We start from the raw sequence: 288358 nt of genomic DNA on the forward strand, positions 1-288358 counted from the left end.
AACTAAATCAAATTTATAAGAATCCAAGTCATTCCCCAATTGAGAAATAGTCAAAGGATATGAGCAGGCAGTTTTCTTTCTTTCTTTCTTCCTTCCTTTCTTTTTTTGCAGGGCAATAGGGGTTAAGTGACTTGCCCAGGGTCACACAGCTAGTAAGTGTCAAGTGTCTGAGGCCAGATTTGAACTCAGGTACTCCTGAATCTAGGGCCAGTGATTTATTCACTGTGCTATCTAGCTGCCCCCCCCCCCCAGCAGGCAGTTTTCTGATGAAGATATCAAAGCTATCTATTACCACATGAAAAAATGCTCTAAATCTCTATTGATTAGAGAAATACAAATTAAAACAACTCTGAGGTACCACCTGACACCTATCAGATTGGCTAATATGACAAAAAAGGAAAATAATAAATGTTGGAGAAGCTGTGGAAAAATTGGAACACTAATACATTGTTGGTGGAGCTCTGAACTTTTCCAACCATTCTGGAGTGCAGTTTGGAACTATGCCCAAAGGGCTATAAAGCTGTGTATATCCTTTGACCCAGCAATACCACTATTAAGTCTTTTTCCCAAAGAGATCATAAAAAAGGGAAAAGGACCCACATGTACAAAAATATTTATAACTGCTCTATTTGTGGTGGAAAGGAATTGGAAATTGAGGGGATGCCCATCAATCAGGGAATGGCTGAACAAGTTGTGGTATTTGTATGTAATGGAATACTATTGTGCTGTAAGAAACGATGAGCAGGTGGATTTCAGAGAAACCTGGAAGGACTTTGATGAACTGATGCTGAGTGAGAGGAGCAGAACCAGGAGAACATTGTACACAGTATCAACAACATTGAGTGTCAATCAACTGTGATAGATCTGACTTTTCTCAGCAACACAATGATCCAAGACAGTTCCAAAGGACTCATGATGGAAAATGCTCTCCAAATCCAGAAAAAAAAGAACTGTGGCATCTAGATGCAGATTGAACCATACTATTTCTACATTTTTCTTTTTTCTTTTTTGAGGTTTTTCCCTTATGCTCTGATTCTTCTTTCACTGCATGACTATGGGAAAATTTGAACTCCTATCAGTGGATTGGAGCTGTCTGGGAAAACAGTTACAGGTGATTTAACGTATGGGAAGTGGATTCAGATTCAGCTGGGAGAGTTGATTAGAATAGAAGCAGGTACTTAAATGCTAATATCCACAAATAGAAAAGAGCTTCCAGTGAGAAAATTCTTGTGGAGAAATGGGGGTGGGGCAGCTAGGTGGCGCAGTGGATAGAGCACCGGCCCTGGAGTCAGGAGTACCTGAGTTCAAATCCTGTCTCAGACACTTGACACTTACTAGCTGTGTGACCCTGGGCAAGTCACTTAACCCCCATTGCCTCACAAAAAAAAAAAAAGAAATTAAAAAAAAAAAAGAAATGGGGGTACTGGGATGGGGATACTGTGTTCTTGATTAGTCAGTTATTGTGTAGATTGTAACCCTGGAGTAATCAAAAACAATGATGAAAAAGGGGAGGGCCATTTGCGTTAGGGACTAGGGGATAAAAAGGCCTTTGAGCCTCCATTTTGTTGCTCACTCTGCTAGGGGGTGGCCCATTCTCACGAGAATGAAAATAAATGAGTCCTTGACACATCACCAACTCTGAGTATTGGAGTTCTATTTCTCACAATGACTAATGCAGAAATATGTTTAATGTGTTTGTACATATATAACCTATATCACATTGCTTGCTGTCTTGAGGAGGGGGGGAGGGAGGGAGAAAAATTTGAAACTAGAAATCTTATAAAAACAAATGTTGAAAACTAAAATAAAAAGAATAAGCTCAGATACCACTTTCCACACACACACACACACACACACACACACACACACGAAATTTGAAAGACAATGTGGCATAGGGGAGCCTGCTAATATTATGGAATTGAAAGGGCTGGGTTTTAAACCTACTAATTTAATTTAATCCCAATAATTTAATCTTCTAATTGTTATCTCTGTGACCTTGGACAAATCGTTTGTTTTTCTGGGTCTAATTTTCCAGTTCTGAAAAATGAAGAGGTTGAACTAGTGGCTTCTAGATTCACCCTCTTTCAACCATGGAGGTGAGTTGAAGGGCTCTGGAATCTTTCTGCCTCCTCTCTTAATGGGAGTCAGGGACTGCTTCCAGCAGCCCACGAAAGCTTTTTTTCTTTTTTCTTTTTCTTTTCTTTTCAGGGAGTTGTGACTTTTTAATAGAAGTTGGTGCCTGCACAGGAATTGTGCTCAGCGATTAATTTCCATCTAAATGAGGTTTTCTGGGAGATAACCAGTGTTTTAGTTCTGCTGGAACTTAATTTCTATGACCGAAGCCTCCATTTCTGCTGGTTCCAATTTGCGGCACGCTTCAGGGGCCCGCTAACTGCGAAATGATGCCTGTCGATTGTCGATCATGGCGCCTCAGGCTGGCCGGAGAGAGCCAATGGAATTAGGCATTGTCAATCTTCTTTTCAGTATCACTCGATAAATAGGAAATAAATTATTAAGGAGTGAATGATGACCTATTGCATAGCAGGCTTCATGGCATTTGCAAAGTATAGCCAAGGTGTATTTTAATGGATGGGCTAAAGCCTAGTATAGTGTAAAAGAATGTCAGGTTTAAAGCCAGAGGAATGATCACCTGCTATGTGACCAAAGGCAAATCAGCTAGCCTCTCAGGGCCTCAAGTTCCTCATCTATGAAATGAGGGGGTTGCAGTAGATGGCTTCTGGTGTCCCTTCTAGCCCTGAGTCCAGGAGTAGCAAAGGGCTGTGGTGGATAGAACGGTGGGTTTGGAGTCAGGAAGACACAAGATCAAATCCAGACCCAGACACTTACTAGCTGTATGACCCTGGACAAGTCACTTCATCTCAGTTATGCCTCAGTTGCACCACAGATAAAATAGGGATAATAAAAGTATTTACTTTGCAGGCTTGTTGTGAAGATCAAATGAGATCATATTTTTAAAGTGCTTAGTGCAGTGCCTGGCACATAGTAGGTGCTTTATAAATATTTATTCCCTTCCCCTACTGTGTCCTCTCTGGGCCTCAGTTTCCTTTTCTAGAAAAAGTGGTTGTATTTAATGGCCTTAAGCCAGCTTGAAACTGGTTTTCAAACTAGTTTTACCTGTGGACAGTTGACCCAGTGCTGATAAAAATGTTGGATTATTTTCAATCAGGGACAGTTAGATGATGGAGACATCTTAATAACACCCTATAAAGCCCATTGGAAGTAGACATTGTTATTTTGGTATAAAGAACCCTATTCAGGCAGTCAGTCAGGGAGACAATGGGTCATTTAGTCCACAAGCTTACTATGTTCCAGAACCTGGGCTAAATTCTAGTAATGCTCTCCCCAGGCCAGGAGTTGGCCTTCTCATGGCAGAACTGTTTCCACTAACAGGAGAAGGGGCAAAGGATAGTCACTGGCACCTTAAAACCAGTCACTTTGGGCAGGTGGGGATTGTTAGCCTTGGCAGGCAACCTGCCTAGGGGAAGGAAACCCTGATTTTAAACCTCCACTGCCTTGCGGCTATACCCATATATAGGAAAGGCTTCGGGAGTTAACCCTGAGAAAAAATCAGGAGTCAGAGTCCCTTAGGCAGTTGGATGTTGGACATCACATCCCTCTGGCAACTCCTGTGGCGGCACTGGTGCCAAACTGTATTGGCTCTGCCTCTTCTTTGGATCCATCAATGTCGTGGAGAGAGAAAACCTGCTGCATGGGCAACAGGCCAGCGCCCTGGAGAGGACATTCCAGCTACTCCTCATGGGGTAGATACAACACAGGATGTGGCAGTTACCGGTTATAAGTCACTCAGGAGCTTTGGCTACCGTATCGGACTGCACAGCCACACTGTGGCCTGTGGCTCTTCAAGGCACTGATCCATGGTCATCCGTGACTGATAGAGGCCTAGTACCCTCCACAAGAAGAAAAAGTGTGTGTGCATGTGTGTGTGTGTGTGTGTGTGTGTGTGTGTGTGTGTGTGTGAGAGAGAGAGAGAGAGACATACACACAGAGACAGAGACAGAGACAGAGACAGAGAGAGAGGAGACAGAGAGAGACAGAGAGAGAGAGAGAGAGAGAGAGAGAGAGAGAGAAGCCCCTGCCCTCAAGGAGTTTACATTTTAATTGGAGTGACAATCTAAAAATAACTCAGCATGTACAATATTTATATATGCACATATATACACATGTAGTATATCATGGCCATTGCACACACGCACACAATATACACATGAGTATATGCATGTACACATGGGTATATCTACATGTGTGTGATTATTTACACCTATTGCTATATTGTATATACACACATACATGGATATGTATGTATGTGTGCATTGTGTGTGTATGTATGTATGTATGTATGTATGTATGTATGTATGTATGGTGTTCCTTTTACAGAAGAGGATATCAGATGCCAGAGACTGAAATGTGACTTGCTCCAAGTCATGTAGGTAATAAGGAAAGTTAGGAAGGATTTCTTTTTTGACTTTGGATTTTTTTTTAATCCTACAGTCTACATGTTGGGGGGTCCGGGAAGGGACAAACCTGTAATTTAATCAGTGTGGGGGAACTCCCAGCATGGATGCTCCCTTCCCCATGCAGATCTTCATCTCCTTTGTAACTTAGGTTTTCAGTTGCCTGGGAGGCTCTGAGAGCTCAAGCCAGGGTCACACAGCCAGTTGTGTGTCAGAAGCAGAACAAACTCCCAGCTCTCTATCCAGTGCATCAGGTTGCTTCTCATCTACTACTACTACACACACACACACACACACAGACACACACACACAGACACACACACACTCATTAGAACTGGAAGGAGCCTTCCAGTAAGAGTCCCACATAATCTCCTCATAAATCATAGGGAGGATACATCTGGTAGCATGTAAGCACTCTAAGGGCAGGGGCTTTGTATCCCGGGAGTCCAGCACAATGCCTCCCACACAGCAGGCACCTAATAAGTTCTTGTTTGCTTGGTCGATCTAGGTATAGTTTAGTAGAAGGATGATTGGACTTGGAGTTAGAAAGCCCTTGGTTTGAATCCAGTGCCTCAGATCCTGCATTTTGTATAGGTAAACATCCCCGATATCTCTAGTTGTTAGAACTCTCCCTGCCTTAAACAATCTTGAATTTACTTAACTGTTTGCATGTTGGGGCATCGAGGTGGTGCCTAGTACAAAGAGCATTGGGCCTGGAGTCAGGAAGACTCATCTTTCTTAGTCCAAATCTATCCTCAGACATTTACTACCTGTGTGACCCTGGGCAAGTCACTTCATCCTGTATACCTCAGTTTCCTCATCTGTAAAATAAGCTGGAGAAGGAAATGGCAAACCACTCCAGTATCTCTGCCAAGAAAATTCCAAATAGGGTCACAAAGAGTCAGACATGACTCAAAAGTGACTTCACAACTTACATGTTGCATCCCTTAATAAAATATAAACTTCTTGAAGGCAGAGATTTTTATTTCGTCTTTTCTCTGTATCTGCATTGGCCGGCACAGCACCTGACACCTAGCAATGAGTGTGATGCCTTTTTGTGTCCCCAACAATTAGCACAGTGCCTAGCACATAGTAGGTGCTTAATAAATGTTGATCGATTAGTAGGAGCTAAATAAATTCATGTTGAATGGACTTGACTTTAGAGATAATGTAGGCCCAAAATGTCCAGACTGCAGCCCAAAACAGATTAAAATGCAATTGGGAAATATTTAACCAAATAAATAAAAATTAAATAGAATCCAGCTAATGTTAATATGTGGTTTTCTAAGTCATTATTAACCCTCAGGGATCCTTATACAGAGTTTAGTGGCTCTTGTTTTTATCTGAGCTTGACACCATTGACTTAGTCCAACCTCCTCTGACATTACAAAGAAAGCAACTGAGTCCCAAACCCTGAAGATGACACGTCCAGTGAATTATTGGTAGAAATAAGATGAGAACCCAGGTCCCTTGACTTCCATTCAGTGTGTTATTTTTACTACTGCTGCCTTCTAATTGGTTTGCATTTTGTGGAGGATTTTGGTCTATCCATCCATCCATCCATCCATCCATCCATCCATCCATCCATCCATCCATCCATCCATCCATTTATCCATCCATCCATCCATCCATCCAACCATCCATCCATCCAACCATCCATCCATCCATCCATCCATTTATCCATCCATCCATCCATCCATTTATCCATCCATCCATTTATCCATCCATCCATCCATCCAACCATTCATCCATCCATCATTTATCCATCCATCCATCTAACCATCCATCCATCCATCCATCCATCCATCCATTTATCCATCCATCCATCCATCCATTTATCCATCCATCCATTTATCCATCCATCCATTTATCCATCCATCCATCCATCCAACCATCCATCCATCCATCATTTATCCATCCATCCATCCATCCATCCAACCATCCATCCATCCATCCATCCATCCATCCATCCATCCATTTATCCATCCATCCATCCAACCATCCATCCATCCATCCATCCATCCATCCATCCATCCATCCATTTATCCATCCATCCATCCATCTATCCATCCATCCATCCATTTATCCATCCATCCATCCATCCATCCATCCATCCATCCATCCATCCATCCATTTATCCAATAATTCATCTATGAATTCATCCATCCTCCATCTGTCTGTCTATCCATCCATTCACTATCTACTTATCTATCTAGACACATACATATATACATAAACATATATGTACATACCCATATGTATATATACATATATGTAAATAACTTATTGAGCTGGAGAGATGTTAATAAACTGAGAAAAATGGGACAGAGATTTTCCATTGTTTGGGAAGGGGAGAAGTAAACAGCTGAGTAGACTATAAGACTGATGAGTGGAAAGGACCTTAGAGGCCATTGGGTCTGACCCTGTCATTTTGTATAGGAGAAAACTGAGGACTACTAGAGAGGTGAAGTGACTTGCCCAGGGTCACACCCCAAGCAAGTGACTGAGGCAGGATTTGAACCCAGGCCTTCCTGAATCCATGTCTATCGCTCTAGCTACTGTGTAAGTTACAACTTCCTCGTGCCTCAGTTTCCCCATATGTAAAACTAAGACTTTGCGCTAGAAGATCTTTACCATCCACTTTAGTTCTAACCGTATAATCTTTGGTCAATGGTCTCAGGCATGATGGAGATACAGAAGGGGGAGGATATTGAGTTGAATGTGTAAGGACCTTGACATATATCAGTTTTTGTTGTTATTTGAAAAAACAGCTCCTTGATGGGATTTTTTTTTTGTGGTCTTCATGCTTTCTCCTAAAAGCAGAATGCTAAGAAGAAATTCCAGGCAAAAGAGACTCCCAGTTAACTGGGTTCTGGTTAATTGAGGCTCTTTATTGACATGATAAGGATTATGTTCCACTTAGGGGGATAGAGGGAGGAAATAAGAAAGACTGATAGAGAACGGGAAGGAAAAACTCGGTAGTTCCCTGGGAGACGAGGATTTTCAGCTGAGACATTTTGGGTCTTTGGACAAAGACCTTGAACCATTTCTGACCTTCCCAGAGTCCTCTGGGGGACCACTGTGCTTGGTGACCATTGACTTCTTTCCAATTCATAATTATTCGCATAGATATAAGATACAGTAGCTCAGTGCTCTATTTCCAAACAAAAAACACGGCTCTCCACAAACACTCAGGAATATAAACCAGACAGCGAAGATCCTTCCAAACCCAAGACTAGACCATTTAAAGAGGTTTGTGTCTAATAGAGTCACACTAATAGGAACGACAGTTAGGAAACAGACCCAACTTTAACAGGTTTACCTGACAGGGGCTGGAAATCGAAACATTGAAAAAGTGGGGCAAGAGATCTGAATAGCTTAATGGGCATCACTCCTGTTGGGGGTGGGAGTTGGTCTTTGGAGTGGCCTGACTCAAAAACAAGTATCTGGGTGGTTCTCTTTTCTCTCCTGGGTTGTCAATCCCATGATTTCTGGGTCCCCTATAAACTAAGTGCTTTGGAAACTGACCCCTTGAGTCAAAATTGAATTCTGTTTGATAGATTCAGCTGCTGTGGGGCAAAGAAAGATCCCTCCGTATAAGACCTAGAACTTCTCGATTCTCCTTTGCTCTTCACAGGGAGCAAAGGGACCTAGCCCACATTCACACCACCCAGAACAACGAACACAGTAAACAATTAGATCAGATGCACCTCCCAGTGAGGTAGCAGGTGAGTGTTTGGGTGGGCCTCCCAGCCAGATGGGATCTGTTAGGTTGGAGAAGACCAGCAGCATTGTCCTTCTGGCCCACCCCACAAAGTGCCATTGACCATGATTGCTGTCATTACAAGATTTCACAGAACACAAGACTGCGCTTTGGTTACACCAATGGATATAGGGTAAGAAGAGTCAAAGACTCACGACCCAGCTCCTGGAGGTGTTCCGAGAACCTTTTTGTAAACCCTCAGACTTCCACAGTGACATGAATAAATTAGACATAAAAAATAAGTTAAAAGCCCCCCCAGCCCCTCCCCCCGCTTGTCCCGCCATATAAATAAATAAATACTGCTAAATGGTGACCAATTGCCTTTCCAAAATCAGAATTATAATAAATAAATAAATAAATAAGTTAATAGGGTTTTCTCCAGCATCAGCAAACCCCCGAGGTATAGTCACTTCCGCAGAATAATGTGATTTGAAGCAATCCTTGAAAAGTGATCCACACCAATTCCAGTGTTGACCTCAGAGAGGGTTTGCCCCGTGAGACTGTCTGGGCTGTAAGTTCTCCTTGGTTAGCTTGCTGCTTTCCCAGAGGAGGGAGGCTGGATGGTATTGCAAGGCCTTTTGTCTGCAGATCTCCATGAAAAAAGAATGTCAGGTCCACACCTTGCGGTGGATATATACATGATCCATTATCACTTGTAGCTCCCCATCAAGATCCCTCGTGCCCAGGGGCACAACTTTTCTCTGTTTTTCTTCTTCTAGGAAGCTGGACTAGGATCAGAACTGGCCTGACCCTGGAAACTGTGGGGGGAGGGCTGGATTAAAACTGAAGGGGAAAGTCAGGGGACCAGAGGCAGGTGAGGGAGGAGCAGGGAAAGGGAGGCCTCTTAGACACACTCCCAAGGTGCGTTGGCACGCCTTGCTTGAGTCCCCGGCCATCTCCACCTGCTACATCCCTGCTTTCCCCTACCTTTGTTTCTCCTGATCAGAAAATCAGTAGTGTTCATAGCCTCAAGGAGACTTCAGCTGAACTAACTTGAACCTTCCTTCTTCTCCCTGCAGACCAGTAGGCTTCCTCACATATTGTCTGACAGTCTTTGATTGGCCAAGGACTTGGCTTCTGGGGGCTCAGGGTCCCAGAAAGCCTGCCGGCCAAAGGTATGTGTATGTGCGTGGGGGTGGGGGATGTTGAGGTAAAGAGGTGGTGGGAACTCTAACAATGCAAAAATAATTAAAGACCTCAGCTGTTGTGACTGGAGGACCACAGTGAGAAGGTATCTGTTGTGCCTCCCCAGAGAGGGATCATGGAAACCGGATTACCATCCCAGAGCCTTCCACTCCACCCTACCTTCCTGTCTCTGTTGCCCTGACCAGTGAAACTTCCCCGCTCCCCCCGTCCTGAAAACCGATCTGCCCCCGTGTTATTTAAAACTTCTTCCTCCCACTCCTTTACACCCATCATATGACTTCAGCCCATGGCATCTGCGGTTTGCTGATCAGCTCACAGCTGCCCCTGGCATCAGGCTATGGGTGACATCAAGGAGTAGGAGTTAGGGCTACACCAGGATGGGCTTTCCCCTAACTGAAAGTTAGCAACAGCTGAATGCCCTAGGTGTGAGCTGGCAAGTTCTTCTCCTCAGAAGCCTTCCCCTCTCACCCGAATTCCTCTGCCCGACATGACCTGTGCTGCAGGACCTAAACAACTTAGGCTAAGCCAAGCTAGATTTCCCGGGGGTGAGGTGGGTTCCGGGAAAGGGGACTTAGGCAGGGAAATGGAGGCATTAAAACTACCTTTGCCCCAGGAGGCATCACAAGAAGATGGCTCTGGGGTGCTTGAAGCCGAGGGCTCAGCTTTTGGGAAGAAGGGAGGTTATGGGCAAATGCGGAGGGAAGAACTAGGCCAGACTGTCAGGCATTGGCTAATGGCATGGATCCGCGGCACCCAAGGTATTTCCAGCTGGTGTCTAGATGAGATGAAGTTGGTGCCAGCTAGGGGGCACATGAATTAGACTTATCCTTGGGCTCCAGGAAAAGAATCACAAGCTCTTTGAGTCACTTGGGATCTAGCTGGTTGTATGCAGGTGGCTTTTTTTTGTACTTGTCTCCCCTAGCCTGGAGAGCCCTGTTGGTATTGGAAATGTCAGAGCTTGCTGTACTGGGACCTTGCTGAAAGGCCTAGAAGAGATGGGGCAAAGTCTTTTCTGGCCAGTGGTTCACTGGAGGCCCGGAGTTGATGGCTCCGATGACCTGGTGAGATGGTGGTTGTATGAGAAACACTAGGTACAATAAGGAGTGGGGCACTCTCCTCTCTTCCTCATTGGCCCAGTCCTCCTCTTGTTTGCCAAGATCATCACTCCCTGTCGCACTGGAGTCTGCCAAGGGCAGATTCTACTGGGGTGTCATTCCAGTTCGGCATCTTTCATGATATCATTCCCACAGGGAGGTAAGTATTTTCCAAAGTTCACAAGCAAGTTGGAACTTGAAATAGTCAAGCCAAGTAATTGATTCTCCATTTCCAAGATCTCCCCTCCACCTTCCATTGTGAGATGATATGGCTGGAAAGGGGAGTCTTTCTTTCCTCCTTCTGGGCCAAAGGCCTTCTGGCCTTGAAGCCCTCATAGGATCAATAGCCAGTGTCGGGTCTCCCTTCCCATTTCCTTCCCCCGCCCAGCTCCCTGCAACTCCACAACTTCCAAATAAATTGTTATGGTTGATTCTTTCTGGTTCTCACTTCATCCTCCCCATTCCCTATAACAAGAGGTGCCCACTGGGATGCTGTGGCTACCCAGTACTCTCTCACTAAGTGGGGAAAAACAAACTTGGGGGAATGTGTGCCCCAATAAGCTGCTGCTCCCCAGGGTAATGTTGCCCTTTGGTTTTCTTTCTTGTTATCAACCTGGATTTAGGATTAGCTGCAAAATAACAGCTTGGGCCTGGGATGGGGAAAATGATGTCAGGGTCTCTATGTGTGCCGGTATAAGGGGGAAAGAGTCAAAATGGCAACCAATGGGGTCCATCCACCCATTGGCTGTGCCCTTATTATGGAAAAAAAGACTTAATTGAGAGGAGTATTTTAAGCCAGTGGCATCCCTGGTGCCCCCAGGAAGCCCCCTATCTGAACCACTGGCCCGGTGGTCCTAGGATCATAAAAGGGGCTCCCTCTGCCTCGGGTGGGTTGTTCTCTTCCCCACCCCCCCCTAGATTCTGGTCCGGAGTGGCTGCAGGGCATGCGTGGCTCATGGCTGGCTGCAAAGGAGAGGAGGGTGGAGCTGGTGGGTCCTCTCTTCTCTCTAGAGTGGAGGGAGGGGTGGGGGTGGGTGGTGGACCTAGAGCCTCCCCAGGGCATGGAGTCCAGAGACCACGACTGGGAGAACCCCGCCCCCCCCACCCCCTTAGCGGCCTGTGCTCTCGTAGCTGCCCTCAGAGGCGTAACTGCGGCTGTGGGTCCCAGGTTCACTGGCACTGTCACTGTCGCTGCTGCTGTTTTCGCTGCTGCTTCGGCTGCGGCTGCTGCTGCTGCGTGAGTAACTGCGGCTGCGGCTGCGGCTGCTGCTGCTGTCCCAGGAAGAGGAGCTGCTGAGGCTGCTGGAGGAGGAGGGGCTGGGCCGGTAGTAGGGGATGGGGCGTTTCCGGGCACTGAAGGAGAGAAGGGGAGATGAACACAGGGGCAAGGGAGCAGGAGGGGGAGAGGCACGGGGTGGGGGTGGGGGGGGAGAGGACACAGAGCCCGTGACTTGGCTGACCAAGAATTGAGGGCAGAGTCAGGGCTGGCCCTGCTGCCAGGTCTCTGCTAGTCAGGGCACCTGCATTGGAATGTCACTGCTAATCCTTAAAGCCCAGGTGACCTTGGCCCTGAGAGGATAATCTGTGACCTTGGTTAAGTCACTGAAACTTCCTAATTTGTAAAATGGGGTTCATATATGATCTTGATTTAAGCCACTTTAAAGAAAGTGAGAAAGAAAGAAAAAGATGAAGGTGGGAAGGAGGGAGGGAAGGTAAAATGAAAGGAAGGAGGGAGAGAGGGAGGAAAGAAGGAAGGAAAACAGAAGAAATGAAAAAAGGAAAGAAAGAAAGGAAGAAAAAGATGAAAGGAGGAAGGAAGGAGTAGAGGGATGGAGGAAGGAAGGAAAAAAAGAAAATTAAGGAAGGGAAGGAGGGAGGGAAGGAGGGAAAGAAGAATAGAAGGGAGGAAGGAAGGAAAGAAAGAAAAAAGATGAAGGGAGGGGGGAAGGAAGGAAAAGAAAGAGAAAGGAAGGAATGAAAGGTGGAAAGAAAGAAAGAAAAAGATGAAGGGAGGAAGGAAGGAGAGAAAGGAGAGAGGAGGGAAGGGAGGGAGGGAGGAAAGAAAGAAAGATGAAGGGAGGAAGGGAGGGAGGGAGGAAAGAATGTTATGAGGGAAGGAGGAAGGAAGGAAATGAAAGAGAAAGGAAGGAATGAGAGGAAAGAAAGACAGAAAGAAAGAGAAGTACACAGCCATCAAAACAAATTCTTACACCGGTAGCTGACTTTTATCTAGCGTTTTCCCCCATTTTCCTCTCTTTTTTATCACCAGTGCCTATTGACACAGTGCCTCAGTCAGTACTTAACAAATCCTTGGTTACTGACTGCTTTATATCCATTGTCCCATTTGAACCTTAAGATAACCCAGTGATGGGGCAGCTAGATGGCGCAGTGGATGGAGCGCCAGCCCTGGAGTCAGGAGGACCTGAGTTCAAATCCGGCCTCAGACACTTAACACTTGCTAGCTGTGTGACCCTGGGCAAGTCACTTAACCCCAATTGCCTCACTAAAAAAAAAAAAAAAAGAAAGAAAAAGATAACCCAGGGATTTCAGATTATTTCCCCCCTCTTGCAGACAAGGAAACTGAGGTGGAGAGGTCAGTGTCAGAGGTGGGATTTGAACCTATTTCTTTCTGATCCCAAGTCCAACACATTACACACTCTGTCATATTTGGTAGGGAGCCCTCCTTCCTGGGTTTCCTGGCAGGACTGCCCCCAGTACCTAGGCCCCCCTCACCTTGTGATCCGACGAGCCTCCAGGTGGCTGGGGGAATCCCTCCTGCGCTTCCTTATGGGGGAATAAGAACGCCGCCGTCTCCGTTCTCGGTCCCGAGGGGTCTCCTTTTCACTGGGTCCATACTTGTGGTCTCGTTCTCTGTCTCTGGGGGTGGGTGGGCGAGTGGGGTGAATCATGGAAGAAATGGTTACTGCTGAGTATGCTTGCTTTAGATGCTCAGACTCAGACACTCATTCCTGTGATGAGGATGGTTCTCGGTGGGTTCCAACTTAGTTGCTGTGTGACCTTGGATAAGTCAAGTTTGCTTCTAAGGCCTTCCATTTTTATTCCCTTTTCATGGGTATGAGAGAGGCAATGTTAATAACAGAATATGTGGGCTGGGGAGTGTCCCTAGGGACTAATTAGTTTAAGGTACCCTTGACTCTGGGTACCTACACATTTCCAAGCAAATTAGAAGTGGGAAACTGCTTTATTTTTTAATGACCTGCTTTCATTCAAATTTATTGTATCTTTTATGGGCTTGGGGTGGTACCTGATTGAGAAAATGAAAACCTTTGTACAGGCTTTCCCTGGCTTCCTATGAACCCCACTCATGAAATATGGGCCTGGCCTAGGGTTGGGTGGAGGAAGATGAGAACAGGCGAGCAGGAACCTAGGTGAATGAGAGCCACTTGCCTTTTATTGACAGAATAATAAGAAAAGGAATGACTCACAGGGACTGTCTTTTGCCACTTTTTGTATTGCCAGAACCTGGCATACAGTAGGTGCTTACTAAATGTTTGCTGATTGATTGAAATAGCACTTACTATGTGCCAGGCACCATGCTAAGCACTTTATAATGATCATCTCAGTTGATCCTCACAACACTCTGGAAGGTACGTGCTATTATTATTCCCATTTCATAGACAAGGAAACTGAAGCAGACAGGTGAAGTGACTTGCCCTGGGTCACACAACTATTCAGTGTCTAAGGCTGGATTTGGACTAGGTCTTCCTGATTTCACTCCCAACCCTCGACCCACTGTGCTACCTAGCTGCCCCAAGGGAGCAACAGGGGATGTGGAGAGATTCGGATCTGGATCCACAGCAGAAATGACAGATGTTGGGGAGAAATCAAGTACCTGGTAGGGCTGTACCGGGTGTAACTGGGACTCCGTCGGGGCCGGGGGCTTCTGCTTACTGGACTCAGCTTGGCGGATGTGGATGAGTAGCTGGGAGACCGAGTGTAGGACCTGTATAAGGAGAAAACAGCCTGTCTGATGGTCCTGGTTGCAGTGGCTCTCAGGGCTCCCTTAGCCTACTGAGGATGCCAATGGCATAGGATGTCTGTTCCACGTGCCTGGAGTACTCTCCCTCCCCATCCAGGACTCTTGGAACCTCTCCTTCCCTCCAAGGCACAGCTCAAGATCCATCTCCGAAGACCAATCAGCCATTCAACTCCCAGACATTTATTAAACACCAACGTATGCCAGGCTCTGTGTTAGGCATTGGCAGAAGTAAAATGGTCCTTCTTGTTGTTGTTTTTCCTTCATTTTCAAAGAGGACCGTGACATCAGGGTGATATCATGATTTACACTGAATTGGATTTAAGTGAGGGAGGGTTGTGCAAGGTCACCAACCTCACTCTCTCCTCCACAGTCATCTGAGTTCAGTGGCAAGATATATATCGGGATAACTGGAGATGGCCTCAGATGTTTAAGGCATTTGGGGTCAAGTGACTTTCCCAGGGTCATACAGCTACTAATTGCCTAAGGTGAGATTTGAACTCAGGTCCTCCTGACTCCATGGCTAGTGCTCTATCCACTATATGCCACCTAGCTGCCCCCAAATGGTCCTTTTTTTTTTTTTTTTTGGTGAGGCAATTGGGGTTAAGTGACTTGCCCAGGGTCACACAGCTAGTAAGTGTTAAGTGTCTGAGGCCTGATTTGAACTCAGGTACTCCTGATTCCATGGCTAGTGCTCTATCCACTATATGCCACCTAGCTGCCCCCAAATGGTCCTTTTTTTTTTTTGGTGAGGCAATTGGGGTTAAGTGACTTGCCCAGGGTCACACAGCTAGTAAGTGTTAAGTGTCTGAGGCCAGATTTGAACTCAGGTACTCCTGACTCCAGGGCCGGTGCTCTATCCACTGCGCCATCTAGTTGCCCCCCAAATGGTCCTTACTCTTAGGGATTTACATTCTCATGAGGGAGAGATGCACAGAATATAGGTGGAATGACTGAAAGGTAGCTTTGGGGTCGAGGACAATAGTGGTCGCTGGGTGTTATACCCTTTATTGTTGTTTGGGGAAGGAAGAATCCCATCCAAAATTACTTATTGATTTGGTATCAGTTTTTGTTTTTACTTAACTGAGGACACATTTCCCCTGCTAGAATGTAATTTCTTTGAGGGCAGGGATTGCGCCAGTGCCTAACATAGTGCCCAGCATTTAGCAGAAGAGGAAAGGAAGGGAATGGAATAAACATTTATACTGCCCTACTATATTCCAGGCAATGCACTAAGTACTTTATAAATGTGATCTCATTTGAATCTCACAAGAACTCTGTAAGGGACATGCTATCATAACTCCCACTTTATAGTTGAGGAAACTGAGGCAAACAGTTTAAATGTCTCGCCCGGGAAGACCCTGGTGTGTGACCCTAGGCAAGTTACTTCACCTCTGTTTGCCTCAGTTTCCTCATCTGTAAACGGGGATAGTAATAAGGGTGCCTACCTCCCATTGTGGTTGTGAGGAGCAAATGAGATGATAACTGTAAAGAGCTTTAGCACAGTGTTCACAGCAGGCACTATACACATGTTGGCTATTATTAATTGTTATTAAACCTAAATTATAAAGCCAATTTTCCCTGTTTGAAGGAAGATTCAAAGGCAGAATCATACTTAAGAAAGGTGAAGAAAGGGTATGTGTGAGGGGAAACAGAATACATCATCTGTAAGGTCCCTTTTAGTAAAAATCCATCATTTCTGCCACAGGCTTCCCATTGAAGAAGTATTTGGAGGTGGGGGTTGTAACAGGGATGTATGTCGGGATTAGGAGGGGGTCTGGATCTAAGATTCTCTCTAACTTTAAGATTATTATTACAATTAAAATGGTTAAAAGAACTATTCTTAATTCATTAAATAGGAACTATGAATTATTATTAAATTAATTACTTATATATTCACCATTTATTATTTTAAAAGAATGTTTTATTCATTAGCATAACCCTGGAAAAGCAACAGAAACGACGGCTCCCCCTTCTTGCCTTTCCATCAGCATTTCTATATTTGTTTTCTGATGTTTCTTAAGAACCCTGAATCTTCAACGAAGTGTGTATGTAGGGGGGAGGGCATCACTGTGGCTTGTTCTGCTGCCTAGGGATAATTTGTATCCTTCAGTATCAGTTTAAAAGGACCTTGAACGCCATATGACTAGCCCCACCCTCTCATTAAAAAAAAAGTTTCATTGAAACATTGTGTTTTGACATCACAGTCTTTTCTGGACTTCCTCCCACCCCGAACTCATACTCTTTACCAGATAGAACCCTCCCTTTTAAAAAAGAAAGACAGTGAAGAATCCTACCCTCCCTCCATCCCCCAGTACAGAGATCTCTTCAGATAATACATATAATACGCAGTCCCCTGCCTATCTGTAGAGTGGATCACAGATTGAATAATGATGCTAGCATGGCAGCTAGGTGGCGAAGTGGATAGAACACGGGCCCTAGATTCAGGAGGACCTGAGTTCAAATGTGACCTCAAACACTTGACACTTACTAGCTATGTGACCCTGGGCAAGTCACTTAACCCTCATTGCCCCACAAAAAACAAAAAAAATTATGCTAGTAATAATAAATGATATAATGTGATAAAATATACTGTGATATGATATGATATAGTTGTAATATATTATATTGTATAATTATATAATGAATACAATAGATGATATAGGTTAATATATTAATATAATGTGTTGATATAATACATTAATATACTTGCAGAATGTATGATAGTATAACATACACTTTAAGGCTTGCAAAGTGCTTTATAATTATTATCTCTTTTGATCCTCATAAAAACCCTAGGAGGTAGGTGCTATTATTATCCCCATTTTACAGATGAGGAAATTGAGGCAGACATAGGTTAGGTGACTTTCCCAGGGTCATGCAGCTAGTAAGTGACCAAACAGTGATTTGAACTCAGGTCTTCCTGACCTGAGACCCAGCATTCTAATCTGTAATGTGAAGCCAATGGATTTAGTGATCTCTGACTTCGCTCCAGTTCTAGATTTGGGAGCCTGAGACCAAACCGCTAAAGTTCCTTCTGATTCTAGACATAACCTAGGAGACTATGATGCGGCAATCTGAAGGAGTCATGACCCAGGCTCAGACCTGCTGGTTTGGGTAGCCCAAGAGAATGACTGGAATTCCTGTGCCAGTGAGGTGGAACACCCCCATCCCCAACCCTCTGGTGAGCATTCGGGGAAGAGAGAGCATTTCTCTGCTCTGGGTCCCAATAGTTAGGGGCAGAATTGGAGAGGAGGGATTTACTAACCTCTTCCCTGAGGAGCTGGAGCGGCTTCGGGCGTACCTGGGGGAGGCCCCCCTGTGATTCCGTGATGGGGAGGAGTGGCTGGACGCTGGGGAGGATCTGGCAGGACTGCTGTACGAGCTACCCCGGGAGCAGGCTCTCAGTGGGGAGGTCCGAGCTGGTGAGGGGGCAGGACTCAGCTTCTTCACCTCCGAGCAGCCAAAGCATGGTGACCGGGATCCTCTGGAGATGGGAAGAGTCAGGGATGGCCCCAAATGAATGCAGATTCATTACAGTGCAATGCTGCCATCCCTATCCCAGGCTCCATTTCTTGTATTTCTCGAACGCAGCTGCAACACTCTCTCTCTCTGTCTCTGTCTCTGTCTCTCTGTCTCTGTCTGTCTCTCTCTCTGTCTATCTGTCTCTCTCTCTTCTTTTTCCCTCTCATCTCTCTCTCCTTCCTCCTTCCTCTCTCTCCTTTCTTTTCTTTTTTTCTTTTTTCTATTTTCCCCTCTTCTCTCTCTTTCTCTTTTCTTTCTCTTCTTTTTCTATTTCTTCCCTTCTTCCTTCTTGCTTTTTTCTTTTTCTTTCTATTTTCTCTTTCTTTTTCTAGTTTTCCCTCTCCTTTCCCCCTTTCTCTCCTTTCTCCTTTTCTTTCTCTAATCTTTCTATTTCCTTTCTCTCTTCTTTCCCTCTCTTTCTTTCTCCCTTTTTCCTGCCTCCCTTTCTTTTCTTTTTCTTTCTCTTCTATTATCTTTCTTCTTTTCTCCTTCTCTCTTCTTTCTCCTTCCTCTCCTTTTCTATTTCTCCCTTCCTTCCCTCTTTTTTCTTCCTCTTTCCTATTTTCCTTCCTTCCTTCCTTCCTTCCTTCCTTCCTTCCTTCCTTCCTTCCTTCCTTCCTTCCTTCCTTCCTTCCTTCCTTCCTTCCTTCCTTCCTTCCTTCCTTCCTTCCTTCCTTCCTTCCTCCCTAGTGCCTAGCATAGTTCTTTGCAAATAGTAAGCATTTAATAAGTGCTTGTTGAGTGAATAAATGAATTGATTAATTTCAAGCATCTACTCTTGCCAGGCACTGTGGTTGAAAGCACAGACACAAAGACAAAGCACAGATCAATCCTTATGCTCATGATGCTTATAGTCAGGGGTGGCTGAAAGGCCTTGCATATACCTTTTCTCCAGGGCCTTCCTGCCACATAGATCTTAAACCAGGAAGGTACCCCACGAGTCTCATTTCACAGATGAAGAGACTGAGAACCAGGAAATGAATAAGATCACAGGATCAGAGATTTCAAGCTGAACGGATTGTTAGAGGGTATAGACAACCAACAGTGAAGGGTGGTCACTGAGACCTCAGGAAATTAAAATGATTTTCTCCAAGTCACAAAGGCCCTAAGTCTCAGAATTGGGATTTGAATTCAGTTCCTCCGTTTTTCTCTATCTATCCCATCTTGCTGCCAGGGTGGGTTGGTGGTTGGGTGGGCTGTGTGTGGGGAGGAGGGGAGGGGAAAAAAAAAACATGAGGGGGGGAGGAAATTTCCACGATAACTTTGTTGTGTATTTAAAAGGAATAGTGAGCTGTCCACAATGAATTTGTGGTTTCATGTGCAATCCTCTTTTTTATTCTACTGTGTTATGGAAATGCTCATTTTGTTCCATAAATCAAATAAATAGAAAACAAAAACAAAACAAAAGACCCACAGGCAGGAGCCGGAACGTACAGTTAGAGGAACGGCTTATAGGCTAATTTGGCTAGAACATGGATCGAGTGCTTGAAGGGAGATAATAGCAAATAAGGATAGAAAAGCAGATTAGAGTCAGGGGCTGGAAGGCTCTGCAAAGCAGGCTGAGGAGTTTGGGTTTTATCCTGAAGGAAGGTCAGCATGCTGCAGTGAAGAGAGGGATGCCTCCGGAGTCAGAGAACCTGTGTTTGAATGCTGCCTCTGACCTTTGCTACCTTGGGCAACTCAAGACTTTTGTGGGCCTCAGTTTCCTCATTTATAAAGTTAAGTTGTTGGACTATACGACTTCTGGAATTCCTTCTAGGTCTGAATTTATGAGCCTAGGAATGAGAGTCCCTAAAGTTTTGTGATCTCATCTTGGCTCTGTTAGGGATGTGCTTTGATGTCTTACTCAGATAATTTCTTCATGTCTTGATTTTCCCATCTGTGCAATGGGGGCACTATTGCTTGGGCCCCTCAAGCTTTCTATGTCTTGATTTTCCCATCTGTGCAGTGGGGTGGGTGGTTCTGTTTTTTGGACCCTGTTTCCTAAGAGGAAAACACAGAACAACTCTATGATCAGTGCTGGCCTTCGAAGGCTCTGCCTGGTATCAACTATAACACAGACTGTCTTCCTCCTCAGCAAGTCCTGCCTTCTGAGGAAGGGACCAGACCACAGGAAGGGTTAGGGGACAATGATGTGGTCCCTGCTCCCATGTCTATAAAAAAAGGCCTGGGGCCCGTTGTATGGGGCTAATGTCTGTTTGCAGATGGCTCTTGCTTCTGGTAGCTTCTGTTTGCCTGGCAGATGTAGATATAGAATCCTAACATATGTGAGCAGGACCCCTGGGCAGGCTCTCATTTCCAAAAACGTCCTAACCTGGGCAAACTCATGAATCAAGGGAGGTGCTTCACATTGGCCAAAACTCCTACAAGGCCAGAGCCAAGGCAAGCCTGGCTTTGTGACTTGGCAAGCGGAGCCCTTAACAGAGCAGATCTTTGAGTGGTCAAACTGACCCTTCACCCTTGGGACTACCGGAATATGAGGAGCAGGTGGAACTGTTTAAACAGTGGCATAGTGTAAAGGCACCAAACTTGGAGTCACAGGCCCTGAGTTCCAATCTTGACTTTGCCACTGACTCTTTATGTGACTTTGGGTAAGTTACTTCACTCTGCTCTGCCTCAGTTTCCTCATCCATAAAATGAAGGGGTTGGAATGAGGTGATCAACTCGGTCCCCTTCCATCTAGGATCCCATGCCTTAAGGGTTTATGTCTATAATTAAATAACAATATTAGCTGACATTTATGTATTATCTGCCAAAGGAGTTGGGGAGGGAACAGTATTACCATTGTCATCCCTATTTGAAAGGGTTAATTTAAGGTGTTATGGATAGACAGCAGCTCATCTGAAAAAGACTGGATGGTTGGGGTTTGCTGGACAGTTAAATAGGCTCAATGTCAGCAGGGAGGTGTCAGGCACAAAATGAGATTTTTAGGTTTCAATGAGAGAAGCACAATGTTTAAGGCAATGATGATGGTGGCTCTGGAGCTAGAAGGGACCTTAGAGGTCATCAAGTCCAACTTCCCCATTTTACATATGGGGAAACTGAGGCCCATTGAGGTGAAGTGAACTGCCCAAGGTCACACAAGTAGTGTAAGGTAGAACCAGATTTCTAACCAGGGTGCTCTGACTCCAGTCATTCCACTATTACATTTTCTCAGACCTTATCCTTCTTGACCTCTCTACAATGAATGGGTATTGCCCTGGTCAAACTGAGACCTGGGAAAGACCTTAACTTAAAAAGGCCAAGGTCTCCCACTGCATCTGGGGCCACTTCCAGTCATGCTGATGTATATCTTAGCACTGAACTCTCTTGAAGAGAGAGTGAGGCTGGTGACTTTGCACAGCCCTCCCTCACTTAAATCCAATTCAGTTGCAAGTCAAGACATCACCCAAAGCCAAGGTCCTCTTCGAGAACGAAGGACAAACAACAACAGCTTTGGACAATATCAACTGACTGCTCTCTATTCCTGGGTACTTCCTCTTTTGGCCTTCATGATACAACTTTGTCCTTGTTCCCTTCGTACTCGAATGAATGAATATTCCTTCTCAGCCTCATTTGCTAAATCAGCATTCATCTCCTGCCTTCTATGCATGGACATAGCACTAGGATCTGTACGAGCTTCCCCTTCTCTCCCCTTCCTTCTCCTTCCCCCCACTTTGCTCCTCTCAACTCTTCCTCTCTCCTCTCTTCTCCCTTTCCTTCCCTCCCTTCAACTCCTCTCCTCTCCTCCTTCTCTCCTCTCCATCTCCTTTCCTTCTCCTCTCCCATTCCTCTCTGTTCTCTTCTTTCTCTCACTGTGTCTTGTCTTTGTCTCTCTCACACACATTTAAATGCATCAACTCCCAGGGGTTTAATTTATTATTTCTATGTAGATGACTCTCATATCTAGAGACTGAACCCTCAACTCTCTCATGAGCTCAGTTCCTCATCACCAACTGCTTCCCAAAGAGCTCTGCCTAGATGCCCCAAGTGTAACTCTTAGTGCTTATTACAGGCCTAACATTCTTTGTTCTAGGGGCCTTATTCACCCCTAACTTCCTGTGGTCTATGTGCTAATGCCCTCTGTTACAAAACCCCTTCCACCTCTCAACAGCCCGAGTGTATCATTATAGCTTAAATTTTTAAAAAATTCTCTGCTTATTTTTTTAAACTAGTTTAACTTTTAAAATTGAGTTCTGAATGATCTTCCTTCATTTATTTCCTCCCTCACCCATGGAAAGAAATAAGCAATATAGCGTTGAAAGATTCTTGACAAAGGAAGTTTTGCTTCTAAATTAAAAAAAAAAAAGGAAATAAAATCAGATTAATTAAAATGCACTTAAACTAAACCATGTCATTTGATCTTTCTGACTCCAAATCAGTAATAATCCTGTGACCCCAGGGGTACTACGATAACCCCAGGGGGTGAGAACCAGAATCACATTTGCCCAGGGGTGGGTTCAGGTCCAATTGCTTGGATGGGCTTGATTCCTTCAGGGCTGGCTGGTGGTTCTGCTGGTGGCACTGACCTGGAATTCGTGGCCTGGGGCTCTGAAGGGAGAGTCTCCAAACTGGGTCCCTTGGTCTGGGAAGAACAGGTGGTGAAGGAATTCCCCGAATCCGAGCTGTTATCACTGGTGAGGAGTAATCTCGGTTTGCCCGCAGCCAAGCCGCCCCGCCCGCAGCCTGGTCGGCCAGGGCTCCCTTTGTCCTGGTCATCCTGGGGGGTGGAGGAGCTGGTCCTTGCGGACGGTGGGGAGGAAGTGTCGTTTCCTGAGTCATATTCCCGGGACCCTCCTCGGGGAGCCGCGAGATTGCCAAGCGGGCTGACTGTTTTGGTAAAGAGGTCAGCGGAAGACCTCGACTGAGAAATCTGAAAGTAAAAAGAGCCGTTGGGCACGGCTGAGCACCTGGGCACCTGGGCACCTGGGCTGTGTCTAATTCAACCAAGAAATGTTACCTTCATGATGCACTGTAACAAAAGGAAAGAAAGAGAGAAGAGAAGCCCAGACAAAAAGAACATATCCCTGAAAGAAAACCACAGAAAGGAGACACTTGTTTTCCCCCTGATATGGAAACTGGAAGTTTGGAAATATCATGCACAGATCAGTAGCATGCGAGCCAGACTGAACAAAAGAAAAAACAGAAGGATTTTATTCTAATAAATTAACTCAAACAAAAGGAAGGAAACTAAATAGAGAGGGAATGCAGAATCCCTCAAGGCAATCTAAACAAACAAACAAAAAAGATGGGGTGGGTGAGTGGGGGGAGGGGTTGGGGAAGGAAAAAAAATGAAAATAACAGGAATATATGGACTTAAAAATATTTTCTTTTGGGGAAAAAAAAAGATAAACCCCAAACTTTAAAGTCGAACCAAATTCTCAATGAATTTGACTTTTTTTTTCTAAAGAAAAAGCATTTCCTGAATATAACATGGAACAAACATCACACAAAAAGAAAATGAAATAAAGGATAAAAGGAAAAAAAAGACATTAAGTATAAAGGAAAACTTGCAAACCAACATATTTAGCACCTTTCAACTAAGGGGAAAAAAACTAAATAAAATAAAAAGAACAAAAAAAAGAAAAGAAAAGAAAGTGACATCCTTAGCTGAAAAATTTAAAAAAAAAAAAAGGTCTATACAGAGATTTCTGTGTGTGAGTGTGTGTGTGTTTTTTCCCCCTGGAGAAGGTAGCTAAAGCTCTGGAGTGGTCTCTAATACAATCCCTAAGGTCTTAGCGGATAGCATCCACTTACCAATCAAGATTTCCTCCTTTAGTAGGTAAGGTGTAAGAAAAAGGGAAGAGCGGGGAACATCAGTCCATCATTAGAGTCTCAAATTACAAGAAAAAACATAAACCCTCTCTTCAAATCCTTACTCTCTGTTTTGCTTTATTTTTCTAATTTTCCAGTTTCTTTTAAAATTTTAATTATTTTTAAAGGTAGTCTGCCACTGGGGATAGTCAATTCTCTTTGATTTTTCATTGGGAACCTCAAGGTACCAATCTCATTAAATCACCAGAACTGTTTAAGTTGGCTCATGGATACACAGACTGAATATATATATATATATATGTATATGGGGCTACACATATATATGAAGAAATAATAATTAAAAAAAAAACACCAGGAAGAGGAGACCTATTTCTTTAGGCTGTTAGAGAGGAAGAACACTGCTATGACTTGAGTAGTTGGCTAAGGGTTGGACTTGGATTAGAAAGATAGGCAATCTTGTTAAGGGATGACTAGGGGAATCCAGAAAGAGAAATGCCATTGCTTTAAACTTTCAAATCTTGGAGGCATAGTCCAAAGGATTGTGGATTAAAAAACAACAACTGGATTTGCGTTGTCATAGTTGATGGGAGTGCCCTATGAGGAACTCTCTGTGCCAATGCCTCTTAGAAACAGTGTGTCATTTTCAAAGGCTTGGCATCCCAATTCAGTTTCCCTCTGTCAGGCATTCACTGATCAAAGGGCAAATGGGTTCAACCAACAGTCAAGGCCTGGTTTTGCCCAGTTTTTCTGGATACTTCAGACAAAAGCAGGTTTTATCAAGTCCCTTCTTGGTCAGAGGAGACTGGCCACAGGAAGGATGACTCAGTCATGGAGATGGAAGCAACAGTGACTGTCCATGCATGAGGCTAGTCAGTGTCACCCAGAATTCATAAGGATGAGATAGCCTTTCAGAGTGGTTTCCTGATTCCAAGTTTACTGTTAGTGGTCAATGGCTTAAGTTGGTTCTGGAGGGGAAGAAGAAGAAAGAGACTGGAATTCAGGGTGCGGGCAAAACATTCAGGTCCCAATTTGTGCAGTGGTCACTTGCATTAGAATCCATAACATTTAAAGTTATAATTATGTTAAACATGGTCTTTGGTTCCAGCCTTAAAGGAATGTGCAATGTGAGTTCAAATAACGTGACTACTTCACAGGATTCATTATTTACACTAATTGGGACCTAGATGCACTTGCTTACATTCTTCTTATGAAGGTGAGGTCAGCCTAAAGCCCACATGGGAGACACAGCCACCACTGGGCCATGGGAAACTGTCTGTGCTTCTCATGTCCACTTCTGCACACAGAGAAAAGCCAGCTTCTAACTGACCCGTGACCAGACTATACTTGCCTCTTTAGAAGGGAATGTGAACAAAGCCACTTAGATTGGGTTTTCCAGGGAGGTCAGTGGCATATTTCAAACCTAACACCCTATTCTCAATCACCTCCCCTCCTCTCCTGGCTCTGAAGTATAATTTCACAACCACAATAATAATAGATACATAGATAGCATTTATATAGTGCCTACTATGTGCCACACACTATACTAAATACTTCAAAATATTATCTCATTCGATCCTTAAAACAGCCTTGGGAGGTATTATCATCCCCATTTTACAGGTGAGGAAACTGAGGCAGACAGAGGCTAAGTGACTTGCCCATGGTCATGTAGTTAAGATATTTCTGAGGCTGGATTTGAACTTAGGTCTTCCTATCTCCAAGTCCATCCAGTCAGTGCTCTATCCACTGCACCCCTAGCTGCCTATGATGTTGTAAAAAGGATTCTTTTGGGGCAGCTAGGTGGTGCAGTGGATAGAGCACGGGCCCTGGAGTCAGGAGGACCTGAGTTCAAATCTGGTCTCAGACACTTAACACTTACTAGCTGTGTGACCCTGGGCAAGTCACTTAACCACAATTGCCTCATCCTGCCCCCCAAAAAAGGATTCTTTTAGGGGTATTTGGTTGTAATAGATAGCTACTGAGGTCCCTTCTGGTTCTAAAGCTCTGAGAAGTCCTCCTGGGTCATTGGCAGTGGAGTAGGGAGGCTAATTAATCCAGGAGTTTGGCGAAGGGAGGAGGAGGTTGTTTTAGGAGTAGTTGCCAACATAGGGAAGGATCAGTGAATCCAGTCTGAGAACTCTGGGGCAACCCAAGTGGCACATCACTCCTCTAATCCCTCAGTTTATTAATGGGAGCACAACTCCCCCTCCCCAATATACTCAATTCTCCCCATTTGAGATAGATGTCACAGAATTCTGCCCAGAATATCAGAACTGAAAGAGACCTCAGAAGTCATCTAAACTCATTCCTGAAAGAGAATCCTCTCTCTAATATCAAATGACTACCATGGCAAGTCATCATTCTACTTCAGCCTGAAGATGTCAAGGGAGGGGGAACCTGCTATCTTTCATGGAATCCTAGTCCACCTTTGGATACCTCTGTCAGGAAACTTTCCTTCTATCAAGTTCAAATTTACCTCTTTGTGACTTCCACCCATTGGCTCCTAATTTTGTCTGCTGGACTAAAGCAGGACAGATCCAATCCTCTTCCATGAGGCAGCCCAGTAGTTGCTTAGAGGTAACTCATCTTCTCCCAAAGTCATCTTTTTTTTTTTTTTTTTGCAGGGCTATGAGGGTTAAGTGACTTGCCCAGGGTCACACAGCTAGTAAGTGTCAAGTGTTTGAGACTGGATTTGAACTCAGGTCCTCTTGAATCCAGGACCAGTGCTTTTTATCCACTGTGCCACCTAGCTACTCCCCCCCACCCAAATCATCTCTTCTTCAGTCTGGACATCCCTAATCCCTTCGATTGGTCTTCATGAACTCATTCATTTACCGTCTTGTTCACTCTCCTCAGATGCTCTGCAGCTCATTAATGTCCTTTGTAAAGGACAAACTACCCCTCTGCCCCATTCCCTTGTACCTTGTTGTATCTAATGGGTGGGTTAGAACTTTTATATCCTATAGAGAATGCAGAGGTGCCTCCTGCCCTAGTGCCCCAACATGGCTAAAAAACAAAGTAGATAATATGGAAGAACATGCATTCTGTTTCCCCTGAATCCTCACCCCCAAGGTGACTTGCTAGAATAAAAGACTTCCTTTGCTAAATGGTCTATAAAAATATGCAGATTGTTGTTGTTGATCAGTCACATCTGACTCTTCCTGACCCCATTTGGAATTTTCTTGACAAAGATACTACAGTGGTTTGCCACTTCTTTCTCCAGTACATTTTACAGGTGAGGAAACTGAGGCAAATGGGGTTAAGTGACTTGCCCAGGGTCACACAGCTAATAAGTATCTGAGACCAGATTAGAACTCAGAAGATGAGTCCAGTCCTTTTGACTCCAAGCCTGAGCTCTATGCACTATGGCATCACCTAATTGCCCATATATAGATTGTATGAAACAAAACTACATGACCCAAACCATTTGCCCCACCCTTTTTTTTGGGGGGGGGGAAGGGCAAAGGGGGATCTCCCTCTATCAATGCAGATTATCAGCCACTGTACAATTTATATCCTTAGAGATTTGTCTGGGAGCACTAAATTTGAATGCCCTGTCCAGGGTCCTCCTGCCAATATGGATCTGTTTTCCCTACTCAGAGTCTGATGCTTTATCCTTCCTGTCATCACTGGTAAACTTAGAGCCAGGATTCCTCCCCCTCCCCCTTTCTCCTCTCCCTTTACCTTCTCCCAGTATTCTGGTACCTGAAATTGTCCACTGCATCTGCTTCCCTTAACCTATAAGCTGTTGCTGCAGATCCCTTTAGGGTGGGGAGGTCCAAGTCTTTTGTTTGTTTGTTTTTGGTCCAAGTCTTAAATAAATGTAGGTAAGTGAATTGGTGATGGCTTAGAGTCTGGATTAAATGATGTCCTATCCCCCTAGCTGTTAGTATATCTTCTTCCAAATTACCTTGTATTTATTTTGCATACATGCTGCATATACTCAGGTGTCTATATCTCATCTCTCTCAGTGGAATTTAAGCTGCTTGAGGCAGGCATTCTTTCATCTCCCTCTGAGGGGCTCCATTTCCTCATTTACAAAATGGGGGGGGGTGTTGGACTAATGTCTCTGAGGAAGTACCTTCCAGGTCCAAAACTCTCTTCCTATAATCGGGGTTCCAATCCCACCTTTGATGCTTATTGCCCATGTGACCTTGGGCAAGTCACTTTATCAACCTGGGGTTCAATTTCCTCATTTGTAAAACAAGGGGATTGAATTCACTGGCCTCTGTGGTCCCTTCTAGCTCTAGGTATATGAAGCCTAATTATCCCCAGATGGCAGATGAGGAAGTTGGTGAAGTGGCTTTGATGATGATGAAGAATGGTTAAGTGACTCTTTGAGGGTCACAGAGTATCTGAGACAAGGTGTCTTTGTGACACCAAGTCCAACACTCTCTCCACAGTGTCACACTGCCCAGGTGTCCTGGCTCCAAAGGGAATCATCATAGATTCTGAGTCAAAAGGGCCTTCACAGGACAACTGAACAAGAATCTCTTCTATAGTCACACCCATACCCCACACTTCCCAGTTTCGGCCCTCTCATGTCACCTCTCACATAGAAATAACTTTTTCTCAAATAGAAATAACTTGGTATGATTCTAATATATGATAGTAATACTTAAATAATTCTATGATTACATTTAGATAATGATCATATATAATAATCATATTTATGCAATAATCATTTTTCATGGAGTTGTGAAGAAAACACCATAATTCTTAAAGCAGTATAGAAATATCTTAATAATATTGAAAAATATGATTATTATTTAATAATAGATTATCATTATTAGTAAAAAGAGTAACAATACTGACATGTCAATTGGACAAGTTGTAAGATCTGGAAGAGACCTTAGGGATCAACCAACCAAATACGTTCATTTTAAAGATGAAGAAACTGAGGCTTAAACTATAGTGACTTGTCTATGTTAACAGAAAGGAACTGGGGAAGGAATAAGTATTTATATATTGTCTACTATGTGCCATGCACTGTGCTAAGCACTTTACAAATATTATCTTATTTGATCTTCACAACAACCCTACAAGTTAGTGCTGTTATATATTTTATAGTTAAGGAAATTGGGGTAGACAGAAGTGAAGTGTAGGAGAAGTGAAGTGAATGTATAGGATCCCACAGATAGTAAATGTCAGAGGCTGGATTTGAAGTCAAATCTTCCTGAATCCAGGCCTAGCTCTCTATCCATTGTGCCACCTAGGTGTCTCTAAATGACAATATCTTAATCGTCTAGGGTCTGGAGTTTCCTATTGTCTTCCTAAGGATACCCAGGGACAGTGAGTCCATGATGCCCCTCTCTCATGCTTTATTTTTCCAAGGAGGGCACATTATATGATGGAAAGTCCCCAGGAGTCAGGAGACTGGGCTATTCTAGTCCTGGCTCTTCCACAGATTAGCTGTGTGATCCTGAACAGAATATTGCCCCTCTCTGGCCCTCAGTGCCCTCCTCTATTTAAGGAGGTCCCGAATATCCCTTCTAGTCCTAAGAGTTTATGAAGCTGATAACCAGTGAGAATGAATGAGGATCCAGGGATATTCCCACTGCCAGTGGATAGATTTAGGATGGGAGGGTAAAGAGAACAAAAACTCTGTATCATCTGATAGAATCTTTGATTTGGGAGTGATCTCACAGGTCATCTGGTACATTTGGACTTGAACAAGAATCTATCCTCCAACAACCCTAGCAAGGGGTCACTCAACCTTTGATTGGAGCATACTTTCACTTAGCCTAATGCCTGGCATATGCTTAATACATGTTCCATATATATCTATATAGTCATATGTTTATCTATCTAATATTTATCTATCATCTAATATTCATCTATCATCTCTCCCTGTATTCATGTATGTATATATGCATATATACATATATAAACTATCTATCCATCTATCTTTACCTATCTATCCATCATATATCTAAGATTCATCTATAATCTTTCTCTTTCCTTCCCTCCCTCTCTTTCTCTGTATATATAGATATCTCATTTTTCTATCTCTCTCTCTTTACCTATCCATCCATCATCTCTATTCATTCCTCTATCATGTATATATTTACTGATCATCTCTATCATACATCTATCATCTATATATCTATTATCAATTGATTTATCCATCTATCATCCATCCATCCATCTATTCACCCACCCACCCATCTATCTATCGATCTCTTGATCTGTTGATCTATCTATCCATCTATCCATCCACCCATCCATCCATCCATTCATCTACTTATCTATCTACCTTCCAAGGTGGTCCATTCCCCTTTGGGACATTTCTAGTTAGATAATTGTTTCTTCCATTGAGCCCCAATCTGAAACTTCCTCCTTCTTACACCCTCTGGGGACAAGCAAAATAAGGCTTGTATACAAACAAAATCTCAGGAATCATTTAGTCCAATTTTCTTGAACAAGAGTGTTCTCTATGATATAGAAAAAAAATGGCCATCCAGCCTTTGTTTGAAAATCTCTCATCAGAGTGAAATCCTTATTTCCCAAGTAAGCCCTTACCACTTGGGCATTGATTTCATTTTCCTGCTACAAGCCTATTTGTAACTTCTTCCCATTCTCCCAATTCTGACTGCTAAGGTCAAGAAGAATACACCTGATTTCTCTTTCCCTTACAGCCCTTCAGACACTTGAAGAAAATAACAATATTCATCTTGAGTCTTCTCTTCTCTAGGCTAAGCATTCCCATTTCCTCCAACCTATGGTCACATGGCAAGATTTCGAGATCTACCATCCTCATCACCCTCTGGGTATCTCCAGTTTATCAACATCTTCCATCAAAAGTGAACATGATACTCCAGAGTGGCCTGACTGGGGCCGAGTACAAAAGGGGCTATCTGCCTCCTTACTCCTATATACTATGATTCTCTTAAAGAAGAAATCTACCACTGCATTACCCAGAAAAGAAAGTTCTTAGTGTCAAAATCTTCAGCATTGTCAAATTCTTCAACACCTGAAGTAGATGGGGTTTTATCCAAGGAATGACATTAAAGAATGAAGCAAGGGGGTAGGTAGGTGGTGCAGTGGATAAAGCACCAGCCCTGGATTCAGGAGGAACTGAGTTCAAATTTGACCTCAGACCCTCGACACTTATTAGCTGTGTGATCCTGGGCAAGTCACTTAATCTTCATTGCCCCGAAAAAACAAACAAACAAACAAACAAAAACCCAAAACAAAATAAAAAGAATGAAGCATTACCAACTGCTTTGCTGCTGTACCCTAAGGACCATGGGGATTTTCCCATCTGACTTTCAACTGAAGTTTTCTCTCTCCGTTTCCTCCCCCTCATTAGAACAGGGACTGTTTCTGCTTCTCTCTCTTTTTTTTTTTAATCTCCAGTGCTTAGAATGGTGCTTGGTACAAAGTAAGTACTTAATAAATTATTTTCATTCATTCATTCATTCATTCATTCATTCATTCATTCATTCATTCACTCATTCTTTTTCTTGGCTGCCATATCACAAATTTCTTCTCTCCATCAACCCTGAAACCTGCCTCCCTCTGTCCCCTTGCCTTTTTTTCAGTGAGCTTGAGTTTCTGGCAGCAGGGATCAATCAATTAACCAACAAGCATTTATTAAGAACCTTCAATGTGCTGGACACTGGGTTAGGTGCTAGAGACACAAGGACAAAAATGAAATAGCCACTGCCTTTATTGGGGGTGTCACCAAATACACCTATAAACACAAAAAATAAATACAAAATAAAAGAGAGGACGTATCATATGGTGGGTAGAGTGCTGGACTGGAATCAGGAAGACCTATTTTCAAATCTGTGTCATTATAAATACTATTATTATTAATTACAAACAATAAATAAATATTAATACTCTGATTATCTTGTGATCCTGATCTACAAGAGCGTTGAACTACAGGGCCTCAAAGGTCCCTTCCAGCTTCAAAAGCTATGCTGTGACGCCATGACCCTGCATACAAGGTAAGGGAGAGATGACTAGCATTTGTGGGGAGGTGAGTATCAAGAAAGACTTCATGTGGTACATTCATAAATGCATTTGCACCTAGTTTAAGTCAGGCTGTCCAAAACTCTCACCACTGAAGGGGGCCAGATTGACTGGACCTTCTCCTTGAGGGAGGATGACAAAAATCTCCTCCCTCCTCTAATGCCATTCCCCTACCATATCTCATCAGGAGTCAGGAATCTAGATATTAGAGATAAAATAAAGTCAGAACAGGTAGATAGGAGAGAGAGCTGTTATCAATGGAAAACCCCACTGATATATGAATGGGCTATTTGCAGATATGAGGATGGGGTGTTTTCTAGAATTTCCAACAACCCACCAAATATCCCAGGAAAACCAGGAAAGCTTTGTCTATATCCTTTTTTTTTTTTTTTTTTTTTTTTACCATGCAGCTCAGTCTCTGGGCATAGAGTCTGGCAGCATCCTAAAGTTTGTGCTGAAGAAGCAAGCCATGGTCTGTTTTACATTCATTGGCTGTCAAAGTCTCCCCGACTACACTGCCCCCAACCTCCACTTTGGGGAAAGCACATGTTCAGAATTTATGCTAAAGCTCCTTGATTCTGCCTTTCCCTCCAGATTTCTCCCCTCCCCCTAGCTTTTTTAAACATGTTAACTAACTCCTCTCCACCTCCACCCTCACACTTTCTCTAGGCTCTGTAAGATCATGAGGTCAGTGACCAGGTCAGCCTCAGAAGGATATAGAAGACAAGAATATCTCAAGATGTTCACTTCTGGGGCAGCTAGGTGGTGCAGTGGATAGAGCACTGGCCCTGGATTCAGGAGGACCTGAGTTCAAATCTGGCCTCAGACACTTAACACTCACTAGCTGTGTGACCCTGGGCAAGTCACTTAACCCCAATTGCCTCACTAAAAAAAACAAAAAATGTTCACTTCCGAACAATGATCAATGAGAGGATACTTATGGGCCCTTGGCCCCATCTTTTTCACTGAGATCCATCCTTGCCCAGCCAATTTGCTTTCTTTCCTTTTCTTCTTTTATCTTCGCATTTATTCTTTATCCAGAGCCTCCACAAAGGCATACATCTGAACAGGAGGCTTGTGGTGTGGTGGGGAAAATAACAATTTAGAGTCAGGGGCCCTGGGTTGAATCCCCAGTCTATTTACTAGAGACAGAACCTTGGGCAAGTCACTTGCCCACATTGGGGCTCAGTTTCCTCATCTCTAAAAATGAGATTGATCTAGATAAGCTCCGGGAGTGTCATCTCTTGACCCGAGTCTCCTCCTTCCTAAAGTGAGGGGGTGGGGTTGGATGAGATAACGCCTAACATTCAGATCTAAATCTGTCCTACGTGAGACAGAACACTGGATTCTGAGTCAGTGGACTTGGATTCAAGTCCTACCCCTGTGATTTACCTACCTGAGCAACCCTGCTGCCTCATCTTTACAATGACAGGGCTGGACTAGATGCCTTCTGGGTGCTTCCTAGTTCTAAATCTGTTTCCATTATCTCATGGGTGCTCTATGGGGAGGTACAGAATTTGAGCCTGAAGAGCAACAAAGTGAACTAATGTCATTACATATGATCTCCTGGATGTTGGAAATGCTGTCTTTATTCTTTAAGAAATATCCACTTGTACTAAATTGAAACTCTTAAACATAAATGTATATTTAGAACATATACTTTAGAAATACCCCAATCTCCTACCTCCTTGGCTCTGACCAAGGAAGGTGCCCAAGGAGTCAATGAATTTGAAGGAGTAACCAGGTGCCAGGAAGCTTTGGGAAATCTTTCATGTCTAAATAAAAAATTTCTAATCTCCACTGCTTTTTTTTTTTCCCCCAGCAGAAACACCATCACTACGACGGAAAAAACCATGTTAAGTTTTGCAAAGTACCTTACCTATTGCATCTCATTCACTCCTCACAATGACCCTGCAGAGGAGGTGCTTCTATAATCCCCATATACAACATTCTCCTTGGCCCCTGTGTGGCTTTTCCCAGGCTGTGCCCTCTCCCTATTATGATGGTGAGCCTGCATGTCCTGGAATCCCTTTTTCCAGTCACGATTCATCTCAAGTATCACCACCTACACGAAGCCTTTTCTGACAATCCAATTGTTAGGCCTTCCTCTTAAAATGATTTTGCAGTTATAATGTCTATAGGTAATTTGTATCTCATGTATATGTTTATCATGTATATGTATACTGTGTTATAGGTGTACGTTTTGCAGTTATTATGTACGTTATATGTATCTCATGTATATGTTTACCATGTATGTGTATAGTTATATCACGGGTATGTTTTGATGTTATAATGTCTATATTATATGTATCTCATGCATATGTTTATCACATATGCACTGTGCTATAACATGTATGTTTTTGCAGTTATAGGTATATTTTATAGGTATACTATGTTATAATGTATATGTTTATATGCATTTAACAGGTTCATATACATATAAAAGTTAGTTATAGCATGTTATACTATGTATATGTTTTACAGTTATAATGCATTTATTTTTCATTAGCTTATTTGAAAATATTCTTTTCCTCACCCCTGACCCAGCAGAATGAAAGCTCCTCGTGGGCAGGGGGCTAATGCATTTATATCAGTGTATCTTCTCCATTTCGCAGAGGGCCTGGTGAGAATGAAGTGCTTTATAAATGTTTGTTGAGCTGAATCATTTTGTTTTTGTTTTCATTTTTGGTGAGGCAATTGGGGTTAAGTGACTGGCCCAGGGTCACTCAGCTAATAACTGTCAAAGGTGGAATTCTTATTCACAGAAGAATGGCCATTGAAAAATATTATCTATTTGCTATCTATTCTTCCCCTCCCTCCCATTTCCACACCCATTAAGTATTCTGTCTGATCTTAGATTTTTTCTCTCTCTCAGTGTCTGCCTCATCTCCTCTGTCCTTAATGTTCTGGTGTTAACACAGAGTGTTTTTTAATAAGTAATTAAATACCCGCTATGAACTCCAGTTCCCTCAATTTTCACAGGGAGTCTCTCTGAGCCCTCGGGGAAAGCCTGTGTGGTTATTTATTGTTTTTGTTTCAAATCATTATTTAATCAAGAACGGGAAAAAAGGCAACCTCTCACTTACACTTCAAAATTTAATTTCAACCGAATCCCAAGATCGAGAGGCAGCCAGACCTAATAGGTTACAAAAATACAATCAGGAAGAGAATTCCAATTAAATTGAACAAGGCCATTTACTGGGCTTCAAATGGCCCCTTGGAGAGATATGGCTATAAATTTTTTCCCCCCTGCCATATGGGGAATAGAACATTCTCTTGTGAGCAGGGCTGTGTGGCTTGGCTTTTTAGCTGGGAAGATTGCTCTCACATCTTTCGTGAGCTCTCATTTCTAAGGGACATTAGGTTTATTCTCTTTGCTGCTTTTCATCTCCCCTTGTAGGATAATATTGAAGATCAATGAAGACTTGATGTTGCTGACCCCTGTGCAAACTCCAGTGTTCACTGGAGGGCTGATGGGGGAAGGAGACTGTGAAGATCACCGGGAGGGGAGAGAAGTGGAGAGTGGGGGAGACCTGTGGGATGACAATAAGGCATATCAGCCGGAACTCGGTGCAGACCTCGGGAGTAATTTGTCCACAGAACACACAGGCTTGAAGTCTATTAATAGAACCAATAAATGCAGGTCTGAGTTAGTTTCAGGGTGGGGGTGGAGAAGGAAATACTCTCTGGGTAAAATCCAAACTCCTTGAGGGCAGGGAGAGTTTCATTTTTTTCTTCATATCCACAGCATTCCATACAATGCCTGGCATAATTACAATACTGACAGGCATTTATTAAGTGCCTACAGTATACCAAGTCCTGGAGATACAAATAGAAAAAAAAACAAAACCTCGACAGAACAATCCTTAAATCCTCATATTCTAATGCGAAGAAAAGAAGCTTCAGCTGCAGGGGAGATGCAGAGACTCAACATTGCTTAAGGTAAAATCTTCTTGAACATCATTTCCCTTGAGGAGGAAGCCATATTGGTTTCTAATGGTGACTCACTTGACAATGCCAAGGACTTTGATGGGGAAGACCTTTTTCTCCAGGACTTCAGTAGCCGTGGCTGCCAAGGAGGCAGGGGCAGGAGTGGGGAGGGGTGGGCAGGGCAGTTGTTGTGAGAATCAAATGAGATCATATATGTAGAGTCCTTTGCAAACCTTAAAGGGCTATAGAGATGCCAGCTATATAAATAAATGTTAGCACAATGGTTATCACAGTGCCTGGCACATAGTAGGCATTTAATAAATGTTATTTAAATTGAACTGGATTGAATAGTGCAGCAGTGTCAAAGTCTATGAGAAACAGGCTACATATTATCTTAGAAAATTAATATCACTTGTGTTGTATTTTTATTAATTTTGTTAAACACTACCCAATTATATTTTGTTTTTGTTTTTAAATTTTAAATTAAAAAAATTTTTTTTGTTGCAATGAGAGTTAAGTGAGTTGCCAGGGTCACACAGCTAGTAAGTGTCTAAGGGCGGATTTGAACTCAGGTCCTCCTGAGTCCAGGGCCAGTGCTTTATCCACTGTGCCACTTAACTGCCGCCTACCCAATTATAGTTTAATCTGGTTGTGCAGGGCTACATATTTAACAGCTCTGCTATATCAGATATAGAGGAGGTTATAGAGCCAGGGAAACTTGGGTTCAAGTGCTACTTCTGACATTCACTAGCTATGTGAGCCTGGAAAAGTAAAAAAAAAAAAATGTCTCCGAGCCTCAGTTTCCTTATCTGTAAAATGGAGATTATTCAACAGCATCTTCCCACCTCCCAAAGTTGTCGTGAAGATTAAAAGATATACATATATATATATATATATAAAATATGTACAACACTTCAAAACCTTAAAGTGTCATATAAATATTATCCATTATGATTATTATTTATTATTATTCTTATACCCCCCAGCATGGTACATTACTAATAAAAGATGCTTTTTACTGATATTGGTGAGGTAAAAGAGATGGCTTATGTCATGGGCAAGTGAGTGTGAGGGAGCTCAGGGGTGTGTGTATGTATATATATGCATATATGTTCATGTATGTATACACACATAAACATACACACCTGTGCTCCCCTCCACATATATGTATATATGTGTACACATATGCCTGTGTGTCTGACCTCCTCCCTCCCTGTCTCTCTATTTATATCTGTGCATGTACATACACACATATACTTATATACATGCATACGTATATACACATATGCCCATATACATACACACATGTTTGTGTGTCTTTCTTTTCCATCCTTCAAATCATCCTCTCCCCCTTCCCCCTCCCCCCTGCATCCCCCCAAGCACTCTTGGTTCCCCAGTATCCTGCTGTCCTGCCTGATCATGCCTTGTCCATATCACTTGAATTTTGCCCTAGACCTAGAGATAGCGTCAAGTTACCTTGGCTCCCTGCCTAGTATTTAAATAAGACACAAGCCTGGGTTTGCATATTCATATATGCAAACGATCCCCCACTTGATTTAGTGGTCCTGTCCTTGATTTTTTAAGGGCTGTGCATCTCTTACTGCTGCAGCGGGGTGTTGAAAGAGTCTGATTTTGCCATTTAAAAATGACAGATTGGAAAATCCCAGCTCAGTAGGGAGGGCTGGAGGCAACCGCTTGGGTACAATCACTGTGGAGCTGTCTGATTCCCTCCTTCTCTAACTTAGCAACTTTCCCCAACCTTGCCGTCTCTGATAGAGGATGTTGGTGAGTACCAGCCATTGAAATGAATTCGAGGTGGTGTGGCCCAATGTGCAGAGCACCCTGGCCATGGACTCCAGCCATATTTCTGCTGCTGACTGGCTATTGTGACCTTGGGAAAACCATTTCCCCATTGAATCAAGTTTCTTTCACATACTACCTGTGACCTTGGGTATATTGCTTCACCACACCAAGCCTCAGTTTTCTCATTTTGTAAAAGAAGGGACGTTTGAAATAAATGATCTCTGGAGTCCCGTCCAGTTCCAAGTCCTCTTTATGCCTCTTATAAAAAGAAAGAATTTGCTTTTCTCCTCAGGAGTTAGGGACTACTAGAGAGAATGTCTACCTTAAAAGAAAAAGATCCCCACATTGGGTAGATCTGCTTGACCCTCTCCCCATTATTAAAAGGATGGAGGGGGGAAGGGGAATTTCTAAAAATTGTTATGATGTAAAAATTAAAATTATTAATAAAATTTAATGTTCTTTTAAATGGGAGGTTGGACTTGGTGCCTTACCAGGTCTCTTCTAACTTTTAGTCACAGAATAAGGCTTTTTTTTTTTTTTTGGTGAGGCAATTGGGGTTAAATGACTTGCCCAGGGTCACACGGCTAGTAAGTGTTAAGTGTCTGAGGCTGGATTTGAAATCAGGTCCTCCTGAATCCAGGGCCAGTGCTCTATCCACTGCGCCATCTAGCTGCCCCCAGCATAAGGCTTTTAACCTTTTTATCTTTTGTGACCTGGGCCCCTTTGACAGGGGAAGCCTGTGGGGTCCTTCTCAGAAGCATGTTTTTAAAGGTATAAAATAAAATATACAGGATCACAGAGGGAACAAATTATATTAAAATATAGTAATTGAGATATAAAAAATAAAATTTATAGGCCCTTTGGTTAAGAACACATAGCCATATATATATGGGTATAATATGTATCTATATGCTGAGGAAAATATATAAGCACATGCAAACATATACACATATACTATAGATTTAGTGCTAGGAGAAACCTTGATAAGTAAGTTTGCTGAGGGCAGGTTCTCTTTCATTTTTGTTTTTGTAACCCTGATACCTAGAATAGTGCCTGGAATATAATAGGCACTTAATAAATGTTTAATGATTGATTGGTAGACTAGATATCATGTTGTCTAGCTCTCTCACTTTACAGAGGAGAAAACAGGCCCTTTGGGACTTAGGGTCTTCATCAGATGCCAAACTGTCCAGGAGTTGGCTGTTGATAGCCGTGGTGTCTCCTCCCTCCCCATTGCCAGCCCAGGCTCCAAGATGGGAGATTCTGAGTCTTTTGCTGTGGTTGGGGATTGGGGGGGGGGATTGAGTTGGGCATGTATTTAAAAGCACGAGCTCTGGAGGATTCCAGCTTTGGGGTGCCCAAGAAGCAGCTCACATTCTGCATCATCTCCTCATACATTTTCAATCAGGATTTGGTTATTAAATGCTCCAGAGGAGTGGAAGCAATCTCTAGGAGAGTAGCCATGAGAAAAGGAAGAGAGCAGTCATAAAAAGAAAGTTGGGTTGGGAGAGATGTCAAAGCTCGATGTCAATCCTTTCTGCTTCTTTGTTTCTTCTTAAATATTTTTTGATGATGCCCTTTGTTTCTTCTATCACAGCTCTTCCTCACAATGTCTCCTCCACACCCTAGGTTGAATCCAATCTCTCTCTCTCTCTCTCTCTCTCTCTCTCTCTCTCTCTCTTTTTGCAGGGAAATGGGGGTTAAGTGACTTGCCCAGGGTCACACAGCTAGTAAGTGTCAAGTGTCTGAGGCTGGATTTGAACTCAGATCCTCCTGAATCCAGGACCAGTACTTTATCCACTGCGCCACCTAGCTGCCCTCCTCTCTTATAACAAAGGGACAGAATTAAACCTAAGCACCTGTTCCAGTGGGGGGAAAGGCATATACCATTCTTCAGGAAAGTCCTTTCATTAAAAGTCACATCCGGTCTCAATGGAAACCTTTTAGGGTGGTCAAGATTACGGACTCTAGACTTGAAGCTAAAAGATCTCCATAAAGCCATGGAGTCCAGCTTTTTTATGGATGAAGAAACTGAGATGCAAAGAGAAGTGACTTGTATAAGGTCATGTAGGTAGCAAGAGTCAGAGTAGGGATTTGAACCTAGATCCTTTCATGTCAGACCCAATGGCCTTTCCATTAAATCTGAGGATAGGTTCATTGCTCACAGATTTAAGTTTGGAAGGGACATCAGAGGTCCCTCAACCCAGTCTCTTCGTTTTTCAGATGAGGAAAATAAGTGCCTAAGTTAAGTGCCTATCCCAAGGTTCACACAGTTATTTAGTGGCAGGGCTAGGATTTGAACCCAAGTCCTCTGAGCCCACATCCTACTGTTCCACACAGGAATTAAAGGACTGCAGATTTTGATCTGGATGGGACCATCTAGTTCAACCCTGTCTTCCTTAAGAGAGGAAGTAATTTGCCCTAGGCCACATAGGTGGCTAGTAAGTGGAAGAGCTCAGATCCAAACCTAGGACTTCTTATTGAACCCGGTTTGCTATTTGCACCACAGTGTCTGAAAGCTGGAACTCTCTTTTAGACAACTATTGAAAAGTGGATGGAGACTAGAACAGTAATCTGTGAACTGGGGAAATGTAGACCTCCCTTCAATCTGGATGATTTAGGCTCTGCAAAGAATTATGGCACCCATACTGAATCAGGCAGTCCAGAAAGAAGCCACAATCTGAGGCACACAAGGTGGCAAAAGAGATGATGGGGGAGGAGTTTTTCTGGAACACTCCTGTCAGCCTTATGGTTCTCCAGAGGGAAGGGTGGGGGAGAGGGAGGGATGGAAGGACCTCATCATTTACTGTGTCTGAATTCATAGACCTGAAGCATTTTTAATGCCTTCTTCATTTGGATTTGTAATTTTAAAAAATCCCCTGACACAGGCGCCTGGCCACCTGACAAGCCAAAGACTCATTTTGCCCATCCTCCCAGGGGACCTGTATTCAGCAGCCAATCAGTCAATTTCCATAAACTGGAGGGGAGAAGAGAGGTTGAATTTCCTGCCATGTTTTCACAAGCACAGGTCCCAGCATCTTGTTAGGAGACCTGGGCTATGAAGGACAAAATATACACCAGCAGTTTCTCTTAGAGTTTCTATGGATGACAGAGCTGATGGAAGAAATTTGGAGCTGGAAGATGCTTGACTAGATAGGTATGTATATCTATCTATAGATGCAACTATCTCTATCTCTATAGATAGAAAGTTAGAGAACATCTATCCTTTCTATTATCTATCTATCTATCCATCTCCCCATCTCTCTGTCCATCCAGCTGTTTGTCCATCCATCTGTCTGCCCATCTCTGTTGGTCTGTCTGTCCATCCATCCATCTCTTCATCCATCTGTTCATCCATCCATCCATCCATCCATTCATCCTGCTATCCATCTATGTAGTTTCTGCTCAAGGTGGGGAGAGGGGCAGAAATAGTCATAGCATCCAGAATTTCAGAGCTGAAAGGGTTATCAGAGACTACCTAGTCTCACCCCAACCTAAACAAAAATTCCCTTATGACACCCCCCACAAGTGGTCAGCCAGCCTTTGCTTGAGAATCTCCAATCATGGGGCACTTACTACCTCCTAAGAGAACCTGTTACACTTTTAGATAGCTCAGGAAGCTTTTTCTTGTCAAACTTATCTTTCTTTCCAACTTCCCTTCATTGTTACTAATTTTGCCCTTTGGGACCAAAGAGAATAACTCTAATCTGTTTTCCGAGGGATGGCCCTTCAAATACCACTTCCTTCCCCCTCTCCCCTGCCAAACCTTCCATGGGTATTCCCATCTATATAGGCTACATATTCTGAGCTTCTTCATATATGAACTTGAGGCCATTCACTATCCTGGTTGTTATCCTCTAGACTCACTCCAGCTTATCAAAATCCTTTCTAAAATATGACACCAAGGACTGAACACAATACTCCAGGTCCGTACACAGCAAGATTGTCACCTCTATAGTCCTGGATGCTTTACCTCTCTTAATATAATCCAATATCATGTTAGATTTATTGGTGGTCATAATCACACCGTTGTTCCATGTTGAGCTTATGGCTCATTATCACCCCCAGATCTTTTTCAGACAAAGTGCTATCTATCCCCATGTCCTCCATATTCTATTTGTGAAGTTGTGGGGTTTTTTTGAACCAAGGTATAAGACTTTCCACTTATCTGTCAGGAATGTAAACTGACCAGATATGTCCCTACATGGGGGCCTGGAATTTTGACTCTATCATCCAGTGTGGCAGCTATCCCCATTTGCCTCCTGTAGACATTGTTTACATGTGCAAAAGCAGACCATGGGGCCATGACAAAAGAAGCTAAAATCACTTGATTAACTCGGATTCTTTGCCTGCTACCACATGGGAATATGGGAAGCATGGAGTTCCCTTTCTCTAGCAGGAAGGTTTTGACTTAGATGGTCTCTCTCTGCTGATAGTCAGAGTCCTCTATCAAAGCTAGAAGAGACTATGGAAATAATATACTTCCTACTCCATTTTTTTTTTTTTACAAAAAAGATGAGGCCTTCAATGAAGAAGACTGATTTAATCAAAGTCACACAGCAGCAGAGGAAGGACTAGAACTCAGGTCTTGTAAGTGCCTTGAAATCCTTCATCTTATTTGTCTATATATCCCTAGTACCTAGCGGGTACTCAATAAACAATTGTTGAATTGAACCAAATTAAACCAAAATCAACACTCGATGAGCAAAGATCCCACTTGGGCTAGAATATATTCAGCTACCACTTGGCACCTGAGAGTGGGAATATGAAGATTGGGAGTTTAATCAAATCTTGTAGATAGGCACCGATAAAGAGCCACATTGATGTTTATGCATAATTGGGGGGCATTTGCCCAGCTAGTCAGTGAGGTGGTAAACCCTGCCTCCTAATGAACATCTGAAGGATGACGACCTTAAACCTTCTCTAACCATGGAAACCCTTTCCCAGAATGCCTTGATGTCTACATGGCTGTCATCAGAAGCCTTCCCCAGTGAATATTCCACCATGACATCCTGCCCATCCCACCCTCCACTGTAGCTGTTTCTTGTTTCTACAATGTATTTTCTAAGAATGAAGGTTACAAAGGGTCTCTCCCTGATCATGTGGACCTAGGGGCTTCTTCTCCCATAATTCATAGTGAATCACAGACATATGGGGCAGATATGAGCCCAGAGGGTTCGGATTTTGATAAGGCAGGGGTTCTTTGCCTCTTTTGGTGTGTCTTGGATCCCTTTGGCATCTTTGTGAAGCATATAGAGTCCTTTTTAAAGAATGTCTTTAAATGTATAGAAGGAAATATAAAAGATTGCAAAGGAAACCAATCATATTGAAATACTTATCAATTAAAAAAATTCATATCCTCCCGGTTAAGAATCCCTGCCTTAAAGGAAAATAAAAGGTATAGAAAGTGGATATGGGTTTTCCATTTCTTCTATGACTCCTGGACTGGAAAGGGAGCCATCCCCTATTCTTGCTTCCAACATTGCCTTGCCTAATGGTTAGGAGCAGGCTATCTAACCCAGTGTGCATGCCTTATTTCCCATATCTGTGCAATGGAACTGCTTGAATCACCTCTCTGCAGTCTTCACTCAGACATGGGGAGGTTGAGCAAGACTGTATGTCAAGAAAGGGCTGGGGGAGCCCCTGGGAGGGAAAGCCTCCTAGAGAGTCCAAGCTTGTGTTTCTCACTTGAAATTGAAGCCTGGATGCCAACCAACGTCACCGACCAACCGTGACCTAGTTATGAAATGTTGGCGGGGTCTTTTATGTGCTTGATTCCCTCTGACATAGGAAGACTGGTGGATGGTTTGCTCCGTTCCAAGTAGGACAAAGAACTCTCTCTTCCCCCTGACTTCCCTCCAACTGACTTTGAGCTATAGTAGCTCATAAAGGCATCACCACAGAAAGCTTCTGCTAGGAGGTAACTTTTATTAACCATCCTTGTATAAAAGTGCCTATAATTTAGCTTCCTCTCCCCCAACTTCTAGTGACCAAGTGTTATTGGAGAGAATGACTCCAGACACAGTCTGGGGTCTTTCTTGAGTAATGGGGGTTTTAAAATAACTTGAGCTCATGTCTCTGTAATGAGTTCATATTTCATACCTCTCTCAGCTTCAGTGTCTCCCTCCACCCTCCCAACCCCACCCCTGAGTGTCATGGGCCAGCACAAAGAGAGCAGGCAGCGGAGGTTACTTACGACTTCATTGGATGAGAGGAAGCTGTAGACCTGGAGGGACTGGCTGGCGGGGTGGCCAGACCGGGTCTCACCACTGCTCACAGTTCCCTTTTGGATAGCCTTAGAGCAGGGCCTTGGGCGTCTCCGCCTGGACTTGTGCCCTTCTTCGGGGGACTTGGCCCTGTGCCTGCCAAGGACAGAAAGAGAACAGGCAATGACCTGATTTGGGGGCTTTCCAAGATGAGAGGGACCCTGTCTGTCATGATGATTGACACCAACAGGAGACTGAGAAGATAACTGATTAATAATGATGATGATGATGGAATATAGCTAACATTTATATAGTACCTACTATGTGCCATGCACCTTGCTGAGTGCTTCACAATTATTATTATCTGGGAGGTAGGTGCTATTCTTATCTCCATTTTACTGATGAGGAAACTGAGAAAAACAGAGGTTAGGTGACTTGACCAGGGTCATAGCTAGTAAATGTCTGAGGCTGGATTTGAAGTCAGGTTTTCCTGTCTCCAGGAGCAGTGTTCTATCCACGGTGCCACCCAGCTGCCCCAAAGGCTTTCAGTTCCTCAAAATAAAATGCCCACTATAAAGATGGTGGGAGACTTTTCTGTAAACATTCCAGAGGGTCCTAGGACTCAGAGCTTCTAGGGGCCTTGAAAGGGAGAATGTGATAGTTGGGAAGGGCCTTAGGACAGGAAATGTCAGGGCTGTGAAGGACCTGACAATAGGGGATATCGGAGCATGATGATTTTAGAACAAGGGATGTCAGAGGTGAAAGGGTCCTTAGTGATCAAGCTAGTCCAATTCCCTCCTTCTCTAGAGGAGGACCTGGGGCCCAGAGAAAATTAGGAACTTGCCCAAGGTCTCATAGCTAGTGAGAGATGGTCAGTCAAAGGCAAAGAATTGCTCTTGTGTTGTGTGACCTCAAGGACAGCTTCAGTTTTCCAGGGCTTCAAACAGCTGTTGAAGAATGAGGGGGAGCAAATGTCCTGCCTCCTCCTTCCTCCCTCTTCCTCCCTTGGCCAGGAATCATAGCGAGTCAATGAAATGATACACACAAGTTGTTCCCCAGCAGGAAGAGGATGGGTTGACAAGGGATTGTGGCATCCACAGTGGGAGACTAAGATGAAGATTGTTCTGCGGGCTTCGCTTGGGGCAGCTAGAAGCCTGGCAGTCCCAGAAAAGCTGAGGGCTTACCTGCTCTCGCAGCTGGAGGAGCGCGACTCAGAGCTGGGTGACCGAGAGTGACAGCGGCGGTGACGATGGCGGTGAGATTTTCGAGGCCGGCTTCGGGATCTTTGGGAAATTGACCAAAGAGAGTGGCAGAGATGAATCTGTGTCCACCTTTCCTGAACCCTTGCCCCTCCATGCACTCCTCTAACATGATGCCCAATCTTTCATCTCTGTACCTTCGTACTGACTGTCCCCCATTTCTGGAAGACTCTCCTTTTTTCTCACCTCTATCTTTTCCTTGGCTTCCTCGAATCTTAATTTCTGCAGAAGTCTTTCCAGTTTCCAATGCCTTCTCTGCAATCACCTTCATCTAATTTGTATCTATCTTGTCTGCATCTAATTATTTGCATTGTCTTCCTCTTTAGAATGTTCACTACCTGAGGACAAAGACTGTATTTCTGCCTTTCTTTGTATCTCCAGCATCTCCTACTAGCACCTTGCAAAGAAAGATTTGCTCTCCCATCCAAAGAAATGGGCCTGATGTGAGAGATTACTTTTCTTTCTCCACATTGATCCAGGACCAGTGTCTGCTTGTCCTTTCAGGACATTTCAGTCTCAGGTCAATTGGCTTAGCTGAGCTGCCAGCCCAGGTAACCCACTATGCTCCTAACCTTCTGGTTTTCAAAAATTGTGAGGTTGAAGAACAGGGGAGAGTGTGAATGATGGAAGTGATGCTACATCTCTCACCTCTGTCCTCTTTTCTCCACTTTATGTCTGGCACAAAGTATGATTTAATTAGTATTCTATTCATTCATTCATCTGTCATTTATCTATCCATTCACTCATCTTTATCCATTCATTCCTCTGTCATCCATCTAATTATCTATCATCCCTCTACTCATTCCTCTTTATCTCTATCTATCCATCCTTTTCTCTACCATCTATCAATCTATCATACCCTAACTATCCATCTACCTGTCTCTATCCTATCATCTATCCATCCATCCATCCATCTTTTTATCTATTCTGTTCATCCATCCATCCTTTTACCTATCTATCTATCTATCTATCTATCTATCTATCTATCTATCTATCTATCTATCTATCTATCATCTATCTATAATATCTATCATCTATCCCTCCATCCATTCATCTATCATCTATTCACACAGCTGACACTGTAGTTTCACCTCTCATCAGCTCTCTCCTAGGATATTCTAATGACCTCCTACTTGTGCTTCTTGCCTCCATTCTGTCCCTACTTGAATCCATCTTCCAAGGAGCTACCAAAGTGATTTTTCTTAAAGTACAGATCTGATGACTCCACTTCTCTGCTCTAGAAGCTCCCATAACTCCCTATTTCCTCTAGGATTAAAGACAAAGTCTTATGGTTTGTTTTTCTAAAAGCCTTCACAACCTAACTTCAGGCTACCTTTCCAGGTTTCATAGCAGCCAACATTTGTATGGTGCTTTCAGATTTGCAAAGCACTTTATAGTATGTTAACTCATTTCATCCTTGCAACAATCCTTTGAGGTGCGTACCTGCATGGACTTATCACCATCATTAAACTTGATCTTTATATGACATTTTAAGCTTGGCAGAGAGCCTTGTACTAGATGAACAGAGTGCTGGACTCATGGTCAGGACAACCTGAGTTTGAATCTGGTCTCCGATACCTACTAGCTGTGTGACCCTGGGCAAGTCACTTCACCTGTGTTTGCCTCAATCTTCTCCTCTGTCAAATGGAGAAAATAATGTCAACTACTTCTCAGGGTTGCTATGAGGAGCAAACAAGATAATAACTGAGTTTGAGGATAATGATGTGTTTATGTAGTAGTTTGAGATGTACAAAGTGCATTAAGGATTTCATTTAAGCCTTGATGTGAGGCTTAAACAATACTGTGAGGTAAGAGTTCTTACTATTCTCATCTTATATATGACAAAATCGAGGCTCAGGAAAGTCATAGGGTAATAGATTGAATACTAAAGTGGATTTCAGAGATCACCTGACTCCTTTATTTTACACAAATGTGTCCTAGAGGGATGAAATTACTTACTCAAGGCCACACAGCCATTAGAGGGAAGAATTGCAACATCCCTTAACATCATCTTAAGCTCTTATGGAGTCCAATTCTCCATAGATCAGAATCACGTGGGCCACCCAAACAGTTTTCCTAATAGCTCGCCTTCTTGTGAATTTGTGTTGTGGGTCCCAGTGGGGAGTGGCACCCAGTCAGTGATGCTCCTCACAGATCGATACTTTACCTGGGAAGCACATAGTCCCTACATTAGCCTTCCTAGAGGTGTGTGAGGGGCAGTGAGTCTCCCTTCCCCCTAATATCTCTCTACCCTTTATCACAGCACCTACAATTCTGCCATTGGAGACTCATCCATCCTGAAGGGATCAAATGCTGTTCCATCTCCAAGAGTCTTCTAATAAGATACATCTGGGAGAACTTAACACCTTGAACCCAGTTATTGGCTTAGCATTAAAGATAAGTGAGGATTATGATGATGATAATGATATATTTATTTGTTTGTTTATTAGTCTACCTATTTGTTTAGCTGTTTATTCATATATTTACTCATTTTTCATTCATTTATCCATTCATTCATCTGTCTATTCCTCCCTCCCCCACCTTTTTCTTGCTTGCTTCTCCCCTTCCTCCCTTCCTTCCTCCCTCCCTTCCTTCCCTTTCCTCTTTCTTTCCAGACATATGATTTCATTGGTCTAAAGAAGAAATTTTTTAGTGGTAGCCATCTCTAGAATGGGGTGGGGAGGAGGGAAAAATATAAAAAGTGTACAGCAGCAAATAAAAGAAAATTTAGAAGGAATTATAGAAAGCAGAGTAGCTTTGAAAATGTGTTGTACTTAGTTTTTTTCAAAAAAAAATAAGCAGTATGAAATGTAAATTCATGGTGTTATGGTGATTCCTCTTTTTATGTTGTGCTGTGTGCATGGAAATGCTTTTTTGGGTCTTTATATATTTAAGATCAAAATGAATAAAAATCAACAAAGAAAGAAGAAAATCCCTCTCTCAATGTAGATCTGCACCAGTTAGCCCAGAGCTCCCACAGAAAGCTTTAGGAAATAAAGTTGGCCTTTAATGTGGATGTCACTTTCTTGAAAGTTCTTGTGCAGGCTTTCAACTCACTTTTTGGGTGGGCTCTAAGGGCTGTAAAATTGTCATCACCAGTAAGTGTGAACGATGCCCACGGAACACCACCGGATAGAGTCAGCCTAGACTGCCAAGGGCTATTTGAATTTATGAGAGAGGCCTCTGTGGCTCTCTCTAGCAGCCAAAATCAATGCAGAGTTTGGTTACAAAACAAATGAAACAAAATTTTCCAAGTCAACTTAATAAACATTTATGTTGCCTCTTCCTGAAGGTGGCAGCTACACCTGCCTGGGAGAGACACCCAAAGTCTTTTTCTTTCTCTTCCTGCATCCTTTGTCTTAGATGATTTCAGAGTCCATTGTTTTTTCTTGTCTCCATTGGAAACCTTCTGTCCTCATCCAATTTCTGATGCCTGGAGCATTCTTTTCTCCTCTGGGAAAGGGCTGCTTTTTTCAGTGATGGCTGGTTCCCACTCCTTGCCTCCCCAACATATACTCTCCCTTTTTTGACTACCCTCCATCGATTATGTGTGTGTCTTTTATGGACCTATTTCTATACAGAGGAGCTTGAATTTAGAGTTGGAAGGACCCCTAAAGGTATTGAATCCAATCCCCTGAAGTTTTTTAATGGAAGAGGAGACAAAGATTCAGAGAAATCATATCACTTGCCCAGGATCACATGGCTAGGAAGTATCTAAGGCGAATTTGAATTTGGGTCTTCTTGACCACAGACACTGGGGTTCTATCCTTTGTGCCACCTGTATACACCATCTCCTCCCTCCCTCCCTCACCTTGAAGGTAAAGTCTCTCTTTGCTTTACTTCTGTATCCCCAATATCCATCTCGGTGCCTAATGTATAATAAACACTTGATAAATGCTTATTGGGTGATTCATTGACTCTAGAGCCCTTGAAATCTTGGTCTGGCTGGGGACTTCTTGGCAGGGGTGCTGCATGTTGGACAATGCATGTGATCTTCCCAATTTTAGAGACCTCCAGGACACTGAACACTGTGCCTCCTTACTATAGCCTGACCCAAGGTCCAGGAGCCCTGATGGTCAGGAATCTTCCTCTGGGCAGAACTAGGACTGAGTAAAGGAACAGCTGTGGCCTTGATTGAGCCCAGGTGGGCAGGGCACTAAACCCTGACTCTTGATCTCTGTCTTATTTGTCTTTTCCTCCCCAAATGTTCCTTGACCCCACAGCCCTCTCCCCAATGAGCTTTCCAACTTCCATCCCCATTGCCCTTGATCCACACATTAGAAGCTTCTTGGTGGGAGATAAAATATTATTTTGTTGTCTGGAAAACATACGCACTGACATTTGCAGGGCATAAAATAGGTGGGTTGTAACCAAATTTACTTTTAATTTGGCTGGGAACTGAACTCTGCAGGCAGCATTCTCTGATTTGAATTTCTACTACCAGCTATTTTTAAAAAAAGAGAAAAAAAAAAAGAAACATGAGCAGCCAGACTTTGCAGGGCCAACTCTCTAGGATCTTTAATGATTACATTGACTTCAGCTAAAATTCAAGATAGTGATACTTGTGTTCCCATTTCCTCCCCACCCCCTGCACTCACATAATAGCTGACATTTATACATTACTCAAAGGTTGGCAAAATACTTGACTTATAAGATCTCATGACAATCTAAGAAGGGAGGTGTTGCAGTGACTATTATCCCCATTTTATGGGTGAGGAAACTGAGGCTGAGACCAGTTAAATGGCTGAATCCAGAGTTACACTGCTAGTAAGTGTCTGAGGCAGGATTTGAACCCAGGTATTTCTGAATTGAAGTCTGTCTGTCTGTCTCTCCATCCCACTTTTCCCCTTCCTCTCTTTCCTCTCTCTCTCCATCTGTCTTCCCTCTTCCTCTTTCTGTCTTCCTTTTCCTTCACCTCCTCCTCCTTTCCCCTCCTTTATCATCTCTTTCTCTCTTTGCCCTCCCATTCTCCTTATTTCTTCTCTTCTCTCCCTCTTCATCCTCTTTTTCTTCTCTCTCCCTCTCATATAATCATACACACATACACCTTTATCTGGCAATTAAAAAGACAAGAACTCTACCCACCATCTCAAACTGCATGGTTTCATTCAGTTTTACTTACTGTTTCTGGTGTTTTCTTTCTTTCTTTCTTTTGCTTTTGGGGCTTGAGGAACTAAACAAGAAATAGCTAATTAATCGGAAGATGTCACATGCTTACAAAACAATAGAATCTCAAAACATCAAAATGATTAAGGCTGTCTGGGTGGATGGGCCCATGGTCTCTGATATATTACCGAAGATTGGCAGTGTTGTCACCATTGTTGGGCCTTGTATATACTAAACATTTAATATAGGTTTGTTGAGCAGAATTGGAAACCAATCGTGTCTTAAGACCAAGGAGGGACAGTAAAAAGGATTTCTGCTCAGGCACGGGGTAGATTCCATGACCGCTAGCATCTCTTCCAATTCAGAGATTCTGTGATTTTGATTTTGTCAAAAGTCTACTGTTCCACTCTTGAGGTCTGCCACAGTGTGATTCAGCCTGAGATGACAACCCAAGGATGCTGGCTGGATCTTAGAGATTATTGAGTCTAACTCCCTCTGTTATAGATAGTGGATGAAAGGAGGGAAGGGTTTTGTTCAAGATCCCATAAGTAGTGACTAAGCTAGAATTTACACCTGAGTCCTCTGGTCCAAATCCTCTGTCCCAGAAAGTGATGTGTCCTGGTTTGAGGACATTCCCCGGCCTTCCATTGGAAAGGTTTGCTATCTGAATGGCTTGGCTAACTTGTAAGTATAGGCAAACCACACACACAGTTTGTTGTATCCTCAGACCCTTGATTTGGAAGAGACCTTAGGCAACATCTGGTTCAACCCAGGGATTAATTAAAATCTCTACAACCTTCCTGAGAAGTGGCGATCAAGTTTCCAATGCGGGGGACCAACTGGAGATGTTGAAACATAGAACTTCGAGTTGGAAGAGACCTCAGTAGCTACCCAGTCTAATGACGAACTCAACCACAATACCTGCAAGAGCATCTCTTGGCAAGTCTTTAACCAATTTTTCCTTAGGACCTAGAATTTGGAAGAAGCTCTTAGCTCTTCAATAAATAGTTTTAGCTGTTCCTTGGCACATAGATAAATTTGCCTAGTCCCAACTGGCTTCCATTGCTCATGGTTCTGACCCCTGGGGCCAGGCAGGTCAAGCAGAATGATTCCTATTCCACATTGCAGTCCCCTGAGATTTCTTTTCTCCAGGCGAAACATCTCCTATTTCCTACATGGGGCAGGAAGTTGGAGAACTCCTCCATTTTGGTGATCTACCTCTGGGCCTTCTCCAAGTTGTCGGCATCCTTCCGAAAATGTGGCTACTGCCTAGAACTAAATGCCGGGCACCGGGTGGGATCTGATCATGGCAGAGAAGAGAGGGGCTATCGCCACCCCAGTTCTGGATGCTGTCTTGCAATGCAGCAAACTCATATTCACTTTCTTGGCTGATATTTTACACCACTGAGTCATAACGATCCTGCAAGATCGCTAAGCCTTTCCCCCCCAGATCTTAGAACAATAAGAACAGTTTCCTAGGAATGCCTACCTCCATCTTGCCCTTTTGATGCTGACTTTTAAAAACCCAACTAGAGGAGTTCACATTCATGCCCATTCGATTTTCATTTGATTGGATTTTGCCAAACATTCTAGCCTGTCAAGATCTTTTTGAAAGCTGATTCTAGCATCCATTGTGTTAGCTATTCCACCCAGCTATTTGTCATCTACAAAAGTAACAAGGATACTGATTGCATCCCTTTCTGAGTAATTGATAAAAAATGTTAAACTACATGGATCCCTGAGGCACTCCACTGTAGCCTACTTTCCAAGTTAAGAAGGAACTATTGGGAGCAGCTAGGTGGTGCAGTGGATAGAGCACCGGCCTTGGATTCAGGAGGACCTGAGTTCAAATCCGGCTTCAGACACTTAACACTTATTAGCTGTGTGACCCTGGGCAAGTCACTTAACTCCCATTGCCTCACCAAAAAAAAAAAAAAGAAGAAGAAGAAGGAACCATCAGTGGTGACTTCTCAAGCGGAGCCGTTCAAATAGATCCACATCCATCTAACTACTCTATCATCTAGCCCCGAGCTTCTTAAAGCTATGGGCTGTGACCCCATATTGGGGTCATGTAACTGAGTGTGGGAGTTGCAAAAATTTTGGCAACAGTGAAAGGTTATGTATACCTCTTTTATATACTTATATACCCAGGGTCTCATAAAAATTTCTTGGGAGAAAAGGGGTCACGAGTGGAAAAAATTTAAGAAGCCCTGATCTAGCCCGCATCTCTTTCCCTTTCTTATAAGAATAGCATGGGAGGTTTTGTTAAATTATTGTTGTTCAGTCATGTTTGACTCTTTGTCACCCCATTTGGGGGGGGGGCTTCTTGGCAAAGATACTGGAGTTGCTGTTTCCTTCTCCAGCTCATTTTACAGACGAGGAAACTGAAGCAAACAGGATGAAGTGACTTGCCCAGGCTCACACAGCTCATAACTGACTCTAGGACTGTCAGTCTATCTACTGTGCCACCTCGTGGTCCCCTTTGTCAACTACTGGCTCTATAGTACCTCCTTCACGTCCAGTGGCAGCCTCACCAAAGTTGGATTACAAAATGTCATGAATACAGTATAACCAAACCTTACCGCAAGACTAAGGAAGGCCCACTCGCTGCAATACTGTGTATCTCATCATCCATTGGTTAGGTACCTATGAAACTAACCACCTCAGTCACCCCCTTTCCTCAGAATCACTGTAATCACAGAACCAAGTGCAGATGTTAGGCCAGGGCAATCTGGGAACAGAATGGGTGCTAGATTTCTGTCCCCATTTCCCTTCTAGAGGAAGACCCTCACCCTCATTCTTCCTTTCTCTCTGTAGTGCCAGAAAATGATAGAATTTGGAGCTGGGAGAAACCTTTCATATGGTAATCCATTTCCTTCATTTTGCTGATGAAGAAAGAGAGGGACACCCCCCCCCACCCCCGCCGAAGAAAAAGAAAAAGGAGAGCCAGAGTTCAAATTCAAGCCTTGGACTCTCATTTCAGTGCTTATTTGACGACACTGTGCTTCTTGACAAATTCAGAAGAAACATCTTCCGTGGGTTTTGGAATTGTCATTATTGTTATTCTTGTTGTTGTTGTTATTACACTGAGGGCCTGAGAGAAAGGGCATGGCTCTGGGTCTTTTTGTTTTGTCCTCTCTCTACTTCACAGGGATGAGATCACAGGAGTTTGGAAGGCATGTTAGCCGTCCTCTAGTCCAATCTTCTCATCTTACAGTTGAAGAAACCAAGGCAGGCAAGGGAAGTGAATTGCCTGAGGTCACACAGAGATGAAGTGGAGGAGGTGAGATTTGAACTCAGGACCCATAACACCCCAGTTTCCAACTCGAGGGCTGGTGCTCTTTTCACTTGACCATGGTAATGAAGAGAGTAGGGACAGGGTGGGGAGTATCTGAGGAAGGATCTGGGGCATGGGAAGAGTCATAGAGGTGAAAAAAAGCAAAATCAAGGAAAACCCCCTTCAACAAAGGCCAAGTTATTTCAAGCATCACTGCACATAAGAGTAGGGACTAGCACAGAGTTAATGTGGGTGGAGGCAGATGGTGGCCCAGGAGGTGAGGGGGAATGTATGGGGTCCCAGAGGAAATCCCTGTGGGAAAGGCTGGGTTTAGGGGAGGCAGGGTTATAAGATGTGCCAGGCTTCCTGTAGCTCTGTACTTATCATTCACAAAGGGGAAGTGTGTGTGTGTGTGTGTGTGTGTGTGTGTGTGTGAACAACAATGAACAGTAACAACCAATAACAACTAAGGACTCAGATAACCTGGGTTACAGACCTGTGTCTGCTACCAGAGATGGCAATTCCTTTTCACAAAGCAGGGCTCGGATGGCTTAGCCCAGAGCTTCTTCAACTTTTTTCACTCATGACCCCTTTTCACCAGGGAAAATTTTCCATAACCCCTGGTATATAGGTATATAAAATAGGTAGACATAACCTTTTACTATTGCCCAATTTGTCACAACCCCCACCTTCGGTAACATGACCCTGTATGGGCTCTTGACCCATATAGAAATTATAGAGATTTCACTAGAGGGTCTCTAAGAACTCTCCCTTCTCTGACAGTGCATGTGTCAAAGTCTCTCCAATTCTGGCATTGAGTTCTAAGCTTCCTCTTGGCTCTTAACTCTCTGTTCTAAGATACCGTCCCAGCTCTGACATTCCCTGTTCTAAGGCCCTGACAGTCTTTTCTAACACCCCAAGCCCATCCCAGCTCAGCCCTGACATCTTGTCTTCTAAGGTCTCTCCCAGTTCTGAGAACCTTTATTCTAAGGTTCTTACCAGCTCAGACATTCTCTCTTCCAAGGTTCTTTCCAGTTCTCAAATTGCATCTTCTAATGTCCTCTCTATCTCTGACATTCCATTCTACAATCTCTCTTAGCACTGACATTCTCTATCTTAATTTTCCTTCCAGTTCCAGTCTCTGTTCTAAGGGCATCTCCCAGCCCTGATATTGTAAAACTCTGACCCCTTCTTATCCCCAATCAACAAGGGGAACCCTGTTTTGAATTAGATATGTAGTGGGATAGTAATGGGAGTAAAAGTAAAAAAAAAAAGAAAGTAAAAAAAGAAATAAAATTTTAAAAAAGAAGTAATAGTAAAAAAATAAGCAAAAGTAAAAAAAAATAAGAAGTAAAAGTTAAAAAAAAAATGATCCCATTTGGGAAAGTATGAGGGGAGGAAATGTAATCAAGTCTGTCACTGAGGAGGGGCTTCCAAATACACTGATTAATGCTCAAGATGCACAGATTTAGATAATCCAACCCAAATGTTCACATGGATTATTCATGTCTGACCTGTGGTAGAGCATTCTGACTCATATTGGTCTGACCATATTCAGCCATACTATGATCAGTCATAGTCAGACACACTGTAACTTGACTCTAACACAGGGATGTCATTTTGGTCTTCAAGAGCAAAGGACCACAACCAACCAAGCAGATTAATGAGATAGATCTGACCATATTATCCATCCTTACCTCACCCCCACTCAAAAACCCCCATGGCTCCCTATTACTTCTAGAATCATATACAAAATACCCTGTTTGTCACTAAAAGCCCTTCCTACCTTTCCAGTCTTCTCATAACTTCTTCCTTTCCACTTATTCTGTTATCCTGCAACACTGGTCTCCTTGCTGTCCCTAGCACACAATTCATCATCTCCCACCTCCATGTCTTTGCACACTGACTTTCTCCCAGGCATGGGAAGTTCTCTCTCCTCACCTTCACCTGTTAGCTTCCCTGACTTCCTTTAAGATTCAGGTCAGATCCTGCCTTCTTCAGGAGACCTTTCCTGGGTGTCCTCCCCCATCCCTCCTTTCTTCTCTCTGAATTACATCCCATTTATACTGTATATATCTTGTGTGTGCATAGTTGTTCACATGTAGTAAGGCAGAAAGCCAGTATTCGAATCCAGTCCTCTGTCCAGGTTGACCCATAGAGAAAATAAACCCTAATTACATTACAGCCCAGGGAAGTGTTCAGCACTTGCTTTGGGAGGTAGGGTGTGTGTGTGTGTGTGTGTGTGTGTGTGTGTGTGTGTGTGTGTGTGTGATCTATATACACTAAGTGGGGTCTGTCTTGAGTCTGCCTCAGAAGGAAAGGTGGCCAGTCTTCCATAGACTTTGTGCCCTGAGACGCAAAAATAACCCTCCACAATTAGGACTCATTTCTTTCCATTTACTTGAATGCTTCCAAGTATCTGCCTGCTGTGGGGGAGATCTCTGGAGATTGCAAGCCTATGATTTCAGGTACCATTGTGACCAAGCCAGCTGAGAATTCCACTCATCCCAGATGCTTCTCATCTGTCATCAGATAAGTTTCTCTTACCCCCCTAGACTTAAACTCTGTCACAAGAGCTGCAGAACGTTCATGATTCCGGAATCTGACTTCAGCCCTTCTCTCCCACCAGCCACCTATCTTTGAGTCTAAGGGAGGAGGGGATGCCCTTCAGGTGGGGCTGTAATGAATTGAGTCTGATTATCAATGCCCTAGCTTCTTATGGGCGGGCCTGGCATTCTGCTGGGAACCTTCTGGTGCCCAGCCCAAGGTTTATCAAGTGGAAAAACAAACAGATACTGATGACGCAAGGTTTCCAAGGAGAGGTATTGGGCAGAGACTGTGTCTAAGTGATACTGAACATTTGGAATGTGGGAAGTAGCAGAGAGAGGCAGTCCCTGGCTCGCCATCCAATCAGAATCATAGGAGTGGGTTCCGAGCTGATAGGGACATTAGAGGCCGTCCAGCCTACAGATAAGGAACCTGAGGTCTGGAAAGTTAAGGCTTGTCTAGTGTCACACATCTAGTGAGTGTCAGAGGCAGGATTAAAAACCAGGTCATCCCTAACTCCTAATCCAGTGCCCCATCCATTATGCGATGCAGTTTCTGGAGCTGCGAGGGGGCTTAGAGACCAAGCAATTTTACAGATGAGGAAACTGAGGCCCAGAGAGGGGTCATTTGAGCTGCAAGTAGCCCAGTGTACTGGTAGAATCACAGAATGTCAGAGGTGGAAAGGACCACGAGGTCATCAATTCCAACTATTTCCCCCTCCAATCTGCTCACGATACAAATGAAAAAGTGAGGAACAAAATGATTTACCCAAGTTCATAGAGCTGGACCCCCAGCCCACAGCTATTCTGAGACCCAGGGGAGGCAGTAGTGATATTTAGGGTTCAAGCGTCACATGAGCAGCAAAAAATGGAACCAGATTCTTACCTGTGTCTTCTCTTCTTGGAGAAAGACCTGTGGGAAACAAACAAAAAACCACAATGGGACCTGGTCCTCTATTCCTTGAGAGGGAAGCACACACCCTTTTCCAAAATCTCATAGGATCTTGGGAGTTCTTCCCCCTTCCTCTCACTGCTCCTGTTCCCATTCCCTGCCCAGGTTCCTCTAGGTCAAAGGATGTGTTTAGACACAACACAAATTCACCCAAACTCCATAGCCCTCATGTTCAGTCTGGAGAAGAGAAGGCTTGGGGCAGCCAACCTGGAATTGTTGAAAGAACTGTCACGTGGAGAAGGAGGTTGCAGAAGTCATTGCAAAAAAAAAAAAATCCAATTTAGGTTAGATGTCAGGAAAAATTGCTGAGTTGTACCAAAGTGCGGTCATGTTCCAAGAGGTACTTGGTTCCCCTTCCTTGAAGGTCTTTGGGCATAGGCTGGATGATCACTTGTTGGCTATATTATAGTGGAGATTCCCTTTGTGTATGGGTTGGACTGGATGACTGCCAATGTCCCTTCCAATTCTCAAATTCTGTGAAGGAACCCTCTGCACCCCCCCTTCAGAACATAGCAAAGTAACTTCATCTCCTTTCTTGGTAAAGTTATGGAACTGTAAGATCAGGGTAACTGTGTAGATATAGTTTACCCACATTTTAATGAACCACTTGACCTTATGGTATTCTTAGAGATAAGATGGAGAGATGTGGGCTAAATGATAGGTGAATTTGTAATTGGCTGAATGACTGGACCCCAACACAGCCAGTGATGACTTGATGGCAGCTTGGAGGGAGGGCTTCAGTTGAGTGCCCCAAGGATCTGGGTTTAGCCTTGTTGTGTTGAACATTTTTATCAAAGACTTGAACAAAGGCACAGATGGTATGTTTATCAAACTAGGAGATGGCACAAAATAGAGAGGACTGTCTCACACACTGGATGGGAGAGTCAGGATAGGGGAAGAAAAGATCTCAATAGAGAATATATTGGGACGAAACTAGTAAGATGAAACAGAATGGGGACAAGTGTAAAGTTTTCCAGTCAAGTTCAAGCAATCAACTTCACAAGTGCAAAATAGGAGAGGTTAGAACCTGGGAGTTTTGATAGAATGAGTCAACAGCCCCTCAAAAGCTAATGCAACCTTAGGTCAGCAACATTAAGATAGGCATAGTATCCAGGACAAAGAAAGGAATGCAACTTCCTTGAGAGTGGGACTTTCTTTCTCTTCTTCCTTCCTTCCTTTCTTTTTCTTTCTTTCCTTCCTTCCTTCTTTCGTTGTTCCTTTGTTTCCTTCCTTCCTCCCTCCCTCCCTTCTTCCTTCCTCTTTTCTTTCTTTCTTTCTTTCTTTCTTTCTTTCTTTCTTTCTTTCTTTCTTTCTTTCTTTCTTTCTTTCTTTCTTTCTTTCTTTCTTTCTTTCTTCCTTCCTTCCTTCCTTTCTTTCATTTTCCTTCTTTCCTTCTTTCTTTCCTTCCTTCCTTCCTTCCTTCCTTCCTTCCTTCCTTCCTTCCTTCCTTCCTTCCTTCCTTCCTTCCTTCCTTCCTTCCTTCCTTCCTTCCTTCCTTCCTTCCTCCCTCTCTTCCTCTCTCTCTCTCTCTCTCTCTCTCTCTCTCTCTCTCTCTCTCTCTCTCTCTCTCTCTCTCTCTCTCTCTCTTTCTTGTATGTATACCCCCAGCTTCTAGCAGTGTCTGGCCCACAGTAATTGCTTTGCAAATGCTTGATAGTTGATGGATTAATTGATTGTTCCATCATATTCTGCCTTGGTCAGACCCCCATCTGAAATACTGTGTTTGGATCATAGGGAAGAAAAGGTAGAGATCATCCAGAGGAAAGGACCAGAGTGAGAAAAGGTCTCAAGATCCAGATGTAGGAGGGGCTAGGGAAAGAACCAGAAATTATCTTGGGTAAATCTAGGAGAGCTTAAAGGCTGTCATGTGAAAGAGGGATTAACTTTGTTCTGCTTGAACCCAGCAGGCAGGACCAGTAGCAACAGGTGGGATTTGTGATTGTATAAGCAGTGATCCATATTGACCTTGGAAAGGTTGTTTCCCCTTGGCGGGGTCAGTTTCTTCCTTTGTTCAATGAGAGGATGAGATTAGATGGTTTAAAAGCTTCCTTTCTCCTTTAAAATCTGTGACCTACTTATGGGATGGCTGCAGATTTCATTCATCCATTTTCAGTTGTGTCTGACTCTTTGTGACCCCATTTGGGCTTTTCTTGGCAGAGATGCTGGAGTTGCTTGTCATTTCCTTCTCCAGTTCTTTTTACAGTTGAGAAAACTGAGGCAAATGGGTGAAGTGACTTGCCCAGGGTCACGCAGTTAGTAGGTGTCTGAGGCCAGATATAAATATTATCTCGTTTGATCCTGACAACCCTTCCCCCAGGTAGGTGCTATTATTATCCCCATTTTTACAGATAAGGAAACTGAGGTTACGTATGTTGCCTGGGGTCTCACATCTAATAAGTGTCAGAGGCCAGATTTGAACTCAGATTTTCCTGACTCCAGGCCCAGAGCTTTCTCCACTGCCAGAGGAAAGCTGACACTTTATTTACTTACAACTCCTTACCATTTTTTAGACTCTTTAATGAAACTTTATCAGAAAGACATTATAAACAAACAAAAACCAACCCTCCCTCCCGTCCAACTATTCTGACCTTTACATTTCATATAAACCCGATAAATAAATCCCATTACTTCAGGCACTTGGAAAATGTGGTCCCAGAAGCCTCCCATGCTCAGGAGGTGATCGCTGAGGGAAGGAGCAGAGCCTGGGTCACTCTAATCAGACTTAAGTGAAGTTGCTGGCAGGTATCCTGGGGACCCTGGCAGCTTTATGTGTTTGGTAGGTTGCAGGGAGGGAAAAATGGCAAGGGTCAGGGAAGGAGGTCACTGGCATTCTTAGCAGGGTCACATGCTTCAAGGTCTAGAACTGGCGGGAACTACTCAGAAGTCATCAGGTCCAATCCCCTTGTTTTACAGGTGAGAAACAGGCCAACAGAGACTAAGTGACTTGCCCAAGGTCACACAGCTGGTAAGTTTCTGTGGCAGAATCTGAACTCAGTCCTTCCTGACTCCACATCTGTTGATTTATCTACCCCATGTTGCCTCTTGGTTTTTAGATTCCTACTTCACTTCTCTTTCTCCCATCCCCCACTGCCTCCCTTGAGCTGTTGCTTGACACTCACTTTCCTAAACCATGTGGTTTGCTCAATATCCAGAGATGATCATGGGAACGTAGAGACCCTTTGGTCAATCTCTCCACCTATCCTCAAAGACCTGGAGAAGGACCATCCCACAGTAATCTGTCCACCTAGTTCAAACATAGAATACTAGTAACACCTGGGCTGTGTTACTAATGACAAAAATCTTATAGTACTTAAAGGTTTGCAAAGCATTTTACATATATTGTCTCCCTTGATCCTCACAATAACCCTTGGCGGTGGCTGTAATTATTGTCCTCATTTCATGGAGGAGAAAACTGAGGCTCAGGACCAGAGCCGAGTACAACTAGTCAGTACCTGAGGGAGGATTTGAACTAGGTTTTCCCATTTCCAAGTCCAGCCCTCTGTCATTTGTGCTATCTCTCTGCCTGCAGTTTCAGGGATGCATTGATGGCTCCCCACTCAACTCCCGGTGCCTCAGGGTATACATTTCTAAGATGGCAGGGCAGGATTAAAGGTAGGACCCGAAGCCATGGAACAGAATGAAATTGACAAGCACAAATGGACATCCAGATCCTGCCCTTGCTCTTGTCAACACCATGTTCTAATGCAGTGGAAGCTAAGTTTACCAAGAGGGGAGGCACTTCCCACTCCCCATACCTCCTGGGAAGGAAGCAGAACCCATGGTCAAGTCCCCACCTTCCCTTTTCTTAATTAGCTCCCCTTGATCTTTCCCCAGACTAAATAAACCTCTTTCCCTCCCTGCCAGGTTCTACCTTTTAAATATTTGCTTTGCTTGTTATCTTCCCTTTTCTCAGTTGTCACTTAGATGAGATGTGTTTATTTTCCTTCTTTAATCTTTCCACCTAAATCAGTTCCTTCTCCTCCCTTCATCTTTCAGGCTGCTTTTGACCAAAACAGCAGTTTTTATTTCTGGAACTAACTCCCTCCTTCTCCTACCCCCAACCCCAGGTGTCTTCAGGATGTCTCCTTGAGGCTGAATTTTCCCAGGTGGGGAAATTGTTTTGGAAAATTGGTCAGGAATTAGAATCTCAGCAGATCCCTGCACCTAGGAGGCAGACCCTTGTGGGTCAGCATTTTGAGCCAGAGGGATTCAGTTGGCCGAATCCCAAATCCCTAGGATTCCATCAAGTCTTCTATCCATCATTTTGGATCCCAAAGTCCTCTAAAGCAAAGCTTCTTAAACTGTGGGTCTTGACCCCATATGGGGTTGTGTAAGTGAATGTGGGGGTCATGAAAAATTTGGCAGTAAATGTTTGCTTTTATATTCTGGGGTTGTGTAAAATTTTCTTTCTTTCTTTTCCTTTTTGTTTGGGGAGGGGTGGGGGCAATGAGGGTTAAGTGACTTGCCCAGGGTCACATGGCTAGTAAGTGTCAAGTGTTTTAGGTCAGATTTGAACTCAGATCTTCCTGAATCCAGGTCTGGTGCTTTATCCACTGCACCACCTGGCTGCTCCACGTGTAAAAATTTCTCTGGTGAAAAGAGGTTGCAATTGGACAAAATTTAAGAAGCCCTGCTCTGAAGCACAGTACAGGGGCTATCTTCAATTCAAGGTCTTCCCTGATCCTCCCATGTGTCAATTCCCTCTCCCTTTTGCAATTGTTTTGTAGAAATATTTTGTATATACTTTCCCAACAATAAGCTGTTAACTCTTTGAGGACACATACTGTTTCATTTGGGTTCTTTCTTCACCAGTGCCTAGCTCATAGTAGAGTTTTCCCCCTAAATTCTCAGTGCCTAGCATGAATGGATATTTATTAATGCTTGTTACTTGCTTGCTTGATGTGGTAACATACTCTCCCTGGAGAGTCACCTCCTGGAAGGTGTCTTCTGAGCCTAGGATGGTGCCTGGTTCCATGACATCTGGTAGGTGTCCCCCAAAATGCTCCATGAATTAAAAATGGTCACCATAGGGAAGAATGGGTTTGTATAGAATTGTAATGGGAGCAGAGGGATGGCCAAGATGACCCCTGGATGACCCCTTTTCTTCCAGCCATTCACACTTATGCTTCCAGGAATGAGGGAGAATACCTGTTTCTCTTATGCTTTTTAGAACTTTTCTTCTTCTTCTTTTTCACTGGAGATGGACTATAGGAAGGAGACCTGTTGAGGGAAAGGAATATAGCTTAGCCAATGGCTTATGGGGGTGAGGGGCTTGAAAAATGAAAACAACAGCTTCTATTTAGGTGGAATGCTCAACCAACTGCTCTCCCCACAACAACCCTGTAAGGCAGATGTTAACACATTTTTTTTTTAATTTAAAAATTGTGGAAACAATTTGTTTAGTCTTTCTTTCCCTGCGTTTCCAAATATCCTCTTCACCCTTCCCAACCTCAGAGAAGCATTTATTATAACAAAGAATAAAAAAAGAGGAAGGTTTCTTCACTTGTATAGTGGGTATCCTATTTACCTTCTCAGTGGTTAGGGAAGGGGTTGGAAGGAAGGAATTTGGGATTCAAATTTTTTTAAAAAAATAATGAATATTAAAAAAATTATGTAGTGGATAGAACACCTGCCCTGGAGTCAGAAGGACCTGAGTTCAAATCTTACTTACTTACTAGCTGTGTGACCCTGGGCAAGTCACTTAATTGCCTCTCAAAAAAAAAAAAAAGCAAACAAACAAAAAAATGAAATAAGAGATGAAGAGAAAAAAAAGGAACCCAGTTAAATTAAGCTGCATGGCAGCAGAGTCTGACAGGATGGGCAACATTCCGTATGCATAGTTCCCTACTCTGAAAAGAAGAAAACAAATAGTATTTTCCTGTTTTACAGATGAGGAAACCAAGGTACTGGGAAGGGAGGTGACTTAACTGCAGTCACAGCGCTAGGAAATGTCATCATTTTGGGGACTTGAACTCAGGGCTTCCAACTCCAAGTCCAGTGCTTTTTCTACCTCTGAGGTTGGATGCTGGGGACACTTTGAAGCAGAGCCACACTCCTGAAAGAGGCTGGGGAAGGGGGGATGGGATATTCAAGGACCACAGATCAATAGAGCCACCTGCCTCTAGCCCAGGTGGGATTGATGAGGTGTGAGGGGAAGAAGGAATGATTTCTCCTTAAGGGATGCTGGGGAGATAATGATAGGACTATTGCAGGTGAGGACACTAGAGCAGAAACAGCAATTGAGTGGTGGGAATGGGGAGGGAGGACCCCTGCCTGAGGAGCCCAGCTCTTGCTGACGCTCTCTGGTCTCTTCTCTCACCGATGTTTTATTGAACAGATTGAATATTAGAGGATCACTCTTCTGCCATCCTCAAGCCTCATGAAGGTTCTAATGGCTGCTCCTTAACTTAATGTGGTCCTAAAGGGGCTGAGTTTCTTCACACTACTCACATCATGACTCCTCCCCCTCCCCGCCAAACCCACACTTCTAAACCTCTCATCTCTGCTTGCTTCTAGTCAGCTTTCCAAAATGGGAGGGAAGAGCAGGTTCCTAGGGGTACTGCCTTCTGCATGATCTGGAGGGTAGGAGGGTAGGAGGGTAGGAGGGTAGGGGTGATACTACAGGGGACCTGGGAGGGGCCTTAGAACAGGGGATGTCAGGGCTGGGAGTGGCCTCGCTGTGTAGTGTCAAAGCTTGAGGAGTTGGGGTGGGAGGTAAGTTGGAAATGGGAACTTAGAGATGATTCTATCCAAACTGAGGGAGAGAGGGGAAATGACTTGCTCAGGTGCTAACCACACCAGGCTACGTCCTCACTCCCAGAGTATCCTTCAATGTGGCCAAAATTGCTAATAGACAGTTATTGTACTTTCCCAATAGGCCTCCAAGTGAACCACCAGGCCACTTACCTTTCCTTCTCCTTCCTCTCCCCACCCCAATCCCCACCCCCAGCAGGCTTGTCTGGCACAACGCCCCTTCCTGCACAAGTTCAACAAACATATATTATATGCCGTGTGCTAGACACTGTACAAGGGGCTTTGGAGAGAGAGACAAAAGGTAGGTAGAACAGTTCCTGCTCTCCAGGTGCTTATATTCTCAGAATATATTCTCAGGCTATGGCTCAAGGCTCGTCACAGTCGCTGCTACACAACTCAGCAGGACAGAAGTCATCAAATTCCCTGTGAATGACCACTGACCCCCAGGACCTGGTGACCATAGCCCAAGGGGCCTAGCCACCCTATATGGTACCCTCCTGAAGACAGTCTCACAGAATTCATGGCTTATAGCCCAGGGCACCCGCCCCAGTCCAATGAACAAGCATTTAGCAAACATTCTTTGCTGAAAAAGACAACAAAACAAAACTTTTTTTGCCCTCAGCCAGCTTACATTCCATCAGTCACCACTCAGAATGTTGGTCACAACTCAGATCCACTTTTTGGCCAAACTTGAGGCCCCCGCCTAATCATGCACCAGGCACCCTTCCAGGTAGCCCTAAATCGTGGGTGCTTATGTAGTATACGAAAGATGCCTCCCCCAATTTGTCTGGTCTGCTGTTCTCTTTTACAATCCGGTCTCTAAAAATGGAGATTCCATCCATTGTACAGAGCCGACCAAAGGCAAAACTGTGAAGATTGTTCTTCTCCATATTTACATGTTGGGATCTTTCTGGCAACAACAGGTCCCTCCCATAGCCCAAGTGTTTGTTTCAATGCTGTTCTTTTTTTTTCCCAGGTGATTAAACTTTTTCTGAAAATTGTTCAGAAGTTGGTATCCCAGCATGCCCCAGGGTCTGGAAGTCAGCTTAACACCCAGGGAAAGGAAAAGAACACTGCTCTTAGACTCAGAAGACTTGCGCTTGAACCACTGCTCTGTCACCAGAATCTATGACCATGTCATTTCTTTGGACCTCAGGTCCTCCAGCTGAGTTTATGATTCTGTCCACTTCTGGCTAGCCTCTGCCATCTTCCCTTGACCTCCTCAGTGTTCTCCTGCTGATGACTTAGAGGAGGAAGTCATCTGGGAGTTCAGTTAGGGTAAAGGGATTGTAGAGCATTGGGTTGTAGACTGGAAGGGACCACAGAGACCATCTAATACAATGTTCCCATTTCACAGACGGGGAAAGTGAGACTCAGAGAAGATTACACAGCTTGTAAATATCAGTGGTGAGATTTGAACCCCAGTATTCCTGACTGCTGGTGAAATGCTCTATCCTCTGGGAGTCATTGTTTAATCATGTCTGACTCTTGGTGACCTCATTTGGAGGTTTCTTGGTAAAGATACTGCAGTGGTTTGCTATTTCCTTCTCTAGCTCATTTGACAGCTTAGGAAACTGAGGCCAACAGGGTGAAGTGATTTGTCCAGAGGCACACAGCTAGTAAGTGTTTGAGGCTGGATTTGAACCCAGGAAGATGAGATTGCCTAAATGGAAGCCCAGTTGTACCATCTAACCACCTTTTTTTTTTTTTTTTGGTGAGGCAATTTGGGGTTAGGTGACTTGCCCAGGGTCACACAGCTAGTAAGTGTCAAGTGTCTGAGGCCAGATTTGAACTCAGGTCCTCTTGACTCCAGGGCCGGTGCTCTATCCACTGTGCCACCTAGCTGCCCCTAACCACCTATTTTGTAAAAAAGAAACACACACACACACACACACACACACACACACACACACACACACACACACACACACACACAGAATTTTAAGAGGCAAAGGTAAGGAGAGAATGCCATCCAGGCATGAAGGACATTCTGTACAAAGACATGGAGGTAGGAGATAAGCTTATCTATTGGCTAGTCCTCTCTGAGTATAAAGCTCTATTGTTACTGGGAGATCAAGGCTGGCCTGGGCATAGCAACTACCTCCTGCTATTTTAATTGTGGCAGGCCTCCCATGTTTATCCCTGACCAACCCCCCTGCTCTTTGTGTGTAAGGTGGTGAAAGTCTTGGGGAGGGGGGTCATCTGGTAGAGAGTGGCTCCTCTACCAAGTTCTTAGGGAAGTGCACCTCTAGCTAAAAACCCATGCGAATGTGGAGCAGGGAGTGTGTCCTGGGGTTGCTCTCTGCCTCCACCTGCAGGCTTCTGTGTGTACTTCCCTTAGGCACCCTTACTTTAGGAGCTGAGGCATCTCTTTTCCCAAAGTCATAGTTGTGCTCTGGAGGGTCACAGGACATCCCTGTCTTATCTTTTAAGGTCTCTGGTTCTGGAACCACATTGTCCTAACTCTTTACCCAACTCTACTCCAGATTTGACAGTATCCTCTATAATGTAAGGAGTCTCCTTTCGAATAGGGATTGTTTCATCCTCTGTATCTCCATTTTGTATCCAAGAGCATGACATGGAAGGTTTTAAACCAAAGACTGGATATTCCTTGAGGACAGAGACTGTTCCTGCCTATCTTTGTATCTTCAGTCAGTCAAGGATCATTTATTAAGCTTTTACCATGTTCCAGCAGGCATTGTGCTAAGTGATTAGTATGAAAATACCAAGGAAGGCAAAAAACAATTCCTGCCCTCAGGGAGCTTGTAGTCTGATGGGAGAAACAACATGGAAACAACTATGGACAAACAAAATCTCTCTCTCTGTATATATTTGCTAAAATAGCTATATTAGATTAATAAATATATCTAGATACATATCTATTTACTAATATATTTATGTATATATTTACTCATTTACTACAGCTATCTATAGGAATATTTATTTCCATATGTATATTTACCAATTTACTATACCTATTTCTCTATGATGTATATATATATATATATTTACTAATGTATCTATTAACTCATTTACTATAGCTATTCATAGATATTTGTATGCTTGCTAATATATATATACTTATACCTATTTATTAATTTATTCTATAGATATATATGTATAGATCTCTCTGTCTCTCTCTCTGTCTCTCTCTCTCTCTCTCTCTCTCTCTCGCTCTGATTCTCTGTCTCTGTCTGTCTCTCTCTTTCTGATAAATTGGGGGCAAACTCAGAAGAAAGGCACTAAGATTAAGAAGGATTGAAGTTGAGAAGCCAAGAAAGCCAAGGAAGCCAAGAAAGTTTCTCCAGACCTTAGCCCAAACCCTGGCATGGTTAGATGCTTATTAAATGCCTGTTGATTGATCAGCTGTTTATATGTTGTATGTCCCATTAGGTTGTAATTCTTTGAGGATAAGGATTTTTTTTTTCATTTTGGCTTTCTATTCCTACTCCTTAGAATAGGACTTGGCATATAATGGGTTCTTTTTTTTTTTTTGGCAGGGCAATGAGGGTTAAGTGACTTGCCCAGGGTCACACAGCTAGTAAATATCAAGTGTCTTAGGCTAGATTAGAACTCAGATCCTCCTGAATCCAGAGCCAGTGCTTTATCCACTGTGCCACCTAGCTAGCTGCCCTTACATAGCAGGTTCTTAATAAAAACTTATTAATCCATTCATTGGCTCACACTTAGAATCTCCTCAGGGTCGGTTGGATGTCTCATCAGGATGGAGACCTTCTTTAATATTCCTGAAGCCCTCCAGCATCTGAGTCCAGACCACCTTTACAGCCCTATCTCAAATCCCAGTGGACTGTAAGCTCCTTAAGAATAAGGACTATGTCACTCATTCTTCATTGTATTTTCAGGAACTTCTATCCACATAATAAGAACTAAATGAAGAGTTGTAGGCTGAATTGCATGTTTCCCTCAACAATCAGAGACATACTCAATACATCCCCAGCTTCCCTTAATAACCTCTGATGCAACCACTACTTCATCTTGCAATGGCTAAGCTAGAAAAGACTATAAGAGTCAGTGTGGCACAAAGCCCTGGGGTCAGAGGACCCGGGTTCAAATCCCACCTCATTTACTACCTTTGTGCCCTTAGCCTCTGTCTCTAAGGTTCCTCATCTATTAAATGAGAGGGTTGGACTAACAAGCTTCCAAGATCCCTTCTAATGCTAGCCTGATGATGCTAGGATCCCATGAAATAGGATTTGGGAGCTGGGTTGATGAAGAATTTGAAGGAGCCTTGTATTTGGAGTTAAAGGGCCTGGGTAAAAATCCTCCCTAGGTGTCCTTGGACACATCACTCCACCTCTCTATGCCTAAGTAACCTTATCTCTAAAATGGGGGGGAAGGGTTAGACTAAGTGATCTCCAAGGCCCCTCTAAGTTCTAGCTCCAACAATCAATTAAGAGCATTTATGCACCGGCCCTGGAGTCAGGAGGACCTGAGTTCAAATCCTGCCTCAGACACTTAACACTTACTAGCTGTGTGACCCTGGGCAAGTCACTTAACCCCAATTGCCTCACTAAAAACAAAAACAAAAACAAAACAAAGCAAAAAAGCATTTATGAAGTGTCTCCTATGGGCCGGCCCCTGTGCTAGGATCTTGTAGGTAAGGGAGAGTGAAGGATGAACGGAAAGAATGCTGGATTTGAAGTTGGAGCACCGGGTGGATCCCTGGTTCTACCATTGCTTACATGAGGGAGATGCTGGGTACGTCTCTTTCCTTCTCCAATGCATCAGTTTCCTTATCTGTAAAATGAGCTAGGGGGAGCTAGGTGGTGCAGTGGATAAAGCACCAGCTCTGGTTTCAGGAGGACCTGAGTTCAAATCCGGCCTCAGACACTTGACACTTATTAGCTGTGTGACCCTGGGCAAGTCACTTAACCCCAATTGCCTCACTTAAAAAAAAGAGCTACAAAACCATTCCAGTATCTCTGCCAAGAAAACCCCAAAGAAGAGTTGGACATGACTAAAAAACGATTGAACAAGGAAAACAGTCAATATGCAGCTGTGGGGCGGGGGGAGGGACTTCTAGGTATGTCTTGAGCTCTTTCCCTTTGAGTTTGACCTCACTGGGCTACATGACTTCTAAGGCTCTTTGTAGCTCTAAACCATGGACCTCAGACATCCCATGGAGTTGGACACGTGCTCTGGTTACCTCTGTACCCAGAAATAAGTGTTGTCATTTCAGCAAGTGTTTGGGGGCTCAATTGGTCAGCACCCCCAAACCCCAGCCCCCACCACAATCCAGTTAGATTCAAACATTTACTCAGTTCCCATTGTATGTAGGGGGCTTTTTCTCATCTTATGTATGAAGAACCTGAGGCTCAGAGAGAGATGAAATCATTGGCCCACGATCACACAGGAAGTTCACAGTCAATACCCAAATCCCCGGCTTCCTGACATCTTTCTCCTACTTGAACTCAGTGTGTGGCTGTGCCAACTTAGGGCCAGACAAGAGAACTAGAATGTGCTCTCTGCATAATCCTCCTTTGGTTCTTTCCCCAAACTAGGAAGGCCTCACCTCCTTCGCTTCTTCCGGGCTGATTTCTTCTTTTTCTTCTTGCCCCTGGAGGAAGGCGGTGGTGTAAAGTCCTTGTCTCGGAAAGTACTGTGGAGATACAAAGGATGAGGGTTAAGGGTGCTGGGATCCATAACTAAGGTGGGGCAGTCAGGGCCCAGCACCAGTGTGCCCATTTGAAGATTGTGCTGACACTACATCGACACCTTGGAAATAAAAAATGTTTTTAAAAACTGCAGAAATGGGGGCAGCTAGATGGCGCAGTGGATAAAGCACCGGCCCTGGATTCAGTAGTACCTGAGTTCAAATCCGGCCTCAGACACTTAACCCTTACTAGCTGTGTGACCCTGGGCAAGTCACTTAACCCCAATTGCCTCACACACATAAAGAAAACCCAAACCAAACCAAACCAAACCAAAACAAAACAAAACAAAAAACTGCAGAAATTTGCTGCTCAGTTTTGAATTGAGCCTGGGAAGACAGTCAACTGATCTGCCTTAGTGTTGCTGGGACACTGAGTGGTTAATTGAATTTCCAAGGGTCACACAGTCAGAATGTATCAGGTTTTGAACCAAGATTATCCAGGACAGTATACTGCCTCTGCTTTTAATTATTTATTTGGCTTTCTCTGTCTGCCTCACACACTGCACCATGCCTTTGCATCAGCCATCCCATATGCCTAGAATGCACTCTCTCCTTAACTCCCCGGTCATAGGGTACTCCTCTTCCTTTAATGCTTAGCCTAGTGTCTTGTAGGTGTTTAATAAATGTTTGTTGATTGATTGACATGCAGCTGAAGCACCATCTTCGGCATGAAGCAACTGTTAGTGTCCTCCCTTACAAACTCCGTTATTCAGTTGTTTTAGTCATGTCCTATTCTTCATGACTCCATATAGGATTTTCTTGACAAAGATACTGGAGTGGTTTGCCATTTCCTGTCCTCCAGCTCATTTGACAGATGAGAAAACAGAGGCAAATAGGGATAAGTGACTTTCCCAGGGTCACACAGTTAGGAAGGGTATGAGACTGGATTTGAACTCAAGTCTTCCTGACTCAGGTCCACTTCTCTATCCACTGCACCACCTACAAACTACCTTGAATCTATTCCCTTCATATTTATACAGCATATATTTTTATATGAATTTGTCTTCCCCATTAAAATGTAAGCATGTAGTGAGTAGGGACTATCTCATTCTTTTTCTTGTATCCCTGGTGCCAAGCACAGAGCCTGACATTTAGTCAGTTTTGATAAATGCTTTTGGGTTGATCAATTTTTTTTTTTTACCAGACCTGTGATTTCTCTCAGGTTGGGAACTCCGGGTGAAGAAATTTCCTTTGCCAATGCAGATCCACTGCTTCTTGGCAATTAGAGCTTAGATGTGCCTGGAGTGTTGGGAGTGAAACAGCTTACCCAGAGTGGCAGAAGTGAGCCTTGAATCCTGACACGTAGGATAGTGTTCTAACCATTGGTCCACACTGTCTCTCTTTGCTTCTCATTGCCTCTAGTAATTTGACAGGACACTTCCAAGTGTCTGCCATGGTTTTTCCCTTGGGGATAACACCCCTGATGATTTTCCCTCTGGCCTGGCTGCCCCAACATCAGCCTTGCAATTTCCAACTTGACCCCTTGTCCTGGTCTATCCCCTAACATGTGAATTACATCTCATGCCCAGGGTACAAATATGGCTAGCTGCAGCCCTGCTCTTATTGATCCCACCATTGGGTCTTGGGTACTATTGTTAGTCCCAAGGGATCTCGATTCCTGTGCATCCAATAAGCAGGACCAACACTTAATTAACATTCCATGCCTAATTTGGTCACACTTCAAATTAAGTATCTCAAATAAGAAGTTAATGTAGATCTAATGAGACGGGTGGTATGTTACCCAAGTGGCAATTGATTACATTCAACATATTTATGGAGGTTAACTGGCTCGGTAATAGATTTATTATTGCATGTTCAAATGGTTCACCTTGGTAAATAAATAACTTTTAAAATAATTAATTGGCATTTAGGCCCCAAGGAGTCACAACTGCCTCTACTGTTCTGACTGCAACTCAATAAGGATGTAATACGTGTTAAATAACAGCTGATTATTAAAAGCATATTTGCTAAGGTGTAATGGAATGAGCGCTGTCACCAATGCTTTCTCCCCCTATCTTAAAAGGCTCCATCCTTAGGAAGGAACATTTTTCCCCCATGCAAAGCAGGCTCCAACTCAATTAAATTAAAATGCACAGGAGGTAGGGAAATGAACTCAAGTTATCTCCTGGATAATGGGACTGGATTGAGGGCTGTTAAACACACCATTTCAGGAGTAAAAAGGGATGATTTGGGATGAAGAGTCACTTGGCATTCAGCAGATGCAAATGCGGGCTAACCTCAATAATTCACCCTAACTAGGGGAAGGCCAAGATGACCCTGAAAAGTCTGGCCAGTAGGGCAGGGAAAAAAGAAATTTGATTATGGAGTCGATTTGCTAAACATTATTAAGACACCTACTGTGTGTCAAAGTGGAGAACTGACCTCAAACTTTTTTTTTTTGGTGGGGCAACCAGGGTTAAGTGATTTGCTCAGGGTCACACAGCTAGTAGTGTCAAGTGTCTGAGGCTGGATTTGAACTCAGGTCCTCCTGAATCCAGGACTGGTGCTTTATCCACTGTGCCACCTAGCTGCCCCCTGACCTTTAACATTATTAAATGCTTACTGTGTGTTGAAGTGGAGAGCTGACCTCAAACATTATTAAGTACTTACTATTTGATGAGATGGAGAGCTGACCTCAAACAGTATTAAGCACCTACTGTGTCTGCAGGTACAGAGCTGACCTCAAATATTATTAAGCACCCTACTATGTGTTGTGATAGAGAGCTATCCTCAGCCAGGAAAATCTCTTATTCAAGCCTTACTTCTGACCCCTGCTGGATTGATGACCTGGGTCTTTGTGGCTTAAAAGCCAGTTTTCTATCTCCAATATCACCCTGAGTTGAATGAGAAGAGGGCAGTCTGGATTACTTTCAGGATGCTGCAAAGCTCTTTTATAGACCCCAAGATGTCCATGAAATCCAAGCCCCAACATTTCAATATTAACATTTTGCCACTATTACTGTGGGACAGACAATGAGTCCTGGAACATAACTACCTCTAAATAACCAAAGAGAGGCAGAAATGGAAACCTATGTCATCCTAACACAATGGAGAGATTCGTGGTGGGTGTGGGCAGGCTGTAATGAATTCCTAACCAAGAATTTGAAAGAAGAATTGGGAAGATGGAATTGGGTGATAGGAAGAGAAAATGGGCTGGGCACAGTTGGCGAGAATGCTCTTGCAAGTACCTTTGTAAGGGGGAGGGGTCAGAGAAGACCTCCGCCATATTGGATAGACCTCCTGTGTCAAGTTGGTGGGAAGACATGGAAGAGTCATGTAGGCTGGACAGGCATAAATGGGAGATTGGTTGTAATCTATATTGCTGGGATCCCAAAGTCCTGATATCCCGGATCCCATTTGTATTGGAGAGGACATGGAAATAAACAAGAGTATCTATATATCTTTTGTAGAAACTCAAGAGTATATTACCAATGATGACTGGTATATTGTGTAGACAGGCCACTGGCTTGAGTCAGAGGACCTGGGTTCAAATCCTGACTCTTCTGTGTACTAACTCTGTGACCATGAGCAAGTTCTGGGCCTCAGTTTACTCATTTATAAAATGAAGTGGGGGCAGCTAGGTGGTGCAGTGGATAGAGCACCGACCCTGGATTCAGGAGGACCTGAGTTCAAATCTGGCCTCAGACACTTAACAATTACTAGCTGTGCGACCCTGGGCAAGTCACTTAACCTCAATTGCCTCACCAAAAAATAAAAAAATAAAATGAAGTGAGTAGACTTTGGTGGCCTCTGAGATCTGTTTAATTAAGCCCTAGAGGTACGATCCTATGCAAATATATCTTAAAGCACACGTTGGACTAGAAATGGAAGTAGAAGTGAGCTGGCCTTATAATAACGAGAGTAATAGCTAATATTTATATAGTTTCTACTCTGTGCTGGTCACTGTGCAAAGCAATTTATAGTTATTGTTTTCAATTGATCCTCACAACAACCTTGGGAAGTAGGGGCTATTATCATACCCATTTTTACAGATAAGGAAACTGAGGCAAACAGTTTATGACTTTTCCAGGGTTATATAACTCGTAAGTGTCTGAGGTTGAATTTGAACTCAGATCTTCCTGACTCTAGGCCTGGCACTCTATCCACTGTGCTAGTTAGCTGCCTCTCTCTTGGGAGAGGTCAGCCTGGAATAGTGGAGAGGGTGCTGGACTTGGAGACAGAAAGACCTGAGTCTGAATCCTACTTTGGACACTTGCTGGCTGCAAAATATGAACATTGGTTATTATCCTGATGATAAGAACACTAGGCCCAGTGGTCCACACCTGCAATCCCAGGTATTAGAGAGGTTGAGGCTGATGGGGAGCTAAGCTGATCAGGAATCTACAGTAAGTCTAGCATGAATCTGGTGAGCCCTCAGGTGCAAAGAGTTGGAGAGGGGACAAGGGTGTAAGGGTGGGGGATCATGCTGCTTAATATGGGCAAACTGGGGGGGGGCAGGTAGGTGGTACAGTGGATAGAGCACCAGCCCTGGAGTCAGGAGGACCTGAGTTCAAATCCAGCCTCAGACACTTGATACTTACTAGCTGTGTTACCCTGGGCAAGTCACTTAACCCCAATTGCCTCACACACACAAAAAAAAGATGGGCAAACTGATCCAGGTCAGAAATAGCTAGTCAAAGCTACTATGCCAACCAGACTGGGATGGGATTGGCCCATGAATAGGCCTCATCATTCCAGCCCTGGTAAGAGAGATTGTTGTTACTTTTGTTCAGTTGTTTCTGGCTCTTGGTGACCCCATTTGGAGTTTTCTTGGCAAAGATACTGAAGTGGCTTGCCATTTTCTTCTCCAACTCATTTTACAGATAAGGAAACTGAGGCAAACAGGGTGAGGTGATCTGCTCAGGGTCACACCATTAGTGAGTGTCTGATGTTGGATTTGAACTCAGGTCTTCCTGATTTCAGGACCAGTGCTCTATCCACTGCACTACCTAACTGCCTGTCAGTCAACTAGCATGTATGAAAAACCTACTATGTGCCAGAAACCATGCTGAATGCTGGAAGAGAGGAAGAAAGATCTGGATAATGGATAAATACACATTGCCTATCCGTGTATTGGATGAGACAGTCTGTTGTGCTGTTATTATAGCTGGGGCCGATACAGACATTAAACTGAAGTCTATAACCTAGGTGAAGCTGGCCTGAGATTCAGGATCTGCGTTTAAATACTGGCTCTGCAGTCCATTGGCTACTTGACCTGGGACAGATGACTGTTCCTCTTGAGATGAGATTCTCACCTTGAAAATGAAAGGTGGAATAGATTACCTCTAGTGTCTGTCTCTTCTAGACCTAGAATTCTCTGTTCTCAGGCCCCTCCCAACCCTGACATTCCCAGTTCTAAGATCCCTCCCAGTCCTGACATTCCTTGTTCTTCAGGCCACTCCCAACCCTGACATTCCCAGTTCTAAATCCCCTCCCACCCCTGGCATCCCCTGTTCTCAGGCCCCTTCTGGCTCTGACATTGTGTGTCCTCAGGCCCTTTCCTCTCATGTTCAATGATTTTGTGAGTTCCTCCTCAAAGCCAGGCCATGCTCCCCTCCCCCTTGCTCCCTGGATAATCATTAAAAGCTCCCAAGCTTCCTTCTTCACCCTGCCCTCCTCTCTCAGTGCCAGGCTGCCTTGAGCAGAAATCCCCTTTCTGCCTCCTGAAGATAACTTCCTTTGCCTTTGAAGCCTGGCCTTGGCTCTCACGGGCTGATAGGATTTAATTGTTTCTGCCCGATTGTAATCAAAGTCTAATTAAAGCCCTGCCACGGGGATGTTGGGCCTGGCAGGTGAGCAGGCTGCAGATATGACAGTGTGGAGCATCCCTCCTCTGTTCTTGTAGCCAGTCTCATAACGCAGACCAAAGAAACGGCTGCTTGTGGATGTGAGAGCCGGCTGAGCATGAGCTCGCTCACAAAACCCTGGCTGCCTCTGTTGTTGTTAATTTCCCAGTCCCAAGAGGACTCTTGGGAGGTAGGGTGGCTCAGTGCAAAGAACTTACTCTCAGAGTCTAACCTTTGCCTCCATGGCAAAGCTGGACGAAATGAAGCTTGGAGATCCCTTCTAGCTTCTAAAGCACGATGTTGTGATTTGGCTTGGAACCCCACTTCCTAGCTACTGGGTGACTAGACAAATCACTTAATTTCTCTGGGCTTAAGGAGGCATATTAAAGTTGAAGGTCCTATCTGGTTCTAAATCTCATGATCCTGGGAGGGTTGGGGTCACCCCAATGGACGAGGGGCTCAATCATAGAATCATTGGTGAAAGAAGAAAGCAGCGACCTGGGCTCTCTTCCCAAAGGGCACTGGGGATTTGGAATTGGACTGCCTGATTCAAGGGCATTGCCTGTCCTCCCAGTTGGCCTCTGAGTACGATGTCATAACTTCTGGTAATGTGATTATACAGGATTTGACAGAGAAGATTATAATCCTGGTGTCTGGGGGGGGATAAGACTCAAGACAGTCGAGGCCTTTCGAGTGTGGGTCTGGTTTCTATAGCTCCCTTTCCCCAGAGAGCTTGAGCAGACCCCTCGATTGGGTGGCTGGGATGACTTTCTTGGCCAGCATCGACAATGAAAACCCCTCTGGCAAATATTGGTGGTGGGGAGAAGGAAAGTTTCTCATGGGAAAAAATTAATTTACAAAACGCATACATGAGAGGAGAGATTTATTCCCCTCAATGAAAGGATTCTCCCCTTTACATGGGGAGAATGCTGGATTCCTGTGGTCCCTCCCCTAGGAAATTTCAGTGTTTACAGATCATTAACCACTTGACAGAGAGCCTGGCAGAAGACAGGGTGTGTGTGTGAATTTAAAGCTACAGTTAAAACCTGTCCTTGGGAAGATGGCATCTTAGACTCCCTATTGACAGATTCTGGAAGGGGATCTTTGGGGTCATCTGGCCCAATCCTCCATTGTTTACTGAGAAGGAAATTAAGTCCCAGATGGGGCAAGTGCTTTGCCCGAGGTCCCACAGGTAGCAAGTGGCAAAACTGGCATCAGAACTCATGTCACCTCATTCCAAATCCAGCCCTAGAGGCCAATCATCTCATTTACAAATGAGGAACCAGGCCCGGTTTATCAGTACATGCAAGGACCATAATGGGAATCCAGGTCCTCCGACATCAAGTCAAGCATTCTTGTCACTGAGCCACACTATCCAACAGTCAGTGGGGTCTTCACTATGTAATTTTGGGACTCTGTGGAAAAGCCCTGGGTACCCTGCCTGGGTTATGGCTCTGGGGAGGGAGGGGCAAGGGTAATGACTCACCTGTGTGTCCTGATGGGCGTGAGCTCCTGGCTAGCCTTTCCCTGCTCCCAGCCGTTGGCAATGGAGGCCTCCTGAGCTGTGTGCTGTCTCAGTCTTTTGGGGGCTCTCTCCTCAGCTGGATAGACCACACAGCTCTGAGCTTCAGTGCTAGAGGGAAGAGACAAAGTCATTACAGAGAGACAAGGGTGTCGGTGTGTACCAGCTGGAGTGCTTAGTAAAAGATGAGAGGTCCATAAAAGAATAACCACCACCATATTTGATTTTTATTTACCATGATTGCATTTTTTCCCCAGGCCTGGCATCCACATGGAGGGCCCAGAAGACAGCCAGAAGCCAAATGGTCTTAGTCTCAGTAAACAGAATTATGGGCGTGGCCTTGTGACCCTCCATTAGGGATCCCCAGTGTCCAGATAAAAGGCAGTGTAGTACAATGGGGAGAATGCTGGAAAATATTCTGGCCCAACCCTCCCATTTTACAGATAGAGTAACAGAGGCCCAGGGAAAGTACAGTGAGCTTTCCAAAGACATACATGTAGTAGGTATTTATGGAATCATAAATTTAGATCAGAAAGAGATTTCAGAGGCCATTCAGTATAGACTCCTCACTGTGTAGACCAGGAAACTGGGGCCCAGGAGGGGAAGGGACTTAGCCAAGGCCACGTAGCTAAAAAGTGGAAAAGCTGAGATTTGAATCCAAATACTTGGATTCTAAGTCAGGTCTCTTTCTGTTATTTCAAAAGTATCAGACAGGGGCAGCTAGGTGGCACAGTGGATAGAGCACCGGCCCTGGAGTCAGGAGTACCTGAGTTCAAATTCGGCCTCAGACACTTAACACTTACTAGCGGTGTGACCCTGGGCAAGTCACTTAACCCCAATTGCCTCCCTAAAAAAAAAATTAAAAAAAAAAGTATCAGACCAGGAAAAAGAGGCCAAGTCATTTCTTTTCTTTCTTTTCTTCCTTTTCCTTTCCCTTCTTTTCCCTTTCCTCCTCCTCCTTTCTCCTCCTCCCCCCTTCTATCCCTCTCCATCCCCCTCCTCCTCCTCCTTCCATTCCTCCTCCAGCAGTTTGTCTAGCTGTGCCTTCCAACTCTAGATGCGGGCTCCCATGAGCCTATGATCTCCATGGTTCCTTCTAGCTCCATGAAAATCAACAAACATTTATTAAGAGCCTGCTGTATGTGAGGCATTGTGGTAAGAGCTAAGCATGATGGAATATGTGTTAGGCCTTATGGAACCATAAAGTGCTGTATAAATGTTCTTAATTAATTTTGGAGGGGGGGGTGGAGTAATAAGGGTTAAGTGACTTGCCCAGGGTCACACAGCTAGTAAATATCAAGTGTCTGAGGCCGGATTTGAACTCAGGTCCTGCTGAATCCAGGGCCAGTGCCACCTAACTGCCCCTAAATTTTATTTTTTCAATTATCCAAAGTCTGCCTTTTCTCCCCCCTTCCCTCCCTATCCTGTTGAAAAAAGAAAAGGAAAATGCTTCTTTTTTTGGGGGGGGGTGAGGCAATTGGGGTTAAGTCACTTGTCCAAGGTCACATAGCTAGTAAGTGTCAAGTGTCTGAGGCTGGATTTGAACTCAGGTCCTCCGGACTCCAGGGCTGGTACTCTATTCACTGTGTTACCTAGCTGCCCCAAGGAAAATGCTTCTAACAAATATAGTAATGGAGCAAAAGAAATTTCTGCATTATCCATGTCTAATATATACTATATATTGAGTCATGTGCAGAAATATTACACACATATGTTTCTCTGTCTCTGTATATATGTGGATATATGCTACCACATACTACACATACATATATAAATTATACATACCACCACAAAGAAATACATACACATACACACAAGGTGAGCATTGTAAGCATACACTGTTGGGGAAAGGACAGAAACAAAAGGCAGAAACAATCATAGCTACAGGCTTGGTGAAAAGGAAGATTGTTTTATTAGATGAGCAGAAGGATGAAGGGTACCTCAGGGACCATCTGATAAAAGGGAAAAACAAGGGAATATAGGAATATTAACTATTGTTAATAGTACCTTCTTCTTGAAATTACTTTGTGGCATTTTGTATGTAATTTGTATTTGTATATATGCATACATGTTGGATCTTCCCATTAGAATGTAAGCTTTCTGAGGGCAGGGAATGGTTTGCTCTTGTCTTTGTATCCACAGAGTGTAACAGAGTACTTTGTAATTTACACCTAAATGTGTGTGGATCTCAACCTCTGGCAGTCCCTAACACAGACCTTGGTACACAATTGACACTCTTTAAACTCTAGTAATAATGGAGAGAATGGTTACCAGTTAATTTCCATGGCTTTTAAGCATGGGACGAGAATATATGAACTTCAATGTCTGCCACAGTGTCTGCAATCCCACCATGGGAGTTGTTCATCAGGGACCTGCTGGAGCCATCCCCATATGGCTGACACACAATCATGTTTATATTTGGAAGACAACTGGAGAGGGCAATAGGTCTACTTCTCTCCTTTTATAAAGGAGGACTTTGAAACCCAGAGAAATTAATTTCAATTCAATTCAATAAAAAATTACTAAGCTCCTACTATGTGTCAGGCACTGTGTTAAGTTCTATGGAGATAAAAAAGAGGCAAAAGATAGTCCCTGCCCTCATGAAGCTTACAATCTAATGGAGGTGACTTCTCCAAGGTCAAATAAATAATAAATGTCAGATCATGGATTTGAACCCAGGTCCTCTGACTCCAATCCAGGTACTTTTCTCAGGGCAGATCTGTTATCAAGATGGAATTGAGTCAGGCATCAGAACAACCTTCATTCAAGAGCTGTAAGAACCAATAATAAATTATGTTGGGAGGTGATTGCATGATCTCATTTGAGATGCAATGGGTTAAGGCTGAAGGCAGAAGGTTAAACCTTCATCCTGTCTAACCCTAAGATTCTATAAAAATTCCCATTTCGTTTAATTGGCAGGGATGATTTCATAGTCCCCCCAAAAGGAGCTAGCTTTGAGAGTTGTAATTAGCTACTACTTAACTGTGCGTGGTCCCAACTTAGAACATGAGATGATGATACTGCTAGGGCTCTGACAGCATGGAAGGATCTTTGGAATCATAGACCGTGGCATATTGAGGAAAGATGGCACATCATAAGGCATGGGGTACAACCCTCTATTTTACTGAGGTTTGTATTGTTGTTCAGTTGCATCTGACTCTTCATGACCCCATTTGGGGTTTTCTTGGCAAAGATCCTGGAGTGGTTTCCCATTCCCTTCTCCAGCTCATTTTACAGATGAAGAAGCTAAGGCAAACAGGGTGAAGTGACTTGCCCAGAGTCACACAGCTAGTAAGTGTCTGAGGTTAGATTTGAACTCAGGAAGATGAGTCTTCCTGACTCTAGGCCCAGGACTCTATCAACTGTGCTGCCTAACTACCCCTTACAGAGGTTAGTAGGAGGACCCAAGGGACTTGTTTAATCAAGGTCACGTAGCAAGGTCATGGTAGAAACCAAGAGCAATGCAACTATCTCATTGGGGAGAGGAGGATGTGTCAACACTGGGCTGGTTTGCCAAAGAGCTCTCCACCTTCACACTCGATCCCCTTTTCAACACACACACACATACACACACACACACACACACACACACACACACACACACACAGACAACAGGTAAAGCCTAAGCTGCATTTGCTCTTCTATCCCAGACTCTTTCAGACAGCTCATCAAAACAAGTTTTGGAATTCAGGATCAATCTATCTGATAAGCTATCTGATTCCCAAGGCAACTGGGAAGGGAGCCCAACCCCAGTCAATATTTAAAGAAAGGCAAGAAAAAGTGTCCATCACTGTCAGGGATCCCATCTTTTTCAGGACAAAAGCCAACAGAAGAGGAGTGAATTTCAAAATGAATCCATCCCAGTCCCCCCCACCCCTGTCTTTGGCTACCCAAGCAAGTGGAAGATGTAACTTAGAGGTTGTGGTATTGGTGGTGGGGGTGGAGGGTGTTTTTTTGCCTTGGGAAAAATAGGTGTTGGTGCAATGATATTGTCAGGGAGAAGGGCTGAGATCAAACATGTTCGGGGATACCAGGAAAGGGGTGGAAACTGCGCACTCTTAGGGGAGAGAGGGGAAGTCCCATCAGGCCAGGAGAAAGCAACAGCATGATGACAGGACCCTTCCGGTGACTGTGTCCCATGAGAATGGGCACTGGTGGAGGACCCTGAAGAGAAATACAGGGGCAGTAGTTGCTTTAGAGAATGAAGGAGAGTTTACCACATCCACCCAAGATGTGAGTGTGTACACCACCTCACCCCCATCCCAACTTCCGGGATGTCAGTGCTCCTTACTGCTCCAGCTGATATGACTTGTTCAAGTTAATTCAATTCAACAAATATATTTTAGTATCTACTAGGCAATAGTCACTGTGCTTGGTACAGGGATAGAAAGACGAAAAAAAAAATCTGCCCCATCCTCAGGAAGCTTACATTCTACTGGGGTGGGGGTCAGGGGATCAACATGTGTACAAGTGAATAGTACAGTGAATGGAGTGCTGGCCTGGAGTTAGGAAGACCTGTGTTCAAATCTAGCCTCAGTGACATCAGCTGGGTGACCCCAGACAAATCATTTAGCCTCCTCTCCTGGTTTCAGTATCCTCATCTGTAAAATGAGGGGGGTGAAGTCAATAGCCTCAAAGGTCCCTATAAGTTCTAGAGCTCTGATCCTAGAAGTACGTCAGAATAAGTAAGTGATTTTTTCCCCACCCCCACCCCCCAGGTTGTGTGATGGAAAAACAACAAGCAACATTTATGTAGGACTTGATACCTCACTGTCTCATTTGATCAATCTGGAAGGTTGATGCCCATTCTACAGATGGGGAAACTGAAGCCCAGAAAGGTTGTGACCTGCTGTTAGGTCACATAGCTCAGAAGGGTGAGATTTGAATTGAATTGAATTTGAATTAAATTGAAAGTTTTGAACCCAGATTTTTCTGCCTCCAAGTCCCGCTGTCTATCCACCATAGTACATTGTCATTCCTTTAGTGTTCTGACTGTTTTTCTTAACTCTCCCCCTTCTGGTGGAGAATTCAAGCAAGAATCTGCAGGCTTTCGTGGCACAGCATTCGACACTTTCCAACAGATTGTTCCTGCCTCTGCAACTCTTAGAACTAGAACCTTAAAACTGAGAAAGACCTTAGAACACAGAAGAAGTAGAATGTCAGAGCTGAGCGGGACCTTACAACATACAGTGTGCGGTTGGGAGGATCTTTAGGAACCACATATTCACCTGTTGATGAGGACACTGGCCTAAAGCAAGGAAGTGACTTGTCCAAGGGCATATATTCAGCCAGAAGGGCAAAGAGAGCCTCTCTTGAGCCCGGCGCCCTGTCTGAGACCCTACAGTGGCTGTTCTCCAGCTCTATAGTTTTCCACACCAAGTGTGTACAGACAGCTTTAGTGCCTGGGCTAAATCTCAGACTCCAAAGAAATTCTAGTGTCTCCTTTGTGCCAGCCTCCAGGCAGCTGGGAAGCCACCTTAAATGATGCCAGCCTTCAGTGGAGAGACAAAATAAGAGTCAAGGGCCAATACACTCAACTTCCAGCAGTGGAGGGAGGTAAGGAGGGAAGAAGGAGTCGAGAGATGAATGTCTGAGTGTTTCTCCCCCTCACTACCTCTTCCTAATCAGGGACCGGGAGCACTGTATGCAATACTCTGTTGTCATGGCAACTGGCTGATTCACCTCCTATAAGAGCTGGGCTGAACTTTCCGAGAACCCTCCAAGAAGCCTCGCTCCCCTTTTCTTACCACCCCTCTCACCAAAGCCAAGGGCCTCCGGATCTGGGAAGCCCATGAAAGCTTTTCAAGGGAAACTCCAGTTTGCCCAAGGTCAAGTCCACAAGAATCAGTTTCCCACGAGAGCTCAGCTCCATTGAGCTCCTTCCTGTTCTTTTCTCATCAACAACACACCTGGACTAGCTGCCCTATTTCTTGGGTTTTTCCCCTTATCTCCTTAGCTGCTGTTTCCAACTTCCTCTTTCTTTCTTTCTTTCTTTCTTTCTTTCTTTCTTTCTTTCTTTCTTTCTTTCTTTCTTTCTTTCTTTCTTTCTTTCTTTCTTTCTTTCTTTCTTTCTTTCTTTCTTTCTTTCGTTCTTTCTTTCTTTCTTTCTTTCTTTCTTTCTTTCTTTCTTTCTTTCCTTCTTTCTTTCTTTCTTTCTTTCTTTCTTTCTTTCTTTCTTTCTTTCTTTCTTTCTTTCTTTCTTTTTTAGTGAGGCAATTGGGGTTAAGTGACTTGCCCAGGGTCACACAGCTGGTAAGTGTTAAGTGTCTGAGGTCGGATTTGAACTCAGGTCCTCCTGACTCCAGGGCCGGTGCTCTATCCACTGTGCCTTCTAGCTGCCCCTCTTTCTTTCTTTCTTCCTTTCTTTCTTCCTTCCTTCCTTCCTTTCTTTCTTTCTTTCTTTCTTTCTTTCTTTCTTTCTTTCTTTCTTTCTTTCTTTCTTTCTTTCTTTCTTTCTTTCTCCTTCCTCCCTCCCTTCCTCCCTCCCTTCCTCCCTCCCTTCCTCCCTCCCTTCCTTCCTCCCTCCCTTCCTTCCTTCCTTCCTTCCTTCCTTCCTTCCTTCCTTCCTTCCTTCCTTCCTTCCTTCCTTCCTTCCTTCCTTCCTTCCTTCCTTCCTTCCTTCCTTCCTTCCTTCCTTCCTTCCTCTCTCTCTCTTTCTGTGTCTTTCTTTCTCTTTCCCTCCCTGACTCCCTCCCTTCTTTCTTCCTCCCTCCCTCCCTTCCTTCCTTCCTGTAAGCAGACTTATGGTTTGATTTTTCTAGCCATTGTCTGGTGAGGCAAGTTAGCAAACTCCCTTTATCAATACAGGTGGCCATTTGAATCTCCAAGAGTTGCCACAGGGTATTGAGTGGGCAAGTGGTTTGATCAAGGCCATACTGTTAGTATATGTCAGTAGCAGGATTGAACACAGGGTGACCCGATTACAAGGCTGGCCTTCTACTCACTACATCATGTTGCTCTCCAGATTAAACAGAGATAATGATAGGATCTAGAACTGGAATTTCACTGTTGCAAGAAACATCTAGTGTGGAAACACCTTCCTATGAAGACTGCATTTCTTCTAACATGCATAGGCTTAAGGAAGGGGTTCTTAATCTTTTTTGTATCCTAAATCTCTTGGGAAGACTGGTAAAGCTTATGGATTCTTGCTCAGAATGGTTTTAAATGCATAAAATAAACTAAGTGGGATTGTAAAGGAAACCAATTTATAATAGTTTCTTTCTATCTATCTATCTATCTATCTATCTATCTATCTATCTATCTATCTATCTATCTATCTATCTATCTATCTATCATCTGTCTCTTTCTATATTTCTATCCATCTATCTCCATATCTATCCATCCATCCATCCACCCATGTATGTATGTATCTTTCTATCCATCCATTTACATATCTATCTATCTATCTATCTATCTATCTATCTATCTATCTATCTATCTATCTATCTATCTATCTATCTATCTATCTATCTATCTATCTATCATCTGTCTCTTTCTATATTTCTATCCATCTATCTCCATATCTATCCATCCATCCATCCACCCATGTATGTATGTATCTTTCTATCCATCCATTTACATATCTATCTATCTATCTATCTATCTATCTATCTATCTATCTATCTATCTATCTATCTATCTATCTATCTATCTATCTATCATATCTATCTATCTAAGTTCATAGATCCTTTCCTTAGAGATAGGACAGTCCATTAAGAAGGTAACTTTCCTAGGATCACACAGCTAGTATATGTCAGAGGCAGCACATCTTCCTGACTACAAGGTTGTCTCTATGTACTACAGCTAATAAGATAATGGGTAGCTAGGTAGTGCCATAGTGCTGAGAGTGTGGGTCCTGAAGTAAGGAAGACTCATCTTCCCAAGTTCAAATCTGGCTTCAGATGCTTCCTAACTGTGTGACCCTGGGCAAGTCACTTCACCCTGTTTGCTTCAGTTTCCTCACTTGTAAAATGAGCTGGAGACAGAAATGGCGCACTACTCTAGTATTTTTTTTTTTTTTGGTGAGGCAATTGGGGTTAAGTGATTTGCCCAGGGTCACACAGCTAGTAAGTGTTAAGTGTCTAAGGCCGGATTTGAACTCAGGTCCTGCTGAATCCAGGGCCAGTGCTCTATCCACTGTGCCACCTAGCTGCCCCCCACTACTCTAGTATTTTTGCCAAGAAAACACCAAATGAGGTCACAAAAAGTCAGAAATGACTCAGCAGCAATGAAATAATACATGGATGTTGTTTCTCAAATCTTAAAGCACTATATAAACACGGATAACAACAACAATAAAACTTCACACTATATTCCCTATCTGACCTTGACCCTTGAAGGGCCATTGACTGATCTGGGAGGGAGGTCTGAAATCTGAGTGTCGGAGCTAATATCTGGCAACCTGGAGAGAAGGGATTTGGGATGGTGACTCTGGAACAGATGAAAGGAAGCTTTTTAAAGTAGCTCTGCCTCTTCCTGGGCTCCAAGTCAGCATTTGGGGCACGCCCAGGCCTTGGCTTGGGTGAGGAGCAGTCACTCTGGGTACAGGAATGTCATGGCAAACATAGATAGAGCCTCTTATGTCCATGTTTTCTCACTTGCCTGTCCCTCCTCTCATCTTCAGAGGCCATCTATCTAGTCTAATTCCTTCATATAATAGATTGGGAAACTGAGACCCAGGGTTCACAGAGTCATAGATTTATCTTAAGTAATTTGCCCAAGGTCACATGGCCAATTAGCATCCAATTTTGAAGCAGGACTTAGGTCTCTTGACAGCCAATTATTAGAACCTCCTTTTGGCTATGAGGATTTGTTCCTGGGCTCCCTGGCTGGGGCACATCAGCTCCTCTGCCTGCCTCAGCAGAAAACAAAAGGGAAAAAAAAGGAGAATCCAAGACTTCCCAGCTGCCCTAAGCAACCAAACGCTTCTTCTCACGGGGAGTGAGGCCACGGCTGCCTGGCAGTGGACAGAGAAACAAGATGGATTGCGGCTAATTTGTGTCGGCGGCTCTTGGGGAGGGCGATGGCACCCGTATCGATGTTCTGACCCTCTGGTCCTGGTGCTCCAATTTCTCCTCAAGGTTAATCCGGTTAATTAAACTGCGTTTAGGTGAATATGCTGATGCCGTAGTTTTCTGGAGTGTTTGTTTGGCCAGCTTCTCGGAAGTGAGAAAGGCGGCGTTGTGCTGGATGAAGTATGATGTGCTAATTAAACGGGGGAAGGTCCCCACCGGTGATATCTGGCCAGGCTGTCACCAGCCTAGATGAATGGCATGCTGATGAAAGGGACGGCATCTCGGGGATGATTCTGAGGCTGGCAGGGACCGTAATGGAATGCATGGCCAAGCCATCCATCCCCCAAGCATACCAACAGGGGGTGGGGCACAGATCCAGATCAGTTGGATAATAAGAATGAGCCAAATGCATCCTTTAATATACTGACTGTTTAGATCGAACAGGCAGAGACAGTCGCTGTGTATTTGCCTGCTGATAAAATCTTAGGGCATCAGCTCTTGAGCTGGGTAATTAGGTGTAATTCAAAGATGCTCCTTACAATTCACTGAATGATGCAGGATTTCTTTTCTTTTCTTTTCTTTTCTTTTCTTTTCTTTTCTTTTCTTTTCTTTTCTTTTCTTTCTTTCTTTCTTTCTTTCTTTCTTTCTTTCTTTCTTTCTTTCTTTCTTTCTTTCTTTCTTTCTTTCTCTCCCTCTCACCTTCCTTCCTTCTTTCCTTCCTCCCTCCTTCCCTCTCTCTTTCTTTTTCTCCTTATAGAATTTAAGCATCTCTTGGGTAGAACCTTATTCCTCTTTTTTTGAATCTCTACCACCTACATAGTGCTTAGCACATAGTGAGCCCTTTACAAATTCCAGTGGAATCTATAAGGAATTAAGTACCTATTATGAGTCAAACCCTGTACTAAAGCTAGGGATACACACACACACACACACACACACACACACACACACACACACACACACACGTGACCTAGTCCTGAAGGAATTTATATTCTGCTGGAGAAATTGGGCATGTACAGATGGGAGATGAGTAAATACAAAATAACCTGAGTGTTTGATTTCCCCTTTCTTGACACTTTCTAGCTATTTTACCATGAATAAGATACTTCATCTCATCTGTCAAATAAGGGTAATAACTACCTCACTGTGTTGTTGGGAGGCTTAAATGAGATAAGGTATGTAATGTGCTGTAGAGATGTGCCAGTAATTATTATTCCCATATGACAGATGGGAAAACTGAGACTCTTGGAGGCTAAGGAATTTATCCATGGTCACTGAGCAGGAGACTAGTACTCCATTGTAGGTCTTAAGACAAACAGAGATTTTTTTCATAACCACTTTTTGCCAAAGGGCAGAGCCCATTGGAAAGGGCAGAGTGGGCACGGGGCACTCCTAAATTCCCTGCCACTTACCCTTTTCTCCCATGTCCCACCATGACTTCCCTTTCCCAGCAATGACCCTGAGGCTTGTCATCATTCCCCCAACCACTGATCCCTAAGGATGATTCTACCTTTCCCTTTCCCTGCATCAATGGGACACTGGGAAAGTCATATTGAACTCTTTCAGCCTCAGCTTGCTTATTTGTAACATGGGGTTAATAACAGCACCTCCTTCCCAGGGATGTTGTGAGCATCAAACAAGATAACATGTGCAAAATGCTTTATAAACCATAAAGAAATATATGAATGTTGGCTATTGTTCTTGTTGCTAAGCATTTTTCCCCTCCATTTGGATGTCATGGGGTTTGGTTATCAGGAAGTACTTAATAAATGTCTTTCTGTTCTATTCCAGAACACCCCAAGGGCTTCCTACAAGGGAAAGAATCACTTCTCTCTTAATCTGGAAGTTGGGAGGTGGGAGGCAGTTTTTCCATTTCCATGAGATCAAGGAATGGATAGATTGAAACATTCATTCATTCAGCGAAGTGATGTGGACTTCCGGCATGTGGGTTGTGCTTGGGAGGTGGGGGACAGGAATGCTCCAGGGCCAGGAAGGCAGATGGCACCAGCAGAGCCGGATCTCTGAGTAGGGCAGAGTGTTCTGGGGAGCCCAGCCTGTTTCAACAGCTGCTTCATCCCAGGGGCATCAGCTCAGTAGGTTAGGAAACTGAGCTCCATTTTTTCTCATAGTGTGGTTCAGTGAACAAGACAAGAGCTCAACTTTCTCTTCCTTTCTGTTTTCTTCCTCTTCCCTTCTCTTTCTTACTCTCTTCTCAACTCCCTTCATTTTTACCCCTTCCTCGTACAGTTCCTTCTTTCTGACTAACTGAATCTAATAGGAAATAATCCCTTTGTTTAGATGGATAGGGGTGTGTGTGAATGTGTGTGTGTGTGTGTGTGTGTGTGAGTGTGTATAGTGGGGAGCATTGGGTGTTGGTGGAGATGGGAGAAGGCTTCTTGTTCAAAAATTAGAGGCTTCTATGTGGCTAGTGATACATTCTATTTTTTTAGAAGTCTGATTTTTTATACCTACTACTTTGTTTTAACATCATTCATTTTCTTCCTTCCTTCCTTCCTTCCTTCCTTCCTTCCTTCCTTCCTTCCTTCCTTCCTTCCTTCCTTCCTTCCTTCCTTCCTTCCTTCCTTCCTTCCTTCCTTCCTTCCTGTCTGTCTTCCTTCCTTCCTTCCTTCCTTCCTTCCTTCCTTCCTTCCTTCCTTCCTTCCTGTCTGTCTTCCTTCCTTCCTTCCTTCCTTCCTTTCTTTTTCTTTCTTTCTGTGGGGCAATGAGGGTTAAGTGACTTGCCCAGTGTCACATAGCTATTAAGTGTCAAGTGTTTGAGGTCGAATTTGAACTCAGGTCCTCCTGAATCCAGGGCTGGTGCTTTATCCACTGTGCCACCTAGCTGCCCCCATCATTCATTTTCAAATATATTCCTGCCCTCTTCCCTACTAAATGAGTTGTCCCTTATAACAGAGATTAAAAAGAAAGGGAGGGGGGCGGCTAGGTGGCGCAGTGGATAGAGCACTGGCCCTGGAGTCAGGAGTACCTGAGTTCAAATCCGGCCTCAGACACTTAACACTTACTAGCTGTGTGACCCTGGGCAAGTCACTTAACCCCAATTGCCTCACCAAAAAAAAAAAAAAAAAGAAAGGGAGGGGGCAGCAGTTCAGGGAAAAAAAAAAACCCTATCAACTTTGACTGACAGTATTTATAATATTCAGCACCCATAGTCAACCACTTCAGCAAAGAAGAGACAGAGTTGTGGTTTCTCATCTATTCTTGGGGGTTGAGTTTCATCATTAGAATTATACAACACGGGGCAGCTAGGTGGATAAAGCACTGGCCCTGGATTCAGGAAGACCTGAGTTCAAATTTGACCTCAGACACTTGACACTTACTAGCTGTGTGACCCTGGGCAAGTCACTTAACCCTAATTGCCCCCCCCCAATAAAATAAAATTAAAAAAAGATTATCTAACATTCAGTTTTCTTTCTTTCTTGTCTTCCTTTCTTCCTTCCTTCCTTCCTTCCTTTCTGTAATATTATTGTAGTACTGTATTTTGTTTTAAAATTGTGAATTTTTACCAATACTTTGTTTTCATATCATCTCCATATATGTGTATACACATGTATGTATGTATGTATATATGCATGTGTGTCTGCATATCCCTGACTCATTCCCCTACAGAGTGAGTCATCCCCTTATAGCAAAAGATTTTTCTTTAAAAAAAATAAAGCAGTTCAGGAAAACTAAGCAATGGACTGAATGAATCTGACAGTACATGCAATGTTCCATACGCCGAGGCCCCCACCTTGGCTAAAAAGGGAGGGAGCTGCATTTTCTCATCTCTTCTCCAGTATCAAGTTTGATCATTATAATTATTTAACATTCATTTTTCTTTGTTGTTTTGGTCTTTCAATTTACACTACTGTGGTCTAGAAATACATTCTTCCTTGGCTACCTGCCTCCCCTGCAGGCAGCTAGATGTGTGCTCAGCCACCAAGCTCATCCTCCAGCCACTAAAGACACACATCCTGAATCAAGGATTTAGAGATGGAGGGGACCTTCTTTAGTGGTCACCCAGTCCAAGCCTTTCAGTTTACAAGTGAGGAAATTGAGGAACAAAAAATGTCATGTCACTTTCCTACCTGAGCTCACTCAGAACTGGAATCCAGATTCAGACCCTCAGACCCCAAATCTACTATTTTCTACTGTGCTATCCTATCTCCAATCCACAGACACACCCAAACACCCATCCCCATCATCCTTTCTCCTCTTCCCTTTCTCTGCTTCATCTTGTGGCCAGGGATACCGAGGCCCAGAGACAACAGTGGGACTCCTAGTTCAAAATTCTCTCACCTTCTATAGATGAACTTAGAAACCTAGAACAGAGGCATTTTGGTACAGAAGAATGAGCTCTCAGGTAAGAGAGCAAGAGGATCTGTGTTCAGGTCTTGTCCTCTTGTTGTCTGTGACTTTGAGCTTCCATAACTTCCTCTCTAACTTGAGGGGGTTGGACTCAATGGCCCATGAGGACCCTTCCAGATCAAGGATTTTTGATTCTCTAAGTACAAAGTGGCATTGGGTTTCACAACAATTGAGTCTAGATATGACCTAGATAAGTACCAGCTTCCAAACTGGGAACATTCAACAACCAACAAACCTTTATAAAGTTCCTGTCTCTCTTATGAGGGCAGATATTGGTATAGATCGAGAGCCAGGCATAGAGTCAGGAAGACTTGAGTTCAAATCCAGCCTCAGACACTTGCTAGCAGTGTGACTCTGGGTAAGTCACTTCCCCCTGTTTGTCTCAGTTTCTTCATCTGTAAAATGAACTGGGAAGGGAAATGGCAAACCACTCTAGTATCTCTGCCAAGAAAACCCCAAATGGGGTCATGAAGAGTTGGACACAACTGAACAACAACAACAACAAATCCCTATTATGTATGACACTGGGAAAATGAAGATGGAAAAAGGAAAAGAAACAATCCTTGTTCTCAAGGGGATTCTATTCTACTGAGGAAAACGATTCCAAAAAATATATAGAAGAGAATGGGGATGCCAGCCATGTATTTTTAAAAGGTGACTGAGAAGATATCAGTTATTCCTGTTTTCTCATCTCTTTGAAATTCAAATTCAGCAAACCTACCCTTCCTGAGAGAGAGAGAGAGAGAGAGAGAGAGAGAGAGAGAGAGAGAGAGAGAGAGAGAGAGAGAGAGAGAGAGAGATCTGCTTCTGTTTCCAGGAAACCATCCTGGAAACTGAAAGGGGGAATAGGTAGGCTTTTTAAAAACAATTTGCAAACATCAGACTGAATCTTCACAATCAGACTGCCAACTGATCTCTCAGATCCAGATAATGTGACATCTCACTGTGTTTATTGTTGTCATTTACATGCTCACGTGGCATCGGATGGATGGACAGACAGAAGACAGAGACAGACAGACAGACAGACACAGAGACACACACACATACACACATGCACACAGACACCCTGAATTGATCTAGGAGAGCCAAACACAGTCTTAAAGGCTCTCTGCCTAAAAGATGTCTTCTAAGCATGAGTCAAGATGATACAAGAAGGGCTGAGGACAGAACTTTCTATATACCAACCGTATGTACTGTGTGGGCAAAAGAGAAGATTGAGATCCAGGATGACCCATCTGCTCTCTCTGTCCTGGTCTGTGGATTTAGGAACTAAATCCAATTGTTTCAGGACTACTGGTGCATCTGTTTCTTTGTTTCCAAGGTCCTTCTCAGCTCTGACATTCCATGTTCTAAGGCCCCTCCCAGCTCTCACATCCCCTGTTCTAAGGCCCCTACCAGCCCTGACATTCCTTGTCCTAAGGCCCCTCTCAGTTCTTACATTCTTTCTTCTAAGACCCCTCCCAGCTCTAATGTTCTATGTTCTCCATGCCCCTCCAGCTCCAACATTCCCTCTGACATTCCATGTTCTAAGGTCTCCTTCAACTGTCCCATTTTATGATCTCAGGGTTCTAGGCATAATAATCAACAATAATTATTAGCATTCACACAACACCTTGAGGTTTGTAAAGTGCTTTACAAATATTACATCATCTTCCTCTGAGATCACACAGTAAGTTAAGTGGATCTGAATCCAGGTCTTCCTGACTCTGAGCCTAGCTTTCTCTCCTCTGCATCTCCCAGATGCTCCTCAGCTACCCCTCTTTCAGCACTTCAAAAATCAGAAAATGGAGGGAGAACTCAAGATGTTGCTACATTCCAAGAATTTCCTCCCAATGGGTTGAAGCATCAAATGCACTCTTGGGAAACTCCAATGGCCCCCAGAATTCTCAAATATACATGAGTCAATTGCAATCTTTCCCACAGTCACATTCCCCTAATAATACCAGGATTCTTGGGAAAAATTCTGAACTTTAAGTATTCTTCCACATTGCCTAGCATAGCAGTAATGAAACATGGCAGTAAGCAAACCATGGACAGTGGTCATTAATTCACTGTGTGACCTTGAGCAGGTCACTTTCCTTCTCTGTGCCTCAGTCTCCTCCGATATAATATGAAAGACGTGGACTACGAAATGTCTCAGGTCTCTTCCAGCTCAAATGTTCGATAATTCCATCTCCAAACTCAGTCACTGCTGAAGCTGCCATGCCCTCCTTTTCATCCATTCATTTGTTCCCCATTCATTAATTACATTCATACTTATTAAGTATTTAATATGTCAGTCAGTAAACATTGATTGAGCACCTACCAAATGCCAGGCACTTGTGCTAAGCACTGAGGAGGCAAAAGATAGTCCCTGCCCTCAAGGAGCTTACAATCTAATCAACATGGAAACAAATATGTACAAAGCAAGCTATATAGAGGATAAAAAGGAAAGAATTATGAGAAGGAAGGCACTGGAATTAAGAGAATTAGGGAAGGCTTCTTGTAGAAGCTGAGATTTTAGTTGGGACTTATTATATGCAATCAGTGATTCTTGGATTATCATTCTCTCTGCATATAGATATAGCCCCCCCCCCCCAACACCTTTTGCCTGTTGTTGTTGTTCAGTTTTTTTTTCAGTAATGTCTGACTCTTCATGACCCCATTTGGGGTTTTCTTGGCAAAGATACTGGAGCAGTTTACCATTTAATTCTCCAGATCATCCTACAGGTGAGGAAACTGAGGTAAACAGGATTAAGTGAGGCTAGGTTAAGAGAGGAGGGTGGTGCATCTTCTCTAATGTCATTTCCACTGATAAAAACATATTGTTTTTTGATGTTAAACCACTTTATTTATATGGCATTTTACTGTCACTAAAGCACTTTCCTCACAATAGCCCCACCCCCAGTAGAATATAAATTCAATTGTGTGTACAAAAGACAGAATGAGGAAGGAAGGGAAGAAAAGGCAGGCAAAAGAAGAAGGAAGAGAAGAGGGAGACAGAGAGAAAATGAATGAAGGAAGGCAGGGAGAGAGAGAAAGAAAGGATGAAAGGGAGGAAGAAAGGAAGAAAAAAGAAGGAAAGAAGGAAGGGAGGAAGGGGGGAGAGAGGCAAAGAAGGGAGGGAGGGAAGGAGGGAAGGAAGAAAAAAGAAGGAAAGAAGGAAGGGAGGAAGGGAGGAGAGAAGCAAAGAAGGGAAGGAAGCAGGTTTAAAGGAAAAAAGAAAAGCGAGGGGAAAAAGAGAACATTTAAGAAAGGCTGCATGAGTCTGAGGAATCACTTTGGACCTAGGTCAGGTCAAGGAATACAAGTGGAAGAAAAATCAGTTCAGTATTTTTTATATGCCTCAGCCCAGAAGCTCACCATCCAAACCTGATTGTTTAAAACTGTCATCACAGGCCAGGTCCATACCATGCCCTCTAATCAACTCCAAACTTGCCCCTTTGTGCCTCCCTTTACTTCTCCCACCCCTAAGCATTATGGTCCACTGCCCAGCCATGAATCAAACTGCTCACTGGCTGTTTGATTGGATTGTTAAGGTGTCTGAAATACAGGAATCCCCCAATTCAGGGCTGGGTTGCCCTTCAGAACACAATTTGTAAGTTGGTTGCTGGGAACCTGTAATAGATCTCATGAAAAGATACTAAGTGTGTAGTGAAAAGAACAAGTTATGAACAAAATTAAGAGATCTGGGTTTGAGTCTTGACCTTGCCACTTGTTAACCATGTGACTGTGAGAAAGTGACTTCATCTTCCCCACCTTCTGTTACCTCATCAGTGAAATGGGTATAATGATACTTATCTTACCATCTCACAATTAGTTGTGAGACAAGTGCTTTTTCAATCCTGAAGCATCATGTAAATGAGAATTATTTTTATGTATGGTACTTACATCCTAAGGTTAACCCCCATTTACTTGGGATATATAGCCCAGTAAATAAATTAGTGTCCAGTTATGGGGAGGTGGGGGATGGTGGTGATAGTCCTACTATCTTCAGATCACCTATGGAGGGTTGTGCTAAACTCTGGGAGACTCATTTCAGGAAGAATATTGACAAGTTGGAGAGCAACCTGAGGGCAGTGAAAGAGGTAGAGACTATGCAATATGAGGATTAGAGGAAAGACTTGGGGATGATCATCTGAGAGAAGAAGGGGCAGATGGGTGGCACCATAGTGGATAGAGCTCCAGACCTAGAGTCAGGAAGACTCATCTCCCTGAATTCAAATCTAGCCTCAGACACTTACTAGCTGTTTGACCCTGGATGAGTCACTTCACCATGTTTGCCTCAATTTCGTCATCTGTAAGATGATCTGGAGAAGAAAATGGCAAACCACTCCAGTATCTCTGCCAGGAAAACCTCAAATATAGTCCGTCAGACATGACTGAAAAATGACTGAACAACAACAACAAATCTGAGAGAAGAAGAGGGCTCAGTTGAGATGTAGAGAGTTGACTGCAAGTATTTGAAGAGGTGGCATATGGGGGAGAGATTAGACTTGCTTTGTTTGGCCCCAGAGAGCAAAAGTTGGATGCAAGTCATTGACACCCAGAGGAAGTCAACCAGAAAGTGAAGGAATGGAAAGGATGATTAGTTGAAAGGACTAGAGCAATTTAATATGGAGAAGAAAATTCATGGAGCAGGGGAGTAACAATACCTGTCTTCAAATACTTGGGAAGTTGTCACATGGAAGACAGTTTAGTCATGGAGGACAGAACTCAGAGCAATGGGTAGAAGTTACAAAAAGGAAAGTTTAAGCTTGATGTCAGGGAAAATTGATTAACCATTTTAGCTGTCCAAAGTAGAATGGGAGGCTTCTTATCACTTTGGAACACCCCTCCACCCTGGCTCCCTTCTGCCTTTGTTGAATTCCTTTCAGAGTCTCCACTTTGGGGAGGGGCCCATATAGCTATCCTTCATTCTCTGGACTTTACCACCATGGTCCCTTGGAGATGAACCAATGCCTTCCCCCTTGTTACCTTTTGTGTGTTGTCTTCACTCATTAGAAGGAAAGTTCTTTGGGGCAGAAGATGTCTGTCTTTGCGCTTGTAGTTAGATTGTAGCACTTAACAAAGTGATTGGCACATAGAAAGCTCATAAGAAACGTTGATTGTCTGCCTTCCAAAATTAAGTACCTAGGTCCAACCAAGCATTTCCAGCAGAGGGCACTCAGGCACAGTTTCATGGAGGGGGAGAAGGAGGAAGAGACATTTAAGCTTTGAGTGATAGGGAAATTTTTATGTGGTAAAGATAGAGGGAAAAGGAGAGCTATTTTAGTCACTGGAAGCAAAAGTCAATTCAATGCATCATGGATCTAGAGCCAGAAGGAATCTCTAAGGGCATCTTGTCTAATCTCCCCATTTGATCTTTTTATTCTTTAAAAATGTTTTTACTCTAAAGTTAATAGGCATCAACAAAATGATCAAATAATCAAATAAATATACAAGATAAGGAATGAAATCTTGCATAATCCCTTAGAATGTTAAAGTACCAAACTGAATTAACATTTCAGAAATTTGATTGTACAGAAAATGTACCAAGAGTCTGCTCTTTGCTAGTTTCTAAATAAAGGCAATGGGCTTACAAAGACAAAAAGAAAAATGGACTCTAGCCTATCCTCAAGGAGGTTATATTCTATTCTTTGTTGTCCTTTAGATAAATGTCTTCACTCTATGTCCTCTTCCAAGCTGCCTTTGACTTTGTAGTTCAATTAGATTCAACTACATTTTGAAATGTTTTATGAAAATGGTATTGATCATCAGTCATCCAGTCAACAAGTCTCTGTTACTACAATCACCTAAACTTGTTTAATAACCATTTATGATTAAATGAGTTAATTTCAATACATAAAGCACCAACACCTTTTATCCATGTATGTTTTAGTTAACCGCCCCCCTCATCCCCCAGTAGGAACATTGTCTTATAACAAATATGTGTAGTTGGGCAGAACAAATCAACAAATCAGATGTGTCTGAGAATGCAGGTCTGGTTCCATACCTCTGCTCTCTCTTCTTTCTAGCAAGAGGTGGAAGGTGTGATCCCCTAATTTTACAGTTGAGGAAACTGAGAGGCAGAAAGATTGAGTTCCTTGTACAAAATCACACAAGTATTGAATGTCAGAGGAAGGATTTGAACCCAGCTCTTATGATTCCAGAGCAGTATGGTATGGAATGTATTCATGGTATGTCAGGTGGCTATTGAGGAATATAGTGGCTGATGACTTCCAACAGCTCTGCTTCATGTAAATCCAATTTATGCTCAAGTCAAGACATCACCCTTATGATGTCATTGGTCCTGTTCAAGAACAAAGGATAAACAACAGGAAGGACACAGGAATGGTGATAATAGTTAATATTTAAATAGCACTTTAGGGTTTTCAAAGTGTTTCAAATGTTATCTTATTGGATCACCCCTCTGGGGTAGGTGCAATTATTATCCCCATTTTACAGATGAGGAAACTGAGGCAAACACAGCGATGGAGTGACCTGCCAGTGACTAGTCAGTGTCTGATGACGAATTTAAACTCTGGTCTCTCTGGCTCCAGGTCTAATATTCTAGACACTTCACTAAGAGCTGACTAAAGAGAGTAAGATGAGATTAAGATCATAGATTTTAGGGGTCATTTACTTCAACGCCCTCATTTTCTACTCAAAGATAGAAATAAAAATGATTTTAAAACTGAAAACTTGTACATTTAAAAATGTTTAATGATTTAAAATTTTTAAAGTTATCAATTCTACTAATTTCCCAATACATCATTTCATTTACATTATTTATAAAACAGTTATTTAAAGATTTAAAATATGGAGTTATATGTATTAGAATATATTGATATCAAAATGTAATAATGTAGAAAATTCACATTATATATGTCACATATGCATGTATGCATATATTACATATGTTTGATGTATGTATAAAATATAATTATATATCACAAATAAAAATAAAATTTTTAAAAGTTATAAATTTAAAATGTTTTTAAAAAATATGAAAATAGTAATAGCTAGCATTTACATAACACTTTAAGACTTACAAAGCACTTTACACATATTACCTCCTGTGATAAAATAATGGGATTTGGCAGATGCCCAGGGGTCCCACCTGATTGATTTAGCATTGTTTGAATTGGGTGAGAATGAGAAACTAAGTACCTACTTAAGGGTGATTGGATGGGGACCATACCTGACTGGCCCTGAGTGACATTGTTCTCAGAGGCGGTGTACTACTGACATCAGCAAGAGACCACTCTCAACCAATCAGCTTGAAGGACCTCCCTTTGAGGGAGGGAGAGAGGAACGAGGAAGTGGACACTCAGTCACAGATGCAGCCTCTTTTTGGTGAGGAATAGACCCGTGGTAGCAGACAGAGAACAGGAGGGCCCCTTTTAGTTGTTCTGGTAGTGAGAGATTTCATGTGGGCTGCTAGGAAAGGAAATTGGTTTCTTTCTCTCTGGCTATACCAAATTAGATCTAAACTAGGATTTCCATGCTATAAGGAATCTGTTCTCAATCTCTCTCACTCTTCACTAATTTATAATATATTTTAATAGATCTTTAAAAGCCTAAACTCTTTTATATTTTTTTTTTTTGGTGAGGCAATTGGGGTTAAGTGACTTGCCCAGAGTCACACAGCTAGTAAGCGTCAAATGTCTGAGGCTGGATTTGAACTCAGGTCCTCCTGAATCCAGGGCCAGTGCTCTATCCACTGCACCACATAGCTGCCCCAAAAGCCTAAACTCTTGCTGAATTTATCAGTGATTTTAGCCAGCTTCCTCCCCACCCCCAAAATGGGGGGCAGATTAGGACCCACAATCTAGATTTTAAACAACACACTCCTTTGATTCTCACAATCTTGGGAGGTGGGTGCTATTATTTCTGTTTTACGTATGAGGAAACTGAGGCACAGAGAAATTATCTAGTCCACCCCCCCCCTCATTTTTCAGTTGAAGAACCTGAGGCCTGAAAAGTCTAAGTGCCTTGTCTGATGTCAAAAATCTGGTAAGTGACAAAGCTGGGACTGGAATCCAGGTCTTTTCACTCCAGATCCATTTTTAGCCATCATATCTCATATCATTTCTCTAAACCATGAACAGGTAAATACAAACAGAATATGTCCATACCATTGTGCCTTGCAGGCAGGAGTCATGCCTGTTAAGCCTGCTTCACACAATACCACCCACATATGGACCTTGACCAAATTTTTGGGATAAGCCTGTAGCATCAAGGGGAAAAAAAGGAGGTGTTGGGTAGGGAGAAAATATTTCTCGATATAGCAATAGAATAATCCCTTGGGGTTTAGAAGAATAAAAGAAACTATTCAGGTTTTAGAAAGAATCAAAACCACATTTTTTGGTCAAATGCTTTTCCCTTTAAGCTACTCCCCAAATGCTTCTACCCCCCTCTCTTAATCCTTGGTTGAAGGAACTGGAGATGTAGCCTAGAGAGGAATTAGCATGGGGGTGGGGACATGATCGTTGTCTTCAAATAGTTGAAAGGTTGTCACATGGAAGAGAGATTAGCCTTGTTCTGTTTGGCCCTGGAGGACAGAACTGGGTCCAGTGGAAGGAAGAGAGAGGGAGGCTGATGTCGATTCAATATGAGAAAAGCTTTCATAATGATTAGTGCAGCCCAGAAATGTGATGGGCTGCTTTAGGGGGGTAGGAGCTCCCTGTCACTGGAGGTCTTCGATTAAAGGCTTTCGACTTATGATAGAAGGCTTAATGCTTGGAGTATGATCTGGACTGCTGAGGCATCTTCTAACTCTGGGATTCTATGATTCAGAGGCAAGAAACTGGTAGCGAATGGAGGGTGAGGAGTCAAGAACAGGGGAACACAAAAAAGAGAAAAGGCATAGAAATAGAGGAATAGTGTAGCCAGATGCTGACAGATGGAGGCTTAGTGGTGGTGCCGGGCTAGAGCAATGAGTGAAGACAGAGGCACAATATACACTCAGCTGGGTTTGAATCCTACCTCTGACACTTATTACCTGTGTCCCCTTGGGGAAGTCATAACTTCACTGGGCCTCAGTTTCCTCTTCTGTAAAATGAGGGAGTTATACAGGAAGGTCTATAAGGTTCAATCTATTTTCCTGTTCTATATGGAGGAGTATATGGAAAAAGGAAGAATCTTTTTCTGTTTGGCCCAAGATGGCAGAACCAGGAGCAAGGGAGATGGGAAATGTATGGATTTAGAGGTGAAGGCAACCTGAAGATCATTTGGTCTGATCCTCTGATTTTCCAGGTTAAGGAACAAAGCCTGAGAAGAGAATGGCTCACCATGGCATGGTCTGGAAACAAAAGAAAATGTCTTCCCATCTTAGAGGTGCTACCCAGATATAGCAATAGAATAATCCCTTGGGGATTCATCAACTTGTTATAAAATGCTTTTTATTTAGCAGACATGAGGCTAGGCACAGAGGCAGAAAAGACAGAAACCAGCCATTCTTGATTTCCTTGGGCAAAAGTGGGCTCCGAAATCTCTCCTTCATACCTCCTAACTAATGGATCTTGGGTAGTGCTTAATTCCATCTCTCTAAAGCAGACCATTGAACCTCCCATGTTAGGAAACTTTCATCAGTAAGAACAAATGCTCTCCCAGTAGTTGCCAGCACACAGCAGGAAGGGAGAAACAGGCTGATTCTGGCCTTTTGTAGCTATGGCACCAAGCTTCCGCAATCTCTCGTGTGAATGACCACTTTAGACTCAGAAATGGGCCATTTCCTCTTTCTCTCTTCCCTCTGTTTTCTCCCTCCTCTGTCCAAGAGTGTAATAATTCTCTCCCTACCCCATCTAGAGATTTCTCAATGCGACACTCTGGACCTTATCAACAATACAGATGGTGAATGATGGGTTTTCAAAAGGATGAAATAAGGTATGGATTTTTTTAAAAGATGTGTTTCCTTATTACTATTGCTGTTTGCTGTTGGAGCTTTCAGATGGACACAAAACCACACAAAGGAAAATTTACACACATAACAAGTAACATGCAGTCTTACACAAACATTTATGTAAACAACTAATCAATGAATCAATTAACCCAAACTTATTAAATATCTACTGTATACCAAGAACTGGTATTAGAGATAAAATGTGAGAGTGAGACTGGCCTTGGTTTATGATCTAATGGAGAGATACAACACTCACAGATAGATGAATAAAAAATAAATACAATTAAATACAAAGCAATTTGAGGGGAACACTAAGCCTTGAGAGAATCAGTAAAGGCCTTTTGAAGGAAGTGACCCTTGAGTTAAGTCTTGGAGGGACATAGGGGTTCTAATGAAAGTAGATGAGTAGAACAAACTAGCCAATGTGGGACTGTTTTCCAGACTACTCGTGTATAACTTATTTTGAATTGCTTGAGTTCTTGTGGGTGGGGGGTGGAAAGGGAGGGAAGAAGAGAAGTTGGAATACAAAGTTTTTAAAAAAATGATGTTAAATTTTGTTTTTACATATATTTTGGAAAATAAAATTCTATTTAAAAGAAAAGAAAGTAGGTGAGTAGGAAAAAATTTCAGGCATGTGCAGAAGTATGTAGGTGGGAGATACAATGTTTGGCACAGGGAACAACTAGTAGGTCAGCTTGGCTGGAGTGTAAAGTTTGTGTAGAGAGTAATGAGTATAATCAACTTTGAGACATAACTAGACACAGATTCAGGTACACATTCCTCAAGTGTATGGGCCTCCTCAGGAAGTAGCCTACTCCTTAGAGGTCATAAATCAAAGAAAGACTGGCTGACCACTTGTTAAGAATTTGGAACTAAGAGACTTGAATTCAGATCTCTACTTCTCTCCATAGCTATGCCCTTCTGTCTGTCTCTGTCTCTGTCTCTCTGTCTCTCTCTGCCTATTTTTTTCTCTCTCCATCTCTGTTTATCTTTCTTTTTCTGCTTGACAGTCTATCTCTTTGTCTTTCTCTATCCTCTCTTTCTGTTTTCCCCTTCAGATGGACAAAGTATCAAACAAAGAAAACTTGATACAGTTTTCTCTCACTCTCTCTTCTCTCTCTCTCTCTCTCTCTCTCTCTCTCTCTCTCTCTCTCTCTCTCTCTCTCTCTCTCTTTCTCCTTCCTCCATCTCTGTCTCTTCCTCCATTTCTCTCTCCCTCTCCTTCTGTCTCTATCTCTCTTTGTTTCTTTGATCCTCTCTGTCTCTGTCTCTTTGTCTGTGTCTCTTTCTCACACTCTCTCCTGTACACAGACATGTAGTAGCATGGCTACTCTCCTGTATCTACCTTTCCTCTTTTCTCCTCTCCCTCCTCCATCCCTCAGCAAAAGTGACACCACTCACCCCCAGCTCACAACCCAAATGTCCCAGTCTCAGCCGGTGTTCAGGAGAGCCTTCCACCAATCATAGCATGATCTGCCCAAATCATCATAGGGGAGAGAACAGTAAAGCCTCAGTTCTGATGGCAGACAGAACTCATGAGCACTGTCCTCATTACCTCCCAATCACACACAGTGGAGCAGTGAGCTCCTGGGCTTTTGTGAGTGGGGTTTGTCAGAGACAGTTCTTGGAGAGCCTACATTTGTCATGCTCCATGTCTTGTCTTCCAACTATCTGGGCTCAGACACTGCTACCACTTGCCTCATCTTAAAAATCACATTTTTTCCCAATTCATATTAAGCCCAAGTCCATACCTGCTGTTTTCCTGGAGTAGGGCAGCACAGATCTCAGATAGGCAAGATAGATGGCTCAGTTTCTGGGGTGATGGGAGATGAAGTAGCAAGAGTTCAGTGACTAGACTATAGTCATTTTGATATATTACAAAGCCTTCAAATGGGCCATCCGTTTTAGGAAAGAAAATCAGAACCATCTGAGCCTTTGACCCCATGCCTAGTTTGCTACCATCCCATTTTACAGATGAGGAAACTGAGTCACAGAAAACTAAATGTCTTGCTCATAGTTACAAACCCAATCTTTCTTTCCTCTTAGCTGGCCTCTACCAGGCTCAGGGCTCAAGGGCCAGCCCCTGAACCTTGATCTGATGACGTCTTGTCTGTAAGACTTGACCCCTTTAGAAGCTGGTTTAACCAATGTCTCAGAAACAACTCCAAGCAGGATTAGGGGGATGGGAAGTGTGGGTCTGAGTTTGGCCAATTGGAATCTATTTCCTGAATTAGTTTCTGTTTGGCCAGGAGACAGCCAGGGGCTCTCTGCAGAAACAAGGAAAAACCCTTTTCTTCAATGGAGAGTAATTATTGATGGGGATAATTATTTTCCAATCCCATCAAAGACATGCTTAATTCAACACGATATTCTCCCCACCCCTAAGCAGCAGCTACCTCTGTGCTCACCATCAACAATCTGGTGATTTCGAGTTCAGCTCTGGAGATGGCCAAGTGAATTTGGCAGGTGAATATGCCTGAACATGAGCAAACACATCCTGAGGGATTGCATACCTCCCTTTGTGAGGGTGCCTCTCCCCTCCCGTTCGAAAGTATTTGTGATTTCACATAAGAACAAAGATCATTTTAGGAGGGCAGGTACTAGAAAACTCTTGGAGCCTTTGCCCCTCTAACCCTCCTTTTCCCCAGCTTTAAGCCCTCCTGAGTCTGTCCTGTAGTGGAAAGAATCTGCAATAATTGTTCTCCCTGACTCCATTCATCCCTGACTCTCTTCCCTCTCTGATTTATGCTCCACATAATGGCCAAATGAATACCCACACAGCTCAGATCTGACATGGGATTCTGGACATGTCATCCCTTTATTCAAGAAACTCCAGTTACTTCTTATTGCCTTTAGACTCCCAGGTTTGGCAATGAGTCTCCAACCTACCTTTCCAGCATAATGACAATTACTCCCCTTCACAAACTCTTAGTCTGGTTAAATGAGTCTTCTTACTGTTCTTCAGACTTGATAGTCCCCCATTTACCATCTCTCTTCTTTCGCTCAGGCTGTGCCCAATGACTGGAATGTTCTATCCCCTCACCCTCAAGTTTCATAACGCCTCATTTCCTTCAAAGATCTGTTCCAATCACCTTTTACATAAAACTTTCTGGAGGCCCATAGGAAATAGTTTAACTCTTGGGCTTCCCATTGATACATGAAGCAATACTTGTTATTTCAATAAATATCTATCGATGCTCCTGTGTTTTATAGAACCATGTTATAGAAATGGTAGAAGCCAAGTACGTATGAGAGACCATGTAGACAACCTGGAGTCAGAAAAAAACAACCCTGGAGTTCTGGTCCAGCCTTTGATGGTGGTCAGACCATGGAAAAGTTATAGGGTCTAGATTTAGAGCTGCAAGGGACTTCAGAGGTCTTCCAGTTCCACCCAGCATGTTATAGGAAAGGAAACTGAGGCTCAGAGAAGTGATGTGATCTGTCAGAGGTCACACAGGAGGAAGGCAGCAGACTGACTCCTATCATTCCAATCACAGAGTTCTTTATGAAGCACTTTCTTTGCCACAATTCCTTGAGGTAGGTATTATAAGTAGGCTCAGAGGAGAAACTTGAGTTGCTGAGTGGTGGCAGTAGATTATTCCCAGAGCTTTGCAATGACAAATGGCAAGTTACCCTCCTCCCCCTATCAATCTCTTCCTACACACATGCCCCCTTAATTAATCTACTATTAATATCAGTACTGACTGAGAGGTGCCTGGGCATAATGGGTCAAGGGCTAGATCTGGAAGCATTAATACTTAATATATTGATTTGTCTCCTTACCAATCTCCTCCTACACACATACCCTCTTAATTAATCAGCTTTTAATACCAGTACTGATTGAGAAGTTCCTAGATAAAAATGCATCAAGAGCTAGATCTGGAAACATAAAAAACTTGATATATTGATATACCTTCTTACCAATTCCCTCATATATGCTTGCCCCTTTAATTAATCCACCATTAATACCAAATTGAGAGATGCCTGGGCATAACAGGTCTAGGACTAGACCTAGAAGCAGTAATATTTGAGTTCCAAATCTGCCCCTGACACTAACTAGTTTACCAAGAACAAGTGTCTTACCTCTCTTTGCCTCAATCTTTGCATCTGTAAAATAGGAATTTAATATCTGCTACTGACATTATGGGATGAGGGAGAGGTTCGAATGTGACCCTGAATGTCAAGTGCTCTGTGGACTTTGAAGCAGCATAAAAATGTTGGGTATTATTGTCGACTTGACATAGTGGGATGCTGTGCTATGTGTGAATGTTTAACTGAACCTTTGGCATCTAGTGCTGGTGAGCCTTCCCCAGGCAGGACCCTTTATCCCTCCCCCCACCCCTGAAAAGGGCACCTGTATCTCAGATCTAAGCAGCTGCTAGGGGCTCCACATTTTGAAGAAGGTACCAAGGACAGCAGGGTTTATTTTCTCTTAGGAGAAAGGCATACACTAAGTGCTTAATAAATGCATGTTAGTCATTGGATGGCTACATGGATTATACACATACACTTAGGTTCTACTGCTATCTTTCCCAGTCCTCCTCGATCTTTGTGCCTTCCCTCTAAGATCACCCTAATTTACCTTGTGTGTATTCTGTTTTTACATAGTTGTTTGCATGTTGGATTGGAAAGGGGAGAGGCTGGCTATAGGTAGTGCTGGTGGAGAGATGTTGGCCACAGTCTCCTATTATCCCCATTATCTGCATCCTAGTCATTAATTTGATAACATTTTATCTCCCCCAACAAGAGTACTGAAAATGTAAAAAGAAGCTTAATGAGATAGTGGGGTAGAGGGAAGGAGATGGGGACAGGGACAAAGATACAGACAGAGAGAATGAGGAAAGAGAAGAGAAACAAAAAGAGAGAGGAGACGGAGAATGGCAGATTAGAGAGAAAATATGGGAGAGAAAAACAAAGAGAGGGAGGAAAGAGAATGTGGGAGAGTTGGGGACAAAGACAGATAGATAGAAAGGAAAGAGAAGAGAGAGGAGATAGAATGAGAAAGAAGAGACAGAGAGAATGTAAGAAGCAGGAAGAGAATGGGAGAGGAGGAAAGAGAAAATGAAAAAGGAGAGGAGATAGAGAAAGAAATGAGAAGAATGAGGAGGAAACAGTAGTGTGTGCATGTCTGAGAGAGAGAGAGAGAGAGAGGAGACAGAAACACATACAGAGAAAGAAACACAAAGACAGATAGAAATAGAGATAGAGCATCTGCCTCATGGAATGATATCTGAAAATTGCTACTTTATAAATACAAGTCTATCCATTGAAGTACTTCCCCATATTTGTGAAATGACACTATATTGAATCTTTTTGGTTTGTTTTGTTTTGTTTTTTTTGCAGGGCAATGAGGGTTAAGTGACTTGCCCAGGGTCACACAGCTAGTAAGTGTCAAGTGTCTGAGGCTGGATTTGAACTCAGGTCCTCCTGAATCCAGGGCCAGTGCTTTACCACTGCGCCATCTAGCTGCCCTATATTGAATCTTATTAGAGAACGGAAGGGAAATACTTGGATGCTTAACTATGATTTTTATTTGCCCTTTAAAAGTCAGCCCCCTGCACAAGGATTAGGGGCAGGAGGGTATCAACCTGTTTTATATTTATTGATGTGATCTTTTCCTTTCCTCTTATGATGAAGCCCCACCAGCTCTGGTGTTGGACCTGAAGAAATGAAAGGGCTTTGGAGCCCAGAAGCCTAGGAGATCATGGCTCTAGTCCCTGAAGTAGTCTTATAGAGTTCCTTAAAACTATTTCAAATGTCCTCTGAAGGTGCCTTCCAATTCTAGGGATCTGGGAGCCAGCTTCCCCCCTGTCTGCCACATCTCAGGAGGTGAATACCTCTTTTTGGCCATAGATGCTTCAGGATCAGCCAGTACCAGCCAATAGGCCCCATGATTTTCAAAGCTGAAGCAGTCAAGACACTACAATCAAAGGTTTGATTTCATCATCCTTTTCAGAGTTGGGCTAATTTTGTTACCCAGTTTCCTTATCTTTGGAGTAAATGGCTTTGACTCGATGGATTTTGACAGGTACCTTCTACCTTTATGATCCTGTTTGCTACCTGTGTACCTTTGGACAAGTCATTCACCTTTCTGGTAAAGTCAGTTTCTTCAACTGTCAAATGAAGGCATTGGACCAGATGACCTCCGAAGTCCTCTTCCTCTGGATCCATGACCTAACAAAGTGCTTGGCACACAGTAGGCACCTAATAAATGCTTCCTGATTTGTTGGATTTCCTCCTCCCTTCCCAGTGCTCTTTCCTTTCTCGAATTGCCTTATATTAATTTATCTCTGTAAAATTACAGTGAAATGTAAGCTCCCTGAGGGCAGGAATGATTTAATTTTTGGTTAGTATAGAGCCTTTTTCACTGTAGGTGATTCATAAATCTTTACTGAATCAAAATGAAGACAGAAAGCCAGAATGTTTCTGAAATAACCCAGGGCATGATGAGGATTCTGCCCATAATACCAACTGTAGACATTTCTTTTATTCTCTTAAAGAATCCCTCCCCTGCCACCACCCCCAGTTGATAATGTGCCTCTGTGGGACTCTAAGGCACAGGAGCATCCCTGGACAGAGCAGCATGCCAATTCTGAGATGAAAACCTTTGGGGCTTTCTTTTCACGGCCGATCAAACACCCTTTTGAAAAATGTGAAAATGCCTATTTGTTTCCCTCCCTTAACACAATTAAAAACACATTCATAAATATGCAGCAAAGGAACAGATTGCAGTGTGGAGGGGAAGCTGAGAAACTCAGAGCAGGAAGGGACTTCAGGGATGCTCTAGTCAAGCTCTGAACTCCCTCTGCCTCTATGACCACCCGGATAATTGATATTCCATCTTCTGCTTGAACACCTACAGTGACAAGGAACTCACTGATTCAGGCAGCAACCTATTGTTGTTGTTGTCATTTATAAAATTGGACCTTGACTGGGCAGCTAGGTGACATAGTGGATTTGAAATAGTCTTCCTGACTCCAGGGTAGTATGACTTTTCCTAATGTGGAAACAGGAGCCCCTGAGTTCAAATCCAGCCTCAGTGACAAACCACTCCAGTATCTTTGCCAAGAAAATCCCAGATGGGGTCAAGAAGAGAAGGACACAACTGAAAACAACTGAACAACCGATTTCTGAACAATGAGAGCTATCCAAAGTTGTTTCTTTGGAAGTTGGTGGGCATTCCTTCCTTGTAGGTTTTCAGGCAAAGGCTGGATAACCACTTGAATGTAGTAAAGGGAATTCTTAGTCAGGTACAGGTTAGATTAGATGGCCTCTGAGCTCACTTCCAACTTTGACATTCTGTGATTCTATCACTTTGACCTCATCAGCATCCTAATTAACCATAGAAATCTATATCTACATTTGTATGCATATCAATATAGACATATCATTCTGGAAGAAGTCATTGGCGTATAGAGATTTCTCTGTATTTCTCATCCTTGTCTCCTATCCATTGGTCTTCTGTCCTGAGAGGACAGACAGCTAGCTACATGGTGTAATAGATAGAATACTGAGACTGGAGTTGGGAAGATCTAAGTCCAAATCTGGCCTCAGACACTTCCTAGATGTGTGACCCTGAGCAAGTCACTTAACCTCTGTCTGTTTTCTCAACCACAAAAAGGGCATAATGATAGCACCACCTCACAGGGTTGTTGTAAGAACCAAATGTGATAATATATGTACAACACTTATTACAATGCCAGGCACATAACTGGTATTATATAAAAGTTTCTCCTCTCCCTTCTTTCCTTCCTTCCTTTCTAAAGTATGCCTTGGATTTTTTTGGTAGGGCAATGAGGGTTAAGTGACTTGCCCAGGGTCACACAGCTAGTAAATGTTAAGTGTCTGAGGCCAGATTTGAACTCAGGTCCTCCTGAATCCAGGGCCAGTGCTTTATCACTGTGCCACCTAGCAGCCCCCTATGCCCTTGGATTTTAAAGATAAGAGGATGTTCATTGACTATTAGCTCAATATGAGTGAACAATGTGATATGGTGACTAAAGAAGATAATATGTTCGTCAGCTGCATCAGTAGAGGTACAGTGCCCAGAATGAGGGAGGTGGGAGTCCTTGCTAAGAGCTCATCCAGAATATCACGTTCAGATCAAGGAACCACATGTTATAAAAGACAACGTTGACAGAATCTTGTATTTATCAAGTTAATTACTTGCATGTTGCCTCCCCATTAAAGGTAAGTTTCTTGAGGGCAGGGATTGTATTTTTACTCTTCTTTGTATCCCAATGCCTAGAACAGCGCCTGGCACAAAATAAATGATTAATAAATGCTTGTTGACTGACTTACTGTCCCAAGGAGGATAGTAAGGGGATTTAGATCATATCATATAAGGATAAGTTATAGAAATTGGGGATATGCATGTGAGAAAGGAAGACTTAGGGGAGATATGATAACTGACTTCAAAGATCTGCAGGGCTGTCACATTGAAAAAGGATTAGATTTATGCTGCTGACCCTGGAGAACTCAAATAGGGCAATTCGTGGATATTGCAGGCTGAATTCCAGTTTAGTGAATGCAAAATATTCTGTGATTTCAGCCACTGACACAGAGCATCCCAAATCACTTAGAACTTGGAAGATAAGTCTCACAAGAGTTGCCTGAGGTTAAGTGACTTACTCAGGGTCACACAGCTAGTAAGTGTCTGAGGTAAGATTTGAATTCTTGACTCCAGGCGAGGTGTTCTGTGCATTATGGTGCCACCTAGCTGCTCCCTTACCTAAAACCCAGCCCACCTCTCTTCAACTTCCCCTCCTTAGCTTTAGTTCTGTTCTTCTCCCATGCTGGGACTAAAGAGAACAAGTTTAAATATTGAAGGCAATTATCATGTCTTTGCCTTACTCTCTTCTCCAGGACAAACATTCCTAGTTTCTTACCTCTAGCTATCTTCCATCTACCTTGTAAATATCTTGTCTTCACTCGGTTATTTACACAATATCTCTTCTATAAGATCCCTGAGGGCAGGCACTATCTTTTACCCTTTTTTTGTATTCCCAGAACTAAGGACATAGCACTTAGTAACTGCTTAAGAAAAGCTTATAAATCAATTGTTGATTGATACATTGTTTGTCTTTCCTAAAATATGTAGCCAGGAACTGCATGGAGTATTACAGATGTGTTTCTGACCAGGGCAGAGGAGAGTATTACTTTCCTTCCTAGTCCTGTATGCTGTGCCTCTTTTCATGTAGCCTGAGATGGTATTAGCTTTCTTCACCTCCCTAGCATAATATCCCACACTCCTGTTGCCGGACAGCTGGCTTTTTTGTTTTTTGTTTTGGTTTGTTTTGGTTTGTTTTGCAGACCTAGGGCCCTTGCCGAACAGGACAAGCAAGTGAGAGGGGGTGGATAATTTAATTTTCAATTCCAGTGATTAGCACAGTGCCTGACACGCAGTAGGTGCTTAATAAATGTTTATTGATTGATTGGTCAGTGGAAACACAACTCAAAGACCCCCTTCTACCAGTAGTGAGTCAGGGGTGTTATCATCTTCCCCTTCAAATAGCCCTTCCCCCCAACTTCTGTATTTCTGCCCATGGCACTGCCTACCTCCCAGTCATTCAGATTCAGCTCCTCAGTCATTTTTACCTCTTCATCTGTCGTCCTCCGCACATCCAATCAGTCACTTCAGCCCTATCCATTGTCCTTCAGTAATATCTCTCCCATCAGTCCTCTCCTCTGAACTCCCACTGAAGATATAGACACTCATTTCGTCTCCTCTATATTACTGTAATAGACTTCTAACAAGTGTCTCGGCTTCCCATCTGTACCTTTTTTCCAACATAACCTGGGTCCCCACCGCTGCCTGGGGAATCTTCCTATTGTAACCACCATGGTGGAGTGGAAAGAACACTGGTTTTGGAGTCAGAGGGCCTGATATTCTAATCCTAGCTTGATTAGCTATATGACCTTAGGCAAAGTCACTGATATCTTGATGGGTCTCAATTTCCTTGTTTGTAAAGTGAAAATACTGACTAGGGGACTTCTGAGATTGATTCCTCCCAACTCAAAATTGATGTTTCTGTGACCACTTTATCCTTCTACTCCAAATCTTTCAGTGGCTCCCCACTGCCTGCTAACTTCAGTGTGAATTCCTGATGGTGGCATTCAAGGACCTTCACAATTGACTCTAATTGTACCTTTCCATTTTTCTCCTACTTCTACTTTCCCCTCCCCTATATTTATATTACGATGTATATAAAGGCTTGTTCACAAAGGACCGCTCTTAGGGGACCTCAGTAGAGGAGGCACTATCAAGATTCTGGAGGGCTATGCTCTTGGATCTTAGAAGGGAGAATCTGGTTGACCCTTCAGTAACAGGGTGAGGGGCTCCCCAACAGCCAGTGTATTTCCTTGGTGTAGCCAATGAGATGCCGCCAAACCAGTTACTGTTTTCACATGAGCTGAATTGGTGCCACAGGACCAGAGAACATCCCCCTCTTTTCCCCAACTCCCAACCCTTATCCAGGACCATTCACTTTCCCCAAAGCAGCCTGGTAATAGTCCCAGGGGGCAGCTAGATGGTGCAAATGGATAAAGGACCCTGGAGTCAGGAAGACCTGAATTCCAATCTAGCCTCAGACACTTATTAGCTTTGTAACCTGGGAAAGTCACTTTGTTTGCCTCAATTTCCTTATCTGTACTATGAGCTGAAGAAGAAATGGCAAATCAATCCAGTATCTTTGCCAAGAAAACCCCAAATGGAATCACAAAGAGTCAGACATGACTGAAAAACAACATCAAATTAGCCTCGGGATGCAGCCCCTTGGGAATACCCAGCACCAAGGCTAATACTCCTGAATGTGCGGGCATATGTGTGTGTATTGCATCAGTGAAGGAAGCTTCCAGCAAAAACAAAACAAAACAAAACGAAACAAAACAAAAAAACCTCCTACCAAAACACTTCAGCACCTACTCAGCAGTTTACAATTCTAGAGTTGCAGAAAGCACAGACAGGTTAAGTCACTTGCCCAGGATAACACAGCAATAGGTATCAGGGGAGGGAGAACTGAGCCCACGACTTCCTGATTCTAAGACTAGGTCTCAATCTACTTTTGTAAGTTACTTGGCAGGACAATAATATAAATAAGCCTCTAAGAAGTTCAATCTCAGATAAAGATATGGATCATGTCTGGAACTCTCTGAGAGAATGGGGACAAGTGGTGGTTGCTCCCCCTTCCTCCCTTTTTCTTTCCTCTAAGTTAGATTCACTAAATGCCCTGTTCCCAGAGCCCCCAATAAAACCCCTAGAGTAGGTTGTAAAGCCCTCAGATCCCAAAGGGTCTCTAGAGGGACATTGAGTCCAATCTCCTTATTTTACAAGTAAGGAAAACCAAGGCACCTAGAAATTAAATGACTTTCCTAGGGTTACAATGGTAAGTACCTGAGGCAGGATTTGAACCCAGGTCTTCCTGACTATTAGTCCAGGACTATGACATTCTGCTGCAGAATAGGAGATTCTGAGTTCTCTGAATTGAATCAGTGATTCAAATGACTCTCTGGTTCTCCCAGGGGAAAGGGTAACTTATTGCTATAAGTATTTGTTGTCTTTGCAAGGACTGGTCAAGTTGACTCTGAGATGATGACCATAGATACAAACTCCTCACCCTGCTATTTGAGGCTCTACAGACTGGCTATGGCATAGCACTGTGATTTTATCTCCCACTATTCCCTCTTCTGAGGCAGCTAGGAGGCACCACAGTGCATAGGAAGCCAGGGCTGGAGTCAGGAAGGCTCATCTTGAGTTCAAATCTGACCTTAGACACTTCCTAGCTGTATGACCCTGGGCAAATCACTTCACCCTGTTGGCCTCAGTTTCCTCTTATTTAAAATGAGCTGGAGGTGGAAAAGGCAAACTACCCCAGTATCTTTCCCAAGAAAACCCCAAATGGGGTCATGGAATTGAACACAACTGAAAAACTACTGAATAATTAATTGCCTCTTCATTCAGACTGACCACACTTTGATTCTGTCCCTTTCCTATCTCCAAGTATTGGCACAGCTGTTTCCTTCTGGAATTCCTATCCCTTCCTCTCAGCCTATCTTAGTTCTGCCCATCCCTCAAAGCCCAGCACAAATCCCAGGCTTCTCTTAAAGCTTTCCCAGACCCTCTCAACCCTCATGTATTTCTCCCCTTTTCCTGACCTCCTGGAACGTTGTGGTTCATCACTGTTAGCATACACTGTCTTCTACTGATGCTCTTCCCACATGTATCAGTCTTGTCTCCCTCACTAAAGAGACAGGCAGCATGGCCTGGCACGTGCAGAGTTCAAGCTCCAGTGAAACAAATTCTCTAGGTTAGGCAGCCAGCTGGCACAATGTTGGACCTGGAGTCAGGAAGACCTGAGTTCAAATCCGGCCTCTGACACTTAGCTACACAACTGTGAGGAAGTCATTCAGCTTTATCAGGTTGGAGATAATAATAGCCCTTACCCCACAGGGCTGTTGTGAAGAGTAAATGAGTGAACCTGTGTACAGTGTTTATAAACCTTAAAGAACACTTACTAGCTGTGTGACCCTGGGCAAGTCAATTAACCCTCATTGCCCCACAAACACACACACACACACACAAAACCAAACCAAACCAAACCAAACCAAAACAAAACAAAACAAAACAAACAAAAAGCAACCTTAAAGAGCTATATGAATGCTAGCTGCTATTGTTATAATTATTATTGTTATGTCTATCAAGAATGCTTATGCATGCATTATTGCTGTATTATACCAGAAAGATGTGTCTCTGACACACTATGGCTGTGTGGGCTCTTAACTTCTTTTTTTTTTTTTTAAGGGCAATGAGAGTTAAGTGACTTGCCCAGGGTCACACAGCTAGTGTCAAGTGTCCGAGGCCGGATTTGAACTCAGGTGCTTCTGAATCCAGGGTCCGTGCTTTATCCACTGCGCCACCTAGCTGCCCCCCCGGCTCTTAACCTCTTGATACTCTGAACAATGCTTTAAGACTATGAGTTGCAGAGATCATGCTGACCTGTATTAGTGGAAGGAATTTCCTCAGCTGGGAGTTCCCCATACCAATGAAATCACATGGGCTTATCACTTTCCTAGCTAGTAGTGGGAATGTAATGGAAATACTACAGAAATAGCAACCAAAACTCTTCTGTTATCTTAACTGAGCAATCTGAGACAGGTCCTTTGATAATTTTAAACCTAATTTTCTTCTTTGTAAATTGGATGTGATAATACTTATACTCCTTACATCCAAAAAAATTGACCAATGATTGTAGCATATTTTAGTGAACAGAACACTTTATTGGAAGGGAGAAGGCCTGGGTTTGAATTTAAGCTCTGAAAAGCTAGGTGTGGTGGCTTGGGCAAGTTATAAGCCCCACTGAGGCTTCAGTTTCCCCATTTATGTAGTCCTTCTTAGTGGCTAGGTACCAAATGAAGAGGTTGAATTAGATGATTTCCACAGTCTCTTCCAGCTCTAACTCCTATGGAGATGTGTAAGTCTAGGAAGGTAGGTATTCTTCATAGCCCTAAGCTTATAAGAAATAGTAGATCCTTAATTTTAAAATGGAGAAATGAATGAATGAAAAAATGAATGAATGATTTTACAGTAGCCTTGTACTGGGCCTAGAATGAGGCCAATGCACAGAGAAGACAGTCAATAAATGTTTATTAAATTGGATATTTAATTGACCCCTTGATCCCTTTCCCCAGGACCCAATAAAACACTTTTTCCTTTAAAAGTCCTATAGGATTTTCTAAAATCTGCCCACCTAGAATGGGTAGAGTTCTTTGATGCCAATCAGAATACCAATCAGGAATAGGCTGGAGGTACTGTGTGATTAAGATGTGCCATTAAGATGGCAGGCACCCCAGTTTCACATGGAGGTTCCACATGTTGTGAAAACCAATTGATGCAGTCCCATCCACTGAACCCCAACCTGCCTTCCCCAAGGACAATAACTTGAGAATTGTCCCTAGAAACCCATCATCCTCAAAGATGACATCAACTCTGATTGAAGAGGGCAGAGAGTGGATGTCCATTGGAGAGCTCCTTCCAGATCTTCTATTTGGGGAGGGGGCCTAGGGCAGCCATTTCATCATTTCCTACCCTGCTAGATACCTTCTCCCTTCCCCCAACTTCTCAATTTTCAATGTGTTGTCATCCCTCCCATTAGATTGTCAGCTCTTTAAGGCAGAGACTTTCTTTTGCCTTTCGTCATATGCCCAGGGTTTTTCATGATTCCTGGCACATAGTAAGTGCTCATTAAATGTTTATTCAATTCAGCCAAAGGAGCTCCTAGGATATTAGGTGAAACCTCCAGGTCTGAGTCTTCTTGGGCAGAGCTTCCAGGAGCCATAGGCATCCTATGTGCCATCCTTGGAAGGGAGTGGGGGATAGGTACAAGATAACAACAAAAATTATGAAGATCTTTAAGTGACCTTAGGGCATAGAATGGAAGATTGGAGAGACCTTAGAACAAAGTTCTGGGAAGACATCCTTAAAACAGAGCCAGAGCAGAAGTGCCCTTAGACTATAGAATGTTCAAGTTGGAAGGGGTCTGAGAATATCAAATTTCATTGCTGCATGAGGTCTTAGAATACACAATGTCAGAGATGGAAGAACCTTAGAACAAAGAATGGTATGGAAGGGTCCTTAAAACACAGAATATCAGATCTTGTTGGGACATTAGAACACAGACTGTCAGACATGGAGGGAAGTATGAGAAATCCAGTCTCTCCTTCTTACTTTACAGATAAGTCAACTGAGAAATAAAATGTCTTTCCTAGGGTCAGAGAATTAATAGCTGAAGGGGTCAGGATTCAAAGCCAGATCTTTCAAGACTGATTCCAGTGCTATTCCTGCATCACACTAGAGTCCTCTACCTGGAGGAGGAGAAGTTGCTTTTATCTTTATCTTCTTCTTTTTTCTTTTTTTTTGGTGAGGCAATTGGGGGTTAAGTGACTTGCCCAGGGTCACACAGCTAGTAAGTGTCAAGGGTCTGAGGCCGGATTTGAACTCAGGTCGTCCTGAATCCAGGGCCGGTGCTCTATCCACTGCACCACCTAGCTGTCCCACTTTTATCCTTTTCCCCTGGAATTCTTGGAGTTTCCTGGAATAGTTTCTGACTCACTAAGCCATCACTTCCTGAGCAGGACAGGGAGGGGTCACAGCTGGCAGAGTCCATGGACAGATGACCCAGTTTCAGATTAGAAAGTGCGAAATATTTAGAAAAGGCAATAGTGGAGTGAAAGTTTTCCCCTCTTTGGACATGAGTGCTAAGCCATTGTGTGTGGAAATGAGCAGAAAAGGGGTGGATAAACAGAATCTTAGAATCTCCTAGTTGGAAGAGACCTCGGGGGTTATTTAGTCTAACCCAGAAGTGGACAAAGACCCTCCTTCCTTTACATACCTGAAAACTGGACATCCACCATCTGTGTGAAGACCTCCAGTTAGGGGGATCTCACTGCCTCCCATGGAAGCCCCTCAGCCCCTTTTCCACTTAAGAATTCCCCCCTTTGCATTCACACTGATGATATCTGTAAGCCTGTCTCTGCTTGGTCCCAGGAGTATCGCCACCTGTGGAATATTCCTTTATATTCTGCATGCCTTAAATTCTCTCTCTGACACCAGGTCCAAAGAGGGATCAAATGTAAAAGAACCAATCGTAATGATGAGGCACTGCTAGGTGGGAGATCCTAAGATCCAAAGATCACTGTAGCTCAGTAACAGCATTGGCACAGTAACAGTTGGAGGCTTTGAACCTCCGATACAGACTCTCTTCCTCCCCTCTCCACAGACCAAACTCTTTAAATGGATTGTGATGTGGTGGAAAGAGTAATGGAGTAGGCATTGGAAAGGTGGGTTTGAGCCCTGCTTTCTGCCAATATCTAGCTTTGTAACCTTGCTCAAGTGACCTAGACTCATATAATCATAGATTTAGAGCTGGGAGCGATCTCCACAAGTCTGCTTAGTTCATTTTACATAGGAGGAAGTGGAGAAACAGGAGATGTGAAGTGACTTGTCCAAGGTCATACTGGTTGTAAGAGTCCAACGTAGCATTGAATTCATGTCCTTTGATGTTAAGTCTAGGACTCTTTCCTTTATATCCCTCATAGAAATAGAGTTGCCAAATTGGGACCTTAGAGTTGGAGGTCATTTAGTACAAACCCTACCTGAGTCAGAATCCTCTCAATTAAATTCCCAACAATTGGTCAAACAACCTTCCCTTGAAAGGTTTCCAGTTGTAGACAACTCACAATGTCTTGGGGCAGCTGATTCCATTTTTTGATAACTCCAAATATTAAGTTTTTTACATAACCTCCCTATAACTTTCACCCACTGCTCTAAGGTCTTCACTCTGGGGCCAGGCAGAATAAGTTTAAACCTCCTATCCATATGGCAGGTCTTCAGATACTTGCAGATAGCTCTTATATCCCCACTAAGTCTTCTCTTCTTCAGGCTGAACATCCTTGGCTCTTTCTCCCAATCCTCATACAGCATCAGTTGGAGACCAACCTGATCATCTTTCTATGGGGATACTCAATTCTCTTTGTTTCCCTCTAAAAATGTGATGCCTCCCTCTCTGAGCTTCAGTTTTCCTCTGTTATAAAATGAGCATGTTGGCCTGAGTGATCATTAAGGTCCTTGATAATTGGGTCTACCGTTTATCCCATAGACATAGGGTTTAGCTGCCCAAATGATAATCTCTGGGAAACCTTAGTCACCTTCTCTATCCAATATAATGTTCATCTCCCTGACCATAGTATGGGTGGGGTGGTGGTGGATACAGTGATCAGAACACATCATCCTCAAATTCTTAAGATTTCACCCATCACTTGGAAGTTTCCAATAAATATTCCATTGGAAAAGGTATTTCCTACAGTGCTGAGATCCCTCAGCCCTCTAACACACATCTCTCAAAGGATCAGTCAAGAAAAGTTCCAGCTTAGGCTGAAGGCAACTCCCTTTACCCTCCAGGTATGCCCAGTCCCTTTAAGAACCTGAGCATCCCTGTTTAAAAAAAAAGAGGGGCATGGTGTAGATGAATTCAGGTTGATTAAATCAAGGAGAAAATCAATTTAATTTTAATAGAGAAAAAGATTAGAAATCAGGCACAATGCTTTCTTAATTACAGCACCTAATCACTGGTGGAAAAAAATATTAACTTCTACACATTCCATTTTATATATGTCCACGTCAATTGGGAACGAGAGCTCCTTAATGAGATGGATATTACCCCACTTGACTAGTAATTGACACAGCCCTCATCCCTTCCGTGTATAGCAATGTTCAGGCACAAAAGCCAGATGCTTTCAAGGGCTTGACAACATTGGCTGGCTGCTGTTTTTCCCCCTTCCTTGAAGAGAGGATGACACCAACCTTATCCTTCTCTAGTGTGACTGCTTGTCATTCCCCTCCGATGATGTGTTTATTGGGCAGAGATAAGCACAAAAAAGCTCGCAGACTCAACCTGATTAAAGGCTTCAGCTGCTTTCCCTGTTCAGTGCCTGGTTATTGCAAATACCTAAACCCTGCAGGAAATCCCTAGAATTGTAAACAGGGCCCCCCTCCATGCCCATCTCGGTACTCTGATGGGGCAGGAGGGTCTCTAGCCAAAGGGTCTTCAACACAAACCTGGTGTCTTCCCCAACTGTCTTCTTTAGTGTTATGTCACTGCTGGCACCAAGTGTCTCCTAAGGAATCTGAATCTGATGTAATTAGCTGCATCTCCCTCTCAGCCAGCCACCCACCCATTGAGGGGAGCACAGAGAGAAGGTCTATCAGCAAGAGTGGTACCAGGGAGAGCATGCTGAACTGGGAGGAAGAAGGCCCAGATCTGGAACCTTCCTTTCTCCCTCCTGACTTTGGGCAAAGTATCTCCCCTCTTTGTGGGTCTTGATCTCCCCACCTGTAAAAAGAGGAGCTTTGGATAGAGGACCTTTGTGGTCTCATCTAGAGCTAAGTCTGCGAGTATTTTATGAGAATGATGATGATGGTGGTGATGGAGAAAACTCTAGATTTCATTGGAATAGGGAATCTCCCAGACTAGGAAAATATCTCTCCCAGTGCAGGCCAGCATATTCTCTCCAAGTTGCCTAGGGCACTGAAGGGTTAAGTGACTGTATGTGTCAGAGATGGGACTTGAATCCAGGGCCTCTTGTCTCTAAGGCCTGTTCTTTATCCACTGCCATGAGCATCACACACGCGTACACACATATGTGTATGGATATGTTTGCATATAGGCATACAGGTACACGTGGATATGTCCACACAAGCTATTGTTGTGCGTGTGTGTATGTGTCTGTATACATATGCACATGTGTGTGTTTATGTGTATATTGTGTCTGCATAAGTATGTGCACATGGGGTTATTATATATGTATGTGTAGATGTATATATACACAAAAGCACTGGTATACACATATGTGTATGTATATAAAAACACATTGGTATAACAATATATGTATACATTATATATAATATAAGAGATGAGATAGATATAGCTATCAATACACCTGACCCCATGAACCTAAGTTGCAAAACAGTTACCACTTGTTAGAAAGAGGTTCCCTACAGGAATGATATTCTAGGTCCAACATCATGACCATGATTCATGATCTAGACCAAATCACTATAATTGTGTATATACATATACATATATACACATAAACACTTGTTATATATACATATAAATACATTTATATACATATATACATAAATACATACATACTATCTATCCAGCTATCCTTCCATTCCTCCATCCATCATCTATCATCTATCCTTCCATTCCTCCATCATCTATCTATCTATCTATCTATCTATCTATCTATCTATCTATCTATCTATCTATCTATCTATCTATCTATCTACTGATTCTTCCATCCATCCACTTATCTATCTATCTATCCATCCATCTATAACTGAATTTCAGTACATTAGGTTTTCCTTGTAATCTTATGTATTGCATTCTATGAATTTACAAACATGGTTCTGAGCAGTGGTCCACTGAGGCCACTGAGGCCAAATTTATCATTTTACAGATGAGGAAACTGAGGCACGGAGTAGTTAAGTGATTTGCCAAGAGTCATAGCTAGTAAATATCTGAGCTGGATTTAGACTCAGATCTTACTGACTCCAAGCACAGGACTCTGCCCACTGAGCTACCTGATAGTATTAGAGAATTGACCCCAAGCACTGAGAGATTAAGTGTGATGCCGTTGCTCAGGGCATTCCAGCCAGTCTGTGTCAGATTTTGGACTTAAAGTTCCCCATTATTCATGTTCCTGAATCCACCCATTCCCACCAGGGTAACTTTTGGCATAGAGCAGAAGTAGACAGGCTACAAAAACCTTACTTAGAAGGAGTACAGGGTGAGATCTAGTAGCCTGCACCAGAAAAATCCCATTTGACTTCCTCACTGCAGAAAATTAAAAAAAAGAAAAAGCCCTAAAGGAAGAAAACTTGTGAGATCCCCTCTTGGTCCTGAGAGAGCCCCATGTGATGTGAAAATGAAGCCGGTGAAGGCATTCTGAAGCCAGAACCCCAGCAGATGTGTTTACTCAAGTCTTTCTGATTACAGGTGCTAAAAATACCCTCTTTAAATTTAGGAGAGACTAGAACATTTCTGAGCCTTTACCAAAAGGCAGGGTGTTTTTTTTCCCTCTCTCTACCTCCTTCAAGCCATTATTATTATTGAAGCTGGAGCCCTAGAGTTTGTTATCAAAAATGATAATAGCAAATCATGCAGACATTTCCTCTGATTACACAAATTTCAAATGGGTTCAATTTCTAGCTTCTCACCAACATTTCCCGTGCATCAGCAGACTACCAGCTGCAAGATGAGCACTCTGTGTTGGGGGGGGTGGTGGTGGTGGTGGTTTAAACATCAAATCAAAACAAGTCCCCAATAATTCATCTTTTTCTCCAAGTCAGTGCCCAGTTTCTGTCATTCCTTCCTTGTTTCTCTACCTCTACCACCTTCCCTCCAGGTCACTTTTTGTGCTTTACATTTTAGGATTAAAGAACGTTCCATATGGAAGGATACTTGGGGAGTATTGAATCCAAGCCTCTCATTATAAAGGTAAAAAAAAATCAAGACCAAAGTGGAGTGCTGATAAATGTTTAACAACTGGCTCTCCAAAAATGTGTTCACAATACACTTTTAAATTTAATCTCCATCACTTTCTGAAGTCTAAGCATTCAACAAAACAATAAATCAAACCCTGATTTGTAGCCCTTGTTGATTTCTGACACATTAATGCTCATACTGGAAATTGAACAATCAGCTCTCTCCTGCCTGCACAAGCTGTCTCTAGCCCATCACCCTTGCCCAAGGCCATATGGCTTCTCCATCTTCTGATCTAGTATTCTCTCCACCATGGTATATTGCCTCTCCTGGAAGTCTGAGTGCCATGGGATCATCCAATGTCAGAGTCAGAAGACACCTTAGAGGCCCTGTGATACAACTCTTTTATTTTACAGATGAGGAAACTGAGACTCACAAAGGTTACTTGATTTACCCAAAGTCACACAGATAAAAAATGGTAGAGTAAGGATTTTGAACTAGGAAGTAAAGAGCAGAATTGGGATTTAAGCCAAGGTCCTATCTCCAAATACAGTGCTCTAGGGGGCTGCTTCAAAGAAGCCAGTGGGGGTGGGGCACTAGGTGGCACAGTGGATAAAGCACTGGTCTTGGATTCAGAAGGACCTGAGTTCAAATCTGACCTCAGACACTTGACACTTACTAGTGTGACCCTGGAAAAGTCCCTTAACCCTCATTGCCCTCCAAAAAAAAAAAAAAGAAGCCAGTAGGTCATAAACTGGAGAGAAGATAACCATGGTGAGGATTAGAAAGAGAAGGGTTCTTAGAAATAGTGTAATCGAAGAATCCATTTTACAGAGGAGGAAACCAAAGGCAAGAGATGTTAAATTTATTTTTCTATCATGAAGTACTTTTAATTTACAGTCAAAAATTTCTATATGGGTTGTTTTATGCCCTCAAAATGTGAGAACCTTGAGGGCAGGGATTTTTCTGACATTTCTATGTTCATCCTTAGTATTTGACATCCTTGGCATTTGCATGTAGTAAGTCCCTAATGAATACTTTTTTTGTTTATCCATTGATTTGTTCACTCACTCATTCTATAATATAATGATCATCCAGATACTTCACTGAGGGAGAAAAGGAAAGTTGTTTTTAACCCAAGTATAAGATTAGAATGGGGTGACTAGATGGTGCAGTGAATAGAGCACTGGTTCTAGAGTCAGGAAGACTCTTCTTGAGTTCAAATCTGGCCTCAGACACTTACTAGGTGTGTGAGCCTAGGCAAGTCACTCAACCCTGGTTGCCTCAGTTTCCTCATCTGTAAAATGAGCTGGAGAAGGAAATGGAAAACCACTTCAATATCTTTGCCAAGAAAACCCCAAATGGGGTCATGGAGAGTTGTGGTTATTATTGAAACAACTTAACAACAACACATAAGATTTGAACATTTACCCTTATACATTTATTTTCACTTAAGATTTGATTTAACATTTTAGCCCATGGATAGATATCCTATGGGATCTGGACCCTGTCCTCCAGAGTGTTGGCTATTCCTGTTCATCACCTTCAGACCAGATGACTTCATTAGGTTTAATTGGTTTTAGAGCATTCCTTAAGATTTAAGTATTGGGGGCAGCTAGGTGGTGCAGTGGATAGAATACTTGCCCTGGATTCCGGAGGACCTGAGTTTAAATCCGACCTCAGACACTTGATACTTACTAGCTATGTGATCCTGGGCAAGTCACTTAACCCCAAATGCCCCGCCGTCCAAAAAGATTTAAGTATTGGCTTGATTATGACTTAACTATTATACTCTTTGGTCCTTTAGTGTTAAGAATGTGGTGCCATGGGCAGCTAGATGGCGCAGTGGTTAAAGCACCGGCCCTGGATTCAGGAGTACATGGGTTCAGATCCGGCCTCAGACACTTGACACTTACTAGCTATGTGACCCTGGGCAAGTCACTTAACCCCCATTGCCTTGCAAAAAAAAAAAAAAAAAAAAGAATGTGGTGCCATTACAGGCAAAGAGAATGTTACTGGTATATACCCAAACTGGCCTTGGAGTCATATTTTCAGTCGCTTGTTGTGGAAAGAACAGCAGACCATGAGGCAGGAAACTACAAAAGCTTCCACAGTAGTTACCTGAGAATATCAGTCCTTCCCACCAAATTCACCAGTTTATAAATGGGAAAAAATCATTAACCCATTAATTTGGCAGAATGAAGATGAAATAGTTCATTGATTCAATTAGCTGAAAGGGGATGGGTCTCTAACTGGCCTGTAGTCTTTATTTTTGTCTATTATTCATTCATCTATTTATTCATTTATCTATCTATTCATTCATTCATTCATTCATTAATGTATCTACCTATCCATCTATCTATTTATTTGTCACAGCAATGAGGGTTAAGTGATTTGCCCAAGGTCACACAGCTAGTAAGTGTCAAGAGTCTGAGGCCATATTTGAACTCAGGTCCTCCTGAATCCAGGGCCAGTGCTTTATCCACTGCACCACCTATCTGACCCCTGGCCTGTAGTCTTTAGAACCATAGGACAGGGAGTTGAAAGAAGCCTTGTAGACGATTTAGTCCTATCCCTTCATATTTTACCACACCTTGACAGTCTGTTCACTCTAAAGCAGTCAAGCTCAGCCATGATCTAAAGGCATGGTTGCCATGATTCAGAAAGAATTCTGTGGATCAAAGGAAGGAAATTCTGAACTGCATCCTATGTGGTCTTCCTTTTATGTGTTGGTTTGCCTCATGAGGAATAGCTTTGTTACTACCTGTATGACCTCAGAGAAGTCATTCAATGTCAATGAGTCTCAGTTTCTTCCTCTGTAAAATGAGACACTTGTATTAGATGGCTTTGTGAACCCTCAGGTGTCCCACCCTCTAGGTTACTGAGGAAGGAAGGGAAGGAATCTAAGGTGACTGACTAAAGTGTTTCAGGACCAAATGAGAGAGAGTTAAGTATAATGGAAAGGTCCCTAAGCTTTGAGGGTCCAAATAGCTGGGATCTTGTTTTACCTGTGTGCCTCTGGGAAAAATGACTTAAACTTCCCAGGCCTTAACTTTTCTTACCTGCAAAAGAGGGAAATGACCCTTACACTGTCTAACTCACAGAGTTGTGGTGAGCAAAATACTTTGTAAACCTTAAGTGTTACTGAAACGTGAATTATTGTTAGCTTTTAAATGGGAAGGAAACTAAGGGGATAGATTTAGAAATAATTGCATGCCTAATTTCTGAAAGCTAGAAGAATTTCAGCCTCATATTTAACCTCCTCTAAGTCTCCTGGGACCAGTCAAACTCCCTAGACCCTACTTGGAGAAATCAAAACAAGAAAAGTTTGGAGTAATGTTGGAACTGGAGTGAGAAGGGAGTCCATTAGTCAACAAGCATTTATTAAGTGCCTATAATATGTGAAGTACTGTAGAAAGTGCTGGGAACTTAAGAAAGACAAAAGGCAATCCTGGCTTTCAAGAATCTCAGAGTCTAATGGAAGAGACAATGTGTAAACCATTAAGGGCAAACAAGTTATATGAGATTGAAGTCATTCTTCAGGTCAGGTTGTTCCCTTTTATCCAGCTCCTCTAGAAGAGCCCTGGAGTTGGAGTCAGAGGACTTGTGTTCAAATTCTGACTCTGCTACTTATTACGTATGTGATTTTGGACAGCTCAATTAACTTCTTTGACCTTCACTTTCATCATCTGTAAAATGGGCCGCTAGGACCTGAGTTCAAATCTGGCCTCAGACACTATTTGACTCCAGGCAAGTCACATAATCCTGTTTACCTCAGTTTACTCATCTGTAAATGAGCTGGAGAAGGAAATGGCAAACCCATGCCAGTATCTTTGCCAAGAAAAACCCCAAATGGAAGGTGCCAAGAGTTGGAAATGACTGAACAACAACAACAAAAATAAGGAGGGGTGGAGAAGGTAGTTGCTTTGTCTTAAACCTTGCAGCATTAATCATGTGAACAACCATCACTATACCATCCCACTTACTCATTCCTTACATTGGGGAGAGTACTGGTTTTTAAGGATTTTAGAGTCCCAAACCATCAACTGGGTCCATTGAAAAGAGTTTTGAATTTGGAGCCAGAGGATCGTGGTTAGAATGCAATCTTTGTTGGGAAGTGTCATACTATAGGAAGAGGAATAGAGACTTGGGTTCAAATTCTGACTCTGATGTTCACTATCTATATGATCTTGGACAAGTCACTTCCCTTCCTTATGCCCTTAGTTTTCCCATCTTAAAATTAGAAGGATTGGACTAGGCGATCTCTGAAGTCCCTTCTGGCTCCAGATATAGGCTTTACCTTTCAATTCCCACTCCCCCGCTTCCCACTATGATGACATACACAAGTTGACCCATTACAATTGTCAGCTACCTGAGTGTTGCTACCCAGCTCCACCCTCAGCCTTTCAAAGCCCCTCTGTCCTGAGCTCCTCCACCTGTCTACAGCAGGAGCAGGTATGTTGGGTGGGAGGGACTTGGTGGTGTCCTACTGCTCTCTTCAATTACCTCTGTCTGTGGGTAAAACAGCCCCAGCATAATGGACTGATTAATCTCCTTATCACATGAAGCACACAGTGTAATTACATCAGAGAATATAGATCCCCGAGCGGAGCATCAATCAACCCAGTGCAGTCCTTTCAAGCTCTCTCCCCAACAGCCGGGAGAAAATAATTTCTTTCCTCCTTCCTCCCACCCCAGCCCCTTCTCCCAGATGAAGGATTGGTCTCCAGAACAGGGCTCAGGGCTGTTTGGGGACTAGATCTCTCAGAGGATAGCAAAGAGTTTTTCACTTTGGGAGCCAGGAAGAAAAAAAATCCCATCATGCTTTTTCATCATCAGTTGTCTCTGTGTGGATGTACCAAGTACCACCCATTTCTTCCACCTTGCCTTCAGTTAGAGATAAGCCTAGTAGTGGGCACCAGGTTGGTCATCCTGGAAAGACCCCTAAACTTGGAATCAGAAGAAACCTGGGTTCAGATCTGACCTCCCTGAGCCTCAGTTTCTTCATCTGTAATGAAGAATAATCACAGCCACAATACTTACTCTATCTCTCGGTGCTGAAAGGATGAGAATGAAAGGAGATGAAATGTATCAAATGCTTTTGTGAACCTTAAAACATCCTGTAGATGTAAGATGTTGGTGTGGAAGTTTTTTTTTCAGGATAGATAGCCAGAAATTATCATCCTACCTTTTAGTTTAGCTGGAAGAGACCTTGGAAATTGTCTAGTTCAATCCCCTCATTTGACAAATCCTTGTAATTGAGGAATGAGGTCCAAGGTGGTAAAGTGCATCCAAGGTGCCATGGGTCAAAACCATCACAAGCAAGATTCAAAGCTTCTGACTCTAGGGCCAATTCTTTACACTCCACAGACCATCTTTCATGAAAGGATTGTGACAAACCTGAGTTTGAATCCTACACCAAATACTTACTAGTTGAATGACCCTGAGAAAGGCACTTAACTTCTGCTGGTCTCAGTTTCCCCATCTGTAAAATAGGGATAATAATAGCACCTGCCCCTCAGGGTTTTTGTGGGAATACAATGAGATAATATTTGTAAAGTGCTTTATAAATGCTAGGGTAGTAGTAGTAGGAAGAGGAGGAGGAGGAGAAGGAGGAGGAGTAGGAGGAGTAGAAGGAGTAGGAGTGGTAGTGGTAGTAGTAGTAGTAGTAGTAGTAGTAGTAGTAGTAGTAGTAGTAGTAGTAGTAGTAGTAGTGATGGTGGTGGTGGTGGTGGTGATAGTGGTAACAATAGTGGTGGTAGTAGTAGTTATGGTGGTTGTGGTAGTAGTTGTACTATCCCATCCCACTTACTTGTTTATCCTAATAAGATGTAAAACCCACCTATTTTCTCATTTCTCCCACTAAGATACCACATGAATCATCCCACTTTCTAATTTCTTCCCACTGAAATGACATGCCCTAGTTATTCCACTATGAGTACTGTATATGTGACCAGCATGGACTGTTCCTTTCCTTTCAGTTGAAGGTCCACTGACAATGGTCTCTTATCTTTGAAAGTGAGTATGGGGGGCAACTAGGTGGTGCAGTGGATAAAGCACTGGCCTTGGATTCAGGAGGACCTGAGTTCAAATCCAGCCTCAGACACTTGACACTTACTAGCTGTGTGACCCAGGGCAAGTCACTTAGCCCTCATTGCCCTAAAGAAAAAAAAAGAAAAGAAAAAAGAAAAGAAAAGAAAAAAAAAAAGAAAAGAAAGTGAGTATGGCCAGAGGAAGGGTCTAGTATCTCTTTTGTGGGGCATCATGGGAGATCACTCTCAATTGAATCCAGAGCTCGATCATTCACCATTGGAGGGCCTTTTCTCTTGCTTTCCAATTCCTATTAGAGAGAATATCAGACTGAGGTTTGAGTATTTGAGTCCAATACCCAGAGGAATATCATGAATGATGGCTTTCAGTCTACTATAAGAGGAAGCAGTCAGGATAAGAATTTCTGAAGGCACAAGTGATAAACCCCACTTATCTCTACTCTTCTAGGACATTCCTTAAGTCCCAAGGATCATCTTTTCCTGGGGAGGAAGCTTGGTACAGTAGCAGAGAAGTTGTCAGCCTACACTGAGTAAAGAGTCCTCGTTTGAGAGCTCCCCACATCATTGAAGTCAAAAGTCTAATCTCCATACCTATGCTGATCAAGGACCTGTGGTGGAACAAAACAAATCCCCTGGGCATCTCTAAAGTACAACCATAGACATAACTCATGAACATAACTCACTCTACTTCCCTGGGCCTCAGTTTTCCCATCTATAAAATGAGCAGGTTAGACTTGATGGAACCCAGGTTCTCCTTTAACTCTAAATCTATGATACTGCTGGTGGTTCAGTGGAATAGAGAGCTGAGCCTAGTCAAGAAGACTTGAGTTAAAATCCTGCCACAGACACTTACTAGCTCTGTGACCCTGGGCAAGTCCCTTAAGCCTGTTTGCCTCAGTTTCCTGTACTGTAACATGGGAATAAGGGTTGTTGTAAGGATCAAATGAGATGAGGTTTGTAAAGCACATAGCACAGTATCTGGCACACAGTCTGTACTCTATAGATACTTATTCTCCCTATAACCTTAGGTAAATCGCATAACTTCTAATAGCTTCAGTTTTTTTCTATAATATGAGGGGGTTGGGGGGCAGCTAGGTGGCGCAGTGGATAAAGCACTGGCCCTGGATTCAGGAGTACCTGAGTTCAAATCCGGCCTCAGACACTTGACACTTACTAGCTGTGTGACCCTGGGCAAGTCACTTAACCCCCATTGTCCTGCAAAAAAAATATATATGAGGGGGTTGTTTTTTGGGTCCAATCCACCTCTAAATCTACACTCCTAATAACCCCCCAAATCTGCCAACCTCTTTTTATCATTCGCAAGTCTGTGCCTCATTTGCCAAGGTGGGGTTTGGCCCTGACTCTAAGTAAGGTACCCAAATCAGCAGCTATTTTTTTCTTCTTTCTCCTCCTTATTCCTCTCCTCTCCACTTCTAAGCCTCTTTTTCCTTTTAGGATCAATTAACTCCAACAAGTGCCTTTTATCTCTCTGCTTTGGAAATCCATCAGTTGTTTCCGACACCTGTATTAGCCAGGCTTTGGAAGGAGGGCCTCCTGAGTCCTTGTGATAGGGGAGCCTTGGATACCACGCAGCCCCAACCTCGGATTACTTTGCTGAGGGGTTTGCAGGGAAGGAAGATAAATATCGAAAGTTTCCAAAGCCATGGAAACAGCAGCTATTCAAGGTGATTTTGCACACACAAAAGAGAGAGGAGTTGGAATCCAGATGAGGGCCCCCCCTACCATGAATGCTGTAAAAGAATGGCAGCATTGGCTCTGAGAGGGTATTTAGGGAAGGGGTAGAACAAAGGCAAGGACTGTGGAATGAGCACAAAGGCTGCCTTCTCTACCTTAATGACCTTCTGCTCACCTCTAAGTGGTTAGAGCTTTGCTAGTGGATGGTGAGCTTGGTTGGGATGGGTAGAGCTGTCTGTCCTTTGTTTTCAAAGGGGACCATGATATTGAGAGGTGATGTCATGACTTGCTCTTGCATCTAAGTCAGAAAGGACTGCAAAGTGTCCAGCCTCACTCTCTCCTCCAGAGCCAGCTGGGTCCAGTGGCAAGATATACATCAAGATGACTGGAGATGGCCCTGGATGTTTAAGGCAATTGGGGATAAGTGACTTTTCCAGGGCCACACAGCTAGTAAGTGAAGTGAGATTTGAACTCAGGTTTTCCCAATGTCAGGGCCAGTGCTCTATCTACTGCACCATCTAGCCTCTCCCAGCTGGGTAGAACACCGTGCAGATGGAGACCAAGGACACTGAAGACAGTGTTGGGCTTGGGACAAAGAACCAGAATTCTGATGCTTACTCTGGTTCTTGCTGCCTGACAGGCCTTCTGAAGATCATTTGACTCTTCTGGGCCTCAGTTTCCATTTCTGTAAAACGAAGAAACTGCACTAAATCAAGAGTTTTTAACTGCTAAGGATTGTAGCTTTTTTAAAGGGGGATGGATTGCCTTGGGATACAGTGAGTTTTTCCTCACTAGAAGTCTTCAAGTGCAGGCTGGATGGCCACATATGAGAAATATTATTATTTGAGTTTGGGTTAGACCACATGGACTTTGAGCTCCTGTCTTACTCTAAGATTCTGGGACTCTGAGCATTGGATAAGATGCAATCTCTGCTTTCAAGAGGGCTTAAGGTCTAACTGAATAATAATTGCCACTAACATTTGTATAGTACCTACTATGTGCCTGGCATATTGCTGAGAGTTAGCCAATTATTTTCTCATTTGGTCCTCACAAAAACCTTGGAGGTAACTGCTATTATTGTCCTTACTTTACAAATGAGGAAACTAAGGCAAACAGAGGCTAAATGACATAGCCAGGGTGAATCACCACTACTAAGTATCTGAGACTGGATTTGAATTCAGGCTTTCCAGATTCCAGGCCTGGTGATCTATACACTGTGCCACCTAGCTACCTCCTAATTGGAGAGACAGGACATAAGAATAAGGATTGGGCATATTGTATAGGGAACTCTCAAGTTTCTTCCAGGTCACATAAATAGTGTCTGAGGTGGAATTTGAACCCAGAGCCTTTGACTCCAAAATGAATGGATGGATAGATGGATAAATGAATGAGTGAATGAATGAATTTGTTACTATGTGCCAAGCCCTGTAATAACCCCTGCAGATGTAAATAGAAAAGTAAGACCCCTCCTTCTCAGTGCAGTTCAACACCTTCTCTGTAACTTGTAGTCTTAGAGAGCTGCCCAAAACATTCAGAGGTCGTGACTTGCCATTAGGTATGAGAGTTGGGATTTGAAGCTAACCATTGTTCTTGGCTCTCTATCCACTATACCAAGAAGCCCTTAGCCAAGCTCACAATGTAGCTGGGGAGACAAGACTTATACTTTTGAAAAGTTCACATTATAAGACAGGATGTGCTAATGATTAGATTCATTCCAGTCAATTCAGCAAATATTTATTAAGCCCTTGGTGTTTGCAAAGCAGTCTCTGATTCTTTGGGCTTGTTAAGACCCCAAAGAGTGATTATGGAACATAAATATGTGAGTTAAGAAAGGGGTGGGAGTAATCTCTGTGGTCAGGATAGAGATAGTCAATGGAGGGAAGGCACTAGCATTACGGGGTATCAGGAAAGGCTTTTTGTAGAAGTTGGGACTTTAGCTCAGACTTGAAGGAAGAGGAAGATGAAGAGGGAGAACATCCCAGGACAGCCAATGAAAATGCCTGGAGTACTTGAGAGGAGGTAGCTTATTTTTTTTAAATAAGAGGTTCCCTCTATTCTTTGAAATCCCTCTGTTATTTCCCTGCTCCTTCTCCAGAATACTCGCACCCCCACCCCTGACCACTCAGTTTAGCTGGAAGTATCAGAGGATTCTATAATTTGCTCTCCTAGGGCACTGGCCACTCACTAGAGTGCTGAATGTCCATTCTAGCACCTTGCTGTAGGATTTGAGTCTTCCTAGAATGCCACAGGGGACTCCTGATTGGTGCTCTGTGAATGATTGGCAACTAAAAACCAGAGGAGAGTCTAGGAACCTCCCTCCTTTGAAGGATATGAAGGGAGCTGAAGAGAAACAGCTACATTTGCCTTTGAGGACTAGATATGTTGTCACACACATTCTCGGGCCCTCTGCCCCATTAGATGCCCCTCCTTCAGAGGAGGGATGGTCTTACTTTTCTATTTACATCTGCAGGGGTTATTACAGGGCTTGGCACATAGCAACAAATTCATTCATTCACTCATTCATTTATCCATCTATCCATCCATTCATTTTGGAGTCAAAAGCTCTGGGTTCAAATTCCACCTCAGACACTATTTATGTGACCTGGAAGAAAGCACTTAACCTCCCTGACCCTCAATTTCTTTTTCTATAAAATGGGGGTGGTGGTAAGGATTATGTGGTTTCTGAGGTTCCTTCTAGTTCTAAAACTATGACCCTGTGACCTTGGGCACCTTCCTTTGTGTGAGGTAAAATGCACGCATAATAAAGGCCCATAACTTTCAGCATTATCAAATGGTTTGCTTCTTCTGTGGGAAACATGAAGTCCCTCAATCAATCTATCAATCAGTCAGCCAGTCAATCACCCAGTCAATCAACCAAACAACACACATTTATTATCCATGTACTATATTAGACACTGGGGAAATGGAAATAAAACCACTGGCACTCTCAAAGAGAGACCTACAATAGGCTGCATGAATGACCTGCTCAAATTCCACCCCATTCATGAGAAACAAAGTCTACCTCCTACTGATGGTGAATCAAAAGTTTCATATCTATGTGCCAAGGATGAGCTTGGGTAAAATAATCTCCAAGGAAGTAATCCTAGTGTGATGTTTGGGATCTGAGATCACCAAGAGGACACAGCAGGTGGTGGTAGAGTAGATCATTAAGTCATAGATCTTAAATTTGGAAGGAGATTTACAGAACATGTCATCTATTTCCCTTGTTTTTTTAATTCCCCTTGTTTTTAAAGAGGAGGGTGGAGCAGCTAGGTTGTGCAGTGGATAGAGCACTGACCCTGAAGTCAGGAGGACCCGAGTTCAAATCTCACTTCAGGCACTTACTAGCTGTGTGACCCTGAGCAAGTCACTAAACCCCAATTGCCTTAAAAACATCCGAGTCATCTTGTCACTGGACCCTGATGGTTCTGGTAGGGAGAGTGAGGTTGGTGACCTTGCACATCCCTCCCTCACTTAAATTCAATTCACTGCAAGTCATGACATCACCTCCCAATGTTATGGTCTTCAGAAATGAAGGACAAACAACAAGAGGAATGTCCTCCATGTATGGAAATGGAAGTTTATAATTTTTAAATTAGATGGTACCTCCAAAACTCAGATAAGCAATCTGGACAGATAAAAAAGTTGAGGCCTAGAGAGTTTAAATGATTTTTCAAGGTCAGTTGTTGTTCAGTTATTTCACTTGTGTCTGACTTTTCATGACACCATTTTTTTTAAGAAGGGAAATGGGGGTTAAGTGACTTGCCCAGCTAGTAATTGTCAAGTGTCTGAGACCGGATTTGAACTCAGGTCCTCCTGAATCCAGGGGTGTTGCTGTATCCACTGCATCACCTAGCTATCTCTTACTTTTTTTGGCAAAGTCACTACAGTGCTTTGCCATTTCCTTCTTCAGCTCATTTTACAGATGAGGAAACTGAGGCAAATGAGGTTAAGTGATTTGCTCAGGGTCACACAGCTAATAAGTGTCTCAGGCTAGATTTGGACTCAGGAAGATCAGTCTTCCTGACTCCAGGCCCAGTACTCTCTCTACTGCACCACTCACAGATATTAAATAGCAGAATTGGATTTCTAACCCAAATCTTCTCATTCTAAATGAAGGGGTTCTTCTCATTCTCCTATGCCAGCTCTCAGATGAATAGGGCTCAGTCATCTAGCAAGTCAACAATCATTTATTACTCAGGGAAGCTGAGCAAAAGTTGCTGGGAGCAGGACATTCACCATTATTTTCCTCATCTCATCCACCTATCCTTGTCACTAGTTGTCCCTTCCAAGCTTGAGAATTAAAGGTCGATTCAGTATAAAGGGCAGGGGGAATCATTCCAGTGAATTTGGCAACATTAATTTGAAAAGGAATAGGTATGGGACTTGGTCTTTTTTTCTGTAAGAAATTCCCAAATGAGGAAACTCCCTTTACCAATCAATGCAAATTGATACCTTCTCTTTTCACTTTAGATGGTTGCCAAAAACTCTGAGGTGTTGAGATTCTTTTTTAAAAAAATTCTTACTTTTTTATAGCTATGTGCTCAGAATCAAGCAGACCTGGATCCTTCCCTGAGGGGTCCTCATAATGATGTGTTGTAAGTCTTTATATATGCCTCCCTGTCACTGCAGAAGACAAGAAAGCCTTCCTACTGGGCTTCATTGCCCTCTTTAGGCATTCAGTCAAAAGATGCTGTCCTAGGTACCAATCTTATATCCCCCTCCCTCAACACAGTAAGTCAGCCTCATTATCAAGGTTCCCCAAGGAGATTGCCTCACCTGACCTTCTAGACAGGCAAACAGGGTGCCTGGAAGAGGAAATGGAGTGAAAAGAACACTGAATTTGGAGGAAAAAATTGGCTCTCAGCTCTACCTCTAACTGTAGCGCCAAACTAAATAAATGGTGTGACCTTGGGCTCCAGTTTTCTCATCTGTAAAAGGAGGGAATTGGATTAGGTGACTGAGTGTCCCTCATACTGCTAACATTCTATGTTTGGGAACCCCACTCTGCCAGGAGACACTCACATGACAATCTTTCTCCAATACAGTGGTTACGTCCCCTAGTCCCAGATAGGACAGGAACTTATAGACCAGGAAGAGAGAATCTGGACACCACATTGTCTGAAGGGAAGAAAATTATGAAAGCATCATACAAGTACTGCCAAAGCAGTCAGCATCCAAGGATGTAAACATAGATTTATAAAGAGATTCACTGAAAAGACTTTAAAGGTAATCCAGCCCAACTTCTTCAATTTGTCTATGAAGAAACTGAAAGCAAGGATCAGAGTTCATTGAGTCAGAAGGGACCTCAGGAATTGTGCAGACCAATCCTTCAATTTACAGAGAAGAAATAAGAGACTTAAGGAAGTTAAATGACTTGTTAAGAGTCATCTAGACAGTAAGTGACAAAGTTGGGATTCAAATACAGTTCTTAACTCCAAGTGAAGTTCTTTTTCTACTGTAGCAATCTAGGTACCCAAAGAGCAAGCTGGCAGGTGGGACAGAGGGAGAAGGGACAATGACTAGCATCAAGGAAAAATCCTCATTAGTTTTTAATGTTATCCCTTTGAGGCAGCATTGGTCTCCTCAGATATTCAGTGTGGTTATTTTTTTCTGATTTGATAAAACCCTGCCTATCAGTGTACACTTACTGGGCACCATTCCCATATGAATTCCAAAGCAGTGGGGTCATTGATGACCATGGCTTCACTGGAATATGGTGGTGGGAGGGGGCGAGTCTGTGAATTGAGACGAAAGGGTCGATGGGAACAATTGCCTAGCTGAACGATGGGATCAATTTTTGACGTTGCTCATTTCACAGTTTTGCCTCGAGCTGGTCCTCGCAGGTCCAGTAACTCCTGGAAGCAAACACAAGGAGGAGAGAGGTTTCCTCCAACCTTTCTGCCTTTTAATGCAGTATGTTGTTACACAGTCTCTTGGGGGAAGAGAGGAAAATCAAGCATTATCACAATAATGCAACAGTACTTTAAGGCTTATAAATTTCTTTCTTTAAAAAAATAACTTCTATTGATGCGGGTTTTTTACATCATGGTCCTTTCTGGGTGGATACAACTCCCCCTCAATGAGTCTTTTCTATTGACAAAGAAAAAGAGTGAACCCAAACTAGCCAATCCAATGATTTGCATTTATATTGTATGTAACATACCATACCTGTGATCCCCCACCTTTATGCCAAAAGGTGGGAGTTAAATGTTATCACCTCTTCTCTGGGGTCAAGATTTGTCAGTGCAGTTAATCAGGTTTTTGTCTTACTTTTAGTGAATATAAAGTGCTTCTACTCAGTGAGGTAATAGGCACTATCATCTCCATTTTAGAGACAAAGAAACAGAACAGATTTGCTCAAAGATATCACAGCTATCACATCAGGGTTAGAATTTAAACTCAGGCCTTTCTTGACTCAAGATCCAGAACTTTTTACATTGCTTCATAATGTCCATCTCATAATTGTTTGGAACTTTATATTTTTATTCAAGTAGCACAGTGGATAGAGATCCTGCCTTGAAGAAAGGAAAACCTGGGTACAAATCATGCTCCTGACATATACTGGCTATATGATACTGGGTGAATGACTTCATTTTTCAGTGGTACAGACTTTAGGCTTTGAAGAAAGTAGCAATCTGCACTGGTAGAGGGACACCTTACTAGGAGTGTCCTTTACCTGTGTGTGTGTGTGTGTGTGTGTGTGTGTGTGTGTGTGTGTAGAAATGTAAATGTACACTCACATCAGCTGTATCACATTATCAGCAGAAAAACTTTTGAGATAGTTGACAAGTAATCACTTCCATTTTGAAGATTATAAAATTGACTCTCAGAGAAGTCAAGTGATTTTCCTAAAATGATACAGGAAGTTATTGGCAAGACAGGTCTAGAACTCATGACTCCTGATTCTTAGTCTGATGTTTATTTCACTGCAATACAATGAAGTTTAGGCTCATTCATAGCACTTTTACAATAATGAATAGAGAACAAAACTGCATTAGATGACTTCTCAGCAATATCACAAAATAATGCCATCCCTGAAAAAAAGTATGTGTGTTTTGGCTATTTTAAATTATTAATGTAAATCTCTTTAGTATGTCAGTTCTCTCCTTTTGTTCAAAACATTCCTGTTGGCAGTGGTAACAGCACTGAAATAAATAGTTTATTTGCCAATAACATAGCTTGTTAAATTTTAATCAAATAGAATATTGTAAGCACATAGTTACCAGGATACGCCCCATGGGAATGAGAAAGATCACTTTTAAAATGAATTAATAATGGAGCATTTGGAAACTGGAATGAAATGGCCAGTAGAGCCTAGATGTGGATTATCTCAGTTTGAGCCATAAATCAGAAGTCAGTCTATCCCCTCTCCAATGAAGGCTTCTCTTGCTAATTATTTTCAGAAGTATAATCTGGCTAGAGGCCTTTCTAGGTATTTTTCTTATCCCTGACAAAAGACATATCACAATCCCTGTTGTTGATGTTTCATGCTTGTAGTGAGTATTGCATTTAACTCTGGCTTAGTTCAGGTGAAGAAGTGTTGTTACACAGCCTCTTGGGGGGAAAGAGGGAAATCCATGGTTCCCATTGGCTCCCACTTAATTTTTGTCTCTTTTCCTCACAAACACACATGCACTACACAACTTCATCCCTTTCCAAAGAAACATATTCCTTTTATGAGCAAAGATGATATCACTGAACCACCTGCAGGGGAACATGAACTTTGAATTGTTTCCTATAGATGGAGTGGACAACATGATACCTTTCATTGATTCTCCCTTATGGAATAATTGCCTGAATTTGTAACACAACTGCATGAGTAAGAGGTGCAGTCAGTGGCTGCATGATGGCAAGTAAGAATCTACTTGACCCCAAAGAAAATTTAAAAATGGATCTTGGGTTCTTAAATACAATACTGAGTTAACTGGCTTGGAAAACTCCTTGAGGAGAGGCATTAGGGGTCAAGCACTATACGTGAAGTCAGATGATTCAGGTAAAAGTTCTGGCTCTGCTATTTATAACATGTGACCTTGGGAAAGTCATATAATATTAGAATATTTTGGGGGGGCAGCTAGGTGGCACAGTGGATAGAGCACCGGCCCTGAAGTCAGGAGGACCTGAGTTCAAATCCGGCCTCAGACACTTAACACTTACTAGCTGTGTGACCCTGGGCAAGTCACTTAACCCCAATTGCCTCACCAAAAAAAAAAAAAAAGAATATTTTTTTCTTTGTAAAATAAGGGGAAAGGTAGACTAGATGACCTGTAAACTCCCTTTCACCTCAAAGCCCTAATACCATTAAAGACTTTTGCAAAATTTGCTACTTTGGCAAATGCTATGAGATTTAAATATAAAGTATTAGCATCCTCTGACTTCTGAAGATCTCTCAGAAGATAACACATCTGAAATGATCATATAAAGCATAAAATACTTCAGTTAGAGAATTCCTGTGTTGGAAAATACTTTAGAAATCATCTAGTCCATTACTCCATTTTACTGAAAAGGAAACATCCCAAGAGAGAGGAAGTGACATACCCAAGGACTCATAAGCAACAGATGCAAGAACTAGCACTAAAAACTCCAGGCCTTTTGACTATAACTCTAGCATTCTTCTAATGACTATATGATCATAGAAACAGGCATAAAACTGGCAGGAACTTTGGAGGGAATGCTGTCCAAGCTTCTCTTTGTATGTATGGAAGCCAATGTCCAGAGAGGATAAATGATTTGCTTAAGGTCACACGGGTTGTAAATAGCAAGCATAGGCTTCAAACTCAGTTCCTTTGACTCCAAGTTCAGCACCTGTTGCACTCCACTATGCCTATGCTTCTTTCCACTGCACAATGCTGGCATTGGTTTTAAAATGAGATTTGCATCCAGATATTTGCAAAGTGAGGTGCATCTATATGGTAATGTGAATTGTTAGGTGCCACTATGGAAAGAATCACACATAACAGTAGTCTTTTTATGGCTGGGTTGATTCAAGGCTTGGAACTTGGGTTAAGAAAGAAAGAAGGAAGAGGAGGGGAAGAAAGTCATAAAGAAGGAAAACAAAGGAGAAAAAGGAGAAATAAAATGGGGAAAGGAGGAAGGAAGGGAAGGAAGGAAGGAAGGAAGGAAGGAAGGAAGGAAGGAAGGAAGGAAGGAAGGAAGGAAGGAAGAGAGGTAGAATGGATGAATAAATGGATCCAGGGAATGAGAAAGGGAGTAAATGAAAGACAATTAAAATGAGAAAGAAAAAGAGGAAGAAAAGAAAGGAGATAAAGAGCTGTCCATGGTGCTGAACACCTGCTAGGCTGTTGAATTATGATTCAGCTGAGAACTAGTAATATGGACGACTAAAGTTGGACAGGACTGAAATGACTGAACAGAGAACAGTAATCAGGACAAAAGTTATAGTCCCCACGTATAAGTGTACAATATCTATATACACACACCTTTTCCTTCTTTCAGTACTAAATTTCAAGGACAATTGGTCATTTCCCCTGTTGGAACAAGTTAATTAATATACAGAAATCATTTCAATTTTTGAGTCCATTTTGAAGGGTTTTTGGTCCAGGCATTGACTGTGTTTTCCTTCCATTTCCTTCCATTATTCATACCTTCAACCTTCAAGGACTTTGCTGTCACTAAGTACGAACCCCTGTCACACACAGACACACACACACACACACACAGACACACACACACACACACACACACACACACACACACACACACACACACACCCCTTTGAAATGAGAAAGTATGTGGGAGGATATAGTACCTGAAAATAGCTGGCAATGGCTGCAGATGGGTGTGGGATTGGATGCTCATGATTAATTCTCCCATTTAATCCTTTAAAGATAAGTCAGATAGAAAGATAGAATGGCTGGATAGTGGGGCTCCCCACTTTCTCCCATCTCAGGCTGTTAGGAGAGTGCTGGAGTGAGCTCATTTCACAAGCCTGCCTTTGTCAGTCATGCTGTCCTTTAGGAATCTGGGATGCTGAAAACTCCAACAGTGCTGAAGAATCCTATCTCTGGGGAAACGTGCTCTGAGAATTGGGATAGGAAGGGTCAAGAGAATTTAAGAGCACAGAGAAATATAGTTACTCTGGTATTTTTCTGAACCATTTCAGGGACACTGGAGATAATTGACAAAGCTCAGTGGAGCAGGGAGTATGTAGTGTGTTAACCTTTCTTAGCAGAGAAATCTGAATCTCCTGAACTTCTCTAAATCAGTAGAATTATGGATTAGGATCTAAAATAATAAAAATGTGAGCTCAAGTCCAAACTCTGACCCTGAGTAGTTGTGTGACCTTGGGTATGTCTGTTCTTATTCTTGAGTCTCAGTTTCCAAGAAAGTGAAATGGGTATAATAACACTTAAACTACATAATTCCTTTAGTGATAAATGAAATGATAACTATGTAAAGTGTATGGGAATCATAAATCCCCTTAGAAATCTGAATCACCCTAATTTCTATACTACTGTATGATTATTATTTTTCTGGAAACACCTGTAGTTCTGGGTGATACCACCTGGTGATAATCCCAGGAACTACAATTGAATAGCTAGTCAGAGATTGTTATTTTTGTCTGTGAATCACCGTGGTTTAGTATCTGGAGTATTCAGTGTCAGAGTTGAGAAGATCCATATTTGGATCTTGCCTCAGATACTTCTTAGCTGTGTGATCCTAGGCAAGCTACTTAGTGTGTTTTCCTAGAGCATATTCCAACCACATCACCCCCTCTCCCCATTTAATAAACATCAACGGCTCCAAATTACCCCCAGGATCAAATCTAAAACTTCTGTTTGCTTACAAAATCCTTCATAATCTGGATCTTTCTATGTTTCCAGTTTTCTTGTAGCCACACCTTCTTACTCCCCCCTCCCCCTACCACATACTCTGTGTTCTAAAGAGACTGACTTTGCTGCTCCTCATACAAGACACACCATATCTCTGCTCTGGGCATTTTCATGGCCTGTGCCCCATTCCCAAAATGTTCTGCCTCCTGATTTGCTCCTTATGGCTTCTCTGGCTTCCTTCAAGTCCCAGACAAAATCTTATCTTCTACAAGAAGACCTTCCTTGGGGCAGCTAGGTGGCGCAGTGGTTAGAGCACCAGCCCTGGATTCAGGAGGACCTGAGTTCAAATCTGACCTCAGACACTTAACACTTACTAGCTGTGTGACCCTGGGCAAGTCATTTAACCCCTATTGCCTCACCAAAAACCAAAAAACAACCCAAGAAGACCTTCCTTAACCCTCTTAAGGCTAGTTCCTTCCCTCTATTGATTATCTCCCATTTATCCTGTCTATACCTTATTTGTACATAATGGTTTGCATGCCTTCTTCATGATTAACTTGTACGCTGCTGATGCTACTACTAACTACTACTTACTACTACTACTACTGCTACTACTACTACTACTACTACTACTACCACCTACTCCTATTTTTCCTCCTACTACCTACTACTACCTCCTCCTCCTCCTCCTGTTATTGTTATTTTTATAGAGCCCCATAGTCTTATCTGTGAGGAACTTTTGGTGTGGAAATTCCCTCCACCAATGCAAATTGCCACTGTATCTGTAAGTTGTCACTCTCCAGCATTGACTGGGGGCACTGAAAGGTTAAGTGGATTATCTAGAATGTAACTGATTCAGAATTCAAACCTTGGTGTTTCTTCAAGGAGAATCCTCTGTCCATTATATTATATTGCCTCCACAGTTATGATAATAGTCAGCCAGTGAGCTGAATTACTTGCAGGAGCTACAGATACATGGCAAGACCAGGCTTATATAATAAAGAACAGGAAGGATGAAAGTCCTCCAAGAGTTTTAGTGCATGGGTGGGAGTGTCTACATATACTTTGGTTTTTATCTTCCTGAAGGTGTGTGTGTATGTGTGTATGTGTGTGAGGGTGTGTGTCCATTACCATCCCTTTTTTGAATTTCTCCCTTCTGGAGTTAGGACCAGCCCTTATTGCTTAGATCTATTTTTTCCTAAGTATAATAATAATATTTGACACTTCCAGAGCAGTTTAAGGCTTAAAAAGCATTTTACATCCATTGTCTCATCTAATCCTCCCAACTACCTTAGAAAATATGTGCTGTCAATTCAGTCAAGTCAACAAGCATTTATTAAGTGCCATCTATTACATGTCAGGCACTTTGCTAAGTATTGAGGATATAAACAAAAGCCAAAACAATCCTTTCTCTCAACTTGCTCACACACAGTATAATGCTGTGATTATACCTGTTTCTCATGTGAGGGAACTGAGGCAGAGTGAGGCAAGCAACTCATACATAGTCACACAGATATTAGGTGTCTGAGGCAGGATTTGAATCTACACATTTTTTCCTGACTTCCACTCTAATGCTCATGCCACTGAATATGTTCCAATACCCAGCAGGAGTAATGAATATCTCCTTGAGTGGGGAAGGGTCTTGGGTCATGAGCTAGAGCTGCTTTGGGAAATTTGATGATTTTAGTACCACTCTTTTACTGGGTTTATTTCCCTGCCTCATTCCATGAATCCATCCCCATATACTTGTCACAAACTCACAGAGCAAGGGCTAAAAGAAACTTTAGGGACCATCAAGCCCAACCTTTTTATCTCATTTTGAATATGGGGAAAATTGGGCTTAGAGAGTGAAGTGACCAGCCCAAAGTCTCATAGCCAAGTTTCCTGATTTTCCGTCCATGCCTCTTTAAAGTCATGGGTAAGAAATGGCTCAATGATAACATACTCAGTTCTCAAGGAATCATGTCTTCCAATGTAGACTGAGGTGGTTGATTAACGGAGCACCAGGAAGAGAGCGGGGTGGAGTAGTGGATAGAGCTCTGGACTTGGTTGGAATCAGGGAGGGCAGATTGCAAAAGCTGCCTGAGATACTTGATGGCTGTTTGACTCGAAGAAAGTCCCTTCAAGTCACTGGGCCTCAGTTTCCTCATCTGTAAGATAAGATTAATGACTTCTAAGATTACTTTCAGCTCTGAATTTAGGCTCTTAAATGGCAAGCAGTTTAATCAAGACCAATGTCTTCATTCTATCCTACCCTTCACCCCCAGAGAAAAGATATCATTTGTTTCTAAGGCAAGGCAGAATGATTAAATACAGTAAAGGCCTGAGACCCTGGAAACTGTCCTTAGACCCCCTCACCTGCTCTGAATTTCCCTGGCTTGTCTTGGTGAGGTTGAATGACACTACATCATGAGGATGGTATCTATCTATCTATCTATCTATCTATCTATCTATCTATCTATCTATCTATCTATCTATCTATCTATCTATCTATCTATCTATCTATCTGTTCCATCTATCTATCTATCTATCTATCTATCTATCTATCTATCTATCTATCTATCTATCTATCTATCTATCTTTCTATGGTGCCATTACCATGATGTAGGGTCATTCAGCCTCACCAATACACACATATGTGCATATATATCTAGATAGATAGATACACATATATGCATATATGCATATTATACACACACACACATATATATATAACTTTACTATTCTTTAATAACTTTACATGTGTTATTTTATTTGATTCGCACAGCAGCCTGTGAGGTAGGTACTATGGTTATTATCATTCCCATTTCACAAATGAGGAAATGGGGGTGAGAGAGGTTAGATGACTTGCTCAGGAACATACAACTGAAAAGTACCTTAAGTGGGATCTGATCTGTTACCTGCCAGAGGCCTCCCAAGACAGAATTTTCAGGGGAAATTCACAGTGATGGAAGGATGTAATAATAATTCACACTCCTCTAACAGCTAGGTGTCACAGTGGATAGAGACATCAGAACTTGGAGTCAGGAGGGCCTGAATTTGAATCCTACATCAGACACTTACTAGTCATCTCTCTGCCTCAGTGGGCAAAATGGGGATAATAATAGTATCTATCTCACAGGGCTGGTGTGAGGATGGAATGAGTTAACGCATGTAAAATGTTTCACAAACCTTAAAGCCCTATGTAAATATTAACTATCATTATGATCATCATCAAGTAGAGTGAAAAGAACACTGGGTTTAGAATCAGAGGACCTGAGTGCGAATCCTGGATCTTCTATTTACTTTTGATATTGGTCCATTTACTTTGACACTCCTGGCTTCTGTGTCCTCACCTATAAAATCATGCACCTCCTTTTATCATTAATATCTGCATGTTTATGCTGCTTGTTTCTCTCTCTCGCTGAAATGCAATGAAGGGTAAATACAGGGTTGTTGTTCAATCATTTGCAGTCATGTTTGACTCTTTGTGACCCCATTTGGGACCTTTTGGACAGAGATGCTAGAGTGGTTTGCCATTTCCTTTTCCAGCTATTTTTACAGATGAGGAAACTGAGGCAAACAGAATAAAGTGACTTGCCCAGGATCAAATCTGAGGCCAGATTTGAACTCAGGAAGATGAGTCTTCCTGACTGCAGGCCCAGTGCTCCATCCACTGTACCACCTCCTTGCCCAATTGCAGGGTTATGAAACTTCTTTTTTTCAAGTCTGGCCAAATTTAGAGGAAGATGATGTCAAGCTTCTCACCTGGAGAGCTGTTAGCACATCAGTCAGGGCTGGGGAGTGGAAAGTGGGAGGGAGGAGGGTAGATGATCTCTTTTAGCTTTATATCTCCATGGTCCTGTGACCTGGATTCAAATTACAATTCTGCCACTTCCTAGCTCTAGACCTCGGGTAAATCTCCCAATTTCTCTGGGCCTTAGTTTCACAATGTGAAAAATGAAGGGTTTGGATGAGATAGTTTATAAAGTGCTTTCTTCCCCAATTACCAAGTAAAGTCAATAGTTCCACTCTCATTGGACAGATGAAGATATTAAAGCTTATGGATTTCCAAAAATCCCATTTTCTTAAAGTCATGCACATAGTAGATGGCATAATCAAGACCCAAACACAGGTCCACAGCTTCTAAATCCCTTTCATCATACTGGTTCAAAAAAGCAGAGGTCACAGGTTTGAAAGACATTGAGATTCCCGTCAGCAGAGTGGCTGCAAGCAAGGCTGAGTTTTAGAAAGATGGGGGATGCTATTTGTTGAGTTACTGACAAAACAGGAATGAATGAATGAATGAGTGAAATTGAGCCATAGACTTATTTTTTCTCATGAATATTTGCAAATTGATGTTCTATGGATCAGTGTGTGGGAGGGGGTGTTGGTGGGGGTCATCTATATCTTAATATTTTCAATGGAGAGAAAGGTAATTGAAGGGGTTGGGAACTTTCTTTTTTCAATGTTTGGCCATGCTCAGAGGAAGAGGGGTGTCAAAACCTCTCATCTGGAGAGTTTTTAATACATCAGGCAGAGCTGTGGGGTGGAGCTGCTGCATCAAGGCTGAGTAGTCCTCAGATAGCCTTGCAGGAAAAGAAAAGGGCATTTAGAGGGCATTTTTCCTTCTTCCCTCCCTCCCTCCCTCCCTCCCTCCCTCCCTCCCTCCCTCCCTCCCTTCCTTCCTTCCTTCCTTCCTTCCTTCCTTCCTTCCTTCCTTCCTTCCTTCCTTCCTTCCTTCCTTCCTTCTTTCCTCTCTTACAGTAAAAAATGAACTAAACTTGTAACAGGACTTCAGTTCAAACAAATTCTGCTACTTGCCTCCTACCTATGTCACCATGAGCAGGTCCTTTAACCTTGGAACATTAGGCTTCAGTTGCCTATCATAGATTTAGAAGTGGCAGGAACCTCAGAGGCCATCAAGTCCAAGCTCCCTCCTTTTACAGATGAGGAAACTGAGGCCCAGAGAGAATAAGTGACTTACCCAAGATCACACAGGTAGTTTATATGATCATAGATTTAGAGCTCTAAAGAACAACAGTGAAGTTCAGAAATAGACATTCTACTTAACATAACTGTGGACAATCTAAAATACTTGGGAGTTGACCTGCCAAGAGAAGCCCAGGTACTATATGACCAGAACTATAACACACTTTTGACACAGAGAATAACAGTGGTCAATGAGTTTTCTCCTCCCCTCCTTTTACTGACACAAAAACAGAGGCCCATAAAGGTGAAAGGCTTACCCAAGGTTGTAAAGGGAGTATGTATCAGAGTTGGGATTTAAACATATTTGAAAATTCTGACAACATGGCTCGTGTTCCTTTCACTAGAATGTGTAGGTGATATTGTATTTCCCTTCTGAGATTAAGTTTTATCATCTGTAAAATGAGGCTTAGAACAAATTGGTAAATTAATAAACAGGACAGATAGACAGATAGACATAGATGATAGATAGTTAAATAGACAGATAAACAGAAGGATAGCTAACTAGACAGACAGATAGACATAAACAGGAGAGAGAGAGAGAGAGAGAGAGAGAGAGAGAGAGAGAGAGAGAGAGAGAGAGAGAGAGAGAGAGAGAGAGATGGAGTGGGGGAGGAGGAAGGGAGGGAGGGAGGGAGGAAATATTTACTAAGTGCTTACTGCTTGGAGGGACTGTGAGGAAGGGTTTACTCATGGAAGGGGCAAGAGCAAGGTGAAAAAGTGGCCTGAAATGTCAGAGATTGATATGGGTTTAAAGAAAGAAGGATGGCCAATGTGGATGCTTCATCAAATGTAGGTTTGGGGAGGAACTTATCAATGGGAGAAAGAGGCTGAAGGTATTGCTATTGTGAGGAGAAAGCCACTGGGGCAGAGGTGGAAAGGTGGTTTGTGGCATCATAGGCTAGTCTAGATTTGAAGAGAACATTAGAAGAACTACCACTGGGAATGTAACCTCATTGGGAATAAGGATTGTTTCCTCTAATATATTCCTATCCCCAGTACTTGGTGCACAGTAGGTGTTTAGCAAATGCTTGTTGATTGATTTATCGATTAACTTTTTCTCCAACTCTGTAGTGCCTGCCCCATTGCCCTTCCTCCAAGGAGTGATTAATAGATACAAAGACACTTTGTGTAAGAGCTATGCAAGTGCAGACCAGTTCCATTATTTCTGTAATAGATGCCCAAAGGGTGACTGACATGGATGTCCCAGAATAAGACAGCACTGAATTTTCATCAAAGCATAGATGAAGGCCTGCAGGCAGCTCAATATCATGACATGTGTGTGGTTATTTTGGGACTGGGGGGAATGGTGACATCAGATATCAGGTTGGCCAGAAGAGAAGAGTTATTTTGGGGGAATATTACTGTGATTTGAAGCATGTGATTATTTGAAACCTGGATCTCTGAAGTCAAGTGGCTTAGACTGAAGGAGCCTGAGGCCTTAGATTGTTGGAAGGTGGGCAGTTCTGGGAAGAAAATCTTCAACTTTCCAGTAAGGTGAACCAAAATGATTTCCCCTAAAGGAGTCCTTCCCTACGTGTATGCTTGTATGGATAAGTGAGGAATCAAAAAACCTTAGGCTTGCTTTAGCCTCCTAGAATGGGTGACCTACAATGAGTGATCTCTGGGAATGAGGAATAAGTAATATTTTTGTAATGTTTCAAGGTCTGCAAAGCCCCTGGAGGTAGATCCATTATTACTTTCACTTTACAGATGTGGAAACTGACACTCAGAGAAATCAAATGACTTAGCCATCATCACATATCCAGGAGGAGTCTGGGGAAAGACTGAACCCAGCCTCTCCCCACACCTCCCCATTTCAAAGCCAACACTCTATCCATTAATCAAGTTGTCAAACTTTTGGGTCTTTATACTCTTAAAACCTATGGAGCCCACCCCCTCAAAGTTTTTGTTTATGTGGACTATAGATGGATATTTTACTTATTAAAAAGTAAAATGTTTTAGTGTTATTATAAAAATTATTTTGACCTTGAGAACTTCATAAGAGAACCTCTGGGAATCCCAGACCACACTTGGAAAAACCACTGCACTAAATCAGGGATTCTTAAACTTTTTCCACTCTTGACCCCTTTTCACCCAAGAAATTTTTGCATGATCCCAGGTATATAGGTATATAAAATAAGTATACATAACCTTTTACTGTTGCCAAATTTTTTTTGCAACCCCCACATTCAGTTTCTTGGCCCTATATGGGGTTGTGACCCACAGTTTAAGAAACTAGGGACCCAAATTGCACCCAAATTTGCCTTTGTGCAATTTCACATGTCTAGAGTCCTATAAGGTTTTCTAAGTACCATCCTCAAAGAGACAGAGTGCAGTGGTGTGTAGATCTCTAGATTTGAGTCAGGAAGACTTTGTATCAAACCCCACCTTACTCTTAATAGCTGGGTAACCATGGTGACCTAATCTATCTGGTCCTGTGTATGAGGCACTAGACTAAGTGCTGAGGATATAAAGAAATAAAAAGAAACCAACAAAAAGTCCTTCACCTCAAGGAGTTCATCTTCTAATCAGGTCAACTGAGGGGGTTACACTAGATGGCTTCTGGAAGCTCTTCAAGCCTCAGTTTTATGATTCTAACATCTCATTAAGGCACTGCATTAAGCACTAGGGATACAAAAAAAGGCAAAAGACAATCCCTGCCCTCAAGGAGCTCACAGTCTTATAAGGGGAAGAACACTCGGACAGGTATGCACAGGGGCAGGAAAATTAGAGAGCATGTTTCATTTTTCAGTTATGTCTGACTCTTCATAACCCCAGTTGGGGTTTTCTTGGCAAAGATACTAGAGTAGTTTGCCATTTCCTTCTCCATCTCATTTATAGATGAGAAAAATGAGACAAACAGGATGAAGTGACTAGTCCAGGGTCACACAGCTAGTAAGTTTCTAAGGATAGATTTTAACTCATGGAGATGAATCTTCCTGACTCTAGACCTGGTGCTCTGTGTACTTTGGCAACATCAGGCTGCTCTAATTAGAGAACAAAGCCACTAGAATTAAGAGTAGTTAGGAAAGACTTCCTATAGATAATGGGATTTTAAATGGCTAATTTTTAACCAACAAGAATTTACTAAGAACTTACAATATGTCGGCTACTGTGCTAAGTTCCAAGGATAAGGAAGAAAGGTACTCCGCTGATCCTTACAACATCCCTAAAAGATAGGTAGACCAGTAACACTAGACAGAAGGGAAGGCTGAAACCCAAGCTCGTGTTGTCAGTAACAGAGATGAGACTAAAATCCAGGTCCCTTGCCTCCATCTGGCAGTCTTTTCTTGACAACATGGTGGCTGTTGGCTTTCAGAAGGCAGGAGTTATATTATTTTTCATGTTTACAGCAGAGGTAGAGGATTGACCTTTGAGTCAGGAAAACCTGAATTCAAATCTAATCTTAGATACTTATTAACTTTTGTCTTACTTTCCTGATCTGTAAAATATGGATAATGATAAAATATCCTTTAATACCTCTCAAAGTTTTTGTTAACGTCAAATGAGATAATAATTAGCATAGTGCTGGGCACATAGTCCTATATAAATAATTAAAATGTTAGTGATGATGATGATGAAGAAGAAGGAAGAAGGAAGAGGAGGAAGAAAATAAGTAGAAGAAGAAGAAAAAGAAGTAGAAGTAGAAGAAGAAGAGGCAGAGGAGGAGGAAGAGGAGGAGGAGGAAAAGGAGGAGGGTATAAAATCTGCCTCTAATACATATTGGTTGTGTGACCTCTAGCAAGTGACTTACCTCCTCAGTGATCCAAGTAATGCTGTAAAACTCTGTGTGTGTGTGTCTGTGTATGTGTGTAAAGAGGGAAAGAGGGATATGTGTATATTTAGAATATATGTATATATAGTATATATACACAAATATGTTTAGAATATATATGTAGTATATATACTATTTATAGCATATTTATACTAAATATATTTATTTTTGTAGTTTGCATTTTGTATATATACACACATTTATTTAAAATAGATGTATATATACATGTATAGTAGGCTTCCACCAGTCACGGATGACCATGGATCAGCGCCTTGAAGAGTCACAGGCCACAGTGTGGTTGTGCAGTCCAATACGGGAGCCGCAGCTCCTGCTGCAACGAGGACATCGGAAAACTGTGCTCTCTGTTGCCCATCAGTTCCTGTGTCTCATTCGTTTTTCTTCCTCCCGAGCTTGAAGGCCCATCTCAGCTGTGTGCAAGCTGCTCCTGAGTACTGAACTCCACTGGGCGCGGTCCTTGGCCATCTCCTCCCAGCTGCTGATGTCTATTCCCAGAGCCCATATATGTGCATACATATATTTATATGTGTATACTATATATAACATGCATATACTCTATGTATGCATTCACAAGCAAATATATGTTATACTTCTTTTGAAATAGTCTTTACTTCAGATATATCATCTCCCTAGTAAGATTTTATTCTATTGAGACACATACACATGCTGAGACACACATATACATACACTCACTCAGCAACAGCTGGACACACAGGGTGGCCCTGGGTCCTTCCCCAGTTAGATTCCCCTTCATCTAGTCCCTTCATTTAAAATGAGGTAGTGCCTGCTGCTATGTTTAAGAAAATACAACTGCACAACAGTAACAACCACTGTTGCTACGGTGACATGCTCTCAACGAGGCATGGGATTTAATTAGACTCAGTAACACCATGCCAAATGGGTGTTCAGGGCATGTTGGTTCAGGTGCTAATGGAGAAGAGTTTGTCTGTCACCCAGCACCCATGTGAGAGAGAAAGAGGAGCCAACAAATAGAGGAGCCAACAAATAGATAGAAAGATAGACAGATGAATGAATGAATGAATGAATGAATGAATGAATGAATGAATGAATGAACAGATAGATAAATGAATAAATGAATGAATGAATATATAAATACACAGATACATAAATAAATGAATAATTAAATATACATATACATCCATATACAGAGGGAGAGGTAGAGAGACAGAGACAGACAGAGACAGAGTTCAAGAAAAAGAGAGATGGAGACTCAAGAGAGAGAGAGATACAGACATACAGAAAGACACAGTATCAGAACACATGTATAACTCAAACCCATAGTCTATACTTCATCTCCATTTTGGCTATTCTCCATCACTCCATCATTGATGACTCCTAATACACACATATTAACCATTAATATCATATATATTCACAGAACCACAGAATTTCTGAGTTCCAAGGGACCTTGGATCTCATCTAATCTAAATCACACAAACGCAGGGATATCCTATATCCTATACCCAATAAGTGGCCATCTTGAAGATCCTTAGTGATTCAAAGATCAACAGGGCAACTCATCATACTATTGGAAATACTTCTTGGCTGAGCTGAAGGCTTCTTCCTTGTAACTTGCTGCCCCAAATTCTGCTCTAGTACCAAGAGGAATAAATCTAATCCCTCTTCCCAACAAGATCCCTTGACAAAGATCCAAATCAGTTCTCTATTAGTCAAGAGCAAACTAAAAATACATAAATCAATAACAAAAAGAATGAGAAAAAGAAAAGAGGATAGTATTATTCCAATATCACATGGCACATGGGAAGGGCCTTGGATTTGCAGTTGGAGAATTTGAATGAAAATCTCAGCTTCCACTTGTGAGCTAAGAGACTTTGGGGAAGTCCCTCAACCTCTCTGAACCTCAATTTCTTGGTCTGTGATAGTGGAATAATATTAACTCAGAGAGGGTTATTGTGGGGATCAAATGAGATAATTCCATTATCTCGCTATCCATAATAATTATGGGAAAGGAAAGGATATTACAGGAGAGAAGAGAAAAAGCACTGGGGATGGAGGTAGCCTGTCTTCTTCTGAGTCAATCATTTTTTCTTTCTGATATCTTCAGATCTAGTTAAAAAAAAAGACTGGGATGGTCTGTCTCATGAAATGAACAGGTAGAAACAGATCCTGCAGTGGCCCCCACCAGGATCCTATTCCCATGAAGCAAGAGGTAGATGCCATTGCTCTCATGGTGAGATCTGCTTGTTGGTTTTCCTTTCCAAACCATGGGAACAATATGCCCTTCTAATGATAGGGGTGCCTAAGGTGACCCTAATCTGAATGGAAGGAGAGGAAGATGAACAGAAAAAAAAATCAGAGGATATTTTCACAAGGTATCAGAGTCCAAAAAGGATGTCCAAGGCCATCCAATCCAATCTGCACTCTAAAAATGATTGCCCTCCCAACAAATATACTACCCCCACCACACACACATATACACTCAATCACAGCATATGAAATAAAGTAACAGAGAATCTACTCCATTTCAAGGCATCCTATTCCACTTTCTGAATAGTCTAATTTTGAAGTCCCCCTAACCCCTCTGATATTAAACTTAAATCTGCTTCTTTTAAACTTCCACCAAATGCTCCTAGTTTTTCTCCTGGGGTCTAATAGATTAAACCTAATCCATCTTCTCTGTGACTTCAGTCTTTCAAACACTTAAAGGCAGCTATTATGCCCCCCTCAATCTTCTCTTCTCCCAGCCTAACACCCCCAGTTCCTTCTGCTGGATCTCATATTACATCTAGATGGAGCTGTGGACAGAGTAACAGATAGGACGGATGTCAGTTCAAATTCAAATTTAGACACATGTGTAACTCTGGGCTCTGACTCAGACTGCTAATTATAGCCTCTAGCTCCCAGGGTTATTGTGAGGATAAAATGATACAACATTTGGAAGGCACTTTGCAAACCTTAACATGTTATATAAGTGGTACCTATTAGAATGATGATTTCAAGGCTTTTCTTTTCTCAGGTTACCCAAGTCTGGACACATTCTAATTTATCAATGCCCTTCCTAAGTGCTAGGAACTGAACATAATATTGCATATGTGGTCTGATCACAGTGCAGAAAGGAGTTGTAGTCTACAGCCTGTTGTGAACCTCCCCACCCCTGGTGGGATATTTCCCCCCCACTGGCCGCCATGATGGCTGCAATTCCATCATTATCATTATTCTTTTGGCATGAAAGTTAATATCCAGAAGGACCCTCAGAAAATATACATAACAGCTGCTACTCATGTAGGTATGCAGAACATTCCTTACAGATTCTTTCATCTGAGCCTCACAACAACCCTCCTTTGTCAGTACTAAAGGTACAATTATTATTCTCCTTTTATAGATGAGGAAACTGAGACTTGTGTTATTTGCCTATCATGAAGGGTTAATAGGCTAACTTCCACAATATACTGGTGTGAATTATTTTTATTAGATTGGTTAGGCAACATGTAGTAGAGATCAAAGAACTGAGAGACAAATGAATGAGTGAAGTACTTACAATGCTCCACACCCCATGCTAAGCACTATGGATACAAATACAAAAAAAGCAATAAAGTCTCTGCCCCCAAGGAGCTTACAATCTAATACAGGCAATACCAAGGAAGGGCATTATGGTCTTAGGAATTCCAGGGATGGTGAATGGAATCCTAGGATAATTGATTGAGTCAGCCTATCCAGCAATGGTAGTCACTCACTCCCAATTTTTGAGATAGAGAATTAACTGTAGTGTGCACTAGAGAAATGGTTCCAATGATGATGATGATAAACCTCTTTCAGTAATTTTGTTTTCCCGATTGGTGGAGGTGTGTGATCCTTCCCCCACCCCCACCCCCATCACCTTGAGCAGCTGCTTCTGTAGATATTGGGTCAAGGTTAGGCTACAACTTCTTAAAGGAATGATACTCAACTCAGAAGGTTGAAGGTTGGAAGCTAACATAGAGGAGGGAGGGGATAGAGTATTGGGCTACAATGGGTGAAGGGTGGGTATGGTTATATAAAGACCAACCCCATTACTGGCTATCATAAAGTGTTGGGATGTGATTCCTCACCTCAGATTCCACCTTCTGATTGACTGATTATACAACACTTAGGGTCATCCTTAAGCCCCTTTGGGGACATTCCACAGTATCTTTAGGGGGTTTAAACCCCCCTCCTACTTTGGAGACCATTGATCCAGTGAAATAAATATTGGATTTGGAGTCAAAATCCTCAGGTTCAATTACCTATTTGGTATAGTAGTATCTACACTATGGAGCATTCTAGTAAACTGATAGTACTGAAGAGTTGAGTTCAAATCCTGTCTTAGGATCAAATGAATTTAGATAATCTATGTAAAGAGCTTTGCAGACATTAAAGAAATGTATAAATGTGGTGATTGTTATTATTGCTAATTACTCCTCCTCCTCTTCCTCTGTGACCTTGGGCCTCCACAGTGAGACCTCATAATGGCAGAGAGGTGATCCTGGGTTCTGCAGCTAGGTGGCATAGTGGATAGAGCACAGAGCCTAGAGTCAGGAAAACCTTAATTCAAATCTGGCCTCAGATACCTACTAGCTGCATGACCCTGGACAAGTCACTTAACCCTGTTTGCTTCAGTTTCCTCATCTTTAGAATGAGCTGGAGAAGGAAATGGTGATCCATTCTAGTATCTTTACCAAGAAAACCTAAGCTGGGTAATGGAGAGTTGGGCATGAACTGAAATAAATGACTGAACAACAACAATTCTGGGTTCTAGAAGACTAGGGACAGGACACAGAACAAGTAAGCTGGGGGACGATGGTTGGGAATAGATCATAGCACAATTTGTGTTTAGGGGCTCTTGAAAATAGGGGGAAAATAAGATTTGAATGACCCCAGGGATAATGACTAGCATTTATATAGCTAACACTTTACATATGTTACCTTATTGAGTCTTCACAACTTGCCTATGAGGTGGATGCTATTAATGTGTCCATCTGACAAATGATAAAAGTGAATCTGACTTGTCCAGTGTCACATAGCCGCCAAGTATCTGAGGCAGGATTCAAAGTCTGGTCTTTCTATTCTAAATCCTACACTCTGTCCACCTAGATGTCTAGGAAAGGGAGTAGAGCTTCATAGACTATTCATAACCTTGAATAGTAGAAAGATACCTGGTTTTGGAGTAAGACCCATTTAAAATCTCAGCTTTGCCTGTATGACCTTGGGTAAATGATTTAGCCTCTTTGGAAGTCAGAAGTTAGGTTAAGGTTAGGGTTCCTTCTCTACAGCGGCAGTGTTGCCAACTCCTCAGGGCCTGGTCTAGTTTACAGCTTCAGGGAAGTTTCAGAAAGCCCAGAGCAAGAGGCTTGTTGTAGCCCATCCTAGCCTTATTCACACTTCCTACTCGCTGGGCTCAGAAGCGAGGAAGGTGCTCCACAGACCCAACTCAGTTTAATTAATGGCTCGTGGTAGGGTGGCGGGTATTTTTCCCCCCATCTGTAGGTTGCTGGGATTGTTAATTATTTTCTTTATAAAAATAATTAGTCCCAATCAAGGCAGAAGCTCTTCAGAATTACAGCTCATTAGCCGCGAGCGCATTTTTCAGTTCTATAAAAAGTCATGAGGCGCTGATGAAAATTACAGGTCCTCGGAATCAGGATTAAGTACAAATTCAGACAGTGTTCCCATCCTATTACCATCAGCCACTGCGAGTTGGCTTCTGTAATTGCAGCTGGGGATGGAGTATGGAGATTATGACTCTGTACAACTCTGAAACACCGAGGACCTACTGATCATTCACCGGTGGGGAGAGGCAATTCACCTCCTTAAAGAGATGACAGCAAGGAAGGGAGTCAGGGGAGGCAGTTGCCAAGATCACCATGCAACAGTAGTACTCTCAAACAAGGTTCCTTGAGATAGAAGCACAGCATCACCAAACCATAGTCTGTCAGAGCCCCAAGGGTCCTCAGTGATCCAGCTCATGCTGAATAGCAATCGCTACTATAATATAACTTGGATTCTTGTTCACCAACTTTGCAGGTGAGTAGGTGTTTGAGCTTGGGCAAGTTTTGTTAGTAGTGCCTCCCACCGCATTCCCCAAGTTCATGAGTATTCTGTATATATTTAGTATTTTCTTCTCTGTATGGATGTCATTTTTCTTTAGTAGAATGTAAACTCCTTGAAGGCAGGGCTTTGTTCAGTCTTTGTCTTCAATCCCCAGGGCCTAACATAGTGCTTGAAACCTTTTGCTTTTATTTCTATTCTTTTTCAGACCTAGAGCAATTTAGTTTTTAGCAATTTAGGTTGCCCCAGGGCTACACAGACAGTTCATGTCAAAGGTGGGACAGAACCTCTCCCCATAGGGTACATCGTAGTTGCTTTATTGAATGCCAGGCCTGGAGGCAGGAAGACTCAACTTCTTGAGTTCAAATCTGGCTTCAGATACTTAAAAATTCTGGGTAAATCACTTAACCCTGTTTGCCTCGGTTTTCTCATCTGTCAAATGAGCTAGAGAAGGAAATGGTGAACTATTCTAGTATCTTTGCCAAGAAAACCCAAAATGGGATCATGAAGTCAGACACAACTGAAACAACTGAACAACAACAAAAGTTGCTTAATAAATATTTGCTGCTTAATTAATTGAGGTTAGGGGAACTGAGTTAAAACAGTTTTACTCCTTGGGACTTCAGTTTCCTTCACTGTGAAATTGATTTTTTTTTTCAGGGCAATGGGGGTTAAGTGACTTGCCCAGGGTCACACAGCTAGTAAGTGTAAAGTGTCTGAGGCCGGATTTGAACTCAGGTCCTCCTGAATCCAGGGCCAGTGCTTTATCCACTGTGCCACCTAGCCGACCCCCGGGAAATTGATTTTCAAAATCACATAGTCATACTTGGAAAGGCTTCTCAGGGGCCACCTAGTACTTATGGCACCTGGACAATAAGTTACTCTACAACATCAGTCCTTCCAAATGATACCAAACAGTTTCCATTAAGAAGACCTTCAGTGAATAGGAACCCACCACCTCCTGAGGCAGCCCATTGTTCTTTAATGCTGCTCTCATTGTTGGAAAGCTATTCCTGATATCAAGCATGAATTCTCCTCTTTGGGACTTCCATCCATTGGTCTTAGTTCTACTCTTTGTGGTCAAACAGAACAAAGTCCACCACCCCCAATGATAGTCTTTTCAATATTTGAATATAACTCTTATGACCCCCTTCCTACCCTAGTCATCTCTTCTCTAGGCTAAACACCCTTAGCTCCTTCAACCAGACTTTGTATGGCATGATCTTAAAGATATCAAAAGTCCTTTCCAATTCACATGTGTAATGTCCAAAATACCCAGAATGCTTGAAACCCCAGATGTCCTTAAAGGCTCTCTAGCCACTCATATGATTTCTTACTATCAGTATGACCTTGGACAAGTTACTTTATCTCTCTCAGCCTTTATTTACTCATATATGGATAAAAGAGTTGGACCAGATGATGTCCAAGACTCCCAGCTCCAAATCTATTATTCTATGACCCCTTACTTCTCCCTTTCTCCCGTTCCTCTCTCTCCCTTATCACTCTCACTTCCTCTCTCTTTTTCAGTGTTCAGTGGTGGTTAAAGATAGCTGAAGCCAGAGAGCAGGAATTCTAGCTATGTGACAAGTGGTAAGAATATAAATCCCAGGAACAGTCTCATCTGAATTATCTTTCTGCTAAGACTGTTGTAGAAGTTTGCTGTGGCATTGAGAGGACTGGAAATGAGGTCATGATGTATAGGTGTCTTTTTGTGGGAGGAAGAGCTAGGGAGCAATAGCAGTGAAACATGAATATGGGGGCTCCTGGTTTATCTTGAAATAACTTATCTTAGAGAACTCAAGTATTCTATGATTGAGTTAGTGATGTACTATATGCTGGTTTGAAACAATATAGTAAGGGGCAGCTAGGTGGTTAAGTGGATAGAGCACCGGCCCTGGAGTCAGGAGGACCTGGGTTCAAATCTGGCCTCAGACACTTAACACTTACTAGCTGTGTGACCTTGGGCAAGTCACTTAACCCCAATTGCCTTACCAAAGAAAGAAAGAAAGAAAGAAAGAAAGAAAGAAAGAAAGAAAGAAAGAAAGAAAGAAAGGAAGGAAGGAAGGAAGGAAGGAAGGAAGGAAGGAAGGAAGGAAGGAAGGAAGGAAGGAAGGAAGAAAGAAAGAATATAATAGTGTGGGGGGGGGGGCACCAAACTGGGGTCAGGAGGCCTTATTTCTTATTAGGACTCTACAATTAACTTGTGACCTTGGGCAAATCACTTCCAACTTTGGGACTCAGTTTTCTCCTCTGAAAAACAACATAGATAGATTCTACATAGATTAGACATATATAAATTCTACAGTCCCTCTTGTTCTTCACCTAGATTTCTCATCTGTTAAATGGAGCTGGATTAGATGATCTTGAAGGTCTTACATTCCTCCCCCATTCTCACTTTTGCCTTCTCCCCTTTCTATTTCTCTTTCTCTGTTTCACTCCTACTTTTTCTATGCCTCTGAAAGCTTTCATCTGTCTCACTATTTTGGTTCACCTCATTCTCTCCATCTCTATCATCATCCCCATCTTGGGCTGTCTGACTCTCTTTGCATCCTTCTCCTCCCCCCCCCACCTTTCTGCCACACCCCCATGCTTGCTCTATGTTTCTCTCAGATCTACAGTTTGTTTGTGTCTGTATAGACTGGCAATGTCCTTGGTGGGCGTCGAATCTCACACATCAGAGGCTTAAATCAAATCAAACTGCTACTGAATTATACTAATAAACCAATTAAATGCCATTCAAAAAGTAATTTCCATAGCATCCCTCATATTTACTGCAAATCTTGTTTTTCTCCCTTGTGTTTCTTTTGCACTCTCTCTCTATCTTTTTCTTTGTGCCTGTCTTTGTCTCCCTTTTTTGTTCTTTCTGTCTGAGTCTATCTTCCTGTCTCTATCTGTCTATCACCAGCTCTCTTAGTCTCTGCATCTATCTCCCTCTTCCTCCCCTTTTATCTCTAGTTCTCTCTGTATCTCTGTTTCTGAATGTCAGTTTCTCTCCATTTCCTTCTCTTTTCTCCTTACCTTTGCCAATTCCTTGTCCCTCCCCAGTGTGGAATAAGAGAAGCTCGCTGCTGCAGAAAGACTACATAGAAAACTGGGTTCTAATCCTAAACCTATCTCTAAAGTCATTATGACCCTAGGAAAGTCACTTCCCTCTCCTTGGGTTTCGGTTTTTAGGGACAAATATCATTTTATAACTGAGGAAACTGAACTACGCAATCTTTAAGGTTCCTTCTGGTTTTTATGGTCTATATTCTAAAGTCGCTTCCTATACTAACAGTCTACCTATCTATCTATCTATCCGTCTGTCCATCCGTCTGTCTATCTATCTGTCTATCTATCCATCCATCCATATATCTTTTCTCTCTCTCTCCTCTTCCCTCCCTTCCTCTCCCTCCCCTCCCCCCCCCCCCCCGCCTCTCATATCTATTGATCATCGATTTACAAATGGAAACTCTGAGCCACAGGAAGTTTGGTGACTTACCACCTTGTCTCTGCTCTAAGGCAAAGAACTAAGACAAAATACCTAATCTCTAAAAAGAATTCTTATGAAATTGTAAAACATTAACATTAGAATTGGAAGAGCTCTCAGAAATCATTCATTCCAACAAAGAAGGAAACTGAGGCCCAGGGAAGAGAGATAACTTGCCCAAGGTCATACTGTTAAGTGGCAGAACTAGAACTTGGACTTTAAATTTAGAAGCCCTAAGCTAGTTTTCTTTCCACTGCATGATACTTCCTGTTCTCAGCTCCACCACATTTCTGTTGATCAAATGTCGACTCTTATGGAGGTAATGGAAGGAAACAAGGACCAGGAGTGGGCCCAGAAAATATGGCCTTGATACTTCCTTTATCTAAGTGAATGCAGAATCATATTCCATACTAATGCCTGCTACTTCCCACTTATGAAGTTTTATCTTGAACTGATATTAAAGTTTCAATGAATAATTATAATAATTATATTGGCATCATGGTACAAAGAGATCTCTGCCCCCACAAATTATTGTTGTCCAGTTGTTTTATTCATGTCTGTCTCTTTGTGGCCCCCTTTAGGGTTTTCTTGTCAAAAATGCTGGTGATTTATTATTTCCTTTTCCAGCTCATTTTACCGATGAGGAAACTGAGGCAAACAGGGCTAAGTGACTTGCCCAGGATCACACAGCTAGTAAGTGTCTGAGGTCAGAATTGTACTCAGGAAGATGAGTCTTCCTGACTCCAGGTCTGGTACACTATCCACTAGGTCACCTAGTTGCCCCTCTGCTGTTTCTACTCAAAACAATAAATTGAGGGAAAGCCAATACTGAACTACTGATTATATGATCATTGTCCATTGCATGGAAAAAATGGGGTTGGGGGTGGAGAACCATAAGTGCCTTGTTTAAAGATGTGTTCATGCTTTGGGGTGGTAGAGTGGAGAGAGCACAAGTCTTGGAGTTAGGAAGACATAAGTTTGGATCCTGTCTCAGCCGATCATTGGCCGAATAAATCACTCAACCTCTCTTAGTCTCAGTTTTCTCCCTCTGTTCAATGTGGAGGTTAGCCTAGATGACTTCTAAGGTTCCTTCCAAACCTAAATCTTTAATTCAATGTATGATCTGTCATGATCAATTATCTGGGCTATTATAATTGTCTCTATTCTCTCTCCTCCCAATTCTCCTTTTACTCTGTAGCCAAATCAATATTCCCAAAACAGAGACTGGACTATTTCCCTGTCCACTGTTTGTTTGCGTTTATGTGTTTATTTTGTTTGCTTATTCTTTATTCATTCATTTGCTTAGATGTCTATGTATTTTAGGCCTTCATGGGCTCCCTATTGCTTCTAGGACAAAATGCACACTTCTCAAGCTGTCATTTAGAGTCCTCCACAATATAGCTACCACTTACCTTCTTGGTATCTTTCACATAACTCCTCCTCCTTTGCACATGGTCCTTCCACCTTTCACCTCTAGCTCTTAGATTTCTCTATCTCTCTTCAAAGCAGAGCCCATGAAAACCTTTTCCCTAATTCTTCCAGTTGTCCCTACCCTTTCCCTCTTGCAATTACCTCATATCATTTTGCTTACTCTTTTTATTTATTCCTCAGTATACATGCTGTATTGACCCAGAACAATTTCCTCCCATACCCCCTCTTTTAAGGTCCCAAGCTCCAGCCCACCTGTTCTGATCAGTGAATTCTTCCCATGGCTCAACATGTTTAAGAAGTACCAGTTACATTTAACTTTCCACTTTAGCCATCATCTCACCGACTGTTGTCACGTCATGTGTTCATCCTCTGCCCATCCCCCACTTTGGGTTCTGAAAGAGCCAAATTATTGAATCAAGTCTGCCATTGTCACCTGCCAGTCCTGCTACTGGCGTCTCCATTGGAAAGGGTATGTTAATCAATGCCCTTATGGCTCCCCTCACTCTGGTGACCTCCCATAGCAAAACATCCCTCCCTGGCCACCACATTTCTATATGTGTTGTCTCCATCTCTAAGTTTGTAAGCTCCTTGAGGGCAGGGTCTACCTTTATTTATTTATTTTTTTGCTTATTCATTCATCCATCCATCCATCTATCTATCTATCTATCTATCTATCTATCTATTTATTTTTGTGGGGCAATGAGTGTTAAGTGACTTGTCTAGGGTTACACAGCTAGTAAGTGTCAAGGGTCTGAGGCTGGATTTGAACTCAGGTCCTCCTGAATACATGGTCAGTGCTTTATATACTGTGCCACCTAGCTGCCCTCCCTACCCTTATTATATTTTTAGTGAGGCAATTGGGGTTAAGGGACTTGCCCAGGGTCACACAGATAGTAAGTGTCAAGTGTCTGAGGCTGGATTTGAACTCAGGTACTCCTGACTCCAGGGCTGATGCTCTATCCACTGTGCCACCTAGCTGCCCCCCTACCCTTATTTTTATATTTGTATACCTAGCTGTTAGAATAGTGTTTGGCATGTACTAAGTGTAATGTAATTGTTGTTTTTTTCATCTATTTATTCATTCAAAAAAGTAAGCTTTCTGGTGAGGGTTTTATAAAAATAAATCAATAACTTTTTGAGTATAAGCTCTTTGAGGGCAGGGATTGTTTGTCTCTGTATCCTCAGGACCTGCCAAATACTAGATGATCAATAAATGTTTGTGGAAATTGGCTGAATATGTTAATGAATATGTCAGGAAGCAACACTCTCTCCCTTGCACATATTGTGCAGACCATCATCCTCTGTGCTTGTATCACCTCCCCCACCGCAATCCCTGTGCTTGCATCTTCCTCTGTCCCCATTGTATTTATTGAAATTCTCTTCCTTTATGGTCCAGCTTAGGTGCTACCTCCTCCATGGAATCTCTTCTGATTTTTTTTTTTCAGCTAAAAGCATCCTCTGTCACACCCAATAGTCTTAGAGCCCTTTATCTGAACCTCTCCTGGGTCTTTATTAGAGTGATGGACATCGAATCAAGAAGACTTGGGTTCAAGTCACCCTTCTAACATGTAATAGCTGTATGCCTCTAGGCAAGTCAGTACTCTGGGTGATTCTCTAAGCCACTAAGTTTCAGAGAAGGTGTCAACATGCATTCATTGGTAGAGGGAGTTTCCTCATATGGGAGATCCCTATAACAATGATAAGGGACCATGTTAGTCACTATAGTATCATGCTTACCTCTGTGCCTTGTATTATACTTATATGGGTACATGTTATACTTGTCAGTGGATTATGGCCTTTTGGAAGTCAATATCAGCTTCGTTTTCTATCTTTGTATCTCCAGTGCCGAGAAGACCCCCCCAAAGGGGTCACAAAAAGACGCGATTGAAACAACAGAACAACAAGATAAGATATATGCAGAATAGATGAAAATAAGCTTTTTAAAATCTCCCCATATGTGATTTATCTTTATTTTATGATCCTTTAATGATCAGATACAAGTGCAGATACTCTCCTAGCCAGCTGTCTTTACACAGGCATGCCTGAAATGTTCAAGATAATATACAAAGAAATTCTATACTACAACTAACCTTTGGCTAAGGAATCTCTCTTCATGTAAATCTAATTTTTCTTCAAGGGCAGTGCCCAATCTTTTCACCTAGCCAGCAATGGGATGGGGAGAACCACAGAGACAGGAAAAACAATGCCAACAGCAAAGATGCATTTCCCATTTGGAAGCGCCCTACTCATTTCCCTGACTACACCTTCCTATTCCCTTGTCTTGTGGTCCCCCACTGCCAACAAAGAAGCCCTACTCTCTGTTTTCTGTTTTCAGCAGGAAAATCAATTTTCTGGTAATGGCCCTGACTCAGATCATTTTTGTTGTTTTACAGCTCGGTATATTTGTGGTCTGGGATGTATCTCTGTCAGGCTGCCCTTCTCCCTTCCACCCTGGGGAACTGGGACTGAGATAGACCTAATCGGGGTTCAGCAGGCATCCATTGTGTAAGGTTGGGGTGGTGAGGTGTGGAAGTGGAGAGGTGTGATTTCCCACATGGGCTAAAGAAAGGCTCACATCAGCCAGGTGGTTGAGGACTGGCTCCCTGTTGCTTGATCTCATCCAGCAAACCATAGAGGGGAGCTCCTCTATGAGTTTCTTTTTGATGCCTCTATTATCCAGAAGAAATTTGGGTGGTGGGGAAAGAAATGGGAGTAAAAGAGGAAGGCAAAGAGAAGCAGTCTAAGGGAATCAGAGGAACTTATATTTTAGAAGTCACCAGGCCCAATCTCCAGTGGAGTATAACATCCTTGAAAGAAGAATTAATTTCATTTCTGTCAGAGAATTCTGTCTGGAATCAGAATGATCTGAGTTCAAATCTAGCCTCAGATACTTATAGCACTTAGATAGACAGGCAAGTCACTTAACCCTGTTTGCCTCAGTTCCTCATTAGTATAATGAGCTGGAGGAGGAAATGGCAAACCACTCCAGTATGTTTGCCAAGAAAACCTCAAACAGGGTCATGAAAAGTCAGACACAGCTGAGCTACAAGAAAAACTGTGCACTAGGTTCTGGAGATACAAAGATTGCATTTAAGCTTCCTGAGCACAGAGGCTTTTGGAGCAGCTAAGTGACACAATGGATAGAGTGCTGGACATGGAATAAGAAAGACCCAAGTTCAAATCTGGAATCAGACACTAGCTGTGTGACCCTGGGAAAGTCACTTAACCCTGTTTGTTGCAGTTTTCTCATCCGTAAAATGAGTCAGAGAAGGAAATTAGTCATATCTCTGCCAAGAAAACACCAAAATGGGGTCACAAAGAGTCAAACACAACTCAGATGACTGAACAATAGTACAAGCTTTGTGAATCTGTGAAAGTCACATCACTAGACACCTCTCTGAGACCGTCCATTGTACAACATTAACCTATCTGCATTATTGTGGGGAATTTTCTCTTCTGGAATTCCCTACAGCAACAAAATCATAGGGCTGCATCAATATAAATTTATTTATCTATCTATCTTTCTGTCTGTAATCTCTATCTACCTCTATATCTATATGACCTTAAATAGATTATATATCAATAGATAGCTATAGACATAGATACGTTATGATAATAATACCTAGAATTGGTTTATATATCTCTAAGGTTGACAAGGAACTTTACATAATACAAGGCTTTGCACATTATTATAAAGGTTTGCTGAGTATACTTAAATTTGACATGGAAACTGAGGAACAAAGAGGGGAAAATGACGTATTCAAGATTACATAGTGAATAGATATCAAGAATTGGAGACTCCTGGAATATGAAGGCCACTGTTTTGTCCATTTTGCTCTCAAGTAGAATCTAGAAACCTTTTCCCATTTCCCCTAGCATCCTTACTTCACAATCCTCAGGTACTCCCATGGGTAGACACTGGATATATGGGGATATGTGTGTCTATATGTTTGTATGTATGTGTCTACTTATATGTAAAAAAAAAAAAAACCTAATGAGAATAATTAAGCAACCAAAGCATAAGATTAAGAACAAAACTGTTGGGGGCAGCTAGGTGGCGCAGTAGATAAAGCACTGGCCCTGGATTCAGGAGTACCTGAGTTCAAATCCGGTTTCAGACACTTGACACTTACTAGCTGTGTGACCCTGGGCAAGTCACATAACCCCCATTGCCCCGCAAAAAAAAGAACAAAACTGTCAGCCTTGGAAGTGACATTACTAATAATCACCAGAGAAACTTCAGGATTCACAGGGCAACAGTAACAACAGCTGACATTTACATAGCGCTCAAAGATTTGCCAAGTCCTTTTCATGCACTACCCTCACAACAGCCCTGAGTATAGGTGCTTTTAAAAACTCCATTTGACAAATGAGGAAACTGAGGAATGGTGAGGTTAAATAACTGTTGTGCAGATAGTAAGCGTCTGAGGCAGAATTTGAATCCAAGTCTTCCAGCCTCCAAGTACTATATGCTTCATCCATTGGGCTATATTGTCTCTCTGGCTAAACCTCATGCACTCACACCATAGTCCTGTGCTTCTCTTATAGTCTTAAGCCTTGTCTGAGTTTATAAAAATCACTGTGTATGTATGTGTACTGCACATGTATGTATGTATGTATGTATGGATGTATGGATGTCCTGGCATATTGTTAGTAGCTTTACAAGATATGCTTGCTATCTTCTGAAAACCTGTGTCCTCCATGGAAGGCTTCTGTCTTATCTCTGAGAAAAGAGAGCTGCATGTTGCACTTAGAGAATCACTGGTGTCTGTCATTTCAGAATGCTCTTTGCTGGACAGCGTTTTGGGAAAATAGATGCCCAGTGAGCTTGTGGGAGATAACTGTGTTTGTTTCCTTCCCCCTCCTGTTTCGGTTATCAATGCCCTTCTTGTCACTGGGCAGCTTCATCTATTTTTTAGCTAATGGTCCTATTAAAGAGCTGAACTGCTCCCAATGCTTAACACTGAATAGATGATAGATACCCTCTCTCAGGCCTGGGAAATGCTCTGGGACAGCTACTGAGGTCCCTGAGGGATGAACCATTAGCAATCAGGACTTTATCCCAGAGAAATGCCTTCCCTGCACCACACTGATGCCTCAGCCCAGTTATTCTGAACACAGGGTTTTGCCGTTCCCCTGGTCAGTTTATCTGAATCAAGCCTTTAGTCCTTCCCTCCACTCCAACCCATTTCCAGGCACACAGAAGGTATTCAGCCTGTCTACTTGACAATTGCTACCCCGTGTGTTGCAATTTCATAGTGTTAGACATTTTGATTCCTATAGGCATGGAAAAGCTCAGGATGAAATGTGGGGCAGTGGGAGGAGACCTGGGTTGGAAATCAGACATCCTAAATTCAAAATCTTTCTTGGCTGCTTGCTACCTGTGTGACCTTGGATATGTCATCTAACTCCAGAGGCTTCAGAATCCTCGTGATGCCCCCTTTCCATTTTTGTCTTTGTATTTCTAGTGCATAGCCCAGTACTTTGCAGAAGTAAGTACTTAATAAATGCACATCGATTGTTAATTGACCGATTCTATTAAATGATGAGATTGGACTAAATGGTGTCAAAAGGATTTTTCAGCTCTAACATCCCATGACTAGGATAACTATCATAACTGACATCATCATTTGTAATGTGCCTTACAGATACAAGCTCAGTTGATTTTCAAGATGACTTTAAGCTGAGTGGCATGGTCTATTATCCCCATTTTACAGGTGAGGAAACTGAGGCTCAGAGAGACCAACAACCACTTTCTCGGGGTCACAAATCTAGTGTCAGAAGTGGGTATTTGAACCCAAGTCTTGGGCAAGCCTTTACCACTTGGCAAATTACTATGATTATGGAACCTAGGTTTTTCACAATTGCAAATGAGATGACCTACAGCTCTAGAGAAAGGATAGTCTGAAACTATGACCTCATAAGTTAGGTCTTCTAAGTGTTCATTTTACTTGTTAAAAAGACTACATAAAATAATGGCTAGAGGGTTCAGTTTTGAGTAAGGAAGACTTGGATTCAAATTCTGCTTCAGATGTATGATCCTGGGCAAGTCACTTAAACTCTCTCAACCTCAGTTTCCTTATCTGTGAGATGAGATGATCTCTAAGGTCCCAGTCAATTTTAGTTCCATGATCCTGTAAGTGGAGGTCCCTTGATCAACTACAGGAATGAGCTCTATTAACTACAGAATGAACTCTAATTAAGACTTTTCACAAAATATTTTTTGGCATCAGTATCAGGGCTAGAAAGATTCTGCATTTCAGTACCTGCCAGAGCCTATTTGCCCTCAGACTGTTTCTTTTCCAATATGCTGCACTTTTTAAAACTAGTGAATGACACCACTCTTCCCCAGAGAAAGCCCGGTTGTGTCAGAAAGCCTGGATTCTATTTGCTACCCCTGAGCATCCCTTTTCAACCATATCATGACTACTCTGGGTATTATCTGGCAACCATCCATGGAAATGCCAGCAATTACTAGCAATAGCAATCACCCTGCTGTGTCATACACAATAAGAGGCAAGCTGAGAAGGCAGAATGATATGGTGGGAGAGAAGGAGGTAAGTGACAAGGAGGAGTCTGTCCACGCACATTTTAGTGCTGGGTAGGGTGGCATTTGGTAATGTTATCACCTCAAGGAAAGAGAACCCTGGCAAATTGATACCCTCTGTGTTCCTACATTGGAACCATTGATAGGATCAAAGGTTTGTGAGCTGGAAGGGACTTTCAAGGTCATCTAGTTGAAATCCCACCTCGATTTATAGACAAGAAAAGTGGGGCTCAGAGGGAAAAGTGATTTGCCCAAGGTCAAGCAGACATATAATAATAATAATAATAAATAATGGTAGTAATGATAATGGTGATGATGGTGATTAACAATATAGCAATAGGGGACGGCTAGGTGGTGCAGTGGATAAAGCACCAGCCCTGGATTCAGGAGGACCTGAGTTCAAATCCGGCCTCAGACACTTGACACTTACCAGCTCTGTGACCCTGGGCAAGTCACTTAACCCCCATTGCCCCACAAAAATAAACAAACAAACAAAAAATAGCAATAAAAATATATATAATACTTTAAGGTTGGCTTAGAAGGAGCAGAATCTTATTGTTAGAAAGGAGCTCAGAGACTACCTAGCGCAACCTAGAACTGATCAAGAATCTCTTCAATAGCTTCCCCAACAAGTGATCATCCATCCTTTCTCAGTCTAGGAGTCAGGAAGAACTGAGTTCAAGTTCTAACTCTCAATGTAAATAAATGTATGAGTAAATAACATCATAGACCCTCTAGATTTTCCATTATTGCTTTATTTGAAAGTGCCAATCATGTACCAGAAACATGGGAGAGAAGACATCCTGTCCATTTTAGAGAAAGAGAAAGAGCTGGGGATGCTCATCCTACCATGAGATTAGCCAGGGAGCCATTTTGTCCCTGTGTTTCAGCTAAGGCTGCCCTCACTCCTGAGGCAGGGTTGGCAAAAAGGGATGTCAATCACTCTCAAGAAAAGCTGGGATTAAAAGATCAAAGCTGACAGGCTTGCTGTCAGGGGGCAGAGACCGGCAGAGGGAAAGGGTAGAGCCCACCAGGGAGAAGAGGTCATCTAGAATGTACAGATCAACATAGGACCATAGGGTTTGGACTTGGAAAGGACCCTAGGGAACATCTGGGCCAAGGATTCTTAACCTAGGCTCTGCCAACTCACTTTTTTTTTTTGGTTAAAATATGTTGATAACAACATTTCAACATAATGGTTTTTCTTTTATTTTGTGCATTTAGAAAACATCATTCTGAGGAGCCCACAGGTTTCACCAGACTATCAAAGGGGTCCACAGCCTAAAAACAAATGAAGCACACATACATCAAACCCCCAACATAAGAATTTCTGAATTCTCCTTCAACCTCTCATTTTCTAGTTTGGGAAACTGAGGCCCCAATAGAAGGGAAGGGAGAAGGGAACAAGCATTTGTTATGTTCCAGGCAGTCTGCTAAGAGCTTTATAAATATTATCTCATGGGGGCAGCTAGGTGGCACAGTGGATAAATCACCGGCCCTGAATTCAAGAGGACCTGAGTTCAAATCCAGCTTCAAACACTTGACACTTACTAACTGTGTGACCCTGAGCAAGTCACTTAACCCTCATTGCCCTGTGCCAAATAAATAAATAAACAAACAAACAAACAAATAAATAAATAAATAAAATGTTATCTCATTTGATCATCACAACAACCCTAGGAGGAAGTTGGTATTATTATCTCCATTTTACAGATGAGAAAGCTAAAGCAAATGGAGGTTAAAGACTTGCCCAGGGTCCCACAGATAGTGAGTGTCTAAGGCTGGATCTGAATGCAGGTCTTTGGATCCACTAGGCCACCCATATACCTCCAAATGACTTGTCCAAGGTGACATCACATAGTATAATGCACAGGCATACTGATTTAGCTGTATTTTAAAGCAAATTTAGATCATTTATGTCTCAAGTCTGAAGGTTGTGGTGAGATTACAAAAAGTGTGAACAAGAAAGAATCATAAGGCACTGAGTGTCAGGGCTGGCAGAGGCCCTAGAAAAGGAATGTCAGAGCTGGGAGGAGCCTTAGAACAGGGAATGTCAGGGCTGAGAGGGCCCTTAGAACAGGAGATGTCAGGGCTGGGAGAGGCCTGAGAACAGGGAATGTCAGGGTTGGGAGGGGCCTGAGAACAGGGAATGTCAGGGCTGGGAGGGGCCTGAGAACAGGGGATAGCAGAGTTGGGAGGAGTCCTAGAATTCATCTATGTCCCAAGCTCTAGTTTGACAGATGCCCAGTGCTGTCCCTGACTTCCCTCCTCCCTGCAGTGCACACACTACACTTTGGCTGGCTTCCTCCCAGTGACACCTCCCCACTCTCCAGCTTTTTTCCTCTCCCCAGATATACTCTGGGAACCTCATCCCTTCTCCTGCTTCTCTTGGCATCTCCCCTCAGCCCCATTAGCTGAACAGAACCTCCTATCAACAGAAGCAGCTGTAGGCAAGAGAAGCCAGCTCTCTTTAACTGAAACAGCCTCCTGGGGGTGGGGAGAGGGACAGGGGGCAGGAGGTTAGAACATTCTTTCCCAGCCTCCCTGCCAAGCTTCATTAAGTGCATCAATCCCCATCAGTGTCTTTAATGGCAGAGGTATCTGACAAAGCCTTCCAGTCTAGGGCTAGGTGGGGCTCCAGGTGAGATGTGGATAAGAGGTCAACACCCAGTACCTCATTAGATTCTCTGAAAAACAAAGCCTAAAATGTAGCAGTCCCAACGATTTCCCAAAGGCCGACTATCTCTGCAGGTGACATTTGGCCTTTCTTCATTCATACAAATGCTGACTCCTCCAAGAAGCCCATCTGGATTTCTACCCCATCCCAACTAGTCAGTATTCTCCTAAAATTACTTCACATTGCCTTGTGTATATTTTATATTTGCTAATCCCTATATGTGTTCTTTCCTCCAATAAAATGAGAGATCCTGGAAAGTAGGGATTTAGTTTAACTACTTTTTCTTGCATTCCTAGCACTTGGCCCAGAATGGGCACAGGATTAATGTACCCTATGGTCCTATAGTTCCTCAACATGCATTCATACAGGGCTTTCTGTGTTCCAGGTGCTAGGGAGAATGACAAATAGCATAGTCGCTGCCCTCAAAGAGCTTCCATTTTTCTGGGGTAAAGCAAATGTGCACAGATGAAGAAATGTCAAGTGATGCAGAGTAATTTCTGGGAAGGTTGGACATGGGCAAACAGGAGAGTCAGGATGGCCCTTCCACAAGAGATAACATTGAGGCTGATTTTGGAAGGAGGCTAGGAGGAGGGAGTGCATTCCAAACACGGGGTTCATCTTCGGCAAAAGAATGGGGGTCAGAGATGGAAAGTGGTGGAGATTAGTTTGGCTGGAACATAGAATCAGCAAGGGAAGGAATGGGCATTAAACTGGGAAAGTTCAGCTGGAGTCTAATGGTGGATGACTTCACCTTCATTTCTTTCTCTGGTTCCTCTTCCACTTTCTGTCATAGAACTAAAACTTGGACAAAACCTTGGAGATTATATAGTCCAGTCCCTTCAGGTTATAGATAGGTAAACTGAAGCCCAGAGAGGAAGAAGTAGATTCCCCAAGGGGACATGGGTACTAAGCATCTGAGTTGGTATTGAAACCCAAGACTTCAAATACTGATGCCCCCAACCATCTCATGTAGCCTTTCACCTTCCTTACCTCCTCACCTCTTTTTTTCACTTCTGTTTCCTTCCCTTTTCTGCTCTTCCCTTCCTTTCCATTCCCTTCTCTTCCTTTTTCTATCCTCCCCTTTTCCTTTCCTTCCCTTCCCTTCCCTCCCTTTTTCTTCTCTTCCCTCTCCTTTTCCTTTCCTTGCTTCCCCTTTTCCTTCTCTTTCCTCCCATTTTCCTTCCCTTCCCTCCCCTTTTCCTTCTCTTCCCTCCCCTTTTCTTTCTCTTCCCTCCCCTTCCCTTCTCTTCCCTCCCCTTTTCCTTCTCTTCCCTCCCCTTCCCTTCCCTCCCTTTTCCTTTCCTCCCCCTCCCTTCCCTCCCTTTTTCCTTCTCTTCCTTATCCTGCCCTTCTCCATTCTTCTGTCTCACCCCCCCCTTGCCCCTTAGTGCATCTTTCTCTGAGCTTCTCTCCATCCCTTCCCAGCAGCTCTCAGTCACATTTCCTTTCCCCACCTCTATCTATCTGCTTAAAGAAACCACAAACCAATTTACAAAGAAAAAACCATTTAGTCCAAATGACTTTTTCTCTTATCCACGCATCAGCTTTCCACACCCTCTTAGTTGTCAGTTCTCTCCCCTTCCTCCTCAAATGATCTTGTCTAAGCTTATCTATCTGCATGTTTTATAGAGTGTAGCCTCCTTGAGGGCAGGGACTGATCTTATTTCTGCCCTTATATCTCCAGCACCTAGCAGGATGTTTGGTACATAGTGAGTGATGCTTACTAAATGCTGACTCATTAATTCATTGAGGAACACACAGGTCCAAGACCTCTTCCTGGAGTGCATTCACCATCTGCCACTAGAGGGCAGTGATGTACATAGATGAAATCCCTTCCCCTGTTGGTCCAGCTGTCCTATGTACGACCTCCTAGGGATTTTTCATCATTCTAACTGTCTCCTGGAGACCTGGCTAGTGAGATTGGAGAGGGACAGTGGGTGAGGAAAGAGGTGGTACCTTCAAACTGATGTTAAGGATGCTAAGGCCTATGGATATTGAGTGTTAGCTAAATTGGAAAGAATAATAGAGCTTATCCAGTCCAATCCTCTGATTTTACATAAGGGGACACTGAAACATCAAAAAAACTAGTGACGGGACAGCTAGATAGCACAGTGGATAGAGCACCGGCCCTGGAGTCAGGAGTACCTGAGTTCAAATCCGGCCTCAGACACTTAATACTTAACTAGCTGTGTGACCCTGGGCAAGTCACTTAACCCCAATTGCCTCACTAAAAAAAAAAAAAAATTAAACAAAAACAAACAAACAAAAAAACCCTAGTGACTTGTCCATAGTAACAGAAGTAGTAATTGTTTATAGGGTTACATATTTAGAACTAGAAAGGGTCTTAGAGACTATGTGGCATAAGTCTTCATTTTATAGATAGACAGACTGAACCCCAGAAAGAAATACATCACTGCCCAAATTAACACTTTGCCTTTCCTCCACCATCTTGGATCTGCCCCCCAAATTAATGTTCTTAAAGTATAGATTTGACCATGTCAGCATCTTACACTAGCCTTCCAGTGGGTCCCTGTTGCTTCTAGTATTGAAGTCAAACTTCACTGTTTTGTTGGCTCCTGTCTACCTTGCCAACTTTTTACACATTGCTCCCCTCACTCATGCCAGAGTAGATAGAGACTGGATTCATATCTTACATTCCCTACCCAGGACTATCTTCCTGCCTCAGCTCTGCCTCCCAGAATCCCTTTCTTCTTCCATGACTCAGCTCTAATATCTTATACAAGGAGGCTTTGCCTGACCCTGACCCTGACCCCTTTCCTCCTGACCGAGTGGCTGGTGCCCTCCCCTCACCCACCCATACATTAATGACTTTGTATTTAATCTGTAGATAACATGTCTTTACCAATCTGTAGAGATAGAAAATGGTATTGTGTTTCCAATGGTTAGGAAACTCCTTTGAACCGTACACAATGTCCTGTAACTTGCAAACCCAGAAAAGTGCCTAGGACACTGAAAATATGACTTGCCCAAGTCATATAGCCAGTATAGGCAGCATTTGAACTTTGGTATTCATGACTCCAAAACCAGCTTTTTATCCAATACAACCAAGCACCCTCCACCATCTAGTCTGTGAGCCTGCTATTTCCCTTAATACGCTGTAAATTTCTGGATGCAGACGTTATTTGGTTTTTATCTTTATATTCACCAGTGAATATAATACACATTTATGTATTTATTTAGCAGGCATTAAATAATTAAATAATAACTCGATTGTATCATGAATAATAAATTCACTCTTAATAATAAATATTGTTGATATTGTTCAGTTGTTTTTCAGTCATGTCTGACTGTGACCCCATTTGGGGTTTTCTTGGCAAAATACTGGAGTGGTTTGCTATTTCCTTCTCCAGCTCATTTTCCAGATGAAGAAACTGAGGCAAACAAGGGTAACTTGCCCAGGGTCACACAGCTAGTATGTGTCTGAGGCCAGATTTGAACTCAGGCAGATCAGTCTTCTTGACTCCAGGCCCAGGCCCCTATCCACTGTGCTACCTAGCTGCCCTAATAATAATAAATATATTGTGTAATTAATATTGTATTATTATATTGTAAAATATTGTATTATCATATTGCACAATTGAATCATTAACATATTGTATAACTGATAAGAGATGAATCTTTAATAAAAACATTGTATAATTAATAAGAAATATATTATTAATAAATGTATTGTGTAATCAATTATAAACATATTGTTGATAATCTGCTATGTAATTAATAACAAGTGTATTGTTAATACCAAATATATAATAAATAACAAATATTATTGATAAATATATCTTTAATAACTATTAAATGATTTTAAAATTGTATTGTTAATAAATAATCATTCTTTAAGAAATATTGTTTAATGAGGGAATGAGCCTGACAATTTCACATTTCTCTGGTTGACAATTCAATTTTTTAAATGATTGGGCAGGTACTATGGCCAAGGCATCAGGGGTAATAATATTAGTAATAACAGCTGACATTTATAGAGCACTTGAAAATTTGAAACTCACTTTCAGTTGAGCCTCACAACTCCATGAGGTAGATGCAGCAATTGTTATCAGCACCGCTTTACAAATATAGAATGTCAAACCTCAGAGGCAGGGCCCAAACTAGTTCCTCCCAACTGCAGTTCCAAAAGCCTACTCATTTTTCCTGTCTGCTTCACAAATGAAAGAAATGAGCCTCTACTCTCAAAGTGTTGATATTCTACTAGAGGAATATTACATATTAACAGATAAGTATAGTTCTGACTTTCCTTATAGCAGTAGGTTCTTGAAAGGGGGAGGGGAGGGGACCATGGATTGCATAGATAGGAGGCTAAGGTGTGTTTTTCCCCCTTTTCTTTTCAAGTAGTGCCAACTTGCAGAGCTCTGTCCCTCATCAGTATCATTGAGTCACTGCTGGAGAAGGCCCAGGGGCTGTCAGTCATCCATCTGCCTGGTACCTCCCTGTGAGACTATCCAGATCCAGGAAGATCTGTATCTCTATTTCTCTTCTTTCCAACAAGGACATTTTCTCTACTTTATAAAAATAGAGAATTGTCACTACACACACACACACACACACACACACACACACACACACACACACACACGCACCCTACCCAGACTCTATTCCCTTGCTCTATCCTTCTTTGGATTCTCTCAATATGAAATCTTTCACCAATTTTTGCTTTCAATTACCTCCGTGAAAAATTCCATCTATTTCAGGAGATTTCTTCCCTCCTTCACACTGGGCTTTGTGTTTTCAACACAAGTGAATGATCCTTGCCAGGACATTCTCCTACCCTTTCCTGTCCCCCCTCCCCCCAGTCCCACTTTTTCCATGACTCTGTATTCTCCCTTGTAATGCCCTCCTTCTTCTTCCATTGCTCCATCTTTCTCATGCTCTCCCAACTTGAGTGGTGGAAAGGAACTATCCAACTAGATGGAACAGGTAAGGGACTACTGCGACTACCCTTGCTCACTTGTTTCTTTCCCCAGCTCTTGACTTAAAGTGTCCCCAAAATGGATTTCATTTAGATTCATAGATAACAGATCTCTATATACCACACCCCAGTGCTTGCTTTGTTTCCATATGAAAAGGAAGGCTAATCAACTGGCAATTTAATTAAAGCCACAGCCTAGAGGAGTGGAAAGAATGTAGAATGGGAAGGAAAAGGACTGGGTTGTAGTCTAAGCTTGACTAAGACTTTGTGACCTTGGGGAACTCTCTTAAGCTCGCTGTGCATCAGTTTTCTCAACATTCAAAAAGCATTTATTAAAAGTTCCTACTATGTGCCAAATGGATGTAATTGCTTTCCTTTAAAACCCTCTATATTTCATTTTAATGGTTTTAAAAGCATTTTTGTGTGTGTCCATGACAACTGTGATGTTTAAAATTAAATGTATGGTCGCCTATTCCTGTCCCAAGTGTAGGGAAAATTAGCTGGGATTTCTAATACATTTGTTACTTAGAAATTAGAGGCTACTACACCAGTTTGGGGCATTAAGCATTTATTAAAGTATATTAGATATTAGTAAAGAGAGAACACATGCCTCTGAAAGATAGGAAAGCCTAGAGAAGAGAGAAAATGGGAACCCTAGAAGGGTGCATATGTACTCACCCTGTTCCGGAGCCAAAGAGCCTCCTGAGTGTTTCTGCAAGCTCACTGAGAGCAGGAGCATATCCCGCCCATAAACACTGTTCAAAGCTCATTGGCTAGCATCACTCAAATCTATTGGTTCACTGGATTTGAGGGCAGTTTGGCACAATCATGCTTATGTCAGAGCCCAGAGAACAGATTTTCTGGCACGAACAAGGCTTTCAGGTAGGTGTGGGTTTTGGGGGGCCCTGGAAGTCCCCAAACCTGTATTACTTTGTTACAATGACATACAAAAAAGATAAGAACCTCTGTTTTAAAGAGCAATGAACTGAAGGTGAGAAGAGGTCAGATGCAGAATGATTTTTGATTTGGGCATGGACTGGTGAGGTGATGGTGGCATTGACAGGAGAACTAACTCCATCAATTGGAGCTCTTGCTAAATAAGATGAGAAGTTACTTAGCAACTAGATGTGTCTCTAGGAACCTGCTGGGGTTTGAAGTGAGTGTCTAAAGACATTAACTTAGGTCAAGGTCACCTGCTGCATTCTGGGCCATTGTCAATCTTCTTGACTTTTGTCTTGCCACTGAGCTTTGATGACTCTGGAGGAAAGAATGAAGCTGATGACTTAGTGCAGCTCTGTCTCACTTAAATTCAATTCACACTCAAGTCGAGACATCACCCTTGTGATGCCATTGGTCCTCTTAGAGGAAGAAGAAGAAGAAGAAGAAGAAGAAGAAGAAGAAGAAGAAGAAGAAGAAGAAGAACAACAACAACAACAACAACAACAACAACAACAACAACAACAACAACAACAACAACAACAACAACAACAACAACAGGAAGAACAAGACCAAGAAGAGAAGAAGAAGAAGAAGAACCACCACCACAACCTTCCAGTCCCTTCTCCCCACCCCCTTCTATCTCTGGGGAGATCTCTCTGGGGAAAGTGGGGAAGAAGCCCTCAGGCCTTTCACCTCCAGCTGACTCCCTACATTCTCAAAGGCCAGTGGAGATTATTTCAGAGATATTACTGGGCAGCCAGTCCCAAAGGGTCTTCCTTATAGAGCCCACCCCCTCCACAGCCTTCCATCTCAGAAGCCTCATTGTCTTGAAAGTCCTGGGTAGAAGGGGTGGGAGTGAGGAGCTGGGGAGGCCTGGGGGATGGATAGGCTCAGACTATGGTAGGGAATCTAGGCATGGGGCTGGGGATTTGGCATCTAGGAGGTTTGTAGATTCATTGCCTTCTTTTCTATCCCCAGAACTTAGTGAAGTGCCTGGCACTTCAAAGGTGCTTAATAGAGGCTTACTTACTGATTCTAGACCCGGAAGGATGTTAGGCATCATCTAATCCATCTCCCTCATTTTTAGAGCTAAGGATGCTGAAGCTCAAAGATATTTGTCCAAGGCCACACAAGGCAATAAGTAGCAGAGGTGAGGCTTGACTCCCCTGATTCCCAATCTAGTTTTCTTCCCACTGTGTTATTCTTCTTTTCTAGAGTTCTTTTTTGTGTTAAATGAAAGAATGAGAGAATCCTAGGTCTAGAACCCAAAGGGGCCTTAGAAGCCTTTCTTTCTAGTCTTTCCCAGTCATAAAACCATAGATCCTTGAAACCTATCTAGTCTAGTTTTCTTATTTTACAGAGGAGGAAAACAAGGCACAGTGCTCAAAGGATCATCAATCCAGAGTTGGAAGGTACCTCAGAGGTCATCAAGTTCAACCTTCTAGCTTTCCCACATGAGAAAACTGATGGCCTTAGTGGTTATGGGACTTAATCCAAAATCACAAAAAGGAGTAAGTGGCAGAGTCCAGATTTGACCTGGGTGGAGTTCTCTGACTCCATATTCAATGCACTTCTCTAAACTTTCCTTTCTATGACATCATGGAAAGAGGAGAAACAGGTATCATAACATCAATGTAGACCACCAAGGGACCTGAAAGCCTCCCTAGTTTAACTTTATCTTTTTACAGATAAGGAAACTGAGGCTTTGGGAGGGGAAGTAGCAAATAGAAGAGGTGCCTTTTAAATTCATGTCTCATGAAGTACCAACAAAAATCTGTGAGTAGTAGTAGCTGCTCCAGTGGGGACCCAAATGTCCAGTTCCAGTTGGGCAATGCTGCTACCTCCCTCCTTCCTTCCTTTGTTCCTTCCTTCCTTCCTATTCTCCCTCTATCCACATTGGTAATCATACCCTTACATGTGGGTATTCTGCCCAAAGGAATATAAATTTTGATCACTTAAACCTCACAAAATAGCTTGGAGTTTGGGGGATAGATATTTTTCTCTTCCCTACTTATTTATTCTGTCATTAAAAAACAAACAAACACTGGTACAATTAACTCCTTTGTCCCATGTAGTTTCATTTATGATTTCTTGAAATTGAGCTCTGGAAAAGTAGACTTTGATAAAGCCCACTGGAATTCAAATGGAGCTACTTGACTAGGTCTTAAACCCAAATCACTCTGGCTCTCACTGGTTGACCCATAATAGACCCCAGTCCAAGCCTCACTTGGTCTTGGGTTTTGATGGCTCAGAGTGAGTGTAAATAGAGATTGTTTCCATTCTGGCCAGAAATCCTGAGTCTTCCCCTCTTAGATTGATTTATGCAAACTGGGCCATCTTTTGCCTCATTTCTTACCTAGCCTTAAACCATTGAATGGGTGTTGCTTCAAACAAACTGAGACCTGGGAAAGACCTTAGCTTAAAAAGGCCAAGCTTTCCCACTGCATCTGGAGTTATCTCCAGTCATCCTGACCTATGTCTTGTCACTGGACTGAGATGACTGTGGAGGAGAGAGTGGGACCAATGACTTTGCACAACCCTGCCTCACTTAAATCCAATTCACTTGCAAGTCAAGGCATTGCCCTCCTAATGTCACTAGTCCTCTCCAAGAAGGAAGGAGAAATAGTAATGATCTCATGACTCAAAATCCATTACCCTTTCCACTTTCCCAACACAGCCTCCATAAAATATTTTAAATTCTTTACTCTTTAAAAATTATTTCATTGGGTTCACTCCCCCACTCCAAACATCTCTGTTACTTCCCAATGACTATAAATGGTTTCTTCCCCACCCTCACCCCTCCCAGGAAGAAGCAGCAAGCAGCCTTCTGGGGAGTTACATTGGTTTTATAAGGGATATGGGTGAACAGAGGGGAAGGAAGAGATGGTTGTGTTCCCATATAGGATCTGAACATAGAAGCCACCGATAAACTCCTTGGAAGCATTGCACCTGCTGAGAATGAGCAGATAAAAAGTTGAAACCATGTGGTCTCATGCTCTGCCCATAAGGATAGCAAGCAGATGGGCCAACAGAGAGAGGAAGGGCATGCTCTGGCAGCTGGAGAAGCAGTCACCTCTCCCGGAGTGACTTAACAGCCTTGTAGTTGCACAGGCACTGTCCAGGCCCCAGAGGGCAAGTCTTGGTCATGTTGATGACATTTCTCATCAAGTGATGGGCTGCCCTTCAGATTTCTGCAGGCTTTATCTTAGGAGAAGGAGGAGAGTGCAAGAGATAGTTTTCTAGGGGCACTTAGTCCAATGCTTTTATTTTTTTAGATGAGGAAAACAAGCCCCTTCAAATCTAAGTAATTTGTCTATGGTCAGGCAGGTGGTAGGCATCAGAAATCAGAAATTTGAACCCAGGTCCTCTGACTCCTGAACTAACATTATTTCTGCTACAGTAAGGAGAGATGGACCCCAAGAGAAACCCAACTTTTCCATAGTAGAAACCTCTCTTTCTCCCCTTTTTACAAGTCTGTCACTCTCAGGGGTGTGCTGAATTCAACTCATACTAGAGTGGTCCAGCTAGGTAGCTCAGTGGATAGAGCACCAAGGCTAGAGTCAGGAAGACCTGAACTCAAATCTGGCCATAGACATTTACTAGCTGTGCAACCCTAGGTAAGTCATTTAACTGTTTGCCTCAGTTTCCTCATCTGTAAAAATTAGCTGGAGACGGAAATGACAAACCACTCTAGTATCTTTGCCCCAAATGGTGTCATGAAGAGTCAGACACAACTGAAATGACTGAACCAAATGACAAGAAGAAGAAGAAGCTTGGAGGATGTGATGAAAAAAATTTCAATGTATCCATTTCAACAATGCTACAAGTCAGGATTTGGTTTGTTATTTTACAATTGTCTAGACTTGAGAAAGTGATAAAGGAAATGTTAATAATGCAGATTAAATTTTAAAATGTGTCAAGTACACATTTTTTCAGAGAGCAAGTTGTTATACATCTCAGAGAGCCAGTTCTTAAACATTTACCAGCATAACCCCTGCTACTCTCTTACCTATGGATGCCAGTCAAGATTGCTTAGAACAGTTTTAAAAGAATTATCAGATTCAATTCTGCCTGTCTAATTTGTATTACCCTACCCTCACATCTCAAGCAACTCCTCTTTCATATTCTAGCCACCCTGTCTTTCTCTTCACACAGAAAGGAGCCAGGAAAACAATAGAATGGGGAGGTAGAAAGCTGGTCCATCTAGCCTAGCCTGACTCATGACTGATCAGCCAGAACCAACTGGAATCAAAGCCACATCTAAGACTGGTCAAATAGGGCTTTGTCTCAGGGCTCAAGCATTTTTGAATGAGGCCAAGCAACATTTTTCCTCCCTACGGGGTTACCATCCCCTTATTATGATGTTCCCCCTGAGCTACAGTATGATCATCTTCTCCTGGGATGCTTTCTTAAGTCACAACTTCTTAAGGACTCAATTTTCTCATCTATTAAATTGGATTAATAATACCTTCAGTGCCTACTTCACAAGGCTCTTGTGAGCATTATTCATGCATTCAACAGGCTTTTTAAAGCACCTACTGTTTGTCAGACACTATGCAAGATGCTAAGGAAACACAAAAATGAAGTAGTCCAGGTTAAATTAAATGTGAGTATATAAAGAACATTCATAAAGCTTAAAATGCTACAGAAATACCAGTGATTATTATTGACCTAAGGAATGTAATTTCAAGCATCTAGTGCTATACCAATCAAAGTACCAAAGGACTAAGTTACAGAACTAAACAAAATAATTAAAAAATATTCATTTAGAGGAACAAAAGACTAAGATTTTTATCAAGGGAAATCATGATAAGAGGTAGGAATGAAAGGGAGGTAGCACTTCCAGACTATAAACTTTACTATAAAGCAGCAAACATCAGACCTATTTTGATACTGGTTGAGAACATAAGAACAATGGATCAGAAAATATGAAGGAGAGTCAGAAACAATGGAATTCAATAACAGAGTATTAAATAAACTTGGAAACAGTTACCCAGGAAAGAACTCACTATTTTGATTAGGGGCAGCTAGGTGGTACAGTGGCCTTGGATTCAGGAGGACCTGAGTTCAAATTTGCACTCAGACACTTGACACTTACTAGCTGTGTGATCCTGGGAAAGTCACTTAACCCTCATTGCCCTATAAAAAAATGTGCTAATAAAACTAGAAAATAAACTAGCAGAAATTATGTTTAGATCAGCATCTTATACCAGTGGTATCAAGTTACCAGACTCATGGTGAATTATAAAACCACAGATCAAGATTATCTATGTTTTGTTGTATTTTTTATTTATTTTGTTAAACATTTTCCAGTTACATTTTAATCTGATTCTGGCCATACCTGGGAGTGTTGTGGGCCACATGTCACCAGTGATGAGTTTGACATCTCTGTCTTACACTATATTTCACAATAAATTCAAAGAAGACATGTGACAGGATTATTAAAGATCACAACATTAAAAAAATAAAGAGAAGCAGATAATAGATTTTTCACAGTTGTTGGTAAGGGCTGAATTCTTAACTAAACAAAAGTTAGAATCAATTAAAAAAGAAAAAAAGATAATTTTGGTTACATGAAAATGAAAAGCATTTGCACTACAAAATTAATGCAACTAGAATAAAAAGGGAAGTGGTTGGATAGGATAAGTATTTTTAATCAACTGTCTCTGATGAAGGTGTAATATATAAACTATATAAAAAACAAAAAGAAATATATGACTAAAAGCTATTTCCCAATGGATAAGAGGTCAAAAATATATGCAACAATTTCTCAAAACAATCACAAATTGTTGACATCAGTATGAAAGAATGCTTTCAAACTCAAGAAACAAGAGCAAAGACAATCAAAATAACCCTAAGGTTTCAGCTCATAGCCAACAAATTGGCAAAAATGACCAAAGAACACCATAGTCAGTGCTAGAGGGTATGTGAAAAGATGAGAATGCATTGTAGAGGTGTGAATTGGGGGAAAATATTTTGGAAAGCAATCTGGAACCATGTGAAGAAAGTGACTAAAATGTTCATACTCTTTGCCTTAGAGATTCCAGTGCTGAACACATACACCCAGAGAAAGTCAATGACAAAACGAAAGTGCCTATATATGCCAAAATATTTATAGCAGCACTTCTTGAAGTAGGGAAGAACTGGAGACAATGTAGAAGCCCATTAATTGGGGAATGACTAAACAAATTGTGACACATGACCATAATGAAATATGACCATGCTGTAAGAAATGATGAATATGATGAAACCAGTGAGGCATGGAAACTTTATATGAACTGATACAAAGTGAAGTTAGCAGAACCAGGAAAATCATTTATACAATGACTGCAATAATGTAGATGGAAAGAACAGTAATAAAACAAACAAAACTGAATGTGGTAAAATTTTAATGACTATGAGAAGATCTTCATTCCTGATTCGTTGCAGAAGTGGAGGATCAAGTGAGTTTGGAATATTGCATATAATGTCAGATTTTGTCATATGTTATTTAGTTTTACCAACATTTTTCTTCCTGTTTTTCTCTCTCCTTTCCTTCCTCCTTTATTTCCTTCCTTCCTTCCTCCTCCCTTCCTTCCTCCCTTCCCCTCCTTCTCTTTCCATAAGGGATGGCTCTCAGGAGGTAGAGGGGAGAAATAAAATAGAAAGTATATGAAATGTAAAAACAAAATAATATCAGTAATGATCATGTAACTAATGATCTAATTATTAAATAGATTTTAATTATTTAATTAGAAAATAAATTCTGGACCTCAATTCGGGAGATGTTTTAAGCACATGGAGGGACAGGTTAGGAAGTCAGAAGATTTTTTCTGTGTTAAATGTTTCCTTGCTGGAGTCTATGGAACCATGAGGGTACAGAATGCTTCCCCAGTTTCCTCTTTCAGGAGTGACCCCCTCAAATCATATTTGTATCTCCTTAATTTTCAGCTCTTATTTTGATAGCCAAAAATTCTACTGGAACCTAAATCTAAGCTGGAGCAGCAAGGTCCATAACGGACCCGGGACTACCAAGTGGATTGGGGAAGGGGATACATTCCTGGACTAGAAATCTAGGGAATTGGGTTTGACCTTGGGAAAATCATTTATAATCTATTTTTTTCTCAGTTTCCTTATCTGTTAAGAGGGAACATGATCTGGCTGAGCTCTAAAGAGGCTGTCTAACTTTATATCCCATCCAATATCAGGAAGACCTTTACCCCACACTGTTCAGCTAATGTAGCTTCCTTCCTATCCCAGAAAGAATCCCACGATGCTTCTGGACTCCAAGGAAAACCATCAAGAACAGTGGGTCTTTCACAGCCCAGGAGGAGTCCGGAGATGAGCTCCTGCACTCTGTCAGCTAGACCATATGTTAGAGACCAAATGTCCTGCCTTCCTCTCTTTTCTTTTCTTTTTCTTTTCTTTTTTTTCCCCTTCCTCTCTTTTCTAAAAGGCTCCAATATTGTGAGGAGCCGTCCTCATGGTGGGGAGCATGGGATATAAGGATCTCAGAAACTTTGAGTTGGAAAGGACCTCAGAGGCCATCTTTACCCCAGTGAAAATGACCTCTCCAGTATTCCTGACAGAGGGTCTTCCACCTTCTGCTTGAAGACCTCTAGTAAGAGGGAGCATGCCACATCTGCAGGCAGGCAGTCAGATTTCAGACAACTGTCATTATTTGCAAAGCCTATGCTTCCCTCTTTGCAAGTTCCTTCCTTTGTGGTTTATCCCTCTGAGGCCAAACAAAACAAGTCTAATCTCTACCTTCCATCCCTTCTGCATGTATCTTGTATGCATTTAATTATTTACAAGTTGTCTCTCCCTTTAGAATATAAGCTCCTTGAGGGTAGGGACTGTTTTTTTGTTTTTGTTTTGTTTTGTTTTGTTTTGTGTGTGTGTGTGTGTGTGTGTGTGTTCTGCTTTTTTTTTTTTTTTTTGTACTTCTAGGCCTGCAACACAGTTCCTGGCACATAGGAAACATTTGATATTTGCTATAATTACTTATTATTTTGTTGATTGATTCCAAGACAACTATCACATGCCCTTCCAGTCTTCTTTAGGATAAACTTTCCTAGTCTTTTTTTTCTTTTAAATCTAATTCATATATGGCATGCTTTCAAAGACCTTTACCATCCTGGCTGTCCTTCCCTGGACATTGTAATCAAAGTCCCTCCTAAAACATGGTGCCTAGGGTACAGCTAGGTGGGACAGTGGATAAAACACCGACCCTGGATTCAGGAGAACCTGAGTTCAAATCTGATCTCAGACACCTGACACTTACTAGCTGTGTGACCCTGGGTAACTCCCATTGCCCCACAAAATCAACAGCACCACCACCACCACCACCACCACCAACACCACCAACAAAACCATGGTGCCCAGCTGTGATATGGTCAAGGCAAAAGACAATGGGACTAACAGCTCCCCAGTCCTAGACACTGTCTCTCTTAACATAACCTAAGGTGAAATTCACATTTATTTTTCTCTCACCATAGCAAACAAAGCCAATAACACAAGAGTCTTTTCCACTTGGCTTTGTCAGCCATTTAAACAACTGCTTTTGTTTCTCCCGAGGGGTACCATGTGTACCTTCCTAATTATGTTTAACTCGGGCTAAAGTTGAAATGTTTGCATTCACAGCGAGCATGCCAGCTGGTCTTGGGCACACTGGACAGCTGGTAGGGAGCCAAAAGGGGAGGGAAAACGGATCTGGGAAAACTGCAAAGGGGCTATAGCAATGGCACAGAATTGAAAACTGGCTGGATTGTGGTGTGGAAATGTGGAGACCTTGGTCATCCATGACCATCAGAATTCTTTTTGCTCTACTTCTATTGTATATGCCTTCATTGACCATCTTCTATGTGCCATTGTTTGTTAGGGTTAGGCATACAAAGTTGAATAAGAAAGACTAATATAATAGCCAGCACATATATAGGGCTTTAAGGTTTTTAAAGCATTTTATTAATATAATCTCATTTGGAGCAGCAAGGTAGCTCAGTGGATAAAGCACCAGCCTTGGATTCAGGAGGACCTGAGTTCAAATCAGACATCAGACACTTGACACTTACTAGCTGTGTGACCCTGGGCAAGTCACCTAATCCTCATTGCCCTGCAAAAACAAAAACAAAAATACACACACACATATATATAATCTCATTTAATCTTCACAACAACCTTGAGAGGTAGATTCTATTATGATTTTGATTTCTATAGATGAGGAAACTAAGACAGGCGGCCTCTTGCCAATAAGTGTCTGAGGCTGGATTTGAACTCAGGTCTTCCTGACTCCAGGTCCTCCATTTTATCTACCTCACTACCTAGATGTTTAATACATTGGTAAAAAAACAGGCTTGGGATGCTGAGTGAAGTGAGCAGAACCAGGAGAACACTGTACACAGTAACGGCAACATAGCGTGATGATCGACTGTGAGAAACTTGGCTCTTCTCAGCTATACAATGATCTAAGACAATGCGAAAGGACTTATGATGGAAGAGACTGAAGCATGCTATTTTTCACTTTCTTTCGTTTTTTCTTTTAATCAAGTCTTCTTGTACAAAATTTTTTACATAATCATACATGTATAACCTATATTTGATTGTTTGCCGCCTCAGGGAGGGGAAAGGGAAGGGAAGGGAAGAGGGATAAAAAGTGGAACTCAAAACTACACATAAAAATGTTTATTATTTTTTAAAAAAGAATGAAAATGTTCTCCACATCTAGAAAAAAGAACTGTGGATTCAGAATGCAGATTGAACCACACTGTTTCTACTTTTGTTTTTGTTTTTGCTTTTTTTGTTTTTTAAGTGTTTTTCCTTTTGTTCTGATTCTTCTTTCACAATAAGACTAATGCAGAAATATGTTTATTGTACATATGTATATTGTACATATATAACCTATATCCGATTACTTTCTGTCTTGGGGAGAGGGGAGGGAAGGGAGGAAGGGGGAAAAATTTGGAACTAGAAATCTTTTTTTTTTTAATTTATTTTGTGGGGCAATGAGGGTTAAGTGACTTGCCCAGGGTCACAGAATTAGTAGGTATCAAGTGTCTGAGGTCAGATTTGAATTGGGATCCTTCTGAATCCAGGGCCAGTGCTTTATCCACTCTACCACCTAGCTACCCCCAACTAGAAATCTTAGGAAAACAAATGTTGAAAAATATCTTGACATGTAACTGGAAAATAACAAAATACTTTTATTATATAAAAAAAACCCCACTGGGTTACGAATTAGAGAGCCTAGGTTCCAATGCTGCATCTTATACTCACTAACTGTGTGACCTTAGGCAAGTCACTTCCAGGTGAGAAAATTTAGTTTATAATAAGAAGGTGCTGGATGACCTTCAAGAGTCCTTCCTCTTCCAGATCTTTGTGCCTATGATCCTACCTGTGTGACCTGAGGCAACTCACTTAATCTCAGTTCTTTATTGCAGAAAATGAGGAGGTTGGATTAGTCCCTAAATTTAGAGCTCTATAATTATAACCCCATAATATAGTCCCTATCCTCAAGAAGTTTACACTCTACTAGATTTTTTCCCAACTTGTAATTCTAGTAATCCTAGGTCAGACCCACTAGGTGATGCAGAGGATAGAGTACTGGGCCTTGAGTTTGAATCTAGCTTCAGACATTTACTAGCTGAGTGACTCTGGGCAAGTCCCTTTAGTCTTCTTTGCCTCAGTTTCCTCATTTGTCAAATGAGCTGGAGAAGGAAATGGCAGACCACTCTAGTATCTTTTTTAAAAAAAGCCTCCAAATAAGGTCACAAGAGTCAGACAGGACAGAAAATGACTGAACAATGACTTTAAGTCAGAAGTTTGCAGGCACCTCTTCCAAGTTCCCCTCCCTTAGTTAAGCTTGTCCATGGAAAATGCAGGTGGGAAAGAAATTCCCCTCCACAGGCCTACCCTGAGGAATTTACACCCAGCCAATCAATCTCTCAGCCTGGGACCTCAGCAGACATTTCCTGGCTCTGGGTTTTTCACCTGAAAAGGTCAGGAACTTAAACCGAGAAGGGACAGTTAAGAACCCTTCATTTTACAAAGGAATAAACTGAGGCCCAGAAAGAAGAAGGAAGGCAGGAAGGTGGCCACAGCCCAGGTCCAGCTAGCTGTCTATGGCTGAGCTGGGATTCCAACTAGAGTGCCCATCTGGGGGTTCTACTTAGCATCAGGGAAGAGCAATGAAGAAACGGGTGCCAAATAAAGGGGAGTGGAAAAACACAGGTGGCTTAAAGTCTTGTATGTTCTGCCCAGGTAGAAAGATGAGTGACTTTGGAAAAAGAGGACCTGAATTTGAATCCTGTCGCTGATAGTTACTACTTTAGATGACCTTGAGCAAGCCATTTAAGATTAATCATTGGGGCGCAGCTAGGTGGCACAGTGGATAGAGCACTGGCCCTGGAGTCAGGAGGACCTGAGTTCAAAGCCAGCCTCAGACACTTAACACTTACTGTGTGACCTTGGGCAAGTCACTTAACAGCAATTGCCTCACAAAAACAAACAAACAAACAAAAAAAGATTAATCATTGGCCTTAGAGATTACCTAGAAAGACCCTCTTGTTTTATAGATAATGACATAGAAGCTAAGATTACGGAAATAACTTGGCCAAGATCACACAGATAGTAAAAAAACAGACTCAGAATTCTCACCTATAAATCTAGGGCTTCACCTATTGTGCCAGGCTCTTGCTTGTTCTTTCTGGGACTGAGTTTCCTACTCTGTAATAGATGAGAATTAGACTAGATGACCAGTAAACTCCCTCCTGCCTCAAAAACTGTGATCCAATGACCTCCCCCCTCCCCCAACATATGCTAAGGTCGGGCCAACATGGTCTTTTTGCTGTTCTTCACACAAAACTCTCCGCTTCCCATCTCTGCACCTTTGCCTCTGGTGTGCCCCACACCTGGAATATATAACTCTTGAGATTTCTGGCTTCCTTTAAAGCTAAACCTTGGGGCCTTTCTGGTCCATCTGGTGTCTGGTCTCCATGTACTTAAAATACCTGTATATGTGCATGTTATCTCACTTGAGGGCATGCTAATTCTTTAAGGGATTATCACTTTTATCTTTGTATTCTGAGACCCTAACATAGTTTCTGGCATATAGTAGGTACTAAATAAATGTATGTTGATTGGTTGATGCTATAAATCATATGGGCTGCCACTCAAGGAAGTTATCTGGCCTGATCCATGGAGGATATCCAGCTATCTTCACAGATCGAGGAAATACAGCTCCCCTCCCCCACCTATTGCTGACGTTCCCACAGGATGTTAAGGAGAAAGGACTGGCTAGTCCATTCATTAGGCAGGCTGCCTGCTGTATCAGTTCATTTGGGACCCAGAAAACAAATGGGGAAGCGGGGAAATATAAGGCCTTTGGAGCTACTCTGAAGAAGATTGAAGCCTATGGGGAAAGGATTCTTATGGGGAATTGCTAGGAGAGGGTCTGGATGTAAGATGCAGTGATCGGAATCCTGAGGTCAGATGTACTGTATTCAAAACCTGACTCTTCCATGTTCATACAACCATAATATGAATGCTGACAATCCTCACCAATATGGGACTCACTTCTCATTTAGAAAATGAGAAAGTTAGACTAGATGCTGGGGTCCTGGGGTCCCTTCCAGCTCTCAACCTGGGATCTTCTGATCTGCTCAAGCTCCCTCCCCAGGGAATAACATAAAGTATGGTCATTTAGTTTCTTCATCCAGCACGGGCAGGCTCTTCCTGTCACTGTCCCCTAAGGATGACTAGACCTTTCCATCCACCCTGAAGTTGCTGCCTCCTTTATGTGTTGTCTCTTGCTGTTAGAATGTGAGCTTCTTGAGGGCAGGGACCTCTCACTTGCTAGTTCTACCCTCAGCTCTCAACACAGTAATTGACATATGGCAAAGACTTGGCAAAGATCTATTCATTCATTCATTCATATTCATTGATTCATTCACTCATTCTTATTCATTCATTCACATGCATTCCTTCATCATCTGCTCACTTATTCATATTCCTTCTTTCACTAATTCTTATTCATTCATTTTCTTTCACTCATTTATATTCATTTACCCATTCACATGCATTTGTTCACTCATTTGTATTCATTCATTCATTCATTCATTCATTCATTCATTCATATTCATTCATTCCCTCATTCATTCATTCCAGGTCTTTTGCCAATGATAGCAAAGTTCCCACGCCTAAAAAGCCAAAAGTCTGGGACAAGTGTGGCTACTGTGGCAAAGGATCAAATGCATGGGTCCACCCAGTGGTTGAATCTGAGATTTCTAGGAACAGGTTCAAGGAGAAAAAGTCCTCATGTCGCCTTTCCCACAATTCAAGCCTTTGTGGGAGACTGGATAGGCAACTTCCCAGGGTCACCTCCAGGTCTTGGCAAAAGATTCAGGACCCCAGAAACTCCTGGCCCCATTGGAGGTGGGAGAGCAGGTCGAGGACTAGTTATGGAGTCAGAGTCCTGGATTCTAATCATGCTACTTTCCCTGTGTGGTAATTCCCACATCCCTTTCTGTCTCTGGGCCCAAGTCTCTCCCACTGTAAAATGACAGGGCCATTCCAAATGAAATGTTTATGTCCTCCAGAGAAGGAATACCCTTCTGTGATACTAAGAATTATAAGACATTTTCCCTCCAATGACTCTGTGATGTAGGTAAGACAAGTATTATCATCTCCACTATCCAGACGAGGAAACTGAAGGTCAGAGAGATAAAAGAACTTGTTAACAAGCTAAAAAATATCTGAGCCAGTATTTAAATTGACGGTTGTTATTGTTCAGTTGTGTCCAACTCTTCATGCCCCTATTTTTAACCCCAAGGCAATGAGGGTTAAGTGACTTGCCCAGGGTCACACAGCTAGTAAGTGTCAAGTGTCTGAGGCTGGATTTGAACTCAGGTCCTCCTGAATCCAGGGCAGGTGCTTTATCCACTGTGCCACCTAGCTGCCTCCATTTATTTTGGCAAAGATACTGCAGTGTTTTGCCATTTCCTTCTTCAGCTCATTTTACAGATGAGGAAACGGAGGCAAACAGAATGAAGTGACTTGCCCAAGGTCACACAACTAGTAAGTATCTGAGGTTGAATTTGAACTCAGGTCTTCCTTACTCCAAGCCTGGTGCTCTATCTGCTGTGCTACTGAATCCAGGGCCCATCTTCAAATTCAATCCTTTTCCTAATACCCTAGTTGGCCCAATTGCTCCTATAGCAGGATAGTTAGCCCAGGGCTGCCTTTTGGGTTTGGCAGGTAGGTGGCACAGTGGATGGAGAAAGGATGGAATCAAGAAGACCCGAGTTCAAATCTTCTCTCAAACACATATAAACTGTAGGGACATGGGCAAGTCATTTAACTTGCTTGAACCTCAATTTCCACATCTGTAAAATGAGAATATTAATATCACCTTTCTCACAGGGTTGTTGTGAGGATTGAATAAAATAAAGTATGTAAAGCATTTTGCAAACCTTCAAAGTGCTAGATAAATGCTAATTATTCTTAATATTAGTATTCATTAAATTAATTAATTATGTTTTAGGGGTAGCTAGGTGGTCCAGTGGATAAAGCCCTGGCCCTGGATTCAGGTGGATGTGAGTTCAAATCTGGCCTCAGACACTTGGCACTTACTAGCTGTGTGACCCTGGGCAAGTCACTTAACCCTCATTGCCCTGCAAAAAAAAATATGTTTTTATTATTATTATTAGGGGAAGGGAAGGGTCTGCGTTTGACTCAGAACGTTTCAGTGAGATGGGCATAAGGAACTTTCTCAGCTGCTCAGACTCTGAGAGAGGCTAATAAATTCCTTCCATCTGTGCAGCAATCTTGCTTTCATATTTATCATCTAATCTGAATCTCAGGACAAGCCCACGAGGAAGTCAGGAGAGAACCATTATTCTCTGCTTCATGGGGGAGGAAACTGAAGCCCAGGAATGTGAAGTGCCCAGAGCCCTGCTCTGCTGTCCCCCTGCCTCCCTCTGCAGCCATCCCATCTCATTGGAAGGGCTGGGGTGGCATGGGGGGTGGGGGGTTTCAGAGGAAGAGACAAGAGGATGATGCTCGGCCCCCTTGCTAGAGCATTAAGGATCAGGGATGGGGAAAGCCCTCACCCTACCGGCAGACTCCAGGTGACTTCAGTCACCTCTGAGAGCCCATGAGCCTAGAACATAGAATCATGGCTACTTTTAGAGGTAAGAGTCATTTGTTTTAAGTGGCTTTTGGTATGAATGAACCCCTGAAGAGGTAAAAAGTTGGGGAGATTTCTTGAAGATTTTGTAAGGAAGTTTGACCCCCAAATGCAATTATAAACATAGAATATCAGAGCTGGGAGGGACCTTCAGACATAGCATGTCAGATCCAACAAGGAATGTCAGAGATGGGAGGGGCCCCAGAACAGGGGATGTCAGGGCTGGGAGGGGCCTTAGAACAGGGGATGTCAGGGATGGGAGGGGCTTTAGAGCAGGAAATGTCAGTACTGGAAGGGGCCTCAGAACAGGGGATGTCAGAGCTGGGAGGGGCCTTAGAATAAGGAATGTCAGAGCTGGGAGGGCCCTTAGAACAAGAGATGTCAGAGCTGGGAGGGGCCTTAGAACAAGGGATGTCAGAGCTGGGAGGGGCCTTAGAACAAGGGATGTCAGAGCTGGGAGGGGGCTTAGAACAAGGAGTGTCAGAGCTTAGAACAGGGGATGTCAGAGCTGGGGGGGGCTTAGAAGAAGAGATGTCAGAGCTGGGAGGGGCCTTAGAACAAGGGATGTCAGAGTTGGGAGGGCCCTTAGAACAGGGGATGTCAGAGCTGGGGCGGGGGGGCTTTAGAAGCCATTCAGACCAACTCCATCATTTCACAGTGACTCAGCCCCTCAGGCCTTGAGGAGTTTAGGGCTCTTGTGTCCAGGGGCATTCTGGTCCTCTTTCCTATTCCCCTCGCAGCAGCCAGAAGGGCACAGGCTGTTCCCACCTCCATAGCATCATCTCTCCCTGGCCAGCAGCCTTCCCTCCTGCCCGCCTGCTTCCTTTTCCTGTTCAGACGGGAAGCATCAGTCGCAGCCCTCCTGCTCACAGCTGGCAAGCGACTGATTAGACTTCCCTGGGGAAGTCTCAGATGCTGGCTCCAGAGTTCTCCATGGCTAAAGCCATCCCCAGGCCTGGCGCTCTGATGGGAACCTCCCTACAATTGCTGGCCTTCCACAAGACATAGCCAAGGATCTGGGGAGACAGTCTTCCATGGACCTCACTGAAGTGAGCCTCACCAGACTGCTCCATCCCTTGGCACGATGCCTTGCCTATTGCAGGTGTTTAAGAAATGCTGGATGATGGATGGATTGAGTCATTCCTCTCTTCCTTCTCTGAACTCCCCTTGCACCTGCCTTTTATTTGGCAGACGATATTAACGTTTCCATGAGATCTCGGGCTTTCGAACTGGGAGGGATCTCAGAGAATGCCTTTCATTGTTTTTTACAGATGTGGAAATTGAGTCTACAAAGCCAACAAGCATCCAAGCCAGGATTTGACTGACCCCAGATCCAACACCAAGTCCAGCCGGCTTTTCATTATGTCATGATGTAGCTTTTCATGCCTGGAATACTCTCCTTCAAGTCCCCTCTCCCACTGCCTTAAATTGAAAAATCACTTCAATGCTGTCTCTTTTAAGGGGCCTTGAAAGCCTCACCCTCTTGGTGACACCCAGCCATGCCCCAAATCCCAGTTTGTTTCTTTTATATTTATCTGGAGTGGTCTGCCATTTCCTTCTCTCTAATTTTACAGATGAGGAAACTGAAGCAAATTGGGTTAAATTACTTGCCCAGGGTCACAGAGCTAACAAGTTTGTCTGAGGTCAGATTTGAATTCAGGTCTTCCTGTTCCCAGGCCCAGCACTCTATCCACTGTGTCACTCAGCTTCCCTGCCTGGCAAATAGTAGACACTTCATAAATGCTGGTTGATTTGATTTGACTTGACTGTATTTATTTATCTGTGAACAAACTCCTTGTGGACAAGAACTGTTTTATTTATGCCTTTGTAATCCCAGCACCTAGGTGTTTAATAAATGCTTGTTGATTGATTGATTCACAGTGTGATTCAATCAGTGCCACTGGGAAGAGAATGTGGTTTTTGTGTAGGATGTGTGTCTGTGTGTGCTTGGGAGTCAACAAACAGGAGTATGACTGGGGCAAAGTGACTGGGTTGTGACCCAGGGAACCTACATCTGAGGGGGGGTGGGGTGGGATGGTGGTTTGTTTCTTCCTATGGAGTCAAACTCTTCCCCCTGGTAGTAGAAGCCAAGATCCCTGTGCTTAAGGGATCTTTGTTAGGTCAATTTCACAAACACAAAGACCACCTTTACCTGGCCCAACTTCCAACCCTAGAGTTCAGTTCCCATGGTGTCCCTCTCCTCTGGTCCACCCTAGCCCATGTCAGGTCACAGGCTGAGCTCTCTGAGCAATAGACCCTTTGGAGCTGTTTTCCTATTATCTCTGCCCATGAGTCAATTTTGCCCGGGGTGAAGGAATTCCTAGTTAGGTCTCTGTGTGATTGTATGTGTGCAGATGCCCATCTGTATGCCTGAGTTTGTGCACATGCCAGCATTTCCTCCAAATCCCACCAGTCTAGTGTCCCTTTTATTGAGCACACTGCACCATGAAGCTTAACAGTCACAATAACACAGTGGACAATTTGTCCGGATTGTTACGGGGAGACACTTCAGCATTCCCTCCTCTCCTTCCACATTCTTGCCTATAGATCTTCCCCAGGACCAATGATTATTCAGCACGCTATGAAGGCCTTTCCATCCATGAATGATGCTTAATCGCATTCTATTTACAGTCAGACATATGTCAATATGACTGTATCCAGAACGTGGAGCCCATAGCAAAGCATTTGGACAGCTCACTTGGGTGAGTCTGAGCATTTAGAAAACTGTAGTGCAGTCTGGCCCTTCCCAGGCATTCAACAAACTTACTCCTGTTGCTCCTCTTTGGATGGGCCCATCTCCAGTCAATCAATCAGAAAGTCTGAGTGTCCTGCATAGAGTTCTTAGCCCAGAGGCAGGGAGACCTGAGTTCAAATAGTTCTTCAGATAAGTGGGATCCTGGATAAGTCACTTAAAGTTTCTGGGTCTCACTTTCCTCATCTTTCAAATGAAGGCTTTGGACTTGATGATTTCTAAGGTCTCTTACAACTCTAAATCTATGGTCCTATGAAAAAGCACCTACTATGAGCCAGGCTCTGGGGATATCAAACATAAACGAAACCTAAATGAAAGCCCCTCAAGGGGCTTACATTCTCTCAAGGGAAACATACATGACATAAGTACTTATAAAATATTGACAAAATCAGTGGACATTTTAAATAAATATTAAATAATATGAATAAATACAAATATAGATAAATGAATGAATATTGACAAGAAGACACACAGATATAATCGGATAGACAGATGAGTAGATAGAGAGATGGAAAGAGATAGCTCACCAGACAGGAAAAGAGATGATTGTATAGACAGACAGAAAGATAGATAAATGATTGGATGGATGGGTGGGTGGGTAGATAGGGAGATAGATGGATAGATGATAGATATATAGATAAGATAAGATAAAACAAGGTAGATAGGTAGATGGATGGGTGGATGGATGGATAGATAGATAGATAGATCAGGTAGATAGGTAGATTGATGGATGGATGGATAGATAGATGATAGATAACATACATACATTAGATAGATAGACAAGGTAGGTAGGTAGGTGGATGGATAGCTAGGTAGATAGATGATAGATAGATTAGATTAGATACATAGACAAGGTAGATAGGAGGATAGATAGATAGATAGATAAGATTAGACAGACAAGGTAGATAGGTAGATGGATGGATAGCTAGATAGATAGGTGATAGATAGATGATAGATGAGATTAGATAGATAGACAAGGTAGATAGATAAGATTAGACAGACAAGGTAGATAGGTAGATGGATGGATAGCTAGATAGATAGGTGATAGATAGATGATAGATGAGATTAGATAGATAGACAAGGTAGATATGAGGATGGATGGATAGATAGATAGAAACATTAGCTAGTCAAGGTGGATGGGTTGATGGATGGATAGCTAGGTAGATAGATAGATGATAGAGTATAGATAGATTAGATTAGATAGATAGACAAGGTAGACTGATGGATGGATGGATGGATGGATGGATGGATGGATGGATGGATGGATACATACATGCATGCATACATACATACATACATACATACATACATACATACATACATCGATAGATACATAGATAGACACATTGACACAAAGACACATACATGCATATAAAACATACGTGTGCAGGTACTATGATTGAAGCTGATGATACAAAGACAAAAAACAAAACAAAACAAAACAATTTCTAACCACAGGGAGCTTACATTCCAGAAGAGGAGATAACATGCCCAGTCCTTGTTACCTTTAACTTAAATTCTGAAGTAATGATATTAGGTGACATTCATAAAGTATTGTTTTGCAACGTATATATATATATATATACACGCATGTATATATGTATGTCTATATACATGTGGCTTATATCTATTCATATACACATATATGTGTGCAATTTCATTCTCACAATAACCCTTAAAGGTAGATGGTTTCATTATTCCCATTTTATAGATGAGAAAACTGAGGCAGAGGTTAAATGACTTTCCCAGGGTTGCACAGCTAGTAGGTGTCTGTGGCGGCATTATGAACTCCAGTCCACCTGATTCCAGGCCCAGGACCCCAACTTTCCCTCTCTCTTTGGCTTTCTTAGGATATAAAATTTCTAGTTTCCTTCAAAGATGACGTCAAGAATCACCTTCTTCTACATGGCCTCTTTCCTGACCCCTCCTCCCTCAGCTTCTAGCACCTTTCCCTCAAAATCACCATGTATTCATTGTGTTTATTCTATCTATAGTCATATATGCAAATATTCCCACCCTGCCCCCAGAATCTAAGTTCCTTGAGGGCAGGGATTGTTTCCCTTTTGTCTTGGTAGCCGGATCTCCTAACGTAGTAACTGACACATGGTAGGTAATCAACAAACGTTTGTTGATTGATTGATTAATAAATAGCTGGTTGATCAATTGATTATATGCTTGATTGCCCTGGAGTCAGATTTTTTAAAAATGTCTATTATCTAGAAGGAAACAGACATGGCCCTCCCTTCCCCAGCAGCTTCAGACTCCCTCCCCACCTCACCTTCTGGGACTCCCTAAATTTAAAAGTTGCTGGGCTCCAAATCCACAGCTCCATATGCCGCCCTGTTTCCAGCACCAAAAAAAGTCCATTTACAAATGCAAATGGAATTTTGAAAAATGGGAATTGACTGCCAATTGAGACTCAGCACTTGGGAATCGCCTGCTACCCCTTGGATATCTCTTTTTCTCTTGTACATTCCCCCCTCTGAACCCTGGGCAAAGAAAGGGAAAAGAGATTAGAGCTTTCTACCTGTGCTGACTCACAGTCATCCATCTGTTACTAGAAGGGCAGAGGATGAGTATGTGAGGGAGGGAGAGAAGGGAGAGGGGAGTTTGGGGGAAGAACAAGGGCAGCTGGAGAGAGAGGAAGAGTGGGAGGGAGAGGGAGAGGGAGAGAGAACAGGAGAGATGGAATGGATCGAGGGAGCCAGAGATGGGCAGACAGAGACAGGCAGGCAGACAAAGAGACAGAAAGAGAGAGAGAAAGAGAGAGAGAGAGAGAGAGAGAGAGAGAGAGAGAGAGAGAGAGAGAGAGAGAGAGAGAGAGAGAGAGAGAGAGAGAGAGAATGGAGAGAAAAAGAGGTGAGAGGATTAGAAAAACAAAGGAGAGAGAAAATAGAACCTAATACTTATGTAAAGTTCTTTAAGCTTTGCAAAGCACTTTACAGGCATAATCTCATTGGATCCTTACAACAACCCTATGAAGTAGTTACTATAGGCACACTTCCCATTTTTCAGATGAGAAAACTGACATTCAGAGGGTTTAAATAACTTGCCCAGAGACCTAGAACTGCTATGTGCTTGAGGCAGTATTCAAACTCATCACTGTTGGTTCTGAAGGTTCTTTCCAAGACCCCAAAGCACCATCATCACGGACCAGTTTCCTCTTCTCATCCCTAAATCAGAGGCTCATTTAAAATGCATTTTTTGCCCTATCTCATTTGTTATGATTGTTTGTCCTTCTTTCTCATAGAGGACCACGACATCAGGGTGATGTCATGACTTGCAGTGAATTGGATTTAAGTGAGGGAGTTCAAGGTTGAAACCTCACTCTCTACTCCAGAGCCATCTGGGTCCAGTGGCGAGATAGATAGATAGATAGATAGATAGATAGATAGATAGATAGATAGATAGATAGATAGATAGATAGATAGAGATAGAGATATAAGCATTAGGTTATATTTTCTCTCTCCTTTGTTTTTCTAATCTCTCTCTCTCTCTCTCTCTCTCTCTCTCTCTCTCTCTCTCTCTCTCTCTCTCTCTCTCTCTCTCTCTCTCTCTCTCTCTCTCTCTATCTCGATGATTGGAGATGCTCCTGGATGTTTTAAGGCAATTGGGGTTAAGTAACTTGCCCAGGGTAACACGACTAATAAGTCTCTGAGATGAGATTTGAACCCAGGTCCTCCTGACTCTAGGACCAGTGCTCTTTTCACTGTACCACCTAGCTGCCCTGTCTCCCCCCTCCCCATCACTCACACACACACACACACCATCTTATTTAAAACATTGTGAGAAAGAGTAAGAAGAAAAAGGAAAAAAAAGTTGAGTTAATGGAAGACAGTGTGGTCTAGTATAAAACTGGGGATCTGGGAACCTGAGTTCTGATCCCAATTTATCTCCCTATATCATGTGTACGACTGCTTAGAAGGACTTTTTTTTTTTTTTCTTGGCGGGGCAATGAGGATTAAGTGACTTGCTCAGAGTCATACAGCTAGTAAGTCTCAAGTGTCAGAGGCTGAATTTGAACTCAGGTCTTCCTGAATCTAGGTCGGGTGCTTTATCCACTGAGCCACCTAACTGCCCCCTAGAAGGACTAAGTGTAGGGAAATAATTAGTTGTGTGATTAGAGTGCTAGACTGAGAGTGAGGAAGATCTGAGGTCAAATCCTGCCTCAGAAACTTACTAATTGGGTGACCTTAGGCAATTTACTTAACTTTTATCAGCTTCACTTCCCTCCTCCATAAAATGAGGATAATAATAGAACTTACCTCCCAGGGTTGATGGGAGGATCGAATAAATTAATTGGTACAAAGTGATTTTCAAGCCTTAAAGCTTAAAATGGAGGCTATTATGATTAGTTTCTCCACGTCTGCGTCCCTTTAACAGTAAACTAGAAAGCATTATCAGCTGTGCTAATGGGGGTGTGGGTGGGGAAAGGAGGGTACAGCCAAACCCCAAATCTATTTTTTAAATAGAATTTTGTTTGCACTTAGATATAAATACAGGTCTGATATGCTGAGAATTCACAATAAATAGCTGCAGCGATGATATGAATGCCTCTAATGCAAAGGCCTTTCTCTGGAGAATTTCCAAAGCTATCCAGCTTTCAGCCTGTCCCAAACTTAGCTTACCTGTGACATACACTATCACCTCTCTGAGTAATATAAAGTGCTAGCCCAAACAGAGATGCACTTGCTCTCCAGAACCTTCCCTAGAGGCATGAGAAATAACTGAGTGCCTCAATTTCAAAGAATGTCCACTGAACTGCAAGCTATATTGGGCAGAGAGTGAATAGAAAAAAACATATGGCTTCCTTAAACAAAGGGAATGTAGCCAGTGGGGGAGGCAGGTCAGTATGTGGAAATCACACTATCCCTAGCCCTAGATTTAAATTCCACTTCTGATTCTGTGACTTACTGTTATATGGAAGCTTGAAAAAGTCCTCCTTAATCTTTCTGGGCCTCAGTTTCCTCATCCATAAAATGGAGGGTGTTGTAACAGATAACCTCTCACATTCCTTTCAGCTTTGAATCTGGTAGCCCATGCTCATAAAATAGGGTATTTTAATGGAAAAGATGGTATTCAAATCCTACCTCTTCCACTTCCTACCTGTGTGAACTTGGGCAAGTCACTTAACCTGTTAAGAGAGGTTAATTTCCTCAACTATAAAATGAGAGTTCAGGACTAAATTATATATAATATCAATTGGTCAGTCAACAAGTACTTTTTTTTTTTGGGTGGGGCAACGAGGGTTAAGTGACTTGCCCAGGATCACACAGCTAGTAAGTTTGAGGCTGGATTTGAACTCAGGTCCTCCTGAATCCAGGGTGGGTGCTTTATCTACTGTACCACCTAGCTGCCCCAACAAGTACTTATTAAACAACTCCTATGTGCCAAGCACTAGACTAGGGACTGGGAATATGAGTATACAGAATGAAACAATCCCTTTTTGAAAAAAAGCTTACACTCTAATGGGGAAGACCACATAATACATAACATTTGGCAATTCTGTAATTTGAAAGTAAAATCATTAGTAATGGTGGATGAAAAGGTAGCTGGGGGGGAAAAAAAACCACATTCTTGTTATTCCCTAGTAATGAAGTAGTGAAAGTGATTGAACAAACATGAAATGTAAACTTTTAACAACTGTACAAAATAATCCTCCAAATCAGTAATAATAAGAGAAATGCAAATCAAAAACATTTTGAGGTTTCACCTCACAGCTTGTAAATTGGCAAAAGATGACAAAAGCTAAAAATGGTCAGTATGGGAAGATAGACACACTGGTGCATTGTTGGTGTGAATCAGTAAAACCATTTGGGAAAGTAAATCAGAATTAAGCAAGTAATGTGACTAAAATGTCCATATTTCTTACTTATTTTATACACCAAGAAGACCATGGATAAGAAAGTCCCCATATACATTAAAATATTTGTAGTGAAATTTTTAATATAGCAAAGCATTGAGAACAAAATTAGATACCTATCAATTGGGGTAATGCTAAAGAAACAGTAGTAATGCAAAATCAATGTGCTATAAGAAATGGTGTATGTGGTGAATATAGAGAAGTATAAAAAATATACCTGAACTGAAGCAGAGTGAAGTAAGCAGGGCCAAGAAAAATAACATACACAATGACTACAGCAATGAAAATAAGAAGAACCACTGCAAAAAATGAAAAAATAATGCTACAGAATTACAAATAACAAACAGAGCATGAAAGATGAGATAGGAGATTCCCCCATACCACCCCTGTGCAGAAGTGGAAGGTCCAGGGGCAGCTAGGTGGCCCAGTGGATAAAGCATCAGCCCTGGATTTAGGAGGACCTGAGTTCAAATCCAGCCTCAGACATTTGACACTTACTATGTGACCCTGAGCAAGTCACTTAACACTCATTGCCCCGCCAAAAAACCAACCAAACAACAACAACAAACTGGCTCAGAGATGCCAGAGGGAAAAGGCAAAGGAACAGGAAGCTAATAAAAGGTGTGTGTGTCAGGGGGGGAGGTAAATGGGGGTGGGGGAAAGGGATGGTGGGAGATCTCAGAGGAGCTGGTAAAAAGAGGAGGATCCATCTTAGAGAAGAAGATATTACATTAACCAGAGCTCTGGACATGGAGTCAGAAAGATCTGAATTCAAGTCCTGCTCCAGACACATTAGCTCTGTGTCTCTGGGCAAGTCACTCACTTCTCTGTTTCCTAATTGACTCATGGCCTTTAAGGTCCCTCCCATCTCCAAATCTAATATTCTGTGATCCTACCTTCCTAGGGAACACATGGAGAGCTTATGTAAAAGGACTGTGGGCAAATCATAATAGCTGTCCTGATGTGGTAAAGAACTGAATGTTCAACATCTTTCCAGCTCTGAGATTCTATGATTCCATGAGAATCAGGCCTCTGGTCCTGTCCCAACCTCCTCCTATGAATGACAGTCCTATGCACTCTTGAAGTCACCCAGACACCTGTCTAGGACATCTATTCATCAGCAAATCTGCTAAGCTCCTAGGTCAAATGGCATCTCCTTCTCAGGGCCCCTGATGAAAGAATTGGACTCATCCCACATCCTTTCCATAGTGAGTCAACTACGGAGCAGACACAGGGAATCTCACCCTTTCTCTGGGAATTCAGATGGGACCCAAACTCTTCTAAGATAATCAAAAGCACAGAGATCCAACAAGGCTGGATAGCACCTTGCTAGGTGGATGGTAATGGAAATTCTTTTTAGGTATATGTTAGACTTGGTGGCCATTGAGTTCAGACAATCATCATAAGTCTAGATCTAAAAGCCAGAAAGGATCTCAGAGTCTGTTCCAAGACTTCCTCATTGACTGGAGAAGCAAATGAGGTCCAAAGAAAGTAAGTGGCCTGCCTGGGAACTCAGTTAATAAATAGTAAGCCCAAATTAAAACCAAGGTCTGTTTTCTGTTAGGTCACCTCTGAAATGCAGAGTTTTGTGAAGATCACTAGGGGAATGAATACTCTATGTCAGCCTTGCAAACAAGGAAGGACCCACCGTCAACATCCTGCTTTCCCCCTTTCTACAATCTCTCCCTATGTACTACTTCCCTTCCTTTGACCCCCTCTGCCATCCCTGGGCTGCCTAGAGTCCATCTGGGCTGCATGTGCTTACATTGCTTGGATGAGAAGGAATTCACCAAAACTATTCCATCCAGTGAGATATAGGACCACCAGCTTACCATCTGCCCTGCCACTGCATCCTTAGTTCCTCTGGGCCTTACCATCTGGCCTGTCTCTATACTCTCTGGATCCCCAGCTCTGTTATATGACCAGCCAATGCAACCTGAGGATCCCTGGTCCTAGCCATTTGACCTGAAGATGCCCTGATAGGACTTTAAAACCTTTCTGAACTTCCTGTGGCTGAATTTTCTTTTATGTCTTGCCTCCTCAAATTAGAGTGTGGGCATCTGGAGAGCAGAAATTGTCTGGATTTTTTTTCCATGTTGCCAGTGCTTAGCACATGGTAAATGGTGAATAGATTTTTTTTCTTTTAAAAAATGAGTTTTAACTGATGTATTCTGTTTTTCAGATCACTATAATGTTTCCCAGCATCCCTTCCCCACCCCCACTCCCCAAGGCAGCCCTTACATGTAACAAAGAGTATGTTTTAAAGGAGAGAGAGAAAGGGTGAAGGAAGGGTGTAGGGAAAAGGAAAGAGAGAGAGAGTGAGAAAAAAGGGAAGGAAGGAGGGAGGGAGGTAGAAAAGAAGGAAGGAAAGAAGAAAGGAAGGAAGCAAGGAAGGAAGAAAAGAGAAAGGGAGGGAGGAAGGAAGAAAGAATAGAAGAAAGGAAGGAAGAAGAAAGAGGGAGGGAGGAAGGAAGGAAGGATAAAAGGGAGAAAGGGAGGGAGGAAGGAAAGAGGGAGGGAAAGAGAAAGGAAGGAAGTTAACAAAAGAAGGGAAGAATGGAAGAAAAAGGAAGAGAGAATGGAAGAGAGGGGGGAAGGAAGGAAGGAAGGAAGGAAGAAAGGAAAGAAAGAAGGAAGGAAAATGTGATAAAATAATGGGATTTGGCAGATGCCCAGGGGCTCCACCTGAAGATTGATTTAGAATTGATTGAATTAGGTGAGATTGAGAAACTAACTGATAACCTACTTACAAATGATTAAATCGAGACCACACCTGAATGGCTCTGAGTGGTGTGTTGTTCTCAGAGGCTGAGGACTACTAACTACATCAACAGGAGATCACCCTCAACCAATCAGCTTGAAGGACCTCCCCTTTTGGGGAAGGAGAGATAAACTAGGAAGCTGAGGCTAGCTCGCTGGATCTTCCTCTTTTCATTCAGGAACCAGAGGTGGACAGAGAAAAAGAGAAGAAGGTAGAAAGAAAGTAGACAGACTTTTCTGGCGTTATGGGATCCCATGTGTTGTCTTAACTCTTTAGTAAATCCTTAAAAGCCTAAACTCTTGCTGAATTTATCAGTAAATCTTAGTCAGTTCCCCCCCCCCCAAAAAAAAAACTGGGGGGGGGCAGGTTAGGGCTCACATTTAGATTTTAAACATCACAAAGACAAGAGTTAGGGGGTGGCCAGGTTATCAAGGGCTTTGAACGCCAAACAGACATATCCAATATGGTACCAAATCTCATTGTTTCTACTTTCCCAACATGGCAGCCATCCATCCCCTTCTCTCCACAGCCATCACCCTAACCCAGGTCATCATCACCTCTTGCCTGAACAAAAGCTTTTTCATGGGTCTTTCTCTCTCCAATCCTTCCTCCGATTCAGTGTCCATGTCACTTACTAACCAACAAACCCCAGTGTCTCTCCATTATCCTCAAGATCCCGTTTTGGGCATTTAAGGCTCCTTCCTACCTTGCCCATCTCCCCACATTGACTCCACCACTATCCCCTTTGTGATCCAGAGAAACTGGCCTCATTGCTGTTCCTTGACCAGGACATTCAGTCCCCTGTTTTCATGCCTTTATAAGACAGATGCTCTCCTTCCTCAATCTTGGTCACTTTCAAGAATCGGCTCAAATGCTGCCTTCTGCAGGAGTTGTTCCCAGAACCCCAGGCATTTGAGCCTTCCCTCTTTTGTTATCCATTTCCAGATCTGTTGGATTGTGTACATATGCATTTATTCTCCCCCATTTGTCTGTAAGTTCCTTTAGAGGTAGGGACTTCTTTTGTGTTTTTGTCTTTCTAGGGGCTTAAAACCTCACCTAGTGCCTAGTTAGTACATAATAAATGCTTGTTGATTGACTATAATAATGACAATGTAGAATATAGTTTAATTGACTTAGTAAATGATTGTTGATTGATTGGTTACAAGGAACAGAAATCATAGCTTACATTTACATAGGTTTTTAAAGCTATTTACACACATTCCTTTCCTTTGATCCTCAAACAATATGAGAGAGAGAGAGAGAGAGAGAATCTCTTTGAGAAATCAAGTCACTTGTCCAAGGCCACAAATTAGGCAGTGTCAAAAGCAGAATTTGAATTGGTATCTCTCTAGATTCCACATCCAATATTCTTTCTAAGATAGTATACTAGCTCTCCTGTAGAGCTCTCACAAGAATTATCTTAGTATAGTACAGAGTCCTAGCTCTAGAGTCTGAGGACCTGAGTTCAAATCCTACTTCTTATACTTACTGGATGTGTGACTTTAGGTGAGTCACTCAGCTCCCTGGGCCTCAGTTTCATCTTCTGTAAGATGAGAGAATGGGTAGGTAGGTGGTACAGTGGATAGACTACCTGGCCTGGAATCAGGAAGACCTGAGTTCAAATCTGGCCTCAGATCCTTCCTAGCTGTGTGACCTTGGACAAATCATTTAATTCCGTTTCTTCTAGCTCTAAATCTGTTAGAGAAATATTATTATTCCCATTTTAACCAATGAGAAAACTGAGGCCAACAGAGATGAAATACACACAGCGATTGTCTAAGGCCAGATGTGAACTCAGGTCTTCCTGACTCCAGGCCTAGTGTTCAAACCACTGAGTCACCTTGTTTGCTGGTCATCTTAGATATCTGCCTAGAGCACTGAGAAGTTAAGGATTATACAGGAGTGAGTTCAGAGGCAGGATTTGAACCCAGTTCTTTCTGGCTCAGAGGCCAGCTTGTCTCCATTATCTGCTGCTGCCTCAATAATATCCAATAATGGATGACAACAAGAACAGCAATAACAATGAAAGACAGAAGCACAAGCATCGTGACGAGAGATGAAGTTCTACCTTGAACACATCCTGACTGACGTGACTCTGGTGAAGTTAACCTCTTGGGGATCCAGACAACTTTCCAAGACCATGAATTTCAGGCCAAGTGTTTATTGGCAAGATCCCTCATTTGGAAGTTTTCAATTGCAATGAAATCCCAGATAAAGTCCCTACAACTGTACACAGCTGCAAGAGCTAGGATTTATATCATACTCTGAGGATTTTGCAAAACATTTTGCTAACGTTATCTCACTTTATCCTCAGGTTCTGTGATTATTCTCCCCATTTCACAGATGAGGAAACTGAGTCAAACAGGTGTGAAGTGACTTGCCCAGGGCCGCACAGCCAGGAAGTGCTTGAGGCTGGGTTTGAACTCTGGTTTTCCTGACTCCAGTCCCAGCTCTCCATCCACTGAATCACATAACAGTGCAACACTTTTTTTCAATCACAAGAAGCAAATCACCTAGGCAAAAATCCACCAAACACTAAGAACAAAAGAACAACTGTCAGATTGTGACTTGCCCCGGGCCTGTTTTCTGTCTGAACTGCATTGAATATGAGATTAGAAGAATGAGCATAATGATAACAACAATAATAACATTAATAATAATAATAATACAATAATTCCGGCTTTCTGTTGGCCAGAGCACTACATGAATCATATTCTTTCCTAGCAATCCATGCCCCCCCCACCACCCCCCCGCCCTGTCTCTCTCCTCTTGGCTGCCTCTTGGTTAATTGTCTTACCCCCATCCTTCCCCCCCCCCCCATTGCTACTTCCTTACTGGACCCCAGTCCCCTCAGGCTGCTGTCTCTGCCATGTGGTCTGGCAATTAAAGCACTACCCCCCTCTCCCCTTGCCCCTCCCTCAGTTCTGCCTCTAGGTTTCTAGTCAGTAGCTTGCTTGGGCAGCTGTAAAGCTGGGGCTGGGGGCTGGGGAGCAGACAAAAGCTCTGCTATTAATTGCATGAACAAGCCAAGTGCCCCTGAGTGTGTGCGTGCGTGTGTGTGTGTGTGTGTGTGTGTGTGTGTGTGTGTGCTCGCGCGCGCGTGGTGAGCACTCTCTCTGCTCCTTTCTCTCTTCCCCTTTGGCTGGGGCCAGGGAGTCATGAAAGACTCTACTTGGGGGTTGTGGGAGGAGGGCTGAGAGAAGCAGATGGCAGACAGGCGGGCTGCCTCCTCCTCCTCTCACTGAGCAGATGCCCCAGGAACAAGGGGGAGAGAGAGAGGCAGGATTAGAGGGGAGATTCTCCATCAATTAGCATCAATGGCAGGGAGAACTCCTGAGGGGGGAGGGTAGTACTGAGAAGGGGCGGGGGGGGGGGGAGGAGGGAAGGGAAGAAGGCCTCTTCTGGCTGTTGGGGCTGGGTGGGGGGCAATTATGAGATGCTTATTCTGTGCCAGGCACTGTGCTAAGGAGAATAGGCAAGAGCTAGGGAGAAGGAGGAGGGAATTCCAGACCGACTAGGACCCAGCCAAAGGGTCCATGCCGTTGAACCAGACAAAAGGCAGGTATAGGAAGAGGCTGGCAGCCTATTCCTCTTGAACATCGTTCCCCGGGGATTGCGTTCGACCTGAAGAAGTCCAAAGGAGCAGAGGAAATTTAAGAATGACTTCCAGTAAATAGGAACCCTCCAGGTTCTGAAGCCCAAGGAGCCCAGGCCTGGTGGAAGGGACCAGAAGACTTGCTGCTAAGACGTTTGGGCTTCAGAAAGTCTTCAGTTTAAGGGGGACCAGTGTTGTGATTACTTCTACCAATACAGGTCTATTGTTCAATCAGATCAAACTCTTGTGACCCCATGGACCAACTGTCCATTGGGTTTCCTTGGCAAAGATAATGGAGTGGTTTGCCATTTTCTTCTCCAGTTTTATCTAGACAGAGGCTTAAGTGATTTGCCCAGGGTCACACATCGAGTAAAGTATTTGAGTCTAGATTTGAACTCAGGGGTTCCTGACTCCAGGCCCAGAGCTCTATCCACTGGACCACCTAGCCACCTCTACAGGGCAGTACCTCCCCGCAACTTCTAAGTCTTAGAGGGTTTTCTGGAGTAATGTGAATTTAAATGACTTGTCCAGGGATGCACATCCAGGATAGATGGGAGGTAAGACTTAAGCCCAGATTTTCTTCAATCTGAGGCTGGCCTTGTAGAACCCATATTTACTCAACCCTTAAGGTTTCCAAAGCTGCTTCCATATATTATCTCATTTATACCTATATATTTAAACTTAAAAGGTGGATGCCACTAGTATATACACATATACACACAATACACATATGCATATACACACATATACATATATGTATACATATATACATGCACATTTACAAATACACACATATACATGTGTGTGTATATATATAAATTTTCCCCTAATTACATGTTAAAACAATTTTAATGTTTTTTTAAAGTTCTGAGTTCCACATTCTATCCCTCCCTTCCTCCCTTCCCTTCCCTCTACCTGAGACAGAAAGCAGATATATACATATGATGCTACTACTCTTATACCCATCTTACAAAAAAGAAACGGAGGCTCAGAGAGCTTGTAATTTACGCAGGATAACAGAGCTAATAAAGCTTTGAGATAAGACTCCAATCCAGGCCTTTCCTCTTCTGACTCTGACTTTGTCTCTCACTTTCTACTTCTTGGAAAACCCAAGATGTTTTGGGTGGGAGACTGCTGTCATGGCTGCAGAACCGAGACTTGCACGCTAATGAGGCCAACTTCACGGGTTGGATCCCTATTAAAATCACACCCCGATCCCTGACAGCCTTCTCATGAGCTGGTGGGTAACCAAGGGAGTGTGGATTGCTGGATGCAACCCATCCCAACTCCTGGAAGAATAATCGTTTGATCGATAAAGATTTTATTTTTTGTTTTTTGTTTTTTAGTGAGGCAATTGGGGGTAAAGTGACTTGCCCAGGGTCACACAGCTAGTGTTAAGTGTCTGAGGCCGGATTTGAACTCAGGTACTCCTGACTCCAGGGCCGGTGCTCTATCCACTGCGCCACCTAGCTGCCCCGATAAAGATTTTATTAAGCACTACATAAATTCCAGGAGCAAGGCCGACTTCTGGGCATACAAAGATATGGCTCAATCTGCCCCCTTTCTCTCGATTAGTTATATCCTGACAGCCATGACACATATGTAGATAGGCAGACATGGGACATGCATGGAGCAGGTGTGACCATAGAAGGAATAATAATAATATCAACAACAACAATAGCATGTGGAGAGTACTTTAAGGTTCACAAAGTCCTGTGAGTAAGTAATTTCATTTGACCCTCTCAACAAGCATGTGATGTAGATATTGTCATTATTTCCATTTTCCAGATGAGGAAATTGAGGTACAGAGAAGCTAAAATGATTTGATCATACAGGATCACCCAGCTAATGTGAATCTGAAGCAGGATGCTGACTCAAGTCTTCTTGACTCAGAATTAGGATTGGGGAATTAAGGGAGGGACTAGGAAAAGCTTCCTGAAGAAAGTGATGTTTAAGATGATCTGGTCTTGAAGGAAGCCAGAGATTCTGAGTCCAGGTACAGAGGGGAGCATTCTAGGTATGGGGAACAGCCAGGGCAAAGGCCTGGAGATGGGAAATGATGTTTTGTGTTTGAGGAATAGCAAGGAAGCTGGTGTTGCTGAATCATACAGTGTGTATAGGGGAAGAAAGTTTAAGAATATTGGAAAGCGAGGAAGTGGTGGGCTTATGAAGGATTTTATTTACCAATTGGAGGAGTTTCTATGTTCCTAGAGATAATGACATTTGACACCCCCATAGCTCTTTCAGTCTTAACGAGTGCTTCACATACATTATTTCCTTTGACTTTCCCAATAGGTTGGTCCTACAGGTGTTGCCAGCTTTATTTTACAAGTGAGGAACCCAAGGCCCTGAGAGGTAAATGACCTGCCCAGGGCCACACATCTAGTAAAGCATCTGAGGGGGGATTTGAACCCAAATCTCTTCTGCAGTCCAGTCTGGCCTGAGTGTTGTTGGATCAATTGTGATTTATCAGGGCATCACCTTCATCCATGTCTACTGAATCCTGTCTCCACCCACAGCTTCCCTTCCCCATGCCCTGGCCCTACTGCTCCATAGGAGAAAGGGAGAGAGAGGTGCTGGAGGAGGAGGAGGAAGAGAAAGGATACCATGGAGGACTGGAGCCTGCTCCCCTGAGTTTCTGCCATCTTGATCTCACACCTTGACTCTCTCTGCTACGTTTCTCATGTTCCATAGGCAGGCTGAAGTGTGCAGTGAGTGCGGAGAGCCCTAGATATACAGTTAGGGGACCTGGGTTTGAATTCTTTCTTTGCAGTGAAGTCTGTGGACAGTCACTTAAAAATCTCTGTGCCTCAACGTCCTCATCTGTAAAATGGGTGCGGTGTGATATTTGTACCCACGACCCCATGGGGTTGTTAGGAGAAAAGTGCTTTGTAAAGTGTACAGCCCTCTAGAAAGTGACCGTTCTTTTTATTATTAATTATTAATTATTATTCAGCAGGAATCAGGAAGAGATCAGCTTGAGTCCCACCTCGGACCTGTCCATCTGTGTGAAGTCATTCCGAGTTTCCATTTCCATTTGTAAAATAATAATAATAGGAGGAGAAACTGTCTCTCAGGGCTACTGTGGAGACCAAATGCTTTAAAAGGCTGTGCAAACCTCAAAGGAAGCTCTGAATGGCAGCTATTATTAATATTACTCCACATTATGGTTACCCGTTTTATGCCCATGTCGTCCTCCCTGAGTGAATGTGAGCTCCCTGAGGTCAATGACTGTTTTGGGTTTTGTTTGTTTGTTTTTCTAACCCCACAGCACTTGGCACACAGTAGGCACTTTAATAAATGCTTGTTGACTGAGGGATCGTTGGACTGGTAGCTGTAGGTTGTACATCTTTGTTGGCAGAGACCCAGCCTAGGCTATACTTCTCCCAGCTCTCTGTGCGCATAGTAGGAACTTAATAAATGTGTCACTTTTTTTTTTTTCAGAGCCCGTCTGGATGTGTGGATCAGGTCCGCAAGGTGTACGGTGAACAAATGAGTCAGCTGGAGACAAGTCATTCCTGCAGCTGTCCCTGATGAGGAAAGGGTTAATGTGCAAATTTCCCCCTAGCTGACCCCGGTGTGTCCCACTTAGAAGGCCATCTGCCAGGGAGCTTGTAGCAGCCAGCAGCAGGAGGCCTGGCCAAATCCCCCCGGGGCCCCTTCCTTCTTCCTGGCTCCTCCCAACACGTGCTGCTTAGAACCGCAGGCTACAGGGCTGGCATCTGCTGGACTGCTTTTGTGTATTGGAAGCTCAGGAAATTCGATCCCTGTACAGGGAGACTGGCCGGATGGTGAGAGGTGATCTAGCATACCTTTCGTCAGCCCCTGGGAGGCCCAAGGGATAGTATAACCAGAAAATAAAAATAAAGAATGACGAGGGACTTCAAGGCAGAAAACCTATGTTCAAATATCAGTTCTGGTACTTGCTTCTCTCTAGGGCTCAGTTTCCCTATCTGTACAATGAGGAGGGGGGAGATGGGACTCAACAGAGACCCATTCCAGACCCATATCCTATGACTTGTCTAAAGTCCCAAAGGTAATGGGCTATCAGTTTCCGTCTAAGGATTTTCACTTTGGAGTTCTAGCAGGGCTACAGGCAAGAAAGAGTTAATGTGGTTCCTAGAAGAGGCCAGAGAGATAGAGGGAAAGGGGGGTGGGGCAGACCAGTGACCCGATGACAGATAGATAGTCCTCTCCCAGGAGCCCTAGACCAAAGCCTGGGATCTACCACCGAAGCATGTTGCAATTTTTTTTTATTATATTTAATTGAAGTCAGACTTTTGTGCCAACGCTCCAACTGGCAACCACGGGGCCTGTTCTCCTGGACGCCAGTGCTTTATCTTCTCGGGATGGAAAGAAAGGGTGGGGAAAAGATGGGTGTCACAGTGGAAGGGGAATTGGAGTTCAGATCCCGTCTCAGACCCTTACTCGCTGTGTGACGCTAGGCGAGTCCATTCACCTCTTTTGGCATCTGTTTAGGTCTCTAGCTCCCAGAGTTGTTGCATTTATTAAGTGCTTTGCAAACTGTAAAACGTTCTATAAATGCTAGTTATTCTTATTAAGTAGTATTGAGCGTCTGTCAGATCAGCCAGCTTTTATCAGGTGATGAGTGTGGGCCAGCCAACGTGCTAAGCGATCTGGTATCAGAGGCAAAGATGAATCAGTCCCTGCCCACAAGGAATTCGGGGAGAACGTCTCTGGGGGAGAAAATATGTTCACATGTAAATAAGAAGCAGGTGGTGAGAGCAGAGAAGGCTCCCTGGAGGAAGGGGCCCCTGAGCTGAGTCGTGATAGAAGGTGAGAGGAGGGGAGGAGGGAGCCGGGCACCGGGCACAGCCTGTTCAAGAGCCTAAAGGCAGATGATGAAGCCCCGGGTTCCATCAATCCTTGCAGTTGGACGTCCAGTCTGGCTGGAACATCGAGCACAGGAAGGGGAGTCACATGACAGAAGCCTGGGAAGGGAGGCTGGAGACAGATTGTGGAAGGAGGGCTTTCAAGGCCAGCCCGAGAAGTTTGGCGTGTTCTGTTGTCTGGCCCTGGCCAGCCCTCGGCCAAAGACGGAAATAGAGGCGCTCTCGGCGTCCTCTTTGGTAGGGTCCCTGTACCTGTGCTTGCAGCACAGCATCTCCCTCCGCCAAGCCCCCAAGTCCTGCGCCCTCATGCTGCTCTGTGGATATCCAGTCCACCCCTCCCTCCGACTCTGACACCCCCAAGCTCAGTTAGCCCTTCCAATAGCTAGTGTTGTAGGTCACCAAGGGGACCGAGAGATCAGACGGCTACATTCATGGGCACAAGGGGCACGAGCCCAGTCCTGCAAGCCAAAGGATCGTCGGAATGCTGGGGGTGAGGGCAATCGGAGAGCTACCCTAGTACTTATGAGCTGTGACACTCTGGGTAAGTCATGTAAACTGAGCCTTAGGGTCACCTGTAAAATGAAGGAGTTGTACTAGATGCCTTCTGAAGACCCTTTCAGATCTAAATCTATGATATTCTATCACTTCAAAGTTTGCGAGGTGATATCTATATATAGATATGCATATACATACATATCACATTATGTATACATGTGTGTAATATATATAACAATACCATATGTACAATATAACATACATACACCTGTGTGGTATACATATGTGGGTATGAGTATATTGTGTATATGCGTGAACATATACATGCCTCTTTATTGCTGTATATGAAGGACAGTATTATATTCTCATTATATCTTCCTTCCTCTTCTTCCCTTGCTTCTCTCCATACATGCCCTGGAAGAAAGACCCCTTTGGTCCCACCAGCTAGTTCTCTAACCCAAATATTATTAGTCAGTCGACAAACATTTATGAAGGGCTTACTATGTGTCAGGCACTGTGCTAAGTGCTAGGCATAAGAAGAAAGGCATAAAACATTCCCTGCCCTCAAGGAGTTAATATTCTAATGGAGGAGACAATTCGTAAATAACCAGATTCATATAGAGCTATATAGAGTCTACTGAAGGGGATTTCAGAAGGAAGGCATTAGTCAGGCTGAGAGTAGGGGTGAGAATTTAATGATAGGGATATATGTGCATGGTGACCCTAACATGCCACTTCAAGAAACCCCCCTAATCTCTGGGCAAATTTCATACGCTCCATCCCTCAGGCCAGAAAGGTTGAAGAAATTAGCATGACCACTCCCGTTTTACAGAGGAAGAAACTGAGGCACAGGTCAGTATTAGTACCTTACAAAGTTGTAGAAATAAAATACGTTTCTTTCTCCTTCTTTATATCAGTGAAATCACAAGTCCTGTCTGTCATCTTGTTCTACCATCCTCCTGTCTATTATATATAATAATCACTTAATAAATGTTCAATGGGATTCATAATACTTGAAATTTCTTTGATTTAAGGTTAGTCAAGAAAAGTATGTTCACCACCTGGACCATGTTACAGGTCTAGGGCCTCTGGGCTCAAAGGTCCCCCCAAAGTAGGCACCTGGGCCTGCTTCTGCTCACATTAGTCTCATTCTTGATGACTCATCAAGGCCTGGGTTCAAGTTCTTTCTCTATGATCCTGGCTTGACCTCTCAGGCCTCTGGGCATCTCCATAAAGCTCAAAGTCTCAAAGATGATGTTAAGCCTGTGTCAGTTGACCAAGTTCACTGGCCCAGTCCCACCCAGTCCCAGTCCCCAGTCTCTCCCCTCCCCCTTCCCATATAACACTTCTTTTTCCAGTGAAGCTTTTCATTACTGCACAGAGTTGCATGAAACCCTTGAGAATATCCACGGGTGGTAGAGCCCAGTCCTCCCAGGACCAAAGTCATGGGCTCAATCTTCCATTAGCTCCATCTCCGTTCCTAGAATCATAGATTCAGATCTGGAAGGGACGTCAGAGGTCCTCAAGTCCAACCCTTTCATTTTACACCTGGGGAAACTGAGGCCCAGAGAGGTTTAAGTGACTTGCTCCCTCACCGCAGATTGCACCCCATTTCACTAATTTTCACCCTTGGTTCCAAGGGGGACCAGGCAAGAGAATGTACAATCGTTGTGGTTTAGTCGATTAGTTGTGTCTGACTCTTCATGATCCCATTTGGGGTTTTCTTGGCAAAGAGACTGGAGTGGTTTGTCATTTCCTTCTCCAGCTCATTTTATAGATGGGGAAACTGAGGCAAATAGAGTTAGGTGACTTCCCCAAGGTCACACAACTAGTAAGTGAGGCCAAATTTGAATTCAGGAAGATGAGTTCCTGACTCGAGGCCCAGCACTCTGTGCACTATGGCGCCACCTAGCTGCCCCAAAGACCTTCAGTGATAATAGCTAATAAAAGCTAGCATTAAGGTTTGCAAAGTGCCATACGAATATTATCTCACTTGTTTCTCACAACAATCATGTGACGTAGGTGATAGTGCAACTCTCATTTTACAGTTGAGGCAGGCAGAAGTTAAGTGACTTGCCCAAGGTCACATGGCCAGTAAATGTCTGAAGCTGGATTTGAACTCAGGTTTTCCTGACTCCAAGTTCAGCATTCTACCAACACGGCAGCGAAGGGGGGAAGCCTTGACCTCCAAGCCAGCCCATTCTGTTTTGAAATAACTCTAGTTGTTAGAGTGTCTTTTAAAATCCAACTGACGTTTTTCTTGCTTTTATCAAACTTTTATTAAAATAAAACAATAATGATATTATTATGCTAAATAAAAAAATTTAAATCCAAATGAACTTCCTGCAGTGGCCTTCAGTTTTGGACAGGATGGGACAGGTTCTAGACAGAAAGTTTTTGGAGGGCAAGCACAGTTTCATCCATCTCTATAAGTGTCCCCACCAACCTGAACCTAGCAGGCTCCCAATGAATCATCATCCAGTTGATTTCATTTTGTTCCTTTTGCCCATCAGGTACCATTTATCTTCCTGTCCATTGGAGCCCTTTCTGTTTGTCACTAGAGCTGGAAAAACAAAGGTCCTATGTGGAACTCGGAGACAAAGTAGTTCTGAGCTTTAATAACTGCTTTCAGATACCATCCACGAACAGCGTAGCAAGCAGGAGCACTGGTTCTGATCATTGTTCTCTGTATGACCAAGCTCCCTTACTCCTCTCCTCTTCTGAGCTCAGTTTACCCACTTGAAAAATGGGATGGTTGGATAAGATTAGTAATTGCCAAGGAGGGGGCTGGATGCAGAAGAGCTCTACCAGGTACCCTATGAGTCCTACAAAATTAAGGCAGCACGGATGGGTTGTGATTTACATGGAAGATCTTATCACATCATCTTTCTCCCTGAACCCAGATGTCCTGCAGACTCTGCTCTTCTTGTCAAGGGCACTAACATCCTTCTGATCTCTCAGCATCATCTTTGACTCTTCACTCACCCTCCCTCTCCATATTCAATTAGTTGTCAAAGCTGTCACTTTCACCTTCACAATTCTTTTGTATGCCCCTAATTCAGCCCATTATCACATCTTTCCTGGGTTATTGGAGTAGCTTCTTAAATGGTCTCCTTGTCTCAAGCCTCTCTCCTTTTCCAGTCTATCTTCCAAATAAATGTCAAAGTGATTTTCCTAAAGTGTAAGTCTGACGATGTCAGTCTCCTAATCAGTAAACTCCAGGGGTTCCCTATTGCCCTAGGATAAAATGTAAGCTCATCTAGGCTCTTAAAGTCCTTCACAAGATGAATTCTATGCTATCTTTCCGGCTTCTTTAAACCTTACTGCCCTTCCCAAAATCTAGAATCCAGCCAAATTGGCTATTTGTATGAATGCATGTAAGTGTATATAAGATGCCTACAGATTAGATAGAAGTAACATCAAGGAGAATTAATAATAATAATAATAATAGTAGTAGTAGTAGTAGTAGTAGGGGCAGGTAGGTCATTCAGCGGATAAAGCACCAGCCCTGGATTCAGGAGGACCTGAGTTCAAATCCAACCTCAGACACTTGACACTTACTAGCTGTGTGACCCTGGGCAAGTCACTTAACCCTCATTGTCCCCCACATACAAAAAAACAGTAGTAGCATTTATTTAAGCAGTTTAAGGCTTGCAAAGAGCCTGATAATGTTATCTCATCTGATCTTCACAACAACATTGTGATGTAGGTGCTATTATTATTTCCATTTTTACATATGAGGAAACTGAGGCAGATTATAGTTAATCGACTTGCCCAAGGCATGCATATCTACCAAGTATCAGAGGACAAATTTGTATGCAGGTCTTCCTGATTCCAAGTCTTGTGCTCTATCCAGTATACCAAATAATAATCTTTTCAAAATGTTTCATTCTTTGTATTCATGCCTGATACACACTAGGTGATTAATAAATGCTCATTGATTAACTGATTAATATAATTTCTGAGCACAGAATTCCTAAGTATTAATGAAACACTCTACAAAATCACTAGGAGGATAGAGGGTTGAATGGACGCTACGTGACAAAAGCTCTGATATGCTCTTTGTGGTAGCCTACCCCTTGTTCTCTACCACTGGGAAGGATAGACCCCCAGCAGCATTTTTCTCCTCCACTTAGTTTTTTCTTTTAACTAATTTTTTTTTGGGGGGGGCAGGGCAGTGAAGGTTAAGTGACTTGCCCAGGGCCACACAGCTAGTAAGTGTTAAGTGTCTGAGGCAGGATTTGAATTCAGGTCCTCCTGAATCCAGGGCCAGTGCTTTATCCACTGCGCCACCTAGTTGCCTCCCCAGCAGCATTTTTAAAGACAGTTCTTAGGTGTGCAGCATTTCAGAAATTCAATGAAGGGGTTGCTCTTGGGATGTCAGTCCCATTCAACAACCTGATGGCTTGTTTATAAAACTCACTAAAGACAGCACAACAAAGGTATATGTATTTTTTAAAAAATTCCATTATAACTAGAAGTCAAATTAAAAGACAGCATAATCCATCATTGTGACAGGCTCAAGATACGTCGTTTGCTTATGCTAACAGCTCCCCTAATGAGTGCATCTATTGGGGCCAACTTGTACCCACCCTCCCACCCCCACCCCAACTCTATTCTTATTCAATTCAATTAAATTCAACAAACATGTATTAACCAACTACTTGGTGTTCAGCACTGTATCAGGGCTAGGGATAAAAAGATAAAAATGAAATCATTCTTGTTCTTAAGCAGTTTATAAACTATTAGAGATGCAGGTCAGCCAGTCAACAAGCACTGTGTTCCACACATTGTGTTAAGCACAGGGGATACTAAGAAAGACAAAAACTGGTCTCTGACCTCAAGGAGCTTACAGTCTAATGGAGGAGACAATGTGCAAACAGCTATGGAGAAGTTGGATATAATCAGCAAAGGAAAGACATGATCATTAAGAGGACCTGGAAAAGCTTCTTGAGGGAGCTGGGAAATGACTCATACACGGAGAAGTGAATACAGCATAGGTAGCCCCCATGGGGCAGCTAGGTGGCACAGTGGATAAAGCAACAGCCCTGAATTCAGGAGGACTTGAGTTCAAATCCAGCTTCAGACACTTGACACTTACTAGCTGTATGACCCTGGGCAAGTCACTTAACCCTCATTGACCTACAAAAAAAAAATGATTGGCCAGAGTAGGTAGCCCCTGAGCTTCAGGGCAAACTTACTTCCCCCAAGCCATCTGCCCTACAGTTTTGTGTGATTTTGACCTCTTCTTTTTCCCATTGAGATTAACCAATATCTGAGCTACAACGATCAAGACATCATTGTGTTGCATGATTTCTGTGTAGTAGATTTGGAAAATCCCTTGATTCCCCATGTCCCAGTGCCCTAGGAGGCACAGGCAACAGAATCCCAAATCCTTGGCCTTGGGGAAATGGAAGTTCTAGGGACCTTATGAAAGAAGGAAGTGTGTCTTTGGATACACCTGGAGATGGTCCCTCTTTTGTCACTATTAATAGCACCAAAGGATTATAGATTTAAATCTGAAAGGGACCTTGCTTAGAGGACTCCTAGCTGAAGCCCCTCCTTTTACATATGATGAAAATGAGACACAGAGAGATGAAAGTATTTGCTCAGCTTCACACAGCTAGTAAGCATCCAAGGCAGGGTTTGAACCCAGGTCTTCCTGACTCAAAGTCTTGTGCCTTATCCCTAAAACATGCTTATTTTCTCCCAGTGTCAGAAGGCTCCCCTGCTGTCTTACTTTAGGCAAGTCCAATGCCTTAGTTTCCTTAGCTTTATAATAAGGATAATAACCTCAGTCCTGGCTACATCACAAGGAGTACTATGAAGACACTGGACTGAGAATGAGGACCTAAATTAAAATCTGACCTCAGACACTTGACACTTACCAGCTGTGTGACCCTGGGCAAGTCACTTTACCCTCATTGCCCCAACAAAAGAAAATAAAGCTTTCTCTGTCTGCAGAAGGGTCTTCTAAAGATCAGGGAAGATGATGGCTCACAGATTCATAGACCTAGCAATGAGACAATTACACTGTCCCATCATTTCATAGATGAGGAAATGGAGGTCCAGAGGTCCCAAGTGACTTTATCAAGGTCACCCAGCTAGTAAATATCAGGGGATATGACTGTGAACATATCTGGAGGAGTATAAAAAACTATAGAAATTTAGGGAATTAGGATTAGAGGACCATCAAATTAGGAGTGGAGCAAGCTGGGCAGGATGATGCTCACCTGAAATTCAAACTACTGGGAAGGTGAGGGCTTGAGGATCTCTTGAGTTTTGAGCTGCAGGGTTATACTGACAGGCTATTCCCCATTAAAGTTTGGCATTGACATGGTGAATCCCTGGGAGTAGGCTGTGTGTTTGTGTGTGTGTGTGTGGGGGGGGGACCAGGCTGCATAAAGAGAGGTAAAAAGCCATTTTGGAAACAGCAGATTAAAGCTTCCATGCTAATCAGAGTAGAATTGGGTTGGTTAGTAGTCCATTCACTGCCGTCCTGGTTGAGACAGGGAGACCCAGTCAGTTAAAAAAAAAGGATAAGGAACCTCAGACACCATCTAGTCCAATCCCCTTATTTTATAGATGAAGAATTGAGGCCCAGGGAAGTGACTTGGCCATGGTCACACAGGTAGGTCATGGCTCAGATCCAGTCCAGGGTGTAAAACCATCATACTTTCAAATCCAACACTCTTTTTTTTTGGGGGGGGTGAGGCAATTGGGGTTAAGTGACTTGCCCAGGGTCACACAGCTAGTAAGTGTTAAGTGTCTGAGGCTGGATTGGAACTCAGGTATTCCTGACTCCAGGGCTGGTGCTCTATCCACTGCACCACCTAGCTGCCCCGCCCCTTTCAACTGGGCCATCAGTAACAGTGGAAAGTGACAGCCTTGGGGAGGGGAAGGACCACTTATCAACAATATTTTAGGTGAGATTCCCAGTCATTGGGACCAGTTGGCATCTGGGTCCCTTTCAACTCTCTCCCTCTCAGAGTCTATGATTCCCAAGCTTTTCTTGAGTCCTGAGCTTTTGGAGAGGACCTGACAGGGCCTATTCAAGGAAACACACTTGCCCTGTTTCTCTTGCCCTCTCTGCTGGGAGGACTCACCACCCGAAAGACTGTATTGATGCAGTTTCAAACTGTCAGGTCCCACTTTAAGGATGCTGGCAACACCAACATGCAGACACTCTGAGTGATTTTCTCTTCCCCCGCACCGCCCTGGCCATGGGGCTCCAGCGCAATGGAGCCATATGTTGCTGGGATGGCGGCTGGCTAGGCAGGCTGTTCCTAATCTTTTCCATTGCTATAGAACTTCTCACTTCTGCATGATCTCACTTAATCCTCAGAACAACCCTAGGAGGTAGGCAGGGAAAGGATGATTATCCCCATTTGACAGATGGAGAAATTGTGGCTCTAAGAGGTCAAAGGACTTTACCTAAGGACAGAGTGGTTAAGACACTCACTCCCAGCCCTTTTTTCTTCCCCTTCCCCCTAACTCCTACACACTCTCCATTGCTGATTCTATTTTTAAAAGCACCTTGCTCTGGGCAGCCAAGGTGAGCTCATTTCAAATATCTCAAGTCCTGGTATATGATACTATTAATATAGGGGTTGGAAACCTTTGGGAAACAGTATGTCAAGGCTCCAACCCCTGTCTTTGTGATGTATCCAGGAGTGGGAGGTTCCTTTGTCACCAGTCACAGTCGGACCTCCATCTGGACCATGGCTGTCATGTCTGAGTGCTGTGTTTTGGAAAGGACAATGATATGCTAGAGGGCAACTCAGGACAGCGAAGGGCTTTGATGTCATGGCATGGAAGGATTGGTTGGAGAAAATGACAATGTTTGAACAAGAGAAGGGAAGACTTAGCAGGCATCTGATAACTGTCTTCTAATATCTGAAGTTCTGACATGTAGAAGAGGTTAACTAGTCTTTTTTTTCCTTCTTGCCCTTAGAGGGCAGAACAAGGAACAATTGGTGGAAGTTGCAAAGAGATATTTAGGTTGCATGTCATGAAAAAATTTACAACAATTAGAGGCGCCCAAAGTGAACAGGGTTGCTTTAGGGGGTAGTGAGCTCCTTCTTGATGGAATTTTTCAAACAAAAGCCAGATGGATGACCCTATTGGAGTGTTTTCTCTCTCATTCAGGTGCAGTCAAAATAAATGGCTTCTAAGGTCTCTCCCAACTTGAAAATTCTAGGGACAGCATACCCATACTTTCAGGCGGGGAATCATGGGAAAGATGCCCATAAGTGAGAAACAAGTTGATGATGTTCACTGGGAAGGAAGACAGCAGTTCTCTACCATTTACTTACTGAACCACTTTGTAGCAGTCCCTCTCCCTCTCAATTTTCTTCTCTCTCAAATGAAGGTTCTTCTCTTGATCTCTAAACACCTTTCTAGCTCTTTCATTCTATGTTCTAAGGTTGTTCTGACATCCCCTGTTCTAAGGCCCCTCCCAGCCCTGAAATTCTCTGTTCCCAGGCTTCTTCCAACCCTGATATTTTCTTTTTGATGGCCATAAGTCACTAGACACCAGATGAACATGAAATCTCCAGGTTATTTTGGTTCCTTTGTGCATGGCTTCATTTTGAAGGAAATGTTTCCTAATATAAATTGTTCCAGCTGTAGCTAAAGCCCATCTCCCCTTGCTCTGTCCCCTAGGGCAACAGAGGAAGATGAGATTCCCTCTGGAGGTGCCATACTTTGTGGTTGCCTGTGCTTGACATCCCCTGGTAGGCAGTCATCCACCTATCCATAGACCTTTCTTCCTCATGGGAGAACAGAAAACAACTCAACCTGTAGTTATTTCACCTACCATGAAGAACACTATGTAGAATACTAGGACACTTCTCTTGGACCCTGCTGCTGCTCCTTTCTCTTCCTTGGGATTAGAATTCTAGCACATGGCACTGACAGAAGAAGCTAGGGACTGAGGGGGAAGGAAGTTCTATTCATTCTCTTGCTGTACTGACAGCATCTTCCAGTGAATTGAAAGAGGGCTGGAGACTTGCTCCTCATTCGTGAGGGCTTCATGCTTAGTGCAAGAACGTGCTTCTCTTCTTTGCCCTAGTAAATTCTCGCCATGCACTAAGGTCCTGGTTGCACTGAGGAGTTAGAAGATCTACTTTCCATTCCTGTCCTTTACTCTATCTCACAGCATGATCATGAGGAAGTCACTTCCCACCCCCCAGCTCTGACATTTTCTGTTCTCTAAATGCTGTGTGTGTGTGTGTGTGTGTGTGTGTGTGTGTGTGTGTCTATCTGTCTGTCTGTCTGTGTCGGTGTTGTTTTGAGACCAGGGCTCCATATCTTGCCTAAGCTGAAAGTGTAGCAGAAACTCAGGTCTCAGCATTGATGAGCATTGGAACTTTCTCTACTTCTGCCCTAGGCAGACCCCCAGCACCCATACTAGGGGCTAACCAGACAGTCAGTGCAGACCCCCTGTTGATTTTAGCCCTCCTGGCTATCAAATCTCCCCTTCCAAACAATCCACCAGCCTCAGCCTCCCCTGGTAGCAGGTATTATAGGCATTCACTATAGTGAATACCCAGAACCCATTCTTTTTTCTTCCTTCCTTCCTTCCTTCCTTCCTTCCTTCCTTCCTTCCTTCCTTCCTTCCTTCCTTCCTTCCTTCCTTCCTTCCTTCCTTCCTTCCTTCCTTCCTTCCTTCCTTTCTCTCTCTCTCTCTTTCTTTCTTTCTTTCTTTCTGTCTTTCTTTCTTTCTTTCTTTCTTTCTTTCTTTCTTTCTTTCTTTCTGTCTTTCTTTCTGTCTTCCTTCCTTCCTTCCTTCTTTTTTTTGTGGGGCAATGAGGGTCAAGTGACTTGCCCAGGGTCACGCAGCTAGTGTCAAGTATCTGAGGCTGGATTTAAACTCAGGTCTTCCTGAGTCCAGGGCTGGTGCTCTTTGTCCACTGTGCTACCTAGCTGACCCCAACCAGAACCCATTCTAAGGCCCTCCTTGGCTCTAACACTCACTGTACTATTAGTCCAAGCTAAGCACTGTCTCATTGAATTGTGAAATAGGCCAAGACTTGGGACGCTATCACCAGTTGTCTTGACCTGTATCTTGCCATTGGACTCATATGACCCTGGAGGAGAGAGTTAGGCTGATGACTTTGCACAGCCCTGTCTCACTTAATTCCAATTCACTTGCAAGTCAAGACATTACACAAGCCTTGAATCCACCCATGATTGTTCCCATTAACCATCCCACTTCCACTTCAGCCAATTTCCACATTAAAAGGAATTAAGGTCTTTCAGATGAATACTACTGAACTTTGTATTATTCAGTGTTGGTCTTCAGTCCCAGCAAAACATAGATCCCACCATGGGCATGTTGCCAATCTCAACCCCTCCCCCTGCCCCAGCCCCCACATATGACCTGAACCCACCCAGGCTCCCTACTTCCCCCCTCCCACCACCTTCAATCCTTACTTCTTCTGCCTCCTTTATGCTCTCTGGGGATCAAGGACCAGTCACACTAACTGGAACTGGGGCTCAAGAAGCCCAAGACGGTGGGCGGCTGGTCTGATTAAAGATGTTAGTTGGCTGCAGTCCCTGTAGAAACCTGACTCTTGAAGCAGCAGAAACTTATCACCTGCTGGGCACAATTAGAGAGATGGACACCCCACAGGGACTCTCTTGTTCACTGGGCCCAGGCCACCTGCCTTTTGTGATATATGATATAGGAATCTCCCCCTCCACCACCACCACCACCAGAAGTCAGGCCTCAGTGTCTCAACATGCATCTTGTACCTATTGATAAACAAGAATAAAGTAGACAAGAGGGGTAATGTCAGACCCAGGGTAGAGTCTGCAAGTTCCCTTGCAAGGGAGGGGGCAGGGTGAAGCAAGCAGTATGAACATCCTGGAAAGAGCATCATCCTGGGTTGGCACTTGGCCTGGGCTCAAAACTTTGCTCTGCCACTGAATTTCTGTGTGCCCCTAAACAAGCGACTCTTTCTGGACTGAGAAGGTTCTGAAGTTCTTAACTTGGGGTCCAAGAACTTGGTTTTTTGTTTTGTTTTGTTTTTTAAAAAATTTGATAAATTGTATTCAAAATAGTTGTTTTTCTTTTGTAATCCTAGGGATTTGTTTTATGTATTTAAAATTATTCTGAGAAGGGGTTAATATATTTCACCAGACTATTACAGGTGTCCATAGCACACAGAAAAAGTTAAGATCTTCTGAATTAAATTATCTCTAAGCTTTGAAGGGCAGTGTGGTATGGGGGGAAAGCCTGGTTCATATCCTACCTTTGTTCCTACTGTGTGGCCTTGGTGGAATGACTTCACTTCTTTTTTTTTCTTTTGGTGGGGCAATGAGGGTTAAATGACTTACCAGGGTCACACAGCTAGTAAGTGTCAAGTATCTGAGGCCGGATTTGAACTTAGGTCATCTTGAATCCGGTGCTGGTTCTCTTTATTCACTGCACCACCTAGCTGCCCCAACTTCACTTCTAATGTTTCTCTTCTAGACCTCAATCAATGAGTACCTACTATGTGCCAGGCAGTTGGTATCTAAAGATGAAAAGAAAAACACTTTCCACCCTTACATTCTACCAGAGGAGATGTGTATCTATATAGATTGGTGCAAAATAGGTACAAGAGGGGAGAGGCAAGGTACCAGCAGCCATGAGGATCCGGAAGGGATTCGTGGAAAAGTGGCACTTGAGCTGCCTCTTGAAAGAAACTGGTGATTCTGAGAGGTGGGAGGCTGGTGGAGGTGGTGGAGAGTCTACCCAGGCACAGAGGAAGCCTTAGATGAGCAAGAGTAAGGATCGAATGTATCAGAGTTCATGAGGGGACCAAAGGCAATAAGATTAGAAAGGTAGATTGGGGTCAGGTTGTGCAAAGATTGAAATGCCAAACAGAAGTTGTTTTTATTTGCTCCTAAAGGTAATAGGGAGCCATAGAAGTTTATTGAGTGGTTTAAAATGGGTGAGTCATCTTGATCTTTAGAGACTGTTCCTTCTCAATACTGTAAGATTATCTGAACTCTAGATTGGACACACAAGCTTGCTTCAGGTTCCACACCCCAACAAGGGTTCCTTCTTTCTTCCTGAGTGTTGACCATTGAGTGAAAAACAATAACTTATTCCCCTGAGTTAACATTTAAAAAAAAAGTTGGAGAAGGATCCCTTTGAGTAATCCTAAGGGAATCTGTCACTGGGAGGTGAACCTTGGGAATCAGGCAGCCACTAGGAGGTGAGCCCTGGGGATCAAACAGTTGGCAGGGAGGTCTCCCCGTGATGAGCATTTTAGTCTAAAGCCTCTTAATATTTGTTTTGAAAAGACATATGTAGATGTGAATTACTTAATGACTATTTTAGGGTTCAGCATTGTTCCTGTTCTTCGATGGGCTTTGTCTAGGTGACATCTTAATTTTGTGTTTTATTTCACAGCAGCTCCTGTACTCAGGCTCTGGCATGTACAGGATCCTTCAGTAAGATCTACTTATTAGAAGTAGTGTGTGTGTGTGTGTGTGTGTGTTTGTGTGTGTGTGTGTGTGTGTGTTTGTGTGTGTGTGCAAGTGTGTTTAGCTCAACTGAAACTCAGCTAAGCTGAAGGGGGAGGGAGGGGATGGACGTCTCAGCTTTCATGCATGAATATGAGTTATACTAAAACCTCTTCTCCGTGGAAACAAGATTTGCCTCTGCTATTTGGAAGTCTAAACAGTGTCTTTTTCAATTTCCTAATCTGATTGATAGCAATCAGAGAGATTGTCAATTTCATGCTTGTCCATAACAAACCGGGCTTCTCCATCTGGTCTTCCCGATGCTGTCTGTTCAAAGTCAGCCTTGATGGAGATCTCTGAGTTCCAGACACAAAGAAGTGGGGGTAGAGTGCAGAGGAGCTGACCAGCATGGGCACTTTCCCTTGAAGGTGGGAGAGCTATTCTGCAGTGAGAATATGGCCACCCTTCTTTCTGAAGCAGAGAAGGTGGCAAGAGAGAGAAGGGTTCAAGGAGAAGCCATGCTCTCAAGCTTATTTCCCTCAGGCAATCGGGACACCAAATATCATAGCATCATAAATTTACAGGTGGAAGGGTGCATTGAAGCCATGAGTTCCACCCCCCTGATTTTACAGGTGAAGAAAATGAGGCACAGACATATCAAATGACTTAGAATTCTAACATCAGAGATTTAGAGCTTGAAGGGAGATTTTATCTTATTGAATCTTTTCAGTCATGTCTGATTGTTTATGACACCATTTCTTGGCAAATATACTGGGGTGGTTTGAGATTTCCATTTCCAGATCATTTTACAGATGAGGAAAGTGAGGCAAACAAGGCTAAGTGACTTGCCCAGGGTCACACAGCTGGTGTCTGAGACCAGATTTTAACTCATGAAGATGATCCAGGGTCACGGGCTAGTAAATTCCTGAATCAGGATTTGAAGACACATTTTCCCAGTTCCAAGTCCACCATTCTATGTGTTGGGTCATAGAAAAAAAGGTCTTTGAGCAAAAGTAGTCACTTAATATATGCTCTTTGAATGAATGAATGATTGATTAATTGAACGAATGAATGAATGAATATGCAGCATAAGCTATAGCCTTCCTTATTTATATTCATTATCACCCCTTGCATTTCTTCCTTGCTCTCCTATTTGCTGTCTCATGGGAATCCTCCCAACATCCCCATGGGATTTTTGAAAGTATTTCTTTGAATCAGACTTTACAGATGATGAAACTAAACCCCAAAGAGATTAGGTGAGTCTCTTGAGGTAAGACAGTTGCAGTGCCTCGATGAGAAGCCTTCTCTCTTAACTCTTGGGTCAGGATTTTTCTTCACTTCGACATACCCAGTATTAAGTGTGTTCCAGTCAAGGTGTTAACCCCTAGGTTAGACCTTTTAAATTTCTTTGGAGGTGACCCTTTGGTTATGAGACCCTGCCAAGTTCAGAGCAATGACAATAAATTCAAGATTAGAAGAAAACTTAGAGGTTATCTATGTCAGTTCTTAACCTGGTGTCCAGGAACATTTTGGGGGGAGGCAGTAGTGAAGTATTTTAATAACTATTTCCAAAAATTGATTTCCTTTGTAATTTTATGCATTGTATTTCATTAATTTAAAATCATTATACTGAGAAGAAATTTGTAGGCTTCACTAGCCTGAAAAAGGGATATGGGACACAGAAAAAGTTAGGAATCCTTACATCTGTTCCAACATCCTCTTTTTACAGATGAAGTAAAGGGTCCCAGTTTGCCCAAGTGGCAAGCAGAGAAACCTGTGTTCTAACCTTGTTCTTCTATTTCCAAATACAGGGTTCTTGCCATAATGCCATGACTTGCCTTGCACCCACTCTCCATAGTAATTGCAAAGATGAGTAAAATAACCTTGGTGGAGGGATTTTGAGATCTTTGCAAGAAAGGTATAATAGAAGGTCATAGTGGTATAGGGGATAAAGTGCTGCCCTTGCGATTAGGAAGATCTGAATTCAAATCCTACCTCATATACATACTTGTTATGTGACCCTGGACAAGTCACTTAACCTGGTATGTCTCAGTTTCCCCATCTGTAAAATAGGGATAATAGTAGCACCTGCCTCCCAGGGTCATTGTGAGAATAAAGGGAGATAACATTTGCAAAGCACTTCACAAACCTTAAAGGGCTATATAAATCCTAGCTATGACTGTCAATTATGTTTTTCTTCATTTTCTAACTTCAGGGAATATATTATTAGTTTACAGTGGAAATGTGCTTTGGAAATTGGCAAATATTTTACTCAAATACTGTATCCTGTGTGGAACAGTGAAGGAATTTCTGGATTTGGAATCAGAAAACATAAATTCAAATCTCTGCTGTGACACTGAATCCAATGAGCAATTTCTTAGTCTCCTGTTATACGTCAGACAGTATGCTAGACACTGAGGCTACAAAGATAAAAAAGAGTTTATTGTCTCCTAAAGGGAAAACAGATCCCAACCTCTCTGAACCCTCTCCATTGTAAAATTAGGAGGTTGGGCTACGGGGTCTCTGAGGTCCTTTTGTAGCTCTAAGCTTTATAGTTCTATAACAGACACACAGGTAAATAATTACAAAATGCTCAATAAATTCAAGCTTAATTCATGGGGAGGAAAGGCACTAAGAACTTGATGGGGACAAGAAGACTTCATGTAGAAAGTGATGAGGGTTGATTCCTGAAAGGAGCTAGCAATTCCAAAAGGGCAAGGTGAGAAGGGAGGATATACCTGGACAAAAGTACAGAGCTGTGGTCTTGTTCATGGGGGAAAGCAATAGGTAAGTTTTTTTTTAAGGCAATTGGGGGAGGGGACAGCTAGGTGGTGCAGTGGATAAAGCACTGGCCCTGGATTTAGGAGGTCCTGAGTTCAAATCTGTCCTCAGACACTTGACATTTACTAGCTGTGTGACCCTGGGCAAGTCACTTAACCCTCATTGCCTCCCCCCGCCCCAAAGTCAATTGGGGGAAAAGACTTGTATGAACTGATGTAGAGTGAAGTGAGCAGAACCAAGAGAACATTATGCATGGAGACAGCAATATTGTTTGATGAAGAACTGTGAATGGCTTAACTATTCACAGCAATACAATTATCCAAGACAATCCCAAAGGACTAATGATAAAGCATACTATCCACTTCCAAAGAAAGAACTGATATTGATGGAACACATATTGAAGCATGCTATTTTTCACTTTCTTTCATTTTTTCTTTTATTCAAGTTTTCTTATACAAAATGACTAATATGGCAATGTTTTACATAATTGCAAATGTATAACTTATATTTGATTGCTTACTGCTTCAGGGAGGGGAGGGAATGAGGGATAAAATTAGCAAAATTTTAAATAAAAATGTTTATTATTATTTAAAAAAAATTTAAAAAGCAATTGGGATCAAGCGACTTATCCAGGGTCATATAACTAGGAAGTATCTGAGGATATATTTGAACTCCAAGGCCAGTGTACCACCGAGCTGCCCCAAAATAGCCTACAGTTTTGATGGGATATATAGTGAGCAATATAAAATGAGTCAGGAACTACAGTTTGGAGTCAGACTTACTTTTGAGGAAGAATAGGTAAAAAGAAGATAGAGTAAATGTCATGGGAAGGGAGTGGGATGGAGGGAAATAGTTATGATGATTGATTATAATGGCAAAATGTATGATACCTACTTTGCTGGGCTTTTATGAAGAAAATTCTCTGTCAAGCTTAAGATAGTATATACAGGTTATGATGAACAGGATACTATCAGCAAAACCTGGAAAGACCTACATGAACTGAAGCAGAGTGAAATGTAATATATACAAAATAAAAGACTTTGAAGGGCTTTAAATGCCAACCAGAGGAGTGGTGTCATATCCAAGAGATACTAAGAAGTCCCTGTACCTTACAAACTCTCTAACCATTAGCAAGTTTAAGAGGACAACAAAGTCTCAGTTTCCTCTTCTGTAAAAATGATGGGGTTGAATTAGCTGAATTGCACAGTCCCAACTCTTAAACTATTGTCCTAAGTTAACTCAAAGGCTCATTTTCTCTATTTGTCAACTAGGGATTATCATACAAAGAAATATGAAATATAGTCTCTTCCCTCTGGGAGCTTACAATATAATAGATCTATTATTTCATTAGGGTAAGAACCTCCCAGTGAAGAAACCCAATGCTTTACCAATGGGAATTGGCAAGTGTCCTACAGTCTGAGAGGTTCCTGGGGGCACTGGGAGATTATATGATTGGTCCAATATTATTCACTTGATTTGTATCAGAGACAGGATTTGAACCCAAGTCTTCTTACCTCTGTAATAGGCTACTCATCTACCATGACATGTTGCTTCTCTATCCTAGGGGGTTGTACAGAAGTATTATTGAAAATCCAAAAGTGCTCTAAAATGAGCTGTTCTTTAATAATAGGAAAGAATGATCTAAGCCATGAATAATAGAGAAGTACAAATCACAACTCTGAGGTTAAACTTCATACCCAACAAATTGGCAAAGATGACAAAAGATTGAGATAATTAATGTTGGAGAGATTGTGGAAAGACAGGCTGCTATTTACTGTTGATGGAGCTATGAATTGATCTAATCATTCTCAAAAGCAATTTGCAATTATGATGAAAAGAGAGAGAGGGGCTAATTTATCCATACTTTTTGACCCATATGGGCAGCTAGGTGGTGCAGTGGACAGAGCACTGGGCCGGGAGGCAAGAAGACTCATCTTAAGTTCAAATCTGGCCTTTGACACTTACTAGATATGTGACCCTGGGCAAGTCACTTAAACCTATTTGCCTCAATTCCTCATCTATAAAATGAGCTGGGGAAGGAAATGACAAGCCACTTCGCAAACCCAAAATGGGGCTGCAAAGAGTCAGGCATGATTGAAAAACGACCCAAAATTTGACTCATATATCGCACTGCTGGGCATATATTCCAAGGAAGTTAAAAGCAGAAAGAAAGGTCCCAAGTACAAGAAAATATTCATAGAAACAGTTTTTTTGTGGTAGCAAAGAACTGGACACAAAGTAGATGGCAATTGATTGGGTAATGGCTGAACACATTTTAAGACACAAATACAATAGAGCATCACTCTGCAGTTAGAAATAGTCACTATTAAGAAATAAGAGAGGGGCAGCTAGGTGGCACAGTGGATAGAGCACCAGTCCTGGAGTCAGGAGTACCTGAGTTCAAATCCGGTCTAAGACACTTAACATTTATTAGCTGTGTGACCCTGGGCAAGTCACTTAACCCCAATTGCTTCACAAAACAAAAACAAAAGCAAAAAAACCCCAAGAAATAAGAGAACTATTGGAAGATTTACTTGAACTGATACAGAAGGAAAGAATGAAGAAAAATTTTTCACATGGGCTACAGCAATGTAAATACAAGAACAAAACTTCTAAATTCTGTATAATTAAACCTTGGCTTTAAGCTTTCCCCCAGAGAAGAGTAAATAAAAATGTAATTCCCTCCACTCTCTGCAGAGTTGGGGGGCTATGGGTGAGGAATATTGCATACACTTTCATGCTTATATAAGGGTGAGGGTCCATTGATTATTGATAATGTCACCCCACTTAAAAGTAGTTACCTTTGTTAAGTAAGAATGCTTCTAGATTGAATCATTTGATCAGAACTAGTTGGCTAGGAAGTTTTCTCCAATTAGATGGGGATGGGGGGTGGGGTATAGCTTGGTCATACCCTGAGTAGTTTACATAAAAGCAGAATCCAGTTCAGAACCAGAAAAATGTCAAGAGCCTAGTAGCAAAGAGGAATGAATAGGGACACCTAGAGCTGTGTCAGAAAGAATTGGGATCCAAGGGGTCATCAAGAAAAGGAAATGAGAAATTAGGACTGAGCTATGGAAGAAAAGGGAGATATTGAACAGAACCATTGGACTTACAGACATCTCAGAGTAGAAGTGCTGGGCTGATGACACCAATTGTACCTACATTTTTAAAGACTTAGGGAGGTTCCAAAGGAATGTCTGTTTTTTCCCCAACTTCATCATGGTACCTGCCTAATAATAGACATTGCTTTTTTTTTTGGTGGGGCAATGGGGTTAAGTGACTTGCCCAGGGTCACACAGCTAGTAAGTATCAAGTGTCTGAGGCTGCATTTGAACTCAGGCCATCTTGATTCCAGGGTTGGTGCTCTATCCACTGTGCCACCTAGCTGTCCTAAAGATGGAGGATTTTTGTTTTGTTTTTGGTGAGGCAATTGGGATTAAGTGACTTGCCTAGGGTCACACAGCCAGTGTCAAATGCTTGAGGCTGGATTTGAACTCAGGTCCTCCTGAACCCAGGGCCAGTGCTCTATCCACTGCACCACCTAGCTGCCCCTGAGAGCCAAACTTCTACCTGAATGTTAGAAATTTTCCTAACTGGGGGCTCAGAGAAATTATGATTGCTTTTTTAGCTTTTGATTTAATTAAAACTCTCTAAACGTACTGAAGGGGGAACCATGGGGACCTGAGAGACCATTACTTTGCCCCTTGGCTTAAAAATAGGTAAGCATTAACTATAACACAAGGAGACTTCACTGGATAAAGGAGGGAGGGAGGGAGGAAAGGAGGGAGGGAGGGAGGGAGGGAGGGAGGGAGAGAGAGAGAAAGAGAGAGAGAGAGAGAGAGAGAGAGAGAGAGAGAGAGAGAGAGAGAGAGAGAGAGAGAGAGAAGTATAATACTACTACTAATAATAACAACAATGAGGTCCCTACCAGCCAAGCATATTACAGTAATCTATTGGGATATGTTCTTGGAATCATGGATTTAGAGACAGAAGGGATCCCAGATAACATCTAGTACAATTCCCTTATTTTACAAATGAGGGAAGCTGAGATCCAGAGAGGAAACATGACTAACCCATGCTTTTCCATGCTTCTTTCTTTCTTTCTTTCTTTCTTTCTTTCTTTCTTTCTTTCTTTCTTTCTTTCTTTCTTTCTTTCTTTCTTTCTTTCTTTCTTTCTTTCTTTCTTTCTTTGGTGAGGCAATTGGGATTAAGTGACTTGCCCAGGGTCACACAGCTAGTAAGTATCAAGTGTCTGAGGCTGGATCTGAACTCAGGTCCTCCTGAATCCAAGGCCAGTACTCTATCCACTGTGCCACCTAGCTGCCCCTCCATGCTTCTTTCAAAGTAATAGCAATTCTCTAATTTGAAGTCAAAAGAAAATCATTAGCCAGAACTCCGACATCACTATTATCTGCCAAGAAATTTCACTTTCACATTCTACAGGGGGCAATGTTTTGGAAGTTCAAAGATTTTCAATTCTTCACCTCTCAGCAGAAAGACAAAGACTATTAGATCCACTAGACTAAATTTGGCAGTCAAGGAGTCACTCCCAGCTAACTGAGTGGGCTTTCCTTTTCCACAATTTGTGGAAAACTCTAGTCTTTGAAGAGCAGCTAGGTGGCATAGTAAATAGAGCATTGGTTCTGGAGTCAGGGAGACCTGGGTTCCAATCTGGCCTCAGACACTTATTATATTTATGATCCTGGGCAAGTCACTTCACCCTGTTTGCCTCAGTTGGTTTTTTTTCATCTATAAAATGACCTAGAGAGGAAATGGCAAACCACTCCAGTATCTTTGCCAAGAAAACCCCAAATGATGTCACAAAGAATTGGACATGGCTGAAAATGACTGAACAACAACAACCAATCTTTGAACATTGTGTTCCAAGAGTCCTGTGGCCTTGCTGTCACGATGAGGAACAGTTTCATTTTGATGCTCATTTCTCCATTTGCCTTGTGTTTATTTTGCACATATTTTATAATTACCTTTGTAGCTACATGTTGTCTCCCCTGGTTAGATTGTTAGCTCCTAATAGTGATTAAGTTCATCATTGTCTTCAAGTCCCATGAATCCCCTTTGTCAGCATAAAAATGTACATTTTTACATTCATCTTGTATTTCATATATATACATATGCATATATACATACATATACATAGATACATATATATGTGTATGTATGTATATATACATACACACATACAGACAGACATACATGTGTGTCGGTATATGAAACCACTGGAGTGGTTTGCCATTTCCTTCTTTCCTTCTCCAGTTCATTTTATGATGATGAAACTGAGGCAAGGAGCAACTGAGGTGACTTGCCCAGGGTCACCCAGCTCATACGTGTCTGAGGCCAGATTTGAACTCAGGAAGATGAATCTTCTTGACTCCAAGCCCAGAGATCCATTCACTGTACCACCTAACTGCCTATTATGTTATATAATTATGTATAATAATAACAAACCATATACTTATATATAACATTATAATATATATACACAAACATATATAACACATATTCAAATACAAACACATACATATACAGATAAAAACATATATGAATACATACTAACATATAGAATACATCCCTCTGTATATAGACATCCCTTCATCTGGTCAGATTACAAGCTCTTTGAGGGGAGGAACTTTTACTTTTTATTTGTGGATCTCCAGTGCCCAGCACATAACACTTCATAAATAGATGTTGACTGAATGATATGTTAACCCTTGAAAGGTTTCAGAGGAGGCAAACAGAATGATGAAGGGACTCAAGATCTTGCCATGTAACGATTGGTTGAAGGAGCCAGGGATTTTTGGCCTGAAGAAGAGAACATTTGTGGGGAACATGGTATCCATCTTCAAGTATTTGAAAGGTTGTCTTGTGCAAGCAGAATTATACTTGTTCAGCTTGGCCCCAGTGGGCAGAACAAGCAGCAATAGTTAGAAATTGCAGAGGCAGAATTCAGTTCAATGTCAGGAAAACCTTTCAAAGAATTAGAACCATTCCAACCTGGGAGGGGCTGCCTTAGAAACTCCATCACTGGAACTCCTCAGCAAAGGCTGGATGACTACTTGTCAGAACTGTTGCAGAGGGGGATTCCTGGTTAGGTGGGGATTGGAAGGGCTGGCCTCTGAAGTGCCTTCCAGCCCTGACATTCTGTGTTTCTGTGATTCCTTGGGCAGAGCTAAATTCAGCACCTGCTCAGGGTCATTTTTTTTAAACATTAGCTTCTCTTAGGTTGTTCCTAAGTGGGTCAGCTCTATCCTATAAGTTTCTGCTGCAGCCAGGGCAGGGCTCACACCTCGAATTCCTTTTTTTAAAAAATCTTTTTATTTTTTTTCACACCTCCAATTCCATCAGGAATCAGGGTAGATAGAGTGGGTCTGGAGTCAGGAAGATGAGTTCAAACCTAGTCTCAGACATTTACTAGTTGTGTGACTCAGGGCAGGTTGCTAACTTTGGTTTGCCTCAGTTTACTCATCTGTAAAATGAAGATAAAAATAGCACCTACTTCCGGGATTGTTATGAAGATCAAATGAGTTGATTGATATCTATAAAGTGGTTAGTATAGTTTCTGGAACATAATAGGCTCTATAGAAGTGTTAGCTATTATTATTGTGATGATGATGGCAATGAAGAAGAAGAAGAGGCAGCTAGATGGTGCAGTGGATAAAGCACCAGCCCTGGATTCAGGATGACCTGAGTTCAAATCCGACCTCAGACACTTGACACTTATTAACTGTGTGACCCTGGGTAAGTCACTTAACCCTCATTGCCCAGAAGAAGAAGAAGAAGAAGAAGAAGATGATGATGATGATGATTGGAGACATGAGTACTACTAGACTTGAACTCAAGAAGACCTGAGTTCAGGGTCCTGCTTGGCCATTCTATGGGTGCCTTTTCATCTTTTATTAAAATTTATATTTTCCTCAAGGTTTTTGTCTTTCTAAATTTTTTTCTTTAAAACTTTAAAAATGCAGAATTCAATGAATGCAAAGGAGAACCTTTCCATATAAACAGCAGAACAGAAAAGGAGGATTATATATGAAACTATGACTCGCTAATCCATGCATTTTGCTTTACCCCCCCCCCCGACCATATTCACAGAATTATAGATGGAAAGCAGGTAGCAATCTCTGAAGCCATCTAGTCCTCCCTCATAATTCTTCAGATAAGAAAGTTGGGTTCCAGAGAGGTGAATTAACCTGCCTAAGATCACAATGTAGTAAGCATCAAAAGTAGGATTTGAATTCAGGACCTTTGACTCCAGAGGACAGTGTTGCCCTCTGTTTTCCAGTCAGCAGCTATGTGACCATGGCCAAGTGATTTCATCTCTTTGGGCCATCAAGAGAGGAACATATTTTCTGTCCCATTAGGTTAATAGACTATCAGAGTAGAAAGGGACCTCTGAGATCATCTCATTCAATCCCCTAATTTTATACATGTGGAAACCCACAGGTCCAAGGTTACGGAGTGAGTAAGTGACAGAGCTAAAATTTGAACTCATATTCTCTGACTCCAAAATAGAGCTCTTTACAGTATACCTGAATGACTCCCTAATACTGTAGACTATACTAGGCTAGGCTAGAATGTTACATAATATTAATAGAATAGAATATTAAGGAATAGAATGGGCTATTTGGAATAGGATAGGATAGGACAGAACTTTCTAATGAGAAGGGAATTGAGAGATCATTTGGTTTTTCTAACCAATGGAGGAAACAGATCTAGAGATATTTTTGAAGCTACAGTTAATACTTTAGTGCTGGAAAAGAAAATTCTAGTCGCTCATGATTCATAATTATTTCAACATTTATTCCCTGCTGGCAACCAAGACTATAAAACTCACAACTTCAACTCCCATTTTCCTGGGAAAAGAAAGGCTGGGTTTGGGGATTGTGGGATTGTTTGGGTTTGGGATTTTGTTGGGGGGGGGCATTCAGGAGTAAAGAGAATAAAGCTCATCTAGAGTTATAGGCCCAAGAGGGGTCATCTGGTCTGGGTTCTCTCTTCCTGTCCTCATTCAAGTGATGACTTAAATCATCCTAGAGAGATGAATTTGTCTATATTTCAAGATCTCTGAGATTAGTCCTACATTCTGACAGTGGGAGAAGTTAAATTTATTTGCAGAATTTTGAAATTTTTTCATTTGCATTCATCAAAATGTCAAATATGTGGGAAGGTTTGGGTAGAGAGTTCATTTGGTTCCTATTTGTGTCCATCTTCCTACCTTTTATCCCTTACTCCAACCCTTTCTCCCTCCCTCCTTTCCTTCCTCCCTTACTCTATCCCTACCTTCCTTTCTATTTTCCTTCCTCCCTCCCTCCTTCCTTTCTTTCCTTCCTTCTTTTGTTCTTTCTTTCATATCCATAGGATTTTCCCTCAACATTTACCATGCCCCTAATTCCCAGATACTCAAGGGCAATAAGAAATCTTAAATAACCATACACTGATTTTTCCTTCTTTTTTTTTTTTTTGGTGAGGCAATTGGGATTAAGTGACTTGCCCAGGGTCACACAGCTAGTAAGTGTCAAGGGTCTGAGGTCAGATTTGAACTCAGGTCCTCCTGAATTCAGGGCCGGTGCTCTATCTACTTCGCCACCTAGCTGCCCGATTTTTCCTTCTTTTTATCTAATAGAGTCACCTTTTAGAAAGAGAGATATTTGACACAAATTATACCAATCCCATGACCCAAGGGGAAAAAAAACAACAACCACCCATCAGTCTTCAGGGCCAGGGATATCCATTACCCAGGGCAGGTTGGGTCTTAACCACAGGCTAGCAGTCAGGAAACCTTAGCCAAGTAGACCTTGATTTTGCCCCTGAGAATGTATTAAGCAAAAATGTGCTAACTAATGTGTTGGCATGAAGGCACAATCTGGCATTAATGGCGTTTGAAAGAATTGTTTTCTGCCTAATGATCTAATCATCCTTTTTATGTATAATATAAATATAAACATATGAATTAGGATTTAGAGTGAAAGATAATTTAGAATTTAAGAGAATTCAAACAGGTATTCAGCTGAAGTCTACCTCCAAAAAATTATTTGCTAAGAAAATTAATAACAGGAGGGGGAAAAGGGGCAGAATTTATAAAGGAATGTTTCTCCACTTAAGAGAACAACTCTCAAGCACATTGGAATCCCTCATTTACTAAAAATTGGTATGCTAATTTCAAATAAATGTTAATCTATTTTCCCAAGGAGCCACTGAGTTACTGCATGTACTAGAAAGAAATATATTTGCATTATTAAAAAGCCTCATATTCAGATCTTTTGCTAATTCCTAATGGTCTTCTTCAGAGTGATATAGAATAGTGACTTTTTTTGGATAGACCGCAAAATTATATGAATGAATTTCTGTTCTCAAGGAATTTATTTACCAGTTGATCATCAATGGGTATTCCTCCTATCAATACATTTTATAACCTACCCATGACTTCTCACTGTGGGTGACTCTTGTTCATGGTCCTTAGAGGATCTACTATTTCATCTAGGTGTCTTTCTACTTAATGGATAACAATAAAGAATTCTCACCATTATCTTTTGATCTAGCTTCACAGCTGCCCCACCCCTCTTTTGAGGAATACATTTTCTCTATAACATCCCTAATACCATTCTCTATCTATGGGTCATCAATGAAAAAAATGCTGTATCAAGTTGACACACACACATGAATTTCTGCATTGCCCTTTGGATTACCCATGTCTTTGATTCTTCAAAGATGAAAGTATCCTAAGATTCATAGCTATATGGCTTCAGTGGAAAAACAAGATTGGTTATCAGTATTTATTAAGCACCAACTATGTACCAGGCATTATTTGAGACAAAAATAAAATATCCCCACGTCCTCAAGGAGCTTACAGTCTAGGGGAAGAGATGAAAAGTGATAAATACTTTGTCCCTTACAACTCAGGAAACAAGAAGTTTACAACCTACTTAAATTTTTAAGAAATGTACCCAACCCCCTGAAAGCTTGATAAATGTCAAATAGTTTCATGAGTAAATCTAGGTAATTTTTTTTTTGCCAGCTTTGCCATAGCCCAGACTAAAAATCAAAAGTATTTACAGAGCAGGAAGGGGAATATTGCTTTCAGATCATTATTTCTCCACTCTTTGTGTTCATCCTAAACTTGTGTATTGGGGAAGTTTTGACTTGATAATATTCATTGTCTGCATTAAGTGGGGAGAGGAAAAGGTATATATTTGGGTGCTCTTTAGAGAACCAGAGTTGGGAAAAATTTCTCAAATGACTGACACCAAGCTATTTGCTCCAACATTTAAATATGACCTTTGCCTGTTGTTTGATGCATTTTAAATATATTACAATTGGTATGTCTTTTTAGATAATGGCGTAGGATATGGGGTTGATTATAGGATTTTTATATTTCATGTGCGTCTATACGCAAATGCCTATGCATTTGCACATGGACCGATGGATGTTCTCTATTATTGATTTACTTAGCACCAAACCAAGGGCTCTACTTGGTGTGATAGGCAATGTACAGAGGTAAGCAGACCACACAATAGGGCATGATAGCAGTAAAAGAAGAACACAGATAAGGATTTCTCAGGAAATTTGAGGACAGAGTAAGCACTTTCTGCCCAGATAATCAAAAAAGGATTCATAGAAGAGGTGGCATCTAGGACTGAGACTTGAAGGAACATTTAATTCCATCCCATTCTATTCAATTTGATTTAACAAGTACATATTACATGCCTACTATGTGAAAGGTGCTATGCTAGGTTCTAGGAATCTGAAGTGAAGTATTCTAGATAATGGTTCTGAAAGTGAAACAGGAGTGCATTTCAGGCATGGAGACTTCTGAGAAAGTAAATGAGGGCACTAGGTTATCTAGGGAGACATTAAAAAAAAGTCAGCTAGATAATGTGGAGGATGGTTGGCATCTAAAAACAAAGATTATAAGTATGGTCCTTAGATTAGCTATTCATAGATCTCTGTCCCCAGCCCTCCAGTGGACTCATATTTTCACAGAAGTATGCTGCCTTTGGTCTGTGCTCAGCTCACAAACCTTAGCCATCTCCCTTATGAGACTGAGACCCCAAATTGCTTCAATGGGAAACAACTGGGATCATAGCTTAGAACCATGATTTTATCCTTTTCCCTGCTCTTCTATTCCATCTAGAAAGGATAATTCCCTCCTGATGCTAGAGGTCTTACCATCTGCTATAGAAAGGTGATGGAAATTGACCACAGCATGTAGATGTCTGCTTGCCACTGCCTGGTTTGGGAATGGAGATGATTGGGGTTTTGTAAGCATTGGAGAGTGAAAAGCAGAGATGGTCATCTCAAAATCAGTTATTCCCCAGTACTCTTTCTCTTCTTGGCATTAATACAAATGCTCTCCTCTCAATCCCTTTCACCCCAGGCTAGAGCAAAAAGCAATAAAGGGCAAACATATGTGAGAATGAGAGAAAGACAAATCATGCCCATCTCAGAAGCTTTGAAGAATATAATCCTGGAGAGAGATTAATCAGGGGATGTGGCCTCGGATCTTAACCTCAGCCACTGGGTCCAAAGGCCTGCAAGACCTCCAATGACCCAGAGTGGTCCAGGGATTAACATGGAATTCTCTGGCAGAATAAACCTGGGGTTGAGTCAAAGATGCAAAAGAAGTGAGGATTTGGAAACCTTCTGAGCTAGCTGCAAAGACTGGGGGCCGGGCTATCAAAACAGCATGAAAGTACCACTCTCATGGGCAAAGAATGAGAGGGCAGAGCAAAGCTGAAATTAGACATTCTATTTGGAATTAAAACATCTCCAGGAAACTGTCTCCCTCTCCTTGGCTTCCTGATAGCAAGAAGGAGGCTCAGGAGTAATTTCCACAGTGCCAATTTGCCATGTAATTATACATAGTCCATTCTACAAGGGCATTTTCTTTGGCTGAAAGCTGCACTTCCTTTGCCATCATTTTGTGTTCTCCAACAGTGGGGTTAATGGCAGCAGCCTGGGCAGATGAAAACCCTGACGTCAAAAACCCTTCCACAAAGCTTCTCATTTTAAGCTGGGGAGCATTTGCTTTTGATAAGGTTTTGGGCAATTGTTTCCAATTCTCCTGCCTGTGCCTGTGGAAGCCTCCTCCCTGTGTGCATCCCGAAAATGCCGGCTCTGCTGATGACAAAGCTTTCAGGGCGATACGCCCAGCTGGTCCATTGCATTTTGATTCTGCCCATCTCTTAGGGCACCTACTTCTCTGTAGGTTTATAGGAGATTTGTAAAAGCATAAAATGGGAAACTTAGTTGGTGCCAGGTTGGTTCCTATCTATGTGGCACCTCCCTCCCTGCAATGAAAGTTTAGGTTTGGTTACACCAGAACAGGGTGTATGTCTGAGCCACTTTCTGAGACATGTTTTCAATCTGCTCACTAATGAAACCTGCCAGAATTCATCAATTCAAATGGAAAGTACTCTTCTACCTCTCTCTCTACCTCCTGCCACTCATCCAACACTAGCAGATTTGCTTTCTTTGACCTGATCCTGGGTGACTCCTCCTATTCATTTTGCTCAAACCTTGCTGGACTGACCTATCAGTTTATGAGATAAATTTCTCAGACTTTGAATTTTACACCCGTCCAGGAACCTGATTTTCACATTTCCCCTTCACCTAGGCTCCTCAACTCTCTCCCTTTCTCCTGTTATTTCCTCCTCCTATTTTCTCAACACCTTTTTTTTAAAAAAAAATTTGGTCCCTCCTCCTCCAGGGAGTCACCCCTTTCTTAGTTCAGAACTGGGTTTGTTCACTGAGGGCAAATCAGATGAAACTCTCGAAGGTAGCGCTATGGAGAGCAACTCCAACACATACCAGTACCAGCAATCTACTTCAGGCAGCTATCAGACCTAGGTTGAACGCCTGAGAAGAGAGTCGACCAGCGGGGACGAAGGGCCAGCATACTATTTCAGTACATTCACAGACTAGCATATGGGTTTTTGTTTTGTTTTGTTTTGTTTTGTTTTTTGTCAAATAGCCCAGGGCTCAGCTGTTTCTGAGTTGACTATAAAACACTTAGCAAGACACTCCGGTCTTCCCATCACTTGCTCTCCATTCTCTCCCCATGTCCCTTCCATCGCCACCCATCAAAGCTTTCTTCTCCCCTCATCTCCCCACCCCTTTAGCCAAAACATTCTGAACAGAGGGGGAGGAAAAGTTTCTCGGAGCCATGCGAGAGATTTCTTTCCTGGACTTTCACGACACCGTTCGTCGGTCTGGAGGAAGTGATATTGATATTTAAGAACACGATAACGCTAGTATAATTCCTCACAAGGATTACCCGTGCCTTTGCAGGCTCCTATAACCAATTAGCTCCGGTGCTCCCCAGGGAGACACAGAGAACTGCCTAGGAGAAGGGAGCATATCCCTATATCTTCCCCAGCCCCTGCCCCAGTCTCCGGAGCCACCGCGCCGGCGGGGGCATTACCTTGGGAGAGGTTTGCGGGCGGTGATACTGGCGACGATGATGCTCTCGGGCCGGGGGGTGGCCACGGCTTTGAAGGTCCCTTGCCAGAACTTCTCGAAGAGCTGCTTCTCGCCCTGCTGAACGCTCGCCATGGTCCCGCCCGGAGGCCCCCGGAGCCTCGGGCGCTGTCCAAAGTGCTGAAATGTACGTTCCAAATGGGGGCGCTCCGGGGAGGCTCTGCTGCCCAGCAGCCACGGTCCCGGCCCTTCCCGGCGCCTCGCTCAGCCTCAGATATATCCAGGGGTAGAAAGATCGAGGGGTGTGTGTATGTGTGTCTCTGTGGTGTGTGTGTGTGTGTGTGTGTGTGTGTGTGTGTGTGTGTGTGTGTGTGTGTGTGTGTGTGTGTGTGTGTAGCAGCTTTGGCTTCCCAGGGAGCTGAGAGAGAGGTAGAGAGAGGACTGTGTGTCTTTCTAGTTGAGCTTTCCTCTTTTCCACCTTCTCCTTTCCCGGCTCTTCCCTCTCCCCTCGGGCGGGGATGGAAAGACTGGCTTTCGGGGAGCAGCGACAGGAGCACGGGCTCTGGGGCCGTCTGTGTGTGCGTGCCGTGTGTGCGAGCGCCGCTTCTGTTTTGTCTCAGGCAAGATGTGACGTGGGAAGAGGGGGCTGGTCGTACGGGCGACTTTTTCCCCCTCCCTCCCTCCTTGTCTCTCCTCCCCGCCTTCCCCCCCCCCCCTTTCCCTCTCAGCCCTCTCTGCCTCCCGCCTCCATCTGCATAACAAAAGCCCGCAGATCGGGGGAGGGGAACAGGGGCGGGGCGGGCGCCAGTCACCAGAAGCTAGCGGTGGAGTGAAAGTCCTGACCCCAAAGAACCGCAGTCGAGTTTCGGGGACCGCCAGGCCCCGTGCAGTTCCCCTGGCAGACCTCTGATCCTAGTCCTCTGCTTTTCCTTGGTCCCCACCCCCAATTCCCTCGGCCTCTCCCTCCTTTCCCCCTCCCTTCACTCACCGCACTGGCCAGAACTGCTCTCTCCCTTCCCCCACCCTACTCAGAAGTCATATTGTTCCTACTTTATTCCCAGCCTTTTTTTGGGGGGGGGGGAGGTAGAAGGGGAGGGACCTTGGCCAGCTCCAAGTCCCTAATCCTAACCTCGGTCTGTGTAGGTAGAGCCTTGGGGCCTGGAGAGGGGCGCCCCCTTCTCCTGAGCTCAAGATTTCCTCCAGCCTGGGAGGGGCGCTTTTATGGGCGCTACTTCTCAAACTCCGTTTCTCGCCATCTGCTGCATCTCGGGCTCCTGCCTGCAGAGAGACTCAGAGTTACATCTGTCCAGTAGACGTTGCAAGTTATTTAAATGGACGTATGTCTCCTTATTGCAACGTAGTCGGCAGCTGGTGCGTTTTAGCTTCTCCTCCCCCACCCTCACCCCCCTGCCTGCTCCTTCTACTACGAACGGGGAGAAGTTTCTTTCCTCTTCTCTCCAGGAAGATTTGAATTCAGTAATTCATATAAATCAGTCTTTGGAAAGGCTGCATTTTGGGGGCAGAAGAAGCTTTTCTCCGCGCCCCCCACCTTAACCTACTGTTCCATAGGATTCCCCCTCCAGCTGAGTAGAGATTTGAATGGCAGGTGTGAACTCAGCACTCAGCAGGACAATAAATCACTTGAATCAGGTGCAGAAATTCTACTCTGGTGTCTTTCCCCACCAAAAAGGAATATTTCGAGAATCTCCTGGGACATCACTTCCTACTAGGAACTGCTGTGGCATTTATTATATGTGCTTGTCATTTGGCATTCAGCACAGGCTGTCAACTAAAGTTCATTATTTCTATATAATATAACCCATTTCCCCAACTAAACTGTGAGCTCCCTGAGGGCAGGGGCTGTTACAATTTTCTTTGCAGCCTTTGTATTTAGCAAAAATGCCTGGCACTGAGAAACCGCTTACTACAAATTTGTTGATAGATATATTACACAGCTTTGTAATTTCAAGCCCTAGTTCGGTATGCCATTCGTAGTAGGGAGCCACTAAGCTTTATTGACAGTGATGTTGGAAATGTGAGAACTTTTTTTGGAAGGGGGATTCTTTTGGAATTGTGTGTGTGCCCATGATTGTGATGTGGAAAACACTAGAAAATGGCATTTATTATCATAGGAGCACAGATTCAGAGCTGGAAGGGCTAGTAGAACATAGAATGTGAGAACTGGAAGCTCTCCTTAGAAAAAAGAATATAAAATGTCAGAGCTAGGAGGGGCCTTAGAACAGAGGATGCCAGAGCTGAGGTGGGGTGGGGTTTGGAAAGAGAATATCAGAATAGGAAGGGACTTGAGAACATCGGGTGCTGAGGACCCTTAAAACAAAGAATGTCAGCTTTAGGAGGTACCTTAGAAGGCAGAACATCAGAGCCAGAAGCAGTATTAGACAAGGTAATGTCAGAACGGTTAGAAAAAAAAGAATTATCAGCTGTAGGAGGGAATTTAAGACTTCAATCTCCTTCTTTAACAGAAGAGGAATCAGATCCAGAGAGGAGGAAAACACTTGTCCAAGGTCACACAGCTACTAATTTGAAGAGTTACGATTAGGACCCAGCTCTCTATCCGGAGACTCTTCCACTACATCATTTTTCTGCAGGAGCATTTGAGCATGTACTTGTGTGTGTGTGTGTGTGTGTGTGTGTGTGTGCATATGTGAATGTATCTCTACAGACTTGTAAAAAAGGGTGTGTGCGCGCGTCTCTGTGTGTTTATAAATGAGCCTACTTGAGTCTATCTGCGCGTAGGAGGATGTATGTACTCCCTGGAGTCCGCGGTGCAGTTCTGGGGCTCCACAAGGGAAGTAGTGGGCATGTCTGAGCAGCAGGGAGGTTCCAGCTCAAGGACTGAGAGGCAGCCTCGGACCAGCTCCGCTCTGCCACTTCCCAAACCCCGGAGGGCGAGAGTCTCTCCTCGCTCTGGAGAGACACCTTCTGGCGCATGCGGAGAGCTGCATCTGTCTCCTTCCTCCCAGACTCACCAGACTGTTTCCCCTGAGGGTGAGGGGGTCCGGAATCTGCTCAGAAGGGCTCCTCCCTTCCTACCTCCCCTACCTCTCTAGAGCTGGTGGCCTTTACAATCCACCAGGGAGCCGCCCAACTCTAATGCCCTCCTGAGCTCCCTCAAGTGCCCTGGGATATTTTAAGTCACAATTAGTCATGATAAATAGGGTTGGAACTGAGTCACTGGCGGGAGTACCAGGAAGGACAATTATTAAAGGGGAAACAAAATCAACACTGATGCTCAGAGCACTCTCCAGGGCTAGAGGCTCTGAAGGTAATAATAATAATAGCTAGCATTATGTATCACTTTAAAGTTTCAAAGCACATTACACATATCATCTAATTTGAACCTCACAACAATCCTGGAAAAAATGTTTTTATGACCCTCATTTTACGGATGAAGAAACTGAGGCAGATAGAAGTCACACGATTACCCTGGGGATCACACAGCTAGTGAGTGTCTGAAGACGGATGTAAACTCAAATTTTCTTCCTCCGGGTACAATGACCTATCCGATGTTCCAGGGAGGCTGGGTGGTAAAGTACTCTAGGCATTAGGCTGGAATACAGGAGAGGCTTAGATCTGCCACTAAGTCTCTGGGTAGCCTGGCAAGTCATTTTCACTTTTTGAGCCTCAGTTTACCCATCTGTTAAATGAAGAAATTGAAGCAGGTGATAACTACAGTCTCCTTCAGCCCCAAGTCCAAGATATAGTGCTAATACTAGTTCGCTTTTGTATAGTGATGTACATATTAGAAAGGGCTTTTACGTTTACTTCTGCATTGGACCCTAACAATGATACTGAGTGGTATAGGTGCTAATATTCTTCTCATTTTACTCAGGAGGAAACAAAAGCTCTGGAGGGTAGGTGACTTGTCCAGGTCCTCCTACCTCCTCATCTAGCAGTCTATGCAGTTTGTCATGTTGCTTCTTCTTATCATAATACTTTTGCAGTGAAGAATCTGTGATCTCATGACATGACTTCCCTCCCATCGCTGAAGTATGACCAAACTGAACACTGTGCTCTCTCTCATATGCAGCCCATGTCTGGGATGCACTTCTCCCTCACCTCGGTTTTATAAAACCCCTCACCTCCCTTGAGACTCATATAATCTTCTACATGAAATTTTTCCTACCCCCTCCAACGGCTAGGGATGTCTCTAAATATTAACAATACTAAAAATAACAATAAGCATTTATATAATGCTTTCATGTTTGTAAAGCACTTTTATGTAAATTTTCTCTCTTGATTGTTGTTCTTCAATCGGGTCCAACTTTTTGTGATCTCACTTGGTTTTTTCTTGGCAGAGATACCAGAATGGTTTGCCTTTTCCTTCTCCAGATCATTTGACAGATGAGGAAACTGAGGCAAACAGGGTGAAGTGACTCACCCAGAGTCACCCAGCTAGTAAGTGTCTGAGGCCAGATTTGAACTCAGGAAGATGAGTCTTCCTGACTCTGGGATTGGCACTCTATCCACTGTGCCACCTAGTCTCACTTGATTACTTTGTGATTATTGTGTATTTATTTTGAGTTTCTCAGCTTCTGCATGTAACCATAGTCCCAGTTTCTCTACCCATGCCCCAGATCTCCATGATCATTGTATAGGAATTGAATGGAGTGTTTATTTTTTCTTTTTGTCTTTGTAAACCCTAGTGTCTACCTATTGCAGGGCCTGGAACATATTAGACATGCTTCTTGATTGATCTCATAGATATGACCATTACCAGAACTGATACAAATTTTAACCAGTACATGGACTCTCGATGCCATTGAATCCAACCCCCTCATTTTATAGATAAGAAAAGGGAGGCCCAGAGAAGTCAGGTGCTTTGCCCAAGGTCACACAGCAAGTTAGCATCAGAGACAACATTTTAACTCAAATCCCATGACACCAGAGCCATTCATTACCTTTTGCCACTATAGTGTACTTCTTCCCATACTTGATTCAAAAGTTCAAATGGATCTGTGATTTCATCAATTTGGAAGTCCTCTCCAATGATTTAGATTGCAACTCACCCATTTCCTCTCTCCTATAAATCTTCCTATGATATCTCCCTAACTTCAACAATTTCCCCCCATGAATGTGTCAAAATCAGGCATGATTCCTTAAAAGATGCAACAATAAGTAGGACGTTTCCTCACAATGGCCTTATGATTATTTATATCAAGCAGGAAGCTGGGAGATGTATGATCATTGAAGTTATTGGTCACCTTCATGGAGACTGTCCAAGGCAGAATCCAAATGGGAGAGGAATCTTCTCTATTTGGTCAGGTCCCCAGATGCTCCCATTTTAGGATGACACAGTGCTAATTGTATCAAGGACCATAAAAAGAACAACACAGCACCATGGACTTGAAGGTTGGCAATTTGTCCTTGTGAAGTTCACAGAGTATTACTGTTATCCTCATTTTACAGATAATGAAATTGAGGGCTCTGAGGGTTTAAGTGGCTGATATAATCTAGCCAGACTGGATACCATCCCCAGAGAAAAGAGATGTGGTGTGTGTGTGTGTGTGTGTGTGTGTGTGTGTGTGTGTGTGTGTGTGTGTGTGTGAGAGAGAGAGAGAGAGAGAGAGAGAGAGAGAGAGAGGAATGGAGGTGGGGGAGAGAAAGGTTGGCAAGAAGGGAGGTAAAAACTAAATACTAGACCAACAGAGGCCATGGGTTCAGTTTTTAATGCCACAGGGTGAAAATGGAAGGATTTCTCCCTAGCCAAGCTTCTTGCGCATTCAAAAGGGCTGTGTGTCTGTTCGCCATTGAAAGGTCCAGCCTTCAGACTACTCAGAATCAGTCAACCTTTTGAGGTGGGCATGATTAACTAGGATTACCACTTGTTTTTCTTCATGCCTAGGACTCAGAACCAATACGAAAAGCCAGGTGACTGGGAGGCAGCTAGGTAGCAAGCATCATTAAAGCTTTTGCACTAAAATAATAATAATAGCTATCATTTGTATATTGTTTTGAGGTTTTCAAAGCACTTTACAAACAGTATTTCATTTGATCCTCAAAGCAATCCCAGGAGGTAGGTGGGGAGAGGTTCAGTGACTTGCCCAGGTTCACACAGCTAGTAAGTGACTGATCAGCTGAATCTCTGCTTTGAAATCCCAGACTGGAATGGTGGAGTGACTTGTCCATGGTGTTGGCAAGAGCTGTTTTTGTGGTTGACTGCCACAACAAGCACTTATAAACTGTTTACTAATCCCTAACATTTATATAGTGCTTTAAGGTTTTCAAAGCTATACACATCTTATTTTATTCTGTTTTATTTTCACAACAGCCCTAAGAAGTAGAGGCTATTATTATCCCCATTTTACAAATGAGGAAACTGAGGCAGACAATGGTTAAGTAACTTGCCTAGGGTCATGCAACCATTAAGTTTCTGAAACTGGATTGAAATTCAGGTCTTCTTGAGTCCAGGTCCAGTGTTCTATCCACTGAGACACTTAGCTGCCTAGTATTTGTCAGGCATTGTGCTAAGGAATGTAGATACAAAGAAAGGGAAATGCTTGCTTAATTGAAAGGAATAATCACACAACTAGTAAGAACATGACCCAGGTCTTCTGATTGCCAGTTGAGTGATCTGGGCTTGCAATCTGAAGGTTATATTATCATTTGTACTTAGAAGCAATAATGCATGACTCGATACCCAGAGTCTCCAGCCAAATGACCTTGCACATAGTGGGCACTAAGTAAAATCATAGATCTCAAGCTAGAACATACTTCAGAGGCTATCTAGATTAACCTCCTCTTTTTACAGATAAAGATACCTGGGCCTTGAGAGCATAAATGTCTTGTAAACATCAGAGACAGGATTGAAATCTGTGCCCTCTGAATCCAGAGACAATATTCTTTTCACTGAACCATGGACTTCCATTAAAATGATTATTGAATGGAAAGAAATTTTATAGCTGAGGAAACTGATGTTCAGAGAGGTTGTGATTTGCCCAAGGTCACACAGGAGACTACAAAGGAATAGGCAAACTGCCCACGACTGCTGTATGTATTCTATTTCTATGTGTGTGTACATTCACATATGCAAACACATGAACATTCCCATAAACAGAAAGGCAAAGAGACAACTTGAGTAAGTGACATTGACTTTTATCTTAAAGTAACCCTCCATCTGTCTTGTCTCATTTTCTTTATTTACCCACATGTTGTGTGTACGCATACACATGTACATATACATTGGCCCAAATGCTATATATTTCTACCTATATGGATATATTAAGATATAGATATTCCTACCAGTGCCTTCTGTTTTTAAACACAGGTTACAACCTCAGAATGTGACTTTCTTTGTCTCTTCTGTTTATCACATTCTCCTGAATGGAATACCAAATCTTCTTTTGGAAGACTTTGAAGGAAAAGAGAAAGGCAATGACCTTTGGTTACAAAAAACAACAACAGAAAACCAAACCAAACCAAACCCGAGTTTGGGTATAGCATCTCTGAATGAACTTTGAATAGGAGGACAGGAGTGGGGAGGAAAGGGGAAGCCAAGTCTGGACCCTTTTGCAGTCCAGAGTTTTACAAAGAACTCTCTGCAGCAGTTTGCCCCCATGGATGACTCTTGCTGAAATAAATTAGCAAATGAATCAATACACCCAGTGCTGTGATGATACTACCTTTGTTAGGGCATTTTTTTTCCTCAGCTAAACTCAGAATACCTCTCTGGCAGTCCCTGACTACACACAACCTCCCGTCATCCCCAAAGCATATCAGGAATGCTATGTGCTGGATAAGATTCTTGCTCCTGACAGCCTGGGATTCTGTCCTACTGGCACACGGTCCATGATATTCTTCTAAGTGTATTCCCCAAGTATCACAGGAAAAAGAGTGCTGGGCTTGGAGGCAGGAAGAACTGGGTTCGAATCTCCCTTCTGTTTCTTACCAGCAGTGTGACTGTAGAAAAGCTTGAGCCTCACTTGCAAAATGGTGATGAGAGAACCCTAACTTTAGATCTGGAAGGGACATTCTTAGTTGTCTTAGATTAACTTTTTTCAAATTAAGAAACTGTGGCCCCAGGTGGTGAAATGACTTTCCCAAGGTCCCTCAGGTCATAGGATTATAGTATCCTAGATTGAATCCAGGGCTTCTTGACCTGTTTTGTGTCATGGAGCTTTTGGGAGTGTGGTGAAGCCCATGAACCCTTTCTCAAAATCATGTTTCTAAAATGTATAAAATAAAATATGTAGGGAAGGAACCCAGCTACTTCAAATTATAGTTAGTTAGTTGGATAGAAAGATGGATGGAAAGATGGATGGATGGAAAGATGGGTAGATAGATAAACACAGAAACACCAGACAGACAGACAGACAGATAGGCAGATAAACACAGAGACACCAGACAGACAGACACAACACAAACCCACAAACACAGCATAAAACAAATATAGATAAATAGATAGACATGACGCTGATAGATAGAAAAACACAGAGGCAGAAACAAGACAGATATAGACAGACAGCTGGATGAATGGATGAACAGATGGATGGATGAATGGATAGATGAAAAGATAGGTAGATAGATAAACATGGAGACACTAGACAGACAGACAGACACAATAGATAAACCCATAGACACAGATAATTATAAATAAAGAGATAGACATGGCACAGATGGATAGATAGATGGATAGAAACAAAGCAGATAGATAGATAGATAGAAAAATGGAAAGATAAGTAGATAGATAGATAAACACAGACACCAAGCAGACAGACAGACAGACAGACACAACACAGATGAACTCACAGACACAGTATAAGACAGACATAGATATATGGACATGACAAAAAATAGATGAACACAGAGACAGACAGATAGATAAATTGATAGAGACAGACAGACAGACAGATGTGTATATTGAGATGTAGAAACTGTGGTCAAGAGAAGTATGGCCACTAGCTCAGGGTCACACAGCCCCTATGTGGAAGATGCCAGATTCAAATTCAAGGCCAGTGACCCCAAACCAGCATCCTTTGTAGTTCACCACAACCCCTCAACAACCTGGAGCACATACTTCATGGGATTGTTGTGAAGAAAAAATAAGATATGTGGTGAAAAGTGTTTTGAAAATCTTTGCTTCGAATCTAAACAACCAACTCTTGTTTTTAATAGCTTCTGCATCCTCTAGCTGTCCACTATAGATCTGTCATTTGTGAATCCATCCGGCCTTTCTCACTTACTAGTTGTGTGTCTCAGGGCAAGTCAGTTAACTTTTCTGAACCACAGTTTCCTCATCTAGAAAATAAGGGAATTGGGTTCTATGGCCTCTTAGGTCCATTCTGGCTCTGGATCTTTGATCATGGGTAGCTAGGTGGTTCAATGGATAGAGAACTGGACCTGGATTCAGTAAGTCCTAAATTCTAATCCTGCCTCTAGATACTCCCAAGCTCTGTGATTCACTTCACCTGAGTAAGTCACCTTGTCTCTGTCTGCCTCAGTTTCCTCAATTGTAAAATGAGTATAATAATACCACCCTGCTCCTAGGGATGTTGGGAGGATAATATGAGATGCTATTTATAAAGCACTATGTAAATGCTGACTATTATTATGATGATAACCAAAATTCTTTCTTGATCCAATTTATATTTTCATTTTTTTTACCATTTTTTTTTTTTTTTGGTGATCAGTTCGACAACACCAGATCCCATATGCACGATGTTTTGAGTTTTAAAAGAATTTTCTTCACAATGACCCTGAGAGGCTGACTGTAGTAGTAGTATTATTTCTATTTTTACAGATGAGGAAACAGCCTTCTGGAGGTGAACATGGTCACATAGCTAGGAAGTAGCATAGTGAGGATTCAAACCCAGATCAGGACTCCAGCCCTATTAACTATATCACATTGCCCCTCTTTCCAATAACTTACTTTCTGTTATACAACTAAATATCTTTTTCATTTCCCTTAAAACATCCTCTTTCAAACTTCAATGGATTCCCCCTTGTTTGAATATTTATCAATTTAAGAATCATATCCACCTCTACTTTTTCATCCTTTCTATCATACCCACTCAGCTAATATTTATCTAGACCAGAGAGGTCTAATGATTTCATCCATCCTCATAGATGAACTCCCCATTATCATCCTTTTTATTTATTTATTTAGCACTTATTAGGCACCTACTGTATGCCAAGTTCTGTACTTGACATTGGTGGAAAGGGGGTAAGGGATTGGGCCTGTGATTTCCTTGGGTTAGGGAGCTTTTTGTGAAGATATTCCCCCTCAAAAATTTGATCAACACCTTCTCAACCAATCTTCCTATGGTGTGAACTTCTCTACCATTCTGCTCACCCTTTCTTGGTATGACAGCTAATCCAACCATGCTCCAGATGAGAAGCAGAAGAGGTAGAGGAGAGTAAGACTGTTACTTTATTATTTTTTTTGCCGGGCAGTGAGGGTTAAGTGACTTGCCCAGGGTCACGCAGCTAATAAGTGTCAAGTGTCTGAGGCCAGCTTTGAACTCAGGTCCTCCTGAATCCAGGGCCTGTGCTTTATCCACTGCACCACCTAGCTGCCCCCAGGACTTTTACTTTATGATGCATATTCTTTTATCCATAGTATGTTTCTGCTCAACACGTTGAAGGATTTTGTCATGTTATTAACCCAAGGTGGCAGATTCTTTCTCCATGTTGTCTCCTTGCTGTGCTTCAACACATACAAGCCATAGAACACAATGGGGAACCAGGAGAGAGAGAACAGATAACTAAGTAGTAACTCATGTCTGCTATGAGAGAGATAATCAAAAGTGTTTTATGTGGGAAATGATGCCACACTGCATAAGTGGAGTAAGGAGCAATGAAATTACCCTGAGTAGAGGTGTGAGGGTTCAATCAGGGAAAGTTCTTGGGAGGAGACCTCAGAAACCATATAATCCTTTTTACAAATGAGAAAACTGAGACCCAGTGATATGACGTGATTTTCCCAAAGTCCCCCAGGTAGTATCTAAAAGAGATGAGGTTTGAACCCAGTTCCTTTGACTTTCAACTTCATTTCAGCTTTTGGCTACTTGCCCTTTCAAGTCCTCTGTGAGCCAAAGTTGACACAGTTAAGCTGAGCAGTTTTAATATAGTTTGTAGATCTCTCTGATCTCTTTCTTTAATGCCTTCTCTATTACTCTCCTCTCCTCACTAAGGCTTGCAATGCCTCCTGGGAGGGTAGCATTGATTGAGATCATCATGACTGTTCTGGCTGCTTCCTTAGCTGTCTCCATGTTAGTAAAGGCACTTGATAAAAATCATGTCCTCCAATTGCCATGAGCTAGAGTTACTGAACCATCCTTCTATCAGCAAGAGCAGAGGATGGGAAAAGAAGGAGAAGGAGGAGAAGTATACCAATAAATCCCCCTTTCATTCCCAATCTGGAGTAAAAGAACCAGGGTGCCATCTCAACTCATTCTCTTACTAGAGGTCCTTTTCAGCTCTAAGTTTGTGATCCTAAGAGCCCACTTTGCACCAAGCTGCTCTGCAAGGCTGAAGATACTTGGGATGGACAGGGGTAAGGGCCAGGAGGTAGGTAGACAATGTGTAGAATAGAAATGTAGTCTTTGTGCCTCGGTGGCTTGCAGCCTGTTGAAAGAGGCAGCTCTGGGCCCATGGAAAGAATGTTGGCTTGAGAGTCAGACAACCTGGGTTTAAATCCCCGACAGCCACTCACTCCCTGTGTGACCTTGGACAAGTCTTTTTACACATCAGTCTTCAGGTTCCTCTTCTATAAAATTAGGTGATTGGATTAGATGATCTCTGAGCTCCCTTCTAGCTCCAAATCCATGATTCTGGGATGAGAAGGACATAGGCTCTGTGTTACCTCCCTATGGGGCAAGGACGGATGGGAGATAGAGTTCAACATCAAGGTGGGATGGGAAAAGGGAAGCAGATACTGGCAAAAAGGATTTTTTTGCAGGGCAATGAGGGTTAAGTGACTTGCCCAGGGTCACATAGCTAGTAAGTGTCAAGTGTCTGAGGTCAGATTTGAACTCAGGTCCTCCTGAATCCTGGGGCAGTGCACCACCTAGCTGCTTCCAGATACTGGTGGAAAGGACAGCATCTACTCAAATTGAACACAACAGCTGAGGCCCATATTGGGTAAATGACTTGGTCTAAATCTCATACTTGCTCTGCACACAGCTGAGACTCCAAAGACCTGGTCTCCCTCTCTACCCCCAGGAATCCTAGATTTAGAGCCAAAAAGGACCTCGGAGTCCATCTGCTCCAACTGCCTCATTTTATGAGTAAGAGGAGCCAGCCAATGAGGTTCCATGGATGGGGACAAACACAAAGACCTCATGTGGACATTCAGTGAACTGCTTTTAGAAGTGTGTGAAGATGTGGAATAGATGTCATTTGTGATCCTTTTCCTGTATGACTAATTCAAGATGAAGAAAAGTCTTTTGATTGGCTGCTGATTCAGAACCTAATGGCTGCTCATACCACTTAGATGAGCAGGGAGTGACCAACTACAATCCTTCTGGTAAGATGGAAGATGACTGAACTTTTCTATCTGCATGGTATTCCTTCCAGACAGTTAACCAGCTCGGTGGGGGGAGGAGGAGAGTGCCAGGCCTGGAGTCAGGAAGACCTAAGTTCAAATCTAGCCCCAGATACCTACTAGGTAGCTATCCCTGGGCAAGTAATTTCACCTCTGTTTAATTCAGTTTCTTCATCTATAAGATAGGGAAAATAATAGCACCTACCTCTTAGGGTTGTGGTAAATATCAAATGAGATGATAATTGAAAGGCACTTAGCATAGTACTTGGCACATAGTTGGTGCTATATAAATGTTAACTATTATTATTACAAATAGCCAGAAAAATCAAGGTCTCTTTTTTCATGGTGAGCAAAGACAGCTGGTGAGTAAGAGGAAGTAAGTCTAAGCCTCTTAGTGGGGAGGGACAGGATGTACTAGAAATATTCTCTCTCCCTAGCCAGGTCTATATGAGACCCTTGACCTCATGGCCATGTTATTGTTTGTGTCCTTGTCTCTATTCTTTCCTGTTATAATAGGGCCCTGGCCAGTCAGAATCTTCACATCATGCTCATTTACTCTAGACCACTCCTTTTGGGGGGGGCAGGGCAATGAGGATAAGTGACTTGCCCAGGGTCACACAGCTAGTAAGTGTCAAGTGTCTGAGGCTGGATTTGAACTCAGGTCCTCCTGAATCCAGGACCAGTGCTTTATCCACTGCAGCGCCACCTAGCTGCCCCCTAGAGCACTCATTTTGCAGATGAGGAAGATGAGGCCCAGAGGGGTTAAGTGAGTTGCTTATAAGTGGAAGAACCTGGATTTGAACTTAGGTACTTTGACTCCAAATCCAATTAATTCTACCATGCTATGGGCTGGTTCTTAGAGAACTCTGGGATAATGGCTCAGTCGACTTTCCAGTGGGACTAGTTGGACCATCTTCTGGGGCATCAATCGCCTCCTTAGACTCACTTTCCTGATTCCTAGCTGAAAGGATGCAGTTTCATTTTCCAATCATTAAGGATTGTTCTTCTTTTTCTACCAGAGGCAGAAATAGTTTCAATTATTCAGCATAACCCAAAGTTAGGGGCAGGGAAACCCCTCAAGCCATGTAATTTACTATTAGACAGAAGAGAGTCATTAGGATGAGTGGGGTATATGGGACATTCAAGAAGGACTGGCACCTCTGGTGAGAGGACTTGCTGAGGCCTTTTCATGGCTGCTCATCCATCTTTAGTGTCCACCTGTCACTCAGCTCTCTCCTGTGGCTCCTAGAAGCTGTAGCATGTGCAGCAGCCACACCTCGGTCTCAGAAGATGGGTTAGGCCAGGTTGAGAGTAACCAATAGTCCTCAAATATGTTAGCAAAGTAGAGGGCTGTCTACCCAAGTATGTGAAGACTTCCTTGGGGGAATGGGTGGGTGAGGACAATTTGTTCCAACAGCCACGAAGGTGGCTGATGTAGATACAGCAGGGTACTTTGAGCTTTGTCAGACATCAAAGTCATCTAGGCCATCTACTACATTCTAGGCCATCACTGGTAGCCTTGATTTTTGTCTTGCCATTGGACTTCAATGACTCAAGAAGATGGAGTGAGACTGATGACTTTGCAAAGTTCTGCCTCGCTCAAATCCAATTCACTTGCAAGTTAAGATATACCCTCCTGCTGTCATTAGTCCTTTTTGAGAATGAAGGAAGGGGCAGCAAGGTGGCGCAGTGGATAAAGCACCGGCCCTGGATTCAGGAGGATCTGAGTTCAAATACAGCCTCAGACACTTGACACTTACTAGCTGTGTGACCCTGGGCAAGTCACTTAATCCCAATAGCCTTACCCCCCCCCAAAAAAAAAGAGAATGAAGGACAAATGTTTTTCGGTCATGTCTTGCTCTTGGTGACCCCATTTGGGGTTTTCTTGGAAAAGATACTGGAGTGGTTTGCCATTTCCTTCTGCAGCTCATTTGACAGATGAGGAAACTGAGGCAAACAGCATCAACTGACTTGCCCAGGACCACACAGCTAGTAAGTGTCTGAGGTTGGATTTGAAAAACTAATTCCCATTGTGGAGAAACAGGGAAGCGGGGTCTTGACACAGATGGATTGAATGCGATAGCTTTTGAGATTCCTTCCAACTTTGGTTTTCTATGGTTCTGTGAATTGGACCCAGGTCTTCTGACTTCAAAACCAGCTGTGTTCTCTGCTGAGTCAAGACTTTTGTAGCAGAATATTCTGATTTTAATTCAAAGTGGTCACCAGGATCTGGTCTGGATGCATGGTCAACAGGGATTTTGAGTGCTGCAATAAGAAGGTGGAAATGAAGGGAGAGTGTGGGAGCTCAAATCGGAGGGGGCTCCTGTGTACAGGGTTCTCCCCACCAGTAGTTTGATCAGGCATCTTCAAATGACTGGGTGTTTCCCTGCCTTTTCAGAACCTAAACATTTTCCCCTCTAGCTGCAGTGGTTTCAAAAAATGATAGAAGGGGAGGGGGCAAGGGTAGGGAAGCTCAAAGAAATAATTCTTTAATTTCTTCAAAGGCAACCTAAGTTTGATCCCGGTATTGAACTGATGAAGATAAAAAGAAAAGAATTGCCACTACATCCTTCTCTTTTGTCAAACCTATTCTCTTGTTTGTCTAGATACAACATAGTTAGGAAAGGGAGAAGAAAGGAAAGACCGTTTCTCTATGAGGTGCCCTGAAAACATAATCTTTTGTCCTGTATAAGAGACAAAGCTATTTTTATTATTTTTTTCTGCTGAGTTTGAACCTAAACATTTCACTTAGAAGAGACAGAATAAGAAACAGAATGGGGGCAGGAGGAAACAATTCATGGGATCACACAATGCTTAAATTGGCAAGACCTTGTGGTCTGCCCTGCCCCCCACCTCTGCCTCAGACAGGACTATTGTGTTCTGAGCTGACCAAGATGGATGGAGGGCCAGTTCTCCAAGTGTCCTGGGGAATATAGATTTATGGAACACAATGTCAGAGCTGGGAGGGACCTCAGGACTGGGAATATTAGAATGAAGAGGGATCTTAGAACAAGGAATGTCAGCTGGGAGGGGCCATAGAATAGGGAATGTCAGAGCTGGGGGGCATAGAATAGGGAATGTCAGAGTTGGGAGGCATAGAGTAGGGCATGTCAGAGCTGGGGGGCATAGAATAGGGAATGTCAGAGCTGGGAGCTTAGATCAGGGAATGTTAGGGCTGTGGGAGACTTAGAAAAGGGAATGTCAGAGCTTGGAGGGAACTTAGAACATAAAGTGTGAGAGCTGAGAGGGGCCTTAGGGTGCAGAATATTGGAAAGAAAGGAACCTTAGCAGAGAGAGTATCCTTATGACATGAACTCTCTACCCTCCTGATTACTCTCCTCGGGACACTTTCCAGCTCACCAAAATCCTTCCTAAAATGCACCCCCCTAGCACACAATACTCCAACTTTAGGGTGGGATGATTCTGAGCCTAGTTTGACAGTTGTCTTCTCAGGGCAGAAGATAGAAGGACTGTCCCTTTCCTAATGGGTTGCAAGGGGAACCATAACAAAGAGTTCTTGGTGGGAAGCCCTGGAGGATTCTGGGCAGGAGAATCAAAAGTGTTGAGGGAGAAGAAAGAGGACAGAGTTTGCTTCCTTTGACAATTTTGCCTGTCTGGTCCAGCCTGGAGTTCAGGCTCTTTATTCAGTCCCTCAGGGCGGGAGGGTCCTGACCCTCAGCCCTCTCCTTTGCTGGATTCTTTCAAGGAAAGACAATGAATTACAAGCAGAGATTTCCAACCCCTTAGACTTTGCCCATCCCACCCCTTTCAGTGCCCCTCCTTCTTAATGAGCTCTCTCTGTATGAGCCCCCACGTATTCCATTCTGGGAACCTGCCCGGATCCCAGCCCCTCCATCACACTGAGCTTTATAAAGAAATCTTTAAACTCACCCCCCTCCTTGCCCTTTTGCCCTAGTCATCACTGGAGGCATTGTGCTTTGTGTGACAGTGATTGCAGACTCCACCTGCCCCCCTCAACCCTTTCCACTTGTCCACTGGAGAGACGCATCTGCCACTTCTGAGCCTCCCCTTGTCATCTGTCACAGCCCAAGAAGAGGGAGAAGCAGAGTTGGGATGAGATGAATTTAGCTAGAAACTTGAAGGCAATGATGTATTGTTTTTTGCTCTTTAAGTGTCTCCACCTGTGTGACCTGGGGCAAATCATTTAGTCTCTCTAGTCCTCGGTTCCTCACCTATAAAATGAAGAGCTTAAGATGGATTCATGAATCCCAGCTCTATCACTTACTATGTGACCTCAGACAAGTCACTACCTCTCTGGGATTCATTTCCTTAAGTATAAAATGGTTGGATTAGATGACCTCATCAGAACCTTCCAACTCTAAACATTTGAACCATCTCCCCCCTTTTTTTTTGGTGAGGCAATTGGGGTTAAGTGACTTGCCCAAGGTCACACACCTAGTTAAGTGTCAAGTGTCTGAGGCTAGATTTGAACTCAGGTCCTCCTAAATCCAGGGCCAGTGCTTTATCCACTGCACCACCTAGCTACCCCTCCATCTCCCTAATTTTAAAGATGATAAACTGAAACTCAGAAAGGTGATCTGTCCAAGGACACACCAGTAGTAAGAGCTCGCATCCCTTGGCTTTCAAACTAGCACCAAATGTCATTATGTACCATTCTCTCCCTACAACCTCTTCATTGTTTCTCCATATCTTTATCTCCTTTCTCAACTCATTAACAAACTTTTCCTGATACGTGCTTACCAACCAAATGTGGTACAAGAATTAATTTAATACCTCTGCACTGTAAGAAATAGTGAATAGGAAGACTTCAGAGAAACATCAGAAGACTTTGGTGAAATGATACAGAATTAAATCAGCAGAACCAGGAACAAAGCACACTTTTCTGAAGACTGAAACAATGTAAAGGGATAGGGTAACAACAACAATAACTGACATTTATATAAGCCCCTACTGTATGCTCAGCACTGTGATGAATGTTCTATGATTCTCATCCTTTAGCAAGGGATCCCCAAGCATGAGTTCCTCTCCACCAGCTCCCTAGGAGGTGCCCTAGGCCAGCACATCTGGGAAATACTCTATCATATCAGAGTCACTGGAGCCCCAAACAAATCAGCCCATTTATACCTCTAAGGCACTGAGCATCATCATTCTCTACTTGTGGAATGCTATCCTCCCCAACTAAAGTTGATCCACCATTTAGAATCCAGCTTCAATGCCACCTCTTCCCAGGGAGTCTCCTTTGATTATCCCAACCCACATTCATTCTCTACTTCTCTGGCCCTTGTCTAAACTATTCTTGAGGCACTCACCAAAGTCTGTGTTGTATTGTATTGTAATTTAAGTATTTTGTAGGATCATAGACCAGATCCAAGGCAGCTAGGTTGACTAGTGGATAGTCATGGACTTGGGGTCAGGAGGATCTGAATTCTAATCTTTTCCCAGACACTTACTAGCTGTGTAACCCTGGGCAAGTCACTTAACCAAAATTGCCTTAAACATTCAGAGCCATCTCTAGTCATCCTGATATATGTTTTGCCACTGGACAGAGACAGCTCTGGAGGAGAGAATAAGGTTCTTGTATTTGTATATCATGTATCTAATGCAGTGCTCAGCACACAGTAGATATTTCATAAAGACTCATTGACTGATTGACTAAGAGTATAGGTTTGAGAGATACAAGGAACCTTTGAGATCATAACATTATAAAAAATCAGAGTTAAAAGGGACCTCAGAAGCCATCTAGTCCAACCTAGTCATCTAACCCTATTTTCCTCAGTTTCCACATCTGTAAAATGAGCTGGAGAAGGAAATGGCAAACCAGTCTAGTATCTCTGACAAGAAAACCTCAAGTGGGGTCATAGACATGACTGAAAAGAAATAAACTATAACAGCAGCAACAAGAACAGAAACAACAAAATCCATGTTGGAGAGAGAATCCCACCTATGATACATCTGACAGATGGGCTTCCAGACTCTTCCTGAAGACTTCCACTGAGGGGTATTCCACATCCCTCTAGTTTATGATTTAGTTTTCCTTATATCAAGTCTGCCTCTGCCTCTTTGTTCCTTTTCCCCATTTCACTTAATCTACTTGGGAGTGGGGTAGGGGTGGAGAAGAATATAATCAGCCATCTTGTACCAAGCATATCATCTATTCCAACCTCTTTATTTTACTGAAGAATTTACCAAGATCCAGAAAAGTAAACTAAGATTCTAATAATGACTCCCATTTTTAAAGTGCGTTAAGGTTTGCAAATCACTTCCCCCAGAATAGTCCCATAAGATGTCTAATGGAGCCCTGGAAAGAGTGTGGGATTTGAAGTCATCTGGGTCCAAATTCCATCTTGGCCACTTAGGAGTTGTGTGATCTTGGGCAAGTCAATTAAAATTTCTGTGGCCTCAGTTTCATATCCTTAAGGGGCTCACTCAACCAATTTGTACTCACACTCACAGTTTTGGGTATGGGTTGGGGGTTATGGGGGAGCTGCTTTTATTATTAGAACTCTAAAGGTAATCCTAAGGATCTAAACTATTAACACAATTGCCTACTAGCCCCCACCAGTATGCTTTCCAGGAATAATCAGACAGTTGACTCAAAGACTGTTTAGAATTTAGTGTTTAGATGTAATGTTTAAACAGTTAGTGTTTAAAACAGATCTTTACTAAGAAGGCATAGCAAGAACAGTAGTTACAGAAAGATCCCCTACTGAAGTCTGAGGGGTGCTCTCCCACAAATACATATAGGGTCCAGGGGAAAAATGAGGGGTGATGGTAGTGAGGAAAATGTATGACAAAGGAACATAAGGAACATGTATGACAAAGGAGTAATACAGTTCCTGGTAGGGAGAGTTCCTTCACTCTTTGTGATAACTTTATGAAGCTCTTCTTAGGTGTAGCTCTCCCTGGGCTCTTAGGGTATGTGCCTTGATAGAGTCTCAGCTGTGAGGAGTTACTGTCTCTTAACTTGCTTTTTTTACCCTACTCCTGGGGCTGAGTGAATCATGCCCCTGGTCCCCAGCTCTTTCTGGATAATCACCTCTCTTCATCCTTTTGTTCTTTGTGTCACTCTATTCCTGGCCAAAGGCATTTACTGTTTTTGGTCCAGTTTCTTCTGCAGGATAAGGGTAGGGAGGAGAGACAGAGACAGAGACAGAGAGGAACAGAGAAAAAGAGTTTCTTCCTGTGCCTACCACCCAGCAGATTGGGTCCAGTCCTTGAATTAGAATCCTCAACTCCCTAACTTAAATCTTCCTCCAGTGGACTAATCAACTACTGGGCAGGCTTGTGAACTTTATGTATAGGCTTAGAGAATGTGACTGATCCTCTCTACCAATCATAAAATGTTTCTTGTTAATGAAACAAAGAGGCATTCACACCTAATAAAGATTTCAGGGTATAGATCAGTGGTGTCAATGTTAAATAGAAAATAAATCAGAACAGCACATCTTAACATTATCTATGATCTATTGTATTTTTATTTGAAGGTTTTTGGTTTTTTTTGAGCGATTGTGTGTCGCGAGTTCCTAAAGCTTACTGCCTTTCCTCCTGGAGTCTGTATTTTTATATATTTCCTAATTACATTTTGGGGAGGGGGCTGAGGCAATTGGAGTGAAGTGACTTGCCCAGGGTCACACAGCTAGTAAATGTCAAGTGTCTGAGGTCGGATTTGAACTCAGGTTGACTCCAGGGCCAGTTCTCTATCCACTGTGCCACCTAGCTGCCCCCCCCCGCCCCAATTACATTTTAATCTGGTTCAGCCAAATTTGGGAGTGTTGTGCCTGACCTGATTTGGGTAGTGCCTTTGGTTTATGTGGTATGAAGCACCTTGTTTACACATGAATTCTTCTTCAAGTCCAGTGATTGATTGATTCATTTGAGGTGTCTGGGATTGTCTGTAATTATTTTAATTGATGTGGGGGAGGAACCTCTCCCACCCTTTCCTCCTTATGTGTCAAATCAAGCAGCAGGACTAGATGGATGCTAAAACCCCTTCCAACTCCTAAACAAAACCTAAAATCAAATATTTTATCCCCATTTTGCAGATGAGAAAATATTCTGAAGAGTTAAGTGACTTGCAGAGGGTCATTTGAGAAATAAGTGTCTGAAGCAGGATTAACCTCAAGGTCTCTGACCCTAAGGTCCATATTCTTTCTATTCCTTATTCTTTTCCTAGGTCATACAGGCAATTATCATCAGAGCCAAGATTGGAACTCAGGACCCTTGCATGCCCAAGCCAGTCTTCTTGTTGTCCAACTCCACTGTTTCTATGACTCTCAAATAGATGGAGAAGGAGCCTGACTCAGAGTCAGGAAGTCAGGGTTTCAGATGTCACGTCTGACATCTCCAAGCTGTGTGATCGCCTGGCAGGCTGCTCAGGCGTTGTGAACTTCTGTTTCCTAATTTGTAAAATGGGGACAATGATCACTGTAGAACTTACCTCACAGGGTTGTCAGGAACTTCAGATGACATAATGTATGTAACATGCTTTGCAAACCTCAAAGCATTATGTAAATTATCATCTATATAATTTACATAATACATATTCCACAATTCCATATTCTATGATTATGTATATTATTCTTCTAGCTGCTCCCCCCAACACCTAGCACAATTGGTCTTTGCTCTTCTCCCTCTCTTTCCCTCCTTTCCCCCCTCCTTTTCATTCTCTCCCTGTCATTCTCTTTCCTTCTCTCTTCTTCCTTCTCTCTTTTCTTCCCTCCTTCCCATCATTCCTTCTCTTTCCTTCCCATTTTCTTTCTCTCCTTTCTTATCCCCCTCTCATGATCTTTCTTTTTTTTTCTTTCCTGTTTCCTTCTTTATCTCCCTCCCATCATCTTTTCTTCCCTTTTTCTCTTCTTTCTCCTTTCCATCATCTTCCCTTTGCTCTTTTTCTTCCTCCTCTCTTTTCTTCTCTTCCTCCTATCACATTTCCTTCTCTTTTCTTCTTTCCTCTCTAGTCTTTCAATTTATTCACTCGCTCAGCACCCCCTCCCCCAACTATGTTCACTGACAGAGAAATCTAGGAAGCAAAGTCATGGAGAAGAGAAAAGGTAACTGGACATATAGTTCCAACCCTGATATTTACCAGTTGGGTGGTCATGACCAAGTTAATTCACCTCTTGGGTCTTCAGTTTTCTCATCCGCAAATTGAGTGTCAGCTTCTTTAGGAAGGCTTTCCTGATCTACCCAACTCTTGGTTCTCTCCCTCCCAAACTATTTTCTCTCTTGCATGTAGCTACTTTGTATTAATTCTTTAGTCTTTATTTTTCATATTATACACATAAACATAAGTACTTATACGTATATTATACATGAGATATATAACAAGAATGAATATTATGAAATAAGACAACAATATATGTGTATACATACAAGACATATGTATGAATATAAGAATATGTATGCATATATGTCTATATCTGTATCTATATCTATATATATCAATATTCATCCATCCAGCATCCATGCACACACACACACACACACACACATATACACACATATTATTGTCTTCCCTGTTAGAGTAAAAATTTAGGCATGGTTTCATTTTATATGTTTGAACTTAGAATAGGGCCTAGCACTTGGCAGATGCTTAGTATGTGTTCTTTGATTAATTGGACTCTTGGGGGCAGCTAGATGGCATAGTGGATAGAGCACCGGCCTTGGAGTCAGGAGTACCTGAGTTCAAATCCGGCCTCAGACACTTAACACTTACTAGCTGTGTGAGCCTGGGCAAGTCACTTAACCCCAATTGCCTCACTAAAAAAAAAAAAAAGAAAGAAAGAAAGATTAATTGGACTCTATTGCTAACTACCCACCTGGTTTTACAGAGAGCAAACTGAGGACCACAAAAAAAGTAAATAACTTGGCCAAGCTGATAGAGGTAACAAATGCTGGAAGCAGAATTTGAACCCAGCTTCTCTCTCCAAAACAAGTGATCTTTTCACTGTACCAAACTGCCTCCCTAGAAGACAGGACCAGAGATTTAGAGTTGGAAGATGCTTTATAGGGTGTGTCTCATTCCATCTCCTCCTTTTAAAGAGAGTTTCCCCCTTTGAGGTCCAGAGAAGTGACATGACATGCCCTGGGTCATATAGATAATAAGTGGCAGAGACAAGATTGAAACTCAGATCTTTTCTTTCCAGATTCATTGTTTTTTTAGTCTCTCAGATACCTTCCAGCTTGACCTTTCCGTGAAGTAGATTTTTTTAAAAAAATTATAATTTAATTATACTCTGTACAAGGTCTTTGGCAAAGCCCAGAGTGCTATTTTTTTTTTTTAGTGAGGCAATTGGGGTTAAGTGACTTGCCCAGGCTCACACAGCTAGTAAGTGTTAAGTGTCTGAGGCCGGATTTGAACTCAGGTAATCCTGACTCCAGGGCCGGTGCTCTATCCACTGTGCCACCTAGCTTCCCCCCAGAGTGCTATTTTTTGAACTGTATTTTCATTATTATAGGGAACTCCTGGTGACAAAAATCCCTCTACCAATGTACTACCCTGTAATTTATAGTATTGAGAATTTGGGGGAAGCTAGGGTGGCTCAGTGAATGGAGTATCCAGCCTGGAGTCAGGAAGACTTGAGTTCAAATCTGGCCTCAGAAACTTACTAGCTATGTGAGCATGGGTGAGTAATTTAACTGTTTGCCTCAGTTTCCTCATCTGAAAAGTGAGCTGGAGAAGGAACTGCCAAACCATTCCAGTATCTTGGCCAAGAAAACCCCAAATTAGGTCACGAAGAGTGAGACATGACTGAAAAATGACTGAAACTGAGCTTGAGTAATATGACGAGGGTCACACAGTCAGTATATTGTCAGAGAGGAAACTTGACCCCAGGTTCCTAACTGAGAGGTCAGCTCTTCTCTGTTACAGGTTGCTTTTCAGAGTCAAATATGTCAATCATTATTGTTGTGATTTTTGTTATTATTAATACTATTCCTACCAATAATAACAATATATGAGGCCGCCATTTTTCCTCCATCACAATTTTCACATGTAGACTATGAAATATCCTGTGCAGACAGACTTCTTTTAGTTGTGGCTTCTACATTTGCTTTTTCCCTACTCTCAACTTTTTGCTACTTAAAAAAGGTTTCCCCTTAACCTTCTGATCCCTAATTTGGGATGTGACCCTAGAGAATGCCCTCAATTCCCTAGCCTGCCCTCTTTTAGGCATGCAGAAGCCTAGCCCTCCAGATCCTCAGGCCTCCCCCTCTCTGTTAGCCAATGGCTGTTTCCCCAAGTTTTTCATGTCTCCTTAATCATTCCAAATGCCTTCTCTTCATCTTTTTTGTTGAAGACTGGTTTTTAAAAAATGAGTTTGGATTCTCTGCCATTTTGGGATCATCTGTAATTTCAAGCCTGTCTTCTTTTATTAGCTGGCCTACTTTCCTCCGGAGAACTCCCTACTCCTTCCTCCAAGAAGTATGGGTCCTCATTAAATTTGGAGCACCCCTCCACCTCACGCAGACACACACAGATACACACTTTCCTTTTCTAACTTTTCCTTTTATTCCTATCTACTAACGCAGCTCACTTCCATCACCATCATGACCAACATTGCCATCATCACCATAGCTAGGCTTTCTGTAATACTTTAAGATCTGCAGAGCACTTACATGTATTATTTCATTTCATCCTCAATCAACCCTGGGAATTAGGTCTTCTTATTAGATTTCCTTTTTTAGATGCAGAGATTGAAGCAGAGATAGGTTAAGTAGGTTGGCCAGGATCACACAGCTAAGTAAGTGTCTGAGGCAAGATTTGAACTCCAGCATTCCTGACTCCATCTATCCACTATCACCTGCCAGCCTGGAAGAGGCTCCCTTACAGGAAGAATAGTCCCTGGTTGCATTTGTTTCAGTCATTTCCGACTCATGATCTCATTTGGGGTTTTCTTAGCAAAGATACTGGAGCAGTTTGCCTTTTCTTTTTCCACTTCATTTTATAGACAAGGAAACTAAGCCAAACAGGGTTAATTGACTTGTGTAGAGTCACACGGCTAAGTGTCTGAGACCAGATTTGAACTTAGGTCTTCTGGACCGCAGGGTTAGTGCTCTATCTACTGCATCAACTGGCTGCACCAGCCTGGTGCACAGTGAGCACTTAACAAATGATCTGTGATTGGTTAGTAGATGTAGCAACAGGATGCATCCTAGGACTACAGATGAGCAGGGGTGCTATTTGAGAGGTATCACCCTGGTCTACCTGCCCCCAAACATTTCTATGGGCCTGACATAGTTTCTTTCCCATCCATCTGGTCTGAACCTGGATAGTATCCAGAGGAAGGCAACCAGAATGATTGTGTGGGGACCAAGTGAAGGGACTGGGTATGGTTAACTAGGAGAATAGCAGGTTTCAGAGTCAGGCTGAAAAATGTGTTGTCTTCAAGTATCTAAAGGGTTGTCATTTGCCAGAAGATTGTTTCACTCCAGTTTTTGGTCAGTTTTGTAGCTCCAGAATCTGTTCAGAGGCTTGATTTAATGTTGTTTCTGAGGGAAATTTGGAAGAGCTCAGGCAACTTCCTTGTTTCTCTCCGCCATCTTGGCTCAGCCCCACCCAAGAGCTGCCATTTGGACAAGGAGTTGGATTTGTTCTCTTTGGTTCCGAAGGGCCTCACCAGGAGCAATGCATGGAAGTCCAAACAGGACAATTTAGGCTTGGGGTCATGGAAAATTTTCCCACAAAGAGAGCTCTGTAAAAGTGGAATAGGCTGTCTTAGAGCTGGAGGGCTCACCCTCAACGAGGTCAGATGGACAAAACACAAAAGGGTCAGACTCCATTCATGAGGTACATTATTGGGGGGAATTCTTCTGGGGTATGGATTATATCAAATGGACACTCAGGTTTTGCCCAATTCTCAATTCTGTGAGATTTCTATTAGACTTGCTCCTCTATGTTAGACAACACCAGGTCAGAGGCAATGTTTTTAGAAAGTCACTTTCAAAATGAACTTCTCTCAGTCTCAGATTTCTTACATCTGATGGTATCGTAGAATGTTTCACGTAGAAGGGATAGCTAGGTGGCACTATAGTGCAAAGAGTGCTAGAGTAGGAAAGACTCATCTCCATGAGTTCAAATCCAGCCTCAGACACTTACTAGCTGTGTGACCCTGGGTAAGTCAATTGATGCTGTTTTGCTTCAGTTTCCTCATCTGTAAAATAAGCTGGAGAAGGAAAAAGCAAACCACTCCAGCATCTTTGCCAAGAAAACCCCAAATGGGGTCACCAAGAGCAAGACACAACTGAAAAATGTTTGTCCTTTGTTCTGGAAGAGGACCAATGACATCAGAAGGGTAACATCTTAACTTGCAAATGAATTGGATCTGAGTGAGGCAGAGCTTTGCAAAGTCATCAGCCTCACTCTCTCTTCCTGAAACAACTCAACAACAATAAAAGTCCAACCCTTTTCATTTTACAGATAAGGAAACTTAAGAACAAAGAAGTCAGAGCCAGCAAGTGTGACAGAACCAGGATTTGAACCCATGTCTTCTGACTCACTTTTCACTACACTATAGTGGCTATTAAGGGTATCCACCCCACTTACATCACTGGGAGAATTGAGAAGGCACACAGAGAAATCAGGCGATTTTAAGTTGTTTTTCTATGTACGGTTCCAAGTAGTCCTTTGCTGAGCTAACACTTCTAATGCCATCTTCCCATCCTCCCTGCTCCCCATCAATCCCTTGGAACACATCATAACACAATGAAGAATGTCAGAGTTCCCAGGGACCTTATAGGTCAAATCATCTGGCTCTCTTACTTAGCAGATGGGGAAACTGAGGTCGAGAGAAGGAATGATTTTTTTAACCTTTGGATCCTGAATAAGCCATACCTGCCCATGGGTTTCATCCCACCAAACCTCAAATGATAAAATCAAATTTGTCCTTTAGATTTTTGAACTCACATTTTTCCTGCTTGTTTCCTGAACTTTGGACAATTGCATATAGACATTTTAAGTCCTGTATTTTTTCACTGTCTTCTTTTTTGCATTCTCTATCCTGTCCCTTTCTGGGTGTCTCAACTGTTATTTTTCATTCTTTACCTTAGCTACTTTCTATGTTATCTAGCTTGATGAATAAGGGGAGGAGAAGGGAATAAGCATTTACATAGCACCTACTATGCACTAAGTGTTTTATACAGATATTATCTCATTTGATCCTCATAACAACCTAATGTCCTTACAACAACACTGTAAGGTACATATTATTAATATCCCCATTTTACAGTTGAGGAAACTGAGGAAAAGAGAGATTTAAGTGACTTGCCTAGGGTCACATAGCTGGTCAGTGTTTGAGGCTCAATTTGAACTCAGTTCTTCCTGACTCCAGACCCTTGGCTCTATTCACTGAACTACTAGCTGGCTTTTGCTGTTCATGTGAGGTCTTTTCTTATCATTAACCATGGCAGCCTTTTCCAATGGCCCAAATGGAACAGTGGGTGTGCAACCTTCCAGAGAAGACTTTATTTAACTATCTATAGCAGCAAGTAATTCTCCAGGGGATGTGTGCATGGATTAATCCCGTGGAGGCCAAATCAGATTTCTATCAGACCTCAAGTCATTTCTAATGTTTATAAAGCTAGTTTTAAGCTCAGGTAGTCTGGTACCAATTTCAGAGATATTTCTGCTACATCATGCTGTCTTTCATAAGGTCTGGGGCTATAGATCTCTTGTATTGTTGAGCACTAACTCTATTCAACATTCATTCTCAAACCATTGAATATACACATGTATTTATATGTGGAAGAGACTCAGACTGGTCCTTGAAGGATGAGTTGACTTTGTTGTTGTTGTTGAGTCATTTTTCCAGTCGTGTCCAACTCTTTGTGACCCCATTTAGGGTTTTCTTGGCAAAGATACTGGAATAGCTTGCTCTTTCCTTTTCAAACTGATTTTACAGATGAGGAAACTATAGTAAAAAAGATTAAGCTACTTACCCAGGGTCACATAGCTGGCAAGTGTCTGATGCCAGATTTGAACTCGGGTCTTCCTGATTCCAGACTAGACACTCCATCCACTGAACTACCTGGCTGCCCAACTTGACTTTGGATGAATGAAAAAAAAGGGGCTGCTTAGAGCCTGGATAGCTGGGTTTATAAGATCTGGGCCTCAGTTTGCTTACCTGGGTTCCAGTACAAACTTCATTTTCTAGATAAGGAAACAGACACAAGAGAGGTTGAGTATCTGGCAGTTACTAAGTGTTTAACAAGTGTTTGTTGACTGACTGATGAAATGACTTGCCCAAAGTTACACAGTCCCTAAGTGGTGGAGTCTGGGTTTGAGCCTAATGCTTTTCATTTCATTTATACCGCCTCTCACTGGTTCTGCCATCTCTTGCCTGTGCTATTCTAAGCGAGCCATTTAACCTCACTATGCCTCAATTTCTTCTTTTGTAAAAATGGTATGGTTGTATTTTACATTTCTAAGATTACTTTCAGCTCTAAATTCTATAATCCATAGGTATATACATGCCTTCGTAACACATTTGCATAGACCCAGTTATTCCCTACTGGCTCTTTTCAATGATGAGATAATAAAGATCTTATCCTTCCCCTCCCAAGCCCAGCTGCCCTTCTCCTCTAGCCTGCTGTCCAGGTGGCATTGGGAGAACGATCCAATATCATCTCTCAGGAAGCATCCAAAGACTCCCCAGCCTCTCCTGGTTTCCTCCCAGACTCTCCCAGCCCCAACCTCACCTAGTTTAACTCCAAGTCTCTTTCTTAGTCTGCTTGGTTTTCTATCACTCCCAGGAAAGCACTTAAGACCCGAGATAGACTAGGAAAGAGGCTATAACCCCGCTGGAAGATCATTTATGTCATTTTCATCTTCAGTTCCCCCATCTCGTCCCCCAGCTCTTGGAGCCAGTCAGCAGAGGCCCAGACACAGCTGAGTGCGAGGAGGATGAGAGAGACCCAGACACAGAGCTTCCTATCAAGCCTTGAGCTGTAAGCAGCCCAAGGTGTCGGCAGGTCCAATTAAGGACTTGTGGTTGCTCCTAAGGTGTTGTTATTTTTGTTTAGGGTTTTGTTTTTTTAAACAGCAGTAACAACAAAATCTAACCTAGGGCCAACTGAAGAAATTATCTGCTTCTCTTTCTGAGGATTGGATGCTAGAGATGGCTCATCCCGTTATCATGGAAACCACGTCTTCCCCAGGGCTCCCAAGGGGCACTTCTGGAAATGGTTAGGAATTTGATCACAGTCTTCAAGCATAAGAACCGTGGTTAAAAGCTGTTATTTCCTTGCTCCTGATAAATGGCTGTCGAAGATCTGCCAGTCCTGTTTTCTGTGGGGGAGATTAGATTGGGGGAGGAGGGGAGAAGGGAGGATGGAGGCAGAGGACAAAGTAGAGGACGTGTCAGTCAGCCTCTTGGTCTGTGCCACAAGCCAGCAATGTATCCAAGGGATGGGGATCTGCAGGTGGCCCTAGTTCCTTCACAGGGTAGAAGGGAGCAGGGAGGCAACAGGATGGTCCATGTCTACCCTTATGGGCCATAAGCAGTGGTATCCTGGAGACATCTCATTCCAGAAAGCTGATTGTTAAATTTTTAGGGTGAACATTCACCCCTTTGATATCAGCAAGCATTAAATTTAAAAGTGAGCTATACATACATTTTTTTCTTCCCAAAGAGATGGTTGTTAAACATTTACATTCCAAGTTATAAAAAATTAAAACTCTTTGGTTTGAATGAGACCAAATCTCTGACAAAACAAAACAAATGAATTCTAGGGGAAAAAAAATCCAGTCTTAGAAGACACTTTTAGGGATGGAAAGGTCCTCAAGAGATCATCTGGAAAGATTCTCTGATTTCTGGCAGGGGACTGATGAAACCACTTCATAAGAAGGTTATTTAGTCTCTTCCTGACAAGAGTACACTTAACAAATACTTCATGTACTCACGCCAGTATTTTGTGTGTCATGATTAGACCCTATCTGGAATATTCTGCTCACTGGGATTTGTTTCAGAGACGATCCCCATGCTTGGGAGTGCTTAATAAATATTTGTTGACTGACTGACCTTAGGTTCATCGATTTGGAGGTGGTTGGGACCTTATGAGTTTTCTAATAGGAAGCTTGATCAGAGAAACAGTAGATAGAACAGTAGGCTTGGTATCAGGAAGTCCTGAGTTCAAATCCAGACAGAAATGAGGAGGAAGAACATTCCAGGCATGGGATGAAAAATTCTCAGAGTCAGAAAATGTGATCAGCAAGGACAGTGGCCCTTGTTAGCAGAGCACAGGAGGAGAATAACAGGGAAGAATGCTGGAAAGTTAGGAAGGGTTCAACTTCTGAAGGGTTTCCAAAGTTAAACAGGGGATATTATATTTGATCCTAGAGGTAATAGGGAGCCACTGAAGTTTTCCTAAATTAGGAGGTTACATGAACAGACCTGTACTTTAGGAAGGTCAATTAGAGAAAAGTGGAATGTACTACCTCAGAAGGAAATAGGTTCTCCATCTCTAGAGACCATCAAGTGAAGTCCGAATGAATGCTGACTGAGGTTGGTTCCTGCTCAGTTATGAATTGGACTATATGGCCAATGGTCCTCTAAGTTTACTCCGAAACCACTTTATAGGTATCTATTAGAGTGTATGATACCGGAGGGAAGGGACTTTCACAGATTTGAAATATAGTAAGCACTTAATAAATGCTTGTTTATTAGACCCTAAAGTATTGACTTTAAATATTGGCTCTTGGAACTCTCCAACACATTCAGGAGGGTGCCCACCTTTGCAAAGATGAATTAAAGAAGCCTTCAAACACACACACACACACACAAATATTGGCTCTTCCCCTTGATACCTGTGTGCCCTTGGGTAAGATACTTCCCCTCTGTGGGCCTCAGTTTCCTCATCTGTAAAATGACAGGTGACTAAATGATGCCAAAGGATCTCTTCCATTCCAGAGCTATGATTACATGATCTCTAAGGCTCTGAGATCCTGTGGCATATTTTGCTTCAAGACTTTTCACCAACTTTGTATCTGGTTTTTCATTGGGAAAAAATAGCATAGTAGAAAGAAAACTGACTCTGGAGTTCAAAGATCTGGTTCAAATCCTACTTCTGATGTTAGATGTCTATGCAATCTTGGCCAAACCTTCAACCCCTTGGGCCTTGCAATCCTCTGTCAATGAGAGGACCATGCTACACAGCCTATGTAGTCCCTTCTAGACTTATATCTATGCTCCTATGACCTTAATAGAGCATTGGACTAGGAGTCAGGAAGGCCTGAGTTCAAATCCTGATTCAATACTTACCAGATCTTTGCCCTGGGCAAGTCAGTTTTCTCATCTATAAAATAGGGATAATTATAGCAGCTACCCCACCCCATGTTCTGAATATTTGAGGCAATAACATATATAAAAAGTGATACAGAAATGCTAGCCCTTACTCTTTAATATTGTTGTTATTATTACTAATATGGCTACATTTAGAATCTACAAATATTTTTATGTTTATTATCTCATCCAACCCTCACAGCCAATCTTTGTGGGGTAAGAAAGCAGGAGTGATTAATCCCATTTCACAGAAGAAAAAACTGAGACTTGGGAAATTCTTGCCTGATTAGCACTGCTAGTATTAAAACCTAGTTTTCCTGGGTTAATATACTTTTTACTGTATTACTTTGCTTCTTCAGAAAGTTTCATTAATAACAATAACAATAACAATAATAAGTATCATAATTCTTTATGATCTGCAAAATACTATACATGTTATCTCTTTTGATCTTTACAATGACCTTGTGAGGTAGGAACTACTATATAGAAGCAAACTCAACAACTGAATGACTAAATACATTGTTATTGCTGGTGTTATTATTATTATCACCATTTTACAGATGGGGAAACTGAGGCTAAGAGAGGATATGTGACCTGTACAGGATCACTTACATTCTGAGATAAAATGAATATTAGATTTCTCAGGTCTTTACTCTTACCTTTGTTGCTTTTTTGGGAGGGGGCAATGAGGGTTAAATGACTTGCCCAAGTTCACACAGCTAGTAAGTGTCAAGTGTGTGGGGTCAGATTTGAATTCAGGTCCTCCTGAATCCAGGGCCAGTGCTTTATCCACTGTGCTACCTAACTGCCCCCATCTTTGTTCTAATAAGTTAATCAATCCCTGTCTTCTTTCTGTGCCTCATCATATCATCTGAAATGGAAATAATACTTCTTGCTCTCCTTTCAATCAATCAACAAGTATTTATTACTCATTGACCCGGCATAGTATGTTCCAGGAACTTGGGATAAAAGTACAAAGAATGAAATAATTTCTACTAACAAGGAACTTCCCTCCCTCATAGGGCTACATTGTAGTGAATAAGGGAAGAGAATATTTGAGATCCTAAAATAAAATTTTTGGATCATTGGATCCCTGATTTAGAGTTGCAGGGAACTTTGGAGGTAACCTAGCCCAACCCCCTCATTTTTTCAGACAAGGAAACTGGGAGGCAGAGAGGTTTATGTGTGTGGTTCAAAGGCACATCCATTATGAATAGCAAATTTGGGCCTTGAGCCTTGGTGTTCTGGCTGCAGAACCAGTGTTCTGTCCAAGATAGCTCCCAGAAGAGGCAAGAAGGAAGACTCTGGGTTTGAGGCCAGTTATGGCTTGCCCAGAAAAGAAGAAATAGCAACTGCTCCCCCAGAGTGTAAGAAGAAAATAATGAAGAGGCAAAATACAAATGTCTCACATCCATGCGGCACTTCATGGAGCAGAGGATGCTTACATCTATTCTCTTGGCAGAGAATCATAATGATGTGGGGACACAGGGAGTTCAAGTACCAGTATCCCCATTTTGTGGGCAGAAATAAGCAAAGGGAAGTTGGGGCATTTGGCCAAGATTACAAAGCTGATCAGTGGCAGAGACAGGACCCCAAACCAACTGTTGTGAACTCAAATATCTGGCTCTCTCCATTTTACCACCTCATGTGAGCTGAGGAGCGCAGAGGTAAATGGGACCAGGCGCCAGTCAGCCATGGTCCTGCTTCCTAAAGGGACCAGGAAGAAGCTTGTGATGAGCCAACCCACATCACAGGGCTGCTGTTAGGCTCAAGTTAGGTAAGAGATGGAAAAGAGCTAAAAAGAGGCAATGAAATGAGAGGTTCCCATTATGATTATTATTCTTTTTTAAAAATAATAAATATTCTTATTTATAATTTTGAGTTCCAAATTTTATCCCTCCTTCCCTCCCTCCCCTTTCCCCTCCCTGAGGTGGTAAGCAATCAGATGTGGGTTATACGTGTGCAATTATGTAAAACATTACCATTTTAGTCATTTCTGTATAAGAAAACTTGAATGAAGGAAAAAAAAAAAGTGAAAAATAGCCTGCTTCAGTCTGTGTTCAATCCATATCAGTTCTTTCTTTGGAGGTGGAGAGTATGTTTCATCAATAGTCCTTTGGGATTGTCTTGGATCATTGCATTGCTGAGAAGAGTTAAGTCCTTCACAGTTCATCAGACAATATTGCTGTCTCTGTGCACAATGTTCTCTTGCTTCTGCTCACTTCACTATGCATCAGTTCATACTAGTCTTTCTAGGCTTTTCTGAAATCATATGATGATTGTTCTTGAGAGGCAGTATGGAAGAGAGGAGGGGGAGCTGGCCTTGGAGGCAGAGTAACCTGGGTTTAGGTCTCACCTCTGAGCCACTTAACCCCTCAGACTATCCTGTAAATAACAAGTTGTGGTACAAATGCTCATCTGCATATGTGAAGGGATTGTTTTTCACTGGGAGCTCCCTACATGAGTGAAAACAAAAGTCTGCCCCATCGTCCTCCTCGGATGATTATTAGCTTTACACTAAATCACTTATTTTAAACAAGTTGTTTCCCCCACTCTAGCCCTCAGACTCCCCTTCCTCATCTCAAAACCTCTTAACATCAACTCCCAGATTTTCCTACTATGATGGGTAAAACTGAATTTGTGTGGTTGCCTTACCCGTCCCCTGTGTGGGGAAAGCTAGCTAAGACAACAGTTTAGGCATTAAACATTTATTAAAATATATTAGAGAGGGGGCAGCTAGGTGGTGCAGTGGATAGAACACTGGCCCTGGAGTCAGGAGTACCTGAGTTCAAATCCGGCCTCAGAGGGGCAGCTAGGTGGCGCAGTGGATAAGGCACTGGTCTTGGATTCAGGAGGACCTGAGTTCAAATCCAGACTCAGATACTTGACACTTACTAGCTGTGTGACACTGGGCGAGTCACTTAACCCTCATTGCCCTGCAAAAACAAAAACAAACAAATAAAAAATATATTAGAGAAAAAGTATCTCTGAAAGAATAGGAAAACCCTATCTACCCTCCAGGAGAAATCAGAGTTAAACCTTCCTCATTCTTCTACCATCACCATGTTCCAACCACAAACTGACAAAGCGTACTGCCTTACACAATGCTTCAAGCTGATTGGTTGAGGGTGGGCTCATGCTTTCTCAGTAGGGGGCCCCTGGTAATAATATTCTCACACTACTTTGCTCCAGTCTTAGGTGATGCCATGACCCTTTGCAACAAGGCCAACCCCTCTTCATACACCTTTCATCCCATCTTCTCCTATTTTCTCCAGCAGATTAATGCCCCCCAATTGCAATCCCCCTTAATCTTCAATCTCTCCTTATTTCCTGCCTCCATCCCTGCTAGCTACAAACACACCCAAGTTTAACTCAGCCTTTAAAAAATCCTCACTAGATCTTACCAGCCACGCTAACTTTCATCCTCCATTTCTTGCTTTTCTCAGTTAAACCCCTTGATCTCAGCCTTCCCCATATTTCCCAACGGATTGCCCCCACCTTCATCTTTACTCGAGAGTAAAAAAAAAGTCTTGAAGATGTCTTTATTTCCTATCTTCATTGCCTACATTTCTTCTCCTCTTATTCACTTCTTAACCTCTTGAAGTCTGGTTTCTGACCTCAGCTCAACTGAAATTTCTCTCTCCAAAGTTACCAGTGATTTCTTGATCACCAATGTGAGCAACCTATGATCAATTCTCATTTTTCTTGAACTCTCTGCAGCATTTGACATTGTGGATAAACTTCACCTCCTGGATTTCTCTCTGTCTCTGTCTTTCTCTCTCTGTCTGTCTCTTTCTCTCTGTTTCTCTCTATCTCTGTCACTCTGTCTCTCTGTCTCTGTCTCTGTCTCTCTTTCTCCTTCTCTCTGTCTCTGTCTCTCCCTTTCTCTTTCTCTGTCTCTGTTTCTCCCTCTCTCTGTCTTTCTCTCTGTCTCTCTCTGTCTCTGTCTCTCATATGTGTGTGATGCTGCCTAGTCTTGGTTCTCTTTCTACTTGCCTGATTGTTACTTCTTAGTAAAAGCTGACTCATCAAGCATGTCACTCTGCTAACTGTGTATGTCCCTAAAGGCTCTGATTTGATTTCTTTTACCTCTACTCTCTATTGGTGACTTCATCAGTTCCTTTAGGTTGAATTACAATCTCAATGCCAACAACTTGATGGGTTTTTTTTTTTCCCAGTGTCTCTCCTGAGCTCTAGACTCACATCACAAACTATGTAGGGGGCATTTTGAACTGGAAATCCTGCAGGCATCTCAAACCCAACATGGCTGAAACAGGATAAATTTTTGACCTAGCTGTCTTGTGAATTTCCCTATTACTATTTAATGAACACCATCCTCCAAGTCACCTAGGTCAACAACCTTGGCATTATCCTCTTCTCCTCACTCTCATTCATCTTAGAAATCCAATCCATTGCTAAATATTTTGGTTTCTACCTTCATATCTCTCCATTCCCACAGCCAATATCCTTGTGAAAGCCCTTGTCACCTGGCTGAACTATTGCAATAGCCTGTTGGTTGGCTTCCATGCTTTAAGTCTCTCCCTACTCCAATCCATTGTCCACTCAGCTGCCAAAGTAATGTCACCCCACCCTCAATAAATTTTATTGGTTCCCTATTCCCTATTCCCTCCAGGATAAAATGTTTATATATATATATACACATACACACATATACATATATACATATCTATTATGCTATATATACATATATAATTATATTATAATATAATAAAGCCAAACAAGATTTTTCGTTCATATCTATACATATAAAAATATATTCTGTTTGGCTTTTAAAGCCTTTCAGAATCTAGCTCCTTCCTGCCTTTCCAGTCTTCTTGGATTTTGCTCCTCTCCTTACACTCTGGGATCCAGCCATACTTGTCCTATAAGCTGTTCCAAACCCAAGTCACTCTATCTTGCATCTAGGTGACTTTGGACTGCTTTTCCATGCGTGGAATATTCTCTGCCACAATCTCTAACTCTTAGAATCCTTGACTAGCTGTAAGAATTAGTTCAAGTGCCTTCTTCCTGCTAATGCCTTGCACACATCTTCTATGTTCTAATTTGTATGTATTGTCTCCCTCATTAGAATCAAAACTCTTTGAGGGCAGGGACATTTTTTAGTTTTATATTCCCAGAACTCCTGGCATTTAGTTAGCACTTAATATATTCTTTTTTTTTATTGTAAAATGAGGGTGTTGGTCCCTTGAAGCTCTGACATTCTACATTCTAAGGTCTCTTCAAACTCCGAGATTCTAAGTCTTTTACCTTAGTGGAAATATAGTGGACTTAGAATAAGAAAACATTTGTTTTTTGGGTGTTTTTTTTAAAAACAATTTTGCTTCTCGCTGCCTGATCTTGGGTCAGCTACTTCTTTCTAGGACTCAAAATTATTCTGTAAAATAAGACCATACTAGAGGATCTTCGGGGTTGTTCCCAGTTCAGATATTCCCTGTCCTAAGGCTCCTCCAGTTCTGATAATCTCTGTTCTAAACCCTGCCCCTCCCAGCCCTTCATTCCCTCTTTTCAGAAAGTCATTCTTGGTTCTAACATTCTGTGTGCTGAGTCTCTTTCCTGCTCTCACATTGAGTCTCTAACCTCTTGGTTTGCATTCTATTCCTGTGGACCCAGTTGCTTTGTTAGGAATGCCTAAATCATCTATTTGCATGTGTGAGTGCATACTATGTCCCTACATAGATTCTAAGCTAGACCAGATAGATCCTCCATTTCCCCAGCTCCCCACCTTTCAGCCCCAGTCACTAGGATAGGGTGTAGTCCCATACAGGTGGGACCCTGATCCACAACTTGGCTCCTGTGTCTGACTTCCCAGAGCTCTTCATAGGGCAGGCTCTGGAGAGAGGGGGACTCTGCCCTCTTCCTGGGGCAGGCATGATGGAGCCCAGAAGAGTTGCCTCCAGCTGGCAAGCTGGCTCTCCAGAGCTGCAGGTGGAGGATCCCAGAGCTGGTGAACTTGCCAAAAGCAGTAGAACTCAGTGACATCCATCCATGAAAATCACTTCTACTTACAGAGCATCTGTCACTCAGAATGAGCTGGAAGCCTTTCTGCATCAGGCATCAGCTTCCTCCGGGCATCCTTCATTTCCCTGAACCTGGAAAAAAACATGCCTTGGGCTGGTATGGGGGGGGGGGACTGGGATCATCCTAATCTTTGAAGGTCATTTTGTTGTTGCTGAGTCTGATTCTTCATAACAGCACTTGGGGTTTTCTTGTCCAAGATATTGGAGTGGTTTGTCATTTCCTTCTCCATCTCATTTTGCGGATGAGGAAGAATCTGAGGCAAACAGGGTGAAGTGACTTGCCTAGGGTCATGCACCTAGTAAGTGTCTGAACATCACAGAAAGACAAGATGCCATGAAAAAAGTGGAATTTTAAGAGAGACAAGTTCCAGCCTTGTATAAGGAAAACTTTCCTGACAGTGTTAGTTGATTCATAACGGTTGGGCGTGCTTCAGGAGATAATGAGCTCCCCCTTACTGGAAGCTTAGAGGCAGCTAGATGGTACAATAGTGAGAGCATTTGACCTGGAGTCAGGAAGACCAGAGTTAAACCCCGTCTTAGACATTTATTAGACATGTGACATTGGGCAAGTCACTTAACCTCTATTTGCCCCAGTTTCCTCATCTGCAAAATGCCCTTAATAATAGCTGTCAGGGGTTTTGAGATGAGATCATATTTGGAAAGCGCTTTGAAAATCCTAAAATATTACATGCACATATTACTAGCTTTTATTATTTTCAAACACAGGTCAGATGATTACAAGGTTTTATTTTTTAAATTAACGAACATTTATTTTACCTCCCCTTAACCTTCCCCCCACACTGGAAAAAAAGAAAAGTAAAACAAAATGTTTCCAACAAATATATATGTAGAGCAAAACAAACTCCCACATTGCCTGTGTGGAAATGTCTGTCTCATTCTCCACGTTAAATTCATTGCCTCTGTGAGGGGGTGAGTAACATTTTTCATCATCTTAGTCATTGGTCCTCTCCTCTGGAATCATTGGCTGGGGGTGGGGGGTGGGGTGTAGAGGGGATTCCTGAATAGATCTGGATTAGACTAGTTGGTGCCTGAGGTTTCTTTCTTCTCTGAGAATCTGTGACGGGCATCACATGATGCCATTTTTTACTGTTAATGTTTTATGGGAAACAGTTGATCTTTCTCCTTTCCAAATGAGAGTTTTCTCTGATAGATGAGGGAGAATGTGAGGGCGCTGGCAATCAGAAAAAAGGGGGAGATCCCTCCAAAGGAACATAAGAATAACTATCAATTCATGGTTTTTCTAAGAACTGTTCTCATCTCCGATCCCCACAGCAAGATTCAGCTGCCAGTCTCCTTAAACCTGAACCAGGAGCCCCAGTTCAGCTTTTGAGCCCATCGAAACCCAGTCTTCACTGCTAAAGGCAGGGCTTTCATTCACCTGTGATTAACTTATGTGCTTAAAGTGTTCGAGAAATGCTAGCTAGTATTATTGTTATTGTCATCTCAGGGGTAGAGATGGAAGACAGTGAGCTAGGAGAGAAAAAAATACTGACTTTGCAATCAGAGGTGGTTGTTTGTCTTATTTTGCTGATAAGGAAATTGAGGCAAGTCTCTTCACCCTATTTGCCTCAGTTTCCTAATGGGTAAAAGGATCTGAAGAAGAAAATGGCAAACTACCCTAGTATCTTTGCCAAGAAAGCCCCAAATGGGGTCACAGAGAGTCAGACAAGACTGAAAATAAGACCTAGCTTCTTAAACTGTGGGCTGTGACCCCATATGAAGTCAAATAACTGAATGTGGGGGCCACAAAAGTTTTGGCAACAGTAAAAGGTGATCCTATTTTATATATCTATATACCTGGGGTCATGTGAAAACTTCTCAGTCAAAAAAGGGTCACAAGGAGAAAAAGTTTAAGAAGCCCCGAAATAAGAAAGTTTCTACTTCTAAATCGTGGATCTTATGACTCTCTATTATTATTCCCAGAGGCTGTTTAAGATCTTCTCTGTCTTTGAATCATCTTCAGCTCCTATCTCTTAACTATTGACCTTTTCCTCTTTTATTTTTTTTAAATCACTGTGAGCTCTCCCATTTCCTCTCCTGCATATCTCAAAAACCTTCCATGGCTCCCTACTGTCTCTAAAATAAAATATAAACTTAGCTTGGCACCTAGGACCCTCTACAATATTGCTCCAAAATACCTGTCCAGCCTTATGTCATATTATTCCTTCTATTTTCCAGCCACATTATAATAATAACTAATCTCTGTGACCCATTGTCTTTTTTTCTTTTTCTTTTCTTTATTTGGGGGGTGAGGCAATTGGGGTTAAATGACTTGCTCAGGGTCACACAGCTAGTAAGTATCTGAGGTCAGATTTGAACTCAGGTCCTCCTGAATCCAGGGCCAATGCTTCATTCACTGCACCACCTACCTGCCCCTCTGTGACCCATTGTCACTCAGCTCTGTAGTCATGTAGAATGTCCTCCATTCCTGGATTGTACCCCTTCTTCATCTTGCCTTCATCCAAGGCTCAGTGACTTGCTTTCTCTGCCATGACATGATCTCTGATTCTCCTAGCTGAAAGTCCTCAGTCTCCCCTCAGATCTTTTCCTAAGAATGGATCGTGTGACTTCCTCCTTCATACTCATCCTCTCTAAATTGCATCATGCTCCTCTGTATGCAGGTAGTAGCCATTGGTGAGGTAGCTAAAAGTGGCAGAGTAGATAGAACAATGGTCCCAGAGTCAGGAAGATGAGAGTTTAAGTCTGGCCTCGGACATTTACTATCTGTGTGACCCTGGGCAAGTCACTTAATCCTGTTTGTCTCAGTTTCCTCAAGTGTAAAATGGAGTTGGTAACAATCACTACTCCACAGGATTCTTTCTCTCTCTCTCTACAGAGAGAGAGTATGTCTAGTATATATATAGAAAGAGCATATCAATATATTTATACTATATATATTCTTTATATGTACTATATATGGCATATAAAATATGTGTGTGTGTATATATATATATATATATATATATATATATATATGGACTAGACTAGACTAGAGAAATATTCCTTTCCCTCAATTCCTTTTTTTTTTCTTTTTCTTTTTCAGGGCAATAAGGGTTAAGTGACTTGCCCAAGTTCACACAGTTAGTAAGTGTCAAGTGTCTGAGGCCGGATTTGAACTCAGGAACTCCTGAATCCAGGGCCGGTGCTTTATCCACTGCGCCACCTAGCCGCCCCCTTCCCTCAATTCCTACCCAATAGATGATATTCTCTTTGTGAGCAAGGAATGGGTCATTTTTACCCTTTTATCTCTAGTACATATCATTAGACCTTAGTCATAGGATAATAGAATCATTGGTCTGGATCTGAAAGGGACTCCAGGGACCATCAAATTCAATCTTTCCCCTCCCATTTTACAGATGAGGAAACTGAGGCACAGGAGCAGTTTAGTGACTTCCCCAAGGCCATTAAGTGGTAAGCAGCAGAAATGATGAATTGCAGAACCAAGATCCAGGTCCTCTGGCTCCACCCAAGCTCAGCTCCAATGGTCATCTGCCACAAAAACACTTTCCTGATCTGCTGCCCATTATTCTTTTTTAAAAACATCTTATTTTTATTGTACATACTTATAAATGTATATGTCTTCCCTGATAGAGTAGAAGCTTCTTATGAGCAGATACTGTTTAATTTTTATCTTTATATACTCAGTCCATAACATGGTGCCTAACTTATAGAAAGCATTTGTTTATAAATATGTGTTGATTGGCTGACTTCCACTGTACCACTTGGTAAGAACTCAATTTGTTTCATGGCCCCAGCTGACTGACAAAGAAGATGATTCCAAGGTGATTCTGGATTTCGTGGGCCATGTCCATGGATCCTTTTCAGTTTTGTCAAAGAACAAACCATGGCCTCTTTTTGACTCTGGAAGAAAGCAACTCCAGGCTGGCTCCCTAGGAAACAAAATGACCAGAGAGGGAGGAATGGGGGGGGGGGGCGGAGTTATCCAGAAGCAAGAATTCCCGACTCTCTGACACCATGCACCTGTGGATACCCAATCTGATTGTTCCAAACGTCAAACCTATCAAAAAATCAATTTGATGGATTTTGGGACTTTTATAATCGTCAAAATTGACCATTCAACTTCTGAAAGGTCTAGCTGTGAGAAGGAGTAGAAAGAGCATCCCCAGGAAGTGGAAAGACCTGAGCTCTTGTCCCATCTCTATCACTGATGAACCACATATTGCACGGGAAGGTGTCCAGTCTTTCTGGACCTGTCCTTCCTCATTTATAAGAGGAAGAGGCTGAGCAGACCTCCCACATCACTTAGAGCACTATAATTCTAAATCAACCATGTATCTTGAACATATCAGAATTTTTTAAAGAGTAATAATTGGGAATAAAGGAGTGAACACAAGCAAAGGAATCATCATTTTTTGCATGCTAACATCTTCCAATAAGAACTGAATATAACAACCATTTGGTTGAGATCAGAGCTGTTATCACAGGTAGTGTGCTGAATGTCTAGACAATCTTGGGAGTTTATGGCCACATTTTAACCTATTTCCACAATGTGAACAGATGGCACTGGGACAGTTAGCCAAGGGATTTCCTAGGGGGATGGTCATTCATCTCTACTGGAAAGGGGGAAAGACCTGTCAGCTCACCATGCTCAGTGAGAGAAACAGCCCAGATAAAGACTAGGCATTTCACAGATAACTAGACTGGATAGAGGAAGCCAGGTCTTTAAACATATAGGTAGTCCTTCCAGCAAAATGATGACTTGGAAGAATTGTTCCTTGGCTTCCTCTATTCCTCTGCCTTCTCACTCTGGTGGTACTCTCTGTAGAATATGCCCACTCATTATAAGATCTGTGCTCTGAACCTTCCCCTCCTTAAGGAGAGGGTTTGGGATACATGTGGATCATAGGGAAGTAATATTGACACCTGTGTCCTGACTTCACTTTTTTTTTTTTTTACAAAGACAATTAAAGTGATAGAGTTGGCATGGAATAATATCTAAATCAACAAGTATTTATTAAACATTTCCCCTGTCCTGGTATTAAGAATCCTAGCCCGTGACAAAGTAAGACCTGGGGCAGCTAGGTGGTACAATGGATAAAGCACTGGCCCTGGATTGAGGAGGACCTGAGTTCAAATCCAGCTTCAGACACTTGACACTAGCTGTGTGACCCTGAGCAAGTCACTTAACCCTCATTGCCTCGCAAAAACAAAATACAAAACAAAAAAGTACTCTATTCACTATACCTTAAATACACAAACACATAAACAGTATAAACAAAGTAAGACCTGGGTTTGAATCCTGACCCTGTGACTTATGAGTTGTCTGACATTTACTTCTCTGAACCTATCTCCTCATCTGCAAAATGGGAGGCTAAGATGGCAGAAATACTTTCCTTAGAGAGCTGTTGTGACTATCAGAGGAGATCAAGGGACCATAGATTTATATCTGAAAGGGACCTTAGAGACCATCCAATGCAACTATCTCATTGTACAGGTGAAGAAACTGAGGTCCAGAGCGGGTTAAGTGACTTGCCTAAAGTCACATAGCATCTAAACCAGATGAACTTAATTGATTAAAAAAATAAATCTTTGAATAAGTTCCATTTCTTATAAACAGTCAAGATTTTAAAAGAGCGTAAAAGAAGTAAGATCATCAGTCTGATGAGTGTCCAGAAAAAGGGGAAAGGATGCTCTTTATATTAGTAAGAATTTGGGTTTTTAGATTTGTGGGTACTTGGCCCTTTGCAAGGGAGAATTTTCATGGAATTATTATGTTATCTACAGGGTTCTCCAGAACCAAATGTGAGGATTCAGAGACCTCAGAGACCATTAAATCCAACTGTCTCATCTTGAAAATGAGAATTCAGAAGGCCGGAAAGAGGACCTGACTCCCAGAGTCAGAGTTAGTGGCAGAACCAGGATGAGAATATGGAATCCCTGAGCCTTTCCTCCTGAATCTGGTTGCTGTGTTCCCCTTCCCATCCTTGCTAAGAACCTAGCATTATGTAGAATTCCTGTTGGTAGTTAGAGGGATTGAGGATTCACCATGAGAAATCTACTTGCCTCCTAGCCCTGAGAAGTCACAAAGATGAGGGAAAAAGATTCAAAGACCTTTATTATTATTTTTATAGGGGCAGATAAGTGCCACAGTGGACAAATCTCGGGAGTCAGACCTTGGCTAGTTGTAGGACCTTGGGTAAGTTGATTAATCTGTCAGCCTCAGTTTCCTCAATTGTAAAATGGGAATAATACTAGCTCCTACATTTCAGGGTTGTTGTAAGGATAAAATGAGATAATATTTGTAAATTTTAAAGCATTCACTACATAAAATGTTCAGTAATAGTACGGTTTTAAGACAGCAGGAACTGGCACAGTGGATAAAGCACGGGCTTTGGATTCAGGAGGACCTGAGTTCAAATCCAGCCCCAAACACTTGACACTAGCTGTGTGACCCTGGGCAAGTCACTTAACCCTCTTTGCTCCACCAAAAAAAACCCCAAAAAACCAGCATGAGGCAGGGAAAAGACTTGGTGCTTAGAGTCAATGTACCTGAGATCAAATCCTGACTTGGCCAGTTACTACCTGTTGGGCAAATCCCTTTCCTTCCTTGGGGCTCAGTTTCCTAATGTGTAAAATGAAGGAGGTGTTAGTAGGTGACTTCTGAGGTCCCATAGTAATAACCAACATTTGTGTAGCACCTACTATGTGCCAGGCACTATACTAAGCATTTTACAAATATGATCTCATTTGATCCTCACAGCAACCCTGGGAAGTAGGTGCTATTAAGATTCCCCATTTTAGAGGCAGAGAAGTGACTGACCCATAGTCACACCACTAGTAAGTGTATGAGGCTGGATTTGAAAACTCAAGTCTTCCTGAATCAGTACCCAGTGCTCTATCTGTTGGACCACTTATGTGCCTCACTCATATTAACATTATTCCTGGGGCAGCTAGGTGGCGCAGTGGATGGAGCACCCGCCCTGGAGTCAGGAGTACCTGAGTTCAAGTCCGACCCCAGACACTTAACACTTACTAGCTGTGTGACCCTGGGCAAGTCACTTAACCCCAATTGCCTCACTAAAAAAAAAAACAAACAAAACAAAACAAAAAAAACATTATTCCTATTCAATTGTACTTCTATTTTTTGTTAGATATTTCCTAATTACCTTTTTATTTATTTATTTTGCGTGGCAATAAAGGTTAAGTGACTTGCTCAGAGTCACACAGCTGGTGTCAAGTGTCTGAGGCCGGATTTGAACTCAGGTTCTCCTGAATCCAGGGCCAGTGCTTTATCCACTGCACTACCTAGCTGCCTCCATAAGACAGCCCCTGCTTTTCAAGGAGCTTCCATTTTTGTTGTTGTTTTTTGTTTTTTTGGTGAGACAATGAGGGTTAAGTGACTTGTCCAGGATCACACAGCTAGTAAGTGTCAAGCATCAGAGGCCAGATTTGAACTCAGGTCCTCCTGAATCTAGGGCCTGTGATTTATCTACTGTGCCACCTAGCTGCCCCCTCCAATTACCTTTTAATTTGGTTCAGCTGAGTGTTTGACACCTTGGGTTTCGAACACTAAAAGTTTAAGAGACTTTCTTAGGGTCACACAGTCAATATGTACCATGGGCAGAGACTTTAACCCAGTTCTTCCTAGCTCTTTGGCTGGCTCTCTACCCACTAAGGCACACTACCTCTCATTGCCATTATCAGCATTGTTGTTGTTGATATCCTTGTTGTTATCATGGTTGTCATTATTATTGGCACATGACCTACGGGCTCCATTCTAGCTCCAATGGTCCTGCTCTTCCCACCTCCAGACCCACTCCCTCTGAGCCAGCTGGCTTCTAGTCAGTCCCATCCACCTTTCTTGGGTTATGAGCAGAGTTGTGTGGGTATTCTCATCTCTTTCCCCTTTCTCCCTCTCCCTTACCTTTGTTTTCCATGTGTGAGGCAGAAACATGAAAAGCCTCAGTCACAACACAACATGCTCCAGTGCTTCTGACCCCCGCCCCCCCCCCAAGCACAATCGGAGTTCTCCTGGCAATCTGAAGTGCCTGGGCTCTGGGAGGATGAGGCTGGGGAATCCATCTGACTCTGCCCCCCCAAGGCTAGGGATGGGCATCGAAGAAGCACCCACACAAAATGAATCCCATTTGCTTTCCAGGTCAGAGCTTGGGTAACACAGGGTCATCAGAGAATATATTTTTACTCTAGAATCTTAGACTGATAAAAGACATGCATAGAGAAGGGAATACTGAAAATTAAGTCACTAACTTAAGTCACTAACTTAAGGGAACTGAGGCCAAGAAAAGTTGGGTATGTCATGCAGGTCATAAGCATTGTTATTGCTCAATCATTTCAGTCATGTCTGACTTTTTGTGACCCTATTTGGGTTTTCTTGGCAAAGATATTGGAGTGGTTTGCCATTTCCTAATCTGAATCATTTTACGCATGAAGAAACTGAGACAAACAGGGTTAAATGACTTGCCCAGTGTCACACAGCTAGTCAGTGTCTGAGGCCAGATTTGAACTCAGATTTTCCTGACTCCAGGCCAGTGCTCTATCTGCTGTACCACCTAGACACCCTGCAATAAACATAAGAGATGGATGTCAACCCAGGTTTTCTCACTCCAAAGCCTGTGCTCTTTATCCCTAAGTACCTTTCTCCAGAGTCGATGCTTTTTCTACCATACCATATTTTCTCTCATCTAGTGCCAACCTTTCCTTTTACAAATGAAGGAAATGAGGTTCAGATAGAGGAAGGCATATGTCTTGAACCATGAAATTAGTAAATGGCTGAGCTAGAATTTGAACCCAGTTCCTATGACTCCAAATTTAGTCTCCATTCTACTATTCCAAGATGCTCTATCCCAGAGCTTCTTAAACTTTTCCCACTCACAACCCCCAGTATATAGATATATAAAATAGGTATATATGACCTTTTACTGTTGCCAATTTTTTGTGACCCCCACATTCAGTTACATGACCCCATATGGGGTTGTGACCCACAGTTTAAGAAACTAGGCGCTAGACAGTACCATATCTCCTTTCACTAACCAAACTCTTCCTTGCCTCAGGCTACAGTAGTGTTGTTACATCCAATGGTGAGCCTGGTTTCATGTAACAGAGTCATTGCTGGTTATTTAAGACTGACAAGCCTGAGGAGACCCTTTTTAGGACATAAGGGCATTCCTTTTCAGGCTCTCAGTTTTGTCTTCTGTATAATGAAAGGATGAGGCTAGAACAATCCAGCAGGCTCTTCCAGATCAGGCATCCTATGATGAAATCTTCGGTATTCTAAGCTCCTCTCTAGCTCTAGTAGTCTTCATTCTATGTTCTAAAACTTTATTTTCTAAGGACCATTCTAGCCCAGACGTTCTGTTTTATGTACTAGCAGCCTCTATTTTAAGATCCTTTCTAGTTCTGGCCTCCTGAGTGCTAATATTCTATGTTCTACACAGTCTCTTCAAGCTCTAAATACCATGATCCAAGTCCCAGCTGCCCATTTCCCCAATTCTCATCACCACAGCTGAATCTTTATGTCTGTGGTTTAAGTGGGCATCCCCGTGCGATTTGTTTCCTTTGATTGCCCATGGCCTGTCTGCCCAGATCCATGAGCAGCAGAAGCCTGGTCTTTCTACTGGTTTACAAGTCACTGAGAGCCGAGCTTTTCCCAAATCATTTGGTCACATCTGATTTCACTTCATGTGTAGAATATTGGACTCTCCCCATCCCTGCCCACTCTGATTCTAGGGAGCAACAAGAGACATTTGCCTTTATCAAATGCTGTTTATAAACTGATCATGTGTGGGGATAATGGTCATCTATGCTTTACAATGATGGCACTTCATGTCTACCATAGTGTATCTATGTGTGTGTGCGTGCACATGCGCGTGTGCAGGTTAGAAGGCTGTATAGAATATATACATGTGTGTATATATGTAAGTGTGTATGTGTGTGCATGTATATATATATATATATATATATATACATGCATATGTATATATGTATTGCTGTTGTTGTTGACCCATCTTCCTGGGTTCAAATGCAACCTTAGATACTTACTAGCTGGGTGACCCTGGACAAGTCACTTCACCCTGTTTGCCTCAGTTTCTGCACCTATAAAATGAGCTGGAGAAGGAAATGGTCAACCACTCAATGACAACAAAACTCTTGGCCATAACTTATTTGGTCTTCAGAAGAGGGGAGTTATTTTACACACATGCATGCATGCACGCATACACACATACACATAAGTGTTTGTATATGCTACATATACATATATGTGTATGTGTGTCACACACACACATATATGGGTACATATGTTACTCCAGTTTTATAGATCAGCATACAGTAGAGTAGAGAGAGTCCAGGTTCCTGTCCTGTTAATTAAGGAAATGCAAAGGTTGGACACGATGATCTCTAGTCATTCAATCAGCCAGGAATCATTAAGCCCCTATAATGTGTGGGGCACTCTTGTAGGAGCTCGATATAAAAAGACAAAAATGCAACAGTCCCTGGTCTCAAGGAACTTCTGATCTTTAGGGAAAGACAGCATGTATTAAATGATAAAGATGTGCAAGACAAAATAATTGTACAAGAATTACAGAGTAATTGGGAGTAGGCGCTAGCAGCCTGGGGAATCAGGGAAGACGTAATGTAGGAGGTGCTAGGTGATTGGAGGGTTAAAGGAAATCAGTCTCTTCTCACTTTAACATTCTGTGAATTCTTCTATTTCTTGGGTTCCATGAATTCACAGGTTCTGAGTTACTAACAGGGCTGGCAAAGAAGAAAAGTATTTCTGTGCAACAGTCCCTCCTCCCCCAGCAGATGACATGGGAGGAAGAATGAGAATAGAAGACCAGGGGTAGAGATGTCTAGCTCACAACTCTGAAGTTTACCAAATAGCAAATCAACAGGCACTTACTCTATACCAAACACTGTGTCAAGTGCAAGGGATGCAAAGAAGACTATAAAAATATTCCCTGCTCTCAAGGAGCTTACATTCTAATGGAGAGACAGCAGTACATCTGTAAGTAGACATAGAAGAATTACAAAATGAATACACATAGTTTGGTATGGGATTGCACTAGCAGTTCAGGGTAGGCAGCGGGGGCAGGGAGCAGGGAGTAGGAAAGGCTTTATGAGGAAGGTGGTACTTGAGCTGAATCTTGAAGGAAACAAGGGAGGCAGAGGTAAAAAGGGAGATCCTTCCAAGCATGGGGCACAGCCAAGGCAAATCATTGTTACGGGGGTGAGAGATGGAGCATTGCGTGCGTAGAACAAGAATTAGGTTGTGAACATTGCGTGTTGATCTACTGTGATGGACTATATTCTTCTCACCAATGCAATGGTACAGAAGAGTTCCAGGGAACTCATGATAGAAGAGGATCTCCAAATCCAGGGGGAAAAAAAGAACTGTGGAGTATAGATGCTGAATGAACCATACTATTTCTTTTGATTTTGGTGCTGTTGTTTTTCTATTTTGAGGTTTTTCGTCATTGCTCTGATTTTTCTCTTATAACACGAGTAATGCATAAATATGTTTAATGTTAGTGTGTGTGTGTATATATATATACATACATACATATCCATATCCATATCCATATATATACACAACCTATATCAGATTACCTGCTGTCTAGGGGAGGGGGGAGGGAGGGGAGGGAGGGAGAAAAATCTGAAATTGGAAAGCTTGTATAAACAAAAGTTGAGAACTATCTTTACATGTAACGGAAAAAAATACTTTATTTTAAAAAAAGAATTTGGTTGTGCATGAGGAGCTGAGGATGACGCACCTGTGTATCCCTACAGGCATGCAAAGAAATGGATCAGGGCTTTTGAAAATGAGTTCCCAGAAGCAGGCAAAGGTGGAGGAGGAGAAGAGTGAGAGTAAAAGCTAGATGCTTAATTTCTGGGATGGCTTCAATGTGCAGTGTCCAGGGGTAAGGGGGATGAAGGCTCCTTGCCCCTTCCCCATTCTGCGGTTCTAGAATACATTCCTTCTAGGTCCCTTGACTCTAACGGCTATAATGTAGGGAGAACCAAAGCCTCTGCAACATGGTGGACAGCTGCTGGTTTGGGAGTTAGAGGACCTGGTCCCACAGCTTAGTCCCTCCCTGTATGACCTTGGGTGAGCTGCTGAACTTCTCTGGGACTCTGTTACTGTTCCTTATAGAAAGCCATTCCACCTCCAACCTCCATAATCTTTGCCCTGCCTGTTTCCCATATCTGGAATGACCTTGTCACCTCCCTCTCTTAGAATTCCTAGTGTAAGCTGGTATTCAGACTGGTAACATGTTGGGGGCAGAGAGAGGTATCTCAGTACAAGGGTATCCACTGCAATAGTTCCTGGTTGCCTCCCCCCCAGCTTGAATATATGTTGTGTACATATATATACACATACACATACATATATACACATATATATGCGTACACATACACAAAGACATACACAGACACATATACACATGTATTTTCCCTGGCTAGGTTATAATTTCCATGGTCGCAGAGACTGTCTCACTTCTGTATCCCCAGTTCCTGGAATATAAGAGATGCATAATAAAAGCCTGTTCACTGATTGACTAGATGACCTCTGAGGTCTCTTCTAGCTCTATAGTTATGAATCCTATCGATTCGGTAAGGAACCTCAGAGGTCATAAAGTCCCATGTCCCCATTTTGCAGATGAGGAAACTGAGGCCCCGAGACATTAAACGAATTGCCCAAGTCACACAGAATCAGACAAGTTTAATTTTGTCTCAGAATTCAGACAGCAACCCAATCTACCAGACAGAGAATGAAAGTTGGTCTCTTTGAAAAGATCTTTTGGGGGGAATAGTCGGGACATTCTCTGTCTTCCTTCATCCCCTCAGAGTTTTCTGCTGGAGATAGGGAGGGTCTGTTCTTTCAATTTGGTCCCATAGTCCACAGGACCATCAAATGCTACTGATCAAAGATCACTGATCAAAGTCAAGGTATCCAAATGGCTTCTGTTGGTGGGACAGGGTCCAGGGCTTTGATAAGAATGCTAACAAGGAGGAAAGAGAAAGGAAAAAATAAGCCATGAGAAGCCTTGATGTGAACATCACTGTTTGGGCTCTGTGGTAGGTTCGGGTCTAATGCATCATTTCACTGGGTACCTGCGGCAACTGCCACTCTAACCCAGACACTCTTTCCAAGGCCACTTTAATTGCAGTGTCGGGAATGGTACTTGTTGGAAAGGTGTCAGACTGAATGCACAGCTGCCTGCTGGGTTGCCCGGAGTCTGTGCTTGGCCACTCAGTTGGATATTGTCAAATGATTGTACTCAGTGGAGGGCTAGGAGTTCAGGGTATGCATTTGATGGGGATTCTGGAGGAATACATGGGCTGAATATAAAAAATGATACGACATAGAGGAAAAGGTACTTGGATAGGGAATCAAGAGACCTGAGTTGTCATCCTGGTCCTGTCAGTGATCTGGGATTAGAGAATTGGAAAACTGAAATGGGGGGGCGGGGAGAGTAAGTCACAGGATCTCCATGTTGGAGAACCTCAGAGGCCATCTAGTGCAAACTGTAAAATGATGAAGGTGAAGAGATTCAAAACCATGCTGGATGAAGATCAAGTACAAGGAGGCTTTTTTGGTACAAGGAGGCAGCTAGGTGGTGCTTGGCCTGCAATTGGCAAAACCCAAGTTTGAATTCTACCTCAGACTCCTCTTAGTTGTATGACCCTGAGCAACCGATTTAATCTCTCTCAGTTTTCTCACCTATGAAACTTTAGGAAATGGTAGCACCCACCTTATAGGATTACTGTGAGGCTAAATAAGAAAATAAGGAAGGAAGGATAAAAAAAGGAAGGAGAGAAGGGAGGGAAGGAAATAAAAGGAAGGAAAAGGGGAAGGGAAGAGGAAAAGGAAAGGAGAAGAGGAAGGGGAAGAGAAAGGGGAAGGGGAGGGGAGGGGAGGAGAAGAGAGGGGAAGGGAGGGGAGGAGAGGAGAAGAAAGGAGTATTTATTAATGCCCCAACTATGTGCCAGGCACTATGATAAGAATTATTATCTCATTTGATCCTCACAACAATCCTGGGAGATAAGTGCTATTATCATCTTAGTTTTATAGTTGAAGAAACAGTCAGGCAGAGGTTAAGTGACTTGCCCAGGGACATAAAACTAGTCAATATTTGAAGCTAGATTTCAAGTAAGGTCTTGGAATTTTGCTAACATTAAAGCTATGATTTCCTTTGTTC

At 42.6% G+C, this 288358-nt stretch overlaps 1 protein-coding gene across 2 annotated transcripts; it reads right to left on the reverse strand.

Moving 5' to 3' along the window:
* Window positions 1–11602: 11602 nt before the first annotated feature.
* SRRM4 (serine/arginine repetitive matrix 4) lies at window positions 11603–237968 on the reverse strand. 2 transcript variants are annotated; one of them, XM_043979636.1, is made up of 13 exons: window positions 237359–237968; window positions 76528–76674; window positions 69115–69201; window positions 61977–62048; window positions 56763–56789; window positions 50070–50120; window positions 44873–44971; window positions 43679–43844; window positions 22527–22870; window positions 17762–17980; window positions 14350–14460; window positions 13230–13373; window positions 11603–11849 (listed from the first exon to the last, which is right to left on the reverse strand). In XM_043979636.1, the coding sequence occupies exons 1-13, from the start codon at window positions 237487–237489 to the stop codon at window positions 11606–11608; spliced, it is 1842 nt and encodes a 613-aa protein (XP_043835571.1). In that variant the 5' UTR covers window positions 237490–237968; the 3' UTR covers window positions 11603–11605. The 2 variants fall into 2 exon arrangements, with proteins under 2 accessions (XP_043835571.1, XP_043835572.1); XM_043979637.1 differs by lacking the exon at window positions 13230–13373.
* Between the last annotated feature and the right edge of the window lie 50390 nt (window positions 237969–288358).

Source organism: Dromiciops gliroides, chromosome 1 (assembly GCF_019393635.1).
Source record: "Dromiciops gliroides isolate mDroGli1 chromosome 1, mDroGli1.pri, whole genome shotgun sequence".
Classification (NCBI taxonomy): domain Eukaryota; kingdom Metazoa; phylum Chordata; class Mammalia; order Microbiotheria; family Microbiotheriidae; genus Dromiciops; species Dromiciops gliroides.

What these genes read in the sequence shown, in the direction of transcription:
- SRRM4 (XM_043979636.1), bottom strand. Translation starts at nt 237,489, where the DNA reads ATGGCGAGCGTTCAGCAGGGCGAGAAGCAGCTCTTCGAGAAGTTCTGG. An exon ending in GCCCGCAAACCTCTCCCAAG is followed by an intron (nt 76,675 to 237,358) that starts GTAATGCCCCCG and finishes TCTTCCCTCTAG; the next exon opens with CACTGAAGCTCAGAGCTGTG. An exon ending in TCCAGCTCCTCAGGGAAGAG is followed by an intron (nt 14,461 to 17,761) that starts GTTAGTAAATCC and finishes CTCCTTATACAG; the next exon opens with GTCCTACACTCGGTCTCCCA.